This window comes from Zootoca vivipara, chromosome 2 (assembly GCF_965207765.1).
Source record: "Zootoca vivipara chromosome 2, rZooViv2.hap1.1, whole genome shotgun sequence".
In the NCBI taxonomy this organism is placed as follows: Eukaryota; Metazoa; Chordata; class Lepidosauria; order Squamata; family Lacertidae; genus Zootoca; species Zootoca vivipara.
The window spans coordinates 9,090,918-9,334,710 of record NC_142584.1 but is presented as its reverse complement, the minus strand read 5'-3'; the positions used below and the strand labels follow the sequence as shown (position 1 = coordinate 9,334,710).

General features: G+C 46.9%; 6 protein-coding genes across 36 annotated transcripts; 3 read left to right on the top strand and 3 right to left on the bottom strand.

Annotated features, from left to right (window-relative positions):
• Nucleotides 1-5,458: 5,458 nt before the first annotated feature.
• Nucleotides 5,459-24,080, top strand: SOAT2 (sterol O-acyltransferase 2). Of its 2 annotated transcripts, XM_035099859.3 has the most exons (15): nt 5,459-5,612; nt 7,430-7,488; nt 9,228-9,355; nt 11,216-11,275; nt 12,302-12,409; nt 13,120-13,402; nt 14,751-14,826; nt 15,740-15,821; nt 16,460-16,505; nt 16,930-17,059; nt 18,586-18,683; nt 19,953-20,051; nt 21,253-21,388; nt 22,572-22,717; nt 23,637-24,080. In XM_035099859.3, exons 1-15 carry the CDS (start codon nt 5,516-5,518, stop codon nt 23,685-23,687), a joined length of 1,599 nt encoding a protein of 532 aa, XP_034955750.3. In that variant the 5' UTR covers nt 5,459-5,515; the 3' UTR covers nt 23,688-24,080. The 2 variants fall into 2 exon arrangements, with proteins under 2 accessions (XP_034955750.3, XP_088517405.1); XM_088661279.1 differs by lacking the exon at nt 5,459-5,612 and having other exon boundaries at nt 7,469-7,592.
• Nucleotides 24,081-24,470: 390 nt separating this feature from the next.
• LOC118076789 (THO complex subunit 1) lies at nt 24,471-28,277 on the top strand. 2 transcript variants are annotated; one of them, XM_035099843.3, is made up of 2 exons: nt 24,471-25,569; nt 27,595-28,277. In XM_035099843.3, exons 1-2 carry the CDS (start codon nt 25,251-25,253, stop codon nt 27,879-27,881), a joined length of 606 nt encoding a protein of 201 aa, XP_034955734.1. In that variant the 5' UTR covers nt 24,471-25,250; the 3' UTR covers nt 27,882-28,277. The 2 variants fall into 2 exon arrangements, with proteins under 2 accessions (XP_034955734.1, XP_088517406.1); XM_088661280.1 differs by having other exon boundaries at nt 24,777-25,594.
• A 4,990-nt stretch (nt 28,278-33,267) lies between these two features.
• On the bottom strand, nt 33,268-55,182 carry CSAD (cysteine sulfinic acid decarboxylase). 4 transcript variants are annotated; one of them, XM_088661275.1, is made up of 15 exons: nt 55,070-55,182; nt 51,152-51,341; nt 47,657-47,783; nt 46,666-46,756; nt 43,897-44,003; nt 43,092-43,207; nt 42,177-42,256; nt 41,268-41,322; nt 40,219-40,335; nt 38,786-38,850; nt 36,782-36,863; nt 35,038-35,237; nt 34,817-34,868; nt 34,044-34,133; nt 33,268-33,887 (listed from the first exon to the last, which is right to left on the bottom strand). In XM_088661275.1, exons 2-15 carry the CDS (start codon nt 51,275-51,277, stop codon nt 33,714-33,716), a joined length of 1,482 nt encoding a protein of 493 aa, XP_088517401.1. In that variant the 5' UTR covers nt 51,278-51,341; nt 55,070-55,182; the 3' UTR covers nt 33,268-33,713. The 4 variants fall into 4 exon arrangements, with proteins under 4 accessions (XP_088517401.1, XP_088517403.1, XP_088517402.1 ...); XM_088661277.1 differs by having other exon boundaries at nt 51,152-51,304; nt 55,070-55,177; XM_088661276.1 differs by lacking the exon at nt 55,070-55,182 and adding an exon at nt 52,062-52,273.
• A 78-nt stretch (nt 55,183-55,260) lies between these two features.
• On the top strand, nt 55,261-75,755 carry ZNF740 (zinc finger protein 740). Of its 20 annotated transcripts, none has more exons than XM_088661268.1 (8): nt 55,263-55,382; nt 59,934-59,979; nt 60,336-60,481; nt 63,942-64,034; nt 64,257-64,346; nt 66,469-66,592; nt 67,917-68,035; nt 70,639-75,755. In XM_088661268.1, exons 3-8 carry the CDS (start codon nt 60,440-60,442, stop codon nt 70,726-70,728), a joined length of 558 nt encoding a protein of 185 aa, XP_088517394.1. In that variant the 5' UTR covers nt 55,263-55,382; nt 59,934-59,979; nt 60,336-60,439; the 3' UTR covers nt 70,729-75,755. The 20 variants fall into 20 exon arrangements, with proteins under 20 accessions (XP_088517393.1, XP_088517394.1, XP_088517397.1 ...); XM_088661262.1 differs by having other exon boundaries at nt 55,279-55,382; nt 59,934-60,154; nt 63,942-64,070; nt 66,466-66,592; XM_035099703.3 differs by having other exon boundaries at nt 55,291-55,382; nt 63,942-64,070; nt 66,466-66,592.
• A 1,178-nt stretch (nt 75,756-76,933) lies between these two features.
• ITGB7 (integrin subunit beta 7) lies at nt 76,934-117,795 on the bottom strand. Of its 4 annotated transcripts, XM_088661261.1 has the most exons (17): nt 117,505-117,795; nt 116,717-116,898; nt 100,403-100,490; nt 99,036-99,109; nt 94,417-94,618; nt 91,562-91,732; nt 91,108-91,349; nt 89,401-89,559; nt 86,701-86,796; nt 86,523-86,612; nt 83,242-83,382; nt 82,299-82,492; nt 81,078-81,295; nt 80,089-80,305; nt 79,580-79,785; nt 78,258-78,421; nt 76,934-77,195 (listed from the first exon to the last, which is right to left on the bottom strand). In XM_088661261.1, the coding sequence occupies exons 2-17, from the start codon at nt 116,834-116,836 to the stop codon at nt 77,130-77,132; spliced, it is 2,448 nt and encodes an 815-aa protein (XP_088517387.1). In that variant the 5' UTR covers nt 116,837-116,898; nt 117,505-117,795; the 3' UTR covers nt 76,934-77,129. The 4 variants fall into 4 exon arrangements, with proteins under 4 accessions (XP_088517387.1, XP_034955543.1, XP_034955533.2 ...); XM_035099652.3 differs by lacking the exon at nt 116,717-116,898; XM_035099642.3 differs by lacking the exons at nt 116,717-116,898; nt 117,505-117,795 and adding an exon at nt 113,009-113,027.
• A 7,141-nt stretch (nt 117,796-124,936) lies between these two features.
• Nucleotides 124,937-236,987, bottom strand: RARG (retinoic acid receptor gamma). 4 transcript variants are annotated; one of them, XM_035099600.3, is made up of 9 exons: nt 236,702-236,987; nt 189,280-189,633; nt 139,635-139,783; nt 137,479-137,620; nt 133,198-133,358; nt 131,160-131,336; nt 130,101-130,305; nt 129,299-129,457; nt 124,937-127,489 (listed from the first exon to the last, which is right to left on the bottom strand). In XM_035099600.3, exons 2-9 carry the CDS (start codon nt 189,452-189,454, stop codon nt 127,290-127,292), a joined length of 1,368 nt encoding a protein of 455 aa, XP_034955491.1. In that variant the 5' UTR covers nt 189,455-189,633; nt 236,702-236,987; the 3' UTR covers nt 124,937-127,289. The 4 variants fall into 4 exon arrangements, with proteins under 4 accessions (XP_034955491.1, XP_088517384.1, XP_034955501.1 ...); XM_088661258.1 differs by lacking the exon at nt 236,702-236,987 and adding an exon at nt 224,578-224,841; XM_035099610.3 differs by lacking the exon at nt 236,702-236,987 and adding an exon at nt 192,774-192,922.
• Between the last annotated feature and the right edge of the window lie 6,806 nt (nt 236,988-243,793).

Below are 243,793 nucleotides of genomic sequence, written 5' to 3'. Positions count from 1 at the left end.
CTTTCATACTGCATCACGGTGTGGTACGCTGGCTTGACATCAATGGATAGGAAGTGCCTACAGAGGGTGGTGAATACAGCACAACATATTATGGGCTGTCCCATGAATCCGCTGGATGACATCGTGGAAAACCGTTGCCTCAGGAGAGTGAGGAAAATTCTTAGGGATGATTCACACCCTGGCCGGCACTTTTTTGATCTCCTGCCCTCGGGCAGAAGATATAGAAGCATGATTAGTCGCACCAACAGGGTAAAGAACAGCTTCTATCCTTGGGTTGTTAGGCTGCTGAATGAAAAGATAACAACAGGGCAACTGACTTTCGGGTTTGGTGGGTGTGCGTCAGTAAATGAGGGGAATTAAGACTAAGAGAGCTGGGTAATCATGTAATCTCACTGTGTACAAGTTGTACAAGTGACAAAGCATTTCAATGTGAAATGGGAAGATCCTTCCACCCCTAAGTGGGAGTGTGCTGGATGCAGAGTGTGTACACAGCCATGGTGTGTGTTTGGGCCTTGCCAGAGTCTTATGACACCTAAAAAGCTAACAAATTGATGGCAGTATGAGCTTAGTTGAACTGGTGACTATCAGATACACAATGTTGGCAGAGCTGCTGGTATACATGCATATGATGGGCTCTGCGGAGATTATAAACAGAAATCCTACAAGGTCTGAGGAAAAGAAATGCAGAAATGACGAACATTGACAGTGACCCTTCTTAACCGGCACCCTTCACAAAGCAGGGCAGGTGGTAACGCAAAGTTTCCTGGCTTTGTAGCAATGACCAGAGGGGTAGCCATGTGAAAAGCCTCTCGCAGCAAACACAACAAAAGAGTTTTGTGGCACCATCAAGTCTTTAAGCTAATTAACACACATGTGGAGAGAAGGAAGGAGAAACCAGCCCAAGATATTTTGCTGCCTGAGGTAAAGAACAAGATGGCGCCTCCCCCCCCCCACACACACCCCATCCCAGTTACAAAAGCTGTCCAGACCAGCAATTGAATCTAATTGAATCTTTTGTTGGAGTTTACCATCTGCTGTATTATGTATCTTAGATTCAATAGGGTTGTTGTTTTTAAAAAGTTCTAAACTCTTTGTGTGGAAACTCACTAACCTATTTAGTACTAACCTATTTTGTATTTAACTTGTCTTCTGTTGTAACCTGTATGAATCTAAATAAAACTAAATAAATAAATCTGACGGCGGCACTGTCAATGGGACCATTTCTGGCACCTGAGGGCAACAACCTACGGTAGCTTAGGCTGCGCGTTCCTGCCCTGCAAGCTTTGTCTACTCATTGTCCCTCAACATCTACCGCCTGAGGCAGTTGCCTCACTTTGCCACATATCAGAGCCAGCCCTGGCAGGTCTGTTACATGCTTCATAATTGTCCATTCAGTGGTGTTATAATTAGGCCTCGTTCTCTCTGACATACTTTATAAAGTACATTTTCCCACCCAAAATCGTGGGAACTGTAGCTGTGTGAGGGGGAAAACTACAGTCCCCATGATTCTTTGGAGGGTGGGAATGTGCTTTATGAGGTAAAATTGATTAGATACGAAGACAGATTTCACGATGACATTGCTGGATGGGAGATTACCACTATTCATCCCCACCACTATAAATGATCTTTGGCATCTTCTCTTATCTAAATTCTGAAACAATGGTTTAAGCTCCTCAATGACGTTTGAATCGCCGCCGCCTTTTGGAAAAATATCAGATGAAGGGCATTATATCTAGAATATACATGATCTTAATGGGAATTAAGGCAAAAAGAGATGGATGACTTTTCTCAGAAGGAGAAGAAATGAAGTGTTAAATTAGATTATAAGTGTTAGAATTTTGTTTTGAGAGAATGGCTGCTGTTTACAACTTGTGTGAGTGCAAGAGACACATGTTTTAAACTAATTGCCAGATGGAGCATCGCCCCTTGGCAACAGAAAAGAATTACTCATCAAGGCTAAGGCTCCCGGTGGGGAAAATGTAGTTTTAAAAGTACGTATTTACACTTCAATTTCATTTGATTTGTGAGTTGTGTGTTTTTTAATTATGCCGCTTAACAGGATTAAAAACAATAAAAAGTTAAAAGAGAAGTAACAATAATCATAAAAAAATAAACAGTTTAAGTCAGCAGCAGCTTGGTATGAAATTGGAACCAACAAATTTAAAAGCCAGGAACAATAAGTGAGAAAAACTCAAGAGCCAAAGGCTTGCTGAAGCAATATGTTTTTTCAATGAATGTCAAAATGCTTAAATGGATGTTTAAAATTCTCAGTGGCAAGAGGAGGGGATTCCAAAGTCTTGGTGCCACCACTGAAAAGGCCTCAGCATTTGATCCTGCCCATCTGATAGGCATCTCAGCATCTTAACTACTGGTATGCTTATATGGGAATAGACATAAAGTTGGATTGCCCTAAACTTTCATTTTTCTGGCAAGATATATTAAATGTAATTACTACAACAACTACTTACATATTACATTTGAAGAAGAGGGTGATAGCCAGTGCCACTTAAAGTAGATCTACTGAAATAAATGGATTTAAGTTCGTGGATTTAAATGAATCTACTCTGTAACTTAATGATATAGTCTGAGTGGGACTATAAGAAAATCACCATAAATTACTTTTAGATCTACTGATGGCTGCTAGGACATTTACTGCATGGATATGGAAGGAATCAATAGTTACCACTGTTTCTAAAGTTGAAAAATATATGGGACCTAGCTCTTCCCAAGAGAATTACAAGAACTGTTCACACAAGGAAATAAAGTGGAAAAATTCACCAGAGTAATAAACACTATTTTATTTTAGAATGGTCATCACTACATCATGTTTATTTTCTTCTGGAAAAATCATGAACATGAGTATGTATCAAAGTATGGGTGCGGGGGGGGGGGGAACATTTGATACGGCACAATTTATGTCAGACTTTTCATTAGTTTTGTAATACCTTTGGAGAGACAATGCATAGCTGGTCAACTTTCAGAAACTATTATTTATGAAACCCTCTAAAATAAAATGCTAGGGGGCAGTATTATACTAAATAAATGCAAACGTGAACAAATTCTGCTTGTGCAATGGACTTTCCCCTTGCTCTCCTCCCTCCAAATTTGCTCTGGAGCATTGTGGGCAGACCTAGAACAGATGGGGGGGGTTGCAGGGGAGGAAGTTTCATTGCACAAGTAGATGTCAATCCACTTGCACAAAGCTCTACTTTGTGTTATCGTGCTAAACTGAATATAACCCAGAGTGACATGCATTGTTAATCATAGCCAGAGTAGACTTATTGAAATGAATGAACTTTTAAAAAGCAGGAACAAAAACAAAACCTCTCTTCTTCCAAGAGCACAGAGAATTCTACTTATGTACATGCAACAAAAGACTGAATTTTGCATTATTGCTATTATTAATTCCACTTCTATTCTAGCATTCCTCCAAGGAACTCAAGAGAGCCTTCATGGTTCTCCATCCCCATTGCATGTGCACAACAACCTTGTGTAGTAGGTTAGGCAGAGAGAGAGAGAGAGAGAGAGAGAGAGAGAGAGACAGAGAGACAGAAAGAGAGAGAAAGAGAGAGAAAGAGAGAGAAAGAGAGAGAAAGAGAGAGAAAGAGAGAGAAAGAGAGAGAAAGAGAGAAATAGAAAGAGAGACTGGCCCCCTCGTCATCCAGTGAGCTTCATGGTTTTGTAGGGATTTGAATCTTGGTCTCCCCAGTCATACTCTGATACAGTAATTAATTCCCCCCCCCCCAATTCGCAAGCAGTCTGTTTATTATAAAACAATGTCTAAGCCTGAGGATTTTTTCAAAGTTATATTCAAAGAATGACACACACACACATCCACCGAAAACAGGAAAATGTTTGACTGAAAACATGACATGCAAACTGCACTATTATAGATATGAGCTAGCTTTTAACACGGGAAGGACAGAAGAATCCACAGACTTCCGTAAACAAAGAACCAGGAAATAGTGGCAAAAGACACAGAGGAATAGACAGAACTTCACTCTGTGGACTTAACAGATCTGTGTGGAGAGTCATGTGCTTTAAATGTGTTTTGGATCTATGGTGTGAATGCAGCTTAGGTGTGATGGGAAACGGCCTCGGGGTAGCTTTAAAAAGTCCTACCATTACACGGCAAGTCTCAGGCTGCTGATCTGGGGTTGTCACGAAAGGGTAGAAAATTCTTATCTCAACCATTGCCTATATAAAAACAGCTAGCATCTATAATGTGAGCGCTTTGAGGAAGATAGCAGGGGTAGAATGTGGAAGACAGGATGGTGGAAAGAGAGAAAACGGTCCCCACTGTCAGCATGTACAACCGGCAAGAAACCTCTGCTCCTCCAGTCTGTTGGACTCCTACTCCCATCAGCCCCCAGCCAACATGAGCTCCTCTGCTGCACAGTCACCCCTTACCTCCAGTATTTCAGTAGTGAGTTGAGACTCATCAGCCAAACACTTACGTATTTGTACCTCACTCTTCAAAAAGAAAAAGATAGACTTTTCCAGTAGAACTAAGCTAATGCTGTTCTGTGCAACCCTCAGTTCTTATGAATCTGTGTCCCAAAGTATAAAAGGTACCTTTCTATATAGAAATCCTTGATCCACAAAAGAGGTAATATTTTGACTATATTGTGGTTTTATTGCCACCTAGTGGCCAAAAGGCCAGAAGGCAGCTTAATTTTGCTGGGCCGGTTGTGAACTCAGTCTCAGAACAAATCAAAACCTTCCTGCTTTGCCTTTTAGCTTCATCATTGTATAGCTTCTCCCATATGCTGAGGATGCTTCTAGCTGATTTTAATATTGCATTTCTGCATTGTTGTAATTTGCAGAAGGCAAAATGGCCAGAACCTCCCCTGACACATCAGCTGCAACTTTAAGAATTTCTGCTTGTGCTTGCTCTTCCCTCCTCCCTCCCCATTCCTTTTTCCCCATGTGCCATGTCTTTTTAGATTGTGAACTCGAGGATAGTGATTGTCGTAGAACTCAATTTTGTATGCTGCTCTGAGAGCCCTTTAAGCTAAAAAGGGGTGGGGTGGAGTGGGATAATTAACGCTGTAAATGAACAATACACATACTTACACATTCTAAAATGGCTTTTTTCCCCAGCTCCAAAGAATAAGTGCAGCAGATCCACATGCTTTAAATGTGTGTTGACTGTGCATTTAATGTATGGCGTGGACCTGCCCTAAATGTGCCTCTTAATTTAATTCAAAAAAAATCTTTAATTTAATTTGGGCTGTGTGGGTGAAAGAGCACCTTCGATATCAGAAGCCTTGGAAACATGTCTCTCTTAAAGCTGTTCACCAAAGAAGTCAGAAGTGACCAACTCTGAGTGCAGAAGTCTGGCTGCATGATCCTAAGTGCTTCAAGCCTGATAAAGGCTTTATCTTATCACTGCACTAATGATCTGCAATTTCAGGGGAGGACTTTACTCCCCTCCCGCCAGTGAGTCATCTGACCAGCTGGCCAGAGTGCGGAATTGGAATCAAACCATTGGGACTCAAAATTCAGTCCTACCATGGAGCCTAGGGAGTCAGGCACCGAAAACCTGAGGCAAAGGAGATCCCAGGAGAAGCCCCAAAATGAAGAGGAAGCGTCACAACAAGTACCAAATGGTGAGGAGCAGGGCTTTTTTCCCCCAGGGGGAACTCACAAGAACTCAGTTCCAGCGCTTCCCAGGTGGGGAGGGAAAGAGGGAGGTGTTCTTGGTGAATTCCAGCACCTCTTTTTCCTAGAAAAATAGCACTGGTGAGGAAGCATCTCAGGGAAAGTTCTGGGGCATGATGCTGCAAAGGATTGCTAAGAAAGCTTTGCTGAAAATGACTGGGAGTGCATGGGGACCCATAGGAAAAGCTAAGGGCTGGGCTTTCGAGCCAATGGTTTTTGTTGCAGCCACTGACACAAAGGAACTCGCCTTACTTTACATGTGCCCCCTTTTTAAAAAAAAAAACTCAGAAACTGGGGTGGAAGGAAGACAAAGCATCTCAGGAGGGTGGTAGTGGTGAGAGATACCCTCAGGCCTGAAGAGTGACATGGGTTGGTTAGCAATGATCACCTGCTTGTTCATTAAGGAAGTGGCGGGGTTGGGAGGAAGGCAAAGGGAGTTCAGCAGTGGCAGGCTGGCTGAGCTATGAAAATGGGTGAACAGTTTGCTAGGTATTGTCCAGAAACAGGGGGTGCTTCCAGTCAGTTACCACATTTTGGGGTGGGGTGGGACATACAGGCAAATTTTGGTCCAGCAGTAACAGTTGATTTGGCAAACTTGCACAACAGAACTGATCCTCCCCAACCCCCACCAAATTTGACTTTTTACAATAAGGAAAGTGACATGTAAATGCTTGGTGTAAGATTGTCTAACCTCCCCACATTTAATAAAACATTTCCCACTAGGAACACAACTATTAATATTACACTGAACGTCAAACAGAGTTGTCTTCCTTCCATAACCATGTCAATAAATGTTAAGTTCCCATCGTTGGTAGTGTTACTAAAAGTTTCATATTAACACATACCGGTAGTTTCTTGCCTTTTTCTTACATCGGCTACAGCTTGATATATCTGGCTATATTTGGTCCAATTTTACTAGACCAATTTTAATTGTTAACAGGTTAAAGGCACATCTGTGATTATTCCAACTTTTCATACTGTCAACATTGAGTTTTAGTTGTGTAATAAAATGAGATAATGTATTTAATGGATGCAGCCTAGCCTAGCTCTTCCTTTTTGGTGGTCTTTTGAGACAAGCACATTTTCCTTGCTGGTTTTATACACTGAATCGTGACATTTGTTAGAGGTGTTAACAAAAGCAAGCTGTCCTCTTCCATTATCTTCCGGAAGTATCTGAAAATGGGGGAAATGTCAAGCGGATAACTGGGTATGTTAACACCCCTCAAACCAGTTTAGCTGTTTCTCTCAGTAAGTTAAACAAAAACAAATTACTTCTCTTTCAGTGTACAGTATCTGAAGAAGTGTGCATGCACACGAAAGCTCACACCTATGACAAACTTAGTTGGTCTCTAAGGTGCCACTGGAAGGAATTTTTTTATTTTTTGTTTCGACTACGCCAGACCAACACGGCTACTTACCTGTAAATTACTGTAGGTTACAGTTCTAGGCAAATTAACCTAGAAGTTCCATTGCACTCAGCAGGGCTACTTCTGCATAGACATGCGTAGGACCACTACGCTGTTAGCCATTAATCCTTTCACAGCTCTGAAAAGAAATAGGAATTGCCAGCTATTAGAAATAGTCATTCTCACCACCCCACAACTTTACCACCTGTGTTATCAAGCATTTCTTGGCACTATTGCTGAATTCTACTACAGTAACCAATCTAACTTTGGCCACATGCAAAGCTCAGCAGTGAGCTATCAAGTGTCCATTGGACCACTATGTTCCTGAACATCTTCCCTTGCCATCTCTAATTTTTTAGGGGACGCCAAACACCTGGACATCATCACTGCTCATATCCAGTGGAAGAGACACGTGGAGGTAACAACAGTTGCTTTCAGAAGCATTGCCTGGGATGGAAAGGGCCTTGGGTGAGGCAGATAATCTCCTAGCCCTTTTGCATGGGGAGGAGAGTAGTCAGTCAGGTAAGGCCAGGGACGGGGAACCTGTGGCTCTCCAGTAGACTGTAATCCCAAACTTCCCTTACCTGTTGACCATGCTGGCTGATGCTGATGGGAACTGAAGCACAGTAACATGTGGAGGGCCATAGGTTTCTCACCTCTGCTGTAAGGCCATGAACCAACCATTAGGATGTCGCTCAGAGCCAGAGTGTCATTCAGTAACTAACTTGTGGGAATTCAATGGTGGTCAGGCCCTCAATGCTTTCCCAAGAGCTGGCGTTATCATTTACATCCGTATCATGATACAGTACTGGTTTCATAATTTTTGACCTGGCAATATATTGCAATTAATGGTTGTGTGTGTGTGTGTGTGTGTGTGTGTGTGTGTGTGTGTGTGTGTGTACTATGCAAAAATCACAATGTGGGCAATACTGTGAAGCCAGCCAATGCCTCTACACAGCTCCATCCTTATTTCAGACATCGTGATATATCGGTATATCATGATTTTTAGCTGGTGATATACAGTCGTACCTTGGAAGTCAAACGGAATCCGTTCCGGAATTCCATTTGACTTCCAAAACATTTGGAAACCAAGGCACAGCTTCTGATTGGCTGCAGGAAGCTCCTGCAGCCAATCGGAAGCTGCGGAGGCTGTGTCGTATGTTCGGGTTCCAAATAATGTTCATGAACCAGAACACTCACTTCCAGGTTTGCGGCGTTCAGGAGCCAAAACATTTGAGTCACAAGGTGTTCATCAACCAAGGTACGACTGTTTTGCAATATTGAAAACCAGATATCACCCAGTCCAAGACATAAGTCCATAATTTAATTTATATTAATTACATTTAAAAGCAGTGAGCAAGAGTTTGAGCAGGTGACCTGTGTGCCTAGTCATTCTGCTGTCTGGGTTATGCTAACTGTTAACAAGCAAATTCAGGGGCCCGCTCCTTGTTCTCCCTTCCTGTGGTCGTTTATCCTTAAGCAGGGTTTGGACAGGACTTCATACAGAGAACTCCTTCAAACAAAGGATCATCCTCTGTCAAGCAGGACTTTTCATCACCTGAAATGAGGCAAAAGCTCCCAGAGGATAACAGAAGGGGATGAGGAAAAAGCCCTGGGGTTGTAGGGTGGGTCTTTCCTAGGCAGTAAAAAGGTAAAGGTAAAGGACCCCTGACAGTTAAGTCCAGTCACGGACGACTCTGGGGTTGCAGCACTCATCTCGCTTTACAGGCCGAGGGAGCCGGCGTTTGTCCACAGTTTTTCCGGGTCATGTGGCCAGCATGACTAAGCCGCTTCTGGCGAAACAGAGCACCAAAACCAGAGCAGCACACAGAAAACCATTTACCTTCCTGCCGGAGCAGTACCTATTTATCTACTTGCACTTTTGGGAGTGCTTTCGAACTGCTAGGTGGGCAGGAGCAGGGACTGAACAACGGGAGCTGACCCCGTCGTGGGGATTCGAACCGCCAACCTTCTGATCAGCAAGCCCAAGAGGCTCAGTGGTTTAGACCACAGCGCCACCCGCGTCCCTTTTGCTAGATAGTATGACCCCAATGGGGGGGGTGGAGGGTGGCGTGAGAAGAACTTGTCTTTTACGTCTGTGCTCCAGGGCGAGGGTGGGCAAGGGAAATGGTTAATCTCCTGGTGTTTTCTTGGCAGGCGATGAAGTCGGAGCTTCTGGAGCAGGTCCACACTCAGCTCAGTGAGCTGCTGGACAAAGTATTGGAAGAAGCGGCATACTCCTTTCCCCCTCGTTTGAGGAACAGCTTAGCAAAGCAAGCAAGCAGGTAACCTGGCTTTTTAACAGCCAGCTCCACTATGACCTCTGCTTTCCCAACAACAGCAAATACAGGTGCAAAGTCTAAGCAAACTAGGGGCGCTTTTGGACTTCCGCTATTTTCAGGCGAGATTCAAGCACATATTTGGCAAATTCAGGTTCTGCACTCGCAGGGAGGTATCATTTAACAAACTTGCTTCCATGAAGAGATCGGACTTTTTTGTGATAATGGGGAAATGCACTGGATAACAATACAGTGGTACCTCGAGTTACAGGTGCTTCAGGTTATAGACTCCGCTAACCCAGAAGTAGTACCGGTACCTTGGGTTAAGAACTTTGCTTCAGGATGAGAACAGAATTCGTGCCCTAGTGGCACAGCGGCAGTGGGAAGCCCCATTAGCTAAAGTGGTACCTCAGGTTAAGAATAGTTTCATGTTAAGAACGGACCTCCAGAACAAATTAAGTTCTTAACCTGAGGTACCACTGTATGATCTAATCTCCCTTAAAACAAATCAGCATTGAATGCTCACTCAGGAAGTGCTCTGGAAACACTCAGAAGCTGAAACACACAATAATGTTAGGCAAAAGCAAAGTGGCCACAAACAATTCAACCTTCATTCAAAGGATTGGCTAAAACATAAACAAAAAAGGTCCTATGTCCTTCCTTGAAAGGTGACAAAGTGGAAGCTGAAGGCGAATGAGATAATGAAATGGTATTACCGGTATCTACGATAATCTCAGGAACTGGTAAACTCCAAACTAGACGGATGGAAAGATACCCCCAAGATTTCAAGTTGCTCCTAAGAGATAACTAACCATTTTTAAAGCACTGAAAATGTGTACTAAGTGTTTTAAAACAACATCATGATGTTCCTGACACCAGGCATTAGCCACGACCCCTATCTGTCACGCCATTTCTTATGAAACACTACATTTTTGATGTGTTCTCCCTCAAACCACTTTCGATCCGAATTAAGAACATGAACAGCCTGGCTGCATTTTGAGCCAGCAATGTGTACGCAGCCTTTGTCTATGGCAGCCAAGAGGAATGGTTGTGTTATATGAATTCTAAGGTCTCAAATACAGAATATTCATAAATGCACACATATTTAAATATCTAAACCATGTGTCTGAAATAGTGCAGGAGACCAATCCTGAAGCCATTTTGACTCTCCCAATGACCTCAAATATTCCTCTGCAGTAAGGGAGGCAAATGGGAAAAGCCCTCCCCCCACCATTGTCTTTTCGCTTACAAATCCTGTCTTAAGGGCGTATTTGTGTATGAATAGGGTGGCCTGGATTCAGCAACTAAAGTACATCACAAAATAATGGCCAGGCTGCCCAGGTAATGCAATCAGCAGACACTATCAGGTATCCTGGCAGACAGGATTTCTGATGTAGACCGCCTCCTATGATGTATGTATGATGATTGGGGGTGGTGGTCTTTGGCTAAGGGGGTTGGGCAATGTCAAAAGTCTTTAAAGGTTGCTGCACACTTTTGTTCAGGGTCTTTCCCTCCTTGGAAGGAGGGGAGGGAACTCTGTAGCAACAGAAATATAAATATCTGCCTTGTTTTCCACTGGATCCTGTGTCCATCCATTCTTCTCTGACCGATCAGGGACTTAGGAGACTCAGATTCCCACGGGGAGCTGGGCAGCAAAAGCCAAACCCCAATTTTAACATCAGTTGCTAATGCATATAAGATGACAGAGCACCAAATGGCAACTCAAGGAGCAAGTCAACCTCTAGTTATGTGCCTGGGGTGGGGGTGGTACCCTGCAGCAATTAAGTAATGTTCTTTTTTCCTTGCCCAGAAACAACTGGGGTCTAAGAGATCATGCTAACCATTCCCTGCCTTGGAACCTTGCAGGGAGAAAAGCCCACTGCAGGAGAAGCAGAAAGTGTTTGTTGAACGACAGTCGTTGCTTGAGTGAGTATCCTGCTCTCTTGCATGCTCTTGAAATAAAAAGAGGACTACTAAGGGGAGGCCCTCTTGTGCCATATAAGTAACTTCCCAGTAAGTCCTTGAGTGAGTTGCTGGTGACTCAATAATATGAGGTAAAGCAGGCATGGCAAATGTGTGGCCTTCTAGATGCTGATAGTCAAAGAGTGAACTGGCAGTAAGTAGATCACACCATCCAAAGTTGGAGTGAACTCTTAATTAACAAAAAGCACGGTCTTCGCAGACTTGCCTGAGTGTCAGGCCAAACCGAGAACCGAGCACAGCTGCTCATCAAGTTGCCGAGACTGACAGTCCCCGGCTCCCTGCAGCTATCCAAGTCCCCTCCTTGCCAGGGCTTTCCCCAAGCAATCAGAGACTGTGCCTGTGTGCAGTTTTCTGCTGCTCTGCCCTCTTCAGCCCACTTCCAGTTGTTGGAGTTGACACCCATGACTTTTCACCAGCCTGACTCACCTCTGCCTCACAGCCTCCCTCCTCCCACTCGCCGGCTTTGGCATCTGATTCTGGACTTCTCTCTGCCACAGAGAGACTTAGCTGACCAAATCCTGTTACCTCTTCAACTTCTGACACGACCTCTTCCCAGTCTTCTCCCTCTGGCCACTCATCATTGTCCCTCCACAACTGCACAGACTCTGAGCCTTCTTCCTTTGGTGCCTGCCACCATTCCTTTGTGTCCAACCAGTCCATGACACTGATGAACTGCAACTCCCATCACTCCCGACTACGTATTGGCCATCATGGCTGGGGCTGATGGGAGCAACATCTGGAGAGCTACGGGTTCCCCACCTTGAACGCAGAGCACTGCATGCCCAGGTCATGTTAGATACCTCTGGGGCAAAGTCCTTTTTCTGAAAATGAGAGGCACCTACTAGGAAAGAAGTAGGATCGCTATCGTATTACTTCAGACTTGGGCTGTATATGCATTTGTTCCATGAACCCCCCACCACTGCCTTAGAGCTCACGCACTGGCAAACCTGTTCCCCTTCTCTTTTGCAGTGAGCTGCTGGATGTAGAGCACTTCCGCACCATCTACCACATGTTCGTGGCCATGCTCTGCGTCTTTGCTCTCAGCACCGTTGTTGTGGATTTCATTGATGAAGGACGGTATGGTTCAGCAATGGGGCTGGGGACAGGTGGGGCGGCATAGGGAGACTCCTCTGTGCTTTGCATGATAGAACAGTGGAGGGCAGGGAGGAGGACTTGCAGCAAAATGCAGTGCTCTCGGTCTCTGTATCAGGTCCATTTTCTGAGCCGTGCCCTGCTTGTCGCCCTCTCTGGGTGTTTCTGCCTGGCTGGAATTTGTCCTTGAACTGTGACAATGCCTCTTGCATGCCTGGAATAATAGAATCCTAAAAATCATAGAATCGTAGAGTCGGAAAGGAACCCCAAGGGTCATCCACTCCAACCCCCTGCAATGCAGGCATCTCAGCTAAAGCATCCATGAAAGATGGCCATCCATCCATCTGGAGGGAGGGTAGAGACGGGTGTGTGCATGTGTGTGCAAAAACTATCCCACTGAACAGAGGTAAACATCTGTGCTTGCTGCTATGCTCACTTTTGACTCTGACCTCGCCTGCTACTGGCCTGTGGCCCCTGAACAGTTGCCCAAAAGGGAAATGCAGCCCTCAGGCTGGAAAACGTTCCCCACCCCTGTCCAACGGAAAGGTTTGTGTGCTGTGATTTCCAATGCCCCTGGCTTGAGACCCAACTCACAGTCCCCCTCTTTATTTGGAACCTGTTGTCGCTTACCCGCTTGAATGACTCCCAATGTTGGTTGCTGTGTCCTCAGTGGCTGCCTTTCCATCCTTTCACAGCCTTGTCCTGGACTTCAAGCTCTTCATCTTTGCTTTCGGACAGCTGCACGTGGCGCTCTTTGCCTGGCTCTGCATGTTCCTCTACACCCTAGTGGTTCCCTACAAGGCCCTGCAGATCTGGACTAGCTGCTTAAGGACTGTCCGGTTCCCCAAACTCTTCACGGCGGCTGTGGTTGTGGCGCTGCTGCTCTGCCACACTGCTGCCCTGGGCTTCTATCCCATCCATACTGTAGTCAGCTACAAACTGGGGCCTGCCTCTCGCTTCATTGTCATCCTGGAGCAGGTGCAGTACTGTGACATCGTCATCACCAAGGGAGATAAACTCCCAAGCAGTCTTGGTGGGCAGAGGGGGTGGTGGTGCATCAGGTTAATTCGAGGCAGAGAGGGGTGCATTGTAGGGGGGAGATTAAGGGCAGGGGTGGCTTTTTTCCCATTGGTACTGGTAGGTCAGAAGGCAAGGAGACCAACAGTAAATGGAGCCAGAGAGCCAATGACAAACACAGCCAACTAAAGCTAGTTTTGCTCCCCATTGTCTTCCTGGCTGGATTCTCCAGGCTCAGCTCTGAGGCTAAGGAGCAGAAAGTTGCCCCTGGCCGTGCCGCCTCCTGGACTGGTTGCAAGTAAGAAGGGAGGCAGATGGAGGCAGGCTAAAGGTGGACTGAGGTTGGCAGGACAGTGCCCCTTTCACCTTAGTATATCAGCCTCCATTGCTTAAGGGAAAACCAAACGGTGTCATTGGGGTTGAAATGGTACATCCAGATGCCCAAAGCAGAAGTTCCAGGCATGTGAACAGGCAGTGAAGAATATAAACACCTGCAGTGGTACAGATGTATATTTCTATATATGGGCTGGAGGTGTGCCACACGTCTGACATCTGGCCATGGAACAATCTTGCTCTTGGTTTAAAGGCATACGCATCTGTTGTGGCCAGCCCTCCTATTAGGCAGAGGTAATCGCCTCAGGCAGCTGCTTTTGGGTGGCAGCAAGTTCTTGTTGCAGCTATCGCCATAATCAGTAACACAGAATCGCAGCAGCACATTTCTTATTTATTAATTAAAAGCATTTCTAAGCAACCTGATATTTTACAGTTGGCCTCAGGTCCAATAACTGGGAGGGACCTCAGTCAGTGGGGACAGTTCTGAGAGCTAGATGGGCAAGCGGTCTGACTCTGCATAAGGCAGCTTCCTATGTTGTGGGAAGGCGGTGTGGTCAGCAGCCTGGAGGCAAGCAAAGCAGGCAATTGAGGCGGAAAGTTAGCAAGCGGCCAAGTTGATACATAGCCAAGTGGTGACTGGGGGCCAGTCATCCAAGGGCAGCTCAGTCTGTGCCTGCACAATAAGCTGCTCAGAATGAAGATCCAGGCCATGGCAAGGGGCTTTGTAGCACCAAGCACAACTCTATTGGCCCTCTGGATCATGATGGGGCAGTAGGTTGGTGAGCTGTAGTGCCACTCTCTGGCTATCTGGGTGGTGGTGCAGGAAAAAAAGAGACCTGTCGTTCCCTCCTCTGGCAAGCTGCAAGAGAAGGGTGCCAATCTGGGTCCTGCCACAGTCCCCCATTCGGCAGCCACACACCCAGCACCTACTCAATTGTTCCCCCTGTTTCAGTGCTTGCTTCCCCCACCTGCTTAGATCCGGTTCCTCATGAAGAGCCATGCGTTCCTGCGAGAATCTGTGCCTCCTATCCTCTGTGCTGTGTCCCAGAATGGTGAGTTTGATTGCGGGGTGGTGGCATCTATGCCAGCCCTTCCATCAAGAGTGGGGGAACTTCAGGACCAGAAGAGTCAAATGCCTGTGGGTGTTACTACAAATACCTACCTCTGCCTGCTACTGCAAAGCAAACTAAATCTCTCCTCAGTGCAAAGCCTCGGTCCTGTATACCTGAAGGAGCGTCTCCACCCCCATTGTTCTGCCCGGACACTGAGGTCCAGTGCCGAGGGCCTTCTGGCAGTTCCCTTGCTGCGAGAAGCCAACTTACAGGGAACCAGGCAGAGGGCCTTCTCAGTGGTGGCACCCACCAGATGTCAAAGAGAAAAACAACTGCCAGACCTTTAGGAGACATCTGAAGGCAGCACTGTTTAGGGAAGCTTTTCATGTTTAATAGATTATTGTATTTTAATGTTTTGTTGGAAGCCGCGCAGAGTGGCTGGGGAAACCCAGCCAGATGGGCGGGGTATAAATATTATTATTATTATTATTATTATTATTATTATTATTATTAAGAGCTCTCTGTTTTCATAATTGAGTGCATAATCTCCCCTATCCACTCCCCTGATCATTGCACATAGGCTATCTTATTCAGCAATTTCTCTGACTTTGGTTTTCCTAGGCATTGACCTCACACTTCAAAGCATATCTTTGTGATCATAAGAGCTAGAAACTTTGCTTTTTGCTCTCAATTCCATGATTCTACAGATACATCCTTCACAGTATACACAAACCACTGAGTATTTTATGTTAGAATGGCATTGCAGAAAATGGAAGGGTCTGCGCTTAGTGCACCACTGCACCATGCCAGAGCAAGTTCTACTAAGTTATCCCTTTTCTCATTGTACAATACAGCCCCACACCTCTTTGCTTCACAGTGCCCTCAGCTGCTCCTCTCTCTCTTTCCTTTCCAGGAAAAGGGCGCCCACCTGAATTCTCAACATACCTGTATTTCCTCTTCTGCCCCACTTTGATCTACAGAGAGAACTACCCAAGGTGAGTCCTCTTCTCTTCATCCTCCTATTTTACTCTTTAAAGGCTTCCAGAGTCTCTAGCTCCGGTACAAGGATACCCTGGGTCAGAAAGGGAGCAAAATTGGCAGAGCTTCAGAGTACAGGATGCTTTTAAAGTATCCCAAAGTAAAGCAGGAGTATGCTGTTGCTGGTCTCACAGTTTTCAAATAATTTCTTCGTATTTTTTTCTGTTCTTTCTATTGTTAGCGAGTCCTAGAGAAGTGCTTAGTTTAAGCAGAAAATTGGTGCTTCGGGGTTATTAAAATGTAGTTGTTCCTTGGCTGTTATAGGGGTGTGATATGATATTGCTGTAAGCCCATTATCTGCTTTTGTTAGACTTCCCTTTAAAGTACCAGAAATCCTAATGCAAACCATTCTAGTATAGGTTTTCTGGCGTGGTCTTTATTAGAGCTTTTAAAATTTAATTCCATCCGATCAGGAGGAGAGCTTCATGCTAGAAGGCTATGATCGCTCAGTGATGACACCACTCCCCCCTCAGATTCCATGGTGCACCCCACACCTGTCTTGGGGAGTAGTATATCCATCATTCTTCCCAAGGAGCGGAAATTGTACTCCTGTAAGGAGGAAACCTCCACACAGTGCCTTCTCTTTTCCTTGTAGGACACCTTATGTACGCTGGAGGTATGTCATCAATAACTTTGCTAAGGTGAGAGACGCAAAACGATGATTCTATTGGCTGGTCATTACATCTGGCCTCTCTGTGGACAAAGAGGGTTCTTAGGGTCATGGGATAGCCACATGAACTGAAGATGAATGGCTCCAAGTTTCAGGAATCCTGGGTACAGGTCCCTTTGGTGGGCGGCGCCTCATGGGCTTACCTGGCAGTGGTGGCACAGGCAGCAGCAACACTCCAAGCTGGATGGCTGAAGGCTGCCAATTTAATTTCCCACAATGCCTCAGGGCAGTGCTGTGTTGGGAGCATTGTGGGAAATTTAAATGGCAAGGAGATCTATCCACTTAGAGCAAGTCCTGAAGGAGATGCCCAAGAATAGTGGGTGTTGACACAAACTCTGAGCCACTGCATCACATCCACTGCAGTGGGACGGAACTTTCCCCTTTCTGTTCTGCAGGTCCTTGGGTGCTTGTTTTATGGGTACTTCATCCTGGAGCGCCTCTGCATCCCTGTCTTCAACAACATGAGCAAGCAGCCCTTCAGCATCAAAACCCTGGTGCTCTCCATCTTCAACGCAACATTACCAGGTAGATGAGCAGAGCAGCATCCTGGTTCATGGGGGCACAAGGTACAGAGGTCGTCCGCCAGAAAATAAAATGGCGGGAAGCAGTGAAGTCATATTGAGTCGCTGTTGGGTGGGAAACCTGGTGACCTGTGGGATCGTCATGGGGATGTGTCTTCATTCCCCCCCCACCGCCTCTTAATCCCTCTCATTAACCACCCACATTGCCTCAGCCTTCTCCCTTCTCTATTGTCACACTCCGAGAGTGACCAGTAATGTCCTTCCCCTGTTTGTTCCTGACTTCCAGTAGTCAGAGGTTTATGTGTGTCAGTGACGTCAGCACACTGGGGGGCATGATGATGTCACACGCGCATGCCCTGCCCCGGTGAAGGCGCACAGCCCCAGGCACCCACAGCCATGAGGGCAAGCTGGAACCGCTGGTCAGGAGAAACCCCAGAACTGCACACAGGTTGAAGATTGAATGGATTGTTCCAACTTGCAAGCTGAAATGCTTGTGCTGGTGGAACGATTACCATAGCACTATGTTGAATTGCTCTTCTCCTTCGCTGTATGCATTTATTATTTACTAGCTGGCTCTGCATGCGTTGCTGTGCGTTAATCTGTGAAATGGAGGGTAATAGCCCCCCTTCAGATCCCCCTAAGCCTCAGAGTCCCCCTGAGTCGAGGCGAGATACTGTGGAGAGGGCAGGTTTCATCCCTGTGTCTCCCCCCACCCTGTTCTGACCCATTACGTATCCCTGCCCTCTATTCGGACACCCCATCCCCCCCCCAGGCAGGCCCCTACCTCCACTTGGCCTAGTCTGGAAAGCGGCCTAGTCTGTCTGATAATGGCCGCCTTGGTGGTTTCAGTTGCTTGGTTGATGATGTCATTTGGTTTGTGGGTGTGGCTTAGATTTCACAGGAAGGGAGGGGTGGAGGAGGGTATTACGCCACTTGAGGGCGCTGTTTGACTTGGTGGAAAACCAGGTCTATACCTGCCCAGGTGTGTTATTTGAGGGATTTTTGTCCCCAACAACGCTCGGGGAGTGGCCTGGATTGTTATGTCAAAATTTCAGGACGATCGGTCAAGCGGTTACGGAGAAAAGTGGAAAACGCAGTTTCACGATTTTTACATTTATATATATATAGATTATTCATGCTTTTAGATTCCAAGGAGCTCAAGGTATGGTCCTCCATCTCCTCATTTATTCCCCACAACCACCCTGTGAGGTAGGTTAGGCTGAGAGGCTGTGACCGACCCAAGGTCACCCAGTGAGCTTCATGGCTTTGTGGGAATTTGAACTCTAGTTCATCACTATAACTGCTACACAACACTGTCTCTAATAATGGTAGGGCATGCCCCTGCTGAAGAGGCAAAGATTAAAACTGCAAGTGCTTCATATACTCTGTTGTGGTCAAAACTGATCCAATGCAGCCCAAACCCGTAGTGATTGTACTGCAATCTTACACGTCCCTTGTTTGATTCTTGTTCCCCCCGCCCCCCCCCCCATCTGTACACTCATTTCCTCCTCCATATGTCTGTCCTCACAGGGACGTTTCTGCTGCTTTTGGCATTTTTTGCTTTCCTACACTGCTGGCTGAATGCCTTTGCTGAGATGCTGCGCTTTGCTGACCGGATGTTCTACAAGGTGATTGGCAGGGGAAGGGCAGGGAGGAGGTTGGACTGCTTATACAGTGGTACCTCTACTTACGAATGACTCGACTTACGAATGTTTCTACTTACGAATGGAGCTCCATCTGCCTCTTGAATGCTGTTTAGATAGGATTTTTTTCTACTTATGAATTTTTAGAAAGGGTTGCTTCTACTTACAAATTTTTTCTCCCAATGCATTCCTATGGGATTCGACTTACAAATGTGTGTTCGGAACGCATTAAATTCGTAAGTAGAGGTACCACTGTATTCCATCCCTTCAGACACATGTGGTGGGTCATTTGGCTTCCTGGGAATGTCAGCTTTCAAATTTTGCCTTCATAGCTACCGGTACAAGCAGTGCTTTTTTTCTAGAAAAAGAACTCACCATGAACTCCTTCCTTGTTCTCTTATAATGGCAATGGCACCCACCTGAGATGTACGGGAACTGAGTTCGGCTGGAAAAAAAGCCCTGGTTACAAGCAAACAAAAAACCAAAATAGCTGCACATGCAAAGGCAGAGACTGCCTAAGGCGTTGAAATTAAAGGCAAGTAGGCCCAAGCAAAGTCATGTGCTCAGTCACTAGTAGCCACATCACACTGAACAGGCTTGTTTAGCTTCTGAAAACCCAATTATACCTGAACAACAACTTTCAACTGACACAGCACAACTAACATTCTGGCTGCAAAACAGTCGATTCCATTCCAAACAGCCATTTTGTTGAGGGCAAGAGTTGGATTCTCACGGCATGAAAGACTGCCATCTACGGCAGGGGTGCTAGCAGAGGAATGTGAAGAGAGGCAGTCTGGAGCAGAAATGCCCGGGTATGGTTTTGTCCCTCTAGGTGTTGCTGAACTAAACCTCCCATCAACCCTGGCAAGCATGGCCAACAGCGGGATGGTGGTGGGAGTTGTAGTTCAGCAACATCTGGAAGGACAAAGGTTCCCTACACCTGCTGTACATGCTCAGATGCACTTTTTTCTATTACTATTTCATGTACAGTCACATTCGGTGCCAGTATCCAACTTAGGTCTTATGGTTGACCCCAGCACAATCAACTCTGATAGAGCAGGCTATAGGGAGTGGGCAAAGATGAGCATTTGTCAAAGGAACTGGCCACACTGGGCACACTTGCCAGGCAGCACCTTCTCTTCTGCAGGCTGCCTGGACATGTGTGGCCCAAAATCTTTTGGGGGGCGATGATGCACAGTGTGGCCACACATAGCTATCCAGATTCATGATTGCACCTCTCTCTTTTTGTCCTAGGACTGGTGGAATTCCACATCATTCTCTACATATTACCGGACGTGGAATGTGGTTGTACATGACTGGCTCTACTACTATATCTATCAAGAAATCGTGTGGGTAGGTAAGGCTTTCGGGGGAGGAAACAGGTGCGTTGCACTGTTCACTTCCTTTAGGCCTGGGAGTTCAATCCGCTGTTTCTTTGCCCCTCTCCTGCCCCAGGGCTTCCTTTACTGCCCCAAACTGCACAGGCTTCATGATCTCCCTAAAGGACCCCTCTGCCAGACTGCTTCCCCACCCCCCACCCCGCAACATGCCATGGGTGCAGTAAGAGTGCATTACTGGACCATCCACACATCGTTTCACATTGCTGTCTTATTCTGCGATGCTTCCTTCACATTACTGCACAAATGTCGCCTGGAAGGTCTCTCTCTTCTTAAAAACAAAAAAAGGTTTGTTGGGGGGGGGGTCTTCAACAGGTGCCCAATGAACCAGGCAAGAGTGGGGGTGTTTTCAGGGTGTGAGGCTGAGGAAAGGGAAAACTTTCCAAGTGGGAGCTGGAAAGACTCACTTATTTGAATGTAGATTGAAGATTAGGGTATAATTAGAATACTTCTTTCTTCCTTTGCCTTCCCCCCCCCTCTCTCTCCCTTTCTTTCTTTCTGAATTCATTTGTTCTAGATATAATTTTATTGTATTGCGAAAACTTGAATAAAAAATTATGAAACAAGAAGCAGGTGCCCAAAGGACAATAGGGAGGGTGTTTGCCTGATACGTCTTTTTTTACCACACATGCCAAAGACCAGGATCTTTCGCATACAAAGAAAACTACAAAATGAAGGTTCCAGATGCATCTCTGTGGAAAGGGTTTTTTGCAACCACTCTTTGCCCCCATTTTTTTTTAAAAAAAAACTTCTGGGAGGAAAGTACTTCCAAAGTGTAAGTAAGGGTGAAGTACCTGTTGTAACTGCTCTGTGTCTTTCCTCACCTGGAGCAGTTTGCCAAAAGGGGCAGAGGTGCCATGCTAGCTTCCCACCAGGTGCATCTCCACTGCTTACCGGGAGGGAGAAGTGGAGGGGCGAGGCGGTGCAAATGCCAATCTGCCATTCCTGCTAATGCATTTGCACCATGACAACTTCCCTGCTGCCTCACTCCTCTCCCAGTAAGCAACAACAGCACACCTGTCGGGAAGTTAAGTGTCGCGGCTCCACCCCACCTGGCAAGCTGTTTCCGTTCTTCACTTTTCACTAGAGAGTGAACACAACATTGGCTGTTTCATGTACAAAACCTGCAACTGACCTGTGCACTTTGCTCCTTCCAGCTGCTCAGAGGAAAGGCCCGGGTTGGTGCAATGCTGTTTGCCTTCATCGTCTCAGCAGTCGTCCACGAATACGTCTTCACCGTGTGCTTTGGCTTCTTCTACCCTGTCATGTTCACCCTCTTTGCCTTCTTTGGAGGTCAGTACTGCCTCAGAAATTCATCTGAGCAGAAACCACTCCACCCGACTTGAGCACCTTGAGCACCGTCAAATTCTTGCAGTACGAAAGGGAAAACACATTGTTTTCTTATGTTCTTAAACAGCCCCGTGTGGTGCAAGGGAGCTTTTTAACCTCATGCACACATTACATGCACCGGTCTTCCTCTCCAGGATTCATCCCATAGGCTGTTGTTTTACCCTCCCACCCCCTGCTCACACTCCAGGTCCCCTCCACACACACACCCAGCCCTTGCTCAACAGACTACTATAGCACCTGGAAGCTTGATGGTCCTTATTCAGGCAGTTTCAGATGGTTAAAAACCATTGCTTTTCATTTTCACTTACTCATTGGACTTCCAGTGTATGCAGAAGTTTGTATTTCGAAACCACCGCCTTACTTTTTGGGTGGCCCCGTTTCACTTCCAAATGTTCAGAGTCGCAGTCAGCAATGCCACACACTTTTTCCAGGACACTCCATTCCATTCCCCCTTCCTTCCCAGGTTTTTCAGATCCACCTACAAGATGCACAATGTTTGCAGCCACTGAGCATGCTCAGTGCTACGGTATCCTCATTGGGCTGGTGTTTAGCGGGGGGGGGACACCAAAGCTCCCCATCCCTAAATATTTTTTCCTGCTGCTGCTGCAAACCTTGGCCTTCCCCTGAGCCTGCTGATACCTCCCTCATGCTTCTCAGGAGCCAATTGGGTTGCAAAGCTGCCATAACTCAACATCGGAGCTTGGTATTGATATATAACGACACATGTGAATGCCTGCAAGTTAGGATAATATGCTCTGTTCCCAAATTAGTTTCAGCTTTGCATGAAATGGGAACTGCTATTCCTCCAAGTTCTAGGAACGAAGGTTGGGAGAAGGGCCATAGTTCAGTGGTATGGAGCATCTGCTATGCCTGCAAAAGGTCCCAGCTTCAATTCCCAGCATCTCCAGGGAATGCCCCACCTGAAACCCTGGAGAGCTGCTGCCAATTACTGTTGGTTATATGCAGCTAAATGGACCAATTATCTGATTCACATTCCTATGTCACTATGGACCAGGGCGCTGCTCTGTAGCAGAGATTCCCAGAAACTGCCAGGTGAGAAAGCCCTTTGGTCCAATGTGTTCTGGACTGTGCCCAACTAACCTTTTTTTCCTGATCTTCTTCACAGTGATCTTTAACTTCATCCTCAATGATAAGAGAACAAGCCCTGTATGGAACGTCATAATGTGGACATTCCTGTATGTGGGCCAAGGAATCCAGGTCTGCCTGTACTGCCAAGAGTGGTATGCCCAAATCCACTGCCCACTCAAAGAGGTGAGCATGCAGACTGGCCCATGGGTGCAGAACAAGCCCTCAATTCCTCCCATGTGCCAACTTGCAGAAGGCACAGCCCAAGGCATTTTGCTGCCTGAAGAACTCCCAGTTCTGTCTACTTCCCATAGCTCCCCATTTGCTGCCCGAGGCAGCTGCCTCACAGCATGGCCAGCCCTGGTATCAGGGATCAAAAGTCCCCAACCCTGAGTGTGTGTAATACACTGATTAGCACACATAAAGGCTCCACAATCCTGTGCAGTTCTGCCATATTTTCAATAACATGGTTTTCCAGCACATCAGTTAATGGCAAAATCCACAAAGAATCTTGTAGCATCTTGAATAATAAGTGTGCTTGCAGGCAGGTGTTTCTTGTGGGATTGGTGCTTCTCCTGCATGCATCTTTTTTTTTTTTTTTTTGCTGTGTACACACAATGTTGCTGCCATAAAAATGCTGGCCTGCATTCACACCCATTTAATTTGGATTTACTCTTCCCAGGAGAAATACTGTAACTTTCCCCACCCCTTCTGTTCCAATTAAACCTTCTCCACCTGAGACCCTGGGGAAACACTTCCAGTCAAAGTAGACAATATAGGCTATTTCACAGGTAGTCAAACCTTGAGATAGCTCAATGATCTGCTTTCATAACTAAAACCCTGCCTGGAAGCTCCCTGCCAAATTTATTATGATTTAAGAGTTCCCGGGCTAGAGCCCATTTCATTATATTATGCCATAATAAATGAGCTAGTTTTATAAAGTGTCACTCGGTGCACTAGCATAAATTGCCACCATATTGACCTAGATCTAACCACCAGTGAAAGGCATAACTTTGTGTACAGTATACCCTTTTGACTTGTCGAAGTCCTTTCCTTTTCTGATTCTGGCCCTCAGTGATGTTTGTTGTTGTTTTCTGCCTTTCAGAGGACCTTCTGGGGGATAGTGACTCCACGTTCCTGGTCCTGCCGCTCCTAGGTCAATACCAGCTACCTTTGAGAAGCTACCTTCCCCATCCCTTTGCTCCAAACAGATCTTCCTGGACTCACACTCTGACCATTAGAGGAGTTGGAGTCCAACATCTTCAGAGGAGGGTTAGGTTGCCCATACTTGCTGTTGGCTCAAATTCAAGTACCCAGCATTGACTGACTAATCCTTCCCCCAGCATAGCAAGAAGGTGATTTACCTGTCCACTGTTGTTGCTTGATTCCAGCATCTACGTAATACTTCAAAGTTTGCCTAGCATCTACTTACTCAGTTTGTTCATGACTGTTTTCTACTTTAAAAAATAAAATTCTGTACACACAAGTAATTCGGATTCTGCTCTCAGAAATGTGGAGTTCTGAATCATTCATATATTATATGAATTACTACCTTTTGTTTTTTTTTTTGTTTTGGTTATGCTTTTGCAGCTAAAGATATACTGTACAACAAAAGATAACCAAAAAGGTTATGCCTTTGCAGTTAAAGATATACAGCATTTCCAGACATCCTGCTAAAAGTACATGATTGTGCAGTCATTTTTTAAAAGAAGCTGTGCCCTGGCTATCAGCTGTTTTCTGGGAAATGTGGCCTGGAATGGACTGAATAGAGCCCCAAGCTCTGCCACAGCTGCTTGGGGCTCAGTTGACTGAGCTGAAACTGGCTGAGCAGAGGCTCGTGTAAGTTCAAAAAGGGGTCCTTCCTGTCCAGCTCAGCTACCTTACCTTGCAATCCAGTGTAGAACACTATTTAAAGGCTGGTTTTCCCTCGGCCAGGCTTAGACAGAGAGGGCTGCTGCTGAACACACTTTGGATCTTATGTAACATTGCTATTGCTTGAATTGCTATTCAAGTGGTATATGTGTGTTTTGTGATTATGTGGGCTGGGGCTTACCTGCCCTCCACCCCCAATATTTTATTCAAGTTGGCACCCCCTGCGATTCCAGTCTGAGGTCACTCCCCGGCGCGCTAGCGGGAGAGGCGCCGGGCATTAAACCTGGTACGTTTTGAGCACAAAGGGAGGGGCGCCTCCCCGCAACGCTACTCTTTCCCGCTCCGGAACTGGAGCTCGCGTGCCGATCCTTAGACACAAACGGCTTTCTTGATTTCAGCAGCCCTATCTAGGGAGGGTGGGGGGAGCTTTTACTTGTTGCTGCTCGAGACGCCGATGAAGAGCTGGGGGTGGGGGTCTTTGTCGATCATCTACAATTACAAATCATCCGGAGATCATCCCCATTTACTTTCTGCCCATACCTGGGGGGGGGGGAAACCACCCTAGTCCGCTCCCCTAAAAAACCACAAAAAAACCTCCGACCCCCACAGCCTTGGCACCGCCCCGCCCCAACTTCCTGGACTAGTCGAGGCTGCATCTCCCGTTCCACCGCGGCGCAGGAATCGAAAGCAGCCGCTGTGCGGAAGCAGCAGCGCTGTTGCCGCCCGCCTTTCCGCGCGCCCTCTGCTCCTCACGTCACTAGGAAGAGGATTTCCCGCGTGGTTCTTTGTCTAGGAAAAGTAACTGTGTGTGTGTGTTTATCTGGACTGGGCAGCACCCGCTCCTTCCATGGCGGCTGCGAGAGAACGGTTGCTGCAGATCCTCGAGGATCTGACAGCCGAAGAGTTCCGCAAATTCGTTTTCCACCTGGAATCCATCCCGGACCGATCTGTCCGAATCCCTCGAGGGAAGCTGGAGAAAGTCTCGCCGGTCGAGCTAGCCGAGCTGCTTGCGCGGTATTTTCCCGGGAAAGAATTAGAAGTCGCCGCCCACGCGCTGGGAAAGATACCCAGGAGGGATCTTCTGCGGGACCTAGGCGACGTAGCAGTGGGCGATCGCCCGAGCGGAAGGGGTACCCCTGTGATAGACCTCGTGGAAGCAGCTGCAGGTGGGTACTGTACAGGTGGGCGCAGGTGAGTAGGGCCTACAGCCCGAACCCACAGGGAGAGCTCGGAGCAGGGAGGGGGTAGAGGTTTTGTTGTCTAGGACAGGGATGCCCACTTGAATAAAATACTGTATTGGGGGAGGGCGGGTTAGCCCCGCCCCGCCCCGCCCCACATAATCGATCTTATGACATGGTGCACACTCACTATTTGAATGTGCTTCAACTTTGGGAGGGTCCGGCGGCCCCATCAAATGTTTTATTGGGGGAGTTAGCTCCTATGGTCCAGGACTCCATTTTGTCTTGGGCAGGGGAAGAGAACCTGTCGACCTCTCTCCCCACTCCCCCCCCCATGTTTGTGGGACTGTAGCTCTCTTCATACCTGATCGTTGGCTATGCTGGCTGGGGCAGATGGGAGTTGAAATCCAGCAACATCTGGAATCGCACAAGGAACTTCCAGGAAACGTTCGGAGTATGCTTCACAGCAAGTAAAACTACTCACACACATACAGAGGCACACACACACACACACAAAAAAAAAACCTCACACACGTACAGAGGCAGAAACTGTGCTCCAGTGTGGACCACCTAGTCAGGTAACATGCAATTTTGCACTGGATTTTCTTCCCTTATCAAATTATTCCTGGATCTGGCAGGCTGCTGCTTAGATAAAGAGGATGTTGTGTAGATGTAAATAAATAGAGACCCAAGTAGCATCACATCCACATTAAACTCCTGTGCAGATGAGCCCATTCCCTCTCTAATGGGATCTTGGTTTCCAACTGGGCAGGAAGTGGAAGGGTGGGAAGGGAAAGGATAGTCCATTTGGAGCAGGTTTTGTGGTGTGCACTTTCAAGGGCGTACCCACCACGGGGCAAGTTAGGGCAGCTGCCCTACTCTAGAAGCAGGGCTGGTGGGCAGAGGCGGAGCACAGCCCGGCGGAGCGCGAGTTCGCCATTCCCGCCCCGCCGCGCCGCACCCTCCCTCCAGCTCCCCAGCGCGCCCTCAGGCAAGGCCAAGCGCGGCGGGGAACCAGGGAGCGCGGCGCGGTGGGCGGCAACGCTGAACTCGCGCTCCGCTGGGCTGGGCTGGGCTCCGCCTCCGCCCACCAGCCCTGCTTCTAGGGAGGGGCACAGCCCGGCGGAGCGCGAGTTCGCCATTCCCGCCCACTTTGTGGCCCCTCCCCTTCCGTGCCTTGGCCCCTCCCCTTGCCCCCCTGCCCCCCCTAGTTTTGATTCTGGGTACGCCCATGTGCACTTTGCCTGTACCCCTCATCTCTTCCTGGAGCATTCCTCAAATGCCCCTGGGTGCACCCCTGTTCCAGCACCTACACAGATAAAATTTTCTTCTGGTGTCCAACTTACCGGTAAAACTAGGACTCAGCCCCAGACCAGGATGAGTGGGTGAGCTTCCACAACAGGTCTGAACCCTCATTAGAAATTCCAGCTCATTTTATCTGGCAAGGATCCTGCACCTTTAACAGCTGCACAACAGGCAGGAATTCACATGGGATAACTTTTCTGACATGGGGAGAACTTCACGGGTTGATTTCGGCTCGTGGAGCAGCTTTTAAAGCAGGAGGGGGAGCTTCTGGCCCTCCCAGATGGTGCTGGACTTCATTTCCCATCAGAGCCAGGCAGCATGGCACAATGGTCAGGGTGTTGGGAGTTGCAGCCTAAGCTGAAAGGCAGCAGATACCTTATCCTTATCTAAAAGGCTCGTAAACCATTTTCCTTGCCTAGCCACTGCCTTGTGTCTTGCTTGTTATTTGTTTTGTTATAAACATCTAAATACCCAGAGGAATACACAATAAAGCAAAGAATAAAAAGGAGGCATTGTTAAAAGCAAAAATCTCAGCTGGGAAGCTTTCCTGTTTGGTTGCCTGGATTTCATCCTCATCCCCAGTGATCAGGCAAATCATTTTTAGCAAGCCTGCGAGGAGTCCCATCTTGCCAATGAAGCGAACAAAAGGTACCAGGTTAGCTCCGCTCTTGTGCCTCTCATAATATTCCTTCCTTCCTGCTCTTGCAGTGCAACCCAGTTGCGTCTCACAGCAGCAGCTGATGAAGCTAGCCAGGAAGTTGGGCAGGAAATGGAAGACGATTGCCATCGAGTTCCTGGAGGTGGAAAATTCACGCTTGGAGCAGATCGAAGAGGAGAATCACAAGGACGTGGTCATGCAAGCTTTCTACATGCTTTGTGAATGGAGGAACCGTGAAGGAGGGAAGGCCACTGCAGCCAATTTATACCTTATTCTCGACCAGGTTGGAGTGAATCTTGACCATGATGCATATGCGTTCCTGAGAGAGTGTGCCTGAAAGAGTTCTTGAAAGGCAGAAGGCCACCCAACAGTCTTCTCCAGCAACTCAGGCTCTCCAGATACCTTTCCCAATGCAAGTGAACACAGATTGTAATGATTTGTTGACTGATGTTTACGCTCATATGGCTGAGCTGTGAGGGGGGGTGGGGGGGTGTTCGAAATCAGCCAAGTGCCAGGCACATTTTGCACCTGACTATTGGCCACATGCAGGGACGCAGGTGGCGCTGTGGTCTAAACCAGAGAACCTAGGGCTTGCCGATCAGAAGGTTGGCGGTTTGAATCCCCGCGATGGGGTGAGCTCCCATTGTTCGGTCCCTGCTCCTGCCCACCTAGCAGTTCGAAAGCACGTCAAATGAAAGTAGATAAATAGGTACCGCTCCGGCGGGAAGGTAAACGGCGTTTCCGTGTGTTGTTCTTGTTCGCCAGAAGCTGCTTAGTCATGCTGGCCACATGACCCGGAAAAACTGTCTGCAGACAAGCGCCGGCTCCCTCCGCCTATAGAGCGAGATGAGCGCCGCAAGCCCAGAGTCGTCCATGGCAGAGTATATATTCCAGCACATATTAAAACAGAGTAAGAATAAGCTCCTTCAAAAAGTGGATGACCTGGTATAATGGTAGCCAGGGTGTTTGTGGCACTTTCAGAAGTATTTTAATGGAATTGCTCTCCAGAGAGGTTCCATTCTTAGAGAAGTCCCTCAATCTAAGTAATCCCTGCTTCTTCCAACCGAGCCTGAGTCTATCTTTGTTGAAAAAAGAGGGGTGGTAAGCCAGAGGAAGGAAGTTGTTCAGTTCTGTGGGAGTCCCCCCCTCAAGCTGGTTTGAGAGCAGAGCTCACTCAGCAAGGTGTCTACCAATATTGTGCACCAGAACCACTGTTAGAAACCCAAATATATAAGCTAGGCGCCAAATGGCTCCTTAAATCAGGGTTACAGTTGCCAAAACAGAATGTCTAGTTGCCATTTGGGGGCAAGACGGCTCTAAAGTCCTATTTTTCAAAGGATGCACTGACTGATTGATTAGAATCTGGCTGGTTCAGATGACAACCTTGAGCTAGGTTAAGAGCTTTGAGACCTTAAAGAAGAGAAGTAACTTGATCCAGGGACAGTCCACATATACATTGGCCTATTCTGACCTCTTTTTCTCAATGGTGACAAGGGCCATTCATAATGTAAAAATATTCTTCACAACTGTGACCAGGGCAGTGGGACAGGGTAAGTGATGGGCAGTCCCCCATTGAGATGGGCAGAGTATATATATAAAAATGTAGGCATTGCGCGTGCGGAGGTCACAGCCTTTCTCCGTAACTGCTGAACCGTAATGTAACAAATTTGGCCACAACGTTCCATGCCCATCAGGGAAGGATCTGACATAATTCCCCCCCCAAAAAAACCACACCTTTCACACCTAAAATAATGATTAAACACAAAAAAGTGGCACCCAAATTAGACGTCACCACCAGAAGCTCTGTAGACTCCAGCAGCATCCAATAGAAAGGCAGTTCGCACGCTGCTGCCTCAAAAGCTGCGCCACCAGATGACATCACAAAATTCCGCACCAACCAACTCAAAACAGTCCGTTTGCAGCAACATGGCCCAGCTTTTTCAATAGGCCGCAGCATTGCCCAGCAGGGAAAAATGAGTAGCCCGCACCATTCAGTAGGCCACAGGCAAAAACAAACAGAATATGGGGCTTTCACAACGGGGGGGGGGGTCACAGGGATGAGGCACAACAAAGGGAGGGGGAACACATAGCCATGGGGGGGGGAGGAAGAACCCTGACCCAGCCAAAGCAGTGGGGGGTGGGTTGGGAAAGGGAAAACTGAGTAGGCCGCAACAATGCCCAGTAGGCCACAGGCAAATACAAACAGAATATGGGCCTTTCACAGGGTGGGGGAATCACAGGGATGAGGCACAACAATGGGGGAGGGGGCTCACAGAGATGCACCACAACAAAGGGGGGGGAGGTAGGACCCTGAGTCAGCCAAAGCAGTGGGGGGGACATTTTCAGGAACACGCGGGGGTGGGGAGTCTTATTTTTGAAACTTACAGTAGGGGAGTCAGGGTTGGGACAGGGCAAGTGAAGGGACTCTAAAGGGAGACTCTGAAGGTCCATTTAACAGGAAAAGGTCCATTTAACACAAAAACCCACAGCAACGTGTGGCCGGGCCAGCTAGTAAATAATAAAATTATTATCATTACTACAGAGCAATCAAACAGATCTTTAACTGAGCCAGTGTGGTGTTAGAGTAGGCATAGGCAACCTTGGCCCTCCAGATGCTTTGGGACTACAATTCCTATCATCCCTGGCCACTGGTCCTGTTAGCTAGGGATGATGGGAGTTGTAGTCTGAAAACATCTGGAGGGCCGAGGTTGCCTATGCCTGGGTTAGAGTGTGAGACTAGGGCCTGGGGGGCCAGAGTTCGAATCTCCACTCAGCCACAAAGCTCACCTTGGGCCCAGTCACTCCCCCTCAGCCTAACCTACCTCACAGGGTTGTTGTGGGGTTTAAATGAGATGGGAAGGGAGAACCATTTACAGTGGTACCTCGGTTTATGAACACAATTGGTTCCGGAAGTCTGTTCATAAACTGAAGCGAACTTTCCCATTGAAAGTAATGGAAAGTGGATTAATCTGTTCCAGACGGTCCACGGAGTACATAAACTGAAGCGAACTCTCCTATTGAAAGTAATGGAAAGTGGATTAATCTGTTCCAGACGGTCCATGGAGTACTTAAACTGAAGCGTTCATAAACTGAAGCGAACTCTCCCATTGAAAGTAATGGAAAGTGGATTAATCCGTTCCAGACGGGTCCGTGGAGTACTCAACCTGAAGCATAAACCCGAAGCATGGGTGTAATTGGTTCCGGAAGTCTGTTCATAAACTGAAGCGTTCATAAACTGAAGCGAACTTTCCCATTGAAAGTAATGGAAAGTGAATCCGTTGCAGATGGGTCCACTGCATTCGTAAACCAAATAATTGTAAACCGAGGTGTTCGTAAACCGGGGTTCCACTGTATACCACTTTGAGCTCCTTGGAGAAAAAGTGTGGCTATAAATGCAATAAACTCAGCTTGAGGGGCTGGTGTTGCTATCTCATAGCTCTTCTAAGGGCCTAATCTCGCAAATTTGTTATTCTCAACGCCAGGTCTACTGACCTGCTTCAGATAAAGATGGCCTGGGGACATGAGAACAGAACCAGGAGAATAAGTCATGGCAGGGTGACCATCTTCACACCAGAGATAACAGCCTCAAGGTGGTGTTTGCTGGCACTAAAAATTTTATGAGACGGGGCTCTAAACTGTGTAAAGTTGTGGGTTCTGTGGCCCCTCTGGTAGAAACATTTTGTTTGTTTTTTTAAAATATTTTTTTATTGAAAAATTTTATAACATAGAAACATACCAAATTAGCTCAACAAAACATCAAAAACATCAATAAACCAAAACCAAAACAACAACAACAACACAAACAAAAAACACATACATCATCTTATATCATCTTTTTAACTCATTGTCCCTTTTGCTTCCCCAACTCCCCTCTATCTGATTTTCATTTTAGATACATCTGTAACAGTTTCTATTTCATTACTTTTAATTTTCATCATCCTGTATTTTCTTTAATTCTTCTTAATCCCATCCTTTTATTTGTATCTCAATTTTCCTACTTTATAATCTCCTCTTTTCTCCCTATTGCCTTAACTTCTGTGTTTCCCTAGATGTTCAGACTTTCAACTCTCAAAAATAATTCCCTAAATATAATTTGAATTTTCTCCAATCTTCCTCCATTCTTTCTCCATTAGAAACATTTTGGGTCTCTGTATTGTATAAAAACTATTTTCTTTTTTGGATGTGAAGACAACAGTTCTGAGTTGCAACAAGATATATCGTCACCTGAGTTAGGTGTCTTCCATTTAGTTGTTTCTCCTTTTTTCTTTTGCAATGGAATATTAACGAGCCAACATTGTTATGCTATTGATGTAAACGTAAATAAAAAAGACTGAGCTACTTACCCATTGACATACAGCACAGCCTTGGCTGTTATCTCTGTGATGTTTTCGCCCTCCTTTGCTTCCAACCTGCTCAGTGCTTTCATGCAGTGTTATTGCTCCACCTCACCTCAGAACAAACACCCTGCCATGACTCCTAGTGGCTCAAGAAGCTGATATTGAGTATTCTGGAAGGCCAGCAGGTTGTTAGTTTTCTACAAAAATAGCACAAAACTTTGGCACTGGCCCCATGAAGATACAATAGTGTTGGTTTTTCTGAGCATTGATGGGCAGTTTTGGAAGAGAATATAAGGAGAGAAATAGCACTAATGTGGCTGTTAAATAAACAGAGAGCCACTAATTAACCAATCCTGTTCAAAACTTAATGTTCAAGTGAACAAACTGCTACCCTATAATGAAAGAAATGGAAGCTGGATAAAAAAAAATATTCAGAACCATTCTAGGAAAGCAGGGCATCTGAAAGCATTCGCTTACTCCTGGCCTTGAAAGCGGGCAAAAGGGGTGAGGAAGTTGTGTTATACCAAAGGTCAAGCCCATGGGCTGTATTTAAATTAATGGATTTTCCGGACCTATCCAGAATACTGCTGTCTCTAGCAGTGTTTGGGCGGAAATCCAGATATATGGCAGCCTATGTATGGTAGTGCCAAAAAAAAGCTCGACAACTTTTCTGTCTCTTTGAACTTTTCACTCTTTGAAATATGGCACCCCTAATCTATGGAAGTCACATTCATTAATTTCAACTTGTGAGTATGGACTCAGCTAGGGTCCATTAGTCAAAAAAGGATGTTTTGAATGTGTTATAAACATGTAACACCAGATGGCACTGGAGAGCAAAAAAAAATCTGTGCAGATTTTTACAGTGTGTTTCTTTTTCTTTTGTTATAACAATATACAGTACTGTAATTTCTACTTATTTATAACATTTTTTCCTGTGTGTAGACCCCCCCTAAGACTAAGGTTGGACCCAACCCTGCCTGGTCATCTAGCCTGGCAATATCTACTGTGGGTGGCTGTGGCTCGCTTCAGTCTCAGGCAGGCAGCCTCTCTCCCCCCACCCCCAAGCACCACTTCCTGCTTCTGTTTTTAAATAGGAGACACCAGGGACATTCTGCAGGCCAAGCGGGATTTCTCTTGGGCCTCAAGCTCAAATTTAGGCATGTGTTGATTTCTTAGTGGTTGATAAGTTTCCCAGCTTGTTTTTTTATGTGCATCAGACCCAAATGCAAACACTGAGTTTAGGCTGGAAGCTCCTCGTAGGCAGGGACCTTTCTGGTTTTCTTTATCAAACTGCAAGGTCACTGAGGGTGCTCCACAAAGCAAAGCAAAAAAGCATTGCTTTGTTGTTGTTGTTTTTGATTTTAAAAAACTGACTAGAAAAAGAGAGGAATGAAAACAGATTTTTAATCAAATTCTCGTTTTAAAAGAGGAAAGAGAAAGCAAGGTTTGTGCAAGCAGGCCAGAGAACGGGTCTTTGGGGTCTTTTTGTTCTTCTGTAGTGGGCCTTGGAGGCTGACTGTTGTTTCCTCCTCCATGTCTCACCCTCCACTTCCATGAGCTCCTTGAAGCAGCCTCGGCTGTTCCCATTTCTGAAGAAGGAAGGCCCGGTGGGTTGCGTTCCAGATATCATCGATGTTTACATGTAGAGGGGTGAGGTGAGAACGGGGGAAGTGAGCTGGAGGCCCTGGCGAGTTGCAGCTTCTGCTTCTTGTAAGGTTTGCAGAGGGAGGCAGTGGAGAAAGAAAACCGAAGGCTCCTGGATTTCAGGTGTAAAGTCCCACACTCATTGCCAAAGGGTCCAGAGAAGTGGGCCGCAGGGAGAAGTGGAGCTTCTACAGGTCTCTTCCGAGCCTCTCGATCTCGTCGAGGAAGAAGTCCAAGTCCTCTCGGGTGACTGCGGGGTTAGTCACCACCTGGCGGAAGAAGTTGACTCTCTTGCCGAGTGGCTGGTAGCTCACCATCATGGACCCTTTCTTCATCATCCTCTCCTTGATCATAGGAGCCACCTAAACCCGGGCAAAGAAGGAACCCAGTCTCAGAATTCAGTTGGACACTGGGATGCAGCACCCACCCACCCCAGTTTAGAAGAATGAGCACATGCACAATATTCCCGGGCTCCTGTCGGAGCGGACCATTTCCTTTACAGGATTCTCAACGTTTACCTTTCCCAATTTCTGACAGTAATCTGTGCATCCCTCCTTCCCGCGTAGGCTGGGAGGAACGTACCAAAAGCACAGATTGATGAATTCCGGCTAAAAGAAAAGAGGAAAGACATCTTAAGGGAAGTGTTCAGGACTATATTTCTCCTACACACCCATCCCCTGTGAAGTGTGAAGTTCTGGGGGCCCTGGTCTATATTTCAATAGTATACACCCCCTATCTGCAGGGGTGCCTCTTCATCCTGTCAATCATCAGGTGACTGAGAGTTCAAGCCAGGCTCAGGGTGACCTCGGATCTTACTGCTGCAAAGTGCAAAAATTGGATAGAAGTGACCTGTTATCTAAGGTTCAGATCTCCGTGCTTGGTGGCATAGGATGCCCGGTGTCTGGCGGGTGGGCATGTTTCACCCAAAACACCAAAGAAAGATGCCAAGGCTCAAACCTTTGAAGGTTGATTGTAGGTGAGGAAACAGCCTGCAGCTGTGAGTGAAGAGTGTGTGCTTTGCATGTGGAGTGCTCTGAGTTCAGGTCCTGCCTTCTCCAAAACATCCTCAATGATGACTAGTAAAGGTCCCCTCACAAAGACAGCCTCACTGCTTGAGGGCTTGAGGAATCATTGGTCCAACACTACAAAAGACGCCTTCATAGGTGTAAGACTAGTCAAAGAAGAGCAAAAGTCTCGGCAAGCCTAGGGGCGCCCTTCTGTGTCCTGTGTCCACTGAATACAGATTCTGAGACTGAGGCCTGTCGAGTCCTGGAGCTCAGGCACTTCTTACCTCTATCACCAGCTGAAAGCCTTCTCTCTTCTTGATCTCATCAGCCAGGTACCTAGCGGAGGGAAGGAGGAGAATGCCAGGAAACTGGGATGAGCTCTGTAACATTCACCTGCTGGCAACTAGGCAGTGGAGGCGTCATCCCGATTCCCTCGGCTTTGAGAAAGGACAAGTTGAAAGGGAGACCACCCACGCCGTTCCCACCCTTACCCCACAAGGCGCACCTGGTGATGGCGAAGGCCCTGTCGACTCTCTGCTCTAAACCCCTCGTGCCATTGGCCTTCCACATCAGCCACAGCTTGAAGCAGTCGACTTTGCGGCCACACTGGATGGTCTGGTCCCCCCTGTCGTAAGTCCTGTTGTAGAACTTGTCAGTCTGGAAGAGGTAAGTGGCTTCAGCGCAGTGGCATCTCTGCAGCAGGCCCTGCCATGGAGGAGAAGCCAAAACAGAATTTTACAAAACATGTTCCTACGTTCTATTGTAACATATTCCTGCCTTCCCCCGCCCGGTCCATTAAAATGGCTTTTGATCATTCTCTAAGGGCCTTTCTTCACATGTCTCTTCCACAAGAGGTCCAGAAGGCAGCAACACGAGAGCGGTGACTTTTCCGTGTTGGCATCCTGCTTGTGGAATGCTCTCCCCAGGGAGTCTTGCCTGGCGCTTTCGTTACGTATCTTTAGCTGCTAGTCAAAAATATTCCTCTTCTCTCAGGCCTAGCGTCTTTTAAATCGTGTTTGAGGTGGGGTATTGTTTTTGTTTGTTATTATGATATGTCATTTGTGTTTCTATATTGTATTGTAAACTGCCCTGTGGTCTTTGGATGAAGGGCAGGATAGATATCAAATAAATAAATAAATACCCTGTTTCTCATATTTTAAGACATACCGATAAAATAAGCCATAGCAGGATTTTTAAGCATTCAAGGAATATAAGCCATACCCCGAAAATAAGACATAGTGATAGGCGCAGCAGCAATGCCGGCCGCAGCAGGAGGAAGAGGAAAAAAATAAGACATCCCTTGAAAATAAGCCATAGTGTGTTTTTTTGAGGAAAAAATAAATATAAGACGTGTCTTATAATATGAGAAACACGGTAAATAAATAGTGTGGCTTTCAACCACAGTTAAGATAAGAAATACACAGGATAAAAGCATGAGATATTAAAAAAAGATCAGGAGATTCAAAAACTTTTGGGATTTTAGAACTAGCGCAAGAGCAGGCTTCCACAGGGGGGGAAAACAACGACCACAATATGGGACACACTTCCACAACCTCGGGCAGTCCAGATGTTTTGGACTCCAAATCCCATCAGCAACAGTCAGCATCATGTTTTGGACTACAGTTCTCATCAGCCCTAGCCAATATGTGGATGATGGGAATTGTAGTCCAAAATACCTGGAGGTCACCAAGTTGGGGAAAGCTGGCCAAGGCATAACGATGGAGATAGCTCCGCATCTCAGCTAAGTGCAGTTCGAAAGTGGGCAGGACAAAAAGGAGTGTCTCCAAAGCAGATCTCAAGGACTGCCTCGCCCCATTGTGAGGCGGCCTACTCTTTAAGAAGTCCTGGTCTTGAGGTAGGACCTTGCAAATCTGGGAGGCAGTGGAAGACAGGAGTGCCTGGTGTGCTCTGGTCCATGGGGTCACAAAGAGTCGGACACGACTAAACAACAACAACAACAAAGGAACTTGCTAGCACAAGTTAGGAAGGATATTAATAAACAGTATATCCTCTCCTGCAACCCTCAACATTCCAACAAAAAGTGGGTGGGACACTCCTTTCTCCCAGCCATCTCCTTTCTGCATTAATTTTTTTCCTTCCTTGCCACTCACATGACATTAGGCCACAGGCCAAATGCTGCTTTCAGGCTGCGGGCTGCCCACCCCTGGACTAGCTAGCTTTCTAGTTTCCTCCTTACAACTGATAGGTGGAGTTCCTTAAGCTGAATCATCCCCAGCCCAAATACCTACGGAGTTGTCATGGAGGAGGAAGGCAGAACACTGCAGCCCAGTCATAAGCATTTTGTGGGGATTCCAAGCCACGGAATCTGCCCTGTGTAGGGAAACAGAATGTTATCATGGCTTGTTTCGACACAGAACTAAGATGCAAGAAAATCAATGTCGTGGGGGGTGGGGAGTGGGGAGAAGAAAATGCAATATTGCAACGTAAACAAGGCTTTTCCAGAAGGAAATGTCTGTCAGTTTGACCTTCACATGTCAGGGCTTACAGCCCTGCGTGAATTTTGAGAATGCCCCAAATATATATTTTACTTATTCCTCCATTGTTTGGACAGACTCAGGCAAATGCTAACAGTATCAACATTCACCAACGCAGTTGTATGGAATGATCAATACAGTACATATACTGTACGTGGTTGTTGACATCCACTGTAACAGTAAGGTGCTGGTGGAGGTCTTCAGGCAGGGGTGGCGCCGCCAGTACTCTGGTCTCCCAGACAAGACTGCCAGCTAAGAGTGCCCTATGTGCTGCAGAACTGGTGTGGGCACCCCCATCTGAGCCCATACCATGAAGATGGTCAGTTGAATTCACAAGCAAATGTAGATACATAAAAACTTTCCATCCAAACAAACTTGTCATGCTAAACAGCAATACAGATTCGCTCACCCTAAGTGTCTGGCACCCATCTGTAACACACACACACACACACACACCCCACAATGAAACAATTGACAAAACTTTTCTGTTTTTTTGGTTTTGTTCATTTGCAGATTTCTGCAGGGGGTTAAGGAGCCCAAGTTTCATCCTTCTTCATCATTGTTCATTGTTCAGATATCAAGCATTCCAAATGCCGGCTTATCTTGCCAGCAGAGTCTGGATGTTATTAGCCTCATTTAAATTAAAAAAAAACTTTGCTAAACCTTTAAAACATATGCCTTTCTTGGTCTGTCTCCAACTCGGCAGCTTTGTGTATGTATGTTCATGTTTTCATAACTGTTAGAAACCACGCCAAGCTGTACCAAGCCTCTTTCAATGAGACCAGCCCCATATCTGACCTCCAGGCCATCTGTGACTGGATCTCCTGCTTTTGACCCCACCCCCACCCTGCATGCATGTTTGCCTGATCTGGTGCCTGACTTCCAGCCTGCCTTGTTACTGGCACCGGTTCCTTTGACCCATCCTGGAATCTCACCCCAGCAGCAGCCTGTTGCAAAATGATGCCGTGGACTTGACAGTAATATTATAAAGGACATGAATCAGACCAATGACAAGCAGTGGCTTTCCAGGGCAGGTGACTTAGCTGAAAGCTATTAGGCTGCCAGAGATATTTGGCCCTGAACTGGCAGCCTCACATAAAACCTGTCACAGGGCACCAGGGATCTGTTATGGCAGGATCCAGGGCTCCTTGTTCTCTGTGCCAGCTTGCCAGGCAAGGGAACTGCCTGCCATGTCCAAATTGTGGCACACTTGTGGACTCCCCTTCCTTGGAGGTTTTTAAGCAGAGGTTGGATGGCCATCTGTCATGGATTGCTATAGCTGAGATTCATAGATGACCCTTGGGGTCCCTTCCAGCGCTACAAGTCTATGATTCTAAATCAGGGGTCAGCAAACTTTTTCAGCAGGGGGCCGGTCCACTGTCCCTCAGACCTCGTGGGGGGCAGGACTATATTTGGGGGGGGGGGAATGAACGAATTCCTATGCCCCACAAATAACCCAGAGATGCGTTTTAAATAGAAGGACATTCTACTCATGTAAAAACATGCTGATTCCTGGACCGTCCACGGGCTGGATTTAGAAGGCGATTGGGCCGCATCCGGCCCCCGGGCCTTAGTTTGGGAATCCCTGTTCTAAATCAACATGGGATTAAGTATGTAGGGAACCTGGCTGGTTCCATATAAAGCTGCTGACTTGAGACTGGCTGCTCGGGCAGCCCATCTCTCCACATTTCCAGCCCCTTGTATCACTGGTCCATTGGTATACAGCTCCAACCCCACTCAAGAGTAAATGCTGCCTACCTCTCGACCCCATTCAGAAGGTGCCGGTGCCTCTGGGAGAGGAGGGCACTGCCACCCCATGCAGCCTACAAGAGAGTGACAGAGGCATATCGATCATTAACAACCCATCCGGGCAAAGTGTGTCAACGAGGTGCTCGTGTGGTCAGAAATCCCAATCTGAAAATACCTGAAAAGCATTGGCATAATTCCAGGGATAGCTGACCAGTGATGGAATGGGAGTCTCACCCCCGTTTATGCATTAGATCTGTTTCATCATGGCATATCTACTGAGCACGAGATCTGGTTGTGGGACAGACCCACAACTGCCCCTATGCCACTAAAAGTTAAGGCATTTCTAAGGGCCCATCTATAAGGGTTATAACAGGCATCCCCAAACTTCGGCCCTCCAGATGTTTTGGACTACAATTCCCATCTTCCCCGACCACTGGTCCTGTTAGCTAGGGATCATGGGAGTTGTAGGCCAAAACATCTGGAGGGCCGCAGTTTGGGGATGCCTGGGTTAGAAACTTGAGGGGAGTCACAAGCTCCAGTTGAAAGCATCTCAAGACACTGAATTCTGCCCCCAAACCCAAAATCTGGACTTACTTAGAATGATCACAGATATGAAGAATGCATCCAATCCTCCTCCCTGGTCTTTTCCCCCCGCCTTGATTTTTGTCCCTCAAGGTTTCTGTCTCTTCCACCCTACTGCCTCTTGGATAATAATTAAATAGTAATCCCCCTACAAAGCAGGTTGCCCGCTACATCTACCGGTATGGACGACTGATTCACTGCTCTGGTCTTTCCTCACTAGGGGCAGGTTAGTCTGTTGCGTCCCTGCATCTGCAGCACACAATCGCTTCTAATGCAGAGACATGACAAAACAATACTGTACATCCTAGGAGGTTACCTGTTGCATCTCTGCATGGGCCCAATCTTGCAACTACATCCTGAAAGGAACAGGATTGTGAGATCATCCTCGGACCAAAATATATATATATATGCATGGGGAAATGATCGTGACATTAGTTTTTCCACATGACACCACAAAGCAATGCCGTGGACATGAATCACTGGTCAAGATCCAAAGAGACCTGTGTATGTACACAAATGTCACTCTGTGCATGCAGAATGAAACAGCTGCTTTTACCTTTTGGCTGCAGCTCCTGTCGACTCCCTGAATGCGACTTCAGGAAAGGTTTTGGGAAGGTAGGAGCAAGGGACGATTGTAGGAAAGCCACCTCACCTGCCAATATGTCAGAAGTGGACCACCTGTCTCTAAGGACCAATTCTATCCTCGGTCTGGGTGGCATTCAGGGTTTAAAAGACACAGAACACATTCACCCCTCCCTATTTATACACACACACACACACACACACACACACACACACAGGCACCTCCTTCCATCCCCAAGGATCTGTAGGGCACCAACCCCTCAGCCTGCTGCACTTACATCAACGTGAAGCCAGACCTTGTGCCTTGCGCACACTTCCGCAATCTCAGCCATGGGGTCAAAGGCTCCCAGGACGGTGGTGCCACAGGTGGCGTTGACAAAGAAGGGGAATGCCCTCTGGGAAAGAAGAACATCAAGAGCAGGCATTGGCAGACGGGATATATAGCTGGCGCAGTCTTTGCCCTCCGGAGGTTTTGGACTACAACTCCCATCAGCCCCAGCCAGAGCATTTTGGCTTGGCTAGGGCTGATTTTCTGTGGACATTACGAGGATGTTGTGTCTCCCAACAACCCACATCCCACCCCCCACCCCCACATGCACTCTGTCTCTCTCTGATCATGTTTGGTAAAACCAACACAAGGCATCATTGCATTCAGGGCTGACCCGCCATGAGCAAGCAGTGGCTAGACAATGAAGACGCTTCATTGTCTATGCTGTCCTATTGCACATCTCTAACATTGCTGGGGGCTCGGGGCAGCAGGGCATGTGCTCCCCTACAATGCAGCTCTCCAGATATTGTTGGACTCTTCATCCCTGGCAGCCGGCCATGCTGAGTGGGGCGGAAGGGAGTTGAGAGTCCTGCCACCTCCAAAGGGGCACAGGTTAGCCACCCCTGTTAACAACAAAACAATTTATCATTTATACCCCACCCATCTGGATGGGTTTCCCCAGCCACTCTGGTCAGCTCCCAACAGAATATTAATAACACGCTAAAACATAAACATTAAAAACTTCAGGGCTGCCTTCAGATGTCTTCTAAAAGTCAGAGAGTTGTTTATTTCCTTGACATCTGATGGGAGGGCGTTCCACAGGGTGGATGCCACTACCGAGAAGGCCCTCTGCCTGGTCCCCTGTAACCTCACTTCTCACAGTGAGGGAACTGCCAAAAGGCCCTCGGCGCTGGACTTCAGTGTCCGGGCTGAACGGTGGGGGTAGAGAAGCTCCTTCAGGTATAAGTAGGCAAGTCCTCAGTAACAGAGTGGAGCACCATGAAGGAAAATGCCCTATGCTCCCAGTTCTGCCCCCTTCACCGCTCGGAGGAAACCTACCTCAGATTTGGCCTGGTTGATCTTTTTCTCCAGATCAGCAGGGATCATTTTTCCCCTGGAGGAGAAAGAAAGCGGTGGCAGATGTGAGTCAGGCATGCATGTCATTTCATTAAGACAATCCACCTCTAGAACCAACCTATGCAAGGAGAAGAATCGTGTGGTACATGTTTGCCCCGGAATGTGCTATTTCAGGCTGCAGCAGGTCAAATGCCTCCCCGTTTCAAAAGTCCCTGTGCACACAGAAAACTAGTGCCTTTGGGGGAAGGAGTTCTCTATGAAGCATTGCTTTTCCACTTCTGGGAAGATATTTTCTGAGAAAAAGATCCCCTACCTGCAATCCAAAATGGCAAAATCCATATACAGCTGTTCCACATTAGCTTGAGCAGATCAACACTCAAGGATGATCCATTCAACCACTTGGGAGGCCTTTTTTAAATCTCTGACAACTTCGTTTCAAAGGCAATGTGCAAAGTGCAACTCTAGGCCCTGCGTTAATGCACTACCTTAACCTTTTCGGAACTTTTTGCCATTGGAAAGAATTTGAGGTAAACATCTTTTCCATCTTGAGGACTAGAAGAGAAATAAAAATAAATCTTTGGTTTTCAGGGTGCTAAATTCCATCCCCATTATCAGCTCCTATGTTAGCTGCGAAATCACTGCGTGCCTGTCTATGGGGTTATAATTTTCCATTAAATATTGGGGGAGGGGGAGGGAATCTGGAAACAAAAGAAACAGAAACAATGGTATCTCTGTCCTTGGGTATTTCCCAGGGGAGGCATCTGTTAAAGGTACATTTGGTAGGTAAATATCATGTCTCTGGGCAAATTATTTTATTAGGTGGTCCACTGGCAGTGCCAGAAGACCTGGGCCGGGTCAAGTGCCACAAGGGTTTCCGATGGAAGCTCTCACTTTTCATCAACAGCAACAAGGTAGATGTTGTCTGTGCCAATTCCCAGGAAAGCCGCTCCCTTCTGGATGGAGTAATGGCACTGGAAGAGAAGACAGAAAAAGAGGGAATTAGAGGATACTAGCAGAGGCTGGTCCATTTGGGGCTAATAAGGCATTGGCCCACCAATCGTAGCCTATTCTCGGCAAACACCCATCTGCGGGTCTTCTAATGACCAGCCCAATGTGTGGCATTGCCTGTGAGCTTCCACCTCTGCAGTCTCAGAACCTAGCAGGGAGGGAGATGGTGGCAAACCTAGAATTGGTTGGCTCTGCCTGTCATTGGCTCTCTGGCGCCAACTCCTGTTGACCTCCTGGCTTCTGCCCTAGCAGCACCAATGGTCATCAGCCACCATGGACTGATGCTACTGTCCATTGGAAGCCGTCTAATACAATTTGATCAATTCCCGCCCAGAAACCAATGTACCCACTGTGGAAGGACGTGTGGATCCAGAATTGGCCTCCACAGTCACTTACGTTAAAACTGTGTTTATGGAAGACAAACTTACTCGGCTACAAGTGATCACCAAAAAAGGAGGAGGAGGAGGAGGAGGAGGAGGAGGAGGAGGAGGAGGAGCTGGTAGAAAGCTGCCCTGGACACAGAATTGACTTGCGCCTCCATGGACAGCTGTCCAAAATGACTCCCAGGCTGTGTACCTGGTCCTTCAGGGGCACAGTTATCCCATTCAAGACCAGAGAGTTCTCCCTCCATTTGAATGGCCTCTGGAAAGGCTGCAGCACAGTCAAAAATCAGGCAGCAAACAGACAGACAGGCAGGCAGGCAGGCAGGCAGGCAGGCAGGCAGGCAGGCAGGCAGGCAGGCAGACAGACAGACAGACAGACAGACAGACAGACAGACAACTCAGGAGAATAACATACCTCCTGCGAAGTGAACACTGCCAGTTTCGGTATTGCCCAGTTACCCTTCTGCTTGCAATCTGGGAAGCGGTGGTATCGTGCCACGTTCATGGCATACATGTTGGAGATTGAGCCCCCTGCAAAAAAAGAGCCCAGAGAGATCATGGTCTAAGGTTATTTATTTCTATTTCTATTCTATTTAATGCACTCATAGCCAGGTATATGTGTTTGCCGTAATTCCGTAGGAGCACAGCAAAGATGCAGAATGTATCCTCGGGTGCAGATTTCAGCTTCCATTAAAACAAAAACAAAAAAACAAGGGAGCAAGTTCCTAGCCTTCATGGCTGTGAAGGTTAAAAATGGACAATGGCTGCTAAAATCTCAGAAGCCAGAGGAGGAATGAAAGATTTCCAGTGGATAGGAAAGACGTGAAACACTTGACTGGCTGCTTAGCCATCCCCATTACTAGCAAAACCAGAACAATATATGCAAATAGTCAAGAATCCATGCAAAGTCAGAAGCAGCAGAGAAGAAAGAGCATGAAGATTGCCTGCTTTCACTTATAAATGGCAATTATAATGTCAAATATCAAGGTTAGTATGGGGTTCCTGAAGCGAAACTCCGTTGTTTTTGGTGCAACAAGTTGCAGACCAGAGGTAGCCATAGCCATCGTGGTGGCCTCTAGATGTTATTTGACTACAATTCCCATCATTTCAGACCATTGTCCAGATGGGGTTAAATCTGCTTCTGGTGGACAATATACAGCCCTCTGTAAAGGTACTGCTGCAGATTTGACCTAGAACATGCATAAAGGAGTATCACTCACCAGGACTGAAGAGCCCATCCCCTTTCTCCCAGCCAATCAGCTCCCGCAGCTTCTTCAGAACCACCTCCTCCATCAATACAAACACAGGGGCGATCTCATATGTGTACCTAGAACACAAGGTGAGATGATGTTTTGGTCCAGGTCATATACCTGCAATTGTAAGTCACAAGCAGGTATTGGGGAGTGTCATCTAGGAAAGGTTCCTAGGAAGTAAAGAGTGGCCAGCGAATGGTTGGAGGACCATTGGGCAACCTATCAGGAACCCAAGAAGTTAATCAGCCTATTAGGCTGGTAGGGTCGTAGAATGGAACAACTGATTGGCTTGCAGGAAAAGACCAATCAGGCTCCAGGAGGGAAGCAGAACCAGCCAATCAGACGGGACTCATTGTGTAAATAACGTATATAAAAGCCTGAGGTTTGGGGTGGGGTGGGGATTTCATTCACTGTTTTACAAGCTGCAATAAAGAGCATGAAGTCACTACAGGACTCCGAGTACATTTCACATACTGTACTAATAAATGAGAACTTCATCCCTTAGCAGGGTGCACAGCTGCTGAAAAAATACTATTAAAATGGGGGGGGGATAACAAAAGAAAGTAGTAAAATGGTTCACAAAATGACCTGGGCATAGTTCTATCACTGAACTATTCTGACACCCTCATTCTGCAGGGATAGACAATCACACTGTGAATGGACGTGCTCTCTGGGGTATGGAAGAAGCATTCCATTTCCCCGGATACAAAACTCTGCATTTTGAGTGCTCTGAAAATGCGATGCCTCCACAACAGAGCCCAACAGTGCAATCCCGTGCATGTTTACCTGCTCGTAAGTCCTACTGATTCCCCCTGAGAAGTGTGTGGCGTTTAAGTAATGCAGGGTGCAGAATATATGTAACAAACTACCAGATATGAGGAACTGCATGGGCGCCGACAGCGGGCATCTATCTCCTTAGCTTGGCAGGGTGGGGGAGTGCAAGCATGATGTCCTGTCCTATGATTTCTTTCTTCTTTGGCGATCACTCGTAGCAGAGTAAGATTGTCTTCCATAAGCACGGTTTTAACAATGGGTCCATAAGTGACTGTGGAGGCCAATTCTGGATCCACACGTCCTTCCACAGTGCGGACATTGGTTTCCAGGTGGGAGCTGATCACGGTGTGTGGATTTGCCAAGCGTGCCTTCCTCTTAGCACCTTTCTCCCTTGTGTCCTGAGTTCGAGTTTCTTCAAAGCCCATGACACCTTTGGTAAAGGCTGTTCTCCAACTGGCGCGCTCGCAGGCCAGTGTTTCCCAGTTGTCAGTGTTTATACAACATTTTTAAAGATTTGCCTTGAGACAGTCTTTAAACCTCTTTTGTTGACCACCAACATTACGCTTTCCATTTTTAAGTTTGGAATGGAGTAGTTGCTTTGGAAGACGATCATCAGGCATCCGCACAACATGACCAGTCCAACGAACAAGGTGATGATCCAGCGAGTATGCCAGTCCCAAGATATCACCACCTCAGGGCTTATGTTTTTGCTGCTCTTGCTTAATGGTTGCTCCTTGTAATGGATGCAAATACCGGTATGTGACTACAACTGTGTCATGTTTCTACCCCACAAATTGGCATTATCAGAAATATTTAATTTGGCTGCATCACAGGAGGTGGCTCACTTAGAAAACTGCTATGCTTTTCTTCCTTTCAGGATCAAGGATGGAATCCGTGAAGGGGGGGGGCGGCTTTTGTGACAGTACTCACCGCTACAGAGTACCATGATTCTCTTTTTTGCTGCCCATGGCAGCCATTTTGTGCAGCTACCCATGGCCCTTCTAGTCATATATGAACACTGGCACCTCAATTTTTTCACCCCCCAAAAGCGCTAGATAGAGATAGAGATACAGATACAGATAGAGATACAGATACAGTGGTATCTCGGAAGTCGAACAGAATCCATTCTGAAGTCCGTTCAACTTCCAAAACGTTCGGAAACCAAGGCACGGCTTCCGATTGGCTGCAGGAAGCTCCTGCAGCCAATCGGAAGCCGTGGAAGCCACGACAGACATTCGGTTTTCAAATCCGGGTTCGTGGCGTTCTTTAGCCTAAACGTTCGACTCGCAAGGTGTTCAGGATCCAAGGTACAACTGTACAGTATATAGCAGGCATGTACAACAGGTAGATCGTGATCTACCGGTAGATCACTGGATGTCTGCAGTAGATCACTGGTAGATCATTGGTTCCCCCCAAAGAAGCTGAACAACTGTGGCTACCCTAAAAAAAGCTCAACATTTTACCTCCTCCCTGAAAAAAAACTCAACTTTGACTTGAAACCCCCCCAAAATTGGTCTTTCTCCTTCCTAAAATAAGTTCAACAACTTTGACCTGAACCCCAAAAAAAGGGGGTAGATCACTGTCAGTTTTTAACTCTGTGAGTAGATCACAGTCTCTTGGGAGTTGGCCAACCCTGGTATATAGAAAGGGATAAGGAAAGAAATATATGCATAAAAAAACATGTACTTCAGAGTTGGAAGCTGTTTGGGGAAAAAAGATTGTATGTGCACTAAGACCACTTTTGCCTCTGGTAAAGAGTTATGCATTTCAAGAACCTGCAAGCCCTGTTTGATCGCAGAGGACAAAATAAATATGTGGGTAGACCTTAGGAAGCAATGCCCCTAATCTACTAAATCTAACCATTTCCAGCTCTTTTTAAAACTATAATCCGTACTGAGCCCAAGAGAGCCACTGCAACCTATTTTAATGCCACGGTTTCATCAGAAAAGTGCAAACACCTACTGGCTGGTGTTGAGCATCTCTGTGATCAGCCGTCCGGCCAAAGCATGGGGATCAAGTCCTGAAAACAACTGGTTGAAAAATCGCGGGTGGCCTGAGAAAGAAAGAGAAAGTGAGTGTGTAGCTATGCTGAACTGAAACTACTTTGGACCAGTCTGCAGCTGCACAATCACATCATACCAAATAAAATTCTCTTTTTGGAAGTGGTGTGTGGGGAACACACTCTTTTACACAGGGCATGAATGAAAGGTACAGCAGGAAGGCATTCGGGCCAGGCAATTTCTGGTTTTCAACATCGTGATATATCACCAGCTAAACATCATGATATACTGATATATCGCAATGCCTGAAATAAGGATAGAGCTACGTAGAGGCATTGGCTGGTTTCAAGGTTTTTCCCCGCATCGTGATTTTTGCATAGCGCGCACACACACGCACACACGCACACACACACACACACACACACACCGTGGTTTGCAATATATTGCCAGGTCAAAAATTATGAAACTTATTTCATGGACTTCAAACCATTTTTGGACGATATATTGCCCAGCCCTAGAAGACGCTTGTTTTCTGAAGCACCTATTACTTTGCCTCTGATCATGGGAACACCGCTGTCTCTGTTTGCTGAAAATATGCCAGGACGTGGTGTTTCCTTTAGGACATATTTACATAACCAGAGATATTTGTCCTGAATTCTGACCTCATGTGTCAGAATTGTGACAGCAAATTCCAGGGTGTTTTAGCCGCACCCCTTGGCTCACAATTTTCATAGCCTTTGTGCTACTGTGCATTTATAGGCTATTTTAAATCCACATGTCTTTACATTGGAGGCAATAGCCAGCTTTGTTATCAGGTCACTTAACATGAGAAGCATCCCGCTTTGCTGCTTGAGGCCATGGAAACAAGACCTAACTGAAGCAGGAACTACATATTACTCCACATGTGGGAACTACGCTATTTCATGAACGAGCTGCTGGTGCCAGGCACTCACAAGTCTTCACGCTGTATCTGATAACATCCCGGCAGCGGTCCAGCAATCTCTCCTGCGGCTCCCCTCCGTCTTTTAGGTCCAGGTCCAGGATTTGCTGCAGCTCCTCAGGTTCCTTCCAATCACACACCTAACAAGGAAGGAAACAGGTTGGCCAGTTCGTATTGAAAAGTTCAGGCGGCATCACATAAATGCTTGAATAACATAGTCCCGTCCTCACGTTATACCATCGGGATGAGGTGGGATTGCTACTAAACCCTCTAGATCAGGCATGTCAAACCTGCGGCCCTCCAGATGTTTTGGGCTACAATCCCCATCTTCCCCAACTACTGGTCCTGCAAGCTAGGGATCATGGGAGTTGTAGGCCAAAACATCTGGAGGGATGCAGGTTTGACATGCCTGCTCTAGATGCCGGCGCAAGCCCAAGGAGTGCTGCTGGCACGGCAAAGTTATGATGCTAAAGTGATGCTGGTTTGCTCTCATAACACAGGGCCGGCCAGCCCATGAGGCGGGCTGAAGCAGTCGCCTTGGGCAGCTCCCAGGGTTGCGCAGCAGTGCTTTGGGAAGCTGTCACTGCCAGTGTACAACCCCAGTAAAAAATGTAAAAAGGTAAAGGACCCCTGGATGGTTAAGTCCAGTCAAAGGCAACTATGGGCTGCAGCGCTCATCTCGCTTTTAGGCTGAGGGAGCCGGCGTTTGTCCACAGACAGCTTTCCAGGTCATGTGGCCAGTGTAACGGAACACCGTGACGGAAGTCAGAGTGCACAGAAATGCCGTTTACCTTCCCGCTGCAGTGGTACCTATTTATCTACTTGCACTGATGTGCTTTCGAACTGCCAGGTTGGCAGGAGCTGGGACAGAGCAATGGGAGGTCACCCCATCGCGGGAATTCGAACTGCCAACTTTCCAATCAGCAAGCCCAAGAGGCTCAGTGGTTTAGACCACAGCACCAGTAAGTGAGGCTGGGGGGGGGGAGGCAGTGGAAGGGGGTGGCACCACCTCAGGTGGTGAAACAGGACAGGCCACTCTTGTAATCTACAGTACAGTGGTGTAAGGGAGGGTGGAAAAGGGTGAGGAGCATGTTATCTATTTCTTTGTTTAAAAACAAACAGGGTTTTGCGCATAATAGGTTTCAGCTTGGTCGTTTAATCACATATCAACTTCTGATCACTTTTTTGTGGGAGGGATTTCCAAACGATTTTGATATTTTCCCCCAATTTCTTTCCCCCGCTGATTGTTCTACTTAATAGTGCACCACATCCCACACGCATGGCCACAAATTGCTTCTGAGCTCTGGGACGTGGCTGCAATTGTGCATATATCAAATTGTCAAGGGGTGGAGGATGAACACGAGTGGGAGTAATAAACTAGTGCCTAGGCATGGTAATAGACTGCATGAGGACCAACAAACTGAAGCTCAACACAGACAAGATGGAAGCACTATTGGTCCATCCAGAACACGGTACAGAAGTTCAGCAGGAAGATACAGAACACACACCGATTACGAAACCAACCAGTATGCCTGCCTCAGAACTTCTGCAGGTGCCAAGAGTATTGCAGGTGGGATCCCCGATAAGCTTCCCAGTAACATAAAGGTAAAGGTAAAGGGACCCCTGACCATTAGGTCCAGTCGTGACCGACTCTGGGGTTGCGCGCTCATCTCGCATTATTGGCCGAGGGAGCCGGCGTATAGCTTCCAGGTCATGTGGCCAGCATGACAAAGCCGCTTCTGGCAAACCAGAGCAGCATATGGAAACGCCGTTTACCTTCCCGCTGTAGCGGTTCCTATTTATCTACTTGCACTTTGACGTGCTTTTGAACTGCTAGGTTGGCAGGAGCTGGGACCAAGCAACGGGAGCTCACCCCATCACAGGGATTCAAACCGCCAACCTTCTGATCAGCAAGCCCTAGGCTCAGTGGTTTAACCACAGCGCCACCTGGGTCCTTCCCAGTAACATAATGAGCATTAATAATCATGGATGTTCAATAACAAAAGAGCATCATTCAAGAGGGACCCTTTGGCTGTTACACTGACAATACCAAATATTTTAAACAGCCCATATGGACTATTGCAATACGCTGAAGGAGGGGCTGCCTCTAAAACCAGTCCATAGACGTATGCGAGTTTGGCTAATGCCTACTCTGATGCCATTTCAAGCTTTAACTTTTTCAGTCTCTGTGATTTGTATTTTGATTATACATTTTAAGTGCTTTTATTCTTATGGAGCTTTTTTTTTAAAAAAAGAGCCATCTGGATAACTCTGTTATAGGACCCAGAAGAGGGCTGCTAATGAGGGCCATAATCTTTGGGAAAGGTTATGTAAGAGAAGGCAGTCCTTTGACAGCTCAGAGTGCAATGTAAACTGCACCTGGGCAGCAGAGAGGCTTAAAAGAGTGGCAGGGCCGTTGCCACGTTTGCAGCCATGGTGTTCATGCAGGCTGCAGCAAAAGGCAGGGGGCAGCTAGCTTGGGATCCAGCAGATCTTGGGTTGGATCAGTTCCTCAAACACTTTATTTTGCTGCTTTTCTTAGGCTGCCATCAGCAACACCTCTGCCAGTGGACAGAACAGGAAGCGCTGCCCTGGCAGAGTGGTGCTGATGTCACTCCACAGGCAGAAGCTGAGGGAGGCCGGCAGGCCTGGGTGGGGGGACATCAACCAGTCCACCCCCCCCCAATTTCCCTCAGCTATGCTTAAAGGGGGGTTCCAATCCTCCCACAAGGCTAGAGCATACCTCATTGTCCATTGGCATGAATGGACAGCACAAGATATATGAGGAACTAAATAAAATGAATGGCACGCGGGTGGTGCTGTGGTCTAAACCACTGAGCCTTGGGCCTGCCGATCAGAAGGTCGGTGGTTCAAATCCCTGCAACAGGGTGAGCTCCCGTTGCTCAGTCCCAGCTCCTGCCAAACTAGCAGTTCGAAAGCACGCCAAAAAGTGCAAGTAGATTAGTAGGTACCGCTCCGGCGGGAAGGTAAACGGCGTTTCCGTGCGCTGCTCTGGTGTCAGTGTTCCGTTGTGCCAGAAGCTGCTTAGTCATGCTAGCCACATGACCCAGAAAAACTGTCTGCAGAACGGACAAACACCGGCTCCCTTGGCCTGTAAAGTGAGATGAGTGCTGCAACCCCAGAGTCATTCACGACTGGACTTAACTGTCAGGGTCCCTTTACCTTTACCTTTTAAATAAAACGAAGAGGTGTGACCAGATCTCCTACAGTTTCTTTCAGAATTGAAAAGCTGCCACACAAGCAGACTAGCTAGGCACTCTACCGTAAACAGATTAGCTTGTGAGGCAAAATACATTATTATTATTATTTTACTTTCTGGACCACTGTTAGAAGTATACGGCGAACCCTGAAAGTTGGCCATACCTGAAGTGTACACCACTTAGAAACGCTAGCAATTAAGCGGTGTATAAACACATTGGACAAACACACCAATACATAAGAACAACCCCCAAGATTATCTTGTGAGAATGAGCCCTGAAGGCCTTACCTTTTCAGAGGCATCCATCCCTTTCCTTACACCTTCCTCAAGCATGATCTGGAATGCTTTCTGCAGGAACTCTTCACCAGCCGCCTTATCCAAGGCAGGACACAACAGGGCATTATGTTCTGCCATTGCCAGCTACACCTCCTATGCAGGTCCCTGCAGGTTTGGGCAACGTCAGATCACCCTAAAAATCCTGTAAAACATTTCTAGATTGTTACGATTAACCGGTATACAATTTCTGTTACATGAATGAACAAACAAACAAACAAATAAAAGTTTTATATCATTTCATTAGCGTGTTATATATCCCAGAATACACAGCAAGTTACTGCAATCTATATCATGTTCCTGATCTAAAACATCACTCTTTACTTTTGCTTAGGGAAAGTTAAAGGTAAAGGTAAAGGACCCCTGACAGTTAAGTCCAGTCACAAAGGACTCTGGGGTTGCAGCGCTCATCTCACTTTACTGGCCCAGGGAGCCGACGTTTGTCTGCAGACAGCTTCCGGGTCATGTGGCCAGCAGGACTAAGCCGCTTCTGGCGAAACCAGAGCAGCGCACGGAAATGCCGTTTACCTTCCCGCCGGAGCGGTAACAGAATCGTAGTGTTAAAGGAATATCCCTCCCCTCCTTGCATGATTACAGTTCAGAAAAGTTCGCTGGCAGACCCCAGCAAGGTTTTATCCTGCTACAAGTACATATACCACTTTAAAGCGTATGTTTGCAGCCACAAAGGTTAAACACTTACTGTACTTTAAATAAATGGGAAATTGATATTTTAAGGATAATAAATTCTGTGCCAACCATCACATTCTATACCACCCTAATGATTACTACTGTAGAGCCACCTCCCTCTGGCCCTGGTTGTAGCTTGATGGTTTTATCACCCAAAGCGCCACTCATTTGACCAGACCTCTTTGCTGTTTCTCTCTAGTTTTTCTTTGTGGTGACTCTCCTTTGGTGTCCAGCAGCCCTCTGCTCTCCAAACAGTATTCAGGACGACTTCCTTGCTTTCCCCCGAGGGATAATTCCAGAAAGAGCATTAACTCCACTCCTTCGGTCTCTTCTAAAACCAAGCTCTAGTTAGCTGTGAAAACTCTTGCACAGATAGATCACCTTGCAGAGGTTATTTTCCCATGTCACTGGAATGTGGCTGGGGGTGGGGTGGGGGAGGACAGCAGACATTACGCCGAATTGCTATGGTTACCTGCTCAATCCTGCACGGATCTCCACTGATTTCAGGGACAAAGTACAAAGGCAGTATAACCTGTGCTACACTGACAAGTATCATTATGTACACCAGGGGTAGTCAAACTTTTTATACCTACCGCACACTAATGCATCTTTCTTGATGGTAAAATTCCCTTACCGCCCACCAGTGCTTGATGGGTTCAGCTTGTGCTGTAGAACCCCCTACTGCCCACTCGGAATCCTGAAACACTCACTAGTGGGCGGGTAGGGACCAGGTTGACAACCCCTGATGTACACCATGGGAGTGGAGATTTATACGTACGAACCAGGCAGGCAGGTGTGCTTCTCATGTCAGAAAAGCAATTTCTTTCAGGTACTGAGCTGCTTTGTTTTGTTTTGTTTTGCTTAGCCCTAAAAGTTCAGGATGAGTCCTGCTAAGGGCTTTTTGAGATGCCAAAGAAAGCACTTGCAACCATATTTGTCAATAGCAGCATTAGCTGCATAGCTGCCAAGTTCTCCTTTCTTTTTAAAGGGAAATTCCCTTATGCTGAATAGGCTTCCTCGCGAGAAAAGGGAAAACTTGGCAGCTTTGGTTAGCTGTGTGCCTACAGTTGTTCTACATCTCCTATTCTCACCTAGTAGGGGCAGTATGTGAGAATAAGGTTGCCAGTTCTGTGCCTGAGCTTTATCAGCAGCTGGATCTCTATTTGTTTGGTTGTAAGTCGCTTAGTGCTGCCCTGAACAAGATAAAGTGACTAACAAATAGCAATATGATGCTTCCCTCCATGCAGTGAAAAGCTTCACCAACTGACTTTGAGGAAGCCGAGGAGTAAGGAATATTTAAATTAACTGGAGGATTTTGCAATTCTTGTAAGTGACCAGTTTGTGTCCTGTAGGACAGGATGTCCTCGGCCTTATCTGACTTGCAGAACCATAAAATAAATTGTTATTGGCTTTTACTGTTGCCCCACACCTAGTCCTGTGTTTATAGCAAATTACGTAGTTCTCCTTCCTCACAATTCACTTGAGGCAGGGATATTTCAACAACAGAGTTTTAAAGTTGTGACAAAGTGGTGGGTTTTCTAGATTAGAACATGCTTCACCCTTCACTCTCACAGTTAAAAAGTGCTATCCAGTTAAAGAATACTGAATTTGCTATCCAGTTAAATAATACTGAATTGGAGCCCAACGATTTTGTATTATTTGGTTGACTATCACCCTACGTGTATATCTATTTTTTTTAACAGTTCCCTGAACAAAGGGTGAACAGTCCCTTCTTGCAACTGCAGGAAAGCTCAGGTAAGAGTTAGGCATCAGGGGTGCTTTTGGGGGCAATGCAGGTTGCCCCCGATGCATCAGTACACTCACGATGCCTTCATTACCCCGTACAGTAGCAGACAAAGACCAATCGTAAACAGTCGTAAATTCTTCCTGTAAGACCAAATGCAGCCATAAACAGTCTGGCCCCTCCCCATCCTCTCACTATATGTGGGGATCTGGTAACTTCTGTTTCAGTGTATCTGAAGAAGTGTGCATGCACACGAAAGCTCATACCAAAGACAAACTTAGTTGGTCTCTAAGGTGCTACTGGAAGGAATTTTTTTATTTTGTTTAGACAAAGACCAAGTATCATCATGTGACAGCTTCTGACTGATCAGCTTGAATTTTTGCATAAGAAGCGGGTTTTTCAGATGCTTCTGCTTCTCCTAACAAGGAACCAGACAAGTTGCATCTGAGCTGTCCCAAGGTGGAAGTAAATACCTACGCATCAATGAGCATACCTAAGTTGAGACAGATGAAAATACACAAAATGACACTCAATAGATCCATATGCAAGGTTAAGAAGTGCAGGTTTAAAGCATATGAGAGCAGATTGCGGAAAACAAGGGATGTGGAACCTGTGGACCACCAGATGTTGTTGGACTACAATTCCTATCATCCCTAGCTAGCAGGACCAGGGGCCAGGGATGATGGGAAATGTATCCCCAAAACAGCTGGAGACCCATATTTGGAAAACCCTGGACTACACCATCCCTGACCATTGGTAATAGATTATGGGTTTTGTAGTCCACCAGCATCTGGAAGATCAAGGTTCCTCATACTTGCTGAGTAACGCAGGAGAGCATGTCAGGGATATCCCACCCCCCACCCCCAAGTCCTTCTTAAATAAAGTGTGGTAACTGATTGGATGATGATAATGAAAAAGAATCACAGAGTTGTAGAGTTGAAAGGGTCCCCAAGGGTCAGTCCAACCCCCTGCTATGCAGGACTCAACACAGAATCATTCAATTGTGGAAGTGGAAGGTACAAGGCAAAGCCTTCCTTCCTTTGCATCTGGTCATTGCAGGCCATGCCCATGGGCTACTGTGAATCAAAGCTCAGAATGCTGAAAGAACAGGATGCTGCTAAGCATACACAGAGTGCTTTCCTCTTGGTATAACCCAGCTTCTCCCAACAAATCGGGGGATTTAGGAGGCAGCGCTTCCTAAATCAGAGGATGAAGGAGCTTCAACAGAGGCGCCTCTAATTTGACAATTCAGCGGACCAAGGGGCTTCTGACCCGTCAATGGACTACAACTCCCGTCAACCATCGCGGCTGATGGGAGCTGGAGTCCAACAGCGGACCACAGGTTGTCTATGCCCTGCGGCAGACAACTCAAGCAGGCCTTCTCGGAAACACCTAAGAAAGCGAGGGAGAGCCGGGTATGTATGGGCTGCCCTCCTCCGTACCTGAAAGGAGCCTTTCCTCCATCACCTGCTTTTCTAACCACTTTCCTTTGCCTCTCTTTCCTGCCCCTACCAAGATGGCGGCGGCTGGCGCACAAACACGGAGCGCCGGCAATGCGCGTGCGCAAAGCCATCACTCCACCCTCAACGGAAGTGATTGCCCTGTGCGTCTGTACCGGGTTCCGACGCTTCCGCTTCCGGGGTGGCGGCGGCGGGCGGCTGTGGAGGCCGGGAGGGCTCGGCGGCGGAGGTGCCTGGGCGCGAATTTGCCTCCCCGGGAGAAGCGGGAGCCGAAACAGCGGGAGTGGAGCTTCAGGTGCGGCCTTGGGGGCTCCGAGAGGAGAGTTACGGGGCGGGGGGGGGCACGAGCGCGAGGCTGGCCCGCGGCGACGGAGCCGCTGGCGGGACCCCCTGCAAGGAGCCCGTTCTTGGCGAGCCCTCGCGGGAAGCCGGTTTTCCCTCTTGCTCCCGGGCACGCGCGACCCGCGTGCGCGGCTGCTGTGGCGCTTGCACGGTTTTTTGTGTTTTGTTTTGCACACGACCTTCTCGCTCGCTGGGTTCCCCGCTGCGCACCTGCCCCCCACGCCTTGCACCCCGTTGGTGCCTGGAACTCCTCGTGCATTTTTTAGTTTTATTTTTTGCAGTAAGGAGAAGGGATTTTATTTTAATTTTTGTGAGGGGGTGGGGAGGCAGTTGTCCTTTAAAACTGATGGCCGAGCAACGACTCAGGAGGCCGCTGCTTTTGAATTTTTTGCATCTGCCACAAAAGCGCAGGACCTCTCGTTCAAGGCACCCCGCTAGCCCATCTGCAGGAGGCGGATAATAACGCTGACACACGTGCGGGCAGTCACGCTTTTTAAGCACCTCATCAATAGGAAACGATTTTGTTCCCCATCTTCATATCCCAGGCTTTATCCAAGCAACGGAGGGGGATTGTGCAGAGGTGGAATTCATCTCTACTTTCTTAATTCACATAACCTGGTGAGACATAAAAGGTTTTCAAGGCTAGGGCTGCATCAGCAATGTTACATTTCTACATCGGAGTAGTATTTCCATGCAGGAATTAATATGACGATTAGAACATGGGATGCTATGTGCTGGGTTTTGGTGGGTGTGTAAAGGAGTGGGGCTGTGCACAGAAAGAGCCATATGTGTGACTGAGATTGCTCTCCTTTATGTTTGAAATGGCTTCCCAGAACTTCTCTCAAATTGTGATGCCCACTTTTGCCACAGAGTTCTTGTCTGATTCTGTAGTGTCAAATGCCAAACACAGCAACTTCTAATTATCTTTGCAGATACAGTACTTGTTCCTTGTTGCTCCCCTTTCTCTCATTCTTCTTCATTTCCTTTCCCTCACGTCCTGAAATTTGCAACAGAATTACATTGTGAGCTGGTTAGGGCAATTTTCCTTATGACACCAACAGTATGCATGTTGGTGGTGATGTGTAAGTTAAATTTTTTGAACATTATAATCTTTATGCAGGTTTTATATCAATCCTTACACAGCAACAGAATTTAGTAAAACACAAGGAGTTCTTGCACAGAACTATAAAGGGTGTTACTTAATGTTGTTTAAGGATCTCAACAACTTGGAGCTGAATATAAACACACAGCTTGTCTTAATAAAATAAAAATAATAAAATAAAAGCAATTGCCCTTTTACATGAAGATTTATGTAAAATAAAATAGTATAATAAAATAGTTTGCTGGTAGTATTAGCCTATACCTGGGGCTGTTGAGGCCCTCAAACTTTTAATGTTGTTCCCACCCTGAATCAGTGCTAGAAACTGAGAAATGAAATCTAGGAGCTAAATGACACCTTAAACCTAGGTTAGGGGTGCAACAACAGAATGTCTAGGCATACTTTTTAATAACAAGAATACAAAGCTGAAAATGAATGAACTGCAGCTAAAATTTTACAGTATGTTCATTTTTCACATGGTCTAGTCCTTCCCCTGCCCGCCCACCCCTTATATTCTTAAGAGGGTCTCTTCCCCAGTCTTCAGGGAGTAGCTGGAAGTGGGGAGGCAGAAAAAGATCCTCCTTTCCTTCCTCGCTGCAGTTTTTAATCTGAAATCTTAGGCACAGTTCTGTGCCCAGAGCTCAGAAACTGCCGGCCATAATGGAATTCCCTGTCGCAAAATGCACCTAGAACAAGGGGAGTTTTGAATACTGCCCCAAACAAATGCATAGGAAGACATGCTCCCATAAAAAATGCTGTCCAAACTACGTGAGATTTTTCAGTTGAGGGCAGAGGGATTTCTGGACATGAGATGCTAGTCATCCACGCTATGGAAGAGCAAAGGAAGAGGTACGTCTCTAGCTGGTACTAGAAGGTAGTGATTTATTTTGTGAAGGTTGCTCAATACAACCATAGGTCCTCCTCAGCAAGAAAAGTGTCTTCAATCTATCCTGTTCCACTAAAGTAAAAATATGCTCAATGTACCCGGAAGTACCTTTGGTAGCAAATTACTACCTTCTAGCACTACCTTGTGTTTCACCTTGCCCTTCGCTCTTCAGGTTTTTTTGGTATCATTTTCTCTCTGCACACAATGTATATTTGCCATCTTGTGTGCTGCTAATATTTATTTCTCTGTGTAAAACATTGTAGATAGTTATTTGGTTACTTAACGTAGACATGCATGGCCATTCAGTTACCTATGGTAATGCTAACTTAAACAGTTACAGTGGAACCTCTGTTTTCGAACGTAATTCATTCCAGAAGTGCGTTCGACTTCCAAAACGTTCAAAAACCGAAGCTGGTTGGCTTCCAAGGCGCGTTCGAAAATGGAAGCATTCACTGCTGGGTTTTCGGCGATCAGCTTCCGAATTGTTCGGCATCTGAGACGTTCAAAAACCGAGGTTGGACTGTACTCTAGATTCACCCTTGTATGTGAAGCGTTAGATGTTTCACCTGGCAATTTACCGTTTTGTTACGTTTAAGAGTAGCGCTTTATAGGATTCAAAGTTACTTTAAAATTTTATTTCTTATTATGCTTTGATAATCAATTATAATTCTGTGTGCATCAGTATTTAGGAGTTTTGAGACCATAGAGAAAGCTGCAGAGATTAGCTGGGTTTGGATGTTACGGTGATTTCATATGTTGGTTGGCAGTGGACACTTGCCCTGTAAATCAACTGCTTCACTGTGAATCACTGAACATTGGATTTTGATCCAGGCATCCATTTCTTATAGGGGATTGTATATAATGTGCTCACACGTGATTTCTGAAGATGTCCCTATATATAGATTGCTCAGTCAAAGAAGTGAACCCTGGACTGCAAAATGTAACATGTGGATCTGCCCTTGCTTTGCAAGCCTGGACAATTGCTTAATTGCTGTAGATCAGTATCTTGCTATGCAAGGTTTTTTTTTAATGTGATTAGGTTCAGGTGCAAATGCTTATACTAGTGTTGTGTTGTGGAGCAAGATGTTGCCGTAGTGTAGCAAATTTCCCCAGCTGTTGGCACCAGTGCAGCAGTTCAAGACACCACACAAGGTTTTTTGCATGAATGAGATGCGAATTAAAAGTGGTTACGTCGTTTGAAAGTGGGGGTGGCAACAGGAAGCAGAAATTTATTCATACCATTTGTGGTACAGGAAAATGAAACACCATTGTAATCATATTGTTTAACAACAACAACACCCCGCCCATCTGGGCGGCTTACAGCACATATAAAAACATAGTAAATAGTCAAAAATTAAAAACTTCCTGCAAACAGTTGCACCCAGTGCTAGTCCTACACAAAGTAGACACATTGAAGTTAATAGCCATGACTTAACTTAGTTACATTAATTTTAGTGGGTCAACTCTGAGTAGGACTAGCATTGGCTACAACCCTAAATCCAAAACATGATTGCCAACCAAGGCCTGCAATTTGTACAAGCCAGAGAATACTAACAAGGAACAACTTTTTTTATCAACCTTTTAAACAGCAGTAGTTTACTCCAGCAGTAAAGTCTTTCAGTTCTGTACTGTTTGTGCTGTTCTCCACTTTGTCCCCATGCTGAGAACTAAAGTAGCATCACAGTCCTTTTAATGAGCAAAGGGTTGCGGGAAGAAGCATTCTGGGGGACACTCTCCAACTACCGTATTTCTACTTGAGGATAGAAGTGGTTAAACTCTATTCACCCTAGCTCCCTTAAACCTTTCAAGGTCAAACAGTAAACCACTACTGGCCAAGTGTGAATTGTCTGATGGTAGGAGTACACCCAGTAGTTAAACCAGTGGTGAACTGTCTGTGAACACACCCTATCAAGTTTTCCCTGCTACAAATGCTGATGCAGCAACAGCCATTTTTTGCAGGCATCCATAGAATGTGACTGCCTGAAGTTCCCACTGAGGTGTAGGGAGGGTTCTTTACTTTTAACCTCCCTGCCTTACCCAACACAATCTCATGTCTTAAGATATTCAGATGAGGCCTTGCTTTACTTTAACTCATTGGTAGATGTTCAGAAGAAGGCTGGTGGGCCTACAGCCTTTTCCATAATGGCATCCCTGTCTCTGTGTCTCCCTGTCAAAAGAAGCCGCCTAACAAACTCCCTCCTGATCATTAGATGATCAGCCATATCTTGGTTGCTGAGGAAGGTTGAAGGCTCCCTGAGAGCGAGCAAGACTGGTTTCTTGGGCATTTTTTGTGTGATGGATTTTACCTGTGCTTGCTTAATAGGTACTGTTTGTCTTTTGTATGTGTGTCTGTTCCTGCATGGTAATATTGAGCCATGCATATTTTTTTGCTTGCTTCAAAGTGTCTTTGATCAATGTCTCTCAGTCTCTGTCTGTCTCTCTCTCTCTCTCTCTCTCTCTCTCTCCATTCTGAAATAAATAAATGGTTCAATAAACCTATCTTCTGGATTAACCCACAGGTTGAAATTAGAAGAGAAGCAGCAATACTGTGGCAGCTGTGCTACGGTAGGAGGACTTGGCATCCTATCCCCATCCTGAAGGCAGATTTAGGTTTGGGGTAACTCATCCACAAGAGCAGCACAGCCTGTAGCTTTCATCAGCTTTTGACAGGGCTGGGGAAACTTTCTGTGCGCAAATTCTGGGCACTCCCGACTCCAGAAAGATGTCGACAAAGTGGAAGGTATTGGACGGGACCAACGCAGAAACAATTTACTGAAAAATCTTTGTAGTCGTAAAATTCTTTCCTGGGCAAGAGAGAGAGAGAAAAGCATAAGGACTTGGCGTAAATCTACGTATTGAGGACTATCAGACTAACGCGATGGCTCAGGTAACAGGCCGGTTTTCCCATCCTGTCCCAACAGGAATTCATCATTACAGCAGGTGGCTGCAAAGTGCCCTCGGTGATAATCCGTTCTCCGAAACCTAAAAGCAGCTGAGCTCTCAGTGGTCTGCTCCAGTGACTAGCATGCATTCCCAAGCCTTCAGTGCTGGACCCTCCCTAGTCAAGGTGCTTAGTGGCCAGGCCATCCTGGTCCTTTCCTCTCAGCTGTGCTTGGGGTGTGGATCAGGAGAGAAGTGGCTTCCTCTTTTGTCCAGCTTCAGTGAGGGCTTTGAGCCTTGTATAATATTTGAAGGGGGTGGGGAGAGAGGATGTGGAGGCAATTCTGCAAAGGCTGCTTAGGAGTTCTTTTTGCCCTCACCTTGCTCTATCCAGTATTCCAAGCGTGGCAGGGCACTGGCATGGCACGGGGAGGCGTGGGAACTGGTTGTCGTGCCACGTTACAGTACAGAGGCTGCTGTAGGCCACCTGCAGTGGATCCTCAGTTGCAAGAGCAACAGGAGGTTTCATGCATAGTCACCTGAACTGTGATGTTCAGAAGCAGTATCGGTGCTCACTGAAACTGCTTGGCCTCTGTCTTAGTTCATATGAAGGAAATTGCTACACATACACATGCACACACACACACCAGCAAGCTGTTGAGCATTGTTTTTAAAAGGATCAGGTAAAGGGGAACATACAAGGAGCCTTGAAAGCATGCAGATACACATGTATGCTTTCTTTACTATTTTTCAATCCCTCCCCATCCCTTGGGAGTTTGATTTCCAACAACCACCCACTGTATAGCCTTGAGAGAGTGTCCACCTTAAGGTCGCCTCTAGAACTTCATGGCTGAGCAGGGATTAGAAATTTGGAATGCCTGGTTCTTGTACAACACTCTGTTTGTTATGCTACACTGCCTTCTCTCATTTTGGGCTAGCTACCGTGAATTCTAATCTAGTGTCAATAGGTTTACTTCTGTAGCCACAAATTTGGTAGAATAATTAGATTTCCCCCTTTTCCTACGCTCACCCACCCCATCAACTATCACTGTGTCCTAGAATCCCATAGCTCTGTAAGGAAGAGGGCACTATAAAAGACTATCAGGGCAGCCCAACTTTCATACTCATAGAGTCATAGAGTTGGAAGAGACCACAAGGACCATCCAGTCCAACCCCCTGCCAAGCAGGAAACACCATCAAAGCATTCTTGACATATGCCTGTCAAGCCTCTGCTTAAAGACCTCCAAAGAAGGAGTCTCCACCACACTCCTTGGTAGCAAATTCCACTTACTGAACAGCTCTTACTGTTCTTACTGAGTGAAGATGCAAGGGTACTTTGACATGGAACTTCCAGGCCTCACACTACCTTGTCATGTGGGGGGGGGAGCAAGCCCAAAATTTGACACCCCCTCCCCAGCCCTCACTTGGCTTTCCCAAAACTTTACTACTAAGTAAGGTGGTGGACTTTGGGAAGGAGGCACAATGCTCTAGCAGGAGCCCTTTCGCCTCCTTCCCGAAGCTGGGAAAGTGCTAGGCTGGAGGAAGGAGGACTCTAGGACCCTGTCAGAGCCCTCATGTCTCCTTCCCAAAGCTCAGTACCTCATTTACTTTGCTAGGGGAAGGCAGCGCAAGGGCTGGAGGTGGAGTCAAATGTTACTGAGGGCCACCCAAAAAGGCATCGAGGGCCGCATGCGGCTTTGATGCAATACTGACTCATAAAATGTCCTTCAAAGTTCGTCTGGCTCGGGTCTCATCCTTGTGATATCCTGGAGATGCAGAGTTTCCACCATTTCTGGCCGCTTCCCTATGCACATTTTAAATATGAAATAAGGAAACGTGGGTGATAAGCAGCACTTAAATCAAGGGTGGGGGACCTGTTGGACTCCAGCTCCCCTTAACCCCAGCCAGCATGGTCCGTAGTCATGGATGGGAGCTGTAATCCAGCCACTTCTGGAGAACCACAAGTTCCCCATCCCTGCCCTGAGTCTGCCTCTTAGGCTTGGAAGCAAAACCAAAGTGCTTAAACCTGAGCTACCTGTCTTTAGCTTACTTCCCAACTCAGGAATGCACACTGATATTTAATATTAAAAAAAACCCACCACGCAATTGTGGTCTAGATGTCAGACAGTGATAACCTTGCTGGCCTGCGGCTCTGCTTGTTAGTAACCCACAAGACTCATCCCTGCTTGGTACAGATTGTTAAGCAGCCGCTTGACAGGTGTCCCAAGTTGAGCAAGAGTTGCCTCTAGGTCACCGGCCCTCAAAAGGGTTTGGCAGGAGAGGATGGCAAGTGTGGTGGAAAGATTCAAGGGCACTCAAACAAACATTTAAATATTTCAGTGTAGCATAGCATAGTATCAAAATAATACAGTAGTATGGTAGGAGAGCTGAAAATAATGCCAATATATTTCACATCTGGCATCCAATGCTTGATCCTGACCCACACTAAGCCTTCTGATGTATATTGTACTCTCGGAGGCTTAGTTTGATCAGAATCGAGTATACACTTCCAGAGTTAATGCTAAATACGTTATTTCCAGTAAATGAACCACCATAGCCACTAGAGGGCTGTGAAAATTTGTGTCCTGGGCTTTTTAGACTTGTCTACCCATCTGAAACTGAAGGGGCGCATTGGTTGCCAGACGTGAAAAATTTTCAGCTCTCCCTTTTGTTTTCCAGTGCGCTTCTTATCAATTACAATTTTTCTTTGGGGCGAGCAAATTTTGATTCTGAAAGCGTGGCCCAGCGAAAAAGGTTTGAGAAGCACTGCTCTAGGTGGAAAAGCAAAGGGGGTTCTACAAAAGCCAGCCATTTTAGAGATAGAGCATGTGTGTTTGCCACAAGTTTGTCACTCTGGTCTCCTGGGGTATCTACCGCTAATAGTCTCTGAGAGCCAGAAAAGACAATGAGCTGAGTGGCTTTAGGTTTTATGATTCATTGGAGCTCAGCAAAGTAACCTCGCTCTACTGTCTTAGCTGGAGGCCTGCTATTCTTTCAATGCCAGTAGAACCATAGAAATGTTGCGCTGGAAAGGGACCCCTGAGGGTCATCTAGTGCAACCCCTGCAATGCAGGAAACACTGCTAAAGCATCCATGACAGATGGCGATTCATCCATATCCTTTGCTGGTAAACAAACACATACACCGCCAGCGCAGGGCATGATAGTCCCATGTCAAAATGTGGCCCACAGTTTAGAACAGGAGCGACATTTTTCAGCCCAAGGCCTGCATTCTTATCTGGACAGGGCCAAAGACCAAAGTGGGCGGAGCAACACATGCAGGTGTTTGTTTGTTTTTTACCATTGCACAGCAGGCTGGTGCGTGTACACACATCTGTTCCCCTCTATCTTACATCCAGGCAAGCAAGAGTAATCACTGGCATTCACTGACACATTCCTGCAGTGCAAAAGCAAGGGGATTGCGGGTGGGGAATGAAGTAAGGCTGATGAAGAGTGTGGCCTAGGGGGAAGGGTGTTTAGCTGAGGAGGAGATGTGGGCTGGGAAGTGTCCCGAGGGCCCGAAAGGCCAAGAGGGCTGGATTTGGGTCAGAGGTTCCCTACCCTTTGCTTAGAAGGTGCAGCCACGTTCTCGTTTTGGGCTGGCCCGCCTTGTCTCGTACTCAGCTCTCCGCTTTCGTTTCCCCGCAGGCGAGTCTCCTGGCCTGCGAGGGACTCTCTGGGGTTTGCCTCGTGCCGACGGTTGCCAGCAAGAAGATGATGCCGAAGCAAAGCCCTAAGCAGGTGGAGAATGGAGAAAGGGGTGCTCCAAGCATGCTGGTACGGGGCCAGCCCACTTTCAGCTTGTCTGCGCTGCTGGTCCCTGTGTGCTCCCCTGTGCCCCTTTCCAGCCGTGTCAGTGGGTGACGAATAGAAAAAGCTTGGATAGGGAACGTGGCATTTAGGGCCCTGGGTTGAGCTGCAGGTGTTTTTGTGACCTGTGTTGTCCCGCTTCCTCTCTGCCAGGGACACCACCGCAAGGAAAGCGAGAAGTCGCGCAGCCGAAAGGAGGAGGAAGCGACAGAAGGGTCTCAACCCAAAAAGTCTCATAAAAAGGCAGGTAATCTTAAGTCGTACGGGCTAGCAAAAGGTCTAGCCCTCCTCAGTATGATCTCCCTGCTGCTGGCAAAGATGTGGAGCTGTACGCCTGTCCGATTCTTGTGGGGGGCTGGAGGGCTACCTCCCTCAGCTGGAAGTGGCTGGTCATTTTTAGAAATTCCTCCCCTGCCTTTCAGCCCCCAAGGTGGCTTCCAGATTAAAAACACTGACTATAGTAATAAAGAGAGAGAGAAGCAATTCCATTGATCAAATCATTAAAAGTGTAGTAGGAAGGAGGCATAAAATAACTGGTAAGTTTAAAAATGCAGTGACATAGCAGGCGGATAAATCACATTGAAACAGTGGAAAGAAGTGTCAGCGTCCTAGAGGCTAAGCAAGGGAGTCATAGGAATGACTTTCGGGAGGGACCATATAACACCAGTCCTAAAAGATCTACATTGGCTCCTATTATGTTTCTGGGCACAATTCAAAGTGTTGGTGCTGATCTTTAAAGCCCTAAACGGCCTTGGCCCAGTATACCTGAAGGACCGTCTCCACCCCCATCGTTCTGCCCGGACACTGAGGTCCAGCGCCGAGGGCCTTCTGGCAATTCCCTCCCTGCGAGAAGCAAAACTACAGGGAACCAGGCAGAGGGCCTTCTTGGTAGTCATGCATGCCCTGTGGAACACCCTCCCATCAGATGTCAAGGAGAAGACAAAGTTTTCAATACTTTGAACTCGTCAGTAATCTTAGTTCTGGGACTGGACAGCCAACATAAGCCACAAGAGTTATTGATATATTGCTCAGCCCTAGTAATTAACTGGGAGTCTTTGGGGTTTAAACTGAGGCTCGGAGAGAAACCCTTGAGGTAAGGATTCCCCCCACCCGTGCATCTGGCTCTTAAGTGAAGGACGCACATGCAGGAAGTGGGTCACTGAGACTGGACTGCGAACAGACTCCATATGTAGCAGCAGAATTGTAGTAGCAGTACAAAGGGAGGGAAAGGAGGCTTGGCAGGTCGGTGAGACTGCTACGTGGTCTGCTTTAAAAATCTTTTTAAAAAAGGTTTTCTTGAAGCTTTTTCATAATACAGTAAAAGAAACTAATCTAAATTAAAACAAAAATGAAAGAGAAAAGAAAGCAAAGGAAAAGGGGGGGGGAGAGAAGAAAGATAAAAAGAATTTTTGGTTTTCCTCCTGTCAATTACATAAAAGAAATTACTCAAAATAATTACTCTAGAATGACACCCAACTGATCTGCTTTCTGTTAGGCAATATTTCCCCTTTCCTCTGACCCAAATGGATTAATTCGTTTTCCCTTTTTTACACAAAAAGTCCAGAAGGTTATTAAATGTCAGCAATAGTTTTTCTCTTATCAAACATACCAAGTTTGTTTCCAATAAGTTCAACAACCATTCCTCCATCTTAAACAATAATGTATTTCCATCTCTGTCCATTCAAGAGTCTCTCCTCTGCCATCATATATTAAAATGATATTCCATAGTTATTTAAAGGTAAAGGGACCCCTGACCATTAGGTCCAGTCGTGACCGACTCTGGGGTTGCGGTGCTCATCTCGTGTTATTGGCCAAGGGAGCCGGCATACAGCTTCCAGGTCATGTGGCCAGCATGACAAAGCCGCTTCTGGCGAACCTGAAACGCCGTTTACCTTCCCACCAGAGCAGTACCTATTTATCTACTTGCACTTTGACATGCTTTCAAACTGCTAGGTTGGCAGGAGCTGGGACCGAGCAACGGGAGCTCACTCTGTCGCAGGGATTTGAACCGCCGACCTTCTGATCAGCAAGCCCTAGGCTCAGTGGTTTAACCCACAGAGCCACCTGCATCCCCTCCATAGTTATTTACGTAAAGGTAAAGGGACCCCTGACCAATTAGTTCACACCCAGTTCCATATCTTCCATTCCTGTTTCCTGCTGTATTTGCTCTGGTTTTCCATCTTGATTTTGGAAAAGTCATCCCTTCCTTTTACGCGTCTTCCATTCTTTTTCCAGGAAAAGCACCAGAAGTTTGATAGCTTTTCCCTCTAAATCCACTCCAAGCCAGTTATTAAATGACAGGGTAGGTAGGCAAGTTACAGGTTAGCTAAGAAGGTAGCAGTAACCATATGTGCCTTGGTAGCAGGTCATGGTGATTGAGCAGAACGGGTCGTTCCAGCTCCGAATCCCCAAGAACTTCATTTGCGAACACTGCTATGGTGCGTTCCGAAGCAGTTACCATCTCAAGAGGCACATCCTCATCCATACAGGTAAGAAGTCTCAGAGTCCTTCCGGAACGGATTAAGTTCGTAAACCGAGGTACCGCTGTACTCATATTAAAAGTTAAAGGGACCCCGGACCATTAGGTCCAGTCGTGACTGACTCTGGGGTTGCGCGCTCATCTCGCATTATTGGCCGAGGGAGCCGGCGTATAGCTTCCAGGTCATGTGGCCAGCATGACAAAGCCACTTCTGGCGAACCAGAGCAGCACACGGAAACGCCGTTTACCTTCCTACCTATTTATCTACTTGCATTTTGACGTGCTTTCGAACTGCTAGGTTGGCAGGAGCTGGGACCGAGCAACGGGAACTCATTCTGTCACAGGGATTCAAACCGCTGACCTTCTGATCAGCAAGCCCTAGGCTCAGTGGTTTAACCCACAGCGCCACCTGGGTCCATACTTCTATTACCATAAGTACTTATACTTACATTACCATAAGTGAAAAAAGAGAGGGGAATCATCACATTAATATTTCATATAACAGAACATTCATTCATTCATTCAATACACACACAAAAATAATAGTGGTGGTGGTGGTGATAATGTTAAAAATAATAACAAACAACAATAAACCATACTAAACAAAGCGATACTCAGACCCATTAATTAACAAATAAATAAAACCTTTATCTCCCCTTAGTCCAAGAATCATTCACATCAAACCAACAATTTCCCCCCTTTAACCTCCTTACCCCACCCAGAAATCTGGTGTCAAGGGTAGTTCTTGCAAATCAGGTGGGCGACATCAGGTTTTCAACTTTGTCATGTATCACCAGCCCAAACATCACGGTCGCGGTGTTGAAAGGGGGGGAGCAAACTGCATTGGCGCCAGTGTGAAACTGCTCCGTTCCCACCGAGGGAGCTGAGGCAGTTTCACCCTGGCACTCAACAGCAGGAACAAACTGCCTCGTCCCCGGCGCCAGGAGGAAGAGGCATCCCATCTACCTGTGCAAAGTCGGCGGCAGCAAAGAAAGCTCTGTGGACAGAGCCTGTCAGACTCCGTCCACAGGGCTCCCTCTCTGCCTTCGCACAGGCAGGCAGTTTCTTTAAAGTGCTCCACTGGGGTGTGTGTGGCTGCCCGAGCCTCAGTGGAGCAGTTTAAAAAAGCCCCCATCCCACTTCTGGCTCCAGAGGAGGGCTCTGGGAGCATCCCAGGGACTGGTAAGTGAGACGGAGGGCAAGGCCCACTCCAGCCAGGTTGGGATGACCCTGCATGCCCCTTTAATCGCTGGAGCTTAAAAGGTGTGGGAGTAATGAGACAGCCACCAAAGTTGCTTTCCACCCCAAAAGCACCTGCTTTCTCCTTTCTGCAGGTGAGAAGCCATTTGAGTGTGATGTGTGCGACATGCGCTTCATCCAGAAATACCACCTGGAGCGCCACAAGCGTGTGCACAGCGGGGAGAAGCCGTACCAGTGTGAGCGCTGCCTGCAGGTAATGCCTCCGTCGTCACTGTACGTGTAGGATGGGAAATGTTAGCACCCCCGCCTGATGTTTGAGAGACCTCTTTGCACCAAGGGAAGGGAGGCATTGGTGCCTGCTGCCTCCTAAGAGATCTCTTGGGTGGGATTCTAGATTGAGAGGGTGCAGAAAGTACTAGGCTGCAACTGGCAGCTTTCCCCAGCAAGGGAGAGAATATCCAGATAATTATGGATCTTTGTGGCAGCAGGAAGTTACTCTCAGTTGTGCAGAAGTCTGTTTTGATTGACAGTGCTTGCATTCCTGAGATTTATGGCGCACGACTTGATTGTTTTTGGAGCTACATGTATCCTGCATATCCATGGAATTCTTGAGTAAGCAGAAAATATCTAACCTGTCATAGAATTCTAAGAAGCTATCGTTTTAGGGCTTACTTTAAAACAACATTCTAAGCCACAGAGTAAAGGTATGGATAACTTTTTTCAGAAGCTTGAGGAGGGACTAAGTGGGGTTTCAAATAATTGAACAGCAGGGCATTAATCAGGCTGTGTGCACTTTTTATATTTTTTAAAAAAATCAGTTTTGCACCAAAAGTAGCTGTACTTTGCAAATTGCAAACCATGCAAATCAAACAGCCACATATTCTGCTTATTTACATATTTTGTTCTGATAGTTATGCAGAGGATGTAAAGGGCTTCCTAAAGCATTGCACATAATGCGTTTAAATCTTTCTTGATAATCGCAGAGGCTAGAAACTTGCATTTCTCTGCTAAGGAAACAGGATTCTGTGCTTACTACATCGTCCTATGGATTTTTGGTATTTGTGTGCAGAATACATGCAGTCCTGACTCTAGGACTCTAGATGGCTCCTTTTGCCCTTCCTGTGGTTGATTCTGTCTGTCTGTACAGTTCACCTCTCTTTTCCTTCTGTTTTTGTGTGCCCCAGTACATGGCCTTGCTAATACTCTATAGCTGCAGTTTATGTTTAGTGAACCTTTTAATACGGGATGAATCATTGTATTTTAATATTCTGCTGAAAGCCGCCCAGAGTGGCTGGGGAAACCCAGCCAGATGGGCGAGGTATAAATAATAATAATAATTATTATTATTATTATTCACAGTACAGATACATTTAGCTGTGCGCAACCCTATGATTTGGTTTTTTAAAAACCCTAGTTAAAGTATCAGACATACAGTGAAATCATAGTTCAGCCAAGCCCTGCTCATGGAGGACATACTTAGTTCAGAACTAGTAAGACTGGGCTATCACCTTGCCAGCAGTAAGAGATTTGGAAAAGCCAGCAAACAACCATTGTTTACTCTGTCCAAATGTAATGCTTAACCATGATTAACACAAACCCTGGTTTGCCATCCATTTCAAACCGTGATTTTACATTCTAGTTTGGGGCTATTCCTTAGTATATTATTATTTTTATACTGCCCTTCATCTGAGCCTCACAGGGCAGTATAGAAAATGCAAAATATATATATATATCATAATAACCAGCAAAAACAACAAACCCCCATGTATCTATACTGGACGATGCTTTTGGCTGTGAAGCCTCTGGTTACACTTGCATGACATGGAATGTTCAGTCACTCAGCGTACTGTGAACTGTTTGCAATCCTACTTAAGTGGGGGAAGAGAGAATAGTCATTGTAGCTGCAATCCAAATCTCTTGTAGGACAGGCTGAGGACCCAGAAGAGGTCCCAGGGGAGAGAGAAACGAAGGGTCAGGGACTGAAGAGGCAAGGTGGCTAGAGGAATGATACAGAGTAGGCAACAGGCTGAGAAAGCAAGAACCCAAAGGGAGTGTAGGTAGCGAATGAGGCTTGAGACAAGGAACTAAGGCAAGAAGTGGCTTTGAATCAGTGCTTAAGATGAGCAGGGGGTGTATGCTCTGTGGGAAGGGAGAGAGGAGGGCTGGAGAGCTGTTCCAAGAGATCTGAGTAGCTAAAGGAAGTGAGAGGCCGAAAAGCGGGGAACTGGAAGAAATAATTGGTGTTGGAGACATAGTTAAAGGAGGGTCCAAGAAGAAAGTTGCTCTGAGGCAAAACTGCAGGTAGGATCTAGGGCAGCCTTTCTCAGCCTTGTTTCCGCCTATGTTGTTGGACCTACAACTTCCATCATCCCTTACCACTGGTCCTGCCAGCTAGGAATGGTGGGAGTTGTTGTCTAACATCTGGGGGTGCAGGGTTGAGAAAGGAGGATCTAGGGGTGGAAGGAGAGCTGGCTGTGCACTGGGCAAGAAGGCAAAGTAGAGAGGAAGCCAGAATTGGAAGGAGTTCCCTTATGCCGATCTAGCTTTCTCTCTTTTGACAGAGAAAGCCTGAAAGGGATAAATGAGTTTCTCCCAACTCTGGCTTCTGCTGCTACTACAGAATTATGATCTGGCAACCCTAAGGCCAAGAAGCTGGAGGGGGGGGGCAAAATTTCACTCCTTGGTTTCTTGTGGTTTCAGGCTTATTCTCCAAATGCAACACTTTTTTCCATGCTTAAGTGTTCCCCTCCCCCACTTGGAACTGAGCCTTTAACTTTCCCTCTGACTTTCCCTGCCCCGCTTTCTTCCATGTGCCACTTCTGAGATGTTTCCTCTCCTCTCCTTTGTTCCTTTCAGAGCTTCTCCAGGACAGACCGGCTGCTGAGACACAAACGAATGTGCCAGGGTTGCCCGAGCAAAGCGTCTGACTCACAGCTGCTGCTTTAGGGGTAGGCCAGGAGAAAGGGGAAACTAGGAGGAGCTGCAAAGCAAACAGGATTATCTGTGGGTTATTTTGTTCATTTGTTGGGGTGGGGTGGGGTTGTGCTTGTGTTTGCCTGCTGGGCCTCCCCCTATGGAAGGGGGCAGAGCTGAGTGGAGGCACAGACTTTCAGACAAGGTCTTGGCACTGTAAATAAGTTGAGGACAAACCAGGGCTGGCTTCCCAGCCCCTTGTGGTTGTGGATTAACTTTGTCTGAGTTCCTGTTTTTTGTTGGAGTTATCACCATTTGCCTCAGGAAAGGCTTTGTGAGAACGGCTGAACCCTCCTGCAAGACCTGATTATGATGTTCGATGCTCTCGATTGACAGATCTGCCAGCTCTTGCCCAGCCTTTTGGGCTTGCGAAGATGGAAGAAGGACAGACTAATAATCATTTTAAAAATTATTATTATTTTAAAAAGACAACAATCAAGCACCAAACAGTTTTCGCAGAGCTGAGAAGCAAAAGCTGTGGATTTAAGAGACAGGTTAGCAACAGAAGGATTTCAATTCCAAGGGGTCGCATCAGAGCTTTGCCATAACAGGAGCCTGTCTCATTAGAGCTTTTCCAGAAGGTCTACAGAGCTTTTTATTCTCCTGCAGGATCCCTTTCTCGACCCTCAGGTTTCAAGAAACAAGGGCTGGTGGGGTGATGTGTGCTCCTGGGTACCATAAAAGCCAAACTTTCAGGTGTTCACTCCCAGTGAGCTCCCAAGAGGAGATGCTACTGATTGCTGGCTGGAGGGACACGTCTGGCTACTTCCAGTGAGGAGGGATGCTTCAGACCTTTTGCAGGAAACTTGGCTCTTGCTCCCCTTCCCTTGTATATATATATATATATCCTGTATGTGTTCAGGATCCACCCCATTGAACTCCGCTTCATGTACAATTCATATCTTCCTTCCTCACCCACCCCTCCAAAAAACCAACACCACCACGAGAGTCAGTGATAGTCCATGGTTTCAAAGTGTTCCTCTGGCAGGAGGGGACTATAATCCATCTTGTGCTGCGTGGAGGAAGATGACAAGCAGCTGTACTCGAAGCTCACAACTATACCAAGACCAGGATGCCCTTACTCCTTCATATTGGTTTCTGCTGCCTCGGCCAAAGTACTGCTATCTGCTATCTTAGGAAAGCCATTGTCCGAGAGAAGCAAAGTCTGCAGTTGCTCTTGGCTGTCCCAGTTTTTGCAGGCCTTAATTGGAGGGGGGGTCTCTTTTCAAAAGATTCAGCCCGATTCAGAAGATGTGATCCTGGCTGGTGCTGTCATCACTGCTGGGTTGCAACAAACAGCAGCAAGTCTGCAAGGAAAGCAGGTGTCTGCAAAATCTTGCCATCGGTTTTGGTTCTCACACAGGGTTTGTGACTGCGTTGGGGTGTGGGGAGAGAGAGAACAGCCAGTTCAGAACTCTGCCATTGGAACCCCTGTCTTGTGAACGGACACCTATATCTGAAATCCTCCTGTGTCTTTTGTGCGATAAACTCTTCTCCTACCCTTTCCCCATTCTAGAGTTAACCTCTCCCAGGCTTTTGCAGGCTTCTATTGGGTCCCACTTCCCACTCACCCCTCGCTGCAAGCCAGCTTCTGAGACATGGATCAGTAGAGGACTGGCTTCCTCCATGAGGTCATGTTGCAGAGAGAGACAGCAAGCACTTTTGAAAGTTTAAATGTCCTGCCGATGCAACTGGAAAGGTTTGTAAATAGAGGTGGAATACTTTAGATCAAGAAGGATTTCTCCAAAAGTACAACAATGCTCTAGTAGTAAGTGCTGCGTGCTAGAGGCTCAAAAACACTTGTAAACTTGGAGAAATCACCTGGTTGGTTTCTTTTAAAATGTTCTCTGCCATTTCCCAAGTGGCTGTCTAAAAGGCAGTGTAGCTTCTTAGACTCCCTCATCCTCTTGCAGTCAGCCTGAACTTTTGTTGGAGCGGCCAGTGGGAGAGTTTTGTGTGCTATGTGGTTTGTTAACACTGCTTGACGGCATTGCATTGCAGTGCCTACCCAGGAGTAGGCTGTCTTAAGTCGTGGAACAGAAAGCACTGTTGGAAAGGACTTCCGCCGCCATTTGTTCTGTACTTCTACAGAGCAGGTCATAAGTCCAGCTTTCCTGGTGCAAGATGAGGATTATGCCAAATCATAATGGTGCTTCCAAGACTTACTGGTTACTTCGGCTCTTGGAGCAGAGATGGAAAGGGAGCTTTTTCAAGTCCCCCCTCTTGTGTGTGTTAGGAGAACCAGTGCTTCATTCCCACTTCCTTTCATTAGGTAAATTGAACCCCCTCCCCCCCCAGTTAAAAGCTATAATTAGTTCAGCCCCCTTTTACTCTGCACTTCATTGTGCTGATTTGTTAAGTGTAACACAGTGGGAACTGTGGCTTGTTGTTTGGGTTGGGGCGAGCAAAAAGCATTGTACAAAAATGTTGGCTCTCTTAGAAAATAATAACAATTGAGCGACCACGTGGCTTTGTGATTTCGCTTTCCACAGAAGCAGAAATGGGGTTGTGCATTAGAAAATACATGTAGAAATACAATAAGTTGGGATTCTCTCCTGGCTTCCTCCTCTCTTGTGCCGCAATTCTAGGGCAAGAAGCACTAAGTGTTTTTAAAAAGGAAAAATCTTCCTCTAGCAGGAAACGCCTTTTCGTTGAACACTAGGCATTGCTGTTCTGCTCTCTTCTGGTTAATCCTCTGGCATTAATCCTCCAGTAATTCAGTAATGCCATGGCACTGCAAAAGTACTCAGTGTTGCGGCTTATTTCCCCATTCAGCAGACTGAAAATCATCTGGTTCTCTTGAGCAGGCTTGATGCCAGACCCCTTTGTGTGCCAAACAGGGCAATGACCCATCATTGCTTCGATCCCTCTGAAGCGTGTGTGGCTTTTTACAGCACAAAGCTATTTGAGGCTTGGCAGGCTAGCGTGCCACCAAATGAGCACTCTTCAGCCTGCTTGTTAACACTTGGCCAGCGCAGCCAGCCATTGGGTTAGCTATCAGTCCAGCTCCTCATTGAGCTAGCTAGCAAAGGGAAATGCTTGTTTCTGCTCAGGCAGATACATGGTGAAGTGCAGATTTGGAAATGGCTTGCATGAGCTGCTGTGTGGCACATGATCTTTGCTGTTGGGGTTCCTCTCAGAACCTGGCGAGAATGATGGAGGGTGCTGCTGTTGGTATTAAAGGCAACATAGCTAGCTGGGTGAGTTGAGTGAGTGGGAAGGAGGGTGTTTCTACTTCCCATTGCAGCCATCTTCCTTGTACAGTTGACACATGGCTTAGCTTGTGGCTTATCCAGTAGTTCAAATCACACTTCAGTGTATACAGAAATGTGGCCCAGCTTGGCTCTGAAGATTAATTTGTTTGCAAGGTGAGCTTGCTTGTCTTTGTAAAAGTATCCCCAGTGTTCCTCGAGTATCCTCTAAGGAAAATCTTTAGGGGAGAGCTTTGCAGAACTTTCAGGTGCCTTCAAGGAACAAATTGCTTTGGGAAGTCCTGGAAAATGGCTGTTGTGTTTTTATGGGACTGTAGGCAATCTCTCCTGAGGGAGTCAGAATTATATATGGTAAGGAAAACCATGGTTAAAGCTTTTTTTCCTGAGCTTTACGACTAAAGTGTGCAACAAGTGATGTGCTCGAATGTCCTAAAAGACAGAACGCCTGCACACAGCGAGTTACCATGTCAAAGTGAAAAAGTATCAATGTGTAAAACATGCAACTTTCTCCTACCCTGCCTGAAATGGTGTTATCCAGGAAATACTGTATCGCATGGCTATGCTAGTGTGTGCAACAGGCTTGGTTGTCATCTTCTTGGAAGCGATACTTGAATGACACAAGAACCCTTCTCAAGTGAATTGATAGCAACACCCAGGGTGAGTGAAGTCTTGCATTTTTCACTGATGGGAGGTGAAATTGACTAGGAACAGAAGTGAAACTTGACCGGGAAGTGTCTGTGACTTTAGAAATGAAATGGTTTCAAAACAAATCTTGTCTGTTCATCGAGTAGCACAAAGAGGTGGTTGTGTTGAAAGAAAGTTTTAAACTTGGCAAGGGGTTCGGGAAGGCGATGCGAACAAATGCAGTTGGCAGGGGTTGGCATTGTTATGGCTATAACAGAGAACAAAGCGGATTTCAAGCAGGAGGAGGAGTTGCAGCGCGGAAGCAGGGCTCTGCATAAACTCTGGTCTCTAAACACAACTTCTTCCCTTTCTGGGCATGGGGAAAAATCTAGTGTTTTTTGAGTGTGTGCCATGTTGCAGTGAACCAGTGCCCACAGCCCCCCCCCCCAGATGTTATTTGTACGCACAACTTCAGTGCACCGATTGAAGCCTCCTAACATTAACGTGCATTTGGGAAAACTTTTAGGAGATGCTTTCCCCCCTAACCTCTACCCAATACCTATTCTTCTGTAGAAGTTGAGAAACTGGCATCCCATCAGTGGGTGTGGCTTGAAACCTGTTGAAATTCTGGTTGTCTCACTGGTAGCTTGTGCACAAAACTCACCAGCAAATCGTTCTGTGTCATTTTTAATGTACTTGACAGGCTGCCTTAGGGTGCTGTGATATTTGGTAGACATACTGCTGGCCTTGAGGTTTTGGAATTGAAGCTGCAGCCTTAACCCCACCTACCTGGGAGTAAGCCCCATTGAATTAAATAGGACTTACTTCTGAGTAGACATGGTTAAGATTGCCCTGTTCGTTTGAGGTCAGAAGGGAAGAGGATCTGTTCTGACTGGCTTTTTACACACTCCTTCCATTCGTAGACAAGAGGAAGGAAGAATACTTAGCACTTCAGGCTGAACAGAGGATCTATGAATTTGTCCATATTGCTCCAGCCTAGTCCAGTGGCTTTTTTTTTAATTTCCCTTCCCCCCCCTTCCCTTTAATTCACTTATTTTGCTATAAGGGAGGGAATTGGGGCAGGGTGTGTGTTACCCATGGGCAGGATCACTTTTAAACTGTAGTTTTTATAAAATGTTATAAACTTGTATCTTTTTACCATTACAGTGTGGTGTCTGATCCTTTTTTGTGACCTATTTAGGAATTTGGTGTGTGTGTGCTTGCTCCCCTCAGTTTCTCCATCTCAACTCTGCCAAAAATTCAGTTCATTATTACCGTCAATGGCCAGTTACCCACAACCCACCAAACTATTGAGAGTGCCCGAAGAGCTGAAATATACAAACTACTTCTCTATTAAGTTGCCTTGCCAACAAAGGTTGGTATTCTCTAAAAACACTTCTTTCCAGGGTTCCAATCTGTAGCTGGAAACTGAATTTGGTACTGTTTTGCATGCAGAGCCTATGACTAGTGAACTACAACCGTTGCCCATTGGGTTCCTCAGTGCCTTCCTCCGACTTCATTTATATACTAGTGGTTTTCAGCCCGTTCAATAACGGGCGCTAGAATCCTGGGGTTCGGAGAAGCGCTTGCGCAGCGCTTCTCCGAACCCTGGGACCTGTCCTTGCTGTCGGTGGCAGGGGGACAGGAACGGAGGAGGAGAAAGCGCTGCTTTCTCCTCCGTTCCTCTCCCGCAGCCGCCGACAGGAAGCAGACATCCCAGGGTTCGGAGAAGCGCTTGCGCAGCGCTTCTCCGAACCCTGGGACCCGTCCTTGCTGTCGGCGGCAGGGGGACAGGAACGGAGGAGGAGAAAGCGCTGCTTTCTCCTCCTTCCTTCCTCTCCCCCAGCCGCCGACAGGAAGGACGCGCGCACTCTCCCCCCCCCTGCCTCCTCCAACCGCCGCTCCTCACGGCCAGGGAGGGTTGTGAGGAGGCCTCCACCCTCGCTTCCCTGACGTGCCCTGCAGTGAGGCGGGAGCGGCGGTTGGAGGAGGCAGAGTGGGGGGAGAGTGCGCGCGCGCAGTCTCTGCTGTCCAATCCCTGTATCCCTGGGGCACATGCGCAGTGACCCAGGGACACACGGGACAACTGGACGCAGGGACAACATGGACTTTATATATATAGATGGCCTATATAATTTGAGTCACTGGAGATGGGAAGAACTGGCTCCTGCCACTGGGCCAACCAATCCAAAGGTGTTTTCTGAACCCAAATGGCTACTTGCATAAAAGATAACTATAGCCCCTCTTTTCTTATTTGTTTCCCATTAGTGCTGCACCAGTTTGGGGGGAGGAATGGCAGAACTATGAATCTTTTAAGTAAAGCACACCTTGCAAAAAGAATTCGTTAATCAGTTTTATTATGAAACTGCATCCAGTTCCCTCCCCCCCCCCCCCCGGAAAAAAGTTTAAATTTTATTACTTGGAATTATGCTGCGAGGTAGATAGACCAAGCTAAGAGATGAAGACATCCCTGTGTTTTTGAGTGAGGATTCGAACCCAGCTTCTCCATAGTCCAAATCCAGCAGCAGTCACCAATCCTCAGTCACTGTTGTACTTGGGATTGATGACTGTGGTAGTGGCACTCCGGTATAGAGGATTGTTCACCTACAAAAGAGGCAAGTAGACAAAGTTGTAGGCCTCTTACTTCCTGTTACAGAATTTGCTTTCCCCAAACCAGGTGTATGAGTCTCTCTCTCTCACACGCCTTGGGGGCTCAGCCTCCCATAGTTTTGTATGCCTTGAAAAACATGGGGGAGGGGGTTGACGCTGTGGATAGTAGTGTCAACGTGACCAGAAGACTCCATCTAATAGTGGGGAATTGATTTGGGAAAAGGCCATGGCTCAGGTGGTAGAGCAACTGTTTGGCATCCAAATGGCCACAAAAATCTGCAGGTAGGGCTGCGAAAGACTCTTCCCTGAAACCCTGGAGTCAACTGACCACTGGGCTGGATGAACCAACGGTACAAGCTAGCTTCCTATAGTGGGACACTTTCTGTGGTTGAAAGGGGTCTCCATTTTCTGTTAACATTTTTTGGAACAACAATAAAATGCATCTAGGTTTATTACACAATTTGTCTGTAACCATCAGCAGGCCCAGCTGCTGCTTTGGTCACAGCCTGAGCTACGTTGGGTCTCAGCGACATGGATATACGCTGAAAGAAGTTATGGACATGGTTGGGCGAAAAGTTGGGTTTCAACTTTGAAGAAGTTGAAGTCTGCTCATCTAAAAAGTAGTCAAGGAAGTGGGGAGGTTAAAAATCGGACTCGTCTCACGTGCCTAACTTGCCCCTTTATGCATAGAGCAGGCACCCCCAAACGGCGGCCCTCCAGATGTTTTGGCCTACAATTCCCATGATCCCTAGCTAACAGGACCAGTGGTCAGGGGAGATGGAAATTGTAGTCCAAAACATCTGGAGGGCCGAAGTTTGGGGATGCCTGGCATAGAGCGTTTAGCCTTCCAGCTTTGGGCTTGCTGTAAACGCTCCACTGTTGTGGCCTCACCACCCCTTTTACAGAATGAACGTAACTTTTGTTCCAGGAAACAGCAGCCCAGTCAGGGCTGAGAAATTCCCTGCCTGGGATAAGGAGCAGGTGAGATCAGAATGGCAATGGCTGGCTGACATGAACTAATTGCAGCCTTCAGGCAGGGCAGGAAGGAGCACTGACCTCATTCCACTTGGCATGCTTCCTCTCCTTTTCGAAACGCTTGAACTCCCTCCGGTCATAGATCTCCAAGACTATGCGGTAGACTATTATGAGGAAAACTCCAAAAAACACCAAGCCCAGCACTGAGCTCAGTACCAGCCTGAATGTCTTCTTGGTCGTGTTACCTGGCAGAGTAGAAGGAAGGAGTTATGAGGATCTTGCAGATGAGTTCTGAGAAGCAAGTGCCCCTTCCTCATTTATTTATTGGACTTATTCCCTCTCCTGCTACCGTTGTGCACACATACTCTGCTAACAGTTATTGTAACAATAATAATCATTTATTATTTATATGCCGCCCATCTGGCTGGGTTGCCCCAGCCACCTTGGGCTGCTTCCAACAAATTATCAAGCAGGAAACATAGTAAAACATCAAACATTAAAAACTTCCCTATACAGGGCTGCCTTCAGATGTCTCCTAAAAGTCAGATAGTTGTTTTACTTCCTTCACAACTGACAGGAGGGCGTTCCACAGGGCAAGCACCACTACTGAGAAGGCCCTCTGCCTGGTTGCCTGTACCTCACTTTTCACAATGAAGGAACCACCAGAAGACGCTCAGTGCTGGAACTCAGTGCCCAGGCTGAACAGCGGAGGTGGAGACGCTCCTTCAGGTATACAGGGCCAAAGCAATTTGGGGCTTTAAAGGTCAGCACCAACACTTTGAATTGTGCTCAGAAACATACGGGGACCCAATGTAGGTCTTTTAGGAGCAGTGTTATATGGTCATGGCGGCCACTCTCACTCACCAGTCTGACAGCCTCATTCTGGATTAGTTGTAGTTTCTGAGTCACCTTCAAAGGTAGCCCCACGTGGAGCACATGGCAGTAGTCTAGTCAAGAGATAACCACCGCATGTACCACTCAGGTGGCAGAGGGCACAGGCCAGTAGGGTCTCAGCCGGCATACCAGATAGAGCTAGTAGACAGCTGCCCTGGACACAGAATTAACCTGCGCCTCCATGGACAGCTGTGAGTCACCCTTGGAAGAAGATCAACAGATGACGTGAAGTCACATACAGCCTGTGTTACAGGCTCCAGAAGAATCAGGTGCCACTGAAACTTCTGCCTGCTGTAGTTGAACGTGCCTTCTGTCACAGACGTCAAAATAGTCTGGCCTTAAGAACACAAGAATAGCCTTGTTGCATCAGGCCAGAGGCTCATCTAGTCCTGTTCTCACAGAGACCAATCTGATGCTCCTACGAGTTGCCTAGAAACAGAGCAGGAGCGCATTAATAGCCCCTTCCTGCAACAAAGGCTCTCCTGCCCTTCTTTCCTGTGCCCACTCACCTTCTTTGCCATTCACTGTCAGGCTGATGGAGCCCTCCTTGTCCCTCTCAATGAGGTAGATGAGGAGGCTGCCATCTTCTGCTTTGGTCTGGCACCATCTTTCGTCGGTGGCGGAAGCCAGCACCACATTCACCGTCTGGTTGCAGGATGCGCTGCAAGTCTTCTGCAGCAGCCCAGTTCCAAAAGCCCTGCACTCTGCACAATTCCTGCCAACACAAGAGCAGCCATGAGCATTTTTTCCTCGTGCTTCTAACTAGAGCATAAGGACACCCTTTCTACAATGGTCAGGAAAAGGGGGAGGAAGACACACTGGCAGTTGTTGTTTTTTTTCCCACACACTGACAGTTGTAAGCTGTGCTCCATGCTCGGTTTGGCCATAGTTGCAGAGATACCTGTAAAATGTAGCTGCTGGCCAGCCCTCTTGCTGTCCCTCCACCCCACCCACCCACACGCACACCGCTGGTACAAAGTAGGCAAGACTCTCTCCTAAAACCAAGTCAGAATCTCACCTGTGCTCTTCACAGGGTGTCTGGCAGTCAGCACAGCGGCTGCAGTGACTGTCAAACCAGCCAGCATCACAGTGGCATCTGTTGCAGACGCAATGCCCGTGATCGCTGCATACAACGCCCTCCTGTGTGCATCCACTGGTCTCCAGGCTGCACTGACATGCACTGCCAGTATAGTTCTGGTGGCACTCACAGTTGCCACATCTGCATTGCCCGTTGCCTACAAAGAGAGATGTCTGTCGGCATTACAGAGTTCCTTCACAAAGCCATTCCACCCACATGTATATATGTCTTATTCAGCAACCTTCCTGCCTTTTGAGATGCCAGCAGACATTGATTGCCCTCACACTTACAAAGGCACACCTTTGTAAGAATGCGGGCTAGAAAGTTGCTCTTCTTAAATGAAATCGTGAGAGTGTCTTCAGAAGCTGGATTCTGTGCTCAGTACTGTGCTTTTTCCTGCATTGCAGTTTATAAACACAGCCCTAGAAGTATTTGGACTCCTCCAGGGGACTGTTAGCTGAGCATTCACCCTGCATGGCTTACACAAAACTTATGCCAAGGTTAGACTATGTTTGATCTTGACCTTGCATTCATTCTTGTTTTTGCTTGCAGGGAGGTTATACTGCAATGAACATTCATACTGATTAGCTGATGTGGAGGTTATACATCTTTCTGTTAATCATTTCCTTATCTGCTGTTTTAAAAGGGAATTTGTTGCATTAAGTTGACAGAAGCACTTTAATCACCTTCAACTGCACAAATCAGAATTTCCAGTGTGTGCTTCAACAACACACACACACACACACACACATACTGACAATTTGGAGGCAACATTAGCAGCCTGCTTTCCTCCTGAAAACCTATGGAAATACCCACGCTGGCTACAGTAAAGCCACCAGCATCCCCACTGGTGCCACCAATGACTCTGTTGCCCAACATCTGCCAGGTTAAAAGAAAACGGCGTAGCCCTACCATTAGAAGATTTTTACCTCCACAGAGCTGCCCGTTGTGCCTTTCGCAGCCAGCATCGTCACACTTGCAGAGGGGTCCGCTCGCCTGGGCATTGCACTGGCACTTCCCGCACACACACTGGCCCTTACCGCTGCACACTGGGCCCGTGTCGTTCGCATCTCGGCACGTGGCCTCTGCGTCCACCAGCTCCTCTGGCTTGCACTCGCACAGCCGGCCGGCATGGCCCTCCTGGCAGCTAGAAGAGCAAAGACAGCACATGGGTGGGGTGGGTCAGAGTTGCTGAACCAGACCCATCAGGTCCACCGAGCCTGGTTTTTTCTACTCCCAACCCAAGAAACCTAGCAAATAGGCCTCTGCCCCACCAGCTTGCCTGCCTTCTCTTTATTTTCAACCAGTCCAGAAAGCTCTGCGGCTGCAGTGTTGACTCTCTCTGGCTCTGGCTTCCCCTACCATTTGGGATTCCCTGTACCAGCACGACAAAGGGCATCAGCCTCGACTGAATCCTAGCTGCCTTCTCACCCTAAAGCAGCAACCCAAACAATCATTGGCTTTAGAGCAGGCATGTCCAACAGGTAGATCGTGATCTCCCAGTAGATCACTGGACGTCTGCGGTAGATCACTAGTAGATCACTAGCTCCCCCCAAAGAAGCTGAACAACTGTGGCTCCCCCTAGAAAAAGCCCAAATTTTTTACCTCCTCCCTGAAAAAACTCAACAACTTTGACCCAACCCCCCCCCACACAAAAAAATGGGCCTTCCTCCTTCCTAAATAAAGCTCAACAATTTTTTGACCTGAACCCCCCAAAAGGGGGTAGATCACTGCCAGTATTTAACTGTGAGTAGATTGCAGTCTCTTGGGAGTTGGCCACCCCTGCTTTAGAGGAAATGCAGGGACATTTGGGCCTCTTCTAATCCAGAGTGGAAAAGAAACAACTGATTTTGGGATGGTGGGGGAAATGGGACCAGGTCGGGTTTTCTAAAGTTATCAATAGGGTAGATCGGAGACGGAGTAATCCTTTCCCCTTCAGTATATAATACTAGAATCCAGGGTCACAATTAATTGGTAATAGATTCAGAAGAAATGAGTCCTTTCCTCAATACATAATTAAGGCTGCAATCTTAATCCCTGTTATCTAGGAGCACATGTACATGTGTGTGTGTGTGTGTGTGTGTGTGTGTGTGTGTATACACACACTGGGAGAAGGGGGTCACATTTCTAAAACTTTTAATTTATAATACCTGCAGATGCCACAGGTGAGGTTGCCACGGCCGCCAGAACAGTGAGGCGCATTGGACTGCGTATCTCCACACTGGCAATCGCACAATGTCGCCACTTCTATGTGCACCTCCTCACCCACTCCTAGAACTCGCAGCACCACCTTCTGGGGACCCGGCAGGCAGGTGGTGGCCTTTATCCGTACTGAGAATTCCACCTGTGGGAGGGGGAGCAACTGAGATAAGGAAAGAGTGACCCCCACCATTGCCATCTATATTGCTCTAAGCCAGGGGTGGAGAAGCTGTGGCCCTCCAGGTGCTTCTGAGCTTCCCCAGCCATCAGTCAATAATAGGGCCAACGGTCAGAGAGGGGGTGGAAACTGGAGTCCAGCAACATCTGGAGGGCCTCAGCTTCCCCTGCCCTGCTCCATGTCAATTAGTGGAAACAGAATAGGACCTATAACTATAAAACCTGTTCTACACATCTCTACTGTTCTCTTCCTGTTCTAGATGCCTCTGTTCCTCCCTGTTCTAAACATCTTTACTGTTCTTCCCCCCTTGTTCTAGATGTCTCTGTTCCTCCCTCCCTGTTTTGCTCCAGCTGAGCCAACCCTGATGCCTTGGAATAAATAGAAAGCACTGGCCTAATAGGCCAGGAGTGAGGAGGGCTTTTCTGCCTGAGGGACCACTCTCCCTTCTGGGCAACCATCCAAGGACCACATGACAGTGGTGGCTAGAAATGGGAAAGTAACCATTACAAATTTTACCTTTCTACAGTAGGCTTGTTTCTACACACACACACAAAAGCTATACTCTGTACAGCCAAGCAAGAGGACTCATCAGAGTTCAAGAAACACATTCCAGCCAGGGAAAACACTCAGGCTGTAAAGGGTGTGTGGCCTCAGGGGAGTTCCAAAGGACACGTAGGCCTAGATTGGGTTTGCCACCCCCGATCTTAAGTGCTCACCTGCTGGTTGACGCGTACGCCAAGGCATTCCCCCTGCGTGCGCCCAGAGGTTTCCGAGTCGCCACAGTGCGAGTCGTAAGCAATGGCGATGCCAGGAGCAAGATCTGAAGAGTGCACCAAATTCACGGTGGACGAGAGGCTCTGTGGGGAGAACGGCCATGAGAATGTGATCCTAGACTTTGGGTGAGTGTCTGTGTCTGCCTTCTGACACTGTAGCACCAGTTGCCAAGCTGAAGATCCAAAGATAATAATAATAATTTATTATTTATACCCCACCCATCTGGCTGGGCCTCCCCAGCCACTTTGGGCAGCTTCCAACAGAAATATTAAATACACTAATTTCTTAAAGTTTAAAAACTTCCCTAAACACGGCTGCCTTCAGATGTCCTCTAAAAGTCTGGTAGTTGTTTTTCTTTTTGACATCTGGTGGGAGGGCGTTCCACAGGGCGGGTGCCACTACCGAGAAGGCCCTCTGCCTGGTTCCCTGTAACTTGGCTTCTCGCAGCGAGGGAACTGCCAGAAGGCCTTCGGCACTGGACCTCAGTGTCCGGGCAGAGCGATGGAGGTGGAGATGCTCCTTCAGGTATACTGGACTGAGGCCGTTTAGGGCTTTAAAGGTCAGCACCAACACTTTGAATTGTGCTCGGATCCACGATTCAAGCCCCAACACAGTCATTTGCTCACTTTCAGCACTCGGGGTGGAATAATACTGGACAACTTTGACAGGGTTGTTGTAAATCATATTGGGGTATGCAATGCACTTTGAACTCATTAGTATTATAGCTCACTATTACATTCATAATCTCTTCCAGGGCTCATGAATCCCCAGACCTGATCAGTGGGAGATATCCAATACTAGTCATAGGAGTAGACCCATTGCGGCCAATAGACTTTCATCCATTTATTTCAGTGTCCTCTATGCATAATTTAAGCATGGGAACTGTAGTTTGTTAGGGGTACTAGGAACTATAGCTCTGAGAGGTAAATTACGGTTCCCAGGATTCTTCAAGAGAGTGCGTATGTTTCAAATGTGTCCACAGTCTTACCGGTAGCTGGATGTTACCTAGTGTCCATCACCAGCAGAGGGCAGAACCAGCAAATCTGGTTCAGAACAGAACAGAACAGAAGTGCTTTTTTGTTCTAGTCCCTTGTAAAAATGACCCCTGGACGATTACTGTTAAGTCCAGTCAACGGTGACTATGGGATTGCAGTGCTCATCTCACTTTCAGGCCAAGGAAGCCGCCGTTTGTCCACAGACAGCTTTCTGGGTCGTGGCCAGCAGGACTAAACCGCTACTGGCCCAATGGGACACCGTGATAAAGGTAAAGGTAAAGGGACCCCTGACCATTAGGTCCAGTCGTGACCGACTCTGGGGTTGCGCGCTCATCTCGCATTATTGGCCGAGGGAGCTGGCGTATAGCTTCCAGGTCATGTGGCCAGCATGACAAAGCCACTTCTGGCAAACCAGAGCAGCACACGGAAACGCCGTTTACCTTCCCGCTGTAGCGGTTCCTATTTATCTACTTGCATTTTGATGTGCTTTCGAACTGCTAGGTTGGCAGGAGCTGGGATCAAGCAACGGGAGCTCACCCCGTCACAGGGATTCGAACCGCCGACCTTCTGATCAGCAAGCCCTAGGCTCAGTTGTTTAACCACAGCGCCACCTGGGTCCCGGGACACCGTGATAGAAACACCAATTACCTTCCTGCCACAGTGGTACCTATTTATCTACTTGCACTGGCATGCTTTTGAACTGCTAGGTTGGCAGGAGCTGGGACAGAGGATCGGGAGCTCACGCTGTCATGGGGATTTGAACCACCAACCTTCTGATCGGCAAGCCCAAGAGGCTCGGTGGTTTAGAACCACCCATATTCCCTTATTCACTTGTATCCTGTTCTTGACCAGGGAAGCTCTGAGAGACTTACACCTGGCTTCCCATCCAGGCAGTTCACAGTGGCGCAGAAGGTGACTCACGGAACCTTTATCTGAGTCAAGTTCCAGCAGATCGCATGGGGATCCCTAGCAGTCGTCATGCAGGCAGTGACCATCGCTTAACTTCAGACATACTGTAGCATCAACAGGGACCCACAGGTGGCTCAAGGTAGCTCAAGCAAGCAAGCCAAGCCAGGAGGAATTGTGTTCAGGATCACTAGCTAATCTCCCCTAGATGAAAAGGTCTTCCTTGCCCTATATACTGTACAGTGTGGTGTGTTGGACTAGGATCTGGGAGACCAGGAATCAAAACCCAACACTGCCATGAAGCTCACTGGGTGACTCTGGGACTCCGGCTGTGTTCACAGCTATGCTAAATCATGGCTTAGCATGAACTCCCTCCTGGCTTTGCTCGTCCCTGGTCAGTGTGATGTGGTAGCTAAGCCATGGTTTGGTTTTGCATGTTTCTCCTCAGTCACAAGGGACCCAGGTGGCGCTGTGGGCTAAACCACTGAGCCTAGGGCTTGCTGATCAGAAGGTCGGCGGTTCGAATCCCTGTGACAGGGTGAGCTCCCGTTCTTCGGTCCCAGCTCCTGCCAACCTAGCAGTTCAAAAGCACGTCAAAGTGCAAGTAGATAAATAGGTACTGCTCTGGTGGGAAGGTAAACGACGTTTCAGTGTGCTGCTCTGGTTTGCCAGAAGCAGCTTTGTCATGCTGGCCACATGACCTGGAAGCTGTACGTCGGCTCCCTCGGCCAATAATGTGAGATGAGCGCGCAACCCCAGAGTCGGTCACGACTGGACATAATGGTCAGGGGTCCCTTTACCTTACCTCAGTCACAAGGGTGTGTCCAATTGGTTTAGGCCATAGGCTAAGGTTGGAGAGACCCATGACCCCAGGCTTGGATAATCCTACATTGAACTAAAAGGCCCAGCGAGGAGAAAAGTGGGTGCAAGTTCGTCACTGGAAGCCAGCACGTTCAGGCAGTCACGGTAAGCCATACCTTGGCTTACCTTGAGGTGCAAACCAAACCACTTTCTCTCAGCCTAGCCTACTTCACAGGGTTGTTGTGAGGATAAAATTGGGGGTGGGGAGAACTACGTACACCACCTTGAGGTCCTTGGAGGAAAGGTGGGATATAAAAATAAATAAAAATCTAGATGGGACATGCTTTTCATATTGAAAATGTGAACATTGTTTGGCTCTGGTGGTGTTCGCCTTGAAAACGTAATTAAATCACAGAATGTCCATCCCCCCTTTGGGCTTGGCTCCATTCCTGGGGGGCCCTGGGGGCATGTTTTGCCCTCCCAAAGGGGTTCTGGCCCTTGCTACCCGTACTCAGCCTTACACTGTAGGCGTCTGCGATGAGCTGCACCACGTTGCTGGAATCCTCCCTCAGTTCCCCAACCACGGACTTGGGAATGAGCCTGCTCAGTTCCTGAGGGGAAAGGAAAAAGTCAGAGTGAGAGGCACACCCACACCCCTCAGGTTTCCCCTACTCCTCTGCCTTCCGGTTCAGCACTCACCTCATACATAGAAAGCCTGGGCCCAGTCACAGCAAATATGGCCTGGATGTTCGATTCAGACAGCACCTCGGCCAGGTGCGCAACTGAAGGGTAGTCCTACAAAGAGACAAGGGAATAGGGTCACGTTCAAAGGAGTCTCCGCTTAGATTTTCCGCTCTTCCCACACTCTACATTTACCTCTCTTGCTGGAGGTGGAGGTTAGAATCTGGAAGCCTTGACTCTCTGCACTTCAGATCAAAAAGATCTAAACCAAGAGTGTCTAACCTGTGTCCCATCATATGTCAGGTGGACTACAACTCCCAACTCCTAGGAGTGGTCATGCTGGGACCAATGAGAGTTGGGAGTTTAGTAACACCTGAAGGGCCACAAATTCCCTAAGGTAAAGGTAAAGGTACCCCTGATCGTTAGGTCCAGTCGCAAACGACTCTGGGGTTGCACACTCATCTCCCTCTATAGGCCAAGGGAGCCAGCGTTTGTCCGCAGACAGCTTCCGGGTCATGTGGCCAGCATGACAAAGCCGCTTCTGGCGAACCAGAGCAGCGCACGGAAATGCCGTTTACCTTCCCGCCGGAGCGGTACCTATTCATCTACTTGCACTTGGACGTGCTTTTGAACTGCTAGGTGGGCAGGAGCTGGGACCGAACAACGGGAGCCCACCCCGTCACAGGGATTCGAACCGCTGACCTTCTGATCAGCAAGCCCTAGGCTCAGTGGTTTAACCCACAGCGCCACCTGGGTCCATACTTCTATTACCATAAGTACTTATACTTACATTACCATAATCAACAAGCCCTAGGCTCAGTGGTTTAGACCACAAAGCCACCCACATCCCACAGATTCCCTAAACCTTGGTATAAACGCTGGAAAAAAATACTGTATAAATTTATGTCAAGTCAGCCACTTTGAATTATTTAAGCCAAGATCCTGACTTTCAGGCCATTGTACAGAGTCAGAGCAGTATCTACACTGACTGGCAGCAGCTCTCTGGGTTCAGACAAGCCCTACCTGGAGATGTTGGGGATTGTGCCCGAGACCTTCTGCCACTGAAGTAGGGCCCATTTGAGCAAAATTTCAGCTTCCCCGCTGTCAGGGGTTCTTGCGACTACTCTAGAGTAACGACGCTCCGCATGCTTGTCTTTAAACAGTTTTTATTAGTGCAGTCTATTTACAGTGAGACAGGTGTGTAAAACATGTCTGCTCATTCCGATGCAGAATCCGGCACTGCCCCCCCCCCACGTGATCTTCTCCAACACAGGAGTCTCGGGACAGTGAATCTCCTCCCTTTCTTTCTCCTGCGTAATTCCGGAACCGGAGGAAAGGGTCTACGCTCCATGCTTTCCTTTTCTCCCTTCTCCCCCTCTCTTTCCTCCCTCTTGTCTAGCCGGGGCTCTCCCATGCTGCTGGAACCTTGGCCCTCTCTCTCCACTTCCTGACTAGCCTCCCTCAGAGCCCTCACTTCCATCACTGCTTGGGGAGGAGCTACTTCTGATGCAAGGGGGCGGTTCTCTGTACTTTCTCCCCCTTACACCCACACTGCTAAGAACATCAGATTCTGTCTCTAGTGGCCCCTAGCTCATAGTTCAGGAACAGAAGCCACCACCACCCCTACTCTAAATCACTAGCTGCCAATTTTATTCAAAGCACACAAAATGGGGCATTCACAAGACTATTCTTCATGCTGAATAAGCCAGCTTGGAATTGTTTCACAACATTTACTCCCAATGTCCACACGAGATGTGATGTTACATAACACACTTGCCACCAAAAATGGTCCTTAACGTCTAGCTCTCCCTCTGTAGTAGGAGTTAACTGTTCTGCAGCATCATGATTCTCTGCACTTCATTGGCTAGCACTGTTTGGGAAATGGGGGGTGCCATTATGGAAGCATGGGACTACTCACAGGTAACCAATCAGAAACAGGCTCAAACACACCTCCTCCTTCCCCATTGGCCTTACAATCCCTTCCCTTCTCTCTTCCAGCTGGTCTCATTCAGTGCCAAGCATGGTTATGACCACATGTATATATATACATGTAGTGGCAAAACCACTACAACCATCAGTAAAAGTGAGCATGCATACTGCGATTAGGGAGGTGCTGTTGCACTTGCAATGCCAACCACAGTGTTAGGAGGGTGGGTGCTTGGGTGAGAAGGAGGGGGAGGAAGTGGGGAGGAGCACACAAGATCAAGGGGGAAAGAAACAGAGGAGAAACCCACAAACCACCTAACCAACATTAAGTAGCCAGGAAAGTGATACAACTGCACTGAGTCATTATCTCAAATTTCATTTTCAATTCCAATACCGCTGGTGTGCATCTCAAACTCATAACCACCATCACCTGGATGTGGCCTGACCCTTCTGGTTCCCACAGAATCGTAGAGTTGGAAGGGACCTGTACGGTCATCTAGTCCAACCCCCTGCAATGCAGCTGTCCCTTATGGGGATCAAACCTGCAAACTTGGCAGTATCAGCACCACGCTCTAACCAACTGAGCTATCCAGCTGACTTTCACTTGTGCAACATCTTAGCTGATGAAGAGTTCTAGAGAACTCAAAAAACTGGCCACATTTTTTTGTGGTTTGGGGGTTGATCCTAATATAGACATCACCCAACTTTGAACCTTGTTGTTTTCTTTTGTCTCCCGAGGCAATCTCTCTCCCTGCCTAACTTTGTTTTTCAAGAGGACCAAGAGAGACCTACATATAGGTGGCTTTTCGTATATAGCCCTCTGTCATCCAAGTGGCAGCGGCCATCGTTGGGCATGTAGACCCCTCCCAGCTTCCCATCTCCTGCCATGTGGAATGTGCCATCCGAAGTGAAGACCAAGAGCTTCGTCACATTACGCCAGCCAATCTGCTCCTGGAAGGGAAGAGAGGGAAGTTACACTGCCGTTCCCACATGCAAGCAGTTAGCTCAGTATTTTATGCTTTTGGTAATCTGTACATGGGCACAAAGGGTTACACGAGGACATAGCATCTTTAAGTACCAGGTTAGCAGAACCAAAACCTCAAGATCTACAGCATTTACAGATTTCAACACTCAGGGTTTTGCCAGTGACATGTACCTTCAGCATTCGGATTTCAAATTTTGAAATAGGCTTCTTTTTATTGGCCAAGCCAATGTGGCTAAGCTTTGGCCCTTTCCCTATGTTGCTAGATTCCCAACTTCCATCATCCCTGACAACTGACCATGCTGGCTGGGAAGGATGAGAGTTGGATTCTGACAACATTTAGAGGGTAACAGGTTTCCCACCTGTTATGTACTGAGCTGAATCCTAGAACAATAGGATTCAGAATCAGCAGTCTGATTGGTCCGCAGGAGCTACCCAATCCAACTCCAGGTGGAAGTGAATCCGCAACCTGATTGGCCTGCAGGAGCAGCCAATCAGGCGGCTGGCAGAAGTGAATCTGCAACCTGATTGGCCTGTAGGAGCAGCCAATCAGGCTGCAGGCAGAAGTCAATCCACAACCTGATTGGCCCACAGGTGTAGCCCTGAAGTAGCCAATCACGCAAGGCCCATTGTGTAAATAATGTATATAAGCAGATGGTTTTGGGAAAGGAGCCAGTCTTCCCTTCTTCTCCTTGATGACTATGAGCTGAATAAAGAGCATGAAATTCACTCTCGACTCGCGAGTATATTTCACCGCCACTAGGCTAAACAAATTAGGATAAAATTCATGAAATTAAAATGATATGGCAACTGTCGTACACAACCACCTATTTCATGTCATCTGTCAAATACTGTTAAGTGCTGCTAATGACTGGAACAAAACCAGTAGAGTTTCCAGGTTAGGAAACCCAATAGTATTGATCAGTAGGTAATTCAGCATCCCCTGACCTGGAAGTTGAACCTGGGATGAAATGTTCAGGTGGACCAACCCTGTATGAAATCTTCATTGCTATGAATTGTTCCTTTGTACTGTTCTCATTTGCCCAGAGCAGACAGTGCTCAATTTGTACATTCGGGGAGTTCCAGATGACCTGTTTATTGAGCATTTATTCTGATTTGTTTACAGGGAGGCTAGAAGATGTTGCGTCAAAGCAAGTGTTGCCTCACACTTTCCATTGCACTTTCTCCATGGCTTTCCTTTTTCCCCGAAAGTCTGAACTTTTTGTTGCGCAAGACCTCCTGATCAGCTTTAATTGGGAACTGTGAACTTGCTGGGAATAATGAAAACAATGACGGACTGGGAACTCCCTGAATGTATTATCCCGTGCCTCACAACTATATATAGTAAGAAGATTAGCATAGTTTCGGGTTTGCACATGCTTGGGTTCACATATGTGTGTGCATGCGCACAAACACATGCTCCTGTGCCTGCCTTACTGTCATCAGGGCCTACGTTCCCTTCTCAGCCACACACCTCCTCTATCAGCTATGCACGTAAAGCTACCCCACCATCTCACCTTGCAAATGACTGCCTGCATGATGGCATCAAAGCCCCCCTCGGCCATGTCCATGTTCCCAGAGATGCGCTGCTGGCTGACCCTGCTCTCGAACTCGCTGGCGTTGTCTGTGAGCTTCAGCACGTGTTGGTAGCTGAATGCCGGCTGACAGGACTCGTCCGATGGAGAGCAGGGGTTTTGCCATTTGGAGGGCGCTGTGTCCACATAGGGCAGAACCGTCTTGTCGACAAAGGAGCCAAACCCTGCAACAAAGAGATCCTGCTGTTTCCCGTCACCTAACAGTGCGTTTGAAAGCCCATGCGGTGTCAAAGAGGGTCGGAATAGGATTTGGGGGGGGGGTTCAAATCTACCACTCTGGCCATGATGGGCTGATTGCCATCTCTCAGCCTAACCCACCTCCCAGCCCTGCAGCTGCCCCCCCCACCACCACAGCATTGCCTCCAGATCAGCATACCAATCTTCACCGAAGTGGTGACGTCACGCAGGGCAGCGAGCAGATGGCTCCCCAGCCGCTTGATGTTCTCCAGGTCGTCCTTCATGGAGTACGACAGGTCCATGAGATAGTACAGGTCCACGGGGTAACCTTCAGCCCGTCTGAAGCGCACTGTGACCCTCTGCTCCTCCCCTGATATGCACAGAGAAGGAAGAGGAATCGAATCCTCAGTGCTACCAAGATACTGTCTGTATGCTTTCCAATGTTGTGAAGGAGCACCGAGTTTCATTTTAGCCAGGGACTAGGAACCTGGGGAAACTCCAGTAGTTGTTGGGTTACAACTCTCACCATCCATGATCATGGGCTATGCTGTCTGGCGCTGGAGGGGGCAGAAGCCCAACACCACCACCCAGAAGGCAACAGGGTCCTCCAACCCCGTTTTCAGATCACTCTTCTCAATGTATCTCTTCCATCAGAGATGTATACAAGCTGTTAACAGAGGCAAAGGTCTATCTCGTGCCCACACCACAATCTTTTAGATACCAGGCAAAACATTTTTCTTCAGCCAGACTTTTGAATAGATTTTTTTAAAACCAATTTAATTGGAGAGGTTTTAGCCTATTATGAGCTTCCTCTCCCTCAGCGCCCCCCCCCCCCGGCAGTATTTATTTTATGCTGTGTATCACCCTGAAATCCAGCATGACTAAAGTCTTTTAAATAAATAGAAATGTAATTTACAATTCCCACATCAGATCATGGTTTGGACATATCCAAACCATGAATTCACTTCCAAAAAAGTGGAGGGACTACAGTATTCCAAATAAGTCCTAACAGCATGATCACCACCAACAACACATAAGCAATAATGAATGGGCATGTCCTTCCTATACCATTAAAGCCCATTCAAAGCCCATTCTTTCCCTCAAAGGATTCTGGGCATTGTAGTTTGTAAAGGGTTATTGCAATTGTAACTCTGTGACGTGTAAACTATAGTGCCCAGAATTCTCTGAGGGAAAGCTTCAAATGTGCTTTAATGCTATGGTGCGTACGAAGCCGCAGATATGCAATGGACTGGAAAAAATAAACATCGTTTTGGGAGACTACACTGTTTTGAATATTGTGTTTGAATTGTTTTAACCTGTCCCGGGACCTTATGGTGAAGTGTGGGTAATTAATGATAGTACATTTCACAAAGATTATATCCAACTAACATCAATAAAACAAAATTTAAAAAATCCTTCCAGTAGCACCTTAGAGACCAACTAAGTTTGTCATTGGTATGAGCTTTCATGTGCATGCACACTTCTTCAGATACCATGCAGTGTACTGGAAGGAATTTTTTTAATTTGTTTCGACTACGGCAGACCAACACGGCTACCTGCCTGTACCAATAAAACAAATTGCTGAAGGCTCGCCTATTTACTGTTGTGCTGGTCGCCCTAATGCCGTTTGGAGTCGCAGGAAACAACTGAGGGATATACAACCCGAACTGGCAAAAGGAAGCCTGGAGAAAGCTGTGTGGATTTCACAATTAATTAAAGAAGTTTAACTGAAGATGGCCATTGCTCTGCCTTTGGATGCTGATCCAAGACAGGGAGCAAGTGCAGATTTCACAGAAGGGAGGAAGAAGACTGTGCTTCTCCCTGAAGCATCCCTGCCAAACAGCCATCTCTCCCACTAGTGATGTGAGGTGAGAATATTCTCCGGAGAATATTCTCGAGAATGAGAAAATTCTCGAGAATATTCTCTGCTAGAAAATTCTCCGGAGAATATTCTCTACAAACTGTAAATTCTAATGTAAGAACCAGTTTTACAACCCACATTTAAAAAACCTAGTAAATAATAAGTCAAGCTGTGTAAGTTGCCGGTGTAAGTAATGAATAATGATTTTTTTTGATCCAGTTACATTACTGGGCATTGTGTCATTCACCATCGGCAGTTCTGAAATGTGAGCTACAGAAAACTTTTGTTTGTTTGTTTTAAAAATGCTATTCATTTAATTTGATGAACATTTTTATATTCCTTTTTCTTTAAAAAGCAACATTTCATATATACACAACATAATTAGAATTCAAAGTTGATGGTAAATATATGGCTAGTGGCAGGCTCAGTGATTAAAGTGAGTCATTCACATTGAATTTTCAATTTCAAGTTTGGTGCAAAAAAATCAAAGAATGTGAATTCACTGCATTGCCCCACTGAATAAAAGTATTTGTACAGTTTTTGGTTGCCATCTGAACAAGTTTACCTATGAACAAACATGTATATTAACTAATTATATCATTTCCAATGCATTAAAATTGTATCATTTTCAATGCATTGAAATGAATATTCTCCTATTTTAAATGAAAATTATCTAAACGGCCTTGGTCCAGTATACCTGAAGGAGCGTCTCCACCCCCATCGTTCTGCCCGGACACTGAGGTCCAGCGCCGAGGGTCTTCTGGCGGTTCCCTCGCTACGAGAAGCCAAGTTACAGGGAACCAGACAAAGGGTCTTCTCGGTAGTGGCACCCACCCTGTGGAATGCCCTCCCACCAGAGGTCAAAGAGAACAACAATTACCAGACCTTTAGAAGGCATCTCAAGGCAGCCCTGTTTAGGGAAGCTTTTAATGTTTGATTTCTGTATTTTAATGTTTTGTTGGAAGCCGCCCAGAGTGGCTGGGGGAACCCGGCCAGATGGGCGATGTATAAATAATTTATTATTATTATTATTATTATTATTATTATTATTATTATTATTATTATTACCATTTTCATTCTCATTGATCGATAATATTCTCGAGAATATTATTCCCGAGAATTTAACATCACTATCTCCCACCCACCCCAACACAACCCAAACTGGCAAAAGAAAGGCTGGAGGGAGGGCCTACCAGGCCGAAGCTGAAGAGCAATTCTTTGCGGGGCGAGCTGAGTGAAGCTCTGGTGCTGGGTGCTGTTGCTCAGAGGCCTGTCCTCCAGCACACGCTGCTCACTGTGTGGATCCATTATCTCACTGGGGAGGCAGCCACGACGCTCCAGCTCCACCCGAGGGGCACAGCGCTCCATGTCTGACTCACCTGCTTGCACAAAATCCTGGAGGGAGAGGGAGGGGGAATGGGAAGCGGACAAGTTTCCAGCATTGCTTCCATGCACACACATCCTTCTTCCGGAGAGGCAGGAGAGAAAGAACATATGGGAACAGGCACTGGAGCAAGGAGGACTCTCTCCGAATGGTCGCAAAAATGCATGGAACACAGGGCAACTGATTCCTGACCATCGAACATGTTGACTGGGGCTGGTGGGAGTTGGGAGTCCAGCACATGATCTAAAAGAAGAACGGGGCACTTATGGCCCTCCAAAAAGTTGCCAAATCTCAGTCAACATGGCCAATGGTGAGGGGTGATGGGAACTGTAGTCTAGCAACACCTGAAAGGCCACAGGTTCCCCATTCCCAAAACTTTCAAAAAAGTATGGTTTTCGTTTTTAAAATTCACTTATACATTCATAGCCATGTCTCAGTAAATTGGTTTTCGTTCCATGGTTGTGAGTGGCATACTTACACCTTTGCAACGGCTGGACCATTTCCTGGGGAGGTTTGACCCACAGGGCTGCTGGGGGACCAATCTGTTATCCCATTCCCTGGCAGGCGTATGGTATCCAAGGGATTCCTGAATGCCCCGGGGGATTTTCTGGCCAGCAAGACTGATGCTCCTGCCAAGGACCTAATCTTACTACGGAATAGCAAGAAAATCAATGGGATCACTCCTCTGTTGATGTAGAGCTCAGGGTTTTTTCCAGTGAACTTCAGACAATGAAGCAGGCTGGACAACAGCTGGAGCAGGTCGCCAATCTTGTAACATAGCCAGCCAAACACAGGCTGGAGCACATGGCAGTGCCTAAAATGCGGCGGTGGCGAAGAAAAATGATTGACAGAGCTGCACCCGGGGATCACTATCCAGCATGGCTTCTCAGAGCGATCAAGGGACTAGCGAAACCTTGGTCAGAATCTGTAACTTCTTAACCCTCCGCGACTTGCTGCAACTAGCTTGCAAGGGATTTGTTCCTCTTCACTCTCCCCTTGATGCTGCTGTTAGTACAGTTTCAGAAGATGCGTCCAGAAAAACCACCTACTTCTGTTGTTTAGGATCAACAGCGGTTTTAACAGCCTGACATTGCTTGAAATTGAGTGCTGCCAGCTGCTTGCTCTTTCAACCTTTGCCCAATGTAGATTATTAGAGCTTGACGGCAGAGGTTAGTTTGGTTGGTACAGGAGCGGCAAATGCCTCGTTGCGGATGGTACCACCTGCCATGAAAGCCATGGCGAAGCCCCCCCCCCCAAAATTGGGGCTCTTCCTATATGCAATATGCAAACTACAGAATCACACTTTTATCAAAGTCCTCATCGGCCGCCGTCCACCTGCTTAGAAGCGCATGGCAATGCAGGAACCACCACTGTGCCAGTGTCTTTCTCTCGTGTGCCACTGGAGGAGCTCCTCTGCATAAAAGCAACAGCTGGCACCTCTTCCCCACTCTACTCTTCTCCCAGCCCACCACCAAAATTGAGAAGACATGCAAAAAGGCAGCCGCTGTCGCCGCCACCTTATCAGTTGAGCGGCAGTGGTTTCCTGTTTTATAGGTGAAAAAACTGCAGGCCCGAATTTAACTGCTGTTGCAGCCAGATAAACGATTTACCCCCCCCCCCTACCCATCCTATGGGGTGCCAAGATCAATGTCTTTTCCACACACACCATACAACAGAAAGCGCAATGCGCATCTCAGGTTATCAGGGTCACCATTCCGGCACCTGCCCAGGCTCACGCCCCTTCTAGCGAGTGCAATGCCCACCCCTCAGAGCCTTCTGGTCCCGATAGCCCTCCTCCTCCTCCTCCTCCTCCTCCTCCTCCTCGTTCCTGCGGTCATTGTTCTGCTCACCTGCCCTCTCTACTCATGCGAGCAGCGACAAGGGAGATGATGGAACAGTGTGTGCACTTCTGGCAGCCCCACCTCAAAAAAGGGAAAGGTTCAGAAAAGGGCAAGCAAAATTATCAGGTGGGTCTGGCATCTCCATGAGCAAAAGCTGTAGCATTTAGGGGTGTTTATTGGAGTAAGAGATAACACAATAGAAGCTTACAAAGTTAATTGAGAAAGCGGATGAGGAAAATGTTCCCCCTCCTCTCTCTTAAAACCAGAACTTGGAGACTTCCAATGAAGCTGGAATGTTGAAAGATTCAGGACAGATAAAAGAAAAGGACTTCATGAAGCACATAGTTAACCAGACCCTTGAAGTGTCCCTATTTTCCAGGGACGGTCCTGGATTTACAGCAGCCGTCCTGGTTTCTGATTTGGATGTTGGACAATTCCATACTCTCCAACATTTCTCTGATGAAAATAGGGATGTCCTAAGCTAAGGGAAAGTAGGACATTCAAATGCCCTGCTTTCCTTTAGGACATACAAATGCCATGCAAATCTGCATCTTGTATGGGGTGGGCGGGGTGAGACATTCCCTCCTTTTTTACTGATGCATACATGGCCAAATTACACATGCCACGTGCAACAAAGTTAGACCTATGCCTACCTTTCTTTTAGGAAACTGGTTCCTTTTAGAAACAAAACCGTTAAGATCAGAAAAGCCTTAGAGATCCAGGAAAGGGTTTATCATTAAACCAATTATAATGGTTTTAAATCTACATCTGATTGAAGGATCTCGATCTCTCCCCCCCCCCCACCCTCAATGTGCCGCTGCTGTTAAAAACTCACAAGTTCTCACAAGGCAATTTACAGTAACGAAAGCGGCAAGGCATGTGCGCACATGTACAATTCATAAAATATTAAGCTCCGGCCTGAACGCAAACATCTGGGCAGGATGTGGTGAGCAAGTCTTTCCCTCATGGCTTGTAGGGCACCTGGCTGGCTTTCCGGCACTGGGAGGATGAACAGTGGGTAGTGAGAGTAATAGTTATTTTCAAGGAAGTGTGGTTTTGGTGTTTGGGTTTTTTTTTGAGGAGGTGGTACTGGGTGTGGGGGCCCAGCTCTACAGGGCTAGGAGGGTGGAAAGGCACAGGGCCTTTATCATCTCAGTAAAGAGGGGGTCAGAAAGATTTCCTGAGACAAGGTGTGATCTCCACCCCCCCCCCATGAGACTCGTCATGCCTGCCATGTTAAGAGAGAGCCAGGGCTATGGGTGATGTAAGCAGAGGGATATTATTACAGTTTTATGGCATGCTGCCCTGTGGGCAGACAGGAAACGGTTGTCTTGCAGTGCTATGCTAAAATGCGTACACTGATCCTGTTAGGAAGTGATATGTTGGTCCTCATCAGCTGCATCGTGAATGTGAGCTAGGACATTCATAGAATCATAGAATCATTGGAGTTGGAAGAGACCACAAGGGCCATCCAGTCCAACCCCCTGCCAAGCATGAAACACCATCAAAGCATTCCTGACAGATGGCTGTCAAGCCTCTGCTTAAAGACCTCCAAAGAAGGAGACTCCACCACACTCCTTGGCAGCAAGTTCCACTGTCGAACAGCTCTTACTGTCAGGAAGTTCTTCCTAATGTTTAGTGGAATCTTCTTTCTTGTAGTTTGAACCCATTGCTCCGTGTCCGCTTCTCAGTTACAGAGAATATCATCGTAAGGCTTAGTGATGCTATGGGAGCCAATGAACTAAACAAACTTCTTTTCTGTCACAAACAAACAAAATTCTACCATATCTGTCCCAGAAGTAAGCTGGGAACTGTACACACACACACACAGCTCTGTACGTGCTCAGAGGCACTCTTTATATCATTATATGGGATATATTCCTTCACATCTGCTTCTATAAAGAAGGGGCTTCAAGAGCCTCAAATTTCCAGAGTGCTGCTGGTTTAGATTCTTGCTGACTCAGTACATGACCTTCTCTTGCACAGTTTAAGAGAAAGTGTGTGCGACAGAAACCACAGTGAAAGGACAAGGGGTGAGTCAGAGGCCAGGTTGGTAGCTTGCCACCTCCGGATGCTGCCACCTTCAAGGAAATGTTTCGCCTCTTTTGCCAACGGGCACAACTGCTTGGACCAGGAGAATTTTCCTGTGTAATCAGGAGTCCAAAATGTTTGCCGGCCAACCCACCAAGGCTTGCTGATCAAGCAAGGAGGAGGAGGTTGCAACACAGGAAAGTGGCAACAGGCTTCTGATGGCTCAAGCAAGCAAGTCAAGCTTGCTGCCACATATCAGGTGGTGGGGTAGTCAGAAATACCTATTTCCCCCCACCAGCTGGCTGGAGAAAAGGGTGCCACTGGACATGCACAGAGTACCTTTGTGTCAGTATTACAGGAAAAAAAGCCACACGTTTGGGCGTTTCAAGCCCTGAGTATTCAGTCCACCCACCCAACCCTTTAAACAAATCACATTAACAGCAAATTAAGCTCTGAGGTGCCAACCCTAGGAAAAATGATACCTTGGCCCCTCAAAGGATATGCCAGAGTTAGACTGAGGAAAAAGAGAAATGACATAGGGTTCTGTGATACTCACCAGTTGCTTGCACCAAGCACAGCTGGGATGGGACCGGATGCACTCGTGACAGGAGGGATGAGGCTGGCATGAACCTGCAAAGGAAACATAGGTGGGCTAATGCCAGATATCTGCCTGCATTCTCTCTCTCTCCCACTCCCCCCTGCTGACACAGCTAACAGTCCCCAGGCAGTCTGGTTGGCCAGTCTGGCTCCATCTCCCACCTCCTCTTCCAAACCCATTGTTGGGAAGCTGCTAAACCTCATGAACACGCAGTCAGACAATCCCCAAGCAGAGGCCAATAAGGCTGAAATCCCCTCCCCCACTTATGTGCTAGTAAGCTCCACTGAATACAATGGAGCTTAATTCTGATTCTGATTATTATTTAATTTATATACCACTTTTATGCCAAAATGACTTCTAACCATACAGTTAATCCACAATTAAAATGCTCAACAACATTAGGGGGGTTAGTCACACTTACCTTTCCTCTGCTCTTTCTATCGCACTCCCCCCCCTTTCTTTCTTTTTTTTTGCTTTGGAGCTTTCCCTGCAGAAACCTGTTCTTTAAAGCTCAATCGGAGCAAACAGCAATTAGCTTAAAACTCGAATTTATGTTTGCTTCATTTGAGCAGTAAAAAAACTGCTCAGACACAGAGCTTTTAAGCATGGACCAGTGCCTGGAAAGGGTGGGCCAAATGGTAAGTGTAGTTAAGCCCTAAGACATCTCAAATTAAAATATACAATAAAACAGTCAAAAAGCATAACAATCAAAACAGTAAAAAGAAACCACAAGCTCAAATTAGGGGAACGCTTGCTTTAAAATGCCAGTTTTGCTGGAGCCTCTTGTATTTCAGCAGGGAAGGCATTGAACAACCCTGGCATCACCACTGAAAAGGCCCTGTCTCCATGTTACCACAAGCAGATCATCAGGCCATGGCAAAACCAACCAGGTTCCATTAGGTGATCGCAGGCAGTGAAGAGGAATATGGTTTTTCAGGTAACCTGGTCCAGAGTTACTTAGGGCTTTGTGTGCAAGTAGAAGAGCCTGAAAACTGGCTCGGTGGCTAACAGGCAGCCAGCACAGATCCCTCGCACTGGCATGATATCTGCCTGACAAGAAGCCCCACTCACCACTGGGGCTGCAACCAGCTGCAGACACAGGATACCCTCCAACATTTCTCCGATGAAAATAGGGGTGTCCTAAGGAAACGTGGGACGTTCTTGGATCAAATCAGAATCCAGGACGGCTTCTGAAAATCCAGAGCCGTTCCTGGAAAACAGGGACACTTGGAGGGTCTGCTGCACTGCCAGCTAAAAGGGTGAAACTCTGAAACTCTGACACTCTCCCCCTCTCCACACATGCAAAGCCCATCTCTCCACTTTACCTGTATCCGGCATCTTCTCTGCATGTACCATTGCAAGGAGTTTAAACAGAAGCCACAGTCTCACAGTCCACCCAGTGGGAAGCATAGCCTGGTAAGCAAGATTAAAAAGCAGAGTAGGGTTGTTAGGGGGACTTCCCTTCCTCCCATACAGAAAATGATAGCTGGATTACTGTATGCTATGCATGTTGTACAAGGTCCCAGAAAATGATAGCTGGATTACTGTATGCTATGCATGTTGTACAAGGTCCCAGGTTCAATCTGTAGATCTCTGGGAATCCAAAGGAACCGGGCACTACCAAGTGATATGGAAGACTTCTGCCTGGGGTCCCTGGAGAGCTGCCACCGATCACAGTAGACAATACTGGATATTTATATACATGTATCCCGCACTTCCTCCCAAAGGAGCCGAAGGCAGCTAACACATCAGTGACAAAACATCTAAAAACAATCAACGTGTTGGATGGCTGGACAGACAAATAAACTGGCCACAAGATATAAGGAAGCTTCTAAGATTCCTATGAATGTTGGTTCTACAGCTGCGTCCAACGACCCTCTCACACATGAGGCTCATAGCAGTGCCACCGTCAATACAATACACTTTTTAACACAACGGTGGAACTGTAGCCTGCATTTATAACATTGGCACATGAGGTCTGCCATGTGAGAAGCTGGACTGTGACCACAGCTCCAGGATGGCTGGGCACATTACTCTGAAACAGAGGTGTACTCAGAGGCATAACTAGGGGTTGGTGAAACCAGCCCCACCAGGGGTGCAGGCCCAGAGGGGTGTGTGTGTGTAAAAATCACCCCAGAAAACTGTCTCCAGTTATTACAGACAAGAGCTGGGACCTAGACCACCAGTAGCAAAATGTATGGAAAACTGCCCTGTTAGAAAAGTTGACCAACACACAAACTAGCATGGGAACAAGCAAAAAAAAATAAAGAACGCCTTCCGCTCAGTACGATTCCCCTTTATCCAGTGCTTTTTTTCTGTGGGGGACATAGGGGTGCGCATACCCCTAAACATTTTGTGAATCTTTGTACTTTTGTCAATTTACTGTATTTACTTTTCCTGATTTGAACTATAAAACGGTGATTTTCTTGAATAAAAATGAGACTAAACATTTTTTTTATAGAAAAAAGCACTTCCTTTATCGCCAGGCATAGGCAAACTTGGCCCTCCAGATGTTTTGGGACTACAAATCCCATCATTCCTGACCACTGGTCCTGTTAGCTAGGGATGATGGGAGTTGTAGTCCCAAAACATCTAGATGGCCGAGTTTCCCTATGCCTGCTTCATCACATACATAGCCACAAACTATCCCTGCCCCCCACCAACAGCAGACAAATCAATATGGCTAACCTGACCCCACAACCTAGCCCCACCCCTTACAAACAAGTCACACTGCAATCAACACAGCCAAGCAGGCTCAGGATCCCGCCCCCCAAAAAACCCTTACGCTAACACTTTAGGCAACAGAATGAAAGAACAATAACCCCCCAATCTCCCCTCCTTTCTTTTCCCCCAACTGCAAGACGTCTATGACCAAAGTGTCTCTCGCTAAATGAACTGTGAAAAAGACTGTATGAATTCGAAGTGGATTCAATAAAAACTATTTTAAAAACTATTTTAAAAAAAGAAAGAGCTGGGTAGGAGAGCTGAGCAGTAGGAGAAATGGCAAGAAGGTTTGAGACTAGAGGGCATGACGTGCATATGTGCATATATAAGTTGCTGTCGTGGTGAGATCAAATGTGGGAGAATCTTCCTGTGCTTCTTGCAACACGGCACAAAGACGTGCAATTTTTTTCCACCCTTCCATCTTGTGTCGCCCTCATTGCAGATGCTTCAAATACTTGGGTCGCGTAAAATGTAGTAATTTCTAATGTGGTTATTGCAGTAAAGTGGGGGTTTGGGGGGGGGCACCAATACAGCTACTTGCCAAGAGCACAAGGGATCCTAGGTAAGCCTCTGGGTATGTTGTGTCTTTTAAAATTTCTCATTATGAAACAAGATTTGGGGATCCCTTGCTCGTAAAAGCACTATCCCGGACAGGTTATGTGTGCAAACCATTCGAGCAAAATACATGCCGATAAGACACATTTGCAATCTAAATCCAATCTAAATTCTGGAAAATTCAGCAAGGTTATGAAAAACATTGGCATTTCAAAACTTAATTGCCTTCCTGAGCAACACACTGTTTACAACTTATGAGTAAAAACACACATTTCTACAGAAGACACTGTTTATGAGTAAAACCATGCTTTCAAAACAAGCAGCAATGACCTCCATCTCTCACACAGATTAGTCATTCTGTGCTGCCTGCTCAGAGATAAGTTCATGAAATCTTATTCTTTCACAATTTGACTTGGAGGTGGCAAAAGATAAAGAAACGGCAACCTGAACTATTCTAGCCGAAGCGTTCCTGGAGCATAAAGTGTTTGATTTCCACATACGTGAGCCACAAAGATCTCAAACCTACCTTGAAGCTGACTAGGCTGCCGGGCACAACTGTTGGTAGCAAAGTTCAGCAGCAACGGAGCTGTATCCTGCATGCACTCTGAGGCAGTGGAAGCAGTTCTCAGGCCGACTCCAGAATTTCAGAGGCTGTGCTTCCCCTCTAGAGGTAACCAAGGGACATCTAACCCTGCAAGATTATCTCAAGACAACCCCTCCCTTCCTGTGAAGAAAGGGCAAGCCCAACAGTTGCAGCTAGCTTGTTTCTGCCTCAACTACAACAATATATTGGGGGAAATAATCAGCTACCTGCACTTTCAGAGAGGGTGCACAGAGGCAGCGTACTAATCTATCTCATGTACACCCCTGTGTGACTCCACCTTCTGGAACTCAAGTGAATCACCTTGATTCCAAGAACTGACCAGCCCCAGACCTGCTGAGTTTCAGCAAAGTGCCTTTGGACCAGAACTCAGGAACCTGTGCTGCCCCTCCAGATATTGTTAGGACTCCATCTCCCATCATTCCTGATCATCATGGGCTGCATCAATAGGAGTATAGCATCTAGATCAAGGGAAGTAATAGTACCACTGTATTCTGCTCTGGTCAGACCTCACCTGGAGTACTGTGTCCAGTTCTGGGCACCACAGTTCAAGAAGGATACTGACAAGCTGGAACGTGTCCAGAAGAGGGCAACCAAAATGGTCAAAGGCCTGGAAAAGATGCCTTATGAGGAACGGCTTAGGGAGCTGGGTATGTTTAGCCTGGAGAAGAGAAGGTTAAGGGGTGATATGATAGCCATGTTCAAATATATAAAAGGATGTCATATAGAGGAGGGAGAAAGGTTGTTTTCTGCTGCTCCAGAGAAGCGGACACGGAGCAATGGATTCAAACTACAAGAAAGAAGATTCCACCTAAACATTAGAAAGAACTTCCTGACAGTAAGAGCTGTTCGGCAGTGGAATTTGCTACCAAGGAGTGTGGTGGAGTCTCCTTCTTTGGAGGTCTTTAAGCAGAGGCTTGACAGGCATATGTCAAGAATGCTTTGATGGTGTTTCCTGCTCGGCAGGGGGTTGGACTGGATGGCCCTTGTGGTCTCTTCCAACTCTACGATTCTATGATTCTATGATTCTATCATTCACTGTGATAGATGGAGCTGGTGGGAGTTGGAGTCAAGCAAGGCTCAGACCATGTCCTTAGATGTTCTTGAGCTGGGGAGATGGATGCTTTGGCCAAGAGCTTTTCTAACCTCCGTTGGCTGCCTGACAAAAAATCCAAGAAGAAAGTCACTTGGATGAGGAGGAAACATCATGTGGATAACGCAAAAAAAAAAAAAAAGTGAATCCACTTCACATTGTTATGTGGACGTGAGGGTATTTTGGGAAATGATGTACAGTATAATGAGATAAAAAGGTGTTTGAAGTGATAATACAAAAAAACCCCTACCCAAAAAACCTGAAGCATTTCTCTTAGGGATTATAGCAGACTTCCTCAAACTTGGCCCTCCAGATGTTTTGAGACTACAATTCCCACCATACCTGACCAGTGGTCCTGCTAGCTGGGGATCATGGGAGTTGTGGGCCAAAAAAATCTGGAGGGCCGAGTTTGAGGAAGCCTGGATTATAGGGACAGAAGTTCCAAAAAAGATGATTAAGCTTGTTTATGCATGTAACGGCAGCAGCTAGAAGTTCCCACCAAAGAAGAATGGGTAAGTAAAGGGATGGACTGTGAGGAACAGGCAAAAGTCAACAGCTAAAATAAGAGAACCTAATGATGATTGCTTTGTAGAACAATGGAAGCCCTTTTTTGGATGGCTTAAAGAACTGCTGCAGCATGATGAATTTGTGAGCAGGATTTGAACTATGAGCAACAGAAGGAATTAAAGATCATTGTATTGTTGTTATGGTATGAGAAAGAGAGAAGTTAGGGGGCAGCAAGGGGGAGAAATAAAAAGCACCATAGAAGATGGGGTGGGAAGTCAACAAAACAAAAGGAAAAATTATTGTGTATTGGAGTGTATATGTGAACTTTTTGAAAACTTAGTAAAATATAATTTTAAAAAACACACATTGCCATGGGGACACAGCCTCAGTGTCCTATTCCCACAAAAGCGGGAGGGGTTTGATTACCTATTTCCTCTCATATTCCCTCTCCTCATTTTTACAGCTAAACTACACTATTTCAGTGTAGAAAGCAGAATATATTTAAAATAATCAGTAATCACTGAGGCATTGGGGGTGGCAGGGGGCCTTGGGGAAACAGAATAACACTGGGGCGATTAAGAGGGGGTATTTAAGGGCCAATTTCTTGCTAATGCTGGAGTCGCACTTGCCAGGAAGCAACACGATGGGTCCAACTTGCAAACATGAAATAAGAAACTAAAGGTGCAGAAGCTCTTAGAAGCTGCAATACTGTTTTTCCCGACCACACCAGGCGATGGTGAATCTGTAGGTCCTTTGGATGGTGCTGGACCACAACTCCCATCATCCCTGACCATTAGCCATGATGTCTGAGGCTGATGGGAGTTGAAGTCCGAGCATATCTGGAGGATGCCTCGTCGGCTACAGCTGCCATCAACAGTGTGCAAAGAAAGGATGACAATTCTGAAGAGGCAGTTTGAAAGCAAAACAGTGTTAGGATTCCAGCATTTGAGTTTTGCTAGGAAGGAATCCAGAGAGGCACAAATGTCTTTGGAAATGGTGTGTGTATGTCAGGGAAAGCCCTGCAAATGAAGTAAACGCCCTCTTTAACCCACCCCACTTGTATTTCCCCTGTGGAATAGGAGTGGAGAAGCTTTTTCACCCTGACAGCCACAGAGTCTTCAAAGAACCACATTCCAGTGGTGGGCGGAGCCACAGGTAAAAATGGGTGGAGCAAAGAATGCAAATTTCCACCTCTGTACAGTAAGCCGGTTTCTACAAGCAGCCCTTTCTGTGTGCAAGCAAGAAACGCCATCAGAGTTCAAGGACGCATTCTAGCCAAGCAAAAACACACCCAACGAGGGTAAACCGCAGGGCTGGTGATGGGATGTGTCCGGGGGGGTGGGGGGTGGAGAGACCAATAGGCCAGATGGAGGAGACTGCATGGCCCCATTTCTCCCTCCAGGCCTGAGATTTCCACATTGTTATGTAAGCTCAGCATATCATAAGGCTCAAAGGAAGGGTGTGGTGTTTGATTCATCTAGGGTTGTGGAGGGGGAACCATTCGGCTGGCTCAGTTTTGAGAAAAGCCCAACACCACCCCGTGTATCCATATAAACAAAATCAAACAAAAAGTTGCATAAATTTCCACTGTGCTGCTCTCCTTATAAGGACTTCTTATGCCTGAGATTGACGCGTGGTTACAAGATGCACCGCAAGCGGTTCACATCTGCTGTTGCTGTGCAGCATCAGGCCCAACAAACAAAAGAACAAAAGAAAAAGACGCTCCCATGCAAGGAAGCCCAGAGTAGAATACAGTCGAGGGCTGCTTATCTCACATGCATTAAATTTGCCTTATGTCAAAGGGGCTTTGCAGGTTTTCAGCACTTCAAAAACATGCAAAATGTGTTTGGCCAGATACTGTGCTGTTCCTTGCATGAGTGAAGAAAGAGTGTGAGCTAACCACCAATCTTTTCTTCAATTTTAACACAGAAGGCTTTCATCGTGATCAACCTTCCAGCTTCTGCTAGTTCCCTCTCACGTCTCCCACTTTCTGATACTCAAATAGCATTAAATAACCCCTACGCCCACCATATAAAACAAGAGAACAAAAACAAAACGACAAAACAGCATGTACTGTATCTATAAGAAAAACAACAACAAAATGACACACACACCAAATGACATCCAAGTCTATTCAGAATTGTTCTTCCTGTCTCTGTGGTGCCTTGTAGATCTTCTGATAACTTGTACCCCCCTGTATGTAATTTACTGGCTGCTGCTCCAGGTCCCAATCGCGTTGCTGAGGTTGCTGAGAATCAGCTTGTTACTGTGCCCCGGGTTCAAGTTCCTCGATGTTGCATTCTATGTCACCTGTCCCTCCTATATAGCTGGCCATTTGACGCTGACACAGTGCAGGGATCCTACTTTAATTGCCCTTGTGGTCTGCGTCCATGCTGAGCAATCATAAATATGCACCTGGTCATTTGACTGCAATGGTTTTTAAGTTCTTTTGAGCCTCTGCCATACTATGCCTTTTGTTTTCCTTTCATACAGTCTTTCCAGAAGTGTACTGTGTTATTCCTTCAGCCTCTGATATTTGGGCAACTCTGTTCGAACACCCCTTTCAAACAGAAGCTCAGCAGGCGCTTTCCCACGTTCCAGAGGAGATGCTCCATAATTCAGCAAAGCGGGTGAAGGGCCAGTACCTGAATCCTCTTATTTCTTTACAACTTGTACTTCCATTTTTAACGAGACCATTCAACTGAGAATATTTGTGGCCTGATGTGATCTGAAGAAATCCCATAAACTTTGGAAAAGTTCTGAAACTCACAACAAGCAAAACTGAGGGCCATTATCTGTCCAAACCCCCTCAGGAATGCCATGCCAAGCAAAAAATGGACTTTATTTCCCAATGCCCTGGGAAGCAGTGGTGTCCATTAGTAAAGCAACCTCTGGATATTAAGAAAAATGGTCCACAATCAAGGCATAGTGAGGATTTTTGCACATGTCAACTTTTGGTCCACGTCAAAATAGGTTATTAGATCACCAGCATGGGCTGTTTGGGCTGACAAGCTATGCATCCTTTCACAAGTGCTTCAATGTCATGATTAATTTGAGACCAGAACAAAACATCAAATAAAACATTTTTAACACTGTCTTCCCATTTAACTTCCAGTTCAGAGGCATTCGAGTCGCAGCTGATATTGCTCTCACTCCATATGCTCTTAATTTCACTTTCGCCTGCTTCCTGGGAGAAAAGCAATGACAAACCTAGACAGCATCTTAAAAAGCAGAGACATCACCTTGCCTACAAAGGTCCGTATAGTTAAAGCTATGGTTTTCCCAGTAGTGATGTATGGAAGTGAGAGCTGGACCATAAAGAAGGCTGATCGCCGAAGAATTGATGCTTTTGATTTATGGTGCTGGAGGAGACTCTTGAGAGTCCCATGGACTGCAAGAAGATCAAACCTATCCATTCTGAAGGAAATCAGCCCTGAGTGCTCACTGGAAGGACAAATCCTGAAGCTGAGGCTACAATACTTTGGCCACCTCATGAGAAGAGAAGACTCCCTGGAAAAGACCCTGATGTTGGGAAAGGAGAAGGGAACGACAGAGGACGAAATGGTTGGACAGTGTTCTTGAAGCTACAATCATGAGTCTGACCAACCTGTGGGAGGCAGTGGAAGACAGGAGTGCGTGGCGTGCTCTGGTCCATGGGGTCACGAAGAGTCTGGCATGACTAAATGACTAAAAAACGAAATTACCCCTGTAGCTTGGCTTCCTTTGTAGCATTGCTATGCTTTTAGGAATCACATTTGTTTGTGCTCCAGTGTTTTGTTTAAAGTTCACTTCGCTGCCATTTATCTCTAACTTAATATTCCAGCCCTTTGGTGATATAGATCGTCGCAGAACTCTGAAGCAGAGCTGTTTTCTTCCTGTGACACTGCACACAGGTTGCAGTTTCTTCTTGCCATTAATTTTGTTTGCAGGCTCTAGCAAAGTGGCCCACCTTCAGGCATCTGCTGCATGTTTTTCCACCGGCCCTGCACTGCTGGGGGTGCATGCACACATCCACATTCCCTGCAGACTTTGGCTTGCTGTTCCAAATAAGTCAAAACTAGGTTTTGAGTGAGGCTCACTATCACCGCCACCCTCCACCATGGCTGCTAGAAGTCACAATCCACCAACTCAACAAAACTCTTTCCTTCAAACAAATAAACTGTAATCTCTTTTGTATGTGACTTCCTGCAACTCAGCAGATTTCAATTGCTTTTTGCTAAAGTAAAGAAATTTCTAGCAATTTCCCAGGAAGTTTGCAATCCTGTTTCTTAGCCCAATCTGATCCCTTATTAGTCAGAAGTTTCATTAATTAGTATTTTCAGTGCTTTTTTATGGGGGGACGCAGGGGTATGCATATCCCTAAACATTTTATGAATCTTTGTACTTTTGTCCATTTACTGTATTAATTTTTCACTATAAAATGGTGATTTTCTTGAGTCAAAATGAGAGCACTCCTAAACTTTTTTTAAAGAAAAAATGCACTGATTATTATTATTATTTCATTATCTCCCTTCATCCAAGGATCACAGGGAGATTTACAATATGTTTACAGTCTGGCTCAGCCTTCACAGAAGGCTCTAAGGATACCGTCTCACTTTTCTTTTTATTGCATGAAGAAACCTCTCTTTCAAACATCTTGCTTTTTTGCTTTGTGTGCAAAAGTTCCTCAGACTTGTTAACCACACTATCACTTTTAGACTTTTTTTTCCTGCAGCTTGTGAAAAGGTGTTAAGAAAATCAGCAGCTTGGGTCCCTGCAAAACTCACTAACAGAGCTACCTTCCTTTTATCTGTTGTAGTCTCGGCAGCTCCACGGGCTTCTATGAGCAGGTCAAAGTCCTACTTAAATCTTCTCCAATTGTCTGAAGAACAGCTGAAGAGATCGAACACATCTAAGGCTTCTTTCTCAAGCTTTCAGGCTTCAAAATCATCCTTTAGAATCACTATCCCACTTCTGGTACCGCCTGTTGTTCCCTGTATTAGTGAAGAATGCTGGGAGCTGTCCTAGGCTAAGAACAAATGTTTTATGTAGTTTCAACTCAAAATACCTTCAATAATGATCCTGCTGTTTCCCTCATGTGCTCTGGCGACACTCCTTGTTCCTCCCAGCCCAGCTCTTTAAAGGAGCCAACTTTCACATTAGGGGCTTTCTTTATCAAACCCACAATATTTTTACTTGAAGAAATTTAGGATTGTTGGAGATATATACAGTGGTACCTTGGTTCGCAAACGGCTTGGTTCCCAAACGGCTTGGCTCCCGAACGCCGCAAACCCAGAAGTAAATGTTCTGGTTTGCAAATGTTTTTCAGAAGCAGAACGTCCGACGCAGCTGTCGCTTGAGTGCAGGAAGCTCCTGCAGCCAATCAGAAGCTGCACCTTGGTTTTCGAACAGTTTCAGGAGTCGAATGGACTCCCAGAATGGATTAAGTTTGAGAACCAAGGTACCACTTTATGCATATGGGCACAGATGCAGTTGGCAGGAACACTGCTAAGTATTTATAATATTATCAATACATGTTGATTTAATGTATATGTGTTTTAAATTGTATTTATTGCAGTTTCTGGGGACTCACTGGGAGTCTATTGAATGACAATACAATAAGCAAAGAGTCCTAAGAAGAAATGACAAAAAACTCCATGATTAAATGGAGTCAAGATTTGGGGAAGCCAATTTAAATGCAAAAATGGGGAAACTTATGGAAAAGGGATTCAAATTTTACACCAAACTATGATTTAAAGGAAAACCTATTGAAAATGCAAAATAGATGGCATTTAACACCAGCCAAATTGGCTAAAATCTACCCAGGAATTAATAATTTATGTTGGAAATGCAATACAGAAATTGGATCATACCACATATGTGGTGGAATTGTAACAAAATCAGGGTGTATTGGGAGATTATTTATAAAGAATTAAAGAAAATCTTGAAATATTCATTTAAGAAATCCCCCGAATTATTTCTTTTAGGAATGATACCAGATATCAAACCTAAGGACAGATGTTGTATAAGTTATGCTGTAGCCGCTGCGAGAGTATTCATTGCAAAAAATTGGAAGGCCACAAATGTTCCGGACAAAGAAGAATGGCAACAAAAATTATATAATTATTATAATTTGGCGATAAAATATGAAGAAACTAAAGGAATAAAATTCGAAGAATCAAGAAACAATTGGAAACCATTCACAGATTATATTAAGGATAAATTGGAGAAACCAGACCTCATATCAGATATATAAAGGTTCTATGGAGAAACAACAAAATTGATAGTATATAAAGAAATGATAGAATAAGAAGAATTAATAGAATTTAAAGAATTTAAGAAAACAAATGTAATACAAAAGTAAGGTATGTAGAGTATATAGGGGGGGAGGGAGAAGCTTAGAATAGGTTGAGAAGTCAATGGGGAAGGGAAAAGGGAGGGATGAGAGGGGGGAAGGACGGAGGGGTAACAATGTTATGGCTGTACTTTTTTATTTGACTATAATTATTGTTCATTGAAATCAATAAAGTTTATTTTAGTAAAAAGAAAAAAGAAAAAAAAGAGTCCTGTGGCATATTGAAGACTAACAGAAATATTGCGGCATATGTTTTGACAGCCAATGAATATGCTGAGTCCTCACTGGGCTGTTTCGGGATTACCTTCCTTCCCCAATTTTTTTATTGGTAGTTCTGCAAGCCTTGAAGTTTCCCCAAACATGCTGATACTTCCCTGTTTGTGACGTATCAGCACTCGTCCATGAACACAGCCAATCAGGAAATGATAAATACACACGGGCATATAGAGAAAAATAGAGAGAGAGGAAAACAATAGAAATGTGGGGTGAAAAGATCATTAAATGCAAAAAGTACAGTTTATGGAAAGCTGCATTATATACACTGAAGCCGTTAAGCACCATACATTTAAAACACACAACCTCCCCCCCAAGATCCCTGGGAACTGTGATTTAAGGGTCTTGGAAAATGTAGCTCTGTGAGAAGTAAACAACAGTTTCCCAGTATTCTTTGGAGATGCTTTTAAATGTATGGTGTGCACAGATGGTAAGATAGCTATGAAGACTGTTTCAACATGTAACAGGAAAGGAAACCTCACTGAGTCCTCAACAAATACAATCAAATTTACTGGGATCAATAAGCGAAAGAAGCAGAGGGTTTAAAATATAACGCAGAAGGATTAAAATAGTGTTGTGAGCAAGGAAGGGGATTTTCAACATTCGCATTCTGAATTTCAGGGTGGGGATATAAAAATATGCATTATTGGATAGCTCAGTTGTTGGTTAGAGCGTGGTACTGATAACACCAAGGTTTAATCCCTGTATGGGGTAGCTGCACTGCATTGGACTAGATCAGGCATCCCCAAACTGCGGCCCTCCAGATGTTTTGGCCTACAACTCCCATGATCCCTAGCTAACAGGACCAGTGGTTGGGGAAGATGGGAATTGTAGTCCAAAACATCTGGAGGGCTGAAGTTTGGGGATGCCTGGACTAGATGGTCCCTTCCAACTCTATGATTCTATGATGCAATTTAGTCCCAGAAGCATTACATAGAAGCCATAAGACATTGTTTTGAACTGTTGGAAATTTCATTTCCAGAGTGTTCAGAGGTAAGGCGCATGGAGACATCCTACAGCAAATATATATTGAATATTGAAATTGAATATTGAAATACCGGTACTCTATCGTCACTTGTACAACTTGTATACAGTGAGATTACATGAGCACCCCCACTAAGCTCTCTTCGTCTTAATTCCCCTCATTTATTGATGCATACCCACCAAACCCAAAAGTCAGTTGCCCTGTTGTTATCTTTTCATTCAGCAGCCTAACAGTCCACAAATAGATGCCCCAACTCTATTCATTATTTTCATTGCCATGATCCAACACTTTGTCGATGGGAAACTCCCCACCGGAGTAGAAATCATATATTGAACAGATGGAAAGCTCTTCAGTCTGAACAGGCTGAAAGCAAAAAGTAAGGTTACCGTAACTTCCATCATAGAGCTTCAGTATGCTTATGACAACGTAGTGTGCACACGCTCAGAGGATGACCTCCAAACCATCCTAAATATCTTTGCAGAAGCTTAAAAAAACTTGGCCTATCACTCAACATCAAAAAAAACCAAAGTGCTGCACCAACAAGTACAAAATAACCCCTCTGCAGTGCCAGAAATCCAACTCAGTGGTGTAACGTTGGAAAATGTTGATCACTTCTCCTACCTAGGCAGTTACCTTTCCACAAGGGCCAACATTGATGCCGAAATCCAGCATCGCCTGAGCTCTGCAAGTGCGGCTTTCTCCCGATTGAAGTGTAGAATGTTTGAGGACCAGGACATTCACAAGGAAACCAAAGTGCCTCCACAGTCACTTGCGGACCCATTGTTAAAATCGTGTTTATGAAAGACAATCTTACTCGGCTACGAGTGATCGCCAAAGAAGAGAAGAAGCTGTTCCTTACCCTGTTGGTGGGACTAATCATGCTTCTATATCTTCCGCTCGAGGGCAGGAGATCAAAAAATTGCCAGCCAGGGTGTGAATCATCCCTAAGAATATTCCTCATTCTCCTGAGGCAACAGTCTTCTGCGATGTCATCCAGCGGATTCACGGGACAGCCCATAATATCTTGTATTCACCACCCTCTGTAGGCACTTCCTATCTGTTGATGTCAAGCCAGCGTACCACACTGTGATGCAGTATGAAAGGACACTTTCTATTGTGGACCGGTAGAAGGAGATCATCAAATGTTGATTGACATCGTTCTTTCACAATACTCTAAGGAAATGGAGTCTCTGTTGGGCTTTCTTAACCACCTGGGTTGTATTGATTTTCCAAGTAAGGTCTTCACTGAGATAAACTCCTAGGAATTTAAAGGAAGAGACTCTCTCCACACAGCCCTCCCTGATGTACAACGGGGCTAGTTCTCCTCTTCCTCCGAAAGTCCAACACCATCTCCTTTTTCTTGCTGATATTAAGGTGAGATATATATATATATGCAGATTTATGCATAAATCTGACTGGAGTTAACTGTGGCTAGATATTTTAAAAAGTGCATGGCTTGTTGCATCTTTAATAGTTTACTTATTTATTCCATTTATATCCCATCTTTTCTCCAAGGAGCTCAAGGGGGGGGGGGTTATACAACGTTCTTCCCCCTCCTCATTCTATCTTCACAGTGACCTTGTGAGGCGGGTGAGGCTGAGAGAGCATAAGGTAAAGGGACCCCTGACCATTAGGTCCAGTCATGACCGACTCTGGGGTTGCGGCGCTCATCTCGCGTTATTGGCCGAGGGAGCTGGCGTACATAATTGGCCCACAATTATCCAGCAAGCTTCGTGGCTGAGTTGGGTGTAGGAATCCCACCCTATTTTGCACATGGGCACTCTAGATATAACCTAGAGCTGAAACTAAAGAGAATTGTATTTTCCTGTTCTTTTCCGCAAGAGTCTCTCTCGCATTCTGTGGCCATTAACAGCACTGCAAAGCTGCTCCCTGTCTTGCGTAAACAGACTAACAGCTTCCACGTGAGGAACATTCAGCTGCTGTTGGGCTTGTCGGTGTGCTGCTTGCAAAGCGCTGGCTTTCAGAATGACTCCAGAATGAACTTTCAGAAAGAGGTTGTGACTAGCTGTAAGCCTCTTTTACGATGTGACTATTTAATTCTGGTCTATGGGTCTCTTAAGAGGGTGGCCAGGTTCAAAAAGAGGACAGAGATCCTGACCCTTTAATTGCTGTGCAGAAGTGGGCAATTCAGCAAGTGTAGCCCACACCTGCTGAAACTCACCTGCCACCACACAACTATTAAAAAGTGCAGGCGCCCTCTCCTCTTTTTGCAGCTGGATACCCATAACCGCCCGTTAGGCCTCAAAAGTAAGTAACACGAGGATATTTCTGAAGAGCTGGGGATTTCTCTGAAGTTTCCACCACACCGCAATGAAGCAGTCTATTCTGCAGTTTAAAATTCAAAACTTAAAAATAGAATGGCAGTTTTGAAGTTTCCGCCGCAATAGTTGGTAAGGCTACACACCCCTCCAGGTGCATGCAGCATAGAGCATCCTCTCGCCACAGCCAGCCATGCATGCATAGAGCTGTGTTGGATCATGGTCCCAATGGGGAAAATGCAGTGTTTCTGGAAAGAACGAGCAAATCAGGGCTATGGGAGCCAGCATGGTGTAGTGGTCAAGAGCGGTAGACTCATAATCTGGGGAACCGGGTTTGCGTCTCCGCTCCTCCACATGCAGCTGCTGGGTGACCTTGGGCTAGTCACACTTCTCTGAAGTCTCTCAGCCTCACTCACCTCACAGAGTGTTTGTTGTGGGGGAGGAAGGGAAAGGAGAATGTTAGCCGCTTTGAGACTCCTTAGGGTAGTGATAAGGTGGGATATCAAATGCAAACTCTTCTTCTTCTTCTTCTTCTTCTTCTTCTTCTTCTTCTTCTTCTTCTTCTTCTTCTTCTTCTTCTTCTTCTTCTTCTTCTTCCTCTTCTTTGTCCCTAACCCTAACCTTTAAAGCACATTTGAAATGCGGTCTTTCCTTCAAATACTGTAATTCTGGAAACTGTAGCTTACCCCTCACAGATCTAAAATTCCCAACAGCCTTAACAAACTTCATTTCCCATTATTTTTTGGGGGAGAGAAAAAATGATTCAAATGTGTTTTAAAGGTATGGTGTTTTAAAGGTATGGTCCAGAACAGCGGTCCCCTTGTGCAATCAAGCTGAAGCTTCCTAAAGCTGGAGGCAGATTGGAGTAATTGCCGTTGCTTGTATTTGTGGAAATGAAGAATCAGCAGTTGGATTTTTGTTCCAGCATTCCTAGGTGTAACACAAAATCTTTCACAGCTTCTAGAAGAACTGAAAGTTGTGTACAGTACACTCCTGTGTTCCCACTGCTGGTTTTGGAGTCTACACACAAGGTTAGCCACAATCGTTATCTACCTTGTACAGGTATTTATCCTGTCATTTTCCCCACCCCCCCAATGAAGCTTTGATTCAAATTGAGAAAAATAATGACCTAGCTGTGTTTTAAGCTGGTAATGGGCACATAGCCCAAGCCTCACACTTCTTCCTAGGCACCATCTTAATTAAGACTATGAAGCATGCAGACCTCGTGGCTTCCACATAAGCCAGTTTTCTTTCTTTCTCTGCTCCCCATCCTGTTTCTTAACATCCAACTTGATATTAGAGAATTTTAAATGCTTGCTCACACTTTTGTGACAGTTTGACTAATCGGTCCTAATAAAGTAGGGGTGTCTGATCTGTGGCCCTCCAGATCTTGCGGAACTCCTATAATTCTTGACCACTGGCCGGGCTGATGGGAGATGGGAGTCTAACATCTAGAGAGCACTATGTTGGCTACTCTATAAGAAAGGTGGCTGTGTCTGATGTGAATTTTGGATTCCCCATCACCATCTTACAGATTAATACAGCTGCCTTTGTTTAGATGAAAGCCATGACATTCAAATTGCAAAATGTGGAGCAATAAACACCTGATTTCATTGTGAAAAAATGATCTTCACAACACACATTCGTAAAACTACAGGAAAATATGTAGAAAAGAACTTTAGAAACAGGGTAGAGCTTACATTCCCCAAGAAACAGAAAAAAGAAAGAGCTTAAGCAGTAAGTTAATTGAGCATTGTGCAGAATTTACCAAAAATATATCAGACAATGGAAGTAATTATACTGAATATGGAGCAACACAAGAGAGAGTTTTGAATCCCAGATACTTGGATCATGTTGTGCCGCCAAAAGCAATTTGCTCAATCTTGGACTGAAAATGGAGATTTAAAGGGACGTAACTTGAGGAGCAGTTGGGAAGACAAAGTAATTGATTAAAAAAATAAAGAACTACAGTATAAGGCATTCCACACATCAAAAGTGCTATTTTGCATGTTAAACAGAAGGTGGTCTCACAGGGAGGTTTTGTCACAGATAAAACTGTCAGTTTATCTGCATACCACATTTTCCACAAGTGAGTTTGTGCTGAAAATACACTGCAAATAAACATTCTGAATAACCATAATGTATATATATTTTTTTTAAAAAAAGGATCACTGCATCGGAACACTGGAAGTTTAGCAATTAATCGGCTCATGTAAAATAGGGCAAACACCCACCAAATATGTCTTGCATGAACTTAATTCTGAATCAGCTAAGGTAGGGTAGGTTACCTTTTTTAAAAACACTCTAAAATACGAAGAGCTCTGCTGCTTTGTTCCTCCAGCATTCACAGGGGCTAACCAGATGCTTCGTGCAGGGATGCATGCAAGCAGGGCATGAAGACAACCCATCCATTGTTTGCCATCAGCATGTCTCAGAGATCTACTGCTGAAGGTGCCTAATGCTTAATTTTCTAAAAAATAAATAAATTATTTTTTAAAATCATTTTCATCAGGGTTGGCTAAACTGTGGCCCTCTAGATGCTGTGGAACTCCAACTCCCATCAGCTAGCATGCATGGTCAATAGTCATGGATTATGGGAGGTGGACTTCAGCAACACCTGGAGGGCCACGTTTTACCTAATGCTAGAAAACTTCACAAGGTTATACCATCCCGAAGACCAGAGGGAAAGGGTGTGACGCCAAAACAAAGAAGGAAAGTGGGGGGGGGGAGAGATATTTACACGCTAGGTGCCTGGATAAGCAGATATGTATTTAACCGCTCCTTACAGATAGTCCCCTCCCTGCACCCTCATTATTAGGACCTCTGTCTGCAAGATTGCCAGCTTGTTCAAGGTTGCTGCAGCTCAATACACAAACCTTAGCCGATGATCATTGCCAAGTTGGATTTCTGCAACACAAGAACAGACCAGCGCAGTTTGCAGGTTGCTAGGGTTTTTTCTGCTCATCTGGCAGCCTTACCCATTTGTCGCCGTATCCACGGTTCCAAGACCCAGTGCTTTTGTCCCTTCTCAAAACAAGCAAGCAAAAAACCTTGCAGGCAACCAAGACAAACTCACGGTTCGAGGTTGATGCATGCTGGTTTCATTCAGTCACCAAAACTGGAGCAGCAGATGCACGGTGGTTTGGAAGAACAGCCAGGTCTTCTGGGGTTCCCTGCCTTCTTGGTGCTGTTTTCCCAAGCTTGAAGGAACAGCAACAGGGCTGGCCAGAGACACTTCCTCCCGCCGCATTCAGCTCTACTGCTCGCAAGTGACAATTTGATTTGCGTGCGCCCTTTCTTTCCTTCTGAAGGCTGTTGAGAGGAAGCCTCGAAGGTCATGCAGTGGAAGAGCAGGCAGCTTGGAAGGCGGGAGGAGACCAAGAGCTGAGGCAGAGAAAGAGAAGCTGGCAAAGACAAAAACGGCTGATAAGGGAGAAAAGAGGCCCAGATTGAGGTGCGTGTCTTAAGGAGCATAGACAGCAGTGTTAGAAACTCAGATATATATAAGCTAGGCACCAAATGGTTCCTTAAACCAAAGTCGTAGTTGGCAAAAAGGAATGTCTAGTTGCCATTTTGGGGCAAGATGGCTCTAAAGAGATTTTTCAAATGATGGACTGACTGTGATTGATTCTCAGCTAAATAACTGGCTGGTTCACATGACAGCCTTGAGCTAGGTTAAGAACTTTGAGAACTTAAAGGGGGGGAAGTCACTTGATCCAGGGACATATATATATTGGCCTAACCTGACCTATTTTTCTTTCTTTCTTTTTTAAAAAAATAATTTTTATTTATTTCAATTATTAAAATCATACATACACATACACAACATTACTTTCCATTTACAAAAAAAATCCATGATAAGACATAGAGAAAAGACAAATTAGTACAAATATTTCTCATCTCATCTCTATATTAAAAATATAGGGGGGGGGAGAAAGAAAGAAGGGGGGGAATGTAAAGAAAAAATATTAAGAAAATAAGAAAAACAAAGTAAGACAAAGTAAGATAACACATAAAATAACAACAACCTTCCAATCATATCCTATGTAATTTATATGACTCCCTCTTATTATCCACAAAAGGCTCTCTGTTTTCCCTCTTTTTGACATTTTAGCCTATTTTTCTTAATGGTGACTGCTCCTGCTCAGGCTGCACAGAAAAAGCATTTTGGTTCCAGAAATTCATTCCAATTGTGCTGCTAAAAAGTAACTGATAGAATTCTACAGGACGGGGTATTAGTGTGTGAATACAGCCTAGATCCAATTATCCCCAGGGATGCACCTCCAGACGGTAGAGATGTCAGGCGCCATACTGGTGTTCAGACATCTTTACTTGGTTGCAAATGTTCGAAAAGCCTGGTGCGAAATGCACCTGGCAAATTTCAAACACTGATAGACAGGGCGGTGCTTTATGCTGGTTTTATCATTTTCCACGCTTGCTGCAAAGTGGCAGGAGAAAGGGGAGAACCTTTTTCAATAGCTGTGCCTGTAGTAATGGACCTCTCCATTCACTTTCTAGTAGGGTTGCCAGACTCAATAGAGGACAGGACTTCTGTGCCTTTAATTGCCCTGCTCTCTTTTTGAGTCTGGAAACCTTAAAGAGAAACCAGCAGACCCTTTGTTTAATTTCCACGCACAGGGTCTGCTGGTTTCTCTTTAAGGTTTCCAGACTCAAAAGAGAGCAGGGAAATTAAAGGCACAGAAGTCCTGTCCTCTATTGAGTCTGGCAACCCTACTTTCTAGTCTGTTTCTAGGCCTGTCTAGACTTTTTGCAGAATGGAGGATTGAGGACTAGAATGCAGAGGTGTCTTTCAGAATAGAAACCACAAAAAAATTCCCTCACCCACACACGAAAATCTACCTCACGACATGCAAACACACAGAGAACTCAGCACACCACAGCATTCTTCCTTTGTAGCTCACAAAAACCACAAGCTAAAATGCAGAATTGTCTGAGGGTATATACACTGAATACAACCACCGTTCACTGTGGACACAGTGTCACTGGAATTGAGATACAAGCCGCAGAAACAAGTTCTTGAGCTCCTCTGTGACACAACCTTAGAAGTGCAATTTCAGCAACTAATGCTACTGAGGCGTTTTGGAATTCAGTTTATAAAGAATACCTAGAATTGGCAGGTGAAGCAATCAGCCACCTGCCACCAGTTGGTATATCACCTATCTCTGTGAGAGAGGTTTCTCAACCACAGTGACTCTCAACACAAAGAAACAGCTTAGCTGCACAAAATATACAAGTACAGTACTTAAATAAATGCTCGTTAAATCTGCAGCTGAGGGCACAGCTGTAGCCAGGGTGGGGTCCAATGGGTGGACTGAGCTCCCTCTAACTGGGATTGTGTGTGGTTCTAAATTTGCAAGTCCAGTTAATGAATGAAAAACTGGCTTTGGAGTAGGAATATTTCTGAGTTGTTAGGTTTTTAAAAATATAATAATAATAATAATAATAATAATAAAGAGCCAGTGGCTGGTGCTTCCCCAAAATAGTTGTCCTCCCCAAAACTCTCCTGACTCACTCAGTTCCACCCACTCAAAAGCCCCCACTGGCTCAAACCACTGGCTCTTTTATATTATCCTGTGGGAAGTCCTCCTGTATAACCTGCAATGATTATAGAAACGGCAGTACGGTTGCTTACAAATGTTTAAAAATAAGGGGATGGTTTCTTTCCCCCCCAGTACCCCATACCCCCCTAAAACACACTCTTTCAGCATCCTGCTTAAGAAGCTAAATGTATGAGGTTTGGGCTGGGAAGTCCCCAAATGGAAGGCAGCAGATGGGGAAGACATTTTTTCCACCTCGGGGGCGGGGCTTTCCTCAGCCTGGGGGCTGCATTCCCTGCCCCCCCCCGCCCCCAGGCAGCTTGCCAGGGGCATAGCAGGCCAGAAGTGGGCAAGGCGTGGGTCTCTCACCTTTGTAAAGGAGTCTCTGTCCCCTCCATGCAAAAAGCCAGAGGTTTCTACACCCCTCCACCCGCATCTCCTCTTCGCAGGAAAGCAGGGAGCGTGGCCACAGTGCAAGGACACAGGCCAATCATGCAAAGGCACTCAAGGGTGGGGGGGAGGGTTGCACACACCCCTCCCTCATGGCTCCTGGGAACTGTAGTTTGCCCTAACTAGAGCTGCATTTCCTAGCACCCTTCACAAATTCCCAGGATTCTTTGAGGCAGGGGGCAGGAATTTAAAGGTGAAGCCTCAATGAGAGTATGATGTAAACCCAAGCAAGGGTGTGGCTTGGCAAGTGGGTGTGCCTCTTAGTTTTTTCTAATTCCCCTCCAAAATGTATGCCCCGTGGTAGGGGAGGCGTTTTGTGCAATTACTGCGACATGGGCAGGCTTCTCACTGACGTACCCTCAGCCCCACTCTGCATTGAAAACAATGAATTCTGAAATAACTTAATTTGGGATTTCTTGACCTGTTTGGTGTGTGTGTGTGTGTTTTAGGGGCATGTAACAGAAGGAACGCGCGTGGTGCTGTGGGTTAAACCACAGAGCCTAGGGCTTGCCGATCAGAAGGTCGGCGGTTCAAATCCCCACGATGGAGTGAGCTCTCATTGCTCGGTCCCTGTTCCTGCCAACCTAGCAGTTCAAAAGCACATCAAAGTGCAAGTAGATAAATAGGTACTGCTCCGGTGGGAAGGTACCGGTAAACGGCGTTTCCGTGCGCTGCTCTGGTTTGCCAGAAGCGGCTTAGTCATGCTGGCTACATGACTCGGAAGCTGTCTGTGGACAAACGCCGGCTCCCTCGGCCTATAGAGCAAGATGAGCGTGCAACCGCAGAGTTGTACATGACGGTCAGGGGTACCTTTACCTTTAACAGAGGTATAAAACTGAATGTTAGAGGATATAAGAAGCAACTGTTTTTTCACTTGCTAGTTACAGCGTGTCCTTTTTTTCCTTTCTTTTTTAAACCTGCCGATAACTTTTATTCATTGTGTGCTAATAATATCCCAAGTTCTTCTGATACTAGTACACATGTGGGTCATTTAGTTCAAGGAGTTTGTTATTTGGTTTTCCATTGCAGTTGATGTTCCTATAGTCTGCATCAACTCGCCCCTTAAACACAAAACTCCACAAATGTACTATGGAAAAGAAGGAAAGAACCCCGTTATCTCCCCACCTCTCCCCACAAGCTCACAATGCCTGAGAGCAATGTCTCACAACCAGTGTAACTCTCTTAACTGAAAACAGAAGTACTATTTGTACCTTTGTTATCCATGAAAATCTTTCAATAAAAACTTTTTTTTAAAAAAAAATCCTCTTTTACATGGGATGTTAAAGAATGAACCGGTTATGTCTGGGAAAAGCTTCAGGATTTAATCACAGTTGTTCATATTCAGCTCCTGTGTTCCTGCTCCATAGGCACAAAAACACACATTGTTGCTTAGATTTTTCTGTAGGTTATGAGGAAATGACAAGATTCCAAATGAATTTCCTTTTGAAGCCTCACTTTGCAGGGAAAATTAGTTTGGTGCTACAGCCCTGGCTGAGGGTAAGTCCCTCTGGTAGCATTAACTCTCAGTGAGATGAGGTTGATTCTAATAGAGTATAGCAATTTTGTAATTCATTTCTGCATCATATTTATTGGCATAACCAAAGAGAGAATCACAGGTTGAAGCACCCCTGCGAAAGTAATGAATGGGCTCCTGACACACTTCCTTTCATTCCATCCTTGCATCAGCATTTGTTTGCATATCAGAGAGATTTGCTGCATCAACCAAAACGTAAACTTCCCCTGTCCATTACTGATTTTGGCTGGTGGCTAACCACACCCCGCTTGCCGTTCATCACAACTTGCCTTCCAAGTGTCCCTATTTTCCAGGGATAGTCCTGGATTTATAGAAGCCGTCCTGGTTTCTGATTTGATCCCCGAAGATCCCACTTTCGCTTATGAATCCCTGTTTTCATCAGAGAAATGTTGAAGGGTAGGGAATTATGTGACTCCACCGAACCAAGGAGATAAGTAACTATACAACCTTTAGAAGACATCTGAAGGCAGCACTTTTTAGGGAAGTGGCTTTTAAAAAATGTTTAATGTTTTTATTGTTTTTATATACAGTGGACCCTCTGGATACGAATTAAATTCGTTCTGGGGGTCCATACTTAACCTGAAAAGTCCATAACTGGAGGTGCCGTTTCTGTGCACATGCGTGGCGCAATAGAGCACTTCTGCACACATGCGTGGTGTGCACAGTGTGTTTATGTGCATGCGCATGCAGCGAAACCCGGAAGTATACAATTCTGGGTTTGCCGCGTTCGCAACCCGAAAGTTACGTATCCAGAGCAGTACGTAACTTGAGGCTCCATTGTATGTTGGAAGCTGCCCAGAGTGGCTCAGCCAAGCCGGTCAGACGGACAGGGTACAAATAATACTATTATTATTATGGAATAGAACATCCCTATTTTCATCAGAGAAATGTTGAAGGGTATTCAGCAGAAGTGCTCTATTGCGCTGTATTCAGTTATTACATTTATATTTCAGATGCTCCTTCCACCTGTAGCAACACGTTTTGCTTTGTAAAATGTACCTTAGCTCAACCTAGAGATGTTTAACGTGGCATGTTGCCAGCCATCACAGCAACACTGCCACCACCAAGTGGACAAATGGTAAAACTACACCCATGTTTGCCTGGAGGTCGCAATTCAATCACTCTCTGTTTTGTGCTTATTGCAAGGAGCTTGTAGCAGGAGAAGGGGGGGGGGCTTCTTGTGCACAAACTTACTGCAAAAGTAGTGCACTTATGGCTACACATTTCAGGAGGATGGAAGCCTGCAAATCAGCTGGCAGATGCTTTTTCACACTGCGAAGCAGAGCAGGAAGGACTCGGAATTGTTTCAAGGGTCCTCCAGGTCTATTTATTGAGCATCCATCCCGATTTGCTTGCAGAAGGCTAACACAGAGGTTAGACATGGGCTCCAGTGTGCTCCTGCCAGCTGGCTTTTGAATCTGTGCATGCATGAGCTGCCCTGTCATTTCTTGAGAAATGCTTCTGTTTGATGCATTGCCCCTGAAAGCAGCTTCCATCAGAAAGGAAAGGGGCATTTTTGCAGTGTCAGGAAAACCAAACAGGTAATGTGCGCAGGCTGGAACCACCCCCACCCTTCTCTGCCGAGTACAATGTGCAAATATCACTTGAGATTAAGCATTTTATGGTGCTAATCTGTAAATTTGTAGGGTTGTTATACAGCAATGAGCTTTTCTCCAGATTTGCTTGTGGGGAGTTTATATGCTTTTCGGTTCATCCCATACTTTTAGTGCATTTTCTCATTAAGTTTCCTAAATACGAAGGTTTTTTAAAAATAAAAATAAATGGTGGATTTGTTTGCCTAGGACACCACAGCGGTTTAATTATGCAAGCCTAAAGTTCCGCCATGGGACTGAACCCTTCCCGCAAAATACTGAGAGCCCCATCAATACTTTGCTGTGTCCATGCTGTGTTCTCCTCAAATAACTGCTGTTCCACACTTTCTCCCCATTGAGGTTTCGTCAGTTGTTTCCATGAATAGCTGTTGCTCAATAGGTCTATCTTCTAGGACAGCGTTTCTCAACCGCTGTTCCGCGGCAAACTAGTGTGCCGCGAGACACTGGCTGGTGTGCTGCGACGTGCGGCGACGAGAAGGGCGATTTGCATTGTCACGTGCCTGGCGGCCGCCAATACCCAACACTAACACGCTGGAAAGCAATATTTCTCCTCCTCTTTCCCAAAGCTCAGTGCAAACGAGCCTGGCGGCCGCCAATACTTAACACTAACCCGCCGGAAAGCAATATTTGGCAAGTGTTTCTTACAGTCATAATTATGATATAGGGCGGCACAGAGTTAAATTTTTCAACTTTTTTAATGGTGGTGTGCCTCGTGATTTTTTTCACGGAACAAGCGTGCCGTGGCCCAAAAAAGGTTGAGAAACACTGTTCTAGGAATTTTGTCTCAATCGACCTAGCTCAAATATGGGGAACCTGCCGACCTCTATAAGTTTCTGGACTCCAACTCCCATCAGCCCCCAGCCGGCATGGCCGAATGTCAGGGATGATGGGAGTTGGAGTCCAGCAACGTTTGTAGTGACACAGGTTTCCCATACCTGACCAAGCTGGACACCCTATACAGAAATGAAAAAACACCCTATACAGATATGAAAAACATTAATTAATAAACACCCACCTTTTCAAATCGTAGGTGTTGGAATCAACCAAGAGGTAAGCCTAAGCCTTGCTGAGATATTGCTTATTTAGAAAATGTTCTAGGCTACTGTCAGAATGGGTTGCTAAGGAAAGCAGAACTATTATGAAACAAAGGTTATGTAATCCAGACTTGCCTTGATCCAGAAATGGATGGCTGTTGTTTCAACCTCTGGTGGTGGGTCTCAGAAAAAGCTGCTGTTCCACACCACACCAGGATCCAAATTCTAAGCAGTTTTTAAAATTTGGAGCAGGGTTAAAAAATACACAACAGAGACCCAAGCACACACACTGAGAGACAAATAAAATTCAAAAGCCGTGTTTTTGAGTTTCTTTCACTTTATTTTGCAAAAATAGAAAAGTCCCCTCTTCTGCGGCACAGCTGGGAGTGCGGGGGCAGGAGAGATTCCTCTAAAACACCATGGAAAGCTGGTCTGTAAACATCACGGAAGGGCTTCACCCTCTTCTCCATCCCGCCCCACAGCAAACAGACCCCATCTTAAGGCCTGGGGCATTTATTTCATTAATTCGTTTTATTTCATATTGGCAGCTTAAAACGACTGGGGGAAGAAGCCAAGGCAGTTCTCGGCAGAGCCTCTTGTTCCTTTTTTGGGGGGTTGCGCTGTTCCACCCGCCTCATCGCCTGCTCTGGGGTGGGGGTGAAGGTGCAACTCTCCGTGCTACCCACCCCCCTGGTGTAAACATAGGCAAATAAATAAATCTGCCAAAAGTCTTGTCCCATTCATGGCCAGCAAGGGGCAGCAGAAGCTTCAGCTCTCGTTCCCAAAGCAGCAGAGGGGAGAGGCTTAGAAAAGGGTGGGCTGCCCTCTCCCCTCCTTCCCCCCCCCACTGCAATGGGGGAGTTGCAAACTCCTGCAAAGGGGGGGGGGAGGTGCTGCCTCTCTTTCTCTCTCTCTCCCCCCACTGATGAAGCAGACCTACGGTAGGGTGAGATGGAATCGCAGCTGCTAATGGCGAAACATCAGCAAAAGCACCCCTCACTTCTTGTAGTGTTAGGGTTTCGTTCATTTCGTGTTGCTAGGAGCACAGGGAAAGGGGAGGTGGGAGACGCTTTCTGCAAGTCTTTTGCCCTCTGGGGAGGAAAAGAAAGAGCATTTGCAGTATCCCATATTTGGTCCATTGGAGCTGTGGAGCAAAGCAGGTCTCCTCCCCATCTTAGGCCTTGGAGAGGGGAAACCATGCTTCCTATAGCAGGAGTGACCCGTCCCTTCCCCTTTATCAAAGTGCTGGGGAAGCAAACTTTGCCAGTTAAGGTAAACAGTGCCCCACCCCCTCCCCGCCAGGTCCCCCTTTCCACACAACCTTAGCAGAGAGCAGCTGGTTCTCGCTGGGGAGGGGGAGGTTGTGGGTAAGGGGGGAGCAGAGGGCCCTGAGGGACAGGAAATGGGTTCAAGTCTGCAGCTCTGGCACCCCCGACCCTCACCCTTTTCCTCAATATCTTTGGTATCTAGTGTCCTTTGGGGTCTGTTTCCCAGAATCCTTAGCACCGGGGTCAAAAGCATCCCAAGCGAGAACAGAGACAGCAAGCCACGCCCCCCTGCCGCCCCCTCTGCCTTGGGAGGGGGGGAGGAAGGAAGGACTGCTGCCCCTCTTCTCCCCCACCCCCCCTTACACACATGCACACCTGCTACGGGATTGATTTCTGCCCCAACAATAAAACATAAGCACTTTATACAGCTAACAAAAAACAAAAAAAAGACACCCTCCCCCCCCCCCGCCCATGAAACTCACCTCCCTCAAAAACAAAGACTCCACAACCCCTTGGAATCCACAAGAGATGGTCATGAACATACACACATACACACACACACACACACACACACACACGTCCAGAAATCCCACAACAGGGATATATGTATGCTGAAATCCTGGCTTCCCTCTCCCCATCCCACATAGTCATTGGTCCGAGATCCTTGTGTGCATTTGGGGGCAGGGTGAGATGCGGGAGAGAAATGTCATCCCTCTGCCCGCCTCCAGAGACTAGAATAAATAGTGTCCCGGATGCCTGGGTTCCTGGCTTGGGAGGGTACAGTTCGCATCCAGCCGGGATGGTGGACCGGGTCGTGAGGGAGGGAGGAGGCCAGGAGTGTGGTGTGGTGTGTGTTTGGGGGCACACGTTGCAGAGTCTTTCTCTCTCGGCTCTCGAGGCGCCCCTCTTCCCACAGGCAGGAGTGCGAGGGGGGGCGGATTGCACAGTGGGAGCTCCTCCCGTTTTGAAAGGAGAGGTCTCCCAGTCCCAGCCCCTTGGGGGCTTTCCCGGGTCCCGGATATTTGGCTTGAGGGCGCCTGACACAACTGGACGGGCGGCCTGGGGCTTTTGGCAAAGCTCTGGGGTTCAAGGGGCAAAGGCGAGTTTAGAATATACATCCAAGGGCCCTGCAGGGGGAAAGGTTTAAGGCAAGAGGCATCCAACACCGCCCGAGAAGTCACCAAACACAGCCGAAGAGGGGGGAATGTGGAGCCTCCCTAGTTGGTCTGGAGTGTTGCCGTGACACCCAACTCCGGCGGCCTGCAGGAAAGGCCCGAGTATTAAGGCAAAGAGTCCTGGAGGAAATGGGCAGCGGGAAGGACGGAGGAGATAGATGTGAAAAGGGTTTTCTTTTTTCCCTTCTCCCAGCCTTTCCTAGCCTAGATCCTGGCTGTCTTTGAGATGCTAGGGGGCCGCCTCCTCCTCTTCCTCCTCCTCCTGGCTCTTGGCATCTGGAGGGCTTTCCTCAGAGCTGGGGGGTTCTGCCAGTGGTGGGGGCTGCGACAACTCGTCTTCAAACATCTCGGGGTTTTCCAGCATCTCTCGGATGAGCGGTGGCATGGGACCAGGGATCTCCATCTTAAGGGTGATGGCTCGTTCGGCCCCTGTTTGGGGGAGAAGAGGGAAGGGAGGTGTGAGATGTAACATCACAAAAGCAGTCAAATATAACATTTCCTGTTTGCCCAGAGTGGACACACAGGGGAATGTTGCTCCAGCCAGGAGGACTTCCTGTCACACCTGGTCTGGAGCATCCTCCCCCTGCATGTGACCAGGTAGGTGGGTGTGACCCTGGCAGACCCTATAAAGGAGCTAGTCATGCAGCCATTTTGCCTTTTTCACCTTATCCCATCTTGATGCCTCAGCACATGGGTTCATCCCTCACAAAGGATGAACTCACACCTTTCTCTGTAACTGTAACTAAAAGCTAAAGTCTGCCTTCAAGGTCATACTGTGAACTGAATGTAAGTAAACCTTATCATTACAGTTGTACCTTGGTTTTCAAACAGCCTAGTTCTCGAATGTTTTGGCTCCTGAATGATTGAAACCTGGAAGTGTCTGTTCTTTTTCAAACGTTCTTTTGGAAGGCGAATGTCTGACGGGGCTTCCGTGGCTTCCGATTGACTGCAGGAGCTGATTTGATTTGGAAGTCAAATGCTTTGGAAGTCAAACGGACTTCCGGAACAGATTCCATTCAACTTCCAAGATAGGAGTGTACACAGTACTTTCTAAAAGAAGACTGTTGTGTCATTATTGTTTTTAAGAGGGAACTAACGAGGATTTACCATCTGTACAAGCCAGACTGGATTGTTTAACTCAAATGGTTCTAACGAATCTATCAACTACTTCATGCTATGTACAGGGGAATGTGTTCGGCTTCTAGCTCACTAGCGTGGGTGAGGAAGGATAATATTTAATCGATATATCCTTTCCTACTATCCTCAACATTCTCACAGGAGGAAAGGCAGTCATGAGACCTGGGTGGAGTTTCCCTGGCAGCAGAGATGGCGAGAATAGTTGCACCGCAGGGCACCACTGCTACATGCTCTTCTCTAGCGCTACTGCAAGCGCATGGAAGGAATTGGCATGTTCTCGCACACTGGTAAGGCAACTGGCCAGCTGTGGGCAAAATCTGTAGATCTGTAGATCAGGAGATTTCTTGTTGCTCCTGGAAGAGGTAGGTGCCGGGATGTGGAGGAACCAAAGGTTTGCGGTGGAGGAGATAATGAAGGTCCCCCCAACATCCCCCTTCAATGCTGCGATTTTGCTGGGGAGGAACCAAAGGGAACAGAGATCCCATAAGCTCCCATCCAACACTGAGGATGCTATGGGCAAAATGGGGAGGAGACACAAGAGAACAACGGTTCCTACACAATGCCTGGAAACAGAAAATGGCTGGGGTGACAACGAATGTGCCACGAGTCGTTGGTTCTCGGTAATGTTTTGAGATGCCTAAGATCAGCACAAAAAAATGTGTAGCTATATGAAGATGCTTAGTCTGCACTTAGCCAGCTGCCAGCCCTCTGACTCACAACCAGTCCAACAAGTGCATCTGGCTTTGAACTTCCTCTTGAATCTAGAATCATAGAATTGTAGAGTTGGAAGGGACCCTAAGGATCATCCAGTCCAACCCCCTGCAATGCACGAATATGCAGCTGTCCCTTAGAAGGATGGAACCTGCAACCTTGGCATTATCAGCACCATGCTCTAACCAACTGAGCTATGCAGGCAGCCTGACGGTAGGGAAGGGAATGGAGACAAAACTAGAATGTGTAGGCTCTGGCTCCACCTACTGGTGGCTGCCTTGCCTTCTTCTGCCCCACCAATTCCAACAGCCACCAGCCACCATGCATTCTCATCCAGGGTGCAATTGCTCGCCCCCTTGCCTATGTGGTTGATGATGGGCTTGTGCTCACCTTTGGTGCTGATCCCCCGCAGGTCAGTGATCTTCATCAGCATGCGGGGGAACATGTAAGGCTTGTTGGGTCGACGTCGGCGAGCGTAGATCTTCAGGGCTTCCAGAAGTGGCTCTTGTAGCTTGTCCACTTTCTCTGGCTCTTCCAGGTCCATTCGATCTGGGGACGAAGAGACAGGCAGTGCTGTTTGTTTTGTTGATTTTGATTTTGTCTTTTGAGTTCTTTGTCGAAAGGTGGGGCAGAAATGCAATGTCAATCCATCAGGAAGAGGTTACTGCATTGCGGAGGTTGGAAAGACAGCCATGTGGGATTCAGAAACAGGCATGTTCAGCACATTAAACTGGGCCGTAATGCCAAGCATGCAACCATTTAGAATTATACAAATGTATATACAAATTACTGATGTGATTGTTCTAGTAGAAGATTTTGGCCTTTCTAGTTATAGACCAATGTTTCACGAAACTGGGTCTCCAGTTGTTTTCTGGACTACAGTTCCCATCATCCCTGACCGCTGGTCTTGCTAGGTAGGGATGATGGGAGTTGTAGTCCAAAAACAGCTGGAGACCCAAGTTTGGAAACACAGCTGTATACTTTATGCTATTATTCTAGGCTTTCTGCTGATACAGATGTCATTTCCTATCCTTTCCCTGCAGTGTTTTAGAAATCTTACAAATTACTGGTTGCTTGCAAAGTAGAACTATCAGCAAGAACCAGACCTCAAAAAGGTCAACAGGCTCCCTTTGCCAGCCCCTAAAGACAAGGCTAATAACAATGCCTGTGGAGGTTGCAGCATGGCCACTACCTCCACAGATGAGGCAGATGGCGCTGAGCAGTCCTGTTTCTGTGTCGTCCATCTCAAGAGGCAGCAGCTGCCCAGCAAAGGCAAAGACCAGGTCCGTGAGGGGCCCAAATCCAGCATTGTGCATCTGGGTGCGGTTCAGGGTCAGCCCATCCGAGAAGGTCATGGTGTCCTGCTCTGGGGTGTAGCGGGTGCAAATACGGAGCATCTGCAGAAGGTGGAGGGGAGCACAGAGAAGATTGTCAGGAAGAATGTCACATCTAGAATGTCCTCTTAAGTGGGGCAGCAATAAAACTGCTAGCACATTTGCAAAGCTAAGTTGGGTCTGGTATGGTTTCAAATTGCAGGGGGTTGGACCTGATGACCCTCGGGGATCCCTCCCAACTCTACAATTCCATGATTAATAAGGGAGAGGTTCTCACTAGAGGCTTATCCATTCTCCCTCTTGTCCCACTGCTTTCGCCCAGGGGGAAACGATCTTTAGTGCTCAATTGGAGCAAATGGCAATTCGGGTTTTCTCTGGACTGACGTTTGCTCTGGTTTAGTATTTAGGAGTGGGCCTTTCCTGGGAATGAGGAAAACTGCTCGGATCCATGCTTTCTAAGCACGGGATGAGCAGAAGTGTGGATGAGCCCTAGGTCTGCAAAGAAGGTTGCAAGCCGGTGTATTAGGTGCAGAGTTCAGTGTCCTGAGAATCTCAGCCTCTCAAGTGAGCTTCTTGGCCTTTAACCCCCTACGACGATAGGCTCAGAAGTGGTTGGAAGATGGCCAGGGAAACCTCGGCAACCAGAGACAGAGCTGAGCAAAATTCCCAGCACACAAGAGGGGGCTTCAGCACCCTGCCTTACTCCTTGCTCTTCTTTGCAATTAGCAGAATCAGAACTGTCTGAGCACTTGCTTAATTTTGCACCATTTCAGACAACCCTGCAGAAAGGGGTGGGCGAAGCTTTGTCTTTCTCTCCATTGTCACTGTTTGCATCCCGCACTATATGCAGCCCCCTGGCAAAGGCCAGACACCCCTTCCTTCCCAATCAGCTCTCGTTGCTAACTGTAGCCCCTCACCAAGATGTCTAGGCAGGCCGCCTTGAGCAGGGTGATTTGGTCGGCGATGCTGAGGGTGGTGAAGCCTGGCAGGCGTTTGGCAAACTCCACAATCTTGATAATGCACTTGGTGGCTAGCTCACTGAACTTGTCCCACAGCCCCAGGTCCAGCTGTACTCTGTGGTCTGCGCTAGAGTTCTGGAAGAGAAAGGACAAGAGGTCAGGGATCGATAATGCTGCCTTCTTCTCCCCACCTTGCATCTTCTGTTGTGTTTGTGCAGATGCAAGAGGGTTCGCATGCTTAGCGCAGCTTAGGAGTTTCTCCCACCAGTCAGCATCTCTTATGGCAAAGGTAAGCTGACATCAGGCATTTGGGGAAATCTAATTTTTTTGTTGCTTTACTTAAGGACCTCTGAGGTTCACCAGCTTGAGCCGATACAGTGGCTTGGAAAGAGTGGTAGGCATACACTTCAACTATAGGAACATGGCATCTCAGAGTACATCTCAGCCCAGGAATTAGTGGTCAGTATCCAAATCGAGTTAACAGGTTCTCCTGGTTCCTTCCCCACCCCCAAGCAACTTAATTTGGGGGCGAAAGTTTTTTTAATTGTTGCTGTCAGAAATTCTTGCTGATCTACTGCAAATCATCTAGAGATTCCAATCTACTTTCTGCCCACCCCTACCTACAAGGAGAAGGTGGTGCTGGGAGTGAACTAGGACCTTTTGTATGTGTGGGATGCATGTGGCACTGTGGGTTAAACCACAGAGCCTAGGGCTTGCCGAACAGAAGGTCGGCGGTTCGAATCCCCGCAACAGGGTGAGCTCCTGTTGTTCGGTCCCAGCTCCTGCCAACCTAGCAGTTTGAAAGCATGCAGTGCAAGTAGATAAATAGGTACCGCTCCAGCGGGAAGGTAAACGGCGTTTCCGTGTGCTGCTCTAGTTCGCCAGAAGCGGCTTAGTCATGCTGGCCACATGACCCGGAAAAACTGTCTGCGTGCAAATATCGGCTCCCTCGGCCAGTAAAGCGAGATGAGCACCGCAACCCCAGAGTCGTTCGTGACTGGACTTAACGGTCAGGGGTCCTTTACCTTTTTATACTCTAGGGAAGCTATTGACTAGATTAGGCTTCCTCAACCTCGGCCCTCCAGATGTTTTTGGCCTACAACTCCCATGACCCCTAACTAGCAGGACCAGTGGTCAGGGATGATGGGAATTGTAGTCTCAAAGCACCTAGAGGGCCGAGGTTGAGGAAGCCTGGACTAGATGTACTAGTAAAAAAGAAAAAGGTTTATATCATATATGTACAAATATATAGCTGGGGATGAGGGGAGTTTCCCCTTAAAACAGGAAAGAATAACCCAGGGAGAACGCAATGCAAACTCAGAACAATGCAGAAGACTTCATATGCTACTAAATCATACTTAGAGCAAACCCGCTAAGATAAATACAAATTAATGAATTAACATCCCATCTTTCCACCAGTGCAGAACGCAATGTGGTTCACACCAGCGCAAGTAGAAAAATAGGTACTGCTGTGGAGGGAAGGTAAATGGCGTTTCTGTGCGCTCTGGCTTCCATCACAGTGTTCCACTGCGCCAGAAGCAGTTTAGCCATGCTGTCCACATGACCCGGAAAGCTGTCTGCGGACAAACACCGGCTCCCTCGGCCTGAAAAGTGAGATGAGCGTCACAACCCCATAGTCGCCTTTGACTGTCCAGGGGTCCTTTACCTTTTACCTACCTAGCTGAGGTAACATTGATTTCAATGTTTCAGAGTATGGCTTAGCTGAATACCATTTATCATTGTTAGTGAGGGTTACTGATATGCATGCCCTCAATGTACACAATTCAAATAAGAAATTCTACTCTGAAGGGCAAACCATTTAAACTACCCAGGTATAATATTTTCAGGGACGAGGTGTTTAGGCCCACACTTGAGGTCTGCAGGCATGGACTGGGCTAGGATGAGATGTGTCCAGTGTTCCTGTTGCAGCTTGTTGTTTTCTACAGGAAACACTTACGAGCAATAGAAGGGAGGAGAAGCACATTGCGGCCCTTACCGTTGTATATTTGCCCAGCTGGCAGAGGGAAGGGAAGGTTTCCTGGTGAGCTTTGCTGACCTTCTGGATGAGTTCTTCCAGCTCGGGTGTCATTTCGTAGCTGTCCACCACAACCTCCTCCTTCACATCTTTTTTCTTCTTGTTGCGGTCGTTCCTCACGGCTGAAAGAGATGAGGGAAGGAAGGTGAGGAGGGAAGAGGGATGGAATTTGGCGTGGGGAACCTCCCATGTTCTTATGATCTGACCCCATCAAAAAGTGAAATAAAAATCCCTCCATTTCCATCCGCAGGGAAGAGAGAGAGCCGCGGCGGTTAGGCCGAGGCAACGTGCGAGGTGGGTTGGTAGAATTTCTGCCGAAACTGTTCGCAGATGGCACTGTTGGGGATAGAGGTGCTGGCTCTCCTCCAAGATGCATCTGCCCTGGGGAGACTGCCTCGCCTAGACATCTTCTACAACACAGCCTGTGGGTGAAACCGAGGCCTCTTGCCAGCCCTCTCAGCTCATACCCAACTCCTGGCAACCTCTAGCCTCAGGTGCTGTGTTGTTGCAGTACCCTAAAGAAACATGGCGGCAGAAACTGGGCTACCAGCATCCACTGAAAACAGTTGCATGGATAGCTGCCAGCTTCTGAGGCGGTAAGTTGAGGGATGTCAATGGCGGACCAGGAATCTTTTGCCCAACGCAGGACTCGAATCCATGACACTGAGATTAACAGCCTCATGTTCTACCGACTGAGCCACTGTTGTGACTGTCCTTTAGAGTGAAGAGTGTGTAAGAAATCTTTAACAACAACAACAAACACTATCAGGTTATCTGAAGAAGTGTGCATGCACACGAAAGCTTATACCCAGAACAAACTTAGTTGGTCTCTAAGGTGCTACTGGACAATTTTATTTTATTTTATATATATTTCAACTGCGTCAGACCAACACGGCTACCTACCTGAATCTGCTTTTCATGCAAACGGTCCCAGGTTCAAATCCCCAGCATCTCCAGTTAGAGCTGGGAGAGACCCATCTGAAACCCTGAACTGCTGCTGCCAGTCAGTGTAGTAGACAGTGCTAAGCTAGATAGACCAGTATAAGGCAGCTTCCTATTTTCCTAGTAACTGAGTGCAGCCTACCTCTATAGAGCAGGGATTCCCAAACTTGGGGCTCCAGCTGTTTTGGGACTACAATTTCCACCATCCCTGACCATTGGGTCCTGCCAGCTAGGGATGATAGGAGCATAGCTGCCAAGTTATCCCCTTTTTAAAGGGATTTTCCCTTATGCTGACTAGGCTTCCTCGCGAGAAAAGGGAAAACTTGGCAGCTATGGATAGGAGTTGGTAGTACAAAACCAGCTAGAGACCCAAGTTTGGGAACCCCTGCTGTAGTGTATCTTGGGATATAAACTGATTTCACCCACCCTACAGCCGTCTTATAAAAGTCCCAAATTCCACTGAAGCAGCACGGGATTAACTTCTTGTATTCTACAGGCACTTCCCTACAAGAGAAATTTTTAAGGACAGTCTGGGGGATTTCTCGTGCTGTGGCGATTTTTAACATGCCACTGATTGAATAAGGGTTGGAAGTTATTGCAGACCCTTAAGACTGCTTACCCTCGATTCTATCTATTTCATGGCATTCATTATCAAAAGTGGCTGAAGAGTCCATTGGCTGAAACTTTTCCTGGAAATAAGTTCCATTGAATATTAACTTCTGAGTAATGGCACATAGGATTGTGGAAGTTGGAGCAAGCTTGCTTTCTCCTACTCTGGAGAATAGGACCGGGACCAATGGATTCAAGTTACAAGAAAGGATATTCCGACTAAACACCAGGAAAAAACTTTCTGATGGCAAGAGCTGTTCTCCCTCTGAAAGTGGTGGGCTCTCCTTCCTTGGGGGGTTTCATGCAGAGGTTGGGTGGCCATCTGTCAGGGATGCTTTAGCCGAGATTCCTGCATTGCAGGGGGTTGGACTAGATGACTCTTGGTGTCCCTTCCAATTCTATGACTGCACTCACAGTCCCTCACTCTCGGTGAAGAAGGCTGGTCCTTTAGGGCAAATGGAGCAATGCCCTGCCAACTTCATTCTGCATTTAGCCAGTCCTCAGCTTCCTGGCCTTCTTCCATCCCGCAATGGAGAGTGAAGCTGCATTGCTTGAGCAATGAGCTCCAGATGTGTCCAAAAAAAGAAAGCCAGAGAGACCCAGACCCAGTGCCCCCTGGGCAAGGAATCTGGAGATGCCTGCAATGATTTCTCATGAGTTTATCTTGGGCTGGCATGTGTGTGTTCAGGTGGGACGTGGGTTGGGGAGAAATTTTATACTCTTCCCTCTTTCTCCAACTTAGGGGTGCCAGGAGCAGCAGCACCACCACTAGTAACTCCCCCCCTCCCTTCCCCAGGCTCTGCCGGCACCCCTCCCTTTACCGAGAGTCCTGGGGTTGCGTGTGCACTCTCGCTGGCCTGAGCCTTCCCAGGCTGCCCTTCCTGTTCACCCCAGGATAAAGCGCCAGGGATCTGGGAACAGGATACGCCAATTGGCAGGATATACACTTTTAGCCACAGTCAGCACAATGCTGAAGGGGGTGGGGTGGGGGCTACTGCCAGCCAAGCCATAGACCTCTTAGCAGCAGCGGTGGGGTTGGGTGGGGGGACAACACACATGCAAACTGAGAATGTAACCTACTGCCACAGGGTATTTCCCCCCCCAACCTTCTCCCCCCAACACAAGCACAAGCTTATGCCTTTGCTTTCAAGGAGCAAAAGCATATAGGTTTAGCAGAAGTCTAGCTGTGAGGGTGAGCACCTCAACCCCCCAATTCCTTGTTTTTTTCTGCAACGCCCCCCCCTCCTTGCTTAGCACTAAATCCCATTTGAGTCTACATGGGATACGGGAGGGAAAGGGAGGAGGGGCTGCGCTGGCCCAAATCCCTTAGGCCATCCGTTTCCTGTCTCTGTAGTGACAACCCATCGGGATAACATTCCTTCCCCCACTCCCCAGCCAGCCAGCCAGCCAGCCATGCCCCACGCCCCTTGCCCAGTCCTCTCCACGGACCGCCTCTCTCCCTTTAAAGTGACAGGCCCTCGGAAATAAATTGCCAGGTTTTGAGACATAGACATTCCTAATTAGGGGCTCTTAAAGAGACGGTGATTAATGCGAGCCCTGGCCCAGGCCAGCGCGAAGACATGCCTAAGCAGTTGGGAGTAAAAGCAACAGCCGCTGAGAGGCTCTCTGTCTCTTGAAAGGGCTGGGCAGCTGGCAGCGCTCTTGAAAGGGACAGCAAACTCTCCACTCCCCAAGCGGGGCAGTGAGCAAAGTACCTCCCTCCGCTGGGAGTTTTGTTTGTTTGTTTGTTCCTCTGTGGGAGTGCTCTCGGAATTATTTCCCCTCCAAGGAATACACATGGAAAACGTTTCATCAGAACAGAATATCGGCAAGGCTCTTGTGTGTGCAGTTCCTTTCGCCTCAAGGAGCAGGGCTGCAAACTACAGTCTCCCGCTCATCCTGAAAAACCCACGTTGCCTTTTCAGTTCCAAGGTAAATGTTCCCCAAATGCTTTCCCTTAGGGGTGGAATGCACTGAAAAGCACCACCATGGAAGGAAACACAGCAGTGAAACCAGATACAGAAAGCAGATGGCTTTGCAGGAGTTTTCAGGCTGCAGGAGCCACAGATCCCTTCAGAAGCGCCGGACTGGGTTGTGTGCCTCCTCTTAGATGTCTCTGCGATTGTATCTTGGCAACACAGGGCTTGGCATTACAAAATTCTACATTTGATGCGCAGCAAGTAAAGTAACAGAGGCTGGCAGGAGCCACCTATGCGCGGGCCACTCCTTAAAATAGTGAGGTTCCATTTGGGACGCATGCAAATATGTGCATGCACACAGATGTGAGGATGCAGGGGGAAATGTTCCTGTGTACCCATCATCTGAACATGACATGGTCTGTGTCCAAATCCATGGGGGGGGGGAACAAAGAATCTGCCAATGGCTGTTGCCAACAAAAAACAGAATATTCGAATGACTACTTCTGCCTACAAGCAGGCAGCAGTGGTACATAAAACAGTAAGGCAGACATGGTCCTCGAACACACAGGCTGACAGTTTTCAAAGTAGATGTGTGTTACGTCTATGCCAAACAAGTGGGGAGGGGGCATGCATACCACCCCATCTGAATGGCCCTGAATGGGACCTCCCTTTGCTTTCCGTCTTGTTTTACCTATTGTAATCTCATTTACTAGCATCCCTCACACACTGCCTGCCCCCATGCTTAGAACAGGCGCCTTAGAACAGTGCTCACCTTCTTTGGACATGCCAACCTCAAAGCACTTTTGTAGGCGGCAATACTGGCAGCGGTTGCGGGTGACCTTGTTGATCTGACAGTTCTTGTCCCGGTGGCAGGTGTAGACCATGTTTTTCTGGATGCTTCGACGAAAGAAGCCCTAAAGGTCAGAGAGAGAGAGAGAGAGAGAGAGAGAGAGAGAGAGAGAGAGAGGAACAGGTGGGTGATGCAGAAGGAAACCAGTTAGATAGTTCCAAGCATGCCTCTCTCCAAGCCTCCTTTCCCACTGTCAATTGTACCAGAGGATATCCACTGCCAGCTTCTCCAAAACTCGCTGCTTCAGGTAGGACCATTTTTGCAGCTCGGAAGCTGTTTCAGATGTCGTAGCTTACCAGGGTGAATCTTCAGACCTGGCTATGACAGTATGAGTTTTGAATCTTCAAATGTAGTGACTTTTGAGGCATGGGTCCATAGACACAAATGTACATACAATTTGCAAATATGTACATGCCAGTTTAGACTTTAAATGGCACAGAAGGCAAACCAACTATTTCCCATCCGGATCACCCCCAGGTTTAAGTTCTTCGCTTAATTTGCAGCCCAAGTCAGACACCCCAAAACAGTACCTCTTTGATTCATTTACCCCCGGTTAATTTCCCAATTTATCCTGCTCCAAATCAATTCAATTCCTGTTCAGTTCCTTCCATTCCTTACACTCCATCTCCAAAAAAAGGTCACCTTTGGGAGGCAACAAGAGAACGGGCCTTTTTTGTGGTGGCTCCAATTGTAGAATGGTCTTGTGCCATCATTACATGTCTTTAGGCACCAGGCAAAAGCATTCCTCTTTACCCAGGCCTATGGCCTGTGAAAGTGTGGAGAAGAGGACTGTTATTACGATGACTATTTTATTATTAGTCTGTCTATCAGTGTGCTTTTTATTATGTGTTTTCGTTGTATTTTTATCACTGGTGTTCTGTAATGTGTTTTTAACAATTGTACACCACCCTGGGATCTTTTGATAAAGGGTGGTATATAAATTGAATGAATGAATGAATGAATAATTTATGTAATATCCTACTGATATCTCTTAATTTGACCCCTCCATCCACTGAATTCACTACCCCACACAGGAAAACACTTGGGGCACTCAGATGCGAGGCCCCCTTGTTCCTTGGCCCACCTCTGACTTTTAAATGTTTGCGTATCATAAGCAGCTGACTAGTAATGAATCAGACCTTCCGTTCTAGCCCAGGACAGTTTTTCCTGACTGGCAGTAGCAGCGACAGCTTTCCCAAAATCTCAGCCAGAAGGTCTTCCACTGCCCTGCCATTTGCGATCCTTTAACAGAAGCTGCCCCTTAAAGAGCTGGCATTTTGTAAGGGGCTGGGAAGTATGTGAACCAGGAAGTTCTGAGTCTAAACATCATCTTAGACAAGTCACTATCTCTCCGCTCCCTCAGTATGGAGCTAAAGGGCAGGGGTGGGGAACTTTCAGCCAGGGGCCCTAGATCTGTATCTCCCACTCCACCTGCAGGCCAGCTTTGAAAGGGGAGACAACAACCTGCTGGCAGGTGAATGATAGGTGCATAGTAAAAGCCCAGCTGTCCAAGTTGTGGAGCAAATCAGGGGCGGAGCAGGTGGGCATGGTTTGGGGGACATAGCCTCATAGGCCAAACGAGTCAAGCAGAAACTTTTAACTAGAGCTCTCAGTTCCAGCAACCAACCCTCAAAGGTTCCCAAGTTGGAAAACAACGCTCCATGTGTAGGGATTCAGCCTGAGCCTGACAGGTGTTAACCTGACGATCTTCTGTTCTTGGAAGTAGGTGCAGAATTTTCTGCAACCAGAAACCCCCAAATTCAACAACACAGGAGGATGCAAGTCAGCATGCATATGCTTGTTTTGCACATTTCATTTTGCTTGCATAATCTGTTTTTTTTTTTGGGTGTTGGCATGCAGCTTCAAATTCCCTGCTGCAACATTCCTTTGGACGAGGAAAGGAGGCCTGGGTGAAGCAGCCAACCCCACCCTCCTGGTCTGAACAATTGCGAGCCTGGTGCCTGCTTGAACTCGATTCTGGCAAGCTGCGCTGCAAGGAGCCCCCCTGTGCAGCGGGTTAGCCGAGGCATGCGACAGTACCTTGTGGGGTGGGGGGTGGGGAATCTCCCTTCACTCACCTTGCAGCCTTCGCAGGAGCTGACCCCGTAATGATAGCCGGATGATTTGTCGTTGCAGACGAAGCAAGGTTTGTAGACACGTGGGGGTGGGGGCGGAGAGGGGGAGCTAGGCACCATCTCCTCCGAACTTGTGCTCTGTGTCTCCACCGCTGCAGAAGGAAATAGGGAGAGGGTCAGGCAGAAATTTGGGACACGGTACACCCAAGCTTTGGTTAAAACGTATTAAAAATGTCAGCCTTTCATTTCATTTCATTTTATTAAAATTTTGTCCTAAGGAAACTTCTACTACTCAAAATTATTGTGTGGAAAGTGTGTGGGTTTGTTTGTTTGTTTGTTTTGCTACAAAACTCACATAAAGAGTCCAAGCAGCATCCAAACCAAAGGAATGTTTCCATTCCATGGTTGCACAGCCCAGGGCACTGGGGTTTCCTTCCTTTGGGGCACTACGTGAACAAAAAAGCCTTTTGAGCTTTACCAGCAAGCTATACACAGAGTCCCAAGGACCTCTTGCAGGGGTGCCCCCGAAGCCAACTTTCTGAGGATTACCAAAATAATAATAATATGGGGAACACTCTCTCTTCAAGGGTACCCCTTCTCTCCATATGAGCCTACCTGGACCCTGAGATCATCTTCTGGGGACCTTCTTCATGTGCCTCCTCCAAGAAAAGTCTGGAGGGTGGCAACATGAGAACGGGCCTTTTCTGCAGTGGCTCTCCCCATTTGTGGAATGCTCTGCCCAGGTAAGGTCGCCTGGCGCCTTTGTTATACACTTTTAGGTGCCAGGTGAAAACATTCCTCTTCAACCAGGCCTTTTGGCTGATTTGGCACCTGATGCCCTTTTAAATGTGTTGTGGAAAGGGGGAGGGGGTGTTATTGGTTTGTTTTTGTTCTTAATTCTGTACTGTATTTTGTGTTTTCATATTGTAACTTTTATGTTATGAACCGTCCTCAGATCTATGGATGAAGGGCAGTATACTCATTGAATAAATAAATAAATAAAATAAAATAATTAACCATCAAATTCTAAGCAAGAAGCTGTTAGGGCCGCACACCTCCCCTTTCCCGCTTTTGTTCCTCTCAGCAGACATGAAACCACATGCTTTTGTGCATAGCTGGCTATCGCTTGAAAGCAGCTGTTCTCAAACTGCGAGGCAGTTCACTCACTGTGTTGGAGAGCACAGGATTTCTGGGCCAGGGTGACTAGTTCCTGCAGCAGGTGGAGCTCTTTTTCTCTCTGGTGCTCACCTGATTCACACTGGGAAAGGGGAGGGTTAGGCAGGGGGGGGCAGGGATTGCATCCCCTTTGCCCCATAATCTCAACCTTGGTTGGTACTGACTTGGGGAGAGCCGCAAGCTAAAGGAACTTCAGAAGGCAGAACCGAGTCCAGAAAGTTTGAGGGATATCTTAGCATCGTGGAGCTATCAAGAGGGACAGGCGTTACAAATAACACATCCAAGATTCTGAATCTATAAAAGTAATTTATGAACTTTGGCTGCATTTCAACTCGCATTAAAAATCTCTCTCACACCCCCAAAATGCTTTCTGGCACCTAAAAGACTTAACAGATTGATTGGGGCATACGTGTTCATGAACAGAGAGCCCATTTTATCATCAGATACAAAAAATAAAATTAAAAAATCATTCATCTAGTCGTGCATCAATCATGCCTTGGTCCATGAAAGATTATGCTACAAATAAATATTTTCATCCATAATGAATGGGATATGTTGCAATCAATCTGTTAGTCTTTAAGGTGGCACATAGGTGCCCCCCCAACACCGTAAACCATTAAACTGACTCCCAGCAGTGGACAGTGTGGTGCAGTGTAAACGCACTGGCAGGAGTGCCAGATTGGCTCTGCTGGCACCTGTTTCCAGCACGCTGACCACCCAGACCTTTCCTTCCCACTAAGCATCAGTCAGGTAAGCGCTGCTGCCACGCCCACCATGCCAACCTCTGTTGATGGCCAACCTTCTGAAATCACGCAATGTTATAAATTCAGGTATATAAGCTAGGCACAAAATGGCTCCTTAAGTCCAAGGTTGCCAAAACGGAATGTGTAGTTGCCCTTTGGGGGCAAGATGGCTCTAAAGTCTTGCTTTTCAAGGGATGCACTGTCTGTGATTGGTCATCAGGTAGTTCAGATGACTACCTTGAGAAAAGTCACTTGATCCGGGGACAGTCCGGAATACTGCCCTATTCCTATCTCTTTTTCTTAATGGTGACACAGACCATTCAACGTAGGAATATTCTTCACAACTGTGAGCAGGGCAGTGGGATGGGGTAAGTGAAGACAAGCTGCAACAATTAATTATAACATTGTTCACTGCTCCTGCTCAGGCTGTACAGAAAAAAACATTTTGGTTCCTGAAATCCATTCTGATTGCAGATAAACTATAACTGATAGAATTCTACAGGATATAGTATGAGTGTGTGAAAACAGTCCAGATCAGGGGTCGGCAGCCTAGGGCCCATGGGCCACAAGCTGCCCATGGGGGTTGTTTAACTGTCCCACGAGCTGCCCGCTTGGCGAGTTCCTGTGCGCTGCACTAAACTGGCGCAACGCTGCATGGGGACTCGCTTCCGCAGTGCCGGAAATCGCGTCTGCGCAGATGCAAGTGCTGGAAATGCAGCTGCACGAGCTCAAGTGCGCCTGCGATCCAGCCCACGGAGGGGGCTCTGCGGCACTGAACTGGCCCAGGCAAGGTAAGCTTGGCTGACCCCTGGTCCAGATCCAATGATCCCCAGGCATGCACCTCCGGGGGGTGAAGATGTCAGGTGCTGTTCTGGTGCCCAGGCATCTTCACTTGGTCACAAGTGGCCAATAGCCAGATGCAAAATGCGCCTGGCTAATTTCAAACACCACATGTTGTTCCCACTTTATTTTGCAGCTGGGGAGGCTTGAGGAAGAGAGAAAATTGCTTGCCGAATGACACCTCATGGCTGAGGAGGATCATACTTTATCAGGAATATGCTGGGATATATTCCTTATAATATACATGGGAGTAAGTGACTGGAGACAGGACACTTGGGGTGGGGGGTGGGGAGTCAGCCATACACTGAGCAGACAAATGGTGTAACTGTGCATTACTTACAGTGAAGTTGCATGGGAAGGAGGAAACATTAAAAAGATTTAGTCCTAAACTCCCAGCCTCTTGCCCTCACCATGACCCATAACGCCTGGACAGAGTTCCTTCGGTTCAAACAGCATTTTCCACCGCCCCCCAACCCCGGCAAGGCATGAAACTGTTTGCAATTCTAGCTTTCAACACAGACTGAATTTCCTGTGACAAGACCCTAAATGCCACATTCCAGGCCAAACAGGTTGGAATTGTTACCAGAGCTGTGTAACCTAATCCCTTCCCCTGGGGGTGGGAAGAGAGGAATGACCCTGCCCAAAGGAGACATAGGTTAGAAAAGCTGGGGAGGAAATACGGGGGGGGGGGAGGACTTTTTGTCCACTTTCTCCTCCTGCAAAAGGTCTGTATTTAGCATGTCTCTCTCTCCCCCCCCCCCCGAAATTGAGGGTGTTTCCATTTTTGGGGTGGTGAAGCCAACAGCAGATTCGCAACATTCATTTAAACCATATCCAATGCACTTTCAAAGCACATGACTTCCCCCAAAGAATCCTGGGAACTGCAGTTTTCCTTTTCCGTAGCTACAATCCCAAGCACCCTTACCTACAGGATTCTTTGGAGGAAGCCATGTGCTTTGGATGAGTGTTGGATGTGCTTTAAATCATGTGGATCTGCTCAAATGGTGACATTCTCCTTACATGATGAAAGTGGACTCAAATCTATATGGTAATCCTGATCATTAACCATAATAAAATGACTTGTATTATACGGTAGCCCTGCTTGTGGGTTATATTCACAGTTTTTTAAAAAATAAAAAAGGGTTTCGCAATCACGATCATTCCACCGGAGTTTAATTTAAAGTCTGGATTAGGAAGCCAGCTCCATTTTTCTTCTTTTCTAGTGCCAATTTTGGTACTAGAGTTCACTATGAGTTGCTTCTTGGCCATCATCCAACCCTTCAATTGATATCGCTAATGTGTTAGTTTGCTCATTCATTCACAGGACCAGGCAGAAGGTGACTTCTTTCAGAACGCACACTTTAAAGCACATTCAAAGCATGTCTCCTCACCCAAAGAATCCTGGGAACTGTAGTTTCTTAAGGGTGCTTGGAATGGTAGCTCTGTGTGGGGTTACTAACAATTCCCAGGTTTGGGGGGTTTTTTTAGGTGGTGCTTTCTATTGTACGCAACCTAAAACTGGAGTAAAATTACCCCTGCCCCCGCCCCGCTCCTCTAATAGATAAAACAACAACATTGCAGCTGACAAGCTGATCTCAGGGATGGGTTGTTCAGAGAATTTGGGAGTTTGTGTAGAGAATTCACAGCCTACAATAAAATAGGGATCACAGGAGTGAAGGGATATAACAGGGGTGGCCAACTTCCAAGAGACAGTGATCGACTCACAGAGTTCTAAACTGGCAGTGATCTCCCCCCTTTTTGGGGGTTCAGGTTAAAGTTGATGAGCTTTTTTGCTTTTTTTAGGGAGGGGAAAGCCACGTTTTTTAGGGGTCCAGGGCAAAAATGTTGAGCTTTTTTTCAGTGATGTACCGGTAGATCACGATCTACCTGTTGGACATGCCTGGGATATAAGATTCCTCCCTCGCCACCACCCTCTTCACCTTCCTGCTATCTGCAATATCTCCCAGTCATGGCCCCAGCAGAAACTCTTGTTTGCAAAAGGAAAACAGCACTTCGCAGGCCACTCTAACCACAATAGATAAGCAGCATATACAAACTCCATGTAGCCATCATGTCTCTTGAGCTCTGTTCTTATAAGTGACCCTGCAATAAACAAAACCAGCCTTCCCACCCCAACAAATAACCCTCCGATGAATATTCATTTCCCACAACAATAATGGCTCATTTGTGTGTTCCTCTCTCTCTCTGCCTTCTAAATGACTCCACAATAAACAAGCTAATGCACAGCAGCCCGGAGCTAAGCAACAAACCTCATACTGTTAGCCTATGCCAGGCATCCCCAAACTCGGCCCACCAGATGTTTTGGGACTACATCCCTGACCACTGGTCCTGTTAGGGGATGCCTGGTCTATCCTCTGCTGAAACAAGATTCTTCATATTCAGGAAAAAACCCTCAAATAATCTCAGTATGCATTTTCTTTTTGAACAGTAGATTTCTAGCCTTTAAGATTGTGAAGATATGCTCGGAAGTGCACACAGGTAAGGCCTGGACAAATCTCAGAAGCTAGAACAGCAGCTAATGTATGCCGTGTGGTGGGCTTCAGTGCCCTTGACAAAACTTTTCCAATGGAAGCTAGATCTAAGGTTTCATTCATTTCCCCCCAAAAAATCACTTTTGGACTACTGACATATCTCATCCAGTACTTCTGCAGGGGTAGTCAAACATGGTACCCTCCATATGCTATTGGACTAGAATTCCCATCACCCCCCACCACTAGCCATGCGGGCAGGGCATGATGGGAGTTGTAGTCCAACAACATCTGGAGCCCACCATGTTGACTACCCCAGGTCTACTGTCTCCAGCTGGAGGGCAACAGTTTTGTGGTGGCAGGAGCACATGCAAAAGGGACTGGGCGCAATCCCCAGCACCTTCAGGGAGGCTTGGAAAGACCCCTGTCTGAAACTCTGGGAAGGTGTTGGCGCTGGATTCTGAGCTAGATGGAGCCATGGTCTGATTTGCTAGAAAAAGGCGGCAGCTTCCTACCGGGTCTTCCTGATAGCAGTTTTCTGAGGTCACAGTCTAGGCTACCCCCCAAAAAATGTGATGCCGGTTATCAAGGAGTCTGAAATATGTTTGTTCACATGGCCTATCCGAACTCTTTAATTCCCAAGTAGATTTACACCCTTCAGTCCAGTGTTATTCAGCCTTGAGTCCCAGATGTTCTTGCACTACAATTCCCATAATCCCTGACCACTGGCTAAGTTGGCTGGGGGAGCTGGGAGTTCAACAATTCCAAAGGCTGGGGGGTAAACAGTGTTGGTACAGGGATGCCAAACTTCTTTTTCAGTCAGAGGCTACTGACCCAAAGGAGGAAGAGATCAGCAAGAGCCACACACAAACAAAAAGCACCTGAGGAGAGCTTTGGAGGTGATGACAGCAGACTCCGACTCAGCATCTCCACCCCCCATCAGCCAAGAAGTTGCCCAATATCACGTAGCCCCATGCCTAAGGACAGTTTGGAAGATGCAGATCAGGCCAGCGGATGCCCAGCCATACCCACACTATCAAAAGTGTTCAGGAACAAAGTAGGCCACACAAATTGGAACTAAGTGGAAATTCAGTGTTAGCAACTAATCCAGAATGCGGCAGTTAGACTGGTGACTGAGAGCGGCCGCCGAGACCACATAACACTGGTCTTCAAAGATCTACATTGGCTCCCAGTAAGTTTCCGAGCACAATTCAAAGTGTTGGTGCTGACCTTTAAATCCCTATATGGCCTCGGTCCAGTATACCTGAAGGAGCGTCTCCACCCCCATCATTCTGCCCGGACACTGAGGTCCAGCATCGAGGGCCATCTGGCTGTTCCCTCATTGCGAGAAGCCAAGTTGCAGGGAACCAGGCAGAGGGCCTTCTCGGTAGTGGCACCCGCCCTGTGGAACGCCCTCCCATCAGGTGTCAAAGAGAAAAACAGCTACCAGATTTTTCGAAGACATCTGAAGGCAGCCCTGTTTAGGGAGGCTTTTAATGTTTAATAGATTACTGTACTGTATTTTATTTTTCTGTTGGAAGCTGCCCAGAGTGGCTGGGGAAATTGTTGTTGTTGTTGTTTACATATACACAAGTAAAAGGGAAAGGGAAAAGAGGCATGTGAGGCCCAGATGAAATTAAGCAACATGCCTGATCCAGCCCCTAAACTGGAGATTCCCTGCCTTGGTGTTTTGTCAGCACTTGCACTTGTGACAGCTGATTGCATCAACCAGCTGTTTGCTGTTAAAGCCCAACAGCTGATCAACAGGGTCAGTAGCTGATTGAACCCCACAGCTCCCACTTAAATGACGTATCCAAAAGTTTCATCGTCCTTCAAGCTGATAAGATAACAAGCTTCCTCTGTATTAGACTACTAGTAGCATATAAGCCAGCATGAAGATGGTGCGTGGATGCCGCTTGGAATGAAACATTAGTATACATTTGTAGACATGCAAAAATGTCAGATGCTTTGGTCAATGTCTACCCCAAATGACTAAACTCAGGACTCCGCTACATTAGTAAAGAAACAGTTATTTGAATGTGCAATAAACATGCAACACCAGATGGCGCAAGAGAGCAGGAAATTTTAAAGCACAATTTTCCATGGATATTTTCTTCTTTTGTTAAAATGATCTAATTTCTGACTTATTTATAGCATCCCCCCACCACCCGTGTTTAGATCCACCCACAGTGGTATTAGAAGGGACCTTCCTCTCTCCAAAGCTGTCAACAGTGAGATAGGCTGACCAATTACAGGTAGGTAGCCGTGTTGGTCTGACGTAGTCGAAACAAAATTTGAAAATTCCTTCCAGTAGCACCTTAGAGACCAACTAAGTTTGTCATTGGTATGAGCTTTTGTGTGCATGCACATAGGTTGACCAATGTTCAAGACTGGAATGACATGCACAATTCATATACTATGTGTGCTTCTGAGTTGGTAAAAGCTGCAGGAAATGACTCTGGCCACATAATTTTCATGTGGGCAGGGACTTATGCAAAAACCCGCCCGCATCAGTGTCTTTCTCCAACATGGGAACTCTGCTTTTCATAGAATTGTAGAGTTGTGTTGGAACCCAAAAGTTTCCCTTTCACAAAAGGGTTTGTATTTTCCAAGTGGAAGTTCAGCATTAAACTTAATTATGAGCAGGCCAGGATTTTGCCCAGCAATTGTTTGACCTGGAGTGCTGCTCCCATGTCCTGAAGCACCTGTGTACCCAGACAGAGGAGCCAGGATTCAGCTGCACCTTCCTAATGTGTGCAAACATGTGTGTTTTTGAAGGCGCATAACTGTTTGTTAATGCTTTGTGGAAATACCAGAGTAATGCCAGCGGCAAAAACAAGGTTGTTGCATAAAATGTGAAGCCACTCTTAAGATACGGCTGGGAGGGAAAGTCCGTGTCTCTGTTCTTAGCATCCCAGGGGCATCAGTATTAACAGGCTTCGTGATTCAACGTGGCACCTTTGGTTTCCCCACAGGGAAATGGCTAAATAGAGTATCCATTTCAAAGCCACTTAAGTCCTTCACATAGCAGGAGTGCAGGCTGCAGGTTGTCACTGTGATGAGATTTCCAGGACTGAGCCCCTTAATAGAGACAGGGCTTTAGGGCAACTGGCAAGCTGGGAGCTCAGCCTAGACCCCTCAGTTTCCCATATGCCCCCTCCTCCCCACAGAAAAGTCTAATGAGTTCCTCTCTTTATTACACACCACAGCTTCTCTGTCCAACATGGCAGCTCTTAAAGGCCTCTCTATTCACTGTGCGACCAACAATGCACCATAGGGGTTTTGCAGAGCCCTCTCCCTTATTTTACAAACCTCTGCGGCCTTCTGCTGCCTGCAAACCAAGCCACAGGCAAACGGGAGTGAGAAGCTGAGGGACGTACAAGGCGAACCCCAGCACAGCCCTTTGTTGGTGTTTGTACTTAGAGCAGGTGCAGAATGAGCCTTTTGCTTGCATTTTGGTTGGCTTGTGCTGGAGCATATCCAAGTGAGGGATGCAAAATATGGCCTATTAAAAACTGGTTGCTGCTAAAGTGCTCGCATCATTCAGGTCCTTTAAACGTAATTATTCAGCCCTGGGTCCCCAGGTGTTATTGGACTACATCTCCCATCGTCCCCAGCCAGCTTGGCCAATGGGCAGGGATGATGGGAGTTATACTCCCATTGTCGCCATCTGCGGGCCTAAGGTGGAAGAAGGCTGCTTTGAAAGGCCTACGCAAGTCTTCTCCCACGGCAACATCTTTGTTTCAGCTTTATGCGTGTGCTTTAATTCTCACTCTTGCAGTAACCTTGAGAAGCAGGTCTCTCTTGTTCTTGTTCTGTCAACGGAGATCGGAGGCAGAGAGACAGGTCTCAACATTTTATTCACTGGTCCCCACAGGTATTGTCTTAGGAACCACTGTTTGTTTCTCCTTTTCAGTGATTCAGGGACTGCTTAGGTAAGGATGTTCGCTAGGCAACTGTTTCTAAGTGATGCCTCTTAAGGGATCTCTTGGGTAAGAGCTGAAGTACAATTGTAGATTGTACTTGGGTCTGAAAATGCTGGGTTCATGAGCCACAGACTTATTCCTGGCCCTTGGGAAGGCAAATCTCATGATAACAGCAGCTGCTGCTGAGCTATAGGGCTGGGGAACTTGTGACCCTCCAGGTGTTGCTAGACTACACCTCCCATCATCCCAGATCCTCATCAATGGTGCCTGGGGACTGGGGCTGGTGGGAGCTGGAGTCTAACACAATCCGGAAGGTCATGGGTTCCCCATCCAAGGCAACAAAGTACAGATTTAAAACTGGTGAGTCGAAAGCAAGAAGTCCCACCAAACAGATTGAGGGGTCTGAAGATGGTCTAAAAAGATGTATGATGCAAGCCACTCCTTTCAGAACTGAGGGTTTTAACTACTCTGCCCTTTCTCATCCTGGCCAGGGTCTGTAGGGAATGTTCACTTTCCAAAGGAGAGAGATGCCCCACACCATTAAGCAAGGCTCACTGGGAACAGTAATGTTCTCTGGAGAAGGTGATTCTGACACACATGGGAAGATATCTCAATGAGTTCTTTATTCCAGCGCCAGGGCCTGGTTTCTGTCCATGGCTTCTGCCAGAGCCTATGAGTCACTCCTGGAAGCATGATCCTTAACACTGCTTCCTGGGGGCTCATGGTCTCTCTTTTGGTGCTGTTGGCATCTGTCTGTTTCAAGAGACAATGGAGTGCACCTCCAGGGGTGAAGTCAAACCACTGTGTTAGCAGCACCTAAGGAACCTCACTGATGTGATCCAAAGAAGAGCAATACGTTTGGCACCAGCTGGGCTGCAAGAGTTGCGGAAAGGAGGCATACAAGGAGCCACCCAACTGTATTAGGGACTCCACTCCGGATTTGCACAAAGGAATCCTCCTAAAGTCTTTTCTTCTCCCAAAAATGTCATGCAAGAGGGTGGAGGTTTAGGACCAGCGTTTCCCTTCTCCTAGATGGGCTACCTTCCAGGTTTAGCAGGCTATTCTTATGTTATTCCTACACTGCATGAATAAAAGGCAAAGAGCAGATTCACACCTTCAACATCCATGAGTCAAGAGGAATAAAGATGTCTCCTTTAGGCAGAGGCATGGTCAGAATCAGACAGGGGTCAAGATCTGAGGTGGACAGAGAGGGTTGGATAAAAAGGCCAGAAAGAGATGCAAGGTCAAAGTCAGGTATGCAACATGATCCTCAGCAGCAGCCAGCAAAAAAAAAAAGGAGTCGTATTCAGCAGCCTTAGAAGAGCAGCATGTCTCAGACTGAGGAGCATCTCTAAGGCTGGAGCTTTATAGAGCTTGGTTTGTGAGGACTGGCCCTTGAGGATCAGCTGACTGGCTTTTCGGACAGTCTTGGTACTTAATACTAGATGGCAACCTCAATGCATGGAGCCAAGTCTTCTAGACTGGCCACACATGAAATGATGGAGCATCAATGGCAAAGCACCAGAGGTTCAAGACACAAACACCAGGGCCCTACACCTTCATCCTTGGATTCCATTCCAATCCAGACCCTGGCCTGGCACAATCTCAGCGGCAAATGTTCTCTGTTTGTAAAATGGAAGCAACTGGCCAAACTCACAGGGTTCTTGTGAGGATGATCATGTATTAAAGAGATGTTGGAAGCACTGCAAGCTAGAGTAGCTTCCTGCTATGGCTCTTCTCCTGGTCTTGATATAAATTTGACAACCACCCACCATTACCACTACCAGAAAAAAGCCTTTTTAACCATGAGAAGGGAAGGGAATATTTAAGGTTCACCAATTCCTGTTTATCCATTCCCTGTCTCTGCAATCCTCTCCAGTGGAGTCTTCATCAGCATCAGAGAAGGGGCAATTAGAAGCTCATGAATTTTAACTCTCTGCATTATCCTCTTCTTTCAGATAAGACAATAGGCCTTTGGAGGCTGTTCCCTTGGCTCCAACAGTGCATGACTGGCTCCCTAGGGCCAGGAGATAGAGGCAGACAAAAGGGGGCCCTGCCAGGTGATTAGATCTCACTGGAAGGCCTTTATTTACCTGAAAACAGCCCATAAACACAGAGGTTTGTGTCTGAAAAGATGGTGAGAATTAAGGGAGATGGATAAGAGAGAAAGAATGCCAGGTAACACAAAGAGACAAACATACACAGTAATGTGGAAATGTCACAGCTTTTAATTGCAAAGCTCAGAATCTATAAGTTTTTGCATTCTTTCTATAAGTTTTTGCAAAGCTCAGAATCTATAAGTTTTTGCATTTGAAAGACAGAGAAGTCTCAAGATCTGAAAGAATGCAATGTTATAACCAACAAGGGGCGGGGGGGGGGGAGTACAGGATTATTTGAAGACAGTTATTGTGAAATAAAGTTGCCAACAGTTTGCTGGCCCTGCTCATATACCTTAAACTGCAAATCTTGCTAAACTGGTGTCCAGAGATACCTTAAACTGAATCAAAAGATAGAAACTTCTACTTTGCAGAGATAAATATTAACTCATGCTAAAGTCTGCAAATCCATCTCCTATTGAAGGGGGTCAATAAATGACTTGGCAACCATAAAGTGAAGTGATTCTGTACTGAACCAACTACTGTAACAGTCAAAGCAAGCTGTGGGGTTTCAGAGACCTCTTCTTCAAGCACACATGTTTAAAGGGGGAGGGAATTAAACTAAAATATTATTCAAAATAAAGTTGATCAATTTAACGTGATAGGCTGTCTCCGCAACTCATTTATTTCTTAAATATACTATTTAATATAATAAAAACTTCTAAGTGACTTACAATAAAAAGACACAATAGGGAAAATGCAAAAAAATCAGTAAAAATTTCCTTTAAAACTGGATGAAAAGAAGATAAATACACAATGGCTTATCACAAACAAAACAGAGTAATGCAAAAAAACAAAAACAAAAAATCAAGTGGCAGAGTCCAGGAAACTTGGTTATATATGCCTTTCTAATGCATTGGAAGGTTACTATTGTTTTCACCCCACATTCAGAGGATGGCTGCTATAATTGAGAATGCCTACTTCTACACTCTCACCAAGTGACACTCAGCTGGTCATTTTGCAATAGCTGCAGCTTCTGAACCTGGTGTACAGTACATTAAAAAAAGGTAAAGGTAAAGGACCCCTGACAGTTAAGTCCAGTTGCAAACGACTCTGGGGTTGCAGCTTTCATCTCGCTTTACTGGCCAAGGGAGCCGACATGTTTGTCTGCAGACAGTTTTTCCAGGTCATGTGGCCAGCACGACTGAGCTGCTTCTGGCGAAACCAGAGCAGTGCACAGAAACTCCGTTTACCTTCCCGCCGGAGCGGTACCTATTTTTCTACTTGCACTTTGACATGCTTTCGAGCAACGGGAGCTCACCCCGTCACAGGGATTCGAACCGCTGACCTTCCGATCTGCAAGCCCTAGGCTCAGTGATTTACCACAGTGCCACCCACGTCCCTCGTGTACAGTACATTACAGTAATTGTCTGCACAGTTACTAAAGGTGCAAGAGAGCCCTGCTCTGTCTTGCACCTACCCAACCTAGAACCCAGGGACCTGCTGCTAGGCAAAGGAGATAGCCCCCCCAATATGATTTTATAACACTGGGTTAGAAGGACACACTGTTCTGAGGTGGTATAAGGCATGTGGCTGCCTCTTGCAAGAGAAGACAGATCACTGTGAGCAAACTTGGCTTTCATGGAAGCTTGCCTGCTGTCACCAATCTTGTCATGAATGAAGCTCTAGAGAAGCATTCAAGGAACTCCAGGAGTTTGCTTCTCAATTATGTGGACCAGAGAAGCAAGCTTTGGAAAACGGCCTCCCACTGCCCCCACACCATCAAACTGGGAAGGGGCAAAAAAAGTCCCTTCCTTGTGCAGTTTTGCAGAGGATGTTTCAGAACCAGAGTACAGGCCTCTTTCCCCTGGATTCCCCAATTGCATTTGACAGCTCCCGCCTTGCTTGCCTGGAGTCACACAGCGTGAAGTATGGAAGGAGCCCAGGGTGGCAAAGGGACCACAGCCAAGGCCACCCAGAGCTCCCTGCATGGCAGCCGGAAGCCAAGCTGTCGGGCTTTTTGAGGCATCGTTAAGGGAGATAAAGAGTGTGTTCTGCAACAGGTGGGAGCAGAGGGCAGGAAATAAATTCCACAGCAGGACAGGGCTCTCCCGCCTCCATGAACAGGGGGGAAGAGCTTGCCTGGCCATAAATCGCCCCGTGCTGACAGCAATCTGATGCTCCAACAGAGGGAACAAACCCAAACACATTCCCAGAGGGCAGAAGGCCAATGCACCTTCACGGAGACAGAACAAGCGGTATGAAATATGGTGGCCGCCCCCCCCCCCGGGAGTGGACGTCTGTGTCCAGTCCTTGTCCTTTGGGGAACAAATGAGAGCAGGAAATCCTAAAATGCAGCCCAGCAGGAACTCAAGAGGCAGCATATTAATCATGATTTCAAATACTTCCATACCCAGCTGATTGCATAAAATGCCTCTCAAAGCTAGAATCATTCTTTGGTTCTTCATAATCAGGTGGTAGAATTTTGGGTCAAATCACTGCAGGGACAGCCATGGTTTTTTTAAAAAAAAACACATTTAAAACATACAGGGACATACACACGCACAACCTCCACGCATGTGGTCAACTACCACATCAGAAAGAAACATTTAGCACAGCCCTATGAAGGGGGTTTCTTTTTTGGGGGGGGGTTTAAAAAGTATTACCATCCCCTTGGCAGGAACTGGCAGTCTCAGGTGGCATGTCCAGAATTCTGCCACCTCGTTCTTTATAATATGTGGGTAAGTTCCACGCTCCATTCATCTTCACAACCCTTTGAAGTCAGCAATAAAAATCACATTTTACAAGCAAGGAATCCTGATTACAATTTCAAACATACAGTGCTTGCAACCAGAAAACAAAACAAAACAAAACCATCCAGATGCAAAGTAGATCTGTCTCTCCAAGTGTGTTTTACTAGGTCTTAATATAAAAACCCATGGTTTATCTGTTCTCTGTTCTTTTATGAAATCACATGCATATTTTGTACTGAAATATGGACTGGGCATGAAAATGTGAGATGAACCACCTGCCCTGAAGCTGAAGGATTAGAAAGAGAAAGTTACCATATACTAGGTGGCACTGGCTATATCCACACCATACATTTAAAGTACATCCAGTGTACATCCTGGGAATCAGAGTCCCCCCCCCCACACAGAGATACAATTCCCAGCACCCTTAACAAACTCTAGGAGGTCTTCCCTACCACCTGCTACCTGATTCTTTTGAATGGAGAGGCCAAGTTTTTAACTCGGAGCCTTTTCGAATGTTGTTGGACTGGATAGCTCAGTTGGTTAGAGCATGGTGCTGGTAATGCCAAGGTTGCAGGTTCAATCCCCATATGCGACAGCTGCATATTCGTGCATTGCAGGGGGTTGGGTCCCTTCCAACTTTACAATTTGATGACTCTTAACTCACACCAGCCTTCAATGGCCTGGAACTGTACTTCAACAACCCTACCTGCCTCTATTCTACATGCAAGGCATGTGTCCTAAAGCTGAGCTACAACCCCTCTCCTACAGTGAGTCAGGTCTGCATTAAACTTTTGCACCAAACAACCTGCAGTGCAGGCTCTTGTTGTTGTTGTTGTTTAGTCGTGTCCGACTCTTCGTGACCCTATGGACCAGAGCACGCTAGGCACTTCTGTCTTCCACTGCCTCCTGCAGTTTGGTCAGACTCATGTTGGTAGCTTCGAGAACAATGCCCAACCATCTCGTCCTCTGTCGTCCCCTTCTCCTTGTGCCCTCAATCTTTCCCAACATCAGGGTCTTTTCCAGAGAGGCTCTGCTGTGCACTAATTATCTGGATTCTAGAATCCAGAATTTATCAGTGTAAAAACCAGCCCCACACAGATCTTTCTAGGAAGTTAGCAAGCAGAGGATGAACACAAAACAGCCAACTCCTGTTGTCTATCCCTAGCAATGTGGCACTATCGTTATTACCCCCCCCCCACACACACACACGAGTGTCATGTGAAAGATCTAAATCAGGCATCCCCAAACTTCGGCCCTCCAGATGTTTTGGACTACAATTCCCATCTTCCCCGACCACTGGTCCTGTTAGCTAGGGATCATGGGAGTTGTAGGCCAAAACATCTGCAGGGCCGGAGTTTGGGGATGCCTGATCTAAATCCTTCTCAACTCTTCCCAGAATGAAAGCTGAAAATGAAAACTCTTCCCAGAATGAAAGCTGAAAATGAGAAAAGTCTGAAAAGCAGGTGGGTGGAAAGTGTCTTTTCTTCCTTCTCCTCCCAGCAGCAACCTCTACCTCCCACCCTGGAGCTTCCCAACGCAACTCTTCTCAGGGTCCAGACTCCAGGGACCCTGCTGAACAGGGTGAGCTATGGCACAGAGGCTGGGAGTTGGGAGGCTCCCGGGAGATGAACTGGAGGCATCTTCCATCAGCAGGAGTGCCTTCCTGCAGACTCTTCTCTCAATCCATCCAACCCTATAAGTTACTGTGTTTTGGATCAAATTAGAGATTTGTACTATTTTACATCAGCAACTTTTAAAAGGACTGTTTCACCACAGCTGCTTTCTGCACAACTTAATTCATTCATTCCAAGTCAGAGTGAAACTGAAAGCTTCCACCACAAATAGCTCTTGCTGGGTAGAGGCATCAACAGAGTGTTTCCTGCTGGGATTCATTACAAAATGCAAGTTCTCCTCTTCCTTTCTTCCCAGGGTGTGTGTGTGTATGTGTGTGTGTGGCACCAGTACCACGTACAAATTTCACATCATGCATGATGCCCACAGCACATGGATTTTCCCATGTTGGAAACAGTGACCTGATGCAAATATTTTGCTGGGGTGGAAAGGAATAATGTAGTCCAAAGCTATTTACATGTTACTCTCTCGGAAGGAGGGGAATGAGCAAGACTGGATTACCGCAATGTGCTCTATGTGGGGCTTCCCTCGTACCTGATCCGGAAGCTGCAGTTAGTCGTGCAGAACGCTGCCACACGTCTGCTGGCGCGAATGAGGCCTTGTCAGCATATAACACCTGTGCTCAGAGATCTGCCCTGCTTGCCAATTTGCTACCGGGTCAAGTTCAAAGTGTAATAAACTGTGCGACAAAGAATTCCTTTCACCTGGAATTCTCCAAATGTGTCACATCTGACATATCGACCTGTTGACCACCCCTGACATAGGACAATGGGTGACAGTTGTATGTGTGTGTGTGTTTCTGACTCACTTCAATCTGCTACAGTTCTTTAACAAATTTTCCCTACGGATGTTAGGTTAATAAGGAAATGCAAAGGGATGCACATGGAAGCAAGACAGCCGATCTTTGCACATTTGCTGACAGGAGCCTTGAGCTGTCAAAGAACAGCCCGGGGTTGTAGTAAACAGCTGCATAAAAGCACTGACCCACTGTGCAGTTGCTGTGAAAAAGGTGAGCTCCATGTTATGGAAGATTAGGAAACAGATCAAAAATAAAGCTGCCAGTTTTTTGTAATGCCTTTATACAAATCTATGGTGCAGCTGCACTTCTGATATACTATGGACAGTTCTTCTCAAAAAGGATACTGTAAGAGCTGGAAATGGTGCGAGACAGAGCAATCAAAATGGACCTGGAACAGGTACAATGTTCGGGGCTTTTTAGTTTAGCAAAAAGGCAATTTGGTTTCGTAGGACATGACAGAGGTGTGCAAAATTAAGCATGGTGTGTGTATAAAGTATACAGAGAAACAGTTTTCTCCCTCTTTGATTATACTAAAGGGAACAAAGGAGAATACTGGGAGATTCAGGACAGACAAAACAAAGTAACTTTTTTGCACAGCACATGGTTAACTTCTTATGGGATTCACTACCATAGATTTATCAAAAGGGCATTAGACAGATTCATGGAATATAATGCTTTGGGTTGTGATGGCAACAGACTACCTCTACCGGTAGGTTCAGGATCAGAAGCAGCGTGCCTCTGAAGACTAGTTTCTGGGGAAAGCAAAGAGAACTGTGTGCTATTGTGCTCCTATCTTTTTTATTACTATTGCATTTTTTTGAAATTACAAAGAAAGCATATATTAAATATTATATCCAGATATTCAAAACTTATAAGAAGAAATACAAAAAGAGAAAAGGGGGGAACTGAAATATTAAAGGGGAAAAGGACAAAACAAAACAAAAAAATTAAAAAGCAAAAAAAGAAATTACACCAACTTTTTCAAAGGATGCAAACAGTGATTTGTTTATACTATACGCCAAGTTCCCAGAAAGGAATTACATTTGTACTCCTTCTTTTCTTCCTTCCTTTCTTTCTTTCTAGTCACTTTCTTTCTGTTCTGGAAATTTTTTTGAATCCCTTCTATGTTAGTTTCCGCTATCTCTGTGCGGTTTCAATACTTTCCTTAAGTAGTAAGTGTTCTGTATTCATTTATTAATCTCAGTTTTCCTGTATATCTGTGAAATTAATCTAAGCGCAACCAAGTATTATTTTTGGAACCATATTTTATCAGGTAGTTTTTGAAGCAATCCCATTCCTTTTTTAGGAATGGGAAAGGAAAGGGGGGGAGCTATTGTGCTCCTATCATGCTTGTGGGCATCATCGGGTTGTCCACTGTGGAAAGAGACCGCAGGGCCTTTGGTGTGTGATGCTACCGTATTCTTGACAGCAAGCTCAAAAATCAAAGAGGAAGTTCTTCAAGCTCCTGTGCTGACAGTATGCTTTAGGGTCCATGAGAGAAGAAAAGAGCGAAACAAAACAAAATAATATAATATAATAATAAAGTAAGAACTCTTCCACCAGACTTTGAAAGGGTCCCCTATCACTTAACAACAGGGGTGAGGACTGCTCAGCATTCCGACCCAGTAAAATATCAGAGCTAGGAAGAATGCAGGCCTCCTACAGCAATTTGCTATAGTTTACAGCAGCCCATCCCACACTTGGGAGTAGCCCAACAAGATCTTGGTTGTATCCCTACAGCAGAAAATAGAACCCGGGAGTTCTAGGTACCCTTCCAGGTACACAAAGATCTCCAGATGATAACTCTTGTCAGTGGCTGACTGCTATTCCTCTGGCACGTCATCTTAATTTTCATCCCAGCCTTCAGACCCCCAAGGCACTGGATCTTCCCAAAAATCCCCTTCAGCTCATCCATGTCTCTCTAGGATCCTTCTTCCATGACTCTGCCCACCAGGCTCCAGATTCTGTGCCTTCAGCCCTAGCTGGGGTGGGTGAGGAAAGAGAGGTGATACCCTGCTCGTACTCTAAGCATCAGAAACCACTGGCAAACTTAACATAAGGCTCCTTCAAGGCTCTTGTCAGGCCAAGCTGTTATCAGGCCTGTCATTTCCTGGAGTGCATCACATTTTAGCCCTAACTTATTCTTCTCTAAATAGCTTCTGTACACACCCAAATAACTGCCTGGAGCCACACAAAGAGGGGAAGAGGGGGGAAGAAGAAGAGGACTGCCTGTCTCCATGTGTGTTTACAAACCATCCAATATCCACAGCAGGGCTCAGCTACCAACAGATGCCGAAATGGTGAAAGAGGGGAGATGTGTGCAGAGATACGGAACCTGACAAGCCAGATTCAAAGGGGATAGGAGATATCTGAGCCTCTGCATCTGCAGGGGACAGAAGCAGCAATGTGAAGGGAGAAGCTGTGACTGCCCCCATCAGGCTGCCCTCCTGTGCAACGTAAACAAAATCACTCTCCTGCACTCTATAATGTAACCATTGTGCCCTACTTCCTGGCATTCACATAGACACTTGTGTGCTTCACTTGCAAAGCATTTGTGGAGTTTTGCAAATCTGTTGTGGCTTTAGAGGACTAGTTGCAGCAACGTTTTTGACATGTGTTTTGGTTTATTTTCTAAATGCACAATACACTCCCTTGTCTAACCCAGGTTGTTTCCTCCTAGCTCAGCAAGGTGTGCCAACTCCTCCCCATACTACAACAGACAGGGGGCCACAGTGAGACAGCCAACTAGGCACAGCCTTTGAGTGCCCTCAGAAACCAGGCACAGGTCAGGAGCAATGGTACGAAATGTTTGATGCTTAACCTCACAAAAGTCCTGATGGATCAGGCAAGAGGCCTGCCATGTCCAGAATTCTGTTCCCACAGTGGCTAACCGGAGGCTTATTATGGGAAGCCAACAAGAAGGAAGCCCCAAGCAAAAGTCATTGCTCACTGCCTAGCTACTGTGGCTAGTAGAATAGTGCCTAGTAGCTAGTGCCTAGCTACTGTGGCTAGTAGAATAGAATAGTGGTAGCCTTGTCCTCTGTGAAATGGGGATGAATCTATTTATTTATTTAAAATATTTGAATACCACTATTAATTTCTTTTTAAAAAAAAACAATTTGCAACAAATATACATATAAAAAATTTGAAAACTTAAAATTAGAGATCAACTAACAATTACAGACAGGTATTTTCTTAACTGCCTGCATGTTTGGTGGTTTTCAGTGGATGCTTGAAAATTGAAACAGGAGACGGCTTCTGAATCTCTACTGGCAGAACATTCATGGGACTACCACCAACCCCCAAAGGGGCATTTCACTAGGGCCAGATTCCCCCTCTCAGCTCCAAGCTTCCCCCTCTCAATCTCCACTACTAGACTGATGCATGCAGATCCAGGATGGAGAATAGACTCATGGACTCATCATCTGCGCTCCTTTCAGACGGAAAGGAAGATCTCTGCACAACAGCGGTTTCAATTATTTACTCAGAATACATGGTGCAAAATAATAATAATAATGCATGACTGTATAAATAAAAGCCTGACATGTATCTCCCTCCCTCATCCAACTGTACAAAAGTGCAACCAGCTTATACAATACAAAAACCAAAAACGGATTGCTCAGATTCTATCAGACAAGGCCATTAGGATGCTCCTCATAGTATTACTGGGTAGGACAAAGCAGCTTAAGTCACACCACAAATTCAAAGTGGCACCTGTATACTGCATAATAAAATGTAAATGCATAATAAATGCTGGTACTTTCTTGTGACGGCTGGAAGAATGAGAGGAATGGGCTGCACAAGTGAGGAATGGGGAGCTGAGCAGAGCTCAAGTTCAGGTTCTGCAAAAGAGTTTAGGCTCCCCCACCCCACCCCATTAAGAGGCATTTGCCTTGAAACAAGCTGGAACTCCTCCGAACTTTGTGAAGAAACCATCACATAAAATACTCGCTTTTCAGCTGGATTCCTTTCGATGCTTTGGAACTGCACGTTTAGACCTTTTAAGCTAACTATGAAAGCTAGAATTTAAAAACGAAACAGAGAAGAGAAGAGAAGAGAAGAGAAGAGAAGAGAAGAGAAGAGAAGAGAAGAGAAGAAGGAAGGGAGGTGAATCTTCAGGAGCATAGACAGAGCAGAGAATTAACCCAGGGGCTCTGTGGATCACACGATCACTAGACCCGATATTTCATTGTACCCACACCAGGTGACTTTTAAACCAGGCTCTGGGTAATGGGTAAGGGAACCTGTGTCCCTCCAGATGTGGTTCAGCTTCTAAGTCCAATCATTACTGACTACAGTATTGGCTGTGTTGTCTGGTGTGGATGAGCGATGGGATTCCAATCACATCTGGAGGGTCACAGCTTCCACACACTCTCTTCTCTTTTAGGTTTTTCATGTGTCACTAGAACCGTGTTTTCCCGAAAATAAGACACTGTCTTATATTTATTTTCCCTCAAGAAGACACACTATGGCTTATTTTCAGGGGCTGTCTTATTTTTTAATTACACGTCCAGCCTCGCCTCTTCCTTGACGCCCTCCAGAACTGTGCCTATCACTATGTCTTTTTTTCGGGGTATGGCTTATATTGCGCAAATGCTTAGAAACCCTGCTACGGCTTATTTTTATGGGTATGTCTTATTTTCGGGGAAACAGGGAAGATTCCTTTTTTTAAAAAAAACCAAAAAGAAGTGACCAGAGTTTAAGCCAGGCACCCCCAAACTGTGGCCCTCCAGATGTTTTGGCCTACAACTCCCACGATCCCTAGCTAACAGGATCAGTGGTCGGGGAAGATGGGAATTGTAGTCCAAAACATCTGGAGGGCCGAAGTTTGGGGATGCCTGGTTTAAGCCTTTAAAGCTCTGGAATTTTACTTATATATTGAAATCAGATTTCTTTAAAAATAAAAAAGGTTTTAGATTACTGTATGATATATATTGTTATGATGGCACAGGCTAAATACTATTAAACATCAAATTGGTGGGGGGAGGAATCTCAAAATTTATTATTCTGGAAATGGCACAGGCTAAATACTATTAAACATCAAATTGGTGGGGGGGGGGAGGAATCTCAAAATTTATTATTCTGGAAATTATTAATGCATGCACGGCGGCCAAAGAATTAGAAATATAGCTGGTGTAGTTATGTTAACACCACCGATAGCTGCTCCTACACATGAGGCCTAGCAACGAATGTTATAGTGGGAGGGACAGACAGGAATATGGGGCACAGCAAAGCATGCATGCCCACATCTGCTCAACCTGGTGCCCTCCAGATGTTTTGGACGAAAACTCAAATCAGACCACGACCAGCACAGCACCAGGTTGAAGAAGGGCTATGCCAGAGAATCTGAGTTAAGAAACAATAGCAGCCTCATCCAGAACTCTCCTCCCGCAGGGCACTCATCCATAGGGTAGGGCAGCTTTCACACAGGCATGCCTATCCTGGGTGGGATTCAGAAAAGGAGAGGTGCTTTTTGTGTATACATACACAGGCACTAGCAAACCACACACACATTTACGCTAATGTGTAGCGTCCTGGGTGGATGTCGTTTCCTAGAGCAGCTTTCACGGCATGCAGGTGAACAAGACCTTGTTCTATCCAAGCTAAGCCAAAGTAAGCATGGTTTATTCCAAAGCAGGGGCCCTCCTTACAAATCGCTTTAAAAAAAAAACAGAGCGTGCCAAGTTTGCAATCCTGGCAGCTCTGGGTCCTTTTATCAGCTGATGAATCTATTATAAATCAATTCACCAGCAGCCGCTAAGCAGCCAGCAAGGAAGCAAGTAAAGGGACAGGACAGAATCTGGAGCAGCCTCTTACAGATGCCTTCGGCAGCTGCAGAGCACTTTTAGCTCCACAAGTCTGGGAGACATTCCCCACCACCACCACCACCACCCACCACTCCTCTTTTGTTTCATCAGCCAGGAAGGCCACCAACCCTTAGACCAGGGGTCCCCAGACTTACGGAGCGGCGGGCCGGTGCCCGCCGCGCCGACCGCGCGGTGGGCCGGACTGCAGGGGAGTGCGCGCGCAGCGGGCCGGAGGGCGGGGGAGTGCTCGCCCGTGCGCATGCGCACACGCACACGGGCGGAAAAAAAATCGGCGAAAATCGCTTGTGCGCATGCGTATGGGCCTCCCCCGACCCGGAAGTGCACCAGAAATGACCTCTTCCGGGTCGGGAGAGGCCCGTACGCATGCGCACAAAGGATTTTCGGCGATTTTTTGCCGATTTTTCAGATCGCCGCTGCGCCGCGCGCCGTGAGAGCGGGCGGCGGGGGTCGTCGCGGGCCGGATTGGAAGGCCGATTGGGCCGCATCCGGCCCGGGGGCCGTAGTTTGGGGACCCCTGCCTTAGACCAACCCCTGCACAAAGCCAGTGGCCCATCTACACTGGCCAACTCAGGGTCCCTGCTGTTACTGCCCTTCCTCCCCTCTCCCTGCTTAATCCGGCTCAAGGAGTAGGGGTTGTTGGAGGGCTTTAAAAGCCTAAATTGCTGAAATTGAGGAAATTCCTGCCCTCGCCTTCCCAGAGCTTCAAACAAGCCATTTATAACCAGCCGTAAACTGTTTGCAGCTGGGACACTATACAAGCCATTTGTCTCAGCAGCAGCAGCAGCATTCCTGATGGAAGAGAGCTTGTCCCATACCTCTTACACACCATAATATACTGGTACACACATCTCACAGAGTGCTCACATATCCTACACTGATCATAGCCACATGTCTCTCCCGCCAACATGATGCCCATCATGGTCACTGCACTTGCATACTTGAACACACAAGCAATACCAATGCACTTTCAAGGCATCGCATGCTTATGTAAACAAACATTGTGCTCATCACACACTTGTAGTTTTGCCTATAACACTCAAATATGCTGTGCATGCACATATCCTGCCACATTTCCACACGCACATCACACTTAACCTAAAGCCTAAATAACTCTGAGCTCCTTATGAGCGTTTGCGTCCAGGACTACTAAAGTCTTGGCTTGCTTCTTTCATTTTGCAATGAAAGCAGAGATTCTCAAGCTGCTGAATTCCTCACCCACTAGAAATGTCTGTGCTTGCGCCCAGAATTGTGGAGAATAATATTCAAGGTCCTGTGTCTACTTTTCTAGCAATGTTTACGGTCTCTAAAATGAAGATGGTGTCTAGCAGGTTCACTAGTCTAATTCAATAGCCAGTGGGCCCATGATCCAGATCTCCCCCACAAGATCAGTTTGGTGGATGAGCCTTCTTGTTATCCATCTCCACCACTGCTTGCCAGAAAGAAAAGAAAAATCAAGGCATAACTCCGGGTAGATGTGACAAGGCCAGCTTCTAACCTCTGCTCAGCCATAAAGTTTGATGAGTTGTTTTGAGCCTATCATGCTCTTTCAGTCTAACCTACAACTCAAGTGCTATTGCAGAGAGAAACAAGACTTGCTATGAAACTCTAGTAAAGTTATATATGTATGAAAAATAACACAATTTGCTGCTGTTGCAAGGGCCTTTATTCCTAATGCCAGACTAGAGTTTCATTCACCGGTATTACATAATTTTTATGTCATCTAGCGATTCAGATTTCATAGGGAGTTAAGCTGGCTAAGGCTGGATGGCATATCATTTGTGGCACTGCGACTCAAGAGAGGCTACTCCATAGATACAGAAGCTCACATGTCCTCCTATGTCATATTTTCATAACGGTTGCACAACCAAGGCCTAGTTTTCAAAGCAACCATTGTGGGTAGCCACGCATCACTGTAGGTGCTGAGACATGAGGAAGACTTGCAAGAAAGTTCAACGAAGTTACTGGTCCACAATTTTATTTTTACCAATTTGTCTGACACACAGACCTTTTGTTAGGTATTTGCAGCACATCAAGAACTGCCCTGAGATCTTATGATGAAGGGCGGTATAGAAATCTAATAAATAAAATAAAAAATCAACACAGAACAGGGTTGGAAAACCTGCGGCCGTTCAAATGTTGCTGGATTACAGTTTTTGATCATTAGCCATGCTGGCTGGAGTTGACAGGTAGCTGAAGTCATCTGTGGTCCCCAGATGTTCCTGAACTACAACTCTCATGAGCATAGCCAATGGGTCAAGGGATGATGGCAGTCATGTTCCAGCAACACCTGAAGGACCATAGGTTCCCCTCTCCTGGTATGCATGTAGAGCCCAACTGTTGCTTCCAACACTCATGGAAGCAGTTGCCCCTTTCTTCTGGATAGACACTTTTTTGTGCCAGATGCCAAGGCAAATAAACCACAAAACAGAGGTTTGTCATCACAAAAATCAAGCAAAGTTAAAAACTTGGTGCAGAGGGGATGCCTCAACCCCCTCTCAGTTTTGCAGCTACTTCTGCAATAAGGAGGAAAGTGCTGGTTGACACCAGCATACACCAGCAAATGGTCTCTTCCCCTTGTATCCCCAATAATAAAAGATAGCATGGTGCCACTCAAGAAGTCAAACATCAGGATGACTATTAGGATGACTCTTAGGGTGCTGGATATTAGGATGACTCTCAGGGTGCTCCTGTGATGTTATGTTCCTCTCTGTACGATAACGCTTTATCTGCTCTTTTGTGTTGAGATGTTTTCATTGTACGTGCCTCTGTATTGTACCCTGTCCTGGGATCAGGTGATGATGGGCAGATGAAAAGCACTACTAACAAATAAGCCAACTAAACAAACAAACTGGCCCATCCTTACCTTTCCTGCATTACACCAGGTCTCATCCTCACTCTTTCCTTTGTCAGCTCCTGACCCTTCCTGCCCTCTTAAAAGTACACTTCTTAGCCCTCCAGAAAGAAAGAGAGAAAGAGAGATGGAGAGACCAGATCAGTTCCAGAGCCCCCAAAAGTTCCTGGCACTCCATGGGTAGTAAACACTTGCTTAAGCAGCAGCAGTCACTGGAACTGCCACTGCTAAGTGGGAAATGAGGCAATGTGTGCTGTTATAAACTGGCATAAACCAGGTGAGAAGCCACAGCAATTTATCTGTAAAGAGAGTGGAGCCAGTGTACTGTATTTGCCAAGCCTATCTTGAAACTATAGCCTATAGTCCAGAATCCCAAATTCTAGATGGCACGGTGATGAAAAGGCACTCTGGCCTTGCCCGGGGAAAATTCTCCCTTTATCATTTAACATGTTTCTGAGTTGAACCTTGATCTTAAAATCAGGTCCTGACTGAGCCCTGACTCGAATTCAGCTTCAGAATCCTCCCTCTGTAATAAAATCCCTCTGTTCCCTTGGAACGGCTATTGTTGAGTTTTTATTAAACAGGAGGCCTAATAATAATTTCTTATTTCCACAGTGTTCTACAGTCCTCACACAAAGAAGGGTGCTGCTTCTCGTTGTGCCTCTGAATCCTCCCACAATTCAATTATAGACCTAGGCAGGAAGCGACGCGTTTTTATTTCCAGGCGCCGGCGAAAGAGTTAAAGTGCCACATTTCTTGAGAGCGCTTTGGCAGCCAGGCTGGGGTGGGGCCGTTTCAAACGAAACCGCTTTGAAAGCGAGCTCCCATCGGGTAAGGAGGGGGGCGGGCGGGAGAAAGGGGAGCGGAGCTTAACCCTGCATCCTCCCCAGGTGCCCCCAAAGGTGATGGGGTGATGCCGTTGCACCACACCGTGTGTGTGTGTGTGTGTGTGTGTGTGTGTGTGTGTGTGTGTGTGTGTGTGTAAAAATCAAAGGATTGTTCTTCTGCAAGTTGTAAACACTGGTGGTGGGTGCCAAAAAGCGGGGAAGGAAGGGAGGGAGGGAAGCGATTTGGCAGCTGCTCAAAGAGAAAAGGGAACGCAGGACCCGCTGGGGACACCCTTGGGTGTTTGACAGATCTCGCAAACACCCCCCCCCCCTCGCCTCCGCTTCTACTTCCAGATTTCCAGATTCCAATAGTGTCTACAGTCTAGTGTGTGTACCAAAATAAGGACGCAACATTGCCTAACTAAAGGATTCTCAGTTCTCGATCTATTTGCACGGCGTGGTAGACTACAGCCAAATCCCCCCTTTTCTTTAAATCGAGGAAAGATAACAAAAGTAAAAAATTAAACCCCTGCTGCCAGGCTTTGTGGAGGATGAACGCCGCCGCCCACCCGCCCGCCTTCCATACTAGGCATAGTCTCCCAAAAGAAAGTCTTCCTTCCTTTCTGCCATTCCTGATTTACTCCACATCCCTCCACCCACACGCAGGTCGCCAAGAAACTTCAAAGTTTCCCTCTCATCTGGTGTTCATAATGCGCGTTTCCACATCAAGACAAAAGAGCCACGAACGAGAGGTATCCCCTGTTTCCATGTAACCGAAAGACAGCAGATCGCTGCCCAGATTACAGAAGAAAGGAGGGGGTTACAAATGTTCCAGAGCTTAAGTCATGCAGCCCCCTCTTTTTGCAGAGGAAGAGGGGAGACCCATAAAATTTCGGATCCCGACCCGCTCTCTGCTCCCCCTCCCCTCCCCACGCCTCTTTTGCGGCGCAAGAGTTCCGAAGCAGGAAAAGAAAAAGTTGGAAAATTGGAACGCGAAGCAACCAATCAGGTCCGACGGCACGCCGAACAGCGCCCTCTAGGAAGATGCCCACCCGGATCCACTCGCGCTCAACGCCCACGCGCGGTTTATTAAAAAAAACAAAGCAAAAAAACCCTTCCCCCGCCACCACCCATGTCAACACTCGCTGGACGCGGAACCCAATTCATTCTTTTACATGCGCCCATCCCAGGGACCCACCCTCCCAAAGGAGCCACCCAAGACCAAAACAAAACCCCAAACATCAGCACGAGCTCGGATCACCTACATTGCAAGCTGGCCGGCTGGGGCCACCCGAAGGGATCCAAGCCCATGAAACACGGGCTTGACTTCCGCAGCATGCACGGGCTCCGGTTGGTAACATCGTAGAGTTGCCGCGGGGTGACGGCGAACGCCTCCATGCAGTCGTACATCTCCCCCTCCGGAAACAATCCGTTTGGCGTGGAAGCGGGCGGCAGATCAGACAAGGAATGGTAGTGGCGATGATGATGATGATGATAATAGTAATGGTGCGCTTGTGATTATGATGATCCTGGAAGAGTTGGAGATGTTCCGCGCCTCCCACAGCAGACGCGCAGGGGGCTTGGCTTGGCTGCGCCCCCACATGCAAAGCTTCTCGACTGCACGCGCGCAAGGCGCACGCCGCGAGTGAAGCTGGTCGCTTGGAAGTGCAGGCGCTGCGATCGCTTTCGCTGCCTTGCTTAAAAGGCTATTACCTTGGGGGCGAAAGCGGCTAAGGACTTCCAAGCTCGTGGGTGTGGCTTGGAGCCGAAAAGGGGTGGGCTATGTGGGAGGGACACACACACACTGACTAAACGCAGCAGCCACACGGACACAACAACGCTCCGAGGAAGACCTAGGAAACAAACGCGAGCAAACACGGATTCGGCAGGCACACAACAAGGAAATAATAAGGGTCACAGCCATGCAAGACTATCCTTTCTGTATTCTTCGTTTTTTTCCAAGCCACGCTCACGATGACAGGAAGAATGGGGTGGGGGGGACGGACGGACAACAACTGCCAAAAGCTCTCAAAGTTTCGCAAAGGGGCAAGCTGATTATTCATATTTACTGGGAAGTCTGTTCTCCTGAGAAATGTGCAACTTCTGCCTAAAGCGTATGGTTCACAGAATCACTGCTCTTGCAAAACTACACATCCATATTTACCATCCCTGATATTGCTGGTTGAAATCCTCAACTCACCTATATAAGCCAACACTGAAAAGAGAGGTTTGGGGTGTAGGGGGGAACTCCATTATCATTTTGCCACTTTTCAAGACTATGGCAAGGTCCTCAAAAGGTGTATTATGAAACAGCTAATGCAACTGAAGTGAGCTGGTGTCAACACAGGATGTGTTCTCACAAGGTCTCCTGGGCATACCCAGGAGGGTGCTTGGGGCGCATCTGCCCCCCCATCAAGTAAATAAATAAAAATACTTAACTGACCAATTGCAGGTAACTCGTTTCTGGCCCCCACTACATAAAGCCTGCCCGCCTAAAATAAATCCTGACTACACCCATGCAAGGTTTCTTAATATTAATTAGTTATTACACAGATTCCCCCATCACATCAATTCTTCCATACTCAAGTTAAATAATGGAAAGTGTTTATTTTATTTATTAAATGTGTCAGTCGCTTTGCCCAGGGCAACCCCACATAGCTACATTAAAACGAAGAAGGAAATACATTTAAAACATCCCTTTCCCACTTTTAAATGGCCACAGATAGTCAAAGGCCAAATACCTGTTTATAAAGCGCCTGGTGTCTAAAGATATACAATGATGGCACCAGGCGAGCCTCCCAAGGAGCGTGTTCCGTCAACAGGGAGCCACCACAGAAAAGGCCCATTCTCATGTAGCTACCCTCTGCACTTCTAGTGGAGGGGGCACCCAAAGAAGGGTCTCCCATGATGAACACAGGTGTTCTGTTCCCCACTTGCTCTGCCTCATGTCTATATATATGGGTGGAATGGTTTGGAATTACATCATCAATCAATGACTGATAATTCATACTAATGAATTCAAAGACAAGGGGTGAGATATTGGGAATCCACCCTGGCATGCATTTTGTTTGCGTACAATTCAGGAGAGTTAAATAGCTGCTGGTTCATATCTCAGGTTAGTAAGCTAAGGTTTGCATGGGCATGAAGCCCCTTCACACAAGCCGCAGTTAAATCAGAAAGGCTCTAATTAACCATAGCTTTCCATTTCCTCTGAACTAGGAAAATATGGTTAGTAGCTGCAAACAAGCTACCATGTTATAAACCAATGAAGCTGATTACCCGTTTTGGAACCAGCAATGATGTTAAACTAACTTTAAACTCTGTTTTAATTTCCTGGCTTATCCTGAAGCTAGTAATCATAGTTTTCCAGTTCAGACAACATAGGTAAAAGGTAAAGGGACCCCTGACCATTAGGTCCAGTCGTGACCGACTCTGAGGTTGCGGCGCTCATCTCGCGTTATTGGCCGAGGGAGCCAGCATACAGCTTCCAGGTCATGTGGCCAGCATGACTGAGCCGCTTCTGGCGAACCAGAGCAGCACACGGAAACGCCATTTACTTTCCCGTTGTAGCGGTACCTATTTATCTACTTGCACTTTGACGTGCTTTCGAACTGCTAGGTTGGCAGGAGCTGGGACCGAGCAACGGGAACTCACCCCGTCGCGGGGCTTCGAACCGCTGAACTTCTGATCGGCAAGCCCTAGGCTCTGTGGTTTAATCCACAGCGCCACATGGGTCCCTCTCAGACAACATGGGAAACTGCAAATAATTAGAGACATGTTGGTTTAACTGTGGCCCGCATGTGCAGGCAAAAGGCTCATGCACATAGCCTAAGAAGGCAGGATCATCCAAACATGGCCACAGAGTGATAGGAGGATGCATGATGTAAACGCTCATTTATTTTTAGCGATGATTTTTAATCTGTATCAGTGAGTACAAAATCAGTACATGGTGGTTAATCTGAATTTAATTAAGGAAACTAGAGGGTTCATAGAGTAAATATCTGTGCATATATATATATTCACACTGCAAAACAAAGTCAAAGCTTGGTTGTCAAACGCAATCCATTCTGGAAGCCCATTCAGTTTCCAAAAATGTTCAACAACCGAGGTGCAGATTCTGATTGGTTGCAAGAGCTTCTTGTACTCAAGCGGAAGCTGTGTTGGACGTTTGGATTCCAAAAAATATTCGAAAACAGGAACACTTTCTTCCGGGTTTTCGGCGTTCGGGAGCCAAAACGTTTGTCAACGGAGCCATTCAAGAAGTGAGGTTTGACTGTACAAGCTTTCTCTTTCAGTGCTCAGTTCTATGGTCTCTCACTTTTTCTCTTTCTCCCACACACTTTCAAACCTTGATTTCAGCAGCTTTGTAGTGGTGCAGTAAATCTGGGTAGAGCTGTGAGCTGGGCACATAGCGAGGGAAGCAATTGCACAACTGCTTTAAACACAAAGTAAAAACCCACCCCAGATCTGCTCAGTCCAGGAGGCTGGCCTGCTACTAGTTTGGTTATGTCAAGGATGCCGGAGTTGGATGTGCAGAAATCAGCTGGTAAAAGCCGTTCACAGCATGGAAATAAACATAATCACCTGTTAATTCCTGTAGATCAAACTACTGCTGTTCAAAAGCTGGCGACCTAACTGGCTACCTGGGGGTGGCTCTTACTTGTCACAGGTGGCAAATCTGGCTTCAGATAAAATATCCTGCTGACTTTCTAAAGTTAGAGGAGTCTTATTGAGCCAAATTTTATTGCAGGGACAAGGAACAGCCAGCCCACAGTGCCTTTGGATCCGGGGGGGGGGGGTGGGGCGGGTGGGTTCCCATTGGTACCAATGGAAGTTTCCCCCTCCACAAAAAAGCCAAATTGCCATGTGTGGAGAAGGAGAGAATGGGGGGGGTCACAGATAGGGAGGCAAGGGTTAACATTCTACTCCCCACACGATGTCACCCCCTCCAAATTGTACTGTACATGGTAATTAGGCTTAGGGGAAAATCTTCCATTGGCATGGCAGTTCTTGACTATAAAGGCCTTTCTCCAGGCAAAATGAAACAAATCAACCGAATAATATTTTTATACTAGGACCAGAGGCATACCTAGGGACCCTTGCGCCCTTGGCAAGGAGCTGTATTGGCACCCACCACCATCTCCAAGAGCTTTTTTTTTAAAGTACAATCTGGAGCTCTAGAGCAGGAGTCCCCAAACTGAGGCCCATGGGCCGGATGTGGCCCAATTGCCTTCTAAATCCGGCCCACGGATCGTCCGGAAATAAGCATGTTTTTACATGAGTACAATGAGTTCTTTTATTCAAAATGCATCTCTGGGTTATTTGTGGGTTATAGGAATTCATTCATATATTTTTTTCAAAATATAGTCCGGCCCCCCCACAAGGTCTGAGGGACAGTGGACTGGCCCCCTGCTGAAAAAGTTTGCTGACCCCTGCTCTAGAACTTCCCCCCAAAAAACCTGTTTTTTAAAGCTAAATTGCAACAAATGGCAATCCGGGTTTTCTGCGGATTGCTGTTTGCTCCGATTCAGCTTTAGAGAGTGTTTGGACATGGACCTTTAAAGCACAGACCATGCCTAGAAAATGTGGAGGAGAGGCAAGTGTGGACAAGCCCCTCGTTTGAATAGCTTTCAGTCTTGCAGATGCTCCCACAAGCAAGCTCCCACGAGCAAGTTACAGATGCTCCCACAGGAAGCAGTGATGGCCACCAACTTAGATGGCTTTAAAAGAGGATTAGACAAATTCATGTATGAGATGGTTATCAATGACTGCTAGTCCTGATGGCTCTGCCCTGCTTGCACAGATGGAGGCAGCAACGCTTCTGAATACCAGTTGCTGGAAACCACAGGAGGGAAGAGGGCTCTTGTGCTCAAATCCTGCTTGCAGGTTTCCCACAGGCAAATGTTCAGCCACTGTGAGAACAGGATGCTGGACAAGATGGGCCACTGACCAAATAGCACTGACCAAAAAGCAGGAGTAAAAAAATCTAAATTCAGTTTTAAATATATTCTGAGAGTCTTCTACTCTCTGTCTCACATGGACGTTGGTAGGTTTATCATATAAACAAGCACAAGAAACCAACACCTTTTCAGAGCATGCCTCTCTCACAAGTGTTGGCTCAAATGCTCTCTCACACACACACTCCCAAGCTGCGTACATTCATCTTAATGCCCCCTCGCCAACATCCCTCAACCCCCACACCACAACTGCGGCCGTCAGAGGATGCATCCCTGACCATCTGCTTTGCTGGCAAATTGTTCTCCCAGCCAAAATCCAGGTTCTGCCAAATCAGATGAGGAATGCATTATTCTGAGAAACCACTGTAATCCCATGTCATTGATGGACAGACTGGCTACCAGTTGGACTGGGTCAGTCGACAGGCCTGACCTAAGCCAACTATCACATTTTGTTGGGTGGGGGGACTGATCCTGTTCCCAGTGCCCTCGAAGCAGAGTAACAACAGCACAAGAAAAGGGTCCCGCAAAGCTCCACCTGTTGACTCTGCTCCACAAAAGCTTATGCCATAATAGGACGTGTTCGTTTTTAAGATGATGCATGCCTCCTTGTCATTTTTACCGCTCGAGTTTCCTCTTTGGAAGGAGCCGTCTGTTGAGTGCCCTCTATCCAATCCAACCATGAAGCCTTTTAATAGAATATTAATCATACAATGCAGGAATCTTTTGCCCAATGTGGGGCTCGAACCCACATAGAGATTAAGAGTCGTGCTCTACTGACTGAGCTATGATTTTGCACAAGAAGTGAGCCATGCACAAGAAGTGAGCCATACAATTTGTATTTGGCAAGGCAGCTCATCTCCGAAACAGGTGTGGGGGACCTCAGCCCTCTCTATCTGACACCCCCCGAAACTCTCCTCAAGCCCCCTCATTGGCCACATCCTTCACTGCCTTTGCTTTTCACCCTCTTTGGGATGTTTTTTGCTCTGATGAAGCTACTTCCTGGCCTGGATGGAGGATAGAGAGGGGCATTTGAGAGTGTGCAGAAACTAGCTCACTGTACAAATGAAAAATTTACATTTGTGGGTTTGCCCACCACTGGCATGTGGAAGGCTGCCCACAAGAGAATGCTTCCCTCAGGCCGAAACAAGTCCCCACTCCCCAATCTATTTTTTCTTTCTTTCAAGGAACAGGAACGTGGGTGTCTTCTGTCTTAGTCAGTCATTAGGACTTATGTGGAACTCCCCCCCCCCCAGCAGAATCCGCTTTTTATCCAGCAGCTGCATCCATGGCAGTGCCAGAGACCATGGCTCAAAACATGCTCTGATAACAGCCAGCCTGCACAGCCGGAATGTCAGTGGCTTCCCTTTGGAAATCCGGCTCACCTTCTTCCCGAAAGGAACAGCTAGCAAAAGTAGGGGACACTACACTGTTGGAACACCTGACTCGCAAATGGAGAGTCCTTACTACCGTAGCTCATCAAAAACAGAGCACTTTTGTTCAACACGGTGTTAAGATTTTCTCCTATGTTAGCTTGACTGCACAGCCCACTAAATCCCCTGCTCTACAGATAAATATGTGGAGCTTTCTTGAGAACCAGATTGACTCAACTTTTCAGACCCCCCAAGTGTCCCTATTTTCCAGGGAAAGTCCCGGATTTACAGAAGTGTTCCAGTTTCTGATTTGATCCTGGAATGTTCTGCTTTTTCTTAAAGGTTGTTGTAGTTGTTGTATTTATGATGTCCCTATTTTCATCGGAGAAATGTTGGAGAGTATGGCTTTTTCTTCTTAATCCAATAGTCTCCCGGCTTCCCCCTCCCCTCATTTTATTTTTGTTTGTGAAACTCATTTCTCACTGCATTTTGTACCTGCTTGTGCCAATAACATTCTGTATGAAAAATAGCAACAAATGTTGCAACAAATGGCAACAAAAATGTTGTTGTTGTTATAATGGCCAGCCAGCCTTTCAATAGAACGAGAACAGGCGAAGTTATGCCAACTTCTTCTTCACTCTAACAATGGCTGAGATGCTCCACCAATGACACGGTGGTGCCTGGCTTCTCACCAATGGATGGGATGTCTTTTTCTCTCCCTTTCTTTTTCGCACACACACTCACACCGCACAAAATACGCTTTTAAAAACCCCCTCCTCTCTGCCCTGTCCCCAGCTTCCACTAAGCGAGCCAACACAAACACACTTGCTAGCTGAGTTGGACATGGCCTACTTTTTGCCCCCCCCCCCGGGCCCTGGCTCAGCTATCCCCATCTCCCCCCCCCAACTGCCCCTCCGCCCCACCAGCAGCTGAGCCAAACTTAATTCCTGCCCCCCCTCACCTGCTGGGGGCAAACCAACATTAGCTTTTCTTGCTGGTTAAAGCGGGCTTCCCCCTCGCGAGCTAGGCCCAGCTCCCTCTCCACTGGTTGGGCTAGGCTCCTTGCCAGTAGCTGGCCAGGCCAGGCCAGGCTGTTCCACCCCGCTCTTCTCCATTCCCCCACCCCCTGAAGCCTCTCCCTTTCCTTCCAGCGCGAAGGCCGAGCGAGCGTCAAGCGAGCCAGCGGCATGAACTCTGCAAGAACCCCCTTTGGGTGCAGTAACCTCCGCATGACCCAGCTCCATGGCAGTCCTTCCCTCCGCTGCCTACAGCACAGCAGCCAAACCAGGCCCTTGCTCCCTCTCCTTCCTTCTGCTCAGTTTTTCCACAGCCTCCCGGTGCCCCACAGTTTCCAGAAAAGAAAAGGAAAGCCTTGCAAACAGCAACCACCCTAGCCCCACAGACCCCCATCTCCCCATCACTAGGCTGGCAACTGGTCGCTTCTGAACCAGTATTTTTGATGCTGCTTTTTAACCCTAACCGAAAAACAGGATTTTTGTTTTGTTTCGTTTAACTGTTTTGTTTTAAAACTTCGCCGAATCAGCAAACAGCTTCTGATCTCCATGTGCTTAAATGTATTAAGTGGCCAGAGAATTCTTCCACAAGCAGATTTTTCTCCCGACCCCCCGTCCCACCACCACTGCCACCCACCCCCTTGATGATCTGTGCCAGTTTGTGGGGGTGGCAACAGACAGAAGATTTCCAGAGCTCGGAGGACTGGAGGAGGAAGCGGGGCTGAGGATCAATGCAGGCCCACAATAACCTCAAAGCAAAAGTTCTGGCAAAATGGAAAGGCAGATTTAACTTGCAAACCAAACGGTGCCACAAGCCAGTGAAAGATTTGCCAAAGGGTGGATCAATGCCCCCACCCCACCCATAAAACAGTGGTCTAGCCCCTTTCCCTGCCAGGCGCAGATCGAGTGGAGGCTTAGGGGGCAGGGAGAGAGAGAGAGAAAGTCTCACTCCTTGTTTTTTACCCCCATAAGATTTCGGTAACTAACTTCTAGGCTTGTGTTAAATCCATAGCCCTAAACCACAGTCTCCTCTCTTTTTAAGCAGCCCTACAGTTCAATTCCCCCTCCCTCTCCCTCCCCTCACCAAGGCTGCAAATCAACATTCACAAGTGCTCGTTTTTTTAAAATCCCAGATTAAATAATCCAATCCTTTTCTGATCCTGTGCTTCCAGTGCCTATACTAGATTTAAAAACAAAAACCTACCGTGCACATCCACCCTTATGGTGGTAGCTTATGGTTAAAGGGTGCTAACTGGTACTAATCACTTTCTGAATGCAAACACAGATAGCTTCTGCCTTATATAGCTGGGGGCTGCTTCTTGTCCCTCCCTTGCTGCTCTTCCCGAAAACTCCCCAAGCCTGTACACGACTCTACCCTGCAGCTGCTCCCCCCTTTCCCCCCTGCCTTGTGGCTTTCCTTTGCCTGACTGGGACTCTAGCCACAAGGGATTCTTTCCTGCATCCCTTTAGCTTGCACTGGCGGGATCTGAAAGGTCCCAATTAGCCTGACCCGCCTGCCTGCTAATTCAAACCAGAAGCGGCTCTGCACGGGCTCTGGCTCTGTGGCTGTGCTGTGCAGGAGCAGCATGTGTGCAGACATTCCCTCACTTGCTCTCCCCCATTGTCCCCACACAGCCAGGCATCCCTGCTGCTAACATGAGGAGGGCAGAGAAGAGCGTGTCAGAGGAGGAAGCATTTTTCTCTCGTTCCCAACGTACACGGTCCTCATCAACCTTGCAGCGTCCTTGCTCATTTTTCAGAGACGTGTCCCTGTTCTTTTAAAATTTGCCTGCAGGTTCGAGCCCATCCAGAAGACGAAATCTTCCGTGGCATTGCTTGGTCTTCTGAATAAGTCTCTTGCCATGTTCAGTCTCTTGCATGGGCGAAGCCAGAATTTATGGGGGTGTTTATAGAATTTATAGTTAAGTCTTTTGTATTTATTTGATTTAGGGACCCCTGCCCCCTGCCCCCTGGCTACACCCATGGCCTCTTGCCCAGCACCCAACAGAAGCCCATAATGACAGGGGGGCACTGCTCCAACTCTGCATCACAGAACAGAAAAAGAAGCAACAGCTTTCATACAGATGCATGAACCACCAAGGAGCTTAATAGCAATCTTGTCCCAATGACCCAGGAACCTGAGATTACACCCCTAGCTTCCAGGAAAATACCTGTGTTATGTCTGCAGCAGTAAAAAGTGTGGGGGCATCTGATAAATTAGTTTGGTTATTGCAGCAATAGCCTGTTTCATTAGAAGAGAATACGCAAGAGCTGTCTTAAACAGTGGTCCATTGGGTTCAGTGTTCTCCACTCAGGTAGTGGCTTTCCCTGCCCTTGGGCAGACAGGTCCTTCCTGGCCTCCAAGTGGCCCTATTAACTGAGACCCATTAACTCAGGTGTAGCTAACCTGCCACTCCAAGTGTTGTTGGACTCCAGCTCCCATCAGTCTCAGCCAGCATTGCCAATGATCAGGGATGATGGGGGTGATGGTCCAGCAATATCCGGAGGGCCACAGGCTCCTTACTTCTGCTTTTACTGGAGATAGACTCAGTTCAAACCTGGCACTGTATGTAAATTGGAGTTACTGTCTTTCTCTAGCTGCTCTTGATTAGTTCTCTTTCCAGTTATCCAGTTGCTGTTTTCCTTCTGTCTATTTATTCAGTTTTCAGTTTGAGCCTGATCACAGCAGGCTTCAACCCACCCCTGAAGGCTCCCTGTGCCAAGGCAGGACAGATTTGTGTGCACTGAATTTGTACCTAACTACTGACGTTTGACAGCCAGGAGAATCCATCTGGCTGGCACAGTACTGCCTTCCTTCCTTCCTTCCTTCAAACTTTTTTGGTGTGAACTTTTGACAGTTAAAAAAAAAACTAAGTGTGCGTGTTTGTATGTGTGTGAGAGGGAATGGAAGTATAATTTCAGGGTTCCAGAGAAACGACAATTTCTTTTGAAGTTGGTACTGTATTTCAAAATTTATTTGCTGAGTCATCCCATCTGACCCATGAAAGCAGCTGAGTCCCCACAAACTGTTTGCTCATTTACAGTCCCATACATTGCAGAGTTAAGCACACCTAATCCCATTGAAATCAGCAGCCTTAAAATGCAACTCATTTTTCTTAGGCTCAGGCTCTTAATGTAAAATCATTGAACCTTTATTCGCCTCTCTTCCTTGCCTAGGGACAAATTATGCTTCGGGTTGGTGTGAGGGGCTGGTGCAGAGAGGGAGAGAAGACTGGAAGAAGATCTTCTGATCTTTCAGAACTTCTAAGTCCAACCCCTAGATCCAGCACATCGTTCTAACGAAAAAGATCGTGCGAACCCCGTTAAATGACGCCAGGAAGTTCCAGTTGTGGGAACTGGTCCTGGGCACAAAAAGTCTTCAGTTCCCACCAGAGGAGAGGCTGACGACTGTTTCCTGTTGCAGCAATGTTGACAGCTTCCTCCGCTGGCTGTGGGGCTGTGGGTCTGGGCATGGCAAAGTCACTCGCATCACACCCTGGAGGACACCTGGTGGCAGTCGACACACTTGCTGGCTTTAAGGAGCTACCGTATTCTCTGGCTTTCCTCTCTGTGCCTGATGGAGGAAAGCGTGCAGGCAAAACCAGGACTAGGGGTGGCCCAATTACCGGTATTTACACTGGACAGCAGCATTCAGAAAACTTTACATGGGCAAGCTGGTGCCCCAAAAGCTCCCCACAAAAACACGCAATGCTTGCATCACTGGACTGTTTCCAGTCAACCACCCACTCCTTACCTTTTCCAACCCAGCCTGGCGGTACCACTCAGGGCTTGTTTACATCTTGCTGTTTGTGTTCACATCTAATTTGCATAGTCCACATGGCATTACCCTCAAACAACACTAGATGACCCTTGAGGTCCCTTCCAACTCTACAATTCTATGAACACCAACCTTGATGTTTCCCCCCTGAAAATTTGGATTTATGCAACACAGGGACAACCTGATTAGGAGAAATGGGCTGCAGACCACTCCACTCAGGATCACAGAGTATTCCAGAGTGGGTGGGGTCAACCTACTTTCTGTTACTCCCCTTGCCATGCTCACTACTTCCTTAAATTAATACTTTCATTTCTCATAACAACATCCACACGCAGCATTTCTTTTGGTCTCTCGGATTTGCACAAAACCAGGAAACTAAAAAAAGTGTGTGTGCAAGAATTTACAGTTGTCTGTGTGAATGGCTTTAAAGGAGGATTAGATCACTATGATCACTATGTTCTGCCTCCTCTGTCAGAGACAATAACTCTCTGAATACTGCTTAGTGGGAATCACAAGTGACGAGAGTGCTGTTCTGCTTAGAAGCTTCTCGTTGGCAGACGTAAGAACAGCATGCTTGGCTCCATGGGCTTTTGATGTGACCCAGCCACATGCTATTAAGAGTACAGAGCAGGTGCAGAGGCCCCGATCCAAACTGGGACCCTGATGAGGGTAAGAAGGAAGGGTTAACCCTTCACCCTCCCACACACAACGGTCCCTGTCCTGTCCCTGTTGTTTGCTTTTGGAAGAACGCTCCCATTGGTGCCAATTAATTTTAATTGGGAAAATGGTGTGGATGTGTTTATGAAGTCTTAAACCTTCTCTTCCAGAACCACAGTCTCAGTTTAAATTGCCCTTCACACAGCTGATACAGTATAAGCATTTTTTAAAAACAGCAGAAGACCCCATACATATCTCTCCCATGTCGTGCCACACTGTTTGGCTCTATTAATCTGCTTCCCAGACAAACCTTTTCACCGTCACATGTAACCACATGCAGATTCATTTCTGTATTCGTGATCAGGGGGATAGAGCAGCTCCCCTATCAGGAAAGGTCGCAGCATTTGGGGCTTTTCAGTTTATAGAATCATACAATTGGGAGGGACACCGATGGTCATCTAGTCCAACCCCTTGAAATGCAGGAAACTTCTGCCCAACGTGGGGCTTGAACCCATGACCCTGAGATTTATAGTCTCAGGCTCTACCGACTGTTCTCGTGAACCGAAGCATGCTACAGCTGTGACCTGGAAGCAGCTGGTGCAGCAGCTTTGCTGAAGCAAAAGATGAATAAGAGATGACATGACAGAAGTCATAGACAGTAGAGAATTTAGCACATCGCTAAACTATAGAACTCATTCCCACAGGATGCAGTGATGGCGACAGACTTGGATGGCTTTGAAAGATCATTAGACAAATGCATGGAGGCAAACACTACCAGTGCCTATTAACCATGGTGGGTATGCTTTGCTTACATGGTAGGAAGCAGTGTTCTTCTGAAACCATAGATGAAGAAAGCCTCGCTGACATCAGCAGGAGTTGATTAAAGTGATCAAAAGCTTGCAGTCCTAACAACACAAAGGCATTTTGTACACTGGCATCTCCTGCTGAAGCAGGTCAGTCTCACCCTTTGAATTATTTTCTTCCACACAAGGCCACTCCTGTTTTACAAGCAGGGATACCTCCTGGCATCTTATCTATCTGTCCTCCAGGTTGGTTTCCACCCGAGAGAGCCTGGTTGCCTCAAGCTAGGTTTATGTACCTGGTTCACATACAGCTATTAATTTTGGAAAGTGAGACATCTGTTGAGACTCAGTGCCACTTGATTGACTGGGAAGCACGGTCTCATCTAGTCAGGAGGAGAAGCAGGAGGAGGAGAAGAAGAAGAACAGGTCATTTTGCTTACGCACTCTTCCCAGTTATTATTTCTTGACCTGTTGCCACAACAGAACAAGATTCAGTCTTCAACATTGTCAAATCATATACAGAAACTGGAATGAACCAAGGGAGTCCTTTGGTCAAACCATAACCTTGCCAGCCTCCAACTGACCCACCTGTTCAATTCAGGAAGGAATGAATGCTTGCTACCCAGGCCCACAAATCACTTTTGAAAGCTGTCATTGGGTCTTAAACCCACATCATGGACTAGCTGGGAGCCATTCTTTTGATGCAGCTAGAATGAAGGCCCTCGATGCATGTGCAGAATGTCAGCTCTTTATTAATTATTCCCTACAGCTATGCATCTTCCACATAAAAGTATAGGGTATGGTTTTCCAGCAGGCTTCCTGCACCTAATGAATGACTAAAGGCGTGGGGGGAAATAAAACAGGGACGGGGGAAGCTCTGGCCCTCCAGATATTGGCGGACTACAACTCCCATCATCTTTTACCATTGGCCATGCTGGCTGGGGCTGAAGGGAGTTTGGGAGGGCCACAGGTTCTCCCAACTGTATTAAAAAAAAAGTGGATCCCATTGGGTTCCTGTGTTGAGAGGGCAGAGTTTTCTCTTTCTGGGATGCTCTGAACCCTGCTCATCATCACACAATCTGAGGGTGCAAAATGAAGGAGAGAAAGGTGGTGTTTGGGGGGGGCGAGGGCAGGAGGGGGGGGAAGCATATTGCCAGATTCTCTCTGGAGCCATCAGAGGAGACGGGAACAGCCTCAGGCACCTTCCTGCATTCCAGGCAAATTGATGCCATAAACACACTGAAACATTCAGCATCCAAGAGTGAGAATATGAGGGGGAAGCACAGAGCAGGGTGACGGGGTGACAGCTAATTTGCTATCTAGAGCCCGTTCGCCCACCCGGCTTCCTGCCAAAATGCAGGATCAGTGGACACTAGCAGATCCACCCAAATTAATGGAGCCAAGAGAGTCATGTCTACAAATTTCAACGGGTCTACTCTGAGTAGGACCAGCATTTGCCACAAACCACGCTGGGAAAATGCATACTTCTCCACCCCACCCCACCAAACCCCAGTTTCCTAGGGAGAAAACATCTGCACAAGAAATCAGCAACAACTGCCCTTTTTCTTTTTCTCCTACAAACCAGCCATCCAGGAAAAAAGTCCCTAGTTTTGTCTTGTACCCGCTCAGCTTTTGGCAGCTGTGAGGTTCATGATACTGCATAATGGGAAAGCTAGGAGGGATGGATGGAAAGGTATTGAGGATTAGCCTAAGCAAAACTAGGTACACAATAAAGAACTTTTTCAAACAGGGCCGCCCTGGAGAGTCCTGTCTTCCCTCTTGTTTCCTGCTTGTCCACCAAAGGATGCTGCCCTGTGGGGGAGAGCAGTACACTTGGCCAGCTCCCCCATCTCTTTAGCACCAGTAGCTGCCTTGTGCGGAGGAGGAGGAACAATATTAAACGGGGATGGAGATAAGGGGCATGCAGCACTCTCAGAAGCTGCTGTAAACTTGGCCTCCCCCATGAGCGTCTCCCAGCCAGGAGAGTCAAGGCCAGTTCCAATGGACAGCTGCTACAAGGTTCTGCTCCTCTTAGGAGACTGGGGATAACGAAATGGGGAAGGAACACAGCGAAGTTTGCCCAACAGCAGGGGAAGGAAGTACTGCACTGAACATTACTTAGGCACTGTCTGCAGTGCAGAACAAGCCCATTCACAACCAGTGAACTCCCCAACTCCTGGACCTGGGAACTGGTCACCTACAAAGTCTCTATGTTACCAGAATGAAATATCACTTTGTTGGCCCTCATTCTGTCAACTACTGCATTCAAGCTCTGGCTTAGAACCAAGACTGCTTCTCCTAATTCAGATGTTTTGGAGAAAGAGAACTATGGTGTCATCAGCATATTGATGACACCATGCCCCACTGACCACTTGTCTTAACAGATGTTGGTGTATGTTGCATTTGCTTTCCTGGAACCTGAACCTAGGCAGGTTCAACACAGGCCGTGGCTGGCATCATCCAGTACTAAGAAGCCCAGCACAAACGGCTTAATAAGACTTTGTAAAGGCTTTTCCTTTGGAGAAACAGTGCCACATTTGGAACTGTTTTGTTGCAAGAGATAAGGATATCTTCCCTCTGAGTGATGCTTCTGTTGTGGCGAGGTCTCATTCTTCTAGCATTTTAGAAGGAAATTTGATTAAACGGCTGCTGATTAAATGTGAGGCTTCTTCCTCACACAGCTAGCCCCTTCACTGCCACTGAGATTGCTGTGTGCCAGATGGCTGCGTGACTGACGAAAGCAGCTACTGGCTAGTGCCTGTGTCATCATTAATGGCAAGACATGCATGCCCTCACCCCGTAACCCAGTTTGCTTTTAATTTGTGTCCGTTCTTTCCAGAGCAAGCATGTTGTTCCTACATTACCAGATGAGCTCTAGTACAGACCTTTATTAACCACACTAAGCATGAAATTAGACTTCTCTTGCACGAATTTTCTGCCTGCCACTTGCCAAAACGTTTTTCTTTACAATTTGCTTATCATTTAAATGTGTGCATTCCACTTCAGCACTGCAACAGACACCTATTCCTTACCCTCTCTTATTTATAAGGAAGCGAAGAGGTGTTTTCACCACCCCTCCATTTATAGGGATTTCTTGGCTTCAACTGTAGAATTGGACACAAACACCAGCATAATACTAATGGCCAAGTACCAGCATAGCACATCATTAGCCCAACAGTCCCTTCCTCATTGCGAAGCACGCTTGGGAAGAGATGCATTGTAGAAGGGAAGAGGCATGGGAAATGGTACTTAACCTTTCCCCAGCCAGTCACTTTTTTCTCCTGACACTTGTCGTCCCCTTCCCCTGCTTTTAGCCTACCAGTGTTCTAGAACCATGCTCACCTTGCAAACACAGGTCTAGGGGGAACTTGGGAAGGGTGAAAAACACCCATTCTCCCCCATTCCCCCACAAACACACACTGCTGCTCCACTGCAAAGAGCTCCCTCCTTAGGGTGCTTTGTAATGAAAGAGAATCTGTGAAGCAAAGCCAAAGAGTTGTATGGCTATAAGGAGAATGTTGCACCCGTTGCTCCAAAGAAAACAGACAAACAGGACATTTGTGCAAACCCTGAAGAGCAGGCAGGTTGAGAGAGCTAGGCTCCGCAACTCTAGATCCTTTTGTTTGAGGAAAACAGGCTTGAATGGGTAGGAGGTGTGGGGTTCTGCAGCAGGGAGAAAAATGGCAAAGGATGTGCATTGTGTCCAGGAAAGAAAGCAGCAGTTTTCCCGTTCTCGTTTTGATCTCAACTGACCTATAATCCAGGACTCTTCCCCTACTTCTGGCTGCAGCGTGGGAGAGGCAAAGATGTTTCAGGACGGGATCTCCAGACTTTTTTTTGGGGGGGGAGCCATCCAAGAGTGAGAGGTGTGAGAGGTGAGGGGGGAGAGAGAGAGAGATGGGAGGGAGCAGAGTGGGGAGAGGAACTGACAGCACTGCTCCCTTCTGCCGGGGCCTTGCTTGCTCTCGCTCTCTTTCCAGATGAAATAATTATTTCCAGCCGCCCTGCCAGCTCATTCAGCTGGCCAGGAGGGAGTCCCAATTCATTTCAGGCAGTGCAGGCCAAAGCAGGCCTCAACGCTCGTAATGGGGGCCCTGCCACTAAAAGGGCTTAACAGCTTGAGGAGCCAGCACGGTCCTGGGCCTCAGATGGCTGTTAGATGAGAAGTCAGGGATGCGAGTGCAGTGCTTCAGTCCTAGCGGCCGATTTACTGGGGCTCAAACTGGCCTGGAAGGCCTTCATCTCTCTCGCCTTGGAATATTTCCTTCCTGTTCCAGATATGTGGGGCCTGACCGTGGTAAGTCAGTGATGGTGGAGAGGCACTTTCCATATGCTCAGAGGCACTTGGATGAGCCCTGAGGGTGGAAGCAGAGTCGCATTTCAAATCAATTCCCAGACCCTCTAAGTGCCTCCATTTTCCAGGGAAAGTCCCAGATTTACAGAAGCCACCCCAGTTTCTCATTTGATCCCAGAATGTCCTGCTTTTCCTTAGGATGTTCCTCATCAGAGAAATGTTGGAGGGTATGGGCAGGACACCCCTGTTTTCATCAGAGAGATGTTGGCGGGTACAAAATTATGTGACCCGCAAGCCAAGGAGATAAGTAACTATGCAACCTTTAGAAGACATCTGAAGGCAGCCCCGTGTAGGGAAGTTTTTTTTAATGTTTAATGTTCCACTACATTTTTATATGCAAAGATTTTCAGGAGCCAGGTGCAAAGAAAGCCAAACAGACGAGCGCTTTGTGCAGGCTGCACAAATATGCTTGCGTTGGGTCATTTCCACCAGGTCCATACACTTAGGGTGCCTGCATGTAAAAGATGAACAGGGACTCTTAAATGGCACGCAGGAGAAGGATTTTTGGCAGGTGCAGCCTGACACCCAGGCTTGAGAAACACCGCTCCCCCCCTCCGTGTTTGTTTGTTTTTATACCGCTGCTGAAGTTACAAAGGCCTCGTCCTCCTTTGCTTTGGGTCACCTGAGAGATACTGCATCAGACAGAATCACATCAGCTTTTGGATAGTGCAGAAGCAACAAAGTTGTTCCATAGGCATCCGCTAGAGGGAGACGGCTATAGTGCAGCACAAAGCACCTTACACTGTATATAGCTTTGGCAGAACCCAAACGAAATGTTTAAACGACTCCACCCTAAGACCTCGGCCTAAAACCTGTCAGAGCTTTTCAAGAACAGGTTCAAGGAAAACCTTCCCAGCCGAACTGCTCTGATGGTTAGTTAGGAATGCATTCCTGTGTCCTGAATGGATCTTCCTTGATTAGGAGGAAGAGGAACCATCATGGTTACTCATTCATGAACTTCCCTGACCGAAAAGGCAATAACATTTAAGGGTTCTGCCTTCTTACTGGCATCCTTATAAAACATGAGCTATCTATGTTATCCACTCCCACAACCCCATTATCCTTTTTCTCACTTTCAGCAAGGAGTGGGGAAACTTTGGGCTTCTGGATGTTGCTCCCACCCTCCTTGTCCGCTGTCCTTGCTGGCTGGGCGCTGATGGGAACTGGAATCCAGCAACATTTGGATTGCCTTACATTCCAGACTTTGAACTTTCCTGAGATCTGTCTGAACTCTGGTCTGGGTCTTCCAGATATATATGCACTGTTTCACTATGGCAAAGGGAAAGAGAGAGAGAGATTCGGAGTCCCTCACCCTCATGAATCCACATCTAAGAAAGCACGAAAACAACCCTATATGCAGATGCTTTCTGAACCTCACCACATAGAAAGCAAAGGTGTGTCCTTATAATACAAATGTGCTGCCACCACATATCTATTATAATGATGAGTATTTCACTGCTTTTATACAAACAGGTACGGTATTTGCCAAGACTTGCCTGAAGGAGTCTGCCACCTTCAGTTTTGTTACTTGAGGACTTCTCCAGCAGGTATCAAATGAGTGAAAGTTAACTTGAACCATGAACCATACTAATTACCACCACCAAACTGCAGTGTACCATCATCCTGGGGATTTGGAGTAGGGAAGGAAGTTTACTCTACTCAGTTCTTCCTGACAACTTTTATTTTTCGGGCCACTGTATTGGTCTGTTTTGGCGGGTCCAGGACCTTGGATTGGCACAGAATGCAGCCTTGATTATCTGAGGCTAGTTTCAAAGGGAACAATACTCCAGAGCAGTGAAAGATCTCCATTCATTTCTCATGTCTTGAGCCCGATTCAAGATACTAGCTTTAACCCTTAAAATCCCTGGGACTTGCCAATGTTAAAGGAACACCTTCTTCCATGTGTTACTCCCTACCTTTATAGATTGGTAAGAGAGACCCTGCCAGCTTTGTGCCATCTCCTTCTGAAGTTAAGCTGACAAGTTGAAGATGCAGTGCCTTCTAATTGTTAGCACAACTGTGGCACTCCCTCCACAAAAGGTGCTGCTAAATACTAAAACAATCTATAGGCTTGAAAAAAGGAATGTACCACCTTTTCTGAAGAACTATACTAATGTTCCTGCTGGTTTTAGGCTGCTAAGTGGCACTGACACTTTTTAATTTATTTGATCGCTTTGTGTAGGTTTCCCTGCCTTAGATTTCAGAAAGGCAGGTTAGAAATTAAAAGGATGAAAGAAAGAATTCAGTGTCAGGCTGACAATGAACAGCACATTTGATCCCTGGCTGTGGCGTGTGTGTGCATGTGATATGTGAACACTGTTAATGCAGGGGAGAATTTGGAAGAGAAATTAAAATGCACACCGCAGTTGGTTTAGTTTATTGCATTCCAGCTAAGAGCAGATTTGAAAACAAAGCCAAGGTATGCCTTGGACGCTGCAAAACACTCCATGCGATTGACACCGATAATAAAACACAATTTCAGAAGACACCCAGGTACCCCAGTGAAGTGCAATTGAATTAGATGTGACGCAAGTCACGTGAATGCAGAGGGTGCCCCCTGGTGGACAAACAACATGCAGACAGGTTATAAATAGGAGCTTAGGAGTTGCAGTTGGCAGAGCTAAAGCAACAGAAGACTCCAAGTAACCAAAGAGCAGAACCTGGGGCTGCCTAGGTCAAAATGGAAGGGCTTAGCCTGGTACAGCAGAGTCCAAGAAAAGGAAACCATGCTTCCTGGGCACATCCCTTCCTCCAAGGTAGTGCTGTTCAGGCAGGCTAACATACGCACAGCTCTGAAGCACAGAGGCATTCAGTGAGCTGGAGGCACGAATGACTGACAGCCCTGCAGCGTGGGGACGCTGCTTTGGCGTGCTGGAACCCGCACGCGAGAAAGCATGTAGGGCTCCAATCCCTGCATTGGCAGGCGGGAGGAGCTGAGCCGAGCCTGGAGGTCTGGCATGAAGCCCGGGCACACCCTGGGGCGGGAAAGGGCAGAGCGGTCGGAACATGCCCCAAAGTATGGAGAGCAGAAGCACAGAACCCGGCAGGAGCCAGTTAAGACCCACACCTAGCAAGCCCTGGGCACAACACCCCTAAACCTCCAGTTCAAAAAAAGCCCCAGTGAAATTAAGGCACAGTGTACACACACGAAGAAAAGGGTTTCTCTGAGCACCTCCAGAGTTAAGGTTTTCCCCTGGAGCCCCCTCCAGTGGGACTGGGGGAAAGCAACTCCTCAAGGGTGATGCAAGGTCCCCCTACAAAGCAGAGGCCAGATGCCCTCCCCAGTGTGGGATCCGTCCCAAAATAGCTCCCTGAAAAGTCAAGCGCCAAGCCAAGATTGCTGTGTGGGCCAAGTCGCTCCACCCACTGTGAATTCTCTCTCCCTCCCCAAATATCAACGAGGTGGAATGCTTTTTCACACACACACGGACTTGTAAAATTACTGCGTCCCTAGAAACTGCTTGTTTTTTGACATCATGGCAAAACAGCATGGGAGGGTGGCTTTCTGTTTCGACATAACCAAATTGCCTGGTGAAAGCCACTGTGTGGCAGTAGTTCCACTTTAAAAATGGCTGTGTGAATTGCTATGTGTTCCAAGTTCAGGGTTTGGTACCCCCACCCTCCAATCTGGTGAAAATTCTGAGCTCAGAGTCTTTGACTTTACATATGCCTAAAATCCACTCTAACTTTGGGTGCCCAGTGATGGTGTGATAGCCATGTCAAATGACAGACAACCCTTATTCAGGCAAGATACAAGGCTTGGTTCTTAGCCAGCTGCACTCAGCACCAAAAGGCACATAAGAATTGCATATATTTTGGCTGATATGATTTTCTTACTAGGCTGTAATGGACTGTGAGGAGGCTTTGCCATTTTGATAACACAGTATGGCTATGCACACCTACAGTATATTGACAGAGCTTCCATGCTGGAAGAAAGACCTGATCATTTTAAATCGTGCTTCCTGAAAGTTTACCAGGAACTTGGCAACTCATCACTGTTTGGTAAATTCTGGACTAATGTTCTGCAATATGCTTTGCATGGGGCTGCCCTTGAAGATTGTCCAGCTAGTTTAAAAAATGATGCAATGCACCTTCTATCAGCATCGGCAGCCATGACCACATAATACCTGTGCCAGGTAACTTCCAGGCACAATTCAAAGAGCTAGTCAACAGCTTAGCCAACATGTTCAGATTCAGATCATGGGCTTACCACCTTGCTTAAGCCACATTTTTTAAGGTGAGACCGATCACCATCTCAATGTATGCCAGATCACTCACACAGCACTGATTTGCCCTGTGGAAATACCTGTCCAAATGTCAACTCATATGAATTGCCCTTTCGAGTACAAAGTGGGCAAACATTTTTCTCTTGAGGGCTGCATTCCTTTGGGGGTAATCTGTGCAGGGGGCCATTTGCTGCCTGGCCTAATCAGGGACAAAGCCAGAAGAAAGCAGGGCAAGAGGGGGGGCAACTGAGAAAGATCACCCCCTTTTCTCATTCTGCCACCCCCTTTTCCTCTCTTTTACCTGTCAGCAGCCAGGGGACAGACAGATCACTTTGTCAAGATCACTCTTTGAACTGCTTCCTTGCAGAATACTTTTTAAAAATTAGGCTAAGGAGGCCTATCTCTTGCGTAGAACCTGTGAAGAAGAACCACCCTGTGAGTTCTGCTAATCTATACAGCACCTAACCCAGGTGGCGCTGTGGGCTAAACCACTGAGCCTAGGGCTTGCTGATCAGAAGGTCGGCGGTTCGAATCCCTGTGAGCTCCCATTGCTTGGTCCCAGCTCCTGCCAACCTAGCAGTTCGAAAGCACATCAAAATGCAAGTAGATAAATAGGAACCGCTATAGCGGTAAGGTAAACGGCATTTCCATGTGCTGCTCTGGTTTGCCAGAAGCGGCTTTGTCATGCTGGCCACATGACCTGGAAGCTATACACCGGCTCCCTCGGCCAATAATGCGAGATGAGCGCCCCAACCCCAGAGTCGGTCACGACTGGACCTAATGGTCAGGGGTCCCTTTACCTTTACCTTAACCCTAAATACAGTATTATGCAGGAGAAGCAGCCCAAGACAAGAGTCCACCCAAACAAATCCTTTGCCATCGGGTTCAGTTATTGTCTAGACACTTCTGCAAACCCCCGAGGGTGTAATGCATCTACAGGTGTTGTCTCCTTCAGCCTTACAATAGCTTTCCTTATACTTATGCTTATTAAAAATTTGTACACTGCCCTTCATCCATAGATCTCAGGGAGGTTCACAGCATAAAAGTACAAGATAAAAAAACCCCACACAAAATAAATAATAAAAGCAAGAACAAGTGCAAGTAGAAAACAAAACAATAACCCCCTTCTCACTTTTGCACATGGGGTTCTTAGTTGTGGACTGAGACCTTTTCCTCCCATCCCTGCAGGCAGCTCATTGTGAAGAAGGGGTTTGAATTCAGGTTGAGGCCCAAAACTCTTTTATCGACTGGTTGCCAGTGAGATTCCAACCAGGGACTCTATACCAATACAGTGCTGCTTATGAACTTTCAGCCAGTGAATCCGAAGACCTAAAGCACTGTTCTTCTACATTTGGCTGGAACAGTGTCAGGGAAAATCTTTCCAGGGCCCAGAACAGAAATCAACACTCAGCACTCAGCAGCTGCATCTCTCTGTGGGTCAGGTCAGCCTGGCATCCATACCACCCTGGCAACCAACAAAGCCCCAAGCGCCCACCGCCAGCACCACCCCTTTCAGCCAAAGGAACTCACACAGTGATGCCATTTCCTTGGGCAGGTCGTTAGGGTAGCTCCGGAAGTAGCCTCCATTGGTGAGCACCTCGAAGTGCGGGTTGGGAAAAGGGAAAGGATACACCGCAGGCGGGAAGCCGTTCACATGAGCCAGGGGGGTTCCGCCAGAGCAGCCCCTCTCCTTGTTTCCTGCCATGGCTGAGGGGGCACGAGGAGCTGGCTTGAGAGAGAGAGTCAAGATTCCCCTTAGAAGATCTGGGTTGTGCCGTCACTGCTCTGGGAAGGTGGTTCCATGGTGGTGGTGGTGGTCTGGGCAGGTTTTCAGCCCCCCAGCGATGGTGTTGTTGCTCTTCTTTCTCTTCCTGTTGTGCTGTCCTGCATGGGAGAGAAGAAGCACACCAGAAGCACATTAATGTCCATAATGTTCTAGCTGAGGGTGTTGTACTTGAAGTTAAACGTTTAGTTCTTCACCCACCATTTCCCCATAGAGTCAAACAGCTTGGGAGGCAGCCCCTTCTTCTATTTCAACCTCTCATCCTCGTACAGGTGAGGGATAGCTCCCGCATCCAACAAATATTGCACCCTTCTTTCCTCGACAAAATTTTAAAATTTTGCATGTACACCAGGGCTGGTGAGCACATACATGTTCTCTTGAAGGGTGGGGGAGGAAGCTAATAATGTTGGTCATACCTTTCCCAGCTTCACTAGGTGTTGGGTTTCCCCCCATCTTTCAAAAGAGCAGGTATGTGTTCCAACATTGGTGCACATATAATACTTCATGTAATTTCAACAAAAACTTTGTTCAACGTTGCCAGTTTTTCACCACATTGGAAGCAATGGCAGTAAGACAGGTAATGCAAAAGAGAGGGGGAAAGTTCTGGGTTATACACTACCAGACTGTCAGGGCCGGCTCTAGGTAGACCCCCGGTGGCGCGGTGCGCCAGGGCGGCGGGCCGGTAGGAAACCATGCTGCGCGGAAACCATGCTGCGCTGGAGCGATCTCCGCCCCTCAGCGCCAGGGCGGCCAACCTGCTCTAGACTGCCCTGCAGACTGTCCCCCAACCATGTAGACAAATGGGAGAGTGCTTCCTCCTCCCACATTAGCTAAAGGTGCAGGGCAGCCTCCCACCTGACAGCTTGCAGCCAATCTGATTCACAATTTCAATGGCATTGCAGTGCAGGCCTGGGCAGCCTCCCATCTGAGAACTTCATGAACATGAAATTTGACAACCCTGCCCCCCCCCACCCCGGGGCATTAATTCCACCCCCCTCCTCTAAAGAGCTGCTGCCAGTCAGAGTAGACAGTAATGGGCTAGGTGGACAAATAGTGGGCATTGCTCAAAGCGGAGAAAGTAACTATGCACATGTGATTTTGGCATTACGCTAAGATTTCCCAAAGTGAGGAAAGTATAAGAAATAAATGGTAGGAAGGAACACCCATTGTCTAAAACAGGGGTGGCCAACTCCAAAGAGACTGCGATCTACTCACAAAGTTAAAAACTGGCAGTGATCTACCCCCCTTTTGAAGTTCAGGTCAAAGTTGTTGAGTTTTTTTCAGGGGGAAGGTAAAATGTTGAGCTTTTTTTAGGGGAGCCACAGTTGTTCAGCTTCTTTGGGGGGAGCCAATGATCTACCAGTGATCTACTTCAGACGTCCAGTGATCTACTAGTAGATCACGATCTACCTGTTGGACATGCCTGGAAGCTGTAAGTTGGCAGACTCATGGACTTCAATGGATACATGGAAATGCAATGTGGGCTCTCTCTTCCCTAAGGATAAGAGGAGCTCCTACAGGGATCCTGAAGCTCTGAAAGGAGTCTTGCCCCTCCCCCCCCCAAAAAATTGGGAACACACATATTAGGTGAAGAGGCCACTACAGGAAAATGACCACAGCAATGCATATAGAGAGAAAGCAGAAAGCTGAGGAAGGGGGAACTGAATGGACAGGTTTAGAGGGAAACCTGGGAATAAGCAAAATAAAAAAATTCCTTCAGTAGCACCTTAAAGACCAACTAAGTTTATATTTTGGTATGAGCTTTCGTGTGCATGCACACTTCTTCAGATACCTGGGAATAAGATTGTCAACCTTTTATTTTTCCTCCTGAGCCTGCAGCAACAGCCTGGAACACACTGAAATTAGCAGATAAAGCTTTTTGTGCCACTTTTAGTTACATACAAGGCAAAGCTTGATTTCTTCTAATTTCTGTATGTGAAAGTGCTTTTAAGGGTACAGGCACAGTGCAGGTAAAAAGCATCAACAAACCTATTAGCAAAAGCAGTAAGTGACGTGGGTGGTGATAAATTTCCAAAATAAGAGTTGTTGGTGGTGAAGCATGCCCAGAAACCAGTCATCTTAAGCTGGAAATCCTGTTCCAAAATTCCAGGTATGTGGGATTGGTTTGGGGGGTTATTCAGTGGTAAATGAGAAGCAGTTGCCACACAATCAAGGGTACCTATGACCTTCCGATTTTCAGCAGTCAGGCCTGGCACTGAACTAAGTTATCAGGAATGAGTCCTGGAGGGTAGGACCAGGAAGAGTCATGGTTTCAGGGGGTAGAGAACAGACTACAATGATTTGGCAGTCCAGGAGGCAAACAAGAGCAGTCTGGCAACCAGACCTTTATATCATCTATCTTATCTTATCTTATCTATCTATCTATCTATCTATCTATCTATCTATCTATCTATCTATCTTTCTAGTTACAGGTAGGTAGCCGTGTTGGTCTGAGTCGAAGCAAAATAAAAAAAATTCCTTCAGTAGCACCTTAAAGACCAACTAAGTTTTTATTTTGGTATGAGCTTTCGTGTGCATGCACACTTCATCAGATACTCAGATTTATTTATTTGTTTGTTTGTTTGATTGATTGATTGATTTCTATACTGCCCTTCCTCCAGAAGGAGCAGAGGGCAGCAGACACAGCAATGATAAAACATTTACAAACATTATCTCAGCCAGTGATGATGTCACAGTTGCTAGGAGCATCGCTCTCCAGCCACCAAATGTCCAGGTTAACAGGAATGTTTTTAAATTTCTCCTGGGTGTCAATAAATGAGGGAGGCTGAAGCACCTCACCAGGGACGGCCTTCCACTTATGGGAACCACAACGGAAAAGGCCATGTCATCCATCAACACCAGCTGGGCAGCTCCCAGTGGTTGCCAAATACCAAACAAACCCCAGTTTATATATTGAGATTGCCCTCAAATCACAATAGTTAAAAATGATATATTTAAGATTTTCTTTTGCCTTTGGCATTTTCAGGAGTCAGCACCACACACAATATGTACGGACAAAGGGGGCACTTTCCCCAAGGGAAAGAGAGTGACTTCCCACCCAACAGCAGTAGGAAGCCAGCTAAGAGCACCCCTCGGAGAACGAGTTACTGGAAATCCCTTAGGGAGGGATTTCATCCCTCCTCCCCCCGCCAATCGCCCTTGCGAGCTGAAGCCTCTGGCCCAGTTTGTTTCCCTATTAAAAACTTCACCGCACAACACTGCTTGCTTCTTACGCTCTTACAAAGTCCTTCCTTCCCAGGGCAATTTGAAGCTGAGTTCCATAATTTCGAAGCCAGATCCAGCGCCAGTCCCCAAATCCAATTGAGGAGGGTTTGGAAGTGAGCTGCTGCTGAGCCTCAGTTTACACACACACACACACACACACACACACACACACACACACACACACGTACGTTCCAGCCTGCCTAGCAAACTGGGAACCAAGACGCTGTCCCTTTAAGCTTTTTCTCTGCACAAGGGCGTGTGCGTATTTTCCCTTTTGAACCATCTCCAAAAGCAGGCAAGTTGCGCCCCCCCCCTTTTCTCCTTCTTCTTTGGGTACTTTTTACCATATGATTTAAATCAAGAGTCATTTCAGGTTCCCAGATAAATGGAGCTTATGTTCTTGCTGCCAGCGCTTGGCTGGGGCTGTACCACCCTGGGGGTAGAATGTGAGCTCACATCTTCCACATGGAACCCAACACCACAGGCCTAATTTACAACAGCCCAGGCAGCGCCTTTTCCTGCCGACTCTGTGTCTCTGGCTCTCAGAGCTACCCCCTATTCCACCCCCCAGCCCCCAGCCCATCACTCACTCTTCACCTCTCCGCTCCCTATACCCTGCCTCACTTCTTTAATGAGCGCGCGCACACACACATACGCACACTCTTACTTTCGCCTCTGCTTCATGCCTGCTGCCCCTACTCCCTCTTTAGGTTTTTGCCTCTCCCTCCCTTTCTTTCATTTTTCTTCTCCCACCGGGATGTGGTTCCACCCCAGTATGAGGCCAGTTTGAGGCAGCTAATGCATCAAGCGTACCACAAGCAAGGCATGGGTAGCCTCAGCGGTGCTGCTGCCCCACAGAATGCCAGCTGCAGGGCCAGAAAGGAGCGGGGGGGGGGGTGCGTGGAGAGAAGGGAAAGCAGAAGAGCAAACATAATAATGACCCAGTACCATACAACCGAGGCACACACACACACAATACAGACATCCTTTGGCATCCTCAAAGCAGTGTCCTTTGGTTGGTTACCTAGCCACCCACCCTGACAGTGTCCCCTGGCAGTCGGTGGCAAGGAAACAGAAGGAAAACCACCACCTCTGTGGTGTCTGCCCCAGCCAAATCAGCCCACCGGTATGGAGTGGGGAGAGGGGCACCCCCTTTGCGCTCGGCTCCTTTAAAACGGCGAGGACTTTGGCTCACTCCGCCTTTGCGCCCCCCTCCCTTCCTCCCCATCCACCCCCTTTTCCCCACTGCCGTGGGTTCTGCCAAGTGCCCTGAGCAGCTAAAGCCACGAGATTTCAAGCGAGCAGCTAACTTAAAGGCTTCATTTCCGTAAACTTTTCCATATGTGAGGGCCTCTCTTGAAGCTCGTGTTCCAAAAATAAACGCGCCGTCAGGCCGAGGTGTCCAAGCACACGGAAACCGGGAAAGAAACCCACTGAAAGAAAACAGCACCGGCTCCTGCCAGCAAGCTTGGGGCACAGTTGCCTCAAGGAGGAGAGAGGGGAAGAAGAAGAAGAAGAAGAAGGGGTGCCTTTGGGGGGTGGGGGAGGAGTGGGGAGCGGGCTGGTTACAGAAGGGAATGTTTTTAAACGGTGGAACATCAATAAAAAACCCAGCCGAGGCTCCCGCCTCCCTCTAAAACACCATTCGGAGTTCAACTTAATTCCAGGCATGCATTCGATTCCCTCGCCATTAGAGGGATCCTGGACCTTGGATTGCCCCATCAGAGGATGGGAGTGTGGGGGTCATTGAGAGGTCACTCTAATGGGGCTCCTTCTTCTCTGGGATTCATCCAACTTGGAGACACTGAAACCCATATGTTCTCCCAGGCTCCTTTAATTGTTCCTATCCCTCGTGGGCAAAGGAGCTTATGTCTCTCCATATTTCTGTGGTGTGGGGAGGGGCCGCGTTTCTAAGAAACAACCAGCTCTGTTAAAATATATATATTTAAAAAATAATAAAAAAAAAATTAAATTCATTGGAACAGCTAACATGATAGCTCACAGCAGCCTGGAGCCATCTCGTTTCAAAGACTTTTTTTGTTAGATTGCTGTGTTTTCTATGTCACTGTGCGTTCTCTCTCTCTCTCTCTCTCTCTCTCTCTTGCTCAAACACACACACACACACCACATAGCTGTCAAGTTTTCCCTTTTCTCGCGAGGAAGCCTATTCAGAATAAGGGAATTTCCCTTTAAAAAAGGGAGAACTTGACAGCTGTCTCTCTCTCTCTCTCTCTCTCTCACACACACACACACACACAAGTCTCTGCCTGTGAAGAGCATACACTTTTAAGCAAAGGGGAAGCCAAGGTCATTAACATTTTTGGCCCCAGCAAGGTAGAAGACTGAACTCTGGCACTCATCTCACACTAACCTCAAAATGACACCCTGCACCAACACATCTGTCTAGCCTTTATTTTTGGTAGAGTACCAAATTCCTCCCCCAAACCCACACTCACCACCCTGCCCCTTTCTGGTCCTTCCTTCAGCTGAACCAAATTTCCGGTTCCCTCCTGCTCTCCCCCCACAAAGTTTCTGCAGGAGCCCCAAATAATCAACCACATCCTAGGAGGAGAAGGCAGAATGTGGAAACAGGCACTCGAAGAAGAAGCACAATTGAACAAGGTTGCAGAGAAAGCAATGGGGCGCCTGAACCCTCTGCTGAGAGGGGTTTTTGTGAGGCGAGGGGAGAAAGTGAAGGTCTCTAGCTTTTCTGCAGAACAGCACCCATTGCAATTTTGTAAAACAGAAGGTGAGAGTGAGAATTGCATGGATCAGGGACAGGGAACTTCCAGATGTTGTTGGGACTCTAATTCTCATCACCCCTACCCAGCATGGTCAGTGGTTAGGGATGATTGGAGCTGATGTTCAACAACATTTGCAGGACCACAGGTTCCGCAGCCATGGTGTAGAACAGGCTTTCCCAAACTCTCTGTGTCACTCTCTCATCCTAGCCAATAATAATAATAATAATAATAATAATAATAATTTTATATTTTTACCCCGCCCTCCCCGGCCAGGGCTGGGCTCAGGGAGGCTAACACCGAATATAAATTACAATAAAACGTACCAGTAATAGAAAAAAGAAAAAAGATGCAGGGTTGTTGTGAAGCTAAAAGGAGAGAGGGGCCTAGCTAGAATGTATAGGATGAGTAACAAAATGTGCTGGAAATGTAAAGAGCAGGATGGAGAGTTTTATCATATGTGGTGGAAATGCGAAAAAGTTAAAAGATTTTGGGAAATGATATAGAATGAAATGAAAAAGATTTTAAAATATACCTTTCCCCCAAAACCAGAAGCTTTTTTACTAGGACTTGTTGGACAGGAGATTGCAAAAGAGGATAATTTATTATTTTTGTATGCGACAACTGCGGCTAGGACTTTATTAGCCCAAAAATGGAAAACTCAGGATTTACCAACGATTGAAGAGTGGCAGAAAAAATGATAGACTATGCGGAACTAGCAAGACTGACTAGCAGGATCCGGAACCAGGGGGGAGACAAAGTTCCAAAAGGATTGGAGTAAATATGTGGACTATATGGGAAAGAACTGTAGAAGTTTAAAGACACTTGCAGGACTGAAATAAATCCCACGAAATGACTTTAAATTAGGAATAAGGAACTGCGAGCTAAGAGCTGGAAAGAAAACCAAATGAGGGGAGGGAGGGAAGTCAAAGCTTGGCAGAGCATTGGAATTAGAGATTTGGGAAGAATTGTTAAAAAGATAAATGTATTTGTTTTTGAATGTTTGTTTTGTTTAATGTGTTTATTGTGTTTATTTGGAAAATCTAATAAATTGCTTTTTTTAATAAAAAAAAGGAGAGAGGGGCCATGCATGCCACCCTGAGCTCTTCAGGGAAAGAGCAGGCTTTTTAAAAAATGAAATAAATAAATAAACATTGCACACATATTCCTGTCCTTTCACCAACAGAACTCTAGCCTCCCACCATTGGCATAGGTTAGGGAGATAAAAAGATTGCTTTACCACCTCGGCTTAGCGGAGAACTTGCACCCAAAGCCTTTCCTAATCCAAGCCCAATCATGCCTTTGACCAGACCAGGCAGCCCTCTTGAGCTGATGCTGTTAAGTGGCAAGGAGTCACAGCAATCTGTTCCAGATTAAAACGGAGCAGTTTGCTTCCCCTCCTCCTGTCTCTGCTTTGCCTACACATGTCTACCAATACTCCCGTCTTCTGCACAATCCAAAATCCCTGCCAAAAAAAAGTTACAAACGCTGCCCCCCCTCTCTTTCCATTCCCACTCCCCTCCCACACACACATACACACAATACACACACACACACACACACACACACACCAATTGGCCCTACTAAAAGATTTATGCTACTACACCAGATTTGATAACTGGAATACATTAGGAAAATAATGCCCCTTTTGCATGTTCATCCAATGCGCATAATTTTTTAATCGTGGCACTTTATGGTTTCGAGAACATGGGGTTCCTTTCATGCATAAATGAGCCCCTTCCTTAGCTATAATAACCCCTAATTTCAATTTGCTCTCCTATCCCAAGCACCCTGGCAGCCACAAATACTAAGGGAACATGGAGCACACCACATTCCTTAACCTCCTCATCAAAGAGAGAGAGAGAAGGAAAGAAAGAAAAAGCCCCTAAACTTTCCTTTGCTGTCTGCAAGCGTGTCTGGAGTGGTCCGGGGCCAGTGGGAGGGGAGAGGAAGAAAAAAATGGTTTCTTGTAGGTTGAGGTATGGGGTGGGGTGCGGGGGGGGGGCGACTGGATTTGAATTTGGACAGAAGCCATTCAGTTGGGTTTGTTGGCTTTAAAATAAAATAAAATAACTTATTCCAAGGTGGAAAAAGCTACATGTATTTTCCACTTTACCTAAAAGAAGTCCGGAGGAGAAAAGGGACAACACAATGACAGGATTGTGCAAAAGGCTGAGTTGGCACTTAGCGGGCAAAGGTTATGGTAAAAGGTGTTTATAAGGAATATGCAAACATGAGCATCAAGGGAGTCATTGCTCATGGTTAGAGGCACTGGAATCCTCTGAAATTAAGCTGCCATGGTGTACATTTTCCATAGTCCTCAATGCCCACAATGGAACGAGTTGTTGTTGAGTTGTGCTCCCTTCTCCCCCACCAAAAAGACAGAAAGACTCCACCCCCGTTTTTACACAGACTATGCAAAAGTATTTCAAGAAGGAACATAGCAACAGCCTTTTGAAAAGCTCTCTCTCTCTCTCTCTCTCTCTCTCTCTCTCTCTCTCTCTCTCTCTCTCTCTCTCTGTGTGTGTGTGTGTGTGTGTGTGTGTGTGTTTTAACATGAAGCGCCTAAACGGAGAGCTAAACTAGAAAGAAAGAAAAATAAGAATTTGGCCCAAACCACAGAGATGTTTGTTAGCTTCCATTAAAGGCTTAGCTACAGAGTTGCCAGCCACAAAAGTTGGGACAGGACTCCCGAATCATAATATTGGGACAACTGAAGCTCTTTTTTAACATGATTTGCCTTTGGGTTACAAAGAGGTCGTGCCTGGGAGCATTATTTTTCTAACTTTGCAGCAAGAAGTTATCACTGGCTGGGATGCTAGAAATGGAAGATTAGCTATCAAACGCGATTGTCCTGGAAAGTTCACCACAGTTTTACAGAAGTGAGAGACACAGTGTGACTGGGCCAAAATGCCTGCTAAGAAGCCCACAGATAGCCAGAGGCTCAAATCCAAGCCTTCCAGTCCCAAACCCCCTTGAACTCCATGCAAACTAATGTAGAACAACTTTGCCTGATTCTATTACTGCAAATGCCCATTAGAATGCACACAGAACCCAGATGCATGCTTTGAAAAAAAAAACTTCAACGTTTAATCATCCCCTGCCACTAACCAGTACCACTTGCAAGGGCAATAGGCTGCTTAAAAGGACATTATAAATTAAGGGTTCAAAGCTTCAGGTAACAGGTTCTGCTAAATGGAAAGCCATAGTTTTTCACTGTGTTCAACATACGCATCAACATTCTGCTGATAAATATTGGGACATGGGCCTTGCGCCTTCTTCCCAAAGCCCAGGAAGCACTCCGACCTAATGCTGCTGCCGCTGCAGAAGCTACTTCCTTGGCCCCCATCCACAGGCGTTGCGAAATCTGAGCATCCCCGGGCGAAGGCAGAGCCCAGGCCACCTTCAAAGAAACCGTGACTGTCCTGCTTAAAACGGGGCATTTGGAAAGTATGGTTTGACTGCAGCAGAGACCTAAAAGCCAGGGTTGAGCTGTGGTTTACAACCCTAGTTTGCGGTATTTGGATGAAATGGCAAATAAAACTTCCAGTTTTCTCGGGAAAAGGAAGGAGGCTAGCCACAACTTCTTCATGTTAGGGCAAACCATGGTTTGTCATCAAGGCTGAATGCAACTACAAGAGGCCACCTTTTCATTCCTCTTTAACACACCAGAAGCTTCAACTTGTAGTGTTGCCAGTTAAAATTAGCCCTCACCCATCAATCAATTGAAGCTGGAGGTTGACCAATTACTGGTAGATGTCATGGTGAGGTACAGTGGTTAGAGTGCTCAATCAGGCTGCAGAGGCCCAGGTTCAAATTCTCACTCATCTGTAAAGCTCACTGGGTGATCTTCTTACAGGTAGGTAGCTGTGTTGGTCTGACGTAGTCGAAACAAAATATACAAAATCCTTACAATCCTTGCTATTTCTCTTAGTCTTTTCTACCCGACAGGGCTGTTGTGAGAATAAAATATGCAGGAGGAGACTAAGAAAACCCTGTATTTTGCCTGGAACTCATTGCAGGAAAAGCAGGAAAACCTGTGTGAGTGCCTGGGGGTGGTTGGAGGATGAATGGCGGCTAACAGATTGAGGTTGAATCCTGACAAGACAGGAGTACTGTTTGTGGGGGACAGGAGGCGGGCAGGTGTGGAGGACTCCCTGGTCCTGAATGGGGTAACTGTGCCCCTGAAAGACCAGGTGCGCAGCCTGGGAGTCATTCTGGACTCACAGCTGTCCATGGAGGCGCAGGTCTATTCTGTGTCCAGGGCAGCTGTCTATCAGCTCCATCTGGTATGCAGGCTGAGACCCTACCTGCCTGCAGACTGTCTCGCCAGAGTGGTACATGCTCTAGTTATCTCCTGCTTGGACTACTGCAATGCGCTCTACGTGGGGCTACCTTTGAAGGTGACCCGGAAACTACAACTAATCCAGAATGCGGCAGCTAGACTGGTGACTGGGAGCGGCCGCCAAGACCACATAACACCAGTCTTGAAAGATCTACATTGGCTCCCAGTAAGTTTCCGAGCACCATGCAAAGTGTTGGTGCTGACCTTTAAAGCCCTAAATGGCCTCAGTCCAGTATACCTGAAGGAGTGTCTCCACCCCCATCGTTCTGCCCGGACACTGAGGTCCAGTACCGAGGGCCTTCTGGCGGTTCCCTCGTTGCGAGAAACCAAGTTGCAGGGAACCAGGCAGAGGGCCTTCTCAGTGGTGGCGCCCGCCCTGTGGAACGCCCTCCCACCAGATATCAAAGAGAAAAACAGCTACCAGATTTTTAGAAGACATCTGAAGGCAGCCCTGTTTAGGGAAGCTTTTAATGTTTAATAGATTATTTTATTTCATTTTTCTGTTGGAAGCCGCCCAGAGTGGCTGGGGAAAACCAGCCAGATGGGCGGGGTATAAATAATATACTATTATTATTATTATTATTACTATTATTTAAGAATAAAAGTTTATATTTATCAGCAAACTAAGCAAATATGTACTGCCCCTAACTTCGTTTTCAGCTTCATTGTACAAAACTTGATAAGCCAAAGCATGAAAGCTGGTGCCTGCCCACAAAAGAGGTACAAGCTCTATGGCGTCTTTCAGATTTGCTGCAAATTTGGGCTGCATTCCTGCACACAATTAGGTTGCTTATATCCCACCAAATTCAATGGGTGGTATTCAGCTATGTTTTACTCGGAGTAAACCCACTGAAATAAATGAACATGGCTAAGTTATGCCCATTAATTTCAACAGGTCTAATTTGAGTAAAATGTGGTTCAATAACCATCCAGTGGGATTTAAGCAATCTAGTTATCAACAGGACAGCAGCTTTGATGCACGTACAGTCATACCTCGGTTTAAGAACGCCTCGGTTTGAGTATTTTCAGTTTAAGTACTCCGTGGACCCGTCTGGAATGGATTAATCCACTTTCCATTACTTTCAATGGGAAAGTTTGCATCAGGTTAAGTACGCTTCAGGTTAAGTATGGACTTCCGGAACCAATTGTGTTTGTAAACCGAGGTACCACTGTAATCAAGTGTATGTTGGAGAGCAGTGCTTTTTTTCTGGGGGTACCCCTAAACATTTTGTGAATCTAATTTTGGCCTCATTGAGGGGCAGTATTTCAATATGAGTAGGAAAATGAGAGTACCCCTAAACAATTTTTAAAGGAAAAAAACGCACTGTTGGAGGGTATTCTTTTTCAGGAGGAAAAAAGATAAAATATCAGGGTGAAGTAGAACCACGATATCTTGGGCATATGTTGCCAAGTGCATGTTGAAGCATGTTTTCATGACATTAAAAAACACAGTAAAAAAGATCGTAACTGTGATTAAAGCCAGAAAGTCTAGTGCCATATGAAAAAGCATGAAAACCCACTAAATCACTCAAGTAGTTGCCGAAATTATGTGGTTATCTAGTTGGCTCTGCAAACGGTAAAGCTTATCAAAGCTTACACATGCCTATTCATCGAGCATTTTAAATAAGTAAAAAAGAATGATAGTACTTTACAGTCTTCATCCTGTTATCTACATAACAATCCAGTGGAGCAGACCTCTATTATCCTCATTATTCAGAGGAAGAAGGTCTGAGTCATCCAAAGGCAGCCAGTTGCCTCTCATCCCAAAGCTCCCTGCTTCATTCACTGCAGTGCTTCTGATCCACAGAAATATCCTGCCTCTAAGCAAATCACCTTCTGGTCCTAGGGTAGCTAACAATGTTGCTTTAAAGCAAGAGATACAATTAGCCACAAAGCACATCCACACAACCACAGTTACAAAGTAGAATAGTCACACAACCAGCATTCAATTTTATTGGGATTTAACTGCCAAATGGCAAACTACTGTTTAGGAACATGATAAGCACTCTCAAAGGTAAAGGTAAAGGGACCCCTGACCATTAAGTCCAGTTGCGGATGACTCTGGAGTTGCAGCGCTCATCTTGTTTTACTGGCCGAGGGAGCCGGTGTACAGCTTCCGGGTCATGTGGCCAGCATGACTAAGTCGCTTCTGGCGAACCAGAGCAGCGCACAGAAATGCCGTTTACCTTCCCGCCGGAGCGGTACCTGTTTATCTACCATACTTGCACTTTGATGTGCTTTCAAACTGCGGTAGGTGGGCAGGAGCTGGGACCGAGCAACGGGAGCTCACCCCGTCACAGGGATTCAAACCGCTGACCTTCTGATCGGCAAGCCCTAAGCTCTGTGGCTAATTCCTCTTCCCCACTTTGCACCCTGAGAAAGTGTGCACATTAAATTTAAAATAAAAAATGGAGAAAATGAATGGAGAAAAGCACTCCTAATGCATGAGTAGTGCTGCTGCATGCACTGTTGAGGTACAGCGAATTTATACCATGCACCATTTCTCAATTTGCATGCAGAAGTACAAAATTCTGGCTGCAAATCATTACATGCAACTATCAACATACTGGTGTGTGGACTATGCATATTTGAGAAAAGTTAGGGTGTGAACTGTATAATCTATAGGTGTACATTTCGCTGAATATGGACTTGGGCTACGTACTTTTTTAGTGTGTGTAAGGATATTCATCCAGATACAGTACTAGTATCTGGAGAGTAAAACAGGGAGAGAATGCACACTAAGGAATTCAATACACTGACAAAATAAATTGTGGAGTGAGTGTGACAGCATTAGGCTTGGCTCCAATCCAAAAGCTGTGGTCTTTATTTATCTATCTGCTGCGTGATTATTTAACATGGGTTTTTCTGTAGATGACATTTGACAGTTGAGGAGGTTTTGTCATAAGGCACCTTTGTGTCTTGCCACAGTATTATATTAAGTACCAACGGGATGTGATTGCTAGCAATGCACTACTGGAATGAACTATCCACATAAACAACAAGGCTATGAAAGTTAAGACTCAGTCCCACCAGACAGGAGGACACATATCTACTGCTAAAGGCAAGGTCGCTGTCAGAGAGACAAGTCAATTATAGGGCCATGAGCACATTTAAGGTATCTCATTGGCATCACCTCTGGGAGTGCCACTGATTTCACCAGAAGACAAAAGCAGGCAGAAGACAAGTGAAAGGCTTTCGAAACAGAGTTCACAGTTGCTCCATACCCATCTGGAGGTAGGATGTGACAAAACAAGACGTCAGATTAACAAGTCAGGCTTCCAAGAATGTGGCTGTTTGTGACACTTGCAGGAAACAGCATGTGTTGCTCACCAGCTTGCAGTGCCCTTGGGTGCATATATAATCTCAGCTTCAAGACTCCCTGCCAGTCTTGCCCTGTGCTTTTCCAGTGCTGCATAGTTTTACTTCGCCCTGTTCACTGTGCAACTGCCTCACTCCTGCCACTGTTCCTATGGAAACTACATACTGGCGAGAAAGTTTATGGCTTGGCTTAACAATGTGCTGACTTGTGGCTACTGGGGGGTGCTACTGCATGTGAGTGAATGGACAGGTGTGCTTTGCCCCGGGCCCAGCCATGCCTTTACCTGTCCCACAGTACACCTGGCATCATAGGGCCCTACACCCAAATGGCACGGTAGGCCAAACGGAGGGAAATAAATAAGCCTGCGGGGCGGAGGTTCTCCCACCCTTGGCTCTGGCCCGGTTTTCACTGTCACTTCCGTTAACAAACCCTGCCTTACTGGGGTTATTCCAGCCACTGGTGGAGGAAGGGGTGGGTGATGGGTGGGGTCTGCCCCAGGTGTCATCCCTGAGGGAGGGTGACATCGCCGCCCTGCCCCCCTGGGATGCTCGCCCTGCCCTCGCGGGCGGCTCGCTCCATCCCTGGGTGCACAGCATGTGCGACGCTCCGGGTCTGGAGCAGCTAGCTCCACCTCTGATTCCAGGGCCTCATGCAACAACACTGCAAGCTAAGCTTTGGCTCAACATTAAGCCTTGAGCACACACCCAGCACTTAAGCTGCTTTGTCCCTACATGCATGGATGCAGCAGGACTTCTACACCCCACCCCAAGGTGTTTCGGTGTACCCTAGAGAGGGCTGCCACTTCCTAACTAGGAAGCAATTCTATGGTAATGGCTGGTGATGTATGGAGAAGGTGCCATCAGCAAGGTGCCATCACAAGGAATTGCTAGAAGAGAACTGTGGCAAATGCATGTATGACTTCAAAGAGTCGTAGAAATGCAGAGTCGGAAGGGATCACAAGGGCCATCTAGCCCGACTCCCTGTAATGCAGGAATCTTTTGCTTGAATCCACGGCTCTGAGATTAAGAGTCTCATGCTCCACCAACTGAGCTATCCACTTCGTGGATCTCCATTTCAGAAGATGCTCAGGCGGAGTCTGTGAACATTTACCCTTGAGTCATCCATACCGAGGTGACACAATGTGACGGGTCCATGTGAATGCAAGCTCCCTACAGCACTGTGTGTAGCTAGGGTTTTTTATGGAGAAGAGGTCCATGAATATAGCTGTGTATCAGTGTGACATCCAGGCATGGACTGGTATGTTTGTGTGAGAGAATATGCACACACACACGTGTGTGTGTGTGTGTGTGTGTGTAGATACACACCCTTGTTTTCAACTTCCCAGTTCACAGTTGAATTCTGGAAGTAGCTCGCTGCAGGCGTGGCTGGTTCAGAACCCACAGAGAGTGAAACACAGGAACTGGCTCCCCGTCCCATATGGGAACAAGCCTACAAGCTTGAGCAATAAAAACAAAACAATCTCCAAAGAGGTTCTTGGGCTGAGCACCTGGGAGCAGGGCCCTTCCCTTGACTGGCAGCACCACATTCCTGAGCCCGCCAGCACCCAGCCACTAACCCTTTCCACGCCGGCATTGCTCTCTCCCATTAATGATCCCACACGCAGCGTTCGGTGGAGGAGAGAAGGGTGGGGCTGGTTTGGAACTACAAGCCCACAATCCCCAATTTTCTCCTCAGGTCTGTTACAGGAACTAGGGGCCATGGCAAAAGGTATCTGCCGTTTGACTGCCGTCCCCCCCCCCCCCAGGGTCAATGTTTGTGCCAAGAAAGCAGCTTGCAAAGGCTGCGGAGCTCCATGCCCACCAGGCTTAGATGAACCAGGTGCCAACTCAGACACGAAGGAAGGTTATGAAAATACAGAGCTGCCTTCTACTAAATCGGGCAACTGATTCCCATCTAGCTCAGTAATGACTGCCCTGAATGGCAGCAGTTCTCCAAGGTCTAAGGCTCAGGCCTCTCTCAGGCTCTACTTGAAATCCTTTGAACTACAGACAGCAGGGCCTACAGCTGGACCTTCTCCCTACATGAGTTTTACCCAGGGGACAGCAACCTTTTTCAGCTGTGGGCCGGTCCACCATCCCTCAGACCATGTGGTGGCCCAGACTATACTTTGAAGGGGAAAAAATGAGTGAAATTCCTATGCCCCACAAATAACCCAGAGATGCATTTTAAATAAAAGCACACATACTACTCATGTAAAAACATGCTGAATCCTGGACCGTCCGCGGGCCGGATTGAGAAGGCTATTGGGCCGCATCCGGCCCCCGGGCCTTAGGTTGCCTACCCCTGGTTTTACCCCTGAGCTAGAATGCTTTCTTTACTAGGTGGCAAAGCTTGCATTTTTGCCAGGGCTTGCATGCATGCAGCCCCAGAAACTGCTTTGAATGACAGGCCTTAGCACAACTGCCCTTTTTTTAATTTACTGACCTCATGTGTACCTGCACTAGACAGCAACATTATTTGAGCAGCATGACAGTTTCAATAGAATAATATTGAAGTAGCAGATTTAAATAGAATTTAAATTATTAAATCCACCTTTCCCAACCAGGCACCTTCCAGATGTTTTTGACTACAACTCTCCGCAGCTAACCAGTGTTCAGGGATTACCTGTTTAGGGAAGTTTTTAATATTTAATGCTGTATTGTTTTAAACACTTGATTGGGAGCTGCCCAGAGTGGCTGGGGAAACTCAGCCAGATGGGCGGGGTATAAATAATATTTTATTTATTTATTTATTTATTTATTTATTTATGGAGTCGTAGTTCAAAACCAGATTTAAACCAGATTTAAAATAGCCCACAAGTAGGCACCAAGCGAGTCTCTCAGAGGAGGGAATAACAGCTGAGGTGCCACCACCAAAAAGGCTCTCCCCCAGTAGCTACCTGTAACATCTCACTGGCAGGGCCCCGCCCCTAGAAGGATGAACTTGTGAGAATGCCCCTAAGCAGGTGCAAAGTGCATTTCCTACATCACTTACTACAGAGAGTCTCATACCTCAAGGATTATAGGGAAGGACTTCCAGATATGGAGTGATGTTTATACATTTGTGGCACGAGAAAACAACAGGATTCCAGCAGCAGGAATACTTTATGGGACACACACTGATTGGAAACAAAGCAGTACGGCTACCTAAAAACGTCTGCATGTGCAAACAGTAATGCAAGTGAGATTGCATATAACTGCCGCGCTTGTTACAGATGAGCACAAATCATCATGAACACACAATAAGAAGGATGTCAGCAGTGGGGGGGGGCATATGCACAAAAACCCGATACACAAAAGTAAGTGACTGATAAAACAGAGAACAGCTTAAAATTGTTTAAAACTTTCCGCTACCGCACAAGTCAGTTCCATATTTCGATTTCACACCAGGCTCTTAGAATGCAAATGATGGAGAGAATCTCAGGAAGGAGACATTTGCTAAATAAATGTGATGGAGGTTTTAAAAATAATTAAAAGCAGAGGCAAAAGTTTCAAGTATTCTCCTTGGCAAGGCCATGGGTGTTAGGTTATTCAGTCTGAATAGCCAGAATTCTTTTATTTCTAGTATCCCAGGGGTTGGATTAATTTGTTCATCTGCTGGAAATATGTCCGAATCAGAAAGGCTATGGCCATCTAACTTTTAAGAATGTATTGCAACAGGTTGTTCAAGCCTTTTTTTCCTGTTGTGCACGCTGCCTTGCAGTTTCTGAAATGTAACCGCAAAGCAGTCGTACACACGCACCCACTCGCATGCTGGTGGCACATGGAGAGCTCAGCCCTGGCATGCTTCTGCAAACCTCCCTCAATGGGGATTTGTAGTTTCAAAAGTTGAGGTCAGGGTGAAAGCCCCACCCTACTGGCAGCTTCACAACCATCTTATTGAAGCTTTCCGCACTTACAAATCAGCAAAAGTTGGGGTTCCCCCACCACAAACACACACTGTAGGTGTGAATGACTGAGGCAGTCATGGGAATCACACCCCACTCCCAAACCAAAGTTTTATGAGTTGGTTAAAAATAATCCAATGTTTAAACAAATATATAGCTATATCATGAAATCAAAAGCAGAGGCAGTCATGTGCCCAACCCTATGTATTGTATGCACCAGCATTAGAAAACAGCAGCCAGGATTAGGGCACTGAGAGAGTTATCAAGCAGCAGGTAGTTAGGGAACATGGGCACCAGCTCCAGGGGGCCGAGCCCTTTGGCCACCCCTATATTTTGGTGGTCGGGGCTGGACCCCCCCCATTGTTCCTAAAGCACGGAGGTGAAGTGTGGAGGCAACCGCGGTGTGGCTCCAGTGATTGGCTCCTCCTCCTGCCGCAGCAGAGAAGGAGGGTTGAAGCAGACTCCCACCAGTGATGGCGCCAAGAGGAGCGGCCAGCACTGGCCACTGAGGCCACACAACCGCCGCATTTGGCTCTGCCCCAGCTCCTCCCAACATCCTGGCATCACACACGGGATGCCATGATGTCACACACGAGACGTTGGTGCCCCAAATCGCCCTTGTAAAGTGGTGCCTCTGGTAGGGAAGGTGATGTATGTCAAAAAGGATGGCACCTGTCAGAGGGTGGGGCAGATCCTCTTGACATTTGAGCACCTGGCCATTTTAAGGAAGGATTAACAGGCATCCCCAAACTTCGGCCCTCCAGATGTTTTGGACTACAATGCCCATCTTCCCTGACCACTGGTCCTGTTAGCTAGGGATCATGAGAGTTGTAGGCCAAAACATCTGGAGGGCTGCAGTTTGGGGGTGCCTGGATTAGAACATGATGCAGATGTCATATACAGTACATGCTTTTTTAATTTTAATTTTAAATGTTTTCCAAATCGTGACAGTAGATGCACTGAAATCAAGCTGGCTATCCAATGTCTTTCCACAGCAAACAATTCTAAATCAATTGAGAATGGTATGGGAAGCATCTAAGTACACTCCAAAGGATGTAATTTCCTCCCTCTGTGAAGGAGCATCCCCCCCCCCAAAAAAACCCTGCTCCGTTATTAGTATACGCATCCATTGTCTTATTGGCTTTATCTCACCCACATGCTACATTCTGTGCTGAAACCTAGATGACACCAGAAGCCACTTCTTATCTCCCTTGGGAGCTCACTTAAAGCCCAAGGTTCAATGGAACTCTGCTCAAGCAAAAACAGAATAAATAAAATTTCCACATAAGACACTGAAAAAGACTCACTCCCGCCATTAGTGCCATTTGAGAATGTTGTCAATGTGGAAGGGAATACGGGAAAGAAATAAAATTCTCCCCACCAGAGGATTTGTAATAATCCACATTTTTCAGAACCTAAGAGCCAATGTAGCCCAGTGAACATCTGAAGATAGCAGCGCTTGCTTCAGATGGTATCTCGGCTGCAGTGGCTTATGGCAGGCCATTTTCTCTCAGTCTCAGTTCTCAAGCTGCAAAATTGAAATAATCATGATCTATCTCGAAAAGGGTTGCTATGGTGGGGTGGGGGGAGGCATTCCAAAAGGCTCCAAGACAGGAGATGCCCAACCTTTTGGGGCCCATGGAGCTATATTCACACTGGAAAAACTGTTGTGGGCACCACACACACCATAGCTGAGCACACACCCCAACCTTATTCTGTTGGCTACAATAGAATGCTTCTTTCAAGACTAGTTTAAGCGGGGGGGGGGGGGCTTGTGGGCACGAGATAACACTTCCACAGGGACCTCACAGGTGACCCCTACATACCCTCCAGCATTTCTCTAATGGAAATAGGGACATGGTAAGGAAAAGCAGGACATTACCGGGATCAAATCTGAAACCGGAATAGCTTCTGTAAATCCGGGCACCGCCTCGAGAAAAAAGAGGCGTCTGGAGGGTCTGGAGGGTCCCAAGTTATTTCTTACAGCTGACATTCTGTATCAAAGGTTCTCATATTCCATCTTAGCTCAAGCACAAATTCAATTCCAGCTGAAGTCATTCAGGACTACTTCTTCTTCTTCTTGTTGTTGTTGTTGTTGTTTATTGAATTTATATACCGCCCCATACCCGGGAGTTTCAAGGCGGTTCACAAAATAAAATCAAGATATAAAACCACAAAATACCTAATTAAAAAAAAACCCAGCAACCCACCCACCCCCCCAAAAAACACACATTTTAAAAGGGCATAGGATGTAAATCGGATCAACCAAAGGCCTGGTTGAAGAGGAACATTTTTGCCTGGGGAGAGCATTCCACAGAGAAGGCCCATTCTCGTGTTGCCACCCTCCAAACCTCTCAAGGAAGAGGCACATGAAGAAGGGCCTCAGAAGATGATCTCAGCACACACACACACACACCCAGAAAAAAAAACAGTAGTTAACAAAAATCCGTTTTAACAAATGAAACTCTCTTATACTGTGTCATGCTATTAGTCCATCTAGATCACTACTGCCTGCTCTCCCTCCCAGGCATACATACGCCTCATTGAAAGGGGAGAATTGCAACGGAAGATTCTCAGAATAATTACAAGTATTTGAAAAGGCACAATTCGATTTAAGCCTAAGAGCACTTTCAGAGATGCGCTCCTCTGGCTCAGGTCCAAGGGCTGAAATGCAACACACTCTTGCCGTGGCACCATCCAGATAGGACTCTCTTGCGGCATGCTTGCCCCCAGGTACTTCTCAGTGATTGGCAACAATGTCACATGGGCAATGAGACAATGCTGCTTTTGTTCTTCTGCCTGAGCTGCGTCAGCAGATGACACCAAAGCAAAGCCACCAACCCAGCTGAGGATGTTCTATGTAAATTGCCCTACAGTCAATGCTGGCTTTGGGCAGTGTGGGCTGTTCCCCTGCAATGGACTCCAAATAATAATCTTAAAATGAAAGAATTATTGTGAAAATAAGAAATATAGGGGGGCACCAAATTTTGTGCTCGCTCAGGGCGCCATATTACTAAAGTCCACCACTCCACCCCACCCGCTACTGTACTTAGTCTTTGGCACTGTAACACAGATCGGCTTGCCCTTGGCTAAAATGTGTGTGTGTGTGGACCAGGTGTGCAGCCTGGGAGTCATTTTGGACTCACAGCTGTCCATGGAGGCACAGGTTAATTCTGTGTCCAGGGTGGCTGTCTACCAGCTCCATCTGGTACACGGGCTGAGACCCTATCTGCCCACAGACTGTCTTGCCAGAGTGGTGCATGCTCTGGTTATCTCCCGCTTGGACTACTGCAATGCGCTCTACGTGGGGCTACCTTTGAAGGTGACCCGGAAACTGCAATTAATCCAGAATGCGGCAGCTACACTAGTGACTGGGAGTGGCCGCCAGGACCACATAACACCGGTCCTGAGAGATCTACACTGGCTCCCAGTACGTTTCCGAGCACAATTCAAAGTGTTGGTACTGACCTTTAAAGCCCTAAATGGCCTCAGTCCTGTATACCTGAAGGAGCGTCTCCACCCCCACCATTCAGCCCGGACACTGAGATCCAGCACCGAGGGACTTCTGGCGGTTCCCTCGTTGCGAGAGGTGAGGTTACAGGGAACCAGACAGAGGGCCTTCTCAGTAGTGGTACCCGCCCTGTGGAACGCCCTCCCAGCAGATGTCAAGGCAATAAGTAACTATTTTACTTTTTGAAGACAACTGAAGGGAAGTTTTTAATGTTTGATGCTGTACTGTTTTTAATATTTGGTTGGAAGCCGCCCAGAGTGGCTGGGGAAACCCAGCCAGATGGGCGGGGTATAAATAATAAATTATTACTATTATTATTGTGTGTGAGAGAGAGGGTGGGGTATATATACTGTGAACAGACAACCAAAACAAGGTATCCCAACCTCCAACTTTTTTTGGCTGGAAAATCCTAAACCCAACTCCCTTCCCAAAGTCTGGGAAAGATTTGAGGTCTAGGTCAACATCTCACCTATTTAAGCCACAAGAACCTAATTGCTGATTCTTTCTGTGCTGGTTCCCCTCTTGTCTAGAGTACCAATTTGGTGAGCTTTTCACACAGCTCAAAAGTGCATTCCTTCTGCTAAAAACAAAGCAAAATCTGTGTGGACACAGAACACTTTCAAAACCAGTACATATACTAAATGTTGCATTTTTCAAATCATATGACAAGAGTAACAATGATCCATATTAAGACCTTTGCAGGTTGATTAAAAATACCCAACCACTCCCACTTTGTCTAGTGCAGGAAATGCCACTTAAGACTTTAGAATTAGTCACATTTCTAAGGGCAACTTTAATAATTATAATTAAAATTAATCTCTTATTCCTCGCCCATCTGACTGGGTTGCCCCAGTCACCCTGGGTGGCTTCCAACAAAAATAAAAATAAAACAAAGCAAAATAGAAATCAAACATTAAAAGCTCGCCAAAACAAGGCTGCTTTTGGATGTCTATGGAAATTTATATAGTTGTTTAACTCGTTGACATCTCTTTTCACCTTTTAGAATGGCTGCTTCCCATGTTACACAGCTCATCAACCATATTCAAATTAAGTCACAATATAGTAAGGTGGTCTTGGCATCAGGTGTAAAAGCACCCAGAGTTTAACCATGCTTTTTTAAAAAAGTGCAATATTCAAGATGGGAAACTTCTACCCTTCAATTTAGGAGTATATTTTGGAAACCCAGTTGGCAAATTCATCCAAGTGCTACACATTATCTATTCAGAGATCAATCTAGGAAACAATAGTTCCTCTTTATGCAGATGCCCACTCCTGCTAGGATTTGGTCCACCAGCATTTTTCAGGGATGTATCTTGGAAAAATACCCCTGCTAACATGCCCTAATGCCACAAAAAACGGGTGCAGGTGGAAAACCCACTAATTGCAACACTACTAACTACCAGCTAAAGGCTACAGCTGAACATGATAGTGCTTAAAGGTTAGCCTTCGAAACCTGTCTTATACACTCCCAGGTGCCTCTACCATGCCTATAGGCATAAATGCCTTCGAAATGCACTCCCTCAGCAGGTTGTGAACTCTCCTTCATTGGAGGTTTTTAAGCAGAGGTTGGATGGCCACCTGTCCATAGCTGCCAAGTTATCCCTTTTTTAAAGGGATTTTCCCTTATGCTGAATAGGCTTCCTCACGAGAAAAGGGAAAACTTGGCAGCTATGCACCTGTCATGGATGCTTTAGTTGGGATTCCTGCATTGCAGGAGGTTGGACGATGGCCCTCAGAATCATTTCCTACTCTGCAATTCTATGATTCTATTTTTTTTTAAATACCTTTAACTGTGCTATGCTGCAAAAGTGTTCCAACAGGTCTGAATGGCACGAACGCATACCTAGTTATACTTGAGTGAATCCACAGGAGAGCATATATACCGTATATTCCAGCGTATAAGATGACTGGGCGTATAAGACGACCCCCCAACTTTCCCAGTTAAAATATAGAATTTGGGATATACTCGCCGTATAAGAAATACGATCCGGCGTATAAGACGACCCCCAACTTTTGAGAAGATTTCCCTGGGTTAAAAAGTAGTCTTATATGCAGGAATATACAGTACCCAGTCCATAGACTGCAAAATCTTAGCCAGAGCCCAGGGCTCTCTTACAGACACTGTGATGAACCAAGAATTGCACAAAGACAATACTGGCAGTCTTTTAGTGCAAACCCAGGTCATCGAGCCCGAACTTTGACAGCCACCGAGCCACCATAGGCAGGACTGGCAGCAACAGCAGCAGATATGTCCTATGTTTATAATATTTCATTCACTTGCTAATTATGCTGTTTTAAATGTGCATTTTTATACCTGACTTCCTTTAACGATGTTTTCTTTTGAAATGTTTTAAGATTTATTTATTTTTTTGCTGTTCTTAACTTTGCTGTGTTAAATGTGCTTTCTGCAGTAGTAATGTTTTATTTTGGAAATCTTGAAGATAATATTTTAGTTTCCTGTTAATTACGCTGCTTTGAATGCATACTTTGTCTCTGACTTTCTTCAGTAATGTTCTCTTCTGGATTGTTTTATCTGATGCTTTAATGTAGGTTGTAAATCGCTTTGAAATTCTCCCCTCCCTTAAAATATAAAGCAGTATAGAAATGAACTAAACAACAACAACAACAACAACAACAACAACAACAACAACAACAACATGAGTATTCTGCCAGAAAACATCCGGTTACTTTGTGCACCACATAAAATGCTGACCGACATGAATGTGACCCTTCAATTTTTATCATGTTTGCCTTTCAAGCACCCCCTGAGTTGTAGGTCAACACTATTCTAGACCCACAAAGACATGGAACTGAGGCTGAAGTAAAGTGAGTTGGTCCAGGCCACATAGTGACAGGGTCAGTGGTCAACTTTTTCAGCAGGGGGCTGGTCCACTGTCCCTCAGACCTTGTGGGGGGCCGGACTATATTTTTTGGGGGGGGGGAATGAACGAATTCCTATGCCCCACAAATAACCCAGAGATGCATTTTAAATAAAAGCACACATTCACTCATGTAAAAACACCAGGCAGGCCCCACAAACAACCCAGAGATACATTTTAAATAAAAGGACACCTTCTACTCATGTAAAAACACACTGATTCCTGGACTGTCCGTGGGCTGGATTTAGAAGGCGATTGGGCCTGATCCGGCCTCTGGATTTGCCTACCCACGTCCTATGCTTTCCTTATGCTGCGCAGAACATGGACTAATTTATAGAGGAGGAGGAGGAGGAGGAGGCCATTTCCTAAGCTTTCAGAGAAGGGCAAGTCATCACATTCCCTACACCTCTGTCCCTGATCCCAGGTTTTTTCCCTTAGGAAAAAATAATAACACATAGAAAAGGGTGGGGAAATTACCTTAACAAACGAATGCTGCCCTATCTAGTCAGAATGTATTTGCCCTCAGGCACTCCTGAGATCGCATTAAGTCACTTTATATCCAAAGCCTTTTATTGTAAGGTTTGTTGTTGTTTAGTCGTTTAGTCGTGTCCGACTCTTTGTGACCCCATGGACCATAGCACGCCAGGCACTTCTGTCTTGCACTGCCTCCCGCAGTTTAGTCAAACTCATGTTCGTAGCTTCGAGAACACTGTCCAACCATCTTGTCCTCTGTCGTCCCCTTCTCCTAGTGCCCTCAATCTTTTCCCAAGATTAAGGTTAAGGGAGCATAATCAACAGTCACATAGGTAAGAAAAGACTATCTGGCACATGATATTTTTTAGTGGAACAGCAAAGCTGGCACCCAAAATGGGGAAACCGGTGCCACTCTGCACATAATATGAGAGGTAAGTGAGCCACCTCCCAAATTCATTATAGTCACATACTGCAAATTTGATAGAAGCAGCATTGGGGAGTGGGCAGACTGCTTAACCCCTTTCCATGCATGGTACTCCCCCCCCATCAAGATCATTATGTGAAGACTTCTCACTCATGGGGGGAAAGATACAAGATCCACGGGTCTTCCCCCCCCCCCCCCCGTGGACAAAAGCAGCTGGGAGGGGTGATTATTGGAGGAAGCAGCCCACAGAGAAAGGGTTAAGTACGCACTGCTACTGCTCCGATCAATTTCAGACACCCCCCAATGGTTGCATTAAAGTGAAATAAGCACTATGAGAGACACCACACCCAGGCTGGCTCCCAGAAGCAGAGAGAGCCATTCATATCCGCCGCCCCCCTTTTTTGCCTGCATCCCTCTTTCTTGCCTGATTGCAATTTTGTTATGTTTTATCACTTATTGCAGACAGTGTACAAGTTTGCAGGAATTCCAAGCCTAAATCACAACTGAGCCATGAAGTTCACAGGGTGCCCCTGGGCAAGTTCATTGCCAAGCTCACCTACACCCAGGGACCGTTGTCAAGATAAAATTAGATATGGATACAGTGTAACCTGCCGTAAGCCCTTGGGATAGGGCAGGGATGATCTCTGAAGAAAATAACACGTTGCATAATTACACCATTCCAGAACGGTATTTGGCTGGAAGCAATTGCGAAAGTAGACTTTTTCAAAGTTCATCTAGCAGGGTAATTAATATATCTGTTCACGAATAGTAGAATTGTAGAGTGGGAGGGGGACCCAAGGACCATCTAGTCCAGCCCCCTGCAATGCAATGCAAAGCTAAGCTAAGGAATCCCTGGCAGATTCCTGAAACATCTAATGGTACAACTCAGGTACACTGGCATCTATAACCCAAACGGTGCAGACCCAAGGAACAGACAATGCACAGCGCTACAGGAACACTGGCAGAATTGTACTGCGAACAGTGTGAACTGTAACCATGGAACAAATAAACTGGGTGCAAACATAGGGCTGTTGTTTCTTCGGTGCTATGAATCTGTCTGTGCATGTTTCCTGCCTGCTGCTGTACAGCATCTACACATCTTCCCTTACTGTTACGCTTTATTGCAGAGATGCCACACTTCTCAAGCTCTCACAAGCTCAGTACAGTATTATAAATCAGGGGAAACAAGAGTGCTTTTCTCAGTGAATATTGCATTCACTGCTTTCGTGATTGCTGCATGGAATGCAACTGTATGAGTGTCAAAGACATCTATAGGATATGTTTTGTGGCTCTTGCTTGCTGTTGCATTGCCTCTCCCAAAGATGTTTTGAAACTCTGTTGGCTTGTGGGTGTTCCTTTTCAGTTTCAGTTTTTTTAGTTCATCTTGGGAAGTAAGTTCTCCTCTGCTTTGATAGGGTTGCTCTGTAATAGTGCATGCCTAAGCAGATTTTAAGAAGAGGGGCAAGCAGTAGCATGGAAAGCTAGAGCTAATGCGGTGTGAAGAGTGGGAGGCCAAGGACGGAGGAAAAGAAGCATTTCTTCACACTGTGCATATAGTTAAAAATACAGAGTTAGCTCCCCCAGGAGGCAGCGGTGGATTTAAAAGAGGTTTAGACAAATTCAAGGAGGAAAAAGCTCTCCATGGCCTTTGTAATCCCTATAAGTAGGCAGTGTCATTGTTGGTTTGCAAATGGTATGGAGGGGGGGGGGAGAGATATGCTTGGCTGAGGCCGCATCCAGTATGTTCATAGCCGAAGTGATGTTTGAACTGGGGATTTCCTGGCTCTAAGCTTCTACACCAGCTCTCACATAAATATGCTCCTTTGGCTGGGACGCTTCCTGCTCAACTAGTTGTGTGCTACAGCAGAAGGATGGGAAGCCCCTCCGCCCCCGCCCCAATTTCTCTTTGTGGCGTAAAACATAGCACAAGAAAACAAAGGAAGTCTCAGTAAGAGTTCCTTAAGTAAGTCACCTCCAAGAGATCGTTTTTCTGGGTGGCCACCACCCCTTTTATTGCTGTTTACTATTGGTTGCTCTATTTAGACCACCGGTAAGACCATGCCAGTCCCTCCCGATTGCTGCCGATCCAAACCATCATACCAGCAGGGTAGGTGTGGGTGGCACAGCAGCTCCAGCGCAAGAGCAGCAATGGCAGCGCAGAGAGACAGACACACCTCACACTGTGCCCTGTTTTTACTCACTAAGGGCACAACTACAGACTGAAATCACTGGTTTTCAACCAGTGTGCCACCCTGGGGTGCCTAGAATGATAGTCAGGGGTGCCATGGGCAACACTGGTCTCTGTACGTGTTCCCTTCCCTTCCAATTTTCTGTTCTCAGTGATGGCATCACCAGGTGAAGAGGGTATCTGGATCTAGCATGAGATCCCTCCCAATCGGGCTAGACTTTCATTTTGAAATCAGACTCCAGAAAGAGAGCTTCGAATTAGGTAACTGCTTGGTCTAGGCACTTTCCCAACGCCGCCTTCGAAACATGTGGGATGGAGTGACATTCTCAACTGTGAGGTTACCTGTTGCAAGCGTGGGTGGGGCAAGGGCACCTTTATGGAAAGAGACTCGTTTTCATGGACGCAGCTTTTCCCACACCAACCCGAGGCGCGCACCTGACGGAATTCTCACACCTAGAGGAGTACGGAAGATCCAAAGCAGCCCCACCTCTGATTAAATCTGGTCACCCTAACCTCACCCCAGATAATTAGTGGTATTACAGAAACAGCTATGTGATGTACACACTTGCACAACTGTGGTTTTAGTTTACCCAGTTAACCTCTTGAGATGGAGCAGGGCTGGCAATAGCCATTAGGGCAATGCAGGCAGCTTCCTGGGGCAGCAGAATTCAAGAGGTAATAAGGAAATGGATTGAGGAAAACAGTTGCCACCCCCCACCCCGGTCAACCAGATGTTTGGGACAAAGGGCATCTCCCAACTTCACAGGTTTCCCAACTGGCCTCCATTTGCTTCTGGAGCAAGGGAAAGGGACTGCAATCAGCAAAAACCACAAATAACAGAACATACTTATGCCTCCAAACACACACGACTTTGTGCAACAAGATGAGGGGGACAGCGAAATAATTTTTTTGCCTAGGGCAGCAAATATAACTCCAGCCAGCCCTGTGGTAGGGACTGAGATATATTGGAAGCTGCCCAGGGCTTTGTGCAGTAGAAGACCATCCTGAGTCATATTTGGCGCCTGGAACGCCACATCAAAATGCCCGGTTTATGTGCTGAAGTCTGCAAGATGCCCCGGGGGCATCTGAGGACGGGGAACAAACAACACTTTGTATGAGAGCTGCTTCCTCTACACACCTACCCTGCCCTGCAACATAGTTCTGCCCCCAGCCTCTTCCTCTCCTTCATACAAAGCAAGTCACCCAGAAGCCAGAGTGGGTTGTGGGGTGCACATTATCCGTTTTTTTCATGCTTTCTCCAAAGCCCCAACTCTGCCCAGTGTGCTGCAACAGGTGTGTGTGTGTGTGTGTGTGGCCCAGTGGAGAAGCAGGGATCTGCTGTCACTTAAGGTTCAGGTGGCCTCAGTGGCTTGGAATGCCTCCCATCAGCTTCAGGTAGTGGCACAGTTATGCCCGTCTGGAAAGCAATAGTCTAACCTCAGTTGTCTATGCTCTGGTAACCTCTAGCTTGGACTATTGCAACACAATATATGTAGAACTGCCTCTGAAGATAGTTTGGAAGCTTCAGCTGGTGCAGAATTCAGCGGCCAGGTTGCTCACTGAGCATACCACACTGATTCAAGCCCAATTTAAAGTGATGGTTTTGACCTATACAGCCTTAACCTGCTCAGGACTGCAATACCTGAAGGACCATCTCTCCCCATATAAATCTCTGACTCTGCATTCATCACCTGAGGCCCTTCTTCATTTTCCTCCTCCACGTGAGGTCCAGAGGGTGGCAACACGGGCCTTCTCTGTAGTGGCCCCCCGTTTGTATAATGCTCTCCCCAGGAAAGTTCTCCTGGTGCCTTCACTATATATATTTTTGGTGCCAGGCGAAAACGTTCCTCTTCAACCAGGCCTTGGGCTGATTATATTCTACCTACAGCCTTTTAAATGTGTCTATGAGAAGGTGGGGAATTGTTTTGCTACTTTTTTCATTTATTTACTTGTTTTTATCCTGTATTTTTATTCTGTGAACAGCTCTGAAATCTTATGAAGAAGGGCGGTATATAAATATAACAAGCAAACAAGCAAACACTGGCTGTGCCCAGAGGGCATCTGCCCAGCAATGAAACTGCTGGTGCAACTGCTATCCCACAGCTACAGAATTTTGGCTGTGGCATCAGTACAGCACCAATCCATGCTGCACCATTCCGGGTTTATACAATCCAAGCTAACTTGTTCTACGAGCTGCAACTGTTAGCAGATCAACAGCCAACTAATAAGTGTAGCCAATGTGATGTTATTGGACAGCAAATCTACCTGACCACTGTCCATGCTGTCTGGGGCCCAATGGAAACTGGAAGCCCAGCAATATCTGGAGGGCACCACATTGCCTGCCTCAATAGCAGATCACAATCGCTGAACCCAATGGCAGATTACTGTTCATTAGCATCACCACTGTGTCAGTTAATCAACAGGCCTGACCACAAATAAAAAACTTTGCACTCCCGAAATGCCCAACCCCACACTGGCCAATTACCTACTCCTGCATTTGATTTGACAAACCAATGAATGTGATCATGACTTTTTCTTATAGTTTGTATATCTCAAGTTGGTAGCTACTTTGCCTATTCTGACGAAACAACTGTACTAAGGTTAAAGGTAAAGGTAAAGGGACCCCTGACCGTTAGATCCAGTAGCAGACGGTACTGTAGCGGACAGTACCTCGGCCAATAACGCGAGATGAGCGCCGCAACCCCAGAGTCAGTCACGACTGGACCTAATGGTCAGGGGTCCCTTTGCCTTTACTGTTAAAAAAAATGCTATTAGTGGTTTACAAAGTAAACACCACAAAATTATAAAGTAAAAATACAAAAATGCCCTTCAAGGTCTTCAAAGGGGGCATCTTCACTGAGATTTGATAATATGTCATTTTATTTCAATTTTAATAACCTATTAACCAGTTAAAAGCCAGAAAGTTAATCATTTCGAACATTTTGCTTAACCGGGCTAGTCATATAATCCCATCCTGTTCTGTCACGAATGGTTATGGAAGAAAATAGGGACATTTCTTTAATCTTACCCTGTGCCGACACCACCTCATTGCTTCCTGCTTTCCTTATACATTACTAGGTGTATTGTTTAGTTAGTGAAAACTGTTTTAAAATGGATTAAAAACATTAATAAGAAAAGGAAAGAATATGCAGATATTGGGCTGTATTAAACTACCGTGTCCCATCAGCAGAAGGATTTCTGTTTGTGCAATAGGACATCCCCCCACCTTCCCAGTCAACCTGTGCCCCATGCCCTCCACAAATCTGTTCCAGAGGGTTGGGAGAAGCCCTAGAACAGATGGAGGGGCAGGAGAGAGGAGAACTCCGTTTTGTGCAAGCAGAAACCCTTGTGCCTAGTGCTACAATGGATCCTACTCATTACCTGCAGGATAAAGATGTTAATTCGCCAACCATACAAAAAGAGGCTCAGGTAAATCAGAGAATATGTGCCTTTTCCCAATGCATCCTCTCTGGCCATTCATGAGCGCATGTGCACTTCCACATGCATCAAAAATGTAGGAGTGAAGCACTTGAACTATTCTTAAGAGCAGCGGTTTCCCTCCTTTCTTTAGGAATCCCTTTGATTTGCTTGCCACGCAACCACATCTGCCAAGGAAACTCCTGTCAAGAATTCTGGTGCACACATCAAATTCAAAATGAGCACTGGGGAGGCCTGCAGGAGACCCATCCTGAACTGAGAGACCTCGTAGAAGAGGATTGGGTGACTGGATCTGGTCATAGGCCCACCCATGCCACAGGTGCCTTGGTTTTTGTTCATGGCACTGTGCATGGGGTTTTGCAAGCTCCGACTATCAGCTAAATGCCAGCCCTTGCAACCCCCTTTTGCACCTAGCCTGCAGGGCTGGACCTAGTCTGCAGGGCTGGAGTTTTCCCACTGCTGTTCTCAGAACTCAGCCAAAAGCTCCCTGGTGGCTCTGCATTGATGGGGAAGTTTGGAAGCCGCAGCAAAGTTGCCAGAGGGATGCTTGTTCACCCTCACTCATCTTCTCATTCAGGGACCCTTCACATACTTCCAGAGAACTCTGGGAAATGCAGCCTTGGAAAAACGCTTAAACATGAGTAGTAGCAACACAACTACAGTGGTACCTCTACTTACAAATAACTCTACTTACGAATGTTTCTACTTACGAACGGAGCTCCGTCCGCCATCTTGGATGTGGTTTAGATAGGATTTTTTCTACTTACGAATTTTTAGATAGGGTTGCTTCGACTTACGAATTTTTTCTCCCAATGCATTCCTATGGGATTCGACTTACAATTTTTTCGACTTACGAATGTGCGTTCGGAACGCATTAAATTCGTAAGTAGAGGTACCATTGTACTACCATAGTCTTAAAAGCCAACAAGGAAAGTTCACTGGAAAGTTGGAAAATAGGGGAGCCCAAGGTAAGGCATAGACTATAAGGTTACCAGACGTCCCAGTTTCCCGGGGACAGTCCCTTGATTTACAAATCAGTCCCCATAAAAAACCCATTGAAGTTGAAAATTGTCCCCAGATTCATTGAAAAAAATCTGGTAACCTTAGACTAGCTCCCCACCTCAAAGTTGGGTGATTGTTCAGACTTCTCTGTCCTGCAAGCCCTTGGGCTGGGCAATAGGTTCCAGAACTACAGTGCCTCTGTATGTCTTCTAGAAATGAACTATGGTATATAATCACCGCCACCGCCACCATCATCAATAGCACATCCACTTACAGGAAATGCAATATGTTAAGGAAAAAACAGGACTCCAATTTGCAGGCATGTTAATTTACGTATATGTATCGGTGGTGCAGAGGAGGAAGTCATGGCTAATGCATCTAGTAGGGCATTTCATAGTGGTGACCTGTGTGCCTCCTCAGTGTGCTGCAGAGGTGCTAATTAACTGCTGGTGGGCCACATGAAAGGCCCCTCCTTGCTCTCACATCTTTACACAGGACCTGGACCACAGGGCATCTTCGAATAAAGGACCTTCCTCTGTAAAATAGGGCACTTGCCCACAGGACCAGAACTAACCCTGGGCCTCATAGGCATGGCTTGGAGTCAAGGAGGAGGAAGAAACTTTGGATTTTGTTTTGTTTTCGTTTTAAATGTTTCTTTGTTGTTCCCACCCAGCCCCCTCCTTCATCTGCAGCCTTCCAGGCCCCTCTCTTTTTTATATATATCAAACTTACCATTTCAGATACTTTATTTGAGAAGGGGGGAGGATGAGGAGTGAGGTGGGGTGGGGGGAATTTAGCTCCAGCACTCCTTCCCCTTGGCCTCCTGGCTCCAGCTTGTGAACAAAGCCCCCATTTACTGCCTGAATATCACACTTATGTTTAAGGTATTTCCACCAGAAAAGAGAGAGACAGAAAAAAAATCTCAAACCTTTTTCCATGACCGAATTAGCTCACTTTTTTATGGCTAGCAAGCTGAGGCCTGTCTCGCAGACGGCAGAGCAGGAAAGTCTGAGCAAGCCTTGCATTTCCCCCACCACCCCACCCGCTTCGTACCCCCTCATCCCCTTAGCATTGGGAGGGGAGGGGAGATCGCAACATAGGCATCTGGCTTAAAAAACACACACACACACACACACACACAGTTCCAATGAACCCATTTTGTACAGGAAGGCAAGAAAGGGGAACAGGGTGGATGAGTGACAAGCTGGGAAAGAAAGACTTGGACTTGTGGCACATGGATTAATATAGGAACACAATAGGATTCAGCAGCATTCAGGGACTTGGGGGCCACTCGCGAAAATCCTGGCATCAACACTGGAAAAACCATTAAAATGCCCCAAGCCTACCCTGCATCAGATTCTGGAGCTCTTCAGCCTGGCATTTCTTCCCCATCCATCCCGAGAGATTCAGTGGCTAGTCAAGCCATCAGCAGCTCTCTTCCCTTCCAGCACCCAAGCTTAAATTGCTAGCTCAGCCTTTCATTTTTTTCAAATTGTCCCATGTCCACCAAGACTCTTGCACCCGGCAATGTCCAGACCTACATTAAGGTTTGATTTCTCAAAGCAAGAGGTCTTGGAGTTCATGCCCAACTTCATATCACACCCGTTGACCCCACATTTTGGGCTCAAGAAACCTGGCAGTTGGGAAGATGCACTCTGTGCATGTTCAGGGGCCCTTTCATACTATGTGATATGGGGCTGAGTCCTAGTCAGGGCCGGCCCTACGGCCAGGCCGGGTGGCGCAGGGCACCACGGTGCCGGCCCGCCAGGAGGGCGTCGCGAGCTGCACCCGCCCGCCCGCTGGCTGGCCGGTCCGCCGGTTCGCCGCACAGCTGCGCCCACGGCAACCGCGCTGTGCCTGCCCGCCCGCCGCGCAGCAGTGCCTGTGGCAGCCGCGCTGCACGCAGCGCCCGCCCGCACACTGCGCTGGGAAACGGGGCAGTGGGGCGCTGGAGGGACCCGCCGCTCCACGGCGCCAGGGGCGCTTAAGACGGCCCTGGTCCTAGTACAGGCCCAAGGGATCAGATTAAAACTGCTCTCACACCCCTTCATCTTCCTGCTGTGCTCTGCTGTTTAGCTCAGCACGTGCCCCTTCCTCAAGTCCTACAGCAGCCACAGACAGAGATGCAGAGAAACTCCTTTCTCTGCTTCTTCTGCTGCTGCTTCAGCATTCAAAATTCTGGCCCTTAAACGGTCAGGAGCAGTGAGGGCCAGACATGATTTTGGGAGAGTATTCTCTTTTTAAAGTTAAAAGTTAGACTTCCCCAAGTCTAAATCGCTCCCCTTATACACACACACATGTATGCACATCTCACTTGCACACGGCCACGTTTATGCAGGTCACAGTGAAATAAACAAACAAACGGACTGGCATCCCTATTTCAGGGCTGCTGCCCAAGTGAGGGAAAGCAGCCTTTGTTCAACCAGCAGCACAGGGCAGGAAGCGCCTTCTCCCTGCCTCCACGGCATGCCCATGCTCCTATCCTAGCACCAATTCAGCTGAGGGTCCTTCTCGACCTTTGCCCTCCGTGGCCAGCCACCACTGCACGAACTAGCCCCTGCCCAGTTAGGGGAAACGTGTGGATCCCTGTGGGCTTAGTTCCTTGGAGTCCTCACTGATTTGCTGCCTTTTCATGGCCACATTATCTTATATCATGTGGATACAGTGGTACATCTGGTTAAGAACTCAATTCATTCCAGAGGTCCGTTCTTAACCTGAAACTGTTCTTAACCTGAAGCACCACTTTAGCTAATGGGGCCTCCTGCTGCGCCGCCAGAGCACGATTTCTGTTCTCATCCTGAAGCAAAGTTACTATTTCTGGGTTAGCGGAGTCTGTAACCTGAAGCGTTTGTAACCTGAGGTACCACTGTAAAAGGTAAAGGTAAAAGGAACCTGACCATTAGGTCCAGTCGTGACCGACTCTGGGGTTGTGCGCTCATCTCGCATTATTGGCCGAGGGAGCCGGCATATAGCTTCCAGGTCATGTGGCCAGCATGACAAAGCCGCTTCTGGCAAACCAGAGCAGCACATGGAAACGTTGTTTACCTTCCCGCTGTAGCGGTTCCTATTTATCTACTTGCATTTTGACGTGCTTTCGAACTGCTAGGTTGGCAGGAGCTGGGACCAAGCAACGGGAGCTCACCCCGTCACAGGGATTCGAACCGCCGACCTTCTGATCAGCAAGCCCTAGGCTCAGTGGTTTAACCCACAGCGCCACCTGGGTCCCAGTGAGGTACCACTGTACTGGGGTGAAAAGGAAAGCCCTTCTGCAAGGACTCCCCACCTACAAACTGGAACCACATCATGACAAATTGCACTGGAGAAGGTCACCCTTTAGCTGTATAAGGACAGATACACCAAGTGCTTGTTATGAGAATACACACACACACACACACACACACACACACACACACACACACACCAATCACAAGGGCAGAAGTCACCGGAAAGACAGAAGCTCAGCTTGTGCTTCCACACCAGCTCCTCTTTCACACCAGGCGCGAGCCCAGAATGCTGCAGTGTGCGCAGGTGTGGCAAGCTCCATCCCCACGCTGGGGTCAAATAAGGGATTTCACAGGGCGGGTAGGGCCAGCAGGGATACGAACTGGCTCACCTGGTATGGGTGGGTGAGTACTGTACCGTTCCTCCTCCCTCAGGCGTGTGTCCAAGAGCAGGCACGGAAACAGGAGGTGCCAGTCCGGTGGCTTCGGCAGCCAGGAGGGTGTTGCCCAACGCCTTGAAAGCTGTTTTGCTGATTATTCCCAAAGTCAGGATTTGCATGGCACCGCTTCAGAAGGGTTGGCTGCATCCGCAGCCTCCTGCCCTCGCTTCCCTGAATATCCTGGCAGAGGGAACTCTGCGTTGGCCAGCCCACTTTCCAAGTCCCTCCATCTTGGAAGCCCCCCCCCCGTCCCTCTCCCACACGTCCTTGGAACCACCCAACACACAAAGCTCCCTGCCACCGCCACCTCCTGTTTGGCTGGATTCGAACCAGAAATGTCAAAGCCCGCACCCAATCACACACACACACACATACACACGCTGCTTTTAGGACAGACTGACAATGCAGCATTCACTTCATTCAGTCAAGAGGTGTTGTGCTTACGGGCCCTGGGGGTGTTGTGGAGAGGTGAGTCAGGGCCAGGACACCAAGGAGAGAAGAGTGAGAGTTGGCGTGGGAAACCAGGCAAGACTGTGCAAGGGTGTGGGCCACAAGGGGAAAAGAGGTGGGGCTGCAGCTGGATTCTAGAACAACCATCGCCTACATGGAGGAGGGAAAGGACCAAAACACTTTATTTAGGTTGTGGTGGGGAGACTGAGACATGCTGCGTGCTTGCCAGAGGTACAAATCAGGGCACATCCTCTCTCTCTCTCTCTCTCCCCACACACACACACATCCCTCTCTCACACATACACACATATGTACATATCTCAGGGCAACAGCTAACTTCTCAAACTCTGTGCACTCTCTCACTTTGGCACAATGTTTGGCTTCTTCATGTACATGACTGTTCTGCTCCCACTGGCTATAACAATGTGGTGCTCAGCTCATGGAACCAGGCAGTAGAGCTGGAGCAATTCAATAACCAGAGGTGGCTGCGATACCAAGGCACAAACAAAATAAGCCGGGGCAACTGCTACAGCAGGGGTAGGCAACCTAAGGCCCATGGGCCGGATGCGACCCAATCACCTTCTAAATCCCGCCCGCGGACGGTCTGGGAATCAGCGTGTTTTTACATGAGTAGAATGTGTGCTTTTATTTAAAATGCATCTCTGGGTTATTTGCGGGGCATAGGAATCCATCCCCCCCCCCAAAAAAATTTAGTCCGGCCCACCACATGGTCTGAGGGACGGTGGACCAGCCCATGGCTGAAAAAGGTTGCTGACTCCTGTGCTACAGCCATCTTATCATCCCTGGTGGTGAGCCTGTGAAGAACTGTCTCTGCAACCATGCCTCTTGACCGCACATGAAGAAACTCCCTTACACAGGAACCGGCAGAACTGCCTGAAATAATACGCTTTCAAAGAACAGCTTCTACCAGAGATTACCAGAGATTGTGATGCTTTGGAGGCATGTCTGCACGATAGCTTTAAACCACTTCCATCCCCGTTTGACCAATCTGCCTCCCAGCCGAGGAGACTCGACAGCTGCTGCTCTTGCAGAAAGCGCTAGGAATATCAAGCAAAGACTTCTTAGCACCCTCACACAATGACACTAACCGCAATTCTTTGAGGCCAGACTATGACGATTGCATCACTTTCAAAGCTGTCCAAACTTGTAGCACAGACCCCAATCCCTGCCATGCCAGATAGCCACAGGCCCAACAGCAATCCCAGCACAGTGATCCCAGCACAGATCGCTGCTAGCATAGACTTACCGGCAGGAGTAACTCAGGCAGGACAGCAACAACAAAAAGCCAGCACAGGGATGATGAAGAGAGATATAACACATATGTATATAACTGACAACACAGTGCTCAGGTGCAGGGTGAAGCCAGCTTCCTCATTGGCTTTGTAACCAAAATGACTAACGTGCTATTCAGAAAACTGAATGCCGGCTCAGCCAGTCATCTTTCCCCTCCACCCATGCTTCAAGCATACTGTTTATTTATTTATTTTTAAAGTGTTGCATGAAGATTCCTATATTTCTGTTCAAACTTCTCTCCCCACAATGACATTTTAAAAAGTTTTCTTTTCTTTTTTTCCCAATGCAAAGCTGCTCTAAGGGTTTTTGGTAACATCATAGGGCACCACCAACCAACCAACACTACATGCAGCCAGCTGCTATTTCAAACTTGGAGAAGTTCCATTCCATTTTCAGGGTTCAGCTCTGGAGAGAAATATAATCCAAAATTAGAAGTTGGTTTCTGCCAATTGACTCCTGAGATCTGGCTTCCCCACCCCACCCCTGCTTCTTTTTCTGGTCTTCTTGGCTACATAGTCTGCAAGTTCCTTAGGACAACATCCCTGCAGGCACCTGGTAGCTGAACAGGAACCTATGATAATATTAGACCAGGCATCCCCAAACTGCGGCCCTCCAGATGTTTTGGCCTACAACTCCCATGATCCCTAGCTAACAGGACCAGTGGCCGGGGAAGATGGGAATTGTAGTTCAAAACATCTGGAGGGCCAAAGTTTTGGGATGCCTGTATTAGACTGACACAGCCAAAAGGATGACCTGCAGAAGTTAGGATTCAGAGCACTGATTGTTTTGATGCTTCGGGGGGCACCTAGAATAGGCACAGGCAAACTCGGCCCTCCAGATGTTTTGGAACTACAACTCCCACCATCCCTAGCTAACAGGACCAGTGGCCAGGGATCATGGGAGTTGTAGTCCCAAAATATCTGGAGGGCCAAGTTTGCCTATGCCTGACCTAGAATGAAAAATTTTCCCACCTCAGAATTTTCCATGCTTTAAACTACAATAATGGAACATGGTATCAGGAAAAAGAATGGGGTTGCATCCCCATTTCTCTGTCCCCACGTGGACTGCACAGCCCTTAATTCATCCTATCAGCACAAGCTGCAGCTTGCGGTCCAATAAATATATACTCAAGTCCCATGTGGAAGTGCCCTTAGGCTATGTACAAAAGGCAGCTCTCGCTCTAGGAAGAGATACCTTTTAATACAGGGGTTTAATGCTACAGTCACCTATTTGAACTGTGCCACCTGTGCTGATCTTCCTAGTCTGCTTGGATTAGCAGCATTCAGAATAGGTGTTAGCAAAGCCCCCTCTGCTCCTTGAGGATATCAGGTGTGCAGATTCAGCATACCTGAGAACACCTCACACACTCCTGCACCGGGAAGCACTTTTAGGAACATTAGGTTCACGCAACAAGCAAACACAACTTGATTTTTCATCTGGTAGATTTGCATATGCTGAGTTGTCCACAAGACACGTGTCTTGGAGCACCAGTTCACTCTTCGGATATTTTTCAAGGTGTGCTGTGTGTCTCACTGCTTTACAGAAGCTTGGCCCATTGATGAAACACAAAGAAGAGGTCAGCTGATTCACTGAAAAAGAAAGAACTGCCTGTATTACGGACACTGGTCCTAAATCCGAGATGATAAACTGCTGTGTTTCTCTGTCCGCTTCCCTCATGCCTCCTGTTTTGCTTTCAAGCTTTCTGTTTATCCCACCCTCCCCTTGACAAAGTAGCCCAAATATCTGCAGCTTGTCCTAACTTGCAACATACCACATGACAGAGTTTTCCCTCTCTCTGCACCAAGCTGTTGCCCACCCTCTACCCAAAGTATGTCCTTGGCTGTACCACACACAAACTATGGCCATTTCTCCCCACGTCCCGCCAAAACGATTCATGTACACAGGGGCTGTACTGTGTCTGTGCATGGTAGCTGTGCCCTTCCAGCTTCTTAAGCCTAGGGCTGCATCAGATGAATGCTACATGCACACATGCAAGCAAGCAACAGGGAACTCCAGCACTATGGCCATGAGCACAACACAGTGCACATCTTTATTTTCCAAAGTCCATTGTCCACATGAGGTTTTTTAATCTTTTTGGATGGGTGTTCATGGGCTGAGCCAACATTTCCTTTCTCTCTGTTTCTGACCTGCAGCTTATGAGCTCACAGCCTAGTTGTCCTTCAAGGTTAAGACTAGGCATTGTTGATGTGGATCTGATTTAATAACGGCCCCTGGAATAAGGACTGTGGGTAGTATAACACACCATTTAATAACTTCCTTGCTTACCAGAACTATTCTCAAGATTCAGCAGGGTGTCTCAGGGTCTAACTTCTGCTATGCCCTAACACAAGTTGGATAACATTCATGGTAGCAGGTTCCATATCTCAGGATTATATCCCAACCTAGCAAGGCAGGTCCCTTCCATTACTCAAACCTAAGCAGGCAGACATTGAGTATGTCACTTAGTGGTCAACTCAAACCCACCACAGCCTTGGGGAGCATAGCAAGAACACGTTAATCCTTTGGACAGCACGCTCCTGCTTCTTCCATTAGACCTCGGTTCCTTTGTCAATGGTGCGAGAGAGACAATGGATTTCTGAAGCAACAGAGGGATGGTGAATCATTTGTGCCAGGACAATGATATTCTCCCCAATTTCCTACTGAAACCACCTGCCCCTGCTTTTGTTCATAAAAAGGGCAGGGTGGATCTACAAAAACCACTTCGCTGCATTGTTTTCTAGGAAGCAAATCGTGCTTCTGGGATGCTCCTATCTGCACGAATCTCACTGCTTTTAGGCTCCCCAACACTAAAAAGGTGATGTCTTTCTAATACAACTTCTCAATCAGTAGGGCAGGGGTTGCCAACTCATTTGCAGATAGGGGAAACTGTGGAGGGCACCATGCAGCAACAATGCACACGCTCTCCCTTCCACCAGGAATTAGGCTTGGGGAATTTTTTTTTTCCAGCTTTTTCTCGTTTTGATCTTTTTGGAGAGCGCAAGTCAGAAGGCAATAGATAACCTTCCCTCCACAGCTGCAAGCTCCAGGAAGACCTCCCTCCTCTTGAAGCCAGTTGAAGGCGTCCTTCAAGCCTAATTTCAGCAAGGGGCAACAGGACCCTATTATGAGTGCTAGGGAAAGTCTCTGTAGGCACATGCACACCAACAGGTGCCACACTAGATATCTATGAGCAAGGGGATCTAAGAGACCAGATCAAATATCCTGACTCATCCTTCTAATGTGCCACCTCTACTGAAAAAAGAGGGAACCTGAAGTTAGGCTGTGTCCACACTCCTGTTTGCTGGGCACTTAACTGCATTTCCAGTGCTGGGTTTTTAATCTGAATTCACACAGTATTATCCAAACTACATGCCTGTCCTGTACATTGTTATAAGATACTAGTGTTTGGTGTGTTGTTTCTCAAACCAATGGGAGTCCTTAAGCCTTTCCTAATTTGTCTCTTGCCAAGGTCTCTTAGAATGCTGCTATCAAAAGAGAAAGGATTCTGCTTGCTACCCCATTCAGCACCTTGGGAATGGAAGAGCTCAATCAACCTTATTTTGGCCAGCAACCTTTTTTTAAAAACTACTGTAGCTGTTTTCCTCCCCTTTCAGACCAGCATGAGAAGCTGTTAAGATTTTTTTTAAAAGCCAAAAGAGCAGCAAGGGAAAGGGGGCCAAGGAAAGGGATAGGCAGAGCTGCCTGAGCTAAGTAAACCCGAATTCAGCAAGCAGAATTATTCAAATTAATTACATCTGCATGCATTGCTTACTTTGCATGGAGTCCAAATAGAAGCCCAAGAGAGGGAACAGTAAATTATGGGAGGGAATGACAGAGGACTGTAGGGAACAGCAATGCCCTACTTTTGGACCACCATCGCTCCTCTAGTTTGGACCTTCCTTGGATGATGCTCACACATTTCCATTCTCTATAGCCTCAAGGGCTAGAAATTTGTCTGTATATAGATATCACTTCAAGGCTTTTTATTACAATCAAATGGTGTATAAATCTTTCTTTCTGAATCAAAGCTACCGTAGTATCTATATCTATATTCATGGGATGTCCAATTCTCTGCAAACACAGCAAGCTTTTTGACACAGTGCATACACACAATGCTAGTCTGATGGTATAAAAAGTGATGAGCCTTTGGAAGAAGGTATTTATTTCCCATGAGAGCCATGATTTGCCATAGCCTGGGTCTACAAACACTTACTCTTCATTTCATAGAATCATAGAATCATAGAGTTGGAAGAGACCACAAGGGCCATCCAGTCCAACCCCCTGCCAAGCAGGAAACACCATCAAAGCATTCTTGGCATATGCCTGTCAAGCCTCTGCTTAAAGACCTCCAAAGAAGGAGACTCCACCACACTCCTTGGTAGCAAATTCCACTGCCGAACAGCTCTTACTGTCAGGAAGTTCTTCCTAATGTTTAGGTGGAAACTTCCCTGTTTCTCATATTTTAAGACATGCCCATAAAATAAGCCATAGCAGGATTTTTAAGCATTCAAGGAATATAAGCCATACCCCGAAAATAAGACATAGTGATAGGCGCAGCAGCAATGCCGGACGCGGCAGGAGGAGGAGGAAAAAAATAAGACATCCCTTGAAAATAAGCCATAGTGTGTTTTTTTGAGGAAAAAATAAATATAAGACATGTCTTATAATATGAGAAACACGGTTCTTTCTTGAAGTTTGAATCCATTGCTCCGTGTCCGCTTCTCTGGAGCAGCAGAAAACAATCTTTCTCCCTCCTCCATATGACATCCTTTCATATATTTGAACATGGCTATCATATCACCCCTTAACCTTCTCTTCTCCAGGCTAAACATAGCCAGCTCCCAGTTCCTCATTTAAAGCAACACACACACCCAACACACATCATCATGGGAACTGCAGTTTACCACTCACAGTTCCTAACACCCTTTACAGACTACAGTTCCCATGATTCTTTGGGGGGGGACGACACTATGTGCTTTTAAATGCATGGCGTCCAGGGCAGCCTCCAGCTGGTAGCCACCCCACGGCTACCCTTCTACATAGCCTTTAATAGAGTCATCTCAACATACCTCCAAGACAAAGCATCACACCCAGCTTTGCAAAGCAGGTGAGTGCTATCCCCATAGGGCAAGTGTAGAAACAAGAGGCCCACATGACTCACATGGGGAGGCAGGAGGCTGGACAAAATCCAGAAATCCTGATTCCTTACCTAGCCTCTGGAAATGCAATTCCTAGCTGGCGTTCTGCTGACCCGTCCAGAGAAAAAAGCAGTCCTGCTGCTCACAGACATTTCCAAGGAGCAGAGTTCACACACCCTGGTAAGAAAGGCTCGCTACCTCCTGCTATGGAGCCCTCTGGCCAGGGTATGGGCACTTTATTAGTGCAGAGGGCCTCATCAGGCTTTTACAAGCCAAGAGTCACAATTAAAGAAGCATATTTCCATTCCACATTTTTTTTCATCATCTCATCTTTGTTCACATGACAAAGCTACAGCTGTTAGACACTTATTTCAAGAGGAGTTGATTTCAAAACGTGTTCCAGAAAACCCCGCCGTTCTTTGGAAGTGCACCAGACGTTTCTCAATAAGAAGGTCAGTGTTGGCATACAAGGGTCCTTGAATGGCAGCTCCCCCACCATTACCAATCTCCTCCTGGAATGTTCAGGGAGAGAACTGTGGCTCATATGGGGCTACAGCAAAGCAAAAGAGACCTGAATGATGCCTTGTATGAACGGGGATCATACTCTAGGTCAGGAATGGAGAACCTGCGGCCCTCCAGATGTTGTTGGACTCCAACTCCTATCAGCCCCAGCCAGCATGGCCAACGGTCAGAGATGATGGGAGTTGTAGTACAACAACATCTGGAGAGCTGCATGTTCCCCGGCCCTGTTCCAGTACAGTACATGTTTTCAAGCATGGTCCTAAACATGAGAAAACAAAAATAGGGTGTTTTTTTTCACATTGTAGATGGTTTTTTTGAGCTGCTTTGGAACTGCTGCTGTTGCAGTGTGTGTGTGTGTGTGTGTGTGTGTTGCTTTGTGCTGTGTTCTCTGTATTGTATTAAAAGGCAAAAAACAAACAAACCCCAAAATGGGGGGATGGGGACTAGTCTCCAGTGCTTTCAAACCTGGGGGCCACTTTTGACCCAAACATGCATTTTGGGGCACATTCCTTAATTTTATTTTATTTCTTATAGCAGTGCTGCTCGTGCCTCATCTCACATCAGCTCAAGACCCAGCAGTGTGTCTCAATTCCAATGCTCTAGAACAGAGATGTGGAACCTGTGGCTCATCGAACATGGACTTCTAAATCCCACCACCCCTGACTATTGGCAAGGTTAGCCACCCTTGCTCTACAACATTTACCAGAACCCTCTGCATTCTGTATAAGTTTTACTGGACTGAATTCTGGCTGTTTATCATACCTTCTTAATAAATTTTGGTAACTTATTTCTACAACTATGACTGCCACAGTGATTTAGCATGCCGGTTAGGGTTGCCAGACTCGATAGAGGACAGGACTTCTGTGCCTTTAATTGCCCTGCTCTCTTTTGAGTCTGGAAACCTTAAAGAGAAACCAGCAGACCATTTGTTTAACTTCCAAGCAAAGGGTCTGCTGGTTTCTCTTTAAGGTTTCCAGACTCAAAAGAGAGCAGGGCAATTAAAGGCACAGAAGTCCTGTCCTCTATTGAGTCTGGCAACCCTAATGCTGCATGTTGCACAGAACACACACACACGAAAAGGGAAGGAACACTGTCTTCACTCAGAGTTGACACTAAAACTTCTGGACGCCTAAGAGCAGGTTGAACAAAATTGCAGTTTCTGCTCACAGCAAATGATTCAGATGTCAAGGGAAAGGAGTCTCCGGGAACACAGGCAAAAAACAACAGCCACCGTAAGGAAGCAAATGGTAGCTATCAACCCTTAGCAGAATGGTGGGGAACCTGGTGGCCTTCCACATGTCATTGAACTACAATTCCCATACTCCATGATCATGGCCAGTGGTGGTTAGAGTTGGAGGGCCACAGGTTGCACACCCCTGAATCAGAGGGACACAGAACTAGAGCAGGGGGAGGGGGGGAGAGAAATAAGGCTTGGAAAAGGAGTGCCAGGAGTGGGGGAAGATAAGAGCAGCATGATCATGAGGACTAGAAACATGTTTTAAAATAAAATAAACTCTCATGAGAACCACACAGAAGTGTGTTGGGGCAATATGCAGCCCCTGCTCACTGTTTTAACACCATGTTATCAATCCCTTTAAAAGAAAAGCAGTACGGACAGACCTGCAGCCAAGCTGAAGTGACTAGAAAGGAGCCAGACCAGGCAAAAGACTCAGACAGAAAACCTGGGTTCCAAGATGCACTCAGCCATGAAGCTCATTTGACTACCTTCAGTATCCCTCAGCCTAATCTAGGCTGCTGTGAGGATAACATGGCCAGGAATGCACCAAATATGCTGCCCTGAGCTAAGTGATGTCATAAAGGTAGGAGAAATTGCTCTGTTATGTGAGTTGTTCCCATGGTAGGCCACAGAGTAATAGGCACATCAAGAACAGAACGAGATCTGCAGTCAGATCAGCCTTGCAAATGAAGTCCTCAGAAGTTACTAGCCCACCCAGCCGGAGGGTCCTTTACAGCACAAAGTAAAACAAAACAAGACAAACCCAACACCTGTAATGTTTCCCTGCATGGATCGCCTAGACACAGTCTGCTACAACGAGTCAAGAAGCTATTTACAAACCTGAATTTAATTGCACCTCTTTAACGGTTTATTTTTGGACAAATTTTCTGGCTAATGACTAAGGTCAAGGAAGTGTTCCATTCCACAGAACCAAAAGCAACCACAGTCGGGATTCAAGAAGAGTTCATCATTGCTAAGATGTCTCATTGCTGGGCCTTGGAGTTCCTTAGAGACTGGAAGACACTACTAGCCCATCTCCAGGCCACGGTGAATTCTTTTCCATTTTTGCTCCAAGCTAATAAGTAGGGAGAAGGTAGTCTCACTTTATGACCAAGGAGACACCTGGTGGGAAGGGGAATCGGTTTTCCTTTCCATACAGTATTTCTATCTGCACAGCCTGGAGAATCCAGACCTTGCTCTTCTTGAACAATACATCAATTTAGCTGCATACCTGTCAGCCTTTCCTCCTCCATGTTTACAGTACAGAGAATAGTTCCACCCTGCCTCAAACAGCAGAAGATGCCCAGGTGCATTGCAAGCTTGGGAGGAAGAAGAGGAGAGATACAATGGGAAATGAAGTTGAGTGATGGAGCAATCCCCAAATTTTCCTTTAGGGGGTGCTCACTTAAAAGAGCCAAACTGCACCTGGGTTCCATTTTCCCACTAAAAGCGTCACATACATAGGTTAATACAGGCATCCCCAAACTGCGGCCCTCCAGATGTTTTGGCCTACAACTCCCATGATCCCTAGCTAACAGGACCAGTGGTCGGGGAAGATGGGAATTGTAGTCCAAAACATCTGGAGGGCCAAAGTTTGGGGATGCCTGGGTTAATATGTAAATCTACAAGAACAGTCCAAGAGAGAGAGAGAGAGAGAGTGGGAGAGATTTCAAAGTCTGTGTGGGGTCACATACAGACAACCTGACCTGCCTATTTTTGGAATCCTATAAGGTCACCATGTACTTGACTGAGGGTCACACATCTGGGCCTTAGAATGAGCTCCATTGCTATGCTGGCAGCTAGAGAAGCTCACCAAGAAAACAAGAGCCCTTGCCTACTCAATAGACCAAGAACAGGGACAGAGACATGTTAGTCACCGCCATCGCCAGTCCAGCCCAAGCCAACGGGCAACAAGAGGTGGGCGCTTTGAACACACAACAAGTTGTTGTACACAGAACAAAACTGAGGGTCCCCGAGGGAGAGAATGGGGTTTAGGGCAATGGCTACAGATGGATGGATGTGTGAATGTCAACAGAGGTCTCTGTATGGGAGGAAAATTGGAGAATCGAAAGGTGAATGAATGGACAGGACGTTTTGTGATATGGCAGCTACAGGATGGATTTATGGATGTCGAAAGGAGGCTTCCTTGCTCTCTCCCTGTTCCTGGCATAAACCGGGAATTGGTCAAGGAACAACTGTGGGATCTGAACCATCTTCTCCCCGCAATTTTTAATTAATGAATTAATTGAATGGCAATGGGTGCCAAGATGGCGGCACTGCTTACCTGGGAAGGCCACACACAGAACACAGAACTGAGCACTGGTAAGTCATGTGGCTATTATTTGGGGAGGGGTTGCAAGAAAGGGGGTTATTATCCAAAGCACCCCGGAACTTCACAAAAGAGTCTCCAGAAGCAAGCCTTCGATCAGCCCCGTGTTCCTCTGATGGCCCAGACGTCTGGAGACCCATCGCCCTTCCGCTCCACCCACTGCCCCGCTTTCCCCGCCAAAACAGAGCTGGAACCTTCTTCCCTCAGAAGAACCTCCTGGCGTTCTTGCTGGGAAGCAGCTCTCCCTCAGGAGCGCCGTGGGCAGCCGAAGGCACCGCGACTCTGCGCCCCCCGCTTCCGCCTGCCCCCTGCTCCATATGCTTGCCAGTTTCAGACGACGTGGGTTCGAGCAGTATAGCAGAGATGCTCAAGCAGCAGCAGGGGAGAGAAAGCGGCAGGTTCAAAAGAGCAACGTCGCCTCTCCGTCGGCGTGCGCAAAACCCAGCCCGCGATTTGCCCATCCTGCACCCTCTTGAATTGCCTCCATTAAGGGAGCTGCACAGCTGTGTCAGTGGCTGAGGGGCCCCTTCCCACGATCAGAGGTCAGGAGCACAACCCCAGCATTGGGGAGAAGACATCCCTCGAAGCCCTAAGCGGGATCACAGGAGAGCGACCACCACTGAAGGCCACCAAGTGGACCCAGCTCACACGCGCAGAGATGTCCTTGCACGCACTCCGCCCCGCTCACACGTGCACTTCCCCAATGCCACACTCCACTCCGCGCGCGCGAATCCATTCGGGCGCTCGGCAGTCGCTTGCCTCGCACGTGGGGCCGCCGAGCAGTCGCCAAGGTCTGTCCGCTCAAGAGACACCCGGTCTCCTCTCCCTCCCTCCCTCCATACACACGTGCGCGCGCTCCAACAGCTTGATCCCCCCACCCACCCACAGCGCCACGCGAAAAGTTCTTTTCGGACAGCAGACTTCAAGGCCTCAGGAAGTCAAAAAGAAAAAGTCAGCAGATACGTGTCCACCCTCCACCCCCCACGCAAAAAGCCGGCGCAGTGGCGAGGAAAGTAAATCCAGATGCAGAACTAGGCACCTGACCTCTCACGCCTTCTGTACAGGCCCCGCGTGCTGCCCACTCACCTGGTCGCCTGAGTGGGCTCGACACGCAGAGACACCTGGAGTCGGGGGAACTTTCCACGTCCCGTCTCTCTCCCTGCTGTTCCTGAGCCAGTGTGAGCCTCCCTCTCGCTGAGAATCACTCTCTCTCTCTCTCCTTTTTTTTTAACGTTCACTAAGAAATCATTATACTCGGCTATTCATAACCCCAGCAGATCATGTGACACAGCCCTGAAAATATACAGCACATTTTTTCAAAAACCACAGAATGACTTCAGGCGAAGACACGGAAAATATTTTCTCTCTCCTCCTCCTCTTGCTGCTGCTGCTGCTGCTGCCGCTCCCCCCTGCGTCCAGGCGTCTGTCAGCTTGTCAAAAGGACTTGACATCAGGACTGTGTCAGTGGCACAGAGCGGAGTGCTTTCCTTCACCAAGAGAGGGAGGAAAGGATGCATCCTGAGTCTGGACCTCACCTACAGAGGTACACACAGACAGACACACTTGTTTTCCTTGTGCTTTTTTTTAAAAAAAAGGCAGGAAGGAGAGACCAATCCACCAACTCTGGATTAGAACTTCTGCTGCCACAACCACAAGCGTTTTCGGAGAGAGTGTGGGTCTACTTCAGAGTCTCCAAGGCATGAACATTACCAGGTGCAGTTTTTAAACTGTGTGGCAGGGAAAGATGACGTTTCCTCGGAGCTTTATCAGAAGTTTCTCTGAGAAAATCAGAAATGACTGCTTGCTGCCCGCTAGTGATCTCTCTCTCTGTCTGTCTTGCAGACCTATATGTGCATCTACTGAGGCAGGGGTCAGCAAACTTTTTCAGCAGGGGGCCAGTCCACTGTCCCTCAGACCTTGTGGGGGGGCAGACTATATTTTTTTGGGGGGGGTGAACGAATTCCTATGCCCCACAAATACCCCAGAGATGCATTTTAAATAAAAGGACACATTCTACTCATGTAAAAACATGCTGATTCCCGGACCGTCTGCAGGCTGGATTTAGAAGGCGATTGGGGAGTGTGGTCCAGGGGACCTTGTACACACCATACACTGAAAGCACATTTCACACACACCCGATAAGCCTGGGAGCTGTAGCTTATTCCCAACAGCTTATCCCCAGCTGTATCTTATCCTCAACAGAGCCAAGATTCCCAGCACCTTAAACTATGGTTCCCAAGAGTTGAGAATCACCTTTTCTCCCTCCCTCTCTCATTTCACCCTCCTTACTCAAATGTGCTGTGTGCATGCAGCCCAGGTCCAAGTTCTCCTGCCCCTTTTCCTCCCTTTTCAAAAAGACTTGCTTACAGGGAAGTTGGGCCCACAACAGTGCTGGTGAGGCATCTATACATATAAATTAGCATATGCACATGAACCTGTGCCCAGAGTCCTTGTAGCTAGCAGTGCTGTCTGTCCCTACAAGATTGCTTTATGATGCAATGTCAGTTTGCATGGGTTGATGGTAAGATATAAGAACATAAGCAACTTGCTCTGGCAGTGGCCACTCTGCATGTCAATGGAAAGCCTCCAAGAAGAACCTAAGCTCAAAAACACTTTCCCCACCTGTGATTCCCAGCAAGTCAGAAGAGGTCTAGTCAGTGACCTGGGTGAAATGGGTGTGTGCTGTAGAACGTATCCCAGAAGACTCTGCAATCCCTGGCAGACTCTCAGGGCTTCCTTAGTTTGCAAGCCAATGTGGAAATGGTTAGAATAGAGGAAGCTGCCTTGCAGATCGTGGCTCCCATCCTATTTAGCTCAATGGCGGGGGCTCTCCCACATTCCAGACCAGGGTTTTTCCTAGTTCTCAGTGAAGTTGCTGGGGAATGGAACTAGATATCACAGAATCGTAGAATTGGAAGAGACCCTAAGTGTTTGGTTTCTATTCCCGCTCATTCCTCCCCCGCTTGTTAATCCTGACACTAAGGACCATCTAGTGCCACTGCAATGCAGGAATATGCAGCTGTCCCATATGGGGATCGAACTTGCAACCTTGGTGTTATCGGCACCATGCTCTAACCAACTGAGCTATCCTTTTACAAGCTGTTCCAGCCCTTCCCTCAAGGTAGAAAGTTTGGAAACTACTGTGCCACATCAACTGTACATCAAGTTGAAGGCCAAGCAACCCGAGATTATGTTTGCTGCGATGGCTATTATTTATGTCATCCCACCACTTGCACGGTGCAATTTGCCAGGAATCACCAACACCACAATGCCACTGCTCCTCACTGCCTTTGCCTCTGTGCTAAACTTGCACCAACTTTTGGGGCAGGAGAAACATGCTAAATTCTGATTATGACAGATGAAGAGTTTAAGTAGCCATCTATTGGTCCTGGCAAGGGAGCATGCAAGTCACTTCTCTTTGTGAACAACACAGCCTCCAGTCATGACTGGATATGATATGAGAGACTACAGTTGGGGAGTACTGCCCTGTATTCTCACCAGCTCATAAGCACTGCTGACTCTTTTGGCCTCACATGCATAAGGAGAGAAATGGGCTATGTGCACTCAATGAGATAGTGAGGTTGTCCCCTCCACCCCCCACCCGCTGTGTTTCAAGTCACATTTGCCAGTTGTTGTGTACACCAAAGAGGGGACAGGGATGTCCTCACCCAATGTGCTTTACATGTCTGGTGTTCTCACCCCTGCAACCTCCCCCAGACTCCTATTTGCAAAGCTGTCAGCTGCGCATGTGCTGTCATCCAAGCATGTGCAATGGCCGTCTCGAATGTGCACACCTCAGCTTAACTGTGCTGTGAATGTGGGTGAAATTTTCCACTTGAATGGAAGTTGGTTTGACAGTAGAACTTCTCAAGAAACAGCAGGATAGTTCTGCATTGTGGGTAACACCACATGTACACAGATCCAAAGCCAGCCATGGGGCCAGAGTAAATGGCAATGCATACACACCCTAAGAAATCAACCTGGAGGAAGAAAAGTAAGCATGTCAATGCTACTGTACTTACTTACAACATATTTTTAAAATTACTTTGCAATTGTTTCTGCCCTATATTACCCAAAACACAAAGGACGAGCCACAACCCTGTGAGCTAGGGGTCCAGGGGGTTCTGGACTTGAACTTTCGGACTCAGTGTTGCTCAACCCAAGATTCAATGTAGGGCCGGTGTGTGGAACCTATTTAAACCTGATGGCCACATTCTCTTCTGGGCAACTGTCCAGGGGCACACGCCTGTGGTGGGCGGGGCCAGAAGCAAAAGGGGGCAGAGCAACAAATGTTGCTCTCTCTCCTTTCTCTATCCTCCGCACAGGCAAGCAAAAGGCATCACCAGAGTACAATGACAAATTCCACCTGGGCAAAGGCACTCAAGGAGGGTGCAGAAGGGAACGTGGTGTGGCCTGGAAAGAGTCCTGAAGGGCCAGAAAAAAAAGGAGCTGTTTGGCCCCTGAGGGTCCGAGGCTCCCCACCCCTGACATGGGAAGAGTAGAGAGCGCAGCTGCCTTCAGCTGATGGCTGAATGTCAGAACGGAGGCAGCCTCCAAGCTGATCCGATGGGCTTGAGCAATCCTGGCTGAACTGGTTGCCTCTCCCCCACCCCCAAATAGCTTATCAGCTAGAGAGAGTGCCTGTTCCAACAAGAAGACTCTCCTGTCCTCCTCCTCCTCATGACACCAGTCTGTTCTCTATGCATTGCTGTTCAATTTCCTAAGCTCCCCCCTGTTTACTTCCCAAAGATTCCAATCTAGCTCTTGGATCTTAGCTGGGCTACTGGTTCACCCCTTTTTGATCTCTGTGTTGCTCTCAATGACTGCCTAACTTCGACCCTTTGCAAAGCAGCTGGCCTTGGTTGCTGTGCTACCAGTCTGGCCATGACATTGTTCCTGGTCTTCATCCTAGCAAGTCTGCTCATGCTAGGTTTCTGCTACCCTCATTCTGCAAACAGGAGAACTTGGGGCAAGATTGTCCCACTGAAGCAATCCCACAAGTACTTCAGCGTATGGTTCAGCGCAATGTAGGCCCATTCAAACCACATTTTCTGTGTTGGTCCAATTGTGTGAACTGGAGCCCAGAGGGAAGAACTTCTGGTACTGTACCCACCGGCCACTTCTCGAATCTCAAAATGGCCCCCAGAATGTCATGGTGGATTAAAAAAAAAAAGTCCAAGAAGAAAGGGAGGCAGGGAGAAGTTCCGATCTGGTTGCTGCTGAATGTCTCCAAGGTGGGAGTCCAGCATGCCTACCCTGCCTGCCTCTTTGTCCCCATATGACTCCAACACAGCAAGATTAAAGAGACCAAACCATGACCATAACAGGCACATGAAATGTTTCAGTCCCAGGCCGTGACAGAACCGTGAAGTTCAGGCCAATTTACTGTGAAAACAAAAATATGCTCTAGTTTGAGCAGGCAACAGAGCTTGTCTTCTCTCTGTGGGATGCTCAAGTAATCTGATGTTACAGAACTTCGGGTCCCTTCCCAAGCCTAGAGGCTGGACTGCAGGGAGAGCTTCCTGGTTTCCTCATTTCTGTGGGAGACACTCCCTCTCAACCCACGAACTTTCCATTGGGCCATCTCCCAACCATCTATAGCTGCCAGAAGAGCTACATTATGCCTCAGATTGCTTATCACCAGCTCTGTGAAGGGTTGAAGAAGAGCCGGACTGCGGGCTTATCCACACATACCTTTCTTCCGCTCACTCCAGGCATAGGTCTGCACTTTAAAGCTCCACGTCCAAGCATTCCCACCCCTCCCGGAGCTTTCCCTATGAAAACCTGCTCTTTGGTGCTCAAATGGAGCAAAAGGTTTTTCTGTGGATTGCCATTTGCTCTGATCCAACTTTAAAGAGCAGGGTTTTATGGGCGAAACTCCAGAACAAAGAAAGAAAGGGGGGGGTACTTGGACACAGAGGTTTAAAGAGCAGACCATGCCTGGAAAAAGCAGAGGAAATGTTTGGAGAAGCCCCGTGCCGTGTCTCACAATTCCTTTCGCCTTCTAAAGCCAGCCTGAAGTGTACTAGCGTAACCCAAGCAGAAATGCAAGTATGCAAGGCAGGTTCAATACGAAAGTCTTCAAAGGGGTTGTTTGCAGGGTGAGGGGAGACAAATGCAAAAGCATTTGATCCTTTTTCAATACAGGCAGACACAATACCATGCATTGCAGTTCAGTGAATTGCTTAGCGTTAATATATCTGTGCTAGACTATGTGTGCATGAGCATTACTCTCTTTGCACAGCCACTGTAGGTACACGTCTTGTTGCAAGCAGGTGGAACCGGGTGTGCTTCTGTGCAAGGCTATGCGTCACTGGGTACAACCTGCATCTTTTTGCGTCTGCTTGCCATGTGTGCACATCAATGGTGCTGGGTGCTTGTGGTGACCGTAGACTTGTTGTATGTCAGCAACCAGTTTGTTGTTATGTCAGCAATTAAATTGGCCACAAGCCCAATCTGGAGCAGAGGACAATGATGAGGGACTATCCCTCTTCCCCTTATCATGGACTTACTTTGAATCAGGAGCTCTGGCAATTTGCAGGGCCTCAGCCACCCTGCTCAGCGCGAAGCATCATGTCTAAGAAAAAAAGAACTCACCAACTTCAGCAAAGTTTGGGCTACTGTTTTAAAAACAAAACAGCAAGCTTCTAGACCAGGCACCCCCAAACTTCATCCCTCCAGATGTTTTGGACTACAATTCCCATCATCCCTGACTACTGGTCCTCTTAGCTAGGGATCATGGGAGTTGTAGGCCAAAACATCTGGAGGGCCGCAGTTTGGGGATGCCTGTTCTAGACCTCTTCAATCCACAGGAAAACCCTGAAAAATGTGCAAGCATCATTTCTTGTTTGACATACATGCCACATTTATTTTATCCCAGTCTTTCAACAAGTTGCTCAGAGAAGCATCCAGATTTTGTCTCACAACTCCCCTTTGGGGGAGAATGGGCTGACTGATAGAGAGTTGTTTAAGGTCACCCACAAAGTTTCACGGCTGAGCAGGGCTATGAATCTGGTCTCCCTTGTCCATGCCCAACACTCACGCACTTTGCCCATGCAAAGTTGTGCAACTCTGTTGCACCTATAGAAATGGATTGCACCCATAGCAAATAGCCTGCATAGGATTCCAAGGTCAAAATTAGTCACTGAACAGGATGCCACAGAGTCCATCTCCCTGCAACATGTTACCATTGCTTTAGCACAGAGATTAGGCTCCCAAAATATGTCTCCTGATCATGATCCTGGGAAGGAAGGGCAGGAGAGATGTAGTGACTCACCCAGGAAAAAAGGAGGAAAGAATGAATTCAATGTACGTTTCATAGACTCACAGGACTACAAGGGACCAGGAGTGGGTCAAGTTGAACTGGACACACAAACATAGGGAGAATTATCTACATTGCAGCCACCCACAGGATTAAACGGCAGAATTAAAACGAGTGTGCCAGGTATATGCAAAGTTTTGATGTCCACTGACTAGTACATGAGGAGAAAGCTGGGGTGGACTCATATGCTCTGGGGTCCTCTATGCCCCACACAACAGCTGTCATGGGTTCTCCTTGCCCCTCTCCCTCTGATCCAACCCTTAGGCGTCATTTCAACTGGAAGTGAAGCCTGAGGCCCAAGCCACGCATTGCAAAGAACCAGCCCACAGCTCCCTCATAATACTTAAAGATGTGTGACGTGATGTCAATATTTCCCCTTCCCCTACCCCACTTCTCTGACTGCCATTGGGGGGGGGAGAGCAGGGAACTGGCAAGTGAAAATGACATCATGTTCTGTGCCTTTGAGCATTGCCAGAGATCAGGGAGGGGAGGAAGAAAAAGAGATGTGTTCACTGTAACATGTAGATTGAACTTAGAACAGAGTTGCCAGGCCGTAAACCGGAGAAGGAGCATTCTTGCCCCAGTCCGGGTCTGCTCCTGCTCATTCTTCTCCCTGAAATGTTTGCCAGCATTTCAGTTGGCAGCTCCTCAGGGCAGGGACCTATCATGTTTGTTACGCTGTCCTGCAAAGTGCCAACATCAAGGAGAATGTATTCTGACAAACAGTAAAGCATTTGAATCATGTCTCCTTGCAAGAAGGGGGAAGGAAAGCATTTTGATTTTCCAGAAAAAGAAAGAAGAAAAAGTTCTCATGATTGGATTGCAACTGAGAGGTTTTTAAGAGTGGAAAGCGGGAG

Bases quoted from the DNA above. Each gene is read 5' to 3' on its own strand.
- RARG (XM_035099600.3), bottom strand. From the start codon at position 189,454: ATGGCAGGAAACAAGGAGAGGGGCTGCTCTGGCGGAACCCCCCTGGCT. The intron at 131,337-133,197 runs GTAAGGGCCGCA...TTTCTCTTCCAG, and splicing joins AGCTGGGCAAATATACAACG to AACTCTAGCGCAGACCACAG. The intron at 129,458-130,100 runs GTAGTGGCCATG...CTTCGTCCCCAG, and splicing joins CATCTGCCTCATCTGTGGAG to ATCGAATGGACCTGGAAGAG.
- ITGB7 (XM_088661261.1), bottom strand. From the start codon at position 116,836: ATGGGTTGTCTTCATGCCCTGCTTGCATGCATCCCTGCACGAAGCATC. The intron at 99,110-100,402 runs GTAAAGTGGAGA...TTTCCTTTGCAG, and splicing joins AGAGAAGATGCCGGATACAG to GTTCATGCCAGCCTCATCCC. The intron at 89,560-91,107 runs GTGAGATGGTGG...CTTCCCTTCCAG, and splicing joins TGCAGGCAGTCATTTGCAAG to GAGCAGATTGGCTGGCGTAA.
- LOC118076789 (XM_035099843.3), top strand. From the start codon at position 25,251: ATGGCGGCTGCGAGAGAACGGTTGCTGCAGATCCTCGAGGATCTGACA. The intron at 25,570-27,594 runs GTGGGTACTGTA...CTGCTCTTGCAG, and splicing joins CCTCGTGGAAGCAGCTGCAG to TGCAACCCAGTTGCGTCTCA.
- CSAD (XM_088661275.1), bottom strand. From the start codon at position 51,277: ATGGCAGAACATAATGCCCTGTTGTGTCCTGCCTTGGATAAGGCGGCT. The intron at 44,004-46,665 runs GTAGGTGTTTGC...CTTGTGTTCTAG, and splicing joins GAGATGCTCAACACCAGCCA to GTACACATATGAGATCGCCC. The intron at 33,888-34,043 runs GTAAACGTTGAG...GCCCGGGTTTAG, and splicing joins ACTGTCAGAAATTGGGAAAG to GTGGCTCCTATGATCAAGGA.
- ZNF740 (XM_088661262.1), top strand. From the start codon at position 60,440: ATGCATTCCCAAGCCTTCAGTGCTGGACCCTCCCTAGTCAAG. The intron at 64,347-66,465 runs GCAGGTAATCTT...GTGCCTTGGTAG, and splicing joins CCAAAAAGTCTCATAAAAAG to CAGGTCATGGTGATTGAGCA. The intron at 68,036-70,638 runs GTAATGCCTCCG...TGTTCCTTTCAG, and splicing joins AGTGTGAGCGCTGCCTGCAG to AGCTTCTCCAGGACAGACCG.
- SOAT2 (XM_035099859.3), top strand. From the start codon at position 5,516: ATGGAGCCTAGGGAGTCAGGCACCGAAAACCTGAGGCAAAGGAGATCC. The intron at 11,276-12,301 runs GTGAGTATCCTG...TCTCTTTTGCAG, and splicing joins GAACGACAGTCGTTGCTTGA to TGAGCTGCTGGATGTAGAGC. The intron at 22,718-23,636 runs GTGAGCATGCAG...TCTGCCTTTCAG, and splicing joins TCCACTGCCCACTCAAAGAG to AGGACCTTCTGGGGGATAGT.